This window comes from Ambystoma mexicanum, chromosome 5p (assembly GCF_040938575.1).
Source record: "Ambystoma mexicanum isolate Mex_15411 chromosome 5p, UKY_AmexF1_1, whole genome shotgun sequence".
Taxonomy (NCBI): Eukaryota; Metazoa; Chordata; class Amphibia; order Caudata; family Ambystomatidae; genus Ambystoma; species Ambystoma mexicanum.
This window is the reverse complement of record NC_090930.1, coordinates 390779415-391067772: the sequence shown is the minus strand read 5'-3', so window position 1 is coordinate 391067772 and position 288358 is coordinate 390779415.

The window sequence follows — 288358 nt, the reverse complement described above, 5'->3', positions numbered from 1 at the left end:
CAGCCTGGCTACTTCACCACGACCATCAACTGGAAGTTCAGGTACTCAGCGCCCACGAGACGCTTTCCTTAACAGATTGAGACGCCTGCCTTCTGATTTTGGGATGGATGAATCCCAGGAACTCAGGGAAGAGATGCGGGCCCTTCGAGCCGAGATGACTGCACTCCATCAAGAGAACATTGGTCTGAGACAGTTGGTGGCACAAGGTACCGGGACTACACCTCAGGGTGAAGGTGCAATGGCTCATACTGCACCAATCAAATTCGATGGTGATTCAAGACGTGTGGTCGAGTTTTGTAATCATTGTAGGATACACTTCCTCTTCAGGTCCACTTACTTCAACTCTGACAAGGCCAAGATCGGGTATATTCTGGGTAATTTGACTGGGAACGCACTTGCTTGGGCAACGCCTTTGGTGGCTGCCAATAGTCCCATTCTCAACGATTTTGCAGCGTTTGAAAAAGCATTTCTAGAGGTTTTTCAATCACCCAATCTGGCCTCCGCGGCTCAGAATCAATTGATGGACCTCAAGCAGGGAGCCATGGACATAATAGCTTATATTGGCCGCTTTCGGCAATTGGCCACCGATTCCCAGTGGCCTGAAGTAACCCAAAAGACTCTGTTTCGTCAGGGATTGAGAGAAGAATATAAAGACGAATTATTACACATTCCTGAGCCCGACACCCTTCAACAACTTGTGGAACAAGTTTTGCGGATCGATCACAGACTAGCAGAACGAAGAGGAGAGAGACGTCGAACCGAGAGGTTGTTTTCCAGACCCACAAACACGTCTACTGGGATTCCTGGGTCTTCGGAATCCGGTCCAGAACCCATGCAGTTGGGGGCTGTTAGGGGTCCGTTATCCGAAGCAGAACGGAAACGCCGAAGGTCTCTAAGACTATGTTTGTACTGTGGAGCCGCTGGGCATTACTTGGGTACCTGCCCTTCACGCCCTCAAAGGAAGTCGGAAAACTAAAAGACATGTCGTCTATTGGAAAGGCAACGACAGGTCTCTCTTCGCCTCCAGTCCTTTCCGGCCTCTGCTCCTTGCTTCAGCCCATGCAACCTGCTGTTTTATTAGTTCTGGAGATCAAATTGACATGGTTAAGCAAAGAGGTGAAAGTTCTCGGCTTATTGGACTGTGGAGCTTCTGGTAATTACATCGATGAGAACTTCGCAGCAAGGCATGGTATACCTTTGTTTTCCCGGAAGAATGTTCTGCCAGTGGAGGTGATTGATGGGACTCCTTTATCTTCAGGGCCTATACGTCAACATACTATGGGTCTATTTGTCCAGATTAAGGAACATGGTGAGAGAATCGCCCTGGACGTCATCAAATCACCATCATATTCAGTAGTTTTGGGTTTACCGTGGCTGCTATGCCACAATCCCACCATCGATTGGGAAACGCGCACTTTGGTTTTTGCTTCCGCTCATTGCCTTCAGAATTGTTGTTCGCCTGGCAGGTCTCAGAACATCGTCATCTCCACACCTCTTGCTAGAAGCAATAGTCCACCTGGTCTTTGCTCATTGCTGCCCATTCCTCAAGAGTACGATGACTTTAGGATGGTCTTTTCCGAGCCTGGGGATATACCTCTACCTCCTCACAGAACATTCGATTGTTCTATTGATTTGATACCAGGTTCGGTAATACCTCATGGGAAGATTTACGCCTTGTCCCTAAACGAGAAACAAGTCTTTCAGGAATATCATCAAAAAAGGATACATAGCACCTTCGAAATCTCCTGCTGGTTTTCCTTTATTCTTTGTGAAGAAGAAAGAAGGTACTTTACGTCCTTGTATTGACTACCGCCAATTGAATGATATTACACGAAAAGACAGATACCCACTGCCATTGATCCGGAATATCATGGAATCACTTCGAACAGCTAAAGTCTTCACCAAGTTAGATCTCCGTGGAGCTTATCATCTGATCCGGATAAAGGAAGGCGATGAATGGAAGACGGCCTTTAAAACACCATCCGGGCATTACGAATACCGGGTAATGCCATTCGGTTTATGTAATGCCCCGGCGGTCTTCCAGCGCTTTATGGACCACGTATTTAGTGACCTGATTGGCATCTCAGTTTGGGTATACCTGGATGATATCCTCGTTTTCTCTGTTTCCCAAGAACAACACGTGGAACACGTACGAGAGGTCCTTCGACGGTTGTCCCAGAATCAACTGTACGCAAAAGCAGAGAAGTGCTCTTTTCACAAGGGAAGCATGGAGTTCTTGGGCTATGTAATCAGTGGATCAGGCATCTTCATGGATCCCGCTAAGATACGATCCATTCAGGAATGGAACCAACCTCTCGATCTGAAATCTCTGCAACGATTTTTAGGGTTCGCCAACTTTTATCGACAGTTCATACCCCATTTCTCACAGCTTACGACTCCTTTAACTCGATTAACCAGCAGCAAAGTACCTTTTCTTTGGGATTTGCAGGCTACCATGGCCTTTGACACCTTGAAAAAATCCTTCAGCACAGCACCCATTCTGTGTCATCCCAATGACGAGACACCATACATCGTAGAAGCAGACGCTTCCGATTTCGCTATTGGTGCTGTTCTCCTGCAGAAGCAATCCGAATCTGGCATGGAACATCCTGTGGCATATTTCTCCCGTAAACTCACTCCCAGTGAACGGAACTATGCCGTGATAGAGAAGGAGCTGTTAGCCATAAAAGCAGCATTTGAAGAATGGAGGCATCATCTCCTCGGAGGACGACATACGGTGGAAGTTCGTACCGACCATCGCAATTTACAGTATTTACGTTCTCTTCAGTGCCGTACCTCTCGCCAAGCCCGATGGGCCTTCTTTTTCTCTCACTATGACTTCCACATAACCTACATTCCTTGTGCTCAGAACTTGAAGGCAGATGCCTTATCCCGTTCCATGGAAGGAGACGTTAAGAGCGACTGTAATAACAAGCCATTGATCTCTCCGAAGCATTTTCTACTTACGCTCACCCCTCATCTCCAGACAATAGTACAAGACACCCGAATAGATCCAGCTCGGTCGAGTCTCTTGAAACGACCACAGATCACCGAACGCAATGGGTTGCTTTTTTATCGGAACAGATTATACATACCCACTGTCTCTCTTCGGACTCTTGTACTTCACGGGTTCCATGGTTCCCGAGTGGGTGGACATCGTGGCATAAAAGCCACTCAAGAACTAATTTCCAGGCAATTCTGGTGGCCAGGCTGGGCCGAAGAAATCGAGCGGTATGTCAAGAGTTGTCCTATGTGTGCCCAGACCAAGGTTCCAAGAAAAAAGCCATTGGGGTTACTTCATCCCACAGAGATACCTCCATACCCATGGCATACCATTGCCGCAGATTTCATCGTGGACCTTCCTCCGTCTGATGGATATACCTGCATTATGGTGGTAGTAGACTGCTTTACCAAGACTGCCCATTTTGTCCCATTCCCCAGGATACCCACGGCGTCCCAGATGGCTTTAGCGTTCTTCCAAGAAATGTATAGGTTACATGGACTACCAGAGAAAATCATATCCGACCGTGGATCCCAGTTTCTGTCCTCTTTCTGGAGTCAGTTGTGCAATCATCTAGGCATTCACAGAGCCTTGAGTTCGGGTTATCATCCACACACCAACGGCCAGACTGAGAGAACTAATCAAACATTGGAACACTACCTTCGGTGCTTTGCTAATGCCACTCAGACCAATTGGAAAACACATCTGGTTCTTGCCGAAGCCTCTTATAACAATACAAAACATTCCGCTACCGGATTTAGTCCGTTTTTCTGTTCTTTTGGTCAGCATCCTAAATTGGTGCCTTTTCATCCTGTACCACCCAGTGCAGTTCCATCTGCTGATCATCTGGTTGTTACTCTCCAGAAGCAACATTCGTTGGCACGCAGAACTCTTGCAGAGGCACAGGAACGCATGAAACAACAAGCTGATAGGCGGCGCACTCCTGAACCCATACTCCATGTGGGTGATTTAGTATGGTTGTCCTCCAAAAATCTACCAGTGCGTAATCTTCCTACCAAATTGGCTCCCCGTTATTTTGGCCCATTCAAGGTTACCAAGCGTTTGTCCTCTGTAGCATATCGCCTACAATTGCCCCAGGCCTGGCGGGTTCATCCTGTCTTTCATGTCTCCCTTTTGAAGCCTTACGTGGTTGACACTTTCCAGCGATCCTTTTCCCGTCCTGCCTCTGTTGATGTCAGCGGAGTACCTGAATTTGAAGTACAAGAGATCTGTGATTCGCGCATACGACGGGGTGTACTTCAGTACTTGGTAGACTGGAAGGGTTACCCTGCCTGTGATCGCACCTGGGAACCTTTCAGTCATGTGCATGCACCCCGTCTAGTGCGCGAGTTCCACCTCCGATTCCCTTGGAAACCTGGGTCCCCTGGCCTTTCTGGGAGGGGACATAGTGTCATGCCACTCACCTGGGGTATGGGGCGCGGTGCGGGACGCATCTGCAGGTCCCGGCGCTTCCCATCCTGGCGCATCTACCCCCGATATAGGTTGGGGGGCCCTCGGTCATTTGCGGCTCATGCCGCTTCTGGGTTTTCCCATTTGCATGGTTCGCGCAGGCGCGGAAGGCCGTCTTTCCCCCTCCGCGCATGCGCAGTCCACAGAGCGCTTGGGAAGTTGCAGGCTTGCTTCCCAAGCCTCGTTCTGGGCGCGTCAGCACCCGGGGACGGCGCAGATTGCGTTCCAAGCCTCCCGGGTGCTGCCTGCCCTATATTAAGGGCCAGTTTGTTGGAACAAACCGCGTCTCAACGCGGTTTGTTTACGGATCGCGTCCTCGCCCGTGTTACTCTTTAGTAACACCTTGTCCAGCCTTCTAGTCCTTGCTCCTCGTCCTTCCCTGTTAGTTTCCTTCCTGTTGGTCCCCCGGTTCCTTGTCCTGCCTCAGGGGTCCAAACCCTTCCAGCCCCCTTTTGCCTGTCTGCTCCTCTCCTTGTTCAGCTTCTGGAGCCTGATCCTTCCTTTTCCCTTGCTTGTTAGTTCGGTTTCTTGCCTCCTGCCTTCCTGTGTTCTCCGCCTCTTCCACCTGCTTCCTCCCCTGCCATTTTCATCCATCGGACTACTGCTACTACTGGAGCATTCCTTTTGCTACTATCCGTGGATCCATCCAGTCAAGACCCGCCTTCCCTGTCAGTGCTTGCACTGTCCCGACGCCACGCAAATCAGGGAAGTGCGCATCCGTGGCGTTGGGAGCCGGCACACCGCTAACCTTGTTTGATTCAGGGTTGGTGTTGCGCTGGTTCCTCGCGTCACACATTCAGCAACCATCAGTCGGACAGCCTGGCTACTTCACCACGACCATCAACTGGAAGTTCAGGTACTCAGCGCCCACGAGACGCTTTCCTTAACAAAAAGGAAGTTACATATTGCTTACAGGCCAGCTTCTTCTGGAGCAGTAGAGAGATACAACCGAACAATTGTGAGCATATTAAAAAGGTTTGTGGCAGATTCTGGGCCAAGTTGGGATATCCGAATACCTCTGGTCCTAATGGCCATCAGATCTACCCCTTCATCTGCAACCAAAATGTCACTATTTGAGTTGATGACGGGGCGCAAGATGGTGCTTCCTCAGCATTTGCTCTACAGAACCCAAGAGCAAACGTTGATAAATGCCTCAACAACTCATGAGTATGTGGAGAATTTAAGGAAACACCTCCAACATGCTTTTGCCTATGCTCAGCGAAATCTAGAAAGATCAGCTGATAGCATGAAAACCCACTACGACCTGAAGACCACCGGGAAGGAATATACTGTGGGGGACCGGGTCTATCTATACAATTTCCAAAGGAACCAGGCCAAACAGCGAACATTTTTGCCTACATGGAAGGGACCCTTTGTATTTGTATTTGTATTTGTTTATTTATAACGCGCAAACCCACAGGCCCAGGGGCATCAGGGCGCAATTTGAAATTATAGACAAAATCTCCCCTGTTGCATGCAAGATCTGCATCCCCAAAGGCAGTTTGGCAGAAGGGGAAGACAAGTGGGTACATATAAATAAGCTAAAGTGTTGCCATCCCAGGCACACGCTGCAGCAACTGGAGGAGTCCTCTGCAATACCAGAGGGGGTCGCTCCAGAGTAAGTCAGTTCAAACTATAAAATATTCCACATATCAAAAATATAGTAACGTAATGCAAATGTTCCCTGTTATTTATTGTTTTTAAAATCAGACTGCAAAATGCATTCGGATGTATAAAATGTACATGTTCGCCACACCATTAATAGTGGTGGAAAAATGTCTAGGAATGTGTATTGCCGCTTTTGCTTTATCATCCTAGGAGAGAGGAAACCATGGAGACTGACCAAGGAGGACGACCGGGGACTGGGAACAGAGACCCGAGGGGCCCGGGGTACCGCCCAATATTCCCATCAGGACCGGCGAGGAGAACCAATCGATCCAACTGGGTGGAGGAAAAGATGCTGAACCTTGCCATCTACAGAATTGGAAGAAGATAATGGGGACATACCAGCGCAAGGGCTCAAAACCTCCTTTGCACCCGACTTCCCCTCGACTTGAATCAAAGCGTAGTCGGGCGGGGGGGTTTTGTCAAGGGTTTTGACCCATGTTGAATCAATAGATTGGGTAGATGTGGGGATGAGCTGTCGCCGCCCATTATTCTATCCCAGAACACACTAAATCAATAGACTGGGTGGATGTGGGGATGAGCTATCGCCGCCCACATTCACGCCAGAATAGGAGAACTGCGCAGCTGGCACGAGACCACTCCAAAGATACAACCTTCTTGTTGGGGGTTCCACATCACCACTCTACTGTAAGGATGCCATCAAAACAATGTTAAGCAAGGGTCCTATACTATCAAGCAAAAGACCACTCTATTGAAATGCAGTAATTCAAGACAACTCAAAAATGGATGCAGTACCGACAAATATCCCAAGCCGGCGCTAGTGGTCTAAACTCTGACAGGGAAACTGTATTTAGGAGTTGCAAGAGGGGCAGGGACTTCAAAGCTTGTTGGTTAATTGAAAATCTTAGCCACCTGCTGTTCCCAGAGGCCAAGAGGCTGAGAACTCTTAACACCCCAGAGACTCACCACAGGAGGCAGGACATCACATGGCCCTTCTGAGTGAGAGGGAGGGGGTTTCCCCTTCAGCCTGGAGGAGAGAGACAATAGCCCCTTTCTGTTGAATGGGGTATGTTAATTTTGAGTGTTTCCTGTCAACAGCCCTCTGCCAGCAAGGAGAGACATGTGATCACTGACCCACCCAGACTTCTGGAGGCGGACCCAAACACTTGGGGGAGTTGAATTGCAACAAATATATATTTTATAGAAACAGTGATAACTTATTGTAACCAAATGACAGGAATGTACAACTTTGAGAGTCTTAGTTTGAACAATGCCCTCACGATTTGAGTCCAAACTCCAATTTGTACCATGTTCTGGGGCAAAACCCCGCTAATTATGAATATTGTAGACAATGTATTTCAGCTAGAGACATGGAAAGTTACTGGGATATATGTGGAAGGGAAATGTACCTTTGTATAATTTTTGATAAAAAACCAATGTTGCAAAACCCACTAAAATCGAAAATAAGTTGCCATTTTTGAATGCAAGCTCCTAGAAACGCCAGAGACGGGACAGGGACTATCTTTAGTAATATATGATGTGTGTAGGTGATGTCAAACAACTGTGTACCTGGGAAATATGTATTTGGATCAGGAATAGATTTGTGTGCACATTGACCAGGGGAGTGTCATTTCTGCAGGTCATAAAAATGACATCACTCTGACACACTATCCCTTCCCAAATCAGGGACCAAAGAATCTATTGACCTATCAAATCAAGAGAGGGGCAGGCTTAGTGATGCTAGCCTCTCCGCCCACTTTTTAAAACACATAAAAAGAGACTGCTGGGAGAGGTGGAGACATTCAATTCCATATTCTGCGGGACGCTCTGCCGGGAGACTCCAGACTTCACATCCATCAATCTTCAGAGACCAGAAATTTACTTCAGAACTTAAAGCAAGGGCCTAAACCCACAAACTGAGAACTCTTCTCAGCAAGCCTCAGCATCCTTAAAATCATTTGCAAACTATTCAACAGCCGGGCGAGCTGTTTGAATTCCCTGCCAAGAACTTTTGCCGGAACCGCAGACCAGACCCAGACCGCTGTGAGCAGAACCAGAGATCCGGATCGCTGTGAGCAGAACCGGTGCCCGATTGACCCGCCGAGCAGAGAGAACCGCCGCCGGACGTGTTGACCAGATCCGTGACGAGGCCTATTTCACTTGACTTCCTACTCCTTATACTTCTACCGTGATCGCAATTCACGCACTCGCAAAATTTACCGCATTTGCGATTTGGCTCAATTTCTCCACTTGTCAAAATAGCAGCTCCATTCTTTCCTTTGTTAAAATCTGTTTGCAACCTGGTAGTTACGCATAGAGCATTGCTAAACTGAGCCTGAACTAATATAAAGTATCTCTCCCTCACCCTGAACCTCCTGCAGGGAATTAAAATCAATTTTAGCATTTTCACTTCATTGCCACCACATTTCAAAGTAATTCGCCTGTGTTCAAAACTCATACCTGTTTTCTCTAAGCTTGCTGGGGGAACTGGAACTGTGTATTGCATTATAAAGTGTGATTTGTTGGGATTCTTGAAGACTGTGTGCTCTCCTTCCATTTCTTACATTGCATAGGGGGGGAGTGAATTGTCAAGGAAAAGTGATTACATTGTCTTTTGTTGAAGCCATATCAAGTTATCTTCTATACTGCATTTCATTCATCAAATCGTTTCCTTGAACCATATAAAGCATTCTTTCCCACCTTATTCTTCTGTTCCTATTCATAAGTTACCTCTTGCTGATTACTGCTCATATTCACAAGTGTAATATCCATTATCAATTTATTTACAGAAGTGTGATATATATATATATATATATATTGTTTAAATTTTCAAATAAACCTTTTAATTTGCAAAACAAACCTCCTTCTTGGCTCAGTGGGGTCAGGGGGATTCTAAGAGGGGGGTGTTATATGAGGGTTGTCATCTAGAGTACTGAACTGGACATAAAAATACATCAATAAGGGTTTTCCTCAGCATCCCAGACTAGGCATTGACTTAGCTGTAGTGTTGATTGAATATCGCTTACAAGATCCACTTGAAACCTGTCTCTGAGCATAACACCAGATACAACACCAAATTGGCGGCCCTGAAACGTAAGTGCAGGACAGCAGAACAAAAGTGGCAAACCACAGGCTCATCCTCTGACAAATTGGCCTGCCACCTGATACAAAATCAATACAGAAACTCCATCTGTCCCAAGAAAAGAGACTACATTCAGGCACAGGTTTATGGTGCATCCAACAACATGGTTGAACTTATCAAGATCTGTAGGGACCTAACCAACCCCTCCTCAGTCTCTTCCTCCCTTTTTCCCTCCCAGGCTCTCACACTTTGCCTCCAAAACCCAATACATCCTTACCATCCTTACCACCCTTGCTACTCTCCCTCACAACCTGTCCCACTCCCCCTCCATCCTCCTTCTCCTCCTTCACCCCTGTCACACCTGAAGAAGTTATCAGAGTTGTACGCTCTTCTATGCAGCTTTCTCCATGATCACCCAGGACCATCAAGGATAACATTGGCTCTCTTGCCCCTGCCCTCATTGATTTTTGCAATCACTCATTCCTCACTGGACTTTTCCCCTCCTCCTTTAAGCACTCCCTTCATCAGACCCCACCTGCCCTGCCAACTACCGCCCTATTTCCATCACCCCCTTCCTGGGGAAACTGCTGGAGAAGTTGGTTTTGCCCCAGCTCAATTTACACACTGAACTTTTTGGTGGTCTCCACAACCATCTATCTGGATTTTTAGCATCCAGATGCACGGAAACTGCTTTTCTGAACACCTCTGAAGAACTGCTCACATCTCTGGACTCCACAGTTGTCCTTATCCTCCTTGATCTCTGGTCTGCCTTTGACACAGTCAACCATTCCATCCTCATACAAAGGACCCACCACACCCTTGGTATCTTGGAACTGGCACTTGACTGACTGACATCCTTCCTTACTGAACGCTCTTCCCAAGTCATCCTGGGCAGCTTCTCCTCTCCTACTTCCATCTCTGCCTGTGGTGTCCCCCAGGGATCTATTCTCACCCCCTGGCTCTTTAACATCTACCTTGATATGCTTGCACACCTCATCTCTTCCTTCTCTTCCAACTTCCAGAGTTACGCAGATGACACTCAGCTCTTTTTCAAACTCCCTGCCGTCCCTCTCACGCCATCCATTATCCTTGACTGCCTTTCTGCCATACAGACCTGGTGCAGCGCCAATGATCTCTGCTTTAATGCCTGTAAAACTGAGATCCTTCCCATCGGTACCCCTGCTCCCTTCTTCTTCCCTTCACTATGGCCTTCTTCTTTGGTCTCTCCCCCTGTGCCCTCTTCTGAAGCCAGAAACCTTGGCGTAATCTTTGACTCCTCCCTCTCCTCCTCCCTCATACTCAACACATTGCCAAGAAGTCCCAATTTCGGCTCTTCCTTCACAAAGGAATTCTCCCTTTTCTCACTTTACCCCAGAGACGCAATGTGACCTAAGCACTGGTTCTCTATAGGCTTTACTATTGCAACAGCCTCCTCCTGAATCTAGCGTCTTCAACTCTGCAACCCCTCCAGCTAATCCAGAATAGGGCGGCAAGACTTATCCTTGGCCTTACGCCCAGGGACCACATCTCTCTTGCACTAAAAGGTCTTCACTGGCTCCCAGTTGCTGCACAAAATAAATTGAAGTCCGTCTGCATCATCCACAAGGCTGTCCGGGCTCAGTGACCACACTATCTTCAACTTTATCTTACTAAATTTTCCCTCTCTAGATGACTACGCTCCTCTGGCTCTAACTCTCTATGTGTAGAGAATTTTGCTAACACACAGATGGCTCCCTCCTATGGAACAGTCTCCCCCTACCCCTGCGCCTTGAGCAGGATGTTCTTAAATTCTGGAAGCTCCTTAAGACTCTCCTCTTTACCTCCTCCTTCCCTTCTTCTCTCGTCTGCCTTCCCTTCTTCTCTCGTCTGCCTTTGACACAGTCAACCATTCCATCCTCATACAAAGGACCCACCAAAACCTTGGTATCTTGGAACTGGCACTGGACTGACTGACATCCTTCCTTACTGAACGCTCCTCCCAAGTCATCCTGGGCAGCTTCTCCTCTCCTACTTCCTCTTTGGTCTCTTCCCCTGTGCCCTCTTCTGAATCCAGAAACCTTGGAGTAATCTTTGACTCCTCCCTCTCCTCTTCCCTCATACTCAGCACATTGCCAAGAAGTCCCAATTTCGGCTCTTCCTTCACAAAGGAATTCTCCCTTTTATCACTTTACCCCAGAGACACAATGTGACGTAAGCACTGGTTCTCTCTAGGCTTGACTATTGCAACAGCCTCCTCCTGAATCTAGCGTCTTCAACTCTGCAACCCCTCCAGCTAATGCAGAATAGGGCGGCAAGACTTATCCTTGGCCTTACACCCAGGGACCACATCTCTCTTGCACTAAAAGGTCTTCACTGGCTCCCAGTTGCTGCACACAATAAATTGAAGTCCGTCTGCATCATCCACAAGGCTGTCCGGGCCCAGGGACCACACTATCTTCAACTTTATCTTACTAAATATTCCCTCTCTAGATGACTACGCTCCTCTGGCTCTAACTCTCTGTGTGTAAAGAATTTTGCTAACACACAGATGGCTCCCTCCTATGGAATAGTCTCCCCCTACCCCTGCGCCTTGAGCAGGATGTTCTTAAATTCTGGAAGCTCCTTAAGACTCTCCTCTTTACCTCCTCCTTCCCTTCTTCTCTCGTCTGCCTTCCCTTCTTCTCTCGTCTGCCTTTCACACAGTCAACCATTCCATCCTCATACAAAGGACCCACCACCCTCTTGGTATCTTGGAACTGGCACTGGACTGACTGACATCCTTCCTTACTGAACGCTCTTCCCAAGTCATCCTGGGCAGCTTCTCCTCTCCTACTTCCTCTTTGGTCTCTCCCCCTGTGCCCTCTTCTGAAGCCAGAAACCTTGGAGTAATCTTTAACTCCTCCCTCTCCTCCTCCCTCATACTCGGCACATTGCAAAGAAGTCCCAATTTCGGCTCTTTCTTCACAAAGGAATTCTCCCTTTTCTCACTTTACCCCAGAGACGCAATGTGACCTAAGCACTGGTTCTCTGTAGGCTTGACTATTGCAACAGCCTCCTCCTGAATCTAGCGTCTTCAACTCTGCAACCCCTCCAGCTAATCCAGAATAGGGCGGCAAGACTTATCCTTGGCCTTACGCCCAGGGACCACATCTCTCTTGCACTAAAAGGTCTTCACTGGCTCCCAGTTGCTGCACAAAATAAATTGAAGTCTGTCTGCATCATCCACAAGGCTGTCCGGGCTCAGGGACCACACTATCTTCAACTTTATCTTACTAAATATTCCCTCTCTAGATGACTGCGCTCCTCTGGCTCTAACTCTCTGTGTGTAAAGAATTTTGCTAACACACAGATGGCTCCCTCCTATGGAATAGTCTCGCCCTACGCCTGCGCCTTGAGCAGGATGTTCTTAAATTCTGGAAGCTCCTTAAGACTCTCCTCTTTACCTCCTCCTTCCTTCTTCTTTCCCCTGCTAATCCATCAGTTGCTGAGATTGGTGTCCTGGGCCCTTATGCGTCCTTGGGGCCCTGACCTCCCTCATCCAATCGGCCCAGCTCCTATCTTCTGAACTTGCAATTACACCCTCCACCCTGGTGGCTCACACAACTGTCATGGCTCCGGTCCGTGCAGCACTCAACATTGCCAGCACTTCATCTGTGGCTCACCCTTGAGCTCAGACACCACAGCACTGACTCCCCACCTTCTCCCTTGCTGAACTTGCATGTTCCTAATACTCACAAGGCATAGTAAGTTGTCCTGTTTTCCCCTTCCCGCCAATCTGTGTTTTTATTGTATTTTATTTTATTGTATTTCCCACTCATGCTCCCTCCTTTGCCCCGTGGGTGCTTTGAAACAGTATTTTCTTATTGTATAAGCACCTAAAAAGCAAACAATAAATAAATAAATAAATAAATACTGACGCAACATTCAGAGTGGTACATTTCATTGTGATCAATATACTGAAAGATTCTAATTCCCCCAATCCCTTGTTTTTCTATCCTTATAACGCCACCCCAACTCCATCCTAACCCATTTAAACCCCTTGCCTCACTACCCTTCATATCTTTATTTAATATATTCCGTCATTTTCGGTATTATGATTTTCGGTGAAATGTACCACTTTGAATTATTTTCGGTAAATTGACTGGGTACCATCAAAAAATGTGTTGTCTGACCACTTAAATCACTGCCCAGTTAAATCATGCAAATAAAATGCATGTGCATGCAACCAATTACAAACAAGATCGTGAAAAAATATTTCTTAAGCACAAGGTATCCAGGCCCAACTACGTTCAAATCCAAACACAAGGTGTGACCTTGCTGCAAATAAAACTATACAAATTCACCAGAAATATTCCAGTGCTGCGCATAGTTGAGTCAAAGGCTAGTGCCCAAGTGTCTCTACTTACAAGTATTGAAATGGTCTAATGGGAGCATCTTGTGGATTCCTCTTGGCATAGTTTCATCCGGGAACACAGGCTAATCTGTATTCAGGAAAGATGGGCCATGGAGTATGTAGATCTGCAAGGTTATCAGGTTTTTTGTGTCCCTGCTTGGAAGGGCACAAGACGGAGACCCAGTGGGGGACTCTTAACATTGGCATTGGCTGACCTGAATTGGGATATTGAGGTTTGCAATACTGGATCCCCGATTTGCAGCACCTTACTACTTACATGGCTCAAGGCTATGACATCATCTTGTTTAATGTGAACAACAGACACAATAGTAAAATTCAACCCAAAATGCTGGAGCTCATACTGGGACTTATTGGACAATTGATGCTGTACGACCCTAAGAAAGTACATGTACTGGTGGTAGTGGTTTCAATCTACGGTTTGAACCAGTTAGGGAACTGGACGGGTTATGGGAGAGCAGGACATTATTTTGGATATTCCTGACCTCATGGCTAAATATCCGGTCAGACTGCACAGTCATGCAATATATATTGCATATACATTGTCTGAACTTGAATTGAGGGCATGCAATGAGAACTTTAGCCCAGACCAACCCACGAAAAAATGCTTCATGGTAATAACAGGTTGAACAGAATAGATGATATCTTAATCTCAGTTCGTGACTGAGTCTTAGTGGAATCTTGGAGGTAGTTCATCGGCGTGCAAGTGATCACAAGCCATCAGTGTCCTATTGGCAAGGACAGAACAACTGATATTTCTCTAACTGGGCCCACCTGTCACTCAATAAAGTGTGCTCGCCCAGAGGCAAATGATACTGCCCCAGATATTTACCAAGCAGTTATTGGGTTGGATAGAAAGAATTTGTGTGGAAAACTGCTTGGACCATCGGGTGATCCAAGAATTTGAATCACTCACTAATTTCATTAAGCCTCTAGTTACTAGTTCAAATGGAGCAGTGAAAAAGCATCTATTAAAGACTGCTGAGTGGTATGATTTAGAGTGCAGGGAGACCAAGAAGGAACTAACAGTGTGCTCAAAAAGTAACCCCTTGGCAGATAAATGTTCCCTAAGCTAACTATAGAAACTTCCTCAATTGCAAGAAGAAACTAGTTGTAAGTGAAAAGTGGGATGCAATGCTTAATGCAGTAAAATCAGGTGAATCCATACCCTTTTGCAAATTGGTCTCTGACACTGAAAACACAGTGACACTGTCATTCAAGGTTGTATTGGGCCGAATGCCTGGTATAATCACTATGGAAATCTCTACGAAGACACAGCAGATAAATCACTGGCTGTTTTGAGCTTGGCACCAATCCTAGGAGTAGCCCTGAGGGAAGGAGAGCTGCACTTAAGTCTTTCAGTCTTTCCTTGAGTGAAGTCTAGGATGGAGAAAAATGAAAGAAGGGAGGAAAAGCACATGGCCCAGATAAGATTCCAATCGATGTATTTAAGAATGAACCAGTAGTGTTGTTCCCTGTATTGTGTCGTGTTTGAAATGTAATAATAAATTCCAACACAGTCCTAGAGTTTTGGAGGAGGGCTGAAATGTGTCCTTTCTATAAAGAAGGGGGCGATATCCAGTAAGATAGCTCCGCGGGTTGAGTGCTTGGTGCTGAGATCTATGTGTGATCTGGGGGTCACAGGTTCTTATCCCGGCATGTCCAACTCAGCCTTTCATCCTTCTGAGGTAGATAAATGAGTACCAACTTTGGTTGGGCTGACAAATGTATGTAAATATGTTGTACATACAGCGCTTAGGTCTAAGCAGTATAAAAATAACAAATCATTGTCAATGCAAAATAATCAAGCGGCTGTCTGTTGAGGTTTGGCGGGGGAATTGACCAGACTCTCGGGCATTGTCAAGGGAGCCAGGCATGTGTACTAGCCCCACTGCTTTGCTGTGTATATATTAACAAGGTCATTTGTGAACTCATGGAAAACAGCCTGAATCCACCTAGACTGGGTTATGACAGGATCCCTGTTCTTGTTTTTTGCAAATGAGATAGTCCTATTGGCAACGACCCCAATGGGGCTAAGAAAATTGTGGACAGCTTCAGTGGTAAATGTAACATGTCGGGCCTAAAGATCAATGGAATTAAAACCCAGGCAATGATCGTTCAACCCAAACATACCAAGAGTGGTGCAATGAATATAAGTGTGGATGGGAGTAGATTAGATCAAGTGAACCCTATGATTACATGGGCATTAGGTTTGCTGAAAATTGTCTCTGGTCTTCCCCACTTGATAAGGCAAGCATTACCCAAGTAAGGAACAGCAGGTGTGTGAGGAAATGTGCACACAGACATGGTGGTGGGGCCGTTTTGACAGCCACTGAGATATATAATATACAGGCTAAATCCTCTGCATTATATGGGGCAGACATTTGGGGGTATTCTAAAGGCCTACAATCGAAGACATCTTCCTAAAGAAATTGCTTGTGTTCCTACTAAGTTTACCAAATGCATTGGAGCATGTGGAGACTGATATTAGTCTTAGCAATGAAGAAATAGGGCTAAGACCTGTGATGTATTGGATTCAGCTATTGGGTTCTCCCAATTTAGCTCGGTATAAGGAATCCTTATTACATGTCATGCCCCTGGATGGAGGTGCTCACTCCTATGCCTACTGCCTATTAAGATTTGGTTAGCGGCGTTAGGTCTTAGTTCATATTGGGATAATCACCACTAAATTAATATTGACTCAAAGTATGTTGTCAAATACGCGGCTGTCAACCTGTCACGCGTTAGGATGGAGGCTTTTTGTTTACCTCTATATCTTTATTGCATTGTGGTTAATATATAACCTTTTTTCAAACAAACATACAAAATATCATGAATACAATTCAATTCACTTAGGCTACCCCACCTGATACACACTGGCCGGCTAGAGGTCAAGCACACATTTCACAGATCTCTTACAGTTAGTCTGTACATATGAGACCACCCAAACTCCTTGAGTTTAAAACAAATTATATCACACTGCTAATAACAAACAGCCCTTGTTGCTTAGCCTGAGTCAATGTGAAAAGGTTACAGCATTTTTGATATTCCAAACATCCTCATACATTGGTTCATTTATTGTCACTGTTTCATAGTAAGAGTTAGTAGTGATTGTGACTTCAGATGTGATCTAGTTGACTACACATCTATCTGCTCGACACATAAATGGTGTTTCTGGCATTCAGTAATTGATGTTGAATCTGGTCCCGTCTTCAGGACAACTTCAGTGGACTGGGGTTGTCACATAATTTAGGACATATGTGCCGTTTAATTTCGGTGTGACAGGTAAGTGTTGAATCCGTTGGGAGTTCTTCACTTGCAGCGCCTTCTGTGCGCTGGGTTTGTTGAGTCCTGTATTACTAGGATGTGCTAGTCAGCTACATGGCTCTGTGTCGCGTCGCTATGGCTCGTTGTGTGTTGGGCGGCATCTGTAGATGCGCACCTGCGTAGGAGCTGCTTTTTCTGTTCTCAATTGTGCTTGCGCGCCTCAAGTATTGCTGCGCATGCTCCAGTGTGTGGTGTATCTGCTGACTGACAGTCATATGTCATATGTACAGACTAACTGTAAGAGATCTGTCAAATGTGTGCTTGACCTATAACCGGCCAGTGTGTATCAGGTGGGGTAGCGTAAGTTATTTCTTTATTTAACTACAATACCCCTCATAACCCAGGCCCCCCTTACACAAAAAAGACGGACACATTACCCACTTATTTTCAAAATACAATTCAATTCATCAATACTAATACAATTCATAAAAAACCTTTACACCATTTTTAAAACAGACGTAACTAATTTAAAAACGGTAAAACTAAGAGAAATGTCATTGGAGCTTAAAACCCGAAACCTTTTTGTTTACAGCTATCATCAGGCCCGCTGTATCTAGCATATAGCATTTAGCATATAAACCAGAATTTGGGTGAAGGCTATTTGGACAATGTTCCCCTCCCTGTGCACATGCACTTTATCTAAAGTTTAGAATGAACACCTTGAGTGTGGCTTAGTTTACATGCACCTGGAAAGTTTTGGGTAGTAGTATTTGTCCTATTTTTGGGAAGGGGGAAGAGACGGTAGCTCTTTTTTAGGTTTTATGGGATGGGTCAGGGATCTGAGGATTAGATATCTAAAGCCATTCCTCAACCTCTTTAATATCCGTAGGCTTGATCATGCTCTGAGTGTGTGCAAGTTAACCCAGAATCTTAATGGAGTCCATTTTGTTGCAAAGTATCTCCATCGTACATGGCTTTGAAGAAATGACCTGTTAAAGTAGACAGTATAGACGTGGAGGCTACTGTTCTATTTATATGCATGTAAATGTATTATGTGTTTTATTGAGGAAGTGCTGTGATTTGAATTATGTTGTACAATGTGGTGCATTTGTAATGTTATTATCATAGTATCCAGTAGTCATTTACTACAAGGCTAAAGTAGTGCCTGCCTTACCTTACGGGGCAGAGGCCATGCCAGAAATTCCATGCAACCTATGGTCAATGCTCGAAGGGTTATTCTGGAGGAAAACACTTAACCTCCCCAAATCTACAGCAATATCAATCATACGTAGAGAATGAAGCCTTTCATCACTGTACGTCACAGTGGAATGGAACATTCTGGTATTATTCCGTAAAATCACCTTACTGACAAGTCCAACAATTTTTCAGATCATAAACAAAGAACTATCGAGTGGATTGAGCAAATTACTAACCCAGTGGTCGACTAAAATCAGAAAGAATTTGGAAGACATTGGCTGCTCAGAATCTGATTTGAAGTCAAACCCAACCAGAGTAAAGAAGCCACTCATGGACAGCGATTGGATGTGTAGCCTGGACAAGGCAGCCTCATGTAAACTCACCAGTGACCTACCCCCGAATACCAAAAAGCTAAACGAACTCCGGGGTTACCTGCTAAAATTTCCGAATAGAATATACAGAGAGACTTTTCTAAGAATGCAACTAAACTTGTTCCCCACCAACGAGAATTATGCAATACGTGGCAAAACAGAGGGAAACACTTGCAGATTCTGTTAACATTGGACCAGGTTGAAACCATCCAGCATTTATTAGTCTTTTATCCTGTGCTGATCAAGGAATGGAAGAAATTCCTGGTCCCAGTGGTGTGTAACACAAGTTCCAAACACAAAATGAGGATGAATAGCGAATGCACAAGAAGTACAACACATTGAGAAAGTCAATCTAAATCCTTATCTCTTGTCCAGCTTACTATTAGACGTTGAGGCCTTGATCTTGAACTTGAATGGAACTTTGATGGCTGGGATGGGAAGGTACAGAACGTTTTAACAGGATTGTGAATGGAAGGGAGTATTTTGTGTTGTAAATTTGTAAAAATGTTAATCAATTAAATCAAATAAAAAAACATATTTTACTCATGCTGTATGAACTGTATTTTTGAGAGTATTGTGACTAACATCAAGTAAAGGTAATTCAAGCTAAATTCTTATTATTATTATACACTGGCATGTTTATATGGGATTACTAAAGCACACATCTAGCTTGGAAGCAACAGAAGACTGCAAATAATAAACACATCTAGCGGTTTAAACGTAAGGTCCAAGGGTAAGAAAAGCTGCTGGGCTGGGCAGGGGCACAAGGTAAGGGGAGAGCCTAGGAGAAGGTAAGTAAGGTTGAGTGCTATCATGGAAATATGTTTTTTATTGTTATTTTCATTATCCTTGAAATGTGATGCACAATTTAATTATGTTTTATATGAGTGTTTAAGCCACATATCTTTTCCCAAACATTTTCAAGACTATTCTTTGCACATTTTCATGCACAGGCTGTATCAGCTTCATTTTAGGCGCTTGAATTTTAGAGATCAGTGGCCTGATGCAGAGCGGGTGCCTGTCCCCAAGATGCTGGTGTCCATAGTGGGCAGCATGGTCAAGCCTGAAATACTGCCTGTGGGCCCCGGAATGGGTTAACTGTATGGCAGATCCCATTCCTGCTAGTTCATCCTGGCCTGGATCCCCCTGCTGAGGTGAACGGGGTGGGGGGTGCATTGCCGATCACAGACCCTGGAGCATGCCGTGGGCTGCAGAGTGAGCTCTGAAGGCATATGCACAGAGTGAGCTCTGAAGGCAGGTGCAGCACAGACGAAGCCCAGAGAATTGGGGATGAGCGATGAGCCTGGGCGTTGCAGAGCGCAGGTCTCAGCTGCAATGATTGTTGTTGCTCTTTGCATGTTGGGGCCCATCCTGGCATGGAGTGCTGATAGATGGTTTGGAGTTCTTGTTTCCTGCGACGCAAAGGGGTCAGCGTAAACTGGAGGAAGTACGATTCTCATTTGCGGGCTGAGGTGCAGCGATATGTGAAGAACCCTGCCTTGTGTGCTTCTCTTTGGCTACTCCCTTGGCACTATTAATTCATCTCACTTGCCAGCTACTGCTGAGTGGTGCCACTCTTGTCTCTCCATGGTCCATTTTTGGATGGGTAAAAATGGGCTCTGCCTTAATGGAGAAAATACAGAGGTGCTTATAGTTGGCTCTACGCCTGAATCATCTGGACAGTCCTCAGCCTTCTGGCCTTTAGAACAAGGCCCTTTGCCCTCACCTTCCCCAGTTGTTAAGAATCTGGCCGTGACGTTTTCTGCCTCACTGTCCATGCAGGAATAGGTCAGTGTAGTCTGCCAGTCAGTTCATTATAAATGATGTACTCTTCGTAATGTGTTACCATATCCCCCCTCTCCCCTTGCCCTTTGGTCGTATCCTCCCTAACATCGGTTTCATTGAACTATTGCAATGCTTTTTCTCTTGCGCAGCCTGCTTTTCCCCTCAAGCAGTTCCAAGTCCTCCAAATCTCGGCTGCTAGGTTGGCCGTTGGCGATGCACGCTTCTCCGGAGCCTCTCCAATCCGGATACTCTGCACTGCCTGATGGTAACTAAGCGAGTCAAATTTAAGGCCCTGTGCATGGTCCATTGGACCGGGGCATGAATATCTGCAGGCCAAATGTAGTCATTATGTCCCTTCTTGTCCTCTACACTCCCCTGCCTCCTAACCAGATCGGTGTGCCCTGCTTTAAATATTCCTGTGTGGGTGGTTGCGCGTTTTCTTTCGCGACAGCCCTTCTATGGAACTCCACCTAACTGTCTCTTCGTGAGATAGTCGACCATCTTTCCTTTAGGCAGGCTCTGAAGACCTTCTTGTTTTCAATCTGAGCTTTTAAGTGCACCTTTCCATGGCCATGTGTTCAGTTCTTACCTACTTAGTGCCATGACGCCCGTGATGGAGAAGGTGCACTGTACAAATGCAATTAACATAACATGCACCTATTTGCGGGCCTGCAGGTTCTGAAGTATTGCTCTCTAAAGTATTCCTCTCAATGACTGCAGCGCACCTGTCAAAGTACTGGGAGCTAATCCGGCAATTTTGAAGATCGGGCCGGGGAGCCCTGCATAGTAGACTCTCTAAAAGAGCAGCAGTATTAACCTGAGTGCAAGGTGGCCTTTAGGTGACAGATCTCACCAGCAGTAAAGTAGGCTCTGTGGTGGTGTAGCCCTCTTGTGGCTTTGAAAGTCTCACAGCCCCTGTGCCACCTCTTCACTGACATGGCAAAAACTCCTAAAGAGTGTAAGCAGGGAGACACTTCTACAATGTTGCAGTCAGCTAACCAACCCAAATGCACTGAGATGGTGACTGCTCAGATCCACGGAGCTGACCCCTCTTTACCCCTGCCTTCCGAAGTTACTACCAAAATGGATTTGCAAGTGTTGCTTGCCGAAATTAGAAAGGAAATTCACAAAAGCACGGAGGAACTATCACATAAAATCGTGCGCTCGCCAAGCACGTGTCTGAAACGGAACATAGGGTATGGAGGTGGAGCAAATGCTATTTGAGCAGTTGTATGAAGTTGGGGAACGTCCAATAAAATAGAAGCCTTGGAAGCTCGATAAGAGGATTTGGAGGACAAGCAGGAGGATGTGGAAAATAGCTCTTGCAGGAACAACATCCACAGCTGGGGTATCCCGTTGTCAGTACAGTACGCTGAGCTGTCTTCCTTTGACGCCAGCCTATTCTGCTCTATTCTGGGCCTACCAGCAGAGTCAACTATCGAATTGGACATGATGCACCGAGTAAGCCAATGACACGCAATGCCACAGGAAAAATCTCTGGATATTTTAGCACAGGTGCACTTCCTCAAAGAAAAACATGTATGAAGGAAGCTGACAGGGAACCTATGGTGGTCTCCTTCCATAACCTGTGTCTCACCTTATATCAGGACTTTGCATCTTCCACCCTAGCAAAATGGAGAGTTCTTAACCATTGACTATCTGGCTGAAGGAGACAGACATAATCTACAGATGGGGGTTTCCCACAGCACTTAATTTCTCTTATCAAAGAAGACGATGGTCTATTAAAACCTTAAAAGAAGTGGACCGCTTGCTGTGGGGGGAGAGTGAAAGGAGGGGTGTTCTTTGTACCAAGCATGACCTGGTGAACTCTAAAAAATGGTTGAAGGCAGAAAGGGGCAGGAAGATGAAGGGCCAGGTTCAGAAACCATCAGGGGAAAGGGTGATGGTTACTTTGTTGGCATTCCCTGTTGGGGTGGTCTGGCTGTGGGCTATGTGTGGCCAGGGGCCCATTGAGTTCTGATGTTTAGTGCTAATTTGTGATCAAATTGTTAAGTGCTTAGGTGTGGGGGAGGTTTGTTAAAGGATGATTTTATGTTTCTTTCATGTCGGATCTCCCATTGTTTGAGCTCCTGATTAGAATGATGTGCTTCCTATTATGTAGTTTATTGTTGATTTTGGAATGAGGAAGGGGGAGGATTTCGGTTTCAATAACTTTCAAAATGTTACTGTAGAATGGGCTGAGCGCACATTCAACAAGTACTTTATAGGTGTGCATAGAGGCTCTCTGGCTCTCTGAGTTATGCTCTTCTTAGGTTCTGACTCTGGGTGATTTGAGCAAATGATTTGGAGGACCGCATTCAATTGGAGACAAGGAATGGCCAGGACTTGAATTTCCCAGTGAAAAGAAAGTTGGTCCTCAGGAAATTGGTGGAAATGTCTCTTTCCATAGTCTTTCTGCAGGAGACCCATTTGCTACAGCAAGATGAAAAGAGGCTCTGTACCCGGGCTTACCCAAGAAAGTTTATCGCGTTGGACTGGGCAGAAAACAAGAGGTAGCCATATTGGTGGGGGAGAATGTGCCAATAACCAAGTTTATGGTTTAGAGGGACCTGGAAGGAAGGTACATTTCTGTCAAAGGTCTACTGTGAGACCAGTGCTTTACTCTAATCTCAGTATATGCTCCTAATGAGGGACAGGATGGTTTTCTTGACAATTTTGTATCCCAAGTCGCAGAGTTTGCTGAGGGCCCCATACTGATTAGAGGAGATTTCAACCTAGTGCCTAATCCATTGCTTGATGAAACACTACCTGCCACCATGCTGGATTACATGCATGAAATTGCCTTTGCTGAACTGCTTAGAGAACTGGGGTTGGTGGAGGCTCGGGGGTTGTGTAATGGGGAAGACAGTGACTTTTCTTTCTACTCACATGCTCATAAAGAATTCTCTTGTCTCAATTGATACTACTTCCTAGCCCACCGTACCTTGTGTCCTGGGATGGAAGTAGGAATGCTTACACGTTTTGACCATGCACCCTGTCCCTTACCCTTGCTGAGGGAGCAGGGGTTGTGTAGTGAAATGGGTGAGGTCGTCACTATTTTCAGGATAATGGCAATAGTGGACTTTCAAGGGGCACAGTGTGGAATGCTATGAAAGCTGTGGATCGAGGCAAACGGATCAACAGAACTGCAACTTACACTAGGGATCACAAATTCGTTTGGTTGCAGGGCTTTGCTTAGAACACTGAACATAGTGTGGAAAAAACCAGAGGAGCATCTGGCGGACAAGTTGGCACAGGTGCTTTTGAAAACCAAGCAATATTATTATACTAACAGCAATAAGGTCAATCACATGCTAGTACCCAAATAACAAAAGCTTAAGACTCGTAAGAACATAGTAGCTTTGCACGATGAACAGGGGATGCTATGTCGATCTGAACCTGACAATATGAGAATACATCCAAACCACATTAACAAAGTGTTTTCAGGGGGAAACACTTCGGAACTCGCACACATTGAACACTTAAGGAAAGCTGTGTTGCTGCAGCTACTGCAACAAATGAGTGATTCGATAGAGAATCCCATGGAACCTGATGCGGGTGAGTGAGCAATTAAGACACTTAAAAACAAAGCCCTAGGCCCTGATGGATTCACTGCTTCCTTTCATAAGGAATTCTGATTTCTTTTGGTCCCACACTTGACAGCTTTGTTTAATTTTTTCCTGGTGTCTGTGAGCATTATGGCCACAATGGGGACCTCCACTACTGTCTTGAAAACCAAGCCAGGGAAGGACCCAGACTATTGCGACTCCTTCTGCCCTATTACTCTTACTAACCATAGCTTGAATTTGCTCACTAAGATCTTTGTTACCCGTATGATGGGGGGTGTAATACCTGATATCATCGATAGGGACCAGAAAGGATTTGTAACAAGGCGCAGCACCCATGATAATGTATAAAGGGTCTTGAATCTTATTGAGATTGGGCAAACACCGGAGAGTAATCTGGGAGTGGTGTCACTCGACGCTCAGAAGGCATTTCACAGAGTGGACTGGTATTATGTTTGTCTTGGAGCTTTTGGTTTCGGTCCCAATTTCACCAACTTTGTTATGTCCAATTATCAAGAGCAATCAACCTCCCTTAGGATTAATGACCGGTTCTCACCTTCCTTAGCCATCACTAGAGGTACCCGCCAGGGATGGCCCCTGTTCCGTTTAGTGTTTGCGCTAACCATGGAGTCATTCGCTTGTGATGGTAGGCAGAATTCTGCAATAGTAGGGATAAAGGTGAGCATCAGAGAGTATATGCTGTCCTTATATATAGATGATGTCTTCATAACCCTGCGGGATACTTGCGCTTACTTGAACGCCTTGTTGGGTGAGCTGGACCAAGTTGTGCAAGTCTCAAGCTTTAAAATTAATTACAGCAAATTGTATGGATGAGACATCTCAGTGTGGTCTGCGGACAAAGACCAATTGGAAGCAGTCTCCCCAATTTGGAAGGAATTGTGTTGCCATACTCAACCTTGGAGTGCAGATTCCTCATAAAGTATATGGTGTCTATCACGCTTATTTCACATCCTTATTTAGGAAATTGACAGAGGATTTAACTCGATGGTGGGCAGAACATCTCTTGATTTGGGAGCATCTCAGCGGTTAAAATGATTTTGGTTCCCAGACTACTTTACCACTGCTTTAGTGCTGCCATTTAGGATCCCAGATGGGGAACTACAGGAACTACTGGAACAGGTCTTGAAATTCATGTGTGGTAATAAACGAGCAAGGATCTCCAAGAGGGTAGTGTTGATGCCAATGAGGATGGGAGGTTTGAGGTCGCCGACTTGTTCCATAACAACCGATCCGTGCAGGTCATTCAGGCTCATACTTGGGGCAGTGAGGAGTCCATGCCTAGATGGAAAGGGATAGAACAGGCCCGTTCAGTGATGCCGTTAGCTCAGCTTCCCCATGTGGCTTCACATGATGCTGTGATGAACGGGGGCCAAGAATCCTAACCTCAACTAGAACTACCTTCCAGTACTTGAAAAAGCACTTCACAGGTGAGGCACAAAGATGGGGATAGGCCCTCTTACCCGCGTGTAGCCCAATCCAGTTTTTCATCTGGGTTGCATGGGGGGGTGTTTAGGGCGTGGATCAATGGGGGGCTTGAAATGTTGCAGCAGCTATAGAAATATGGGAATCCACTGTCCTTTATTGAATGCAAGGAGGCATTGTGCCTCACTTAGGCTGAAAGATTCCTTTATGCTCAGCTGTGGCATTGGGCAATGCACCCCCTTAATAGGAAAGGGACCACTTATCCCCCGGAATTTGCTAACACTGTCCATACAGCGAGGGATACATACTGCAAACATTTCGAAATTGTATATATTACTGGATATGGGGGAACCGCTGACGTGTTTGCCACACATGCAGAAATCGGAAGTAGACATGAGTACTAAAATAGATGATACTGCCTGGTTGCGTATCTGGGCCACAATTCATAAATCCTCTAAACATGTATATGACAAGGAACACGCTTACAAGATGAGTTATAGATGGTACCTCACACCACAGAGGATGCATCACAAGAACTGTACTTATTCGGCAATTTGCTAGCATCGATGTGCAGATGTGGATTCCCTCTTCCATATGTTCTGGAATTGCGACAAAGCCAACTTCTTTTGGAAGGAAGTGATGGGTGGCATAAACAACCTTACTGGGCTTCACCATCTTGTAGTGTTGTTGGGGTATACAGGTGATTGGGTGTTCCCAGCCTCAGGCTGTATGGCTTCCCTAATAGGGCATCTCTTACTAGCTGCTAATCTGATTTTGGCTCATGCCTGGAGGAGTCCTGAAGGCCCAGGTATCCAAAGGCGATGGGTTAAAGTGTGGGACACCTTAATAGAAGATAACATTTCTGCCATATGTTAGGGGAGACATTCCAAATAGAAAAGTACCCTGCCATGGTGGGAAAAGCCTCAGATTCGAAGATAGGTCTAGCTCCTGTGAGCTCAAGTACAGTGTGGTGGGGATGATCTGGGGATGCACTCTTTCTGGGATGGTTTAAGGCTGTGTTCAAGTGAAAGAGACCGGACAAAATGTATGAAAAGTATCCTTGGAATCTATATGTCTGGGAGAGTCACTAGCTACGCCACACTGTACGTGCATTGCAATATTTGTGTATTTAAGCCTTCTCTGCAATCTGTTAAATAAAAGAGTTTTGAAAAACAAATATACACCAAGACAGGGGGGATTGCAGATGGGGGGGGGTGCGTGTTAATCTTTGGTCCTCGCTTACCATCTGGGAAATCAGCAGCCAAATCATGGATGGGATAGAGTCCATATATGTTAAAATAGGACTCAACACTGAATCAACCAATAATGTTCCACTGATTTACAGGCCCCCTTCCGCGACAGTGAATTTTGTCACTGCCTTGTCTAATTACCTTCTCTCGTTCCTGAAACCTAATACTAGCTTCCTATTATTGGGAGATTTAAACTTTTGTTTGGGTCACAAGGAGGACAATTTAGCCTCTGATTTGGAGATGGCCCTGTTTAATCTAGGTTTTGAGCAAAAGATCCATGTACCCACCCATTGTTTGGTGCATACTTGGGATTGGGTATCCAATTTCATAGAAAGGTTAAGGGTGGTAAGACGCAAGGGGTTCTAGAGAGAAACCTTGAGAATCTTACTTTGGAGAGGATTGAACCCCTTTTTAGCCCAATGGCCAATTTCCCCAATCAAAAATCCTCTGACGAGATGTCAAAAACTCTTTTATCTAATATTGATAACATCTCAAATTCGTTGGCGCCACTAAAACAGAGAATGTGCAAGGAAGGGGGAAAAAAATTCCTGGTTCTCCCCGGAATTTAACTAACCTAAAATCTTCCACACTCAAACGTTTTTATATGTGGAAACTTAACCCCACCCCTTAAGCATTGTCAGCCTACAAAGGAGCAGCCACAACATATAGGCTAGCGATAGTAGACGCTAACAAACATTCCTTTAATACTAGAGTACAGAATGCACAGTCTGATGTAAAAGAGCTTTTTAAGATTCTGAAGGAGCAAGAAACTATGCATACTCCTGACTCTGGTCTGTTAGTGAAGGATGCGGCGTGGTGCTCAGCGATTCAGGAAGCCATGCAGGGCAAGCTGAATGGTATCATGGTAGATATTGCTTGGAAAAAGAAAACCATACTATAGTTTTAGGCAAAGGGTTTGAATGGGGGACCTGTTAGGTTTCCTTCCATCCTTCAATTTAGCTGTTCTGCCATAACGGATGCTGAATTGTCTATTATAGTGGAACAGTTAAAGCCACTAAGTGTAAGTGTAATCCTTGCTCGGAAATTTTTATCAAAACTTGATCACCGATTCTGCTAGAAGCCATTTGTAAATTTGTGAATACATCCCTCATGGAGGGCTCTGTGCCCCAGGAACTAAAGTAGGCATGGGTAACCCCCATCTTGAAAAAACCTGGGTTACCCATGGATGTGCTGCTAAACTATAGACCGATCACCAACACCCCTCTCCTGCTAAGAGTTTTGGATCAGGTGGCATATGTCCAAATTGTAGATCATCTTAACAAATTTCCCATTATTAACAACTGTTATTCTGGGTTTAGGCAGGGGTTTGGGACAGAGACCGCGCTGCTCGAACTCAAGGCTGGGGTCTTGGAAAGTATGGACAAAAAAAAGCATCCATGCTGATGCTGCTAAATTTGTCGGCGGCCTTCAACCTGGTGGACCACTCCACCATTGTCATCAGGTTGAGGGATATTGCAAAATTTTCGTTGGCAGCAGCTTAGTGAATATCATCGTTCCTAAGTAATTGGGAGAGCAGAGTTTATTTTTAGGAGGCAGTAGCTCCGCCTATAACCCTGAAATATGGTGTTTCGAAGGGATCTTGCATCTCGCCGTGCCTTTATAATATCTTTATCGCACCCTTCTTTGCCCTTTTAGAACAAGTGGGGGTGGTGTTTACAAACTATGCTAATGACATGCAGTGTGTCATCCCTATTTCTGGGACACATGTAACCGATGAAGCACAGCTGAATAGGATTTACACCCTCGTAGAGAGCTGGATGGTTAAATATAATCTGCCACTGAATGGAGATAAGACTGAGCTTCTGATTGATGGATCCCCTACTATGATACAGAAACTTGGCCCGGCCTACGAGAGCTTTCATATTCGAGACTCAAAGATAGTTGCTCAAAAGAAGGTCAACACATTAGGTGTCATATTTGACCAACACCTTAATATTAAGGCACATGTTGGGAGCCTAGTGTCAGCCTCAGTTTATTATATTAAGCTTCTGGCCCACCTTCGACCTTTTATCGCCCAATTCAATGCGGAGACCATTGCAAGAGCAATTGCAGGGGCCAAGATAGACTATTGCTGTAGCCTGCTTGCGGGTATTAGCAAAACAGATTGCAATAGAATGCATGCAGGTGGTTCAGAATGGGGCAGTGTGTCTGGTTATGGGACTCAACTGGCGAGACCATGTCTCAGTGGATAGACGGGTGCTGCACTGGCTACCAGTTGAGGCAAGGCTCCTGTTCCGTCTATTGGTTAGCAGACATAAATGTAGATAGGGCAAACTGCCTGTCTACCTCCAGAATCTTCTAATAGAAACAACTCACAGGAGAACTCTTAGATCTAGCAACCAGGAGCAGCTGATGCTTCCTAGGTGCAGGACTGTGAGGGCCTAAAAGGGGGCCTTTCATAATGCAGCCCCTAAGGCTTGGAATGACTTGCCTTTGGAACTTAGGTGCCAAAAGTCGACAGATCTTTCTGAGAAGAAATTAAAAACGCTTCTGTTTGCTTGAATCTGCAAGTATGAATTCCTAACATCAGTGTGTTACTGAATAGCTTGTGTTGATGTTCTGTCTCTTAGTGTGTTGCGCCCTGATGCCCACGGGTCCAAGGTCTGCGCAATATAAATATTGAAAGTAAAGTAAATATATATGTGTTAAGGTGTGGAAGGAATGATGTTAATGGGTGTCCTGGTGTTAAACCAACATATATGCACCTATGTGCAGTCCCGATGAATTACCAAAATGGATGCACCCATCTCCAGTCCTGATGCTAGATGGTACACCAAATTATATGCACCTATCTGTTTAATTGTCTGCTTATTCTTGCATATTTATCAACCTAATGAATTCTCGGTATTTCAAATATTGCTTTGCATTGTATCAAATAACTTTTCAAAATCTTGAATAAAGAAATAAAACATTATGTCTTAATGTATTCATATAACACACAATGGATTTTGCAACCATGTGTGTCATATTCGTTAAGATGTATGTTTAAAATAACTATTTAGAATTCGTTGATCTGTGTTATTACATGTTTTTAATTTTGTCGATATCCACTTTTTAGTCTCTGCCAACATGTTTTATTGCTTTTGCTGGGCTAGTCCTATACTATGTTGAAAAATCTGTTTTTTAAGATAACGTGTTCCCCAATAGATACATTTATTAGTCGTGCCTTCCTTATATGTTATTTATATGGGGGAGAGAAAGTCCCAAAAATAGAAAGGAAGAGTTTATTAACACTGGAATATGGGGCTTCTGAGAGGAGAAATGGTGCCTGGGTTAGAATGACATCTCGCCTCACCTCCCCAAGGCCCTAAGAGACATGCTATGATACTCTGCTGGCTCATGTCAGCAATATCTAGGTTTCAAAGTCCGCACCCTGACCGTAGAATTCCCTGGGTGGCTACACCAGAGAGACTTCATTAGCCTGAGGGCTGTGCTTAAAGATGGCTGTCATTGTTGTTGAGGCATGGCAGGAAGGCTGAAAAGGCTGCAGAATTGTCAGTTTTACTCAAGGATCTGTATCTGGCTATGCAAGAGAAGATGGAATGACAGACAGCAAAGAAATACTGGGGTGGTATGCTCGAGGTGGCGGGCCGACCCTGTCGGTAAAGTCTTGGCGCCCATGTTAAGGGCCTGAGCGAAGCAAGGGTCCCTTAACGAGGGCAGCAGTTCCGTTACTGACAGGGTCGTCCCACTGCCAACCTTGTCTCTGAAGTCTGTTTTCAATGTTGATGACTGTGATGTCATCAACAATAAAAAAACGTTGTGGGCAACACTGTGCAGTGCCGTAATGCGCAGCAAAGGTGAGTTTCTTAGAAAAAAGACACCATTAGTAGGACACTACACGGGTGCTACTGGCGATATGCTGCACGGCAGCAAAAAAATCACACTTTCAGAATCTATGTAGGAAACTGCATGGGTGCTTAGAGGTGTGAGGGAAGAGGAATCGAAGAAGGGAAGGGGTTGCAGGCTGCCCGGCTGCTCAGAAAACAGGCTTGTACCATATAATATAGCCCGCTTTTTTAGCATCCTGATTGGCCAGCTTCCAGGAAGCAAATGCAAAAGATAGCTTTTGAACAACAATAAGGAATGAATTGCATTCCGGTTAAGTGAAACTTTGGATTGAAGCAATTTCCTTATTTCTTTGGACGAGAAATAAAACAATAAGTAGGGCCTTTTTAGGATGGTGCGACACAAAGCTTGTAGGTACTCTTCAGTTATTTGCCCACCCATTGACTGCCCATGGCCATGCTAATCACTATGTTCCTTCCCTCTCACTTCCTTCCTCTTCCCACCCAAAACAAAACACTGCCTCATGGGAAGGTGTTGTGCTTGTTTTAATCAAGCCTTACAGTCAAACTGTTCACTCAAAGAGCCTATCAGTATTTTTTCAAAGTGGTCTTCAGAAAGTTAATTACTTAATTATAGATGTAAACCTGATACAGGTGTAACACAACTGTCTTAAACAGGTCTCCCTTCAGCCACTTGATTTATAAGCCCTGCATCTTTCCTTCACTGTAGTCATGTTAAAAACAAGCATTGACAAAGCCAACAGTTTTGGCTTGTTTATAAGTATTAGGCATCAGCCAGGTACTTCTATTAGATATCCAAGTACTGGGACAATTTTGCACCTGCTTTCATCAGTGGCCAGTTAATACCAACTATGGCTGTGCCTGGCAAGTGCCTTTCCGATTCCTACACAGAAGGACAAACGGTTGGCATTGCCAATTCTTGTGTCTACCTACTACGTCTGTGGAACAGTACCCTCCTTCTCAACCACCACGCCAACACACAGTGGTATTTAACTGTTTATGTTACAATATTAAAATGTAAGCATTTAATGGTCTTGGGCAATATGCCATTGCCAAGATATCGCTCTCCTATCCATGCGTTGTGTTGTCTTTGATTCTATTATTGTTTGCAAGGCACATTCAGACAGCTGAGTACAGTTAACAAGCCTGCGTGGCCAATCCATGAATGACAACACATGTGCCCATGGTAGGTAATTCAGACACAGAGTTAATCTCCTGAAAAGGTCCTGAGCAAGCACTTGAAATTACATGTTACTGAACGATCTTGGCCATCAATGGGACACTTTCATTCTTTGTTCCTGAGAAGCACTTTGATGAACAGCGACTCTGGGCGATAACAAAGACTGGGAGGCGTGAGGAAATAATCACCTCGAAGCCAATTGAGAACAAAACACAGAAGCAATCACTTAGACGCATTGAGAATCCAAAGGGAATGTTATCGTATACGCTGTGCAAGTGTCTTAAAAACAGAAAGGCATGCAATTATTCTTAAAAAATGAAAGTACAAATACCCAGAATTAATTTATTTCAAGGGACGTATATGTTCCGATTACTTATCGTTGCAGTGGTCTTATTTCACGGTACTGTGCGTGCATTGAATGCTCCAAGGATGAAACCACTTTGTACAAATCAATCATTGGTATTAATACGTCCCCTATTCACATGCATTTCATGTGCCTGGCCATAGTTTAGCAAATATATTCAGATGCAATCAAATGAAAGCATTATATGTTGGTACATTTCAGTACAGGTTTTTTTAAACTATATATAAAGAGGTCAGTCTGCTGGAACACTCAGTTTGTAATTAGATATGCGGAGAGGAGTAATGGTAAACGAAAGGAAACATCGTCTAAGCATCGAACACTATAATTCTAAGTCATATTTGTATTCATTCATCCGCAAAAAGGAAGGCACTGTCAGCTCCAACCCTCCCATCGACAAATGTACAGAACTGAAGATTAGAAAATGCATTTTCTAAATATGTAGCATCTAAGACATCAGGACTAGAGATCTATCAGAACAAAAAATTAATATTATTCATGTAATGCTGTGAAAATGTAGAATAAATAGAAAAAATTATGCCACCCCCAACCTTTTTTAAAAGTAGCGGAAGAGGGATACAACATCCACAATAAAAATCAAGATATATAGTAAAAGAAAAAACAACATTTCAGACTCTTTTTGCATTCTTTTGATGGGGCTGGAGGCAGTAAATGGGCAGTGACAAACTAGTTGTGTGTTTCTGGTCCAGTAAGCAATGTTGATGGTGCTTCCCTGAACAGAGTGGGTACACAGCTGCAAATGTGCTTTGTGCATTGCCCCGCTCCATGCAGTGAAACCAAAATAATCTCCACCTGCATCATATTTTGGTAAGTTTCAGAGGCTTGTATTTCTATGGCTTCGGCCTGACTTTATGAGTGTAAGTGAATGAGTGAGTGAGTGAGTGAGATAATGCTTTATCCAGTGAGTGATTCAAGTGATGAGTGAGGGGTGAGTGATTAGGACAGTCGGTAAGAGGTTCTGTTATTTGGGCAGTCAATCAGACAGGCAGGCAGCTAGCGATTTAGACAGCCAGTCAGTCAGTGAGTCAGTCACTGAGAGACTAGTGATTGTGATCATTTCTATAGCCCTCACAGCGCAGCAGACAGCTTCTTGACACTGGTCATCACTACACGTTTCAACAAGAAAAACACAATCTAATGAAGGCAGAGAGACCAGAAGCAGAGATGATTGGCTGAGTGGAGAGACAGTTTTTTTTCTCCATTTTTGGGGGCTCAAGACACTCCCCAGCTGGAAGAGAGAGGGGCAAGAAGGCTGTTTGTGGTTGATCACTGTCATGTTGATGTTGCCCTGGGAGCGGGAGGCGGGCGTTGCGGAAAGGGGAACTGACGTATGGAGTGGAGGTGACGGGGAGGGGGCGGGGGAAAGGCAGAACGAAGTTGGGTGGCAATGAATAAAGACGTGTTTAGCAGCATCCCGTGTCCGTCTCTTTGTGCTGCGGCACCTGCGCTCCAGGGCCTACCCATGCTCCAACAATCACCAAGACTGTTAGGGATGAAATGCATGCATTTCATTGCGTAAATAAAGCACTTTAAATTCTCTCTAACACGGTAAGGCAAGGATGGCAATCCCAGAGACTGTCCCATGGGTCCTTCTAGAGAGCTGTGGAGAATTCCATAAACTGGCGCTCTGGATTAGCTGTAGTCTGTTGATACTCATGAGCAGAACTATTTTGATAGAAACTTGCACCCCACAGATTTCAGTAAGTTCGAGCCGGTCAAGCTTTTTCTGAATTTCAAGCTAGGTGGTTCACCTGGACTTGGGGCAGTCAACGTTTCGCCTTTCAGGATGCAGGAGCAAATCCACTGATTTCTAGTTAGCAAGGCAATTTGCCTAGTTAAGGGGCATTTCAGGATTGTAGCGCGAGTCAGGTTAGAATAGTTTGAAATTGATAAAATGCCATAGCTATAGTTGGGGAAATTGGGTAGGATTTTGTTTGGGCTGGAATGAGGATTAGAACACCTTTGTGTGGTTTGAGACAGCACACTAAACAGTTTTATACAAATGTTCAATTTGTAGGTAGGACGCAAGTATTACAAAGCATTTTAGGCACCCTTTCTTTTTGTAGTTGGGAAGAAAACATGCCACATTATTTTTAGTCACACATTCATTTTATACCTGGATGGAAAGCATGCCAAAACACCTTTAGGCAGATGTCATTTTATATATGTGAAGAAAGCAAACCAAAACATTATTATTCACACAACAAGTTTATAGGTGAAGGCGAGCCAGTGGCTGAGGCAGCTTTTGGTGCCGGTGGGGGAGTGGGGGCGGGTAATAGGGCACCAGTGAGAGACAGGGGGGCAGCCACTGGCAAGAGCATGCCAGAACATTCTTAGGAACACATGTCGTCAGTAGGTGGTAAAAGAGCACAATAAAGCATTGTGAGTCAAGCATCATTGTATAGTCTGGAGGAAATTGGACCAAAACATTCTTATGTGCATATCATTTTTGTAGGTTGGAAGAGGTCTGTAGGATATTTTGTATAAATTTGGGGTTTGGCGGTATTTTCTTACCGCCAAAAGATGAGCGGTAGTTTGGTAATAACGTATCCTTGCATTTCGATTGGGTTTGGCCTCATATCATTTTAGTGACCATACCATGGTATATTATATTGGAGAACCTAGTAATATGTATTACCTACAGTATTTTGTGTTAGTATATGGTTTGCAGTATTTAGCGGTGAGCATAGTTTCCTTTCTTACATCATAACCCCATCATAAATAAAAACTTCTTTTTTAATAGAATACCTCCTAATGATCTATAGACGGCGTTTGACCTACACACAAGAAAACCCAACACTTTTATATAGAGTGCCACCTACAGCCTGTGGCCGGTATCTATCACTGGCTTATTTACAACAGTGATCTATGCTCGTAATCATTACTGGCATATAGACCTCCAGTAATCAATATGTTATTTTAGATTCCCTCCAAACAACATGCAAGGCGGACACACACACACACCTATTTTAGCACTGCTTATTCTGTTTGTTATTCTATCTGCATGGGCAAATTGACAAATGTATTACCAAAGAAAATGAATCTCCCCTGTGTCCACATATAAAATCCCAAATGCAATAAACAACTGTAAACAATTTGTTTTTATATACTGGTTATATTGCAGACAAATACAATTCACAATTCACATCTTACCATGTATATTTCACAATTATCTGTAACAAAAGAAGAAGAGAAAAAAAAACAGAAACAGAGCAAAGAAGCCTTTTTAAAAATGCGACTCACTTTTTAACATTATAAACATGACAAATTAAAATGCAGGGGATTTTCTTTGCTAATCTGCCTCATGACATTTTTTAGTTTGGTCATTCATCCAACAGCACATCGTGACCTCACTTAAACTGTGTCTGCTTACCAGAGGTATTTGTTTGAATCTCTCCCACACAACCTTGCCCTTGCTCCCCTCAGAAAAGCAGTCCCAGCCAATGAACTTGCTCCTGTAATCTTGGATGCTTGGAATGCGCAGCGAGAACGAGGGGTTTACAGGCCAGCGCTGAGTGACCAGGCACTTCTTTTTTCAAAGCCCAGTCTGCCCTAACTAACTTCCCTCTGTCATTTTTCCATTACAAAAACTCAGAGCCACCCCACATGTGACGTGACATATCTGCAGACACTTTCCTCCAATAATATTAGCAGAAAATGTATTCTGTCCCAAACAATGAGAGCTTCAGATTATAATAACTGTATCTTTTTCTGTTTCCTGCTATGCATACTTTCAGCAAACTGAACACAGAAGAGAGAGAAAGAAAATACCAGTGCATGTTTAAAAAACAAATTTCAAAATATGTATTGTCACCTCATTTTGTACATGGGACTACATTATAATGTTAAAGAGTTAGCACTAGTGATTAGTAATTGTTAATTAAGTCAGTCAGTTATATAAATAATGTAGTCTTCTATGCATGAGGTACTCAAAAGAAAAAATAAATGGTGCACTTTTACTCTCTGCAGTTTCACATTAAGCTTTTGCTGCATTATGAATCCTGTACCTTGCATGCAACCAGCCACATATTCACATGTTATACTGGCAACATAGAAATGACTATATGTGTGTGCTACATTATTGCTGGCAACAAAATACCATCACATTTAGTGAAGCGCTATATTCTAAAGCGCCATAAATATTATAAAGTGCCATATATATTACTACGTACCCCTCCTTTTCCGACAATTTGGCAGTATTCAAATCCACAATTGGAGGAAACCCAAGTTGTGCTCCTCTTTTTCTTTCCATCATAGCAACTCCATAAAATAAACATTTACATTTGTCATTATAAATCACTGCTCAGTCGCCAAAAAAGCAAAATCCATCTCAAATGGGTTGATGAGTGCTTATAAAATATTGTACATGTTTCTTTCCAACTGAAAAGTCCATATGTTCAATTGTCTTTGTTCAATTGTGAAATCAATATTTGAAGTAATAATAAAATAATAAAATAATAAAATAAATAAATAAATAAAACAAAGAACTTTAAAATAATTAAAATCATTAATTAAAATAATCAAAGTTGTGGGACTCCATTGCCCATGCTTTCAGTCACATACGGGATGACCTTCTCCACTCAGAACACCGCAGAGTTAAGATGTCCTGATCATTGGCTTTTATCATCTGATTAATTCAGTGCAATTCTTTCATTCTGACACTCTTGGATGGTTTTCAGAGAAGTCATCTCTTGTGGCGCCCCAGTTACTTTTGTCTTCACCTCCATATTTCGGTCCGGAGGCATTACTTGATCTTCATCCCGTTGACTGCATGACTGCATCATCTCTCGTGTTCTCCGGTCCTGTGACCTCCAACCTCAAAACACAGGTTAATCGTCTAAATCAAAATAGAAAAGAGACAGATTAAGTACATAGCACAATACCAATTTCACACTTTTACCAAAAATAAAATATATAGTCCAATCCATTTCGCCCTTTTTCTTCTAGTTTCTGAAATCAAGCACATGTTAGATAGAAAACAAACATATAAACAAAGCATCATTATACATTAAATATATTTCAACATTGTATTAAAATATTACCATCTGCTTCAGCCCCCTTTTGTTAATGTTTACCACATATGGTATTTTCATCTATTTTTATTTCTAATAATACTATAACTATGTATATTTTTTTTTAATGATGTGGGGTACTATGAACACATTCCCCACCGTGTCTTCCCTTCCATGTCTCCAGGACGCTTAAGCTGTTTATACTTGCTCATGTCTCCTGACTTCATGTTTGGGATGACAGGGCTTAATTTGATTAACATGAACAAACTGTTCTATTACCGTTTCACCCTCTGTCTTCACTATTTTATACACCACTGAAGACACCGTATCTATAATTTGAAACAGCCCTTGCCAGGCTGCCAAAAATTTAGAATGTTTCTGTTTACCTTTTCCAAAATGAAATGTATATACCTGATCCCTTACATACTCTTACACAGATGTCTTTTTATCATAATATGACTTTGCACTGTCAGCAGCCCTTTCAAAATTCTGCTGCACAAAAGCAAATGCATGTTGTAAATGCTTCCTCAGTTCTTCCATATATTCGTGAACTGTGCTTACAAGTTCAACTGCGCTTACAAGTGTCTGTTCATGTGTCTTATAAACAAATGTTGTGGTAATACCATTTTCCTACCTGTCAATACCTCATGAGGGCTGATACCTGTTGCTTTGGCAGGAGTTGATCTGATTGCCATCAAAACCAGAGGCAAATGTAAATCCCAGCTGGAACCTGCCTCTGTTACAAACTTTTTTAATATATCCACAACAGACCTGTTGCAACGTTGAACACCCCCAGAAGAGGCGGGTCTGTATGCAATATGCAGTTTTCTTTTCACCCCCAGTATCTGCCACCCTTTACTCATTAAAGTGCTTGTAAAAATTACTTCGTCTATCTGATTCTATTCTTTGTGGTAATCCAAATCTTGAAAATATATGATTTACCAGTAATGTAGCTGCTGTTTGCGCAACACAGTCTGGTGCAGGAATACACTCTATCCATTTTGACATCAAACAAACCACACTCAAAATATAACGGTTCCCCCTGCTCAACCTTTTTTCATGCCCTACATAGTCTATTTGCAAATAAGACTATGGAAGGGTTATCCCTCTTTTCATCAGTGGAGCCCTGTGCATTGGTGAAGCGGGTTAAAATTGGGCACATACTAGACACCCCCTAGTATATAATTCTACATATTGGGACATATGTGGCCGTGAAGCATAATCCTTCAGTATTTCTAATGTATTTTGTGAACCTTTGTGTCCTGCAGTTATTGCATCATGTGCATGGTGTAGCATTAACCCTCTGAATGAAAGGAGTACCACCCTCTGTATTTGTCCTGTTATGGATTCTCTAACCATGAGTCCATCCTGTAGTCTGATTCGTTTTTTATTCTTTAATAGCACCCTCAACTATTCTTTTCCCGCACAATCATTTTCAGTTAAAGAATTTTGTTCAGGGTCTATCAAATGATTATAATAGATTCCCAAAATTGGATCATCCTTTTGTGCCTTAATCAGATCTTCTTCTGGTGTATCATAACTCCATTGCACTACTGGTTTTTCTACCTCTTTTGGAGCCTTAGAGCGTATAAATGCATCAATCTGTATTTCACCAAGTAAGTGTTCAATAAGTAGCAACTCTCCCATCACAGCCCCAATTTTGGCTAAATGATCTGCTTTATCATTTCCCTCCTTATCTTCTCCTGGAGTTTTTAAATGTCCAGGAATTTTCCTCCAGTGTATTGTTAAATCATTCTCTGACACTAATTTGTCTATGGCCTGTATCATGTTTGAGGGGCATATATTGTAGGTAATCATGCCTCTTGCTTTCCAGCCAGGCACATATTCCACAAAGGTATTTTGTGCATAATCAGAATCAGTCACCAGAGCAATTTCACTAAATTTATTATCAACTGCAGTAGTAATTGATTTATAAATGGCTGCCAATTGCGCTACCTGACTACTCCTAGCCCCAATTCTCATCCCTATACCAGGAATGTCTTCACATTTCAACCAGACATTTCCTATTCCTGATACCAATTGTTTATTACTGTCATTTTCAATGTGAAAAGCACAACCGTCAACATATACAGTTGGCAAATCCTTGCATGTCTTTTCATCAAAAGCTGTGTGTGGTGATTGTTCAAACTCCTGTAAACTAGATTCCACCTCTACTTCGTTTGATACATGTCAGCTGCACAGTCATGTAAATCTGCCAATCCTTGAGCAACTGTGCTCTTTTTATTTTGGCCATACCTCCCTTCTACAGCAAAGCCTTGCAATGCCAATGTCCACAAAGTAATTTTGGACTGTGCTAGGTTGCCTGACCTAATGCTTTTACTCTCTTAAAACTGCAATGGTTCATGATTCGTTTCAATGATCACCTTTTCTCCCTGAACAATGGGGAGGAAATGCTGTAACGCCCACACAGTGGTCAAAAGGGCCTTTTTACATTCAATGAATTTAATTTCAACTTAAGAAAATGTCTTACTTGCATAAGCAATGGTTTTGTGATTCAAATCATGTTTTTGAGATAACACTGCTGAAATACAATATTCAGAGAAACCTATTTCTATAAAGAAATCCCTGTTCTTTATGGGGTATACTAAACATGGTGCCTTTACAAGACATTCTTTTAATTTAGCCACTGCCTCGGACTGCTCTTTTTCCCATTTCCAGGGTGTATTCAGCTTCAGTAGTTTAGTCAATCGTTGAGTAATTTCAGCATCATTTTCAATACATTTCCTGTTATAACCTGTCATTCCTAATAAACATTTTAAACCTTTCACATTTCTAGTGTCTTTTAATTTCTGTATGGCCTCCACCTTTTTCTTTTGTGGGTTTAGTCCATGTTAAGTCACTTCATGCCCTAGAAGATTCACCTGTTTCTTGCACCATTGTGCCTTCTGTAAAGATACTTTGGCACCCACCTTTTGCAATTGGCCAAGAACATGTCTAATTTCATCAAAATCGCTTTTTAAGCTTTCATTTTTTATCAGGATATCATCCACATAAATTATAATTCCTCTTTCCGCTGCATCAGGCATAGCCTTTCTCAAAAATATGCCAAATTCCCTCCCACTATTGACATACCCGAATGGTGTTCTAACCCATGCGTATTGCGTCTTATCAAATGAAAACGAAAACAAATTCTGAATATACTCTGCCAATGGCACACACCAATATCCAGATGTGAGATCTAATGTGGTAAATACTTTTGAGCCATGCACCTGAGCCAAGCCTTGATCAATGAATGGCAGTGGCTATCTGGACACTGGCATACTTTTATTTAATTCTCTCAAATCTGCACACAGACACCATTGACCATTTGGCTTTAACACACCCAAAATAGGAGTGTTGGATGTGCTATGAATGGGCCTGATAATTCCCTGAGACTCCAAGTTTTTAATTATTTCTGCCAGTGACTCTAAACATGCCAGTGGTTATCTATATTGGCGCACACACACTGGATTTCTACCACACACCTCCGGTAATATGGCAACATGTAAATTAGTTAGGCCGCAATCATATGCATCTTTAGCAAAGACATGTTTAAATTCCATAAATATTTTTCTCAATTTTTATCTGCATCGCTATCACATACATCTGCCAATAAAATCTGCTCCTCTACCATTTTTGACAATTCTGGAAAATCCTCCAGTGGGGGAATCTCTGTGCTTCCCTCCAATTGTGTGGCTGTGTCTCTCTGTAAAGCTGCCACTCTTAAATATGTTGGCATATCAGCCTCCATTTGAATGTGCTGATTTTCAATTTCATTTAAGTCAAATACTATATAATCCTCTTGGTGACAGCACACTGTCTCATTTGAATTATAAGGGTATATAGATTGAATTTTAAAGATCCCTTTGGTCTGAGAATCCAGATATTCTGGCAACACACCCTGTGCATCTACATATCTCTCAGGAATATTTCCAATTACCATGTTATTGAACTCTGCAGTTTAATGGGATTTTTGTATTGCCATTCCTCTGAATGAATATCCTGATGTTCTTTATTATTCACCATAATTTTGACAGACCCTTCTCTAACATTGTTAGGTAAGATTTCCACAGAGCTGGTAAATCTTCCTTTCCTGGTTCAACTCCAGAACGTTTTGCTTTTCTAGTGGAATATTTTTCATTAATACCTCAGTGAGTGGGAACCTTTTTCCACACTCACCTAATCTTTAACTCTTTTTATGGGTGTCATTTTTAAGACTCTCCATAGAGTCTTTTTAAAGCTAACAACTTATTGGCAATACGTGCCTGTTGTTGCTGCATTACCCTAGGGGCTCCCCATTTAACTTTCTTGTGCTAACCTTGAGTGAACTACAGTGCCCAAGGGTAGAAAGGATCTTTGGATCCCTTTCACATTTTATTCTGTGAAACCAGCACACCCCACCTTATGTGGAGTGCTGGGGAGATACAATGTATCCCCTTTCACATTAAAACAGTAACAATTCTGTTACAGTGACAAGCTTACCTTTAATGGCTGGTGGCAGTGATAACTTTTACTAATTCGGTGCGCCTTTGCCACGGGCTGTAATCACAGCTGCATTAAAGGCACCTATGGGTGAGCATTTTACCAAAATCTGCCATTTTAGTGTTTCTTGTCATTTCTTGTTCCTTCCTCTAACATCCAGGGTGGGGAATTCCTTTGTTTGAGTTTTGTCTTTGGCGGGAGTCCCCTGGACAACCCGCCGAGGCTCCAGTCAGTCTGTAAGCACAGGAAGTGGGGGAGGAGTCCAAAACTCCCTCATCCTTTGTCTTACGCCTTCCTTCAACTGTGACAAACCCCAGTGGGGGGGCTGCCTGTCCTGATTGGACAACCAGATGCCCCTTTCTTGTAAAATGCAGGGAGAGAATGCAGAGGTTGTGCTGTAGTTCCTGTTAATACTGGAAACCTGGAAGCTGAAGGCATGTCGACCACTGGAACAGAAAACCAAAGAGGATAATGAAGGAAAACTGGCAGGAATGATGTCCAGCGACCAGAGAGCCTGCTGTGTAACCAGAGCCTGCTGCAGCCCTTCCTTCCAATTGATCTGGGGTCTCCTTAAATGATGGCCTGAACCCAGAGCCTGATGAGACCCACTAGACTCAAGAAGACCTGCATTAAAAAAATAAAAAAAAATAAAAAAATAAATAAAATAAAATAAAAAAAAATTTCAAGCCATCCCACAGGTTGCTGCAACCTTGCGTTCTTGCAACACCCCAATACCCTGGGACCTCCAGCCACTGTGCGGTGCACGGTCTTCTGAATTCCAAATCTCGCTGAAACTTTGTGGACATCCTGGTATATCTCGAGAGACACAAATCGAGTCCAAAAAGTCCCCTCACAAGAGTGCTGGACCTTTTAAATGATGAGAATTCAACCGCGATTTTCTGTCTTCTTCTGTGCTGCTTGAAAAGGTGCCAAACCCGCAGAACCACATTCAGCCATGAGAGAAATCTTGCCTAGAGCCTTCTTCATTGATCCCTGCTGCAAAGTCCCTTCTGAGGTCTTGTGTTCAGTCTCCAGGACAAGGAATCCACTGACCGGGCATTTTGCTGCAGTCCCTGAAGTTCTCCTGCTGTAATCTCTTCTTCATTGCTGAGGTACTGTGTTGGCTTCGATATATACTTACCTCAAGCCTTTTGGGATTTCTGTGTAGTCCTGGGGTGTTTTCTGTGATTGGGAGGTCCCTCATCCAGTGCACCCAGTCCCACTGCTAGAATCCTGCTGGGGTGTCGTCTGTGAAGCCACTGGACCCTCTTCTAACCCTAGAAGTAAAGTACTCACCTGTTTGCCAGTTTTCCTACGGAAACTCTGACTTTTGCTACTAAAGAACTTATTCTAACACTGCCTGTTGGTTACTAGTCCTAGTGACCCCCCTTCTGCCACTGAGAACACTCATGCTCTAAGAGTAAGGTAAATACTTTAAAGGGATTGGGACTTTTGCCTAGAAAAGAAATCAAGTGTTTTACTTACTTGTAAAGAGTTGGTGGGTAACTGTAATTCTAAGAGTGAACAGTTACAAAAGTTTATACTGATCTTGAATGTGTGATGCACTATTCTTAAAAGTATGGTTAACATCTTTTCTTCTTTAGCCACTGTTTTGCCAGTCTAAAAGAAAGTAGATGTAAAGGTATTTTACTCTCCTGTGATTAGGTTGTGCCTCTTTACAAAAGTAATGTGTTGGTTTCACCAGATTATTCCTGTAGGGTAACTGTATGAGTGTCCTTCAACTGTTGGTATCACCAGGTTAGTCCTGTTAGGATAACTGTATGAGTGTCCCCCACTGGGTCTTGCTTCCCCTGACTTGCTGCTAACCTGTCCTTTATAAGTCTACATTAGGTTGTTGCATACCTAGAATAACTATTCAGTAAAGAGTGACATTGGGTTTTACTTTCCCCTTCATTGTGAAGTTAAGGTATGTGGGTTTTACTTACCTTGTGTTAGCTGTGTGCCATCCAAAACAAGTTACCATAGTTATTGCGTACCTCAATCTGGGGTTCCCTGATTTCCAAAGCATCTGTAAGGGTATTTTACTTCATTAGATTTCTACTGTACCTAGAATAAGTGTTTCATTATTCATCAAAAAGTATATTGTCCAGTTGACTGTTTATGTGATTTGTTCTAAGAGTCACTGTACAACTGAAAGGGCCTACTGCCCTTGTATTACCAAAAGTAATCTGAAAGTAACCATTGGTCTTTTACTCCCAAAGAATGGGCTTGGCCTATACTAAATGTGTATAACAAGGTTTTGACTTCCCTAGAACTACTGTTACGTGTTCCAAATAAGGTTTATACTTGGGTCAGTGTACTTTCAAGTATAGTGTTGTGTTTTATATTGTCATTTTATATAATGTGTTAGTACTTACTTAACCCCTAGATTTATCTGGGCTTACCTGTATTTAAATAAATCCTTCATTTTTACAATACATAGGGGCCGATTCATGGAACAAACGTGTGCCGAAAATCCATGCGCAAGCAGGCGCAAGGTAGCGCAAGCACGAGAAACGCAGCGCACGCGCACATGTGCGATTCAAGGAAGACGCTGCGCGTGTTTCCCGCTGTCCGTGCACCCAATCCAGCCATGGCGCACGCAGGCATACACGGCGTGCGCTACGCGCACAGCAAAAGCGCACATAGCGCGGCACACACAACCAAAGTGGGCGTAACAGTGGGCGTAACACGCGGAATGGGGAATAACGCATGAAAAAGAAGGCATAACTGGGGAAGTACTGCAGGGAACTACACGGAACGCCCACACGCACGCGAACAACCCGTATTCCTAGATCTGAATACGGGAATCCCGCACACGGCAAAAGACGCACACAGGCGTCAACGCGTCCACCACACGAAGGCAGGCGGAAGCGTCCCCGCGCACAGTATAAAAGTGTGCGCAAACAACAAACACGTATATACAGCTACGATGAATGCCCCATTTGTCACAGCACTGATCGTGGGACGCCGCAGGAGGAGGAGAATAGCCAGGGCACGCATTTTCACACCACGAACAAGCCTTTTTGGGATGCCTGACGACCAGGTCTATGGCAGGTATAGGTTTCCACCCCACATCATCCTAGACCTGGTCAGGGAGTGGGAAGATGACCTTACATCCCCCACCCTTTGCTCCCAAGCATTGAGCCCCTTGGAGAAGCTGCTCAATGTCTTGCATTTTTTGGCCACTGGGTCATTTCAGCGGACTACTGCCATAGTGGGGGGGGTCTCACAGGCCACGCAGTCACGCTGCCTACACCAGGTACTGGCAATCATGACAGCGCGCCCCTCAGTCGGCAGGCACATATACATGCCCAGAACACCCGCAGAAAGGCAGGCCGTTGTCCTGGATTTTTTCAGGGTGGCACACTTCCCCAAAGTGCTCAGTGCCATAGATTGCACCCATGTCCTACGTCCACCTAGGGCCACTGAGCACATCTACCGAAACCGCAAGCACTGGCATTCCATCAATGTACAGGTGGTATGCGATGTAAAGGGAATCATCACCTCTGTCTATGCAAACTACCCTGGCTCCACCCATGACAGTTTCATATACAAAATGTCCGCCCTGAGCCGGGCCCTGGAAGCTGGGCAGCATGGCGACACATGGCTCCTAGGTGAGTACAAATGCCCTTGCACATGCATGCATGTCACACACACACACACACAAATAAACAAACCCCAATACTCACAACCATTTACACCTCCCCAGGGGACAGTGCCTACCCTCTGAGCAACCACATGATGATGCCAATCCGGAACCCCACCACACCACCCCAGGTAAGATACAACGCCGCCCATATTGCAACCAGGGCCATAGTGGAGCGCACATTCGGAGTGCTCAAGTCACGTGTCCGCTCCCTTGACCGCTCTGGCAGGCAGCTACTCTATGCACCACCAGTAGTGTGCAGGATCATTGTGGCAGCATGTGTCCTGCACAATGTTGCAACATGGAACGGCGTCCCGGTGGACATGGTGGTTCCCCCACATCCCCAACCACAGGCACAGGCGCTGCCCATGGGAGGGGACAGGGCACGTGGCAAGGAAGCCTGGACCCAGCTTGTGGCCACATTTTTCACCTAAACTCCCACCCCTGCGGAGTGCACACAGGCCAGGCACATACCAGGTGACAATCGATGATGACAAAGAGACAGTCAACTGTCACAACCCTACCACCCTGAGATAGTTGCCATGGAAGTGCCACATTGTCTGCATCCCTAGCTACTTAAACACAAGCTATCCTGTGTGATCAAAAGGCACACATATGACATGACATGATATGGCCTATACACAAGTATTTCAAGGTGCGATGAGGCAGGGAGGGGGGAACAAGGGAAGACAGACAACGGTACTACTAGGCCAGGTGTCATTTAGATTGTGCAAGTGCAGGGGTAGGGGGAAGGGAAAAGTGTAAGGGGAAAGGGAGGGAGGGGAGTGCAGTACAGGGTAAGTAGACCCAAAAACAAATACATAGGCCAGCTGATGGCAACTGCAAAGGTAAGTGCAGACAAGTGCTGGGAAGGGGGTGCTGTAGGGATAGAGAGACAGTACCGCAGTGCAGGGGTTGCCAGGGAGGCAGTGCAAGTGGAGAGTGGCTGGGCCAGGGACCGAGGTCGGTGAGAGTGGCCCAGTTGCAGATCCAGTGCAGTTCCAGTGAAGAATTTTGCAAGGGAGAGGCAGAGAGAAAGCAGAAGCAAAGAGGAAGGTCTTGAGGTGCTTCCCGAACCGGAGATGGTTCTCCTCAAGTTCCAGTGAGGCAGGAAGGCTGTTCCAGAGGGAGGGCCCTGCCGGGGAGAGAGATCTTCCCCCAGCTAGTTGCTTTGAGAAGCAGATGACCCTGACATGCAAGGTGTGAATCACACACACCTGCAAAACAGGCCATGGCCATCACTGTTATGTCACTCAAACCCTCCCAAACCACAACATGACATGGCAAGCAATACCCATACACCAACACAGTAACAATAAGGTACACATTGCCATGTCCAAAATGTACAGTGGCATCAGACAATGATGCCTGACCTGGAATCAGATGAAATGACTGACCAACAACCTCCCAGCCAAAATAAGTCATTTCCACATGCATTACAAGAGTTGTAGACGTAACATAACAATGAATGCCTGTCTACATGCACATTGTGCATTGCAAAATCAACACTGCAGCTTCTGTGTGTTGTGTCCTACTCCTGCAACACACTGCTCAGCGCACAGCACAGTCAACAGCCATTGTGTGTGATGCACACCCTGAGCATCACATCTAAGCGACAGACCACATCAAAAAGCAAATTAGGCATGTACAGGATCCATAATTGGTCACAGAACATGTGCTGCAGGGACACAGTGGGCACCAGAAGGCAAACAGTGTACACGTGGATATGCAAGGGTGGTAGTACATGTAGTGCATCAGAGTGCAAGTGTGTGGGTCAGCAAGGACATGCACTCAACATATGCATGTGCAATCAAGTGACCATCAGTGTTCTCTACACATCACATGTGAACATTCACCATGTATACACCCCAGCATGTCAAACCACAACTATCCCCTCGCACCTGAAAGGTAAACACAACACATGAACAGGCATTGATCAGCAGAACACAACATGTATATAGGATACCACCATTACAATGTCAGGGTTCCCATCACACTGCAGGGCAAGGCAACTATCAACAACAACCCCCCTCCCTCACAAATGACCATGACCCACTGAACAACTGCACCTGGGTCATGGAGCCTTCAACCCTCAATTCCACCTGGCCACAGGATCACCTTTACCCTTCGTCACCATCTCCCACCTTGTGTGTAAAAAGGTGCCTGCACCCTCAGAATCCACACTCATTTCCAAAATCACCCAATCCAAGGCATAAAAACGAACCAGAACACCCTCCAGTAGATGACTTGACGTAGCAGGGCCAAGTACTACCACAATGATGCAACAACCAAGGTAGCACAGTAAAACAATGTCACAACAGGAAGTGAACCATGTGTGGTACATAACATAGAATGATGCACCATGAACGGATGTGTACCGTCACAGGTCCCGTGTACAGGCGCGGGAGTGTCACGAAACAACCACCCCCACTGTGTCCCGGGTGCCTGCAAGGTCAAACTCACATAGGCCCCTCAGACCCTGGTGGGAAAGGAGGTTCAGGGATATGCAGTCGGGACAGGTGTTGGCACACTGGATAACTGGAATGAGTGGCAGGAGAGGGGAGGAGGAATGACACATGAAAGTAGGGAATGCACGAAAATGTACTACCTGCATGAACACATACACAATCCAAACAAACTTGGACATCATTGTCATGGCCTTCTGTAGTCCAGGCTTAGGAGTGGCACGAACCAACCACCCCCTCTAGGGTTTTGGCGCCTGCAAGTTTGGGGCTTACACAGGCATCCGCAACCCCAGCGGGGAAAGAGGGTTAGGAAACGTTGCTTGGATAGGTACGGGAAGCAGGAACACCGGGTAGAGGGTACAGGGTTCAAAATTGCATAGGATACCGGTTGATTAGGGGGAAGAAAACATACAAAATTGAATTACACATACATCCATGCATTAGTGCACCCCCCAGCAAACCTATGCAGAGCAGTTTGAAAGAAAAACAACAAGACACTTAGCTCTGGTTTTGAGTGCTGGCCTCCTGCCTGCGCACTCTCAGGTCCGGTTACAGGAGCACTGCAATGCTGCAAAGAGAGCCACAGTCAACAACCTGTACGTGCCAATCACACAAAAACACACCACCAAACATGCCCCATAGCAACAAACTACTCTACAAACAGACAATCTGGTGTAGATGCTACGTACCCATATATAACATTACTCCTGTGATGGGTCATACACAGTCAATGCAGTAAGTCAGCCACTGGTGGGTGCGTGGCAAATGGAACACCAATGTGTCACAATTCACACAACATGCAATGTTCCCTGGGTAAGCAGACATACCCATATAGCAAGCCATGACTTCAGAGCAAGTTGTGTACCACCATGACCGAAACAAAGTTGGCAGTGCATTTATCATAATGTACATGGAAATGAAATGCACTGCACCCGAGTATGTCCCTTGCTGTATGTCCCTGTGAGCTGCCCCTTTCCATGTCTCGGAAGGCTACATAGTTGATACAAGTGTCTCGATGGACCTTGGTGTACCGGAGGGTATGTGCCACTGCCCCTGCAGGTGTCCCAGACAACCTTACAATCAACATCCATCAGTCCACCAACACATCTGAGCTGCACTGTGTGCTTCAACACCAATATTCGTCCAAGCTCACCCTCAGTGCTGTGACTAAGCCTGCATGTGCAACTCGCCTGGTGCAAGCTTTGCTGTGTTGTGGCCCCCCTGTGCTGCTCACCTTGCCTGGAGTTCCTTGGAACACGTCAGCAGTTCTAGGATGTAGGTCTGCAATCCCTGTGCCTCTGCTTGTGCACCCATGTGCATGTGGGTACCAACAAACGTGTCCAGAATTCAGTCGTCCAATGGGCCATGTCTGCTGGCAAAGGTGCTCTGGAGGCTCATCCCCCTGCAGAAAGGGCATGAAACACATGATTAATGCTTCAAAGTCATCTGTGTGTGTCTCTTCAGGCATTTCATTACTTGACCATGTCAGAGAGTCACATCATAAATCACACCATCAGTCCGTCTTTCACATCCAAAGTGTGGAACACTATCTACAGCATGAATTCCAACAAGCACGTGTACAGTAAAGATAAGAAACATACTACACAATGCATAGCAATGAATGTACACATTAATCATGAAACACCCCATCTAGCAAAAGCTGAACAGTGGACAATAACACCAAAATCATCCCCACTAGGGATGTAAACACAAGTCACACAGCACCAGACATGCCACAGATATGACAGTCCAAAGCCCTTGTGTAAAAGGTTGTGACACCGAACCATCCTTGCGAGCCCATGGATAAGGGAGGCAGGAGTGGCATATGTGAGTCAAGGACCCCAAGCAGCAAACACATACACAAGACAAGCCTGAAGGGCCCAGCTGGAACAGACAGTGGATGCCTTCAAAAGCCACAAAGCACCGCACCGTCACATGAAAGCACAATAGACAAGCAATTTTAAACTATATTAACTAATTACACTAACTATGGAAAACCTACATTACCCAATTAAACTAACTATCAAACAGAAACTTAACTAACTAAACTAAAACAAAAATCAAAAATGGCCACATACGACCCGGGGGGGAGGGGAGGCACCCAGGAGGGGGGAGGTACAGGGTGCTGCTCAACATCCACATGCGATGATGCTGAGCCAAAAAAAAACCTCCATGGGCTCAACGACTGCACAGCCCGACCTATGTGGGAGATAGATGGTCGTCCGAGTCTGGCTCATCCTGTAAAGGAGGACGTGGCACAGTAGCCTGGCCACGCCTAGCCGCAGCTTGCCCCTCGTCGGCAGCAAGTCTGCCGGACGGGTGAGCCTGGTTCTGTGTGGCGATGTGACGTAGGTCTGCATGCAGAACCTCACGTGATACACGTGCTTCCTCTTGCAAGGTAGCACGTGTAACACGGAGTTCCTCCTGCAAGACCTGGCTGGACAACCGCTGCACCTCCCGGCAAGCCTGTAGCTCAGCCGAGATGGTACGCTCAAGCTCTGCAAACCTCTCCTCTGCATGCTGCCTCTGGGACATCATAAGGACACCCAGAGTGGATCTGAGGGAAGCATACTCCTCCCTCAGGGCATCCATGTGCGCCTCTGCGTGAGCAGCAATTGCTTGACACAGAGACGACATTTCAGCCTGGCGTGCCCTGTCTGAGGCCGCCATGCCCAGCCTGAGCGAGCGGGCCGTGGACCGTGCCGCCTGCTGCTGGAGAAGCACCTGCCTAGCAGGGGGGAGCACAGATCGGGCCACACGCTCCATGCTCTCAGCGATGTTCTCCATTGCTGCCCCCTGCCGTTCTGAATTGGCAGTCATGTCTTGCTCCCACTCAGTATACTGCGGTTGCGCGCCGCGACCGCGTTGCCGGGCTTCACCCCTGCGGGACCCAAGGACCGGGGGTCCTCGCTGTGTTGGCACCGCCCGCGGCTGCACGACTACATGTCCCAGGCATATCAGTGACTGGTGTGGAGGGTAACCCTGCGTCCCGATCCACCACGGACGGAGGAACCAAGGCTGTCTGATCCCTCAGTGCAGGTGTCGCAGACAGAGGAGTGTCCACATCAGAATCACCCACCCCTGACACATGGACTTGATGCTCATCCAACTCAACATGGACGTCAGAGTCATCATCAAGGCTGGACTCATAGGCAGCCAGAGACAAGATGGACGGTAGCACTTGGGGGTTTTCTTGGCCTACCACCCCACGACCCCCACTAGTGCCGGGTTGATGTAGTGGTAACAACCCTGTGTCTGGCATGACAACACCATCCTCCGCCTCCATTGCGTCATCACCTGAAAAATAGAGAGAAAAAAGGTCACTACACATGTCAGAAGCACACAACACACACACACCGACAGCAAACGCATCAGGCAGACATGTGACACACAACATATAACCTGGCATGCATGCAGGGTCAACTTTGAATTGCTTCTGTGATCAGACCTGTTGAAAGGTGGCAGTTTCCATGGAAGTGGGTCTATGCAGTGCAGAAAATGTGTACGCCACTCACTACCTATATGTACAAGGACTCCATGGTGTGTGCCAGGAAATGTGAAGGCAATGCAATGTCAAATTCAGACATCACGTGCATTGTGCATTCAATGTGTACCATATCTATAAGCCAAGCACCCCTACACCCCAGTGCCAAAGCAGGGATGACTAGCATGGTATCAAAAGGCTGACCATACACCTGTGTATTGACAGGCAGTGTTGACTGGCATCAACAGCTTAATGTGATTCAAGTGACAACACTGCAAATGATGCTGGGACAGTAAGCAGGACACATGATGAAAACTCTGGATTCCGCCCATGTGTGAAGAAGACACAACAACAGTTGGACAGAGTCATTGGCCATTGAACAGGCTGAGGCCTGTGAGCCACACAGATTGTCAGACCCTAAACATGTGTGCAACGCAGGACTGAGCCACAGTTGACATGGGAAGGCTGATGAGATGGCAGGCAATGTATGTAACCAAGGACTTGTATTACAGTGATCATCCAGTCAAGGACACATAGGGGCATGCGTGCAATGCACATGGAGCATGAATGGGCACTCATGTCCCTGTGGGACATCTGACCTATGCACAGTACAAGTGAGATACCCTGCATCAAGTACTAAGGCTGTACCACACGGCATATGTTTGGCAGATTCCACGCTGGAAGTTAGCATCTACACAGGACGCATGAACAAGAAAGTACACATTGGCAAGATTGAAAAACACCAGTGCAAAGGTGGAACTGGGGTGCAGAGTGGCGGAGGAGGGACAAGGGAGCATGCCTACATGGAGTCCGCGCATGCAGGCAGAGGAGACATGCATGACGGAAGCATTGCATTACTTACACATCAGAACCATGTACACGTCACATGTAGTGGCAATCATGCACAACACATCCCACAAGTGAAACACACACGTCCTCAACAAACACGCATCAACACTCACTGGACTGGGCATCAAAGTCCAGCATCTCTCCCACTCCTTCGACCAATTCAGGTGGTATGAACTCCGCAACGAGTGCCTCATGCGGAGTGAGCTCTTCCTCCTCTGGTGCAGGCCCACCGCCAGTCACCAGAGTCAAGTTGTAATTAGAGGCACGCTTAGCCTTAGTGCTGCGTTTGATGTCATTCCAACGCTTTTTGCACACTTGCGCCGTGCGCACCTCATGGCCGAATGAACTGACATGTTCTGCAACATGCTTCCAGTGGGTGTCACGTTGGGCAGCCGTAGTCTGACTATTGGCACCCACTAGCATGTCACGGCTGTGACCCCGCACGTAGTCCATGAGGAAGTCCAGTTCCTGCTTGCAGAAAGGCTTCTTCCTCGACGTGCAGGAGGTCGTGGCTGTGTGTGGGGTCCCAGCCTGTGCTGCAGGTGCAACCTTCCTCCTCTTGGACTGTGGCGCAGACCCTGGCTGGCTAATGCCGCCCTGACCAGTATGGCCAGTGGGTTCGGTGGATTGAGCCAAGGGAGTGGCAGGTGGAGGGATGACCAAAGGCCTGACTTGTGTCAGTGGCAGCTGGGTGCCCACTAATGGACCCTGTGCAGCAACATCAGCTGTGGCAGGGTCATTGATCGCAATGGTCCTGGTTGGCAGACTCACAACCGGGGCGCTGTTGTGTGCATCTGCCCCTGCACTTGCCAACACCCGGCCGTTCGGGGCAGCAGATGACATGACTGCCCCAGGGACACGTGTCTTGGTCTGAGCAGCCCGGCCTGCCCCTATGGTTTCCCTCCTGGCCTGTTGGAGATCTACCAAGGGCTCCTCAAGTGCCAACGCAGCCTGCGCTGGCAGACCCTGAGCCTGGGTGGCGGTGTCCACAGCTGCACCTGCAGCTACCACTACCCTTGGGCCCGTGGCAGTCGATGGAACGGACTGCCGGGTCACACGGGCGCCAGTGCCAGATGCAGAAGCTGCATCCCCCGGAACCACAGTGGGTGGTGGCATGACTGCACCGACACATGGCACAACATTGTGCTCAAGTGGCGCACCCCTGCCTCTTCCCCCTCTGTGGCCACCCTGGACACCCTGGAGTCCCCCTACTCCCTGGTCACCACGGCCACGTCCCCGACCACGCCCGCCACGAGGAGGACGCCAAGCTGAGGCGCCCCTCAACTTTGGTGGCCTCCCAACTATGCCACAGATGTAGTAGTGCCGGCACAGATGGAGTGGTGCCAATGGAAGGTGTACACCACAATTGACCTGGGCAATTGGGGAGAAGGGGGTGGGAAGCAAGATGTTAACAGCCCCCCTGCACCTGCCAGGCTATATGTGACCCCGGTGATGTAGTGACGGGTCACGCAATGCTCAGGCACCCCAAAACTGCAGTAAAACCATGCACGCAACCCTGCAGCCTACGTGCGAGGATTCAACCTCCCGCAGTACGCGGTGGCACCCAGTAACACGAATAACGCGTACGCGTGGGACACGCAGGCTACTATGACATCGAAAATGGGTGCGATACACAGGGGCACCCGCAGTGGGAAAAAGAGCGTGTGCGACTCATCGTCTGACTAGCGCGATGCAGAAAAACACGCGTAGCCAATACCCCCGCCAAAAGAAGAGATACGTCCTTGATAGCTGTGAAGTTGTGATGGCGCGCGAAACAACAGGAAGCAGCAACACACGTCGGTCTCCACGAAAGGCACGTACAGCGAACTGCTGGGCCCGCTCACCTTTAACCCATGCTGAGGGAAACGCCCGCGCGCATCACGTCACTCACGCGCATGGGCCCTGTCCTCGGATTACACGCGGACGTGCAGTTTTTCACGCTCGCTGATATGCCCATGCACGCCTGTGCGCGTCACGTCACAGGGGCGCCTGCGCTTGAGGGGCCTTCTGTCCAATGAAATTGCGTATGCGTGCAGATGCGATTACGCGCTAAGGGCCTTTCCTCGAATTACACGCTGACGTGCAGAATTTTCACGTGCCAAATCACTCCGTATCAAGCTGGCCACGCGTAAGCACACGGAAGACCACGCTCCTGCCCAGAAGGCCGAATTACTGCCCCCCAGAGCCCCGAGCACGCTCCCACCTGCCATCTGCTGCTGCCTGACTGCCTGCTGCCCACGTGCCCTGCCATTTGCTGTCTGCACATCAGCCAGGGGTGCTGTTGCTGTGACCACCCCTGCTGGAACCGAAGACTCCCGACTGGGATTCCATCGCTCCACAGCCCAGCCCCAGGACCCAGTTGCCCACCCACTCCTGCCTCTGGGGTTGTCATGTCGGGCACTGCAACATCTGGCACCACTGACAACCCCCAGTCAGAGAGGCTGAGGGGCACCAGCTTCAGTGCCATGGAAGTTGGTGTCCTGGTGGAGCAAGTCCTGGGGCAGTATGATGCCCTCTTCGGAAGTTCCCGCGCCGACAAGGAAGGACGGACTCGGATCTGGACTGACATCGTGACTGCCATCAACACGGAGGGGGTGGCAGTCCACGACTTGCAACATGTCAAGAAGCGCTGGGAGGACTTCAGGTCCAGGACCCTGAACAAGGCCCGGCGCCTCTTGAAGGCAGCGGATGCTAAGGGGCACCGGGGCCACTTGTCGGAAGATCAGATGAGGGTCCTGGAACGCATATCCCCAGCACTCCACGTCCAGGTCCTTGAGAGGCAGACCCGTCTGGAGTCGAGCAGTAAGTGTACATGCATCATGATTGTGAGCTGTGCGTGTGGTGATGTTTCAGTAGTGTGCAGGTTGCACATCTGTTTGTATGGGATCGAGTATGGGTGGGGGTATACAGGGCCGTGAGGCTAACACATGCGAGGGCTGTAATGTGTGAGACATGGATGGTGCTTGTGTGTGTAGGCTTGCATGCCAAATGCAGTTGTGTGGGCACACATGTTTGGATGAATGTGTATGTAAGTAGACATGTTCGTGATGTCACACATGTATGTTGTTTTCAGCTGCATGTATCAGCACTGTGTACATGTGCATTTGTGTGTATTTGACAAGGGTGCAACAATGATGCAACATGGATGCATGTGACAGCGGGATTTGGAAGCCTGATTGGCAGATGTGACATGGATGCCCATCTGAACACTGCGACACTTGGCAGAGGTGTACACATGCATGCAAGTGTGGTGGTGTGTGTACATGTGTAGTGCACTTCCTGTGCTGCATGTGATGTCTGGCTCAGCTTTGCCTGCTCATGCTGTTGTATGTGTATGGATGGTGCTGGCAGTTGCGATATGGCTGTGGTATGGCTCATGTGTGCAAGTTGAAATGACATGTGTGTTGGGGATTGTGATGGCATGTCTGAGGTTTGCCAATGCCACTCATGTACAACTGTCATGTGTGTATGTGTCCATTGTACAGTGCCCTGATGCCTGTGTTTTATTTCTCCCTGTCTGCAGCGTCAACTGATGAAGAGGGCGGAGAAGGTGTTGTGGAGCACAGCGGCGGGGATCCCACCGCCAGCCGGAGACGCAAGGCCCGGCTCCCCTCCCATGTTGTGATCTCGTCGGGGAGTGAGGAGTCCAGTGCGCATCCCAGGCCACAGCCGGGGGAGGTCCAAGAGGTGGAGGTTGGAGTTGGACTCCTCGGCAGCAGAAGGGGCAGCTGGGACCCCACAGGGCCCAACGGGGGAAGATGGCACGGAGTCATCCAGGTTGGTGGGGGGTTTGGTGGAGGAGGAGGCCGTGCAAGCAACAGAGACGGGGTCTGGAGGTGGGGATCCCACTGGTGCTAGTGGTGCAGTGCAGGACCAGGGACAGGAGGCAGCACAGGCCGCCGCGGAGGTGTCTGTGTGCAATCCTGTCCCTGATCCTGTCCCTGCATCATCTTGCACCAGCAGGGATGCCTATGTCCAGACCCGTTTTCAGGCAGGGGATGAGCTCACGACAACTGGCCTTCCTCTGCCTGCGGGCGTGGCTATCCGGGTCCGAGTTGAGCCTGTCCTGACTGGTGTGGCGTTGCGTCAACGGGCCATACGAGGTGACCTGCAGTCTTTTCATGGGGAGACTGCACGTCATCTCGAATCGCTCGTTGACCGCGTCGGCCTACTGGGACAGGTCACCCATGCCGGATTCCTCCGTTTGATGGGGCTTGCTGCGACCCCCTCCTCAACTGAATCCCCTATGCGCCAGTCGTCCTCCGTGCCATCTTCCCACCCATCAGTCACCTGGGTGCCCTGTGGAGCTGCCTCTGACGGTGCGGCCAGGCTGGTGGAGGAGGCATCCCTGCCACAGTCGGGAGTCGGACGTCCAGCAGGGGTGGCCACATCAACGACTGCACCCCAGCCAGCGGAGGATGTGCAGGCAGCAGGAGGCAGTGCACGGGCAGAGGCACAGCAGCAGCAGCAACGTGGTGGGAGCCATGAAGGCTCGGGGCCTTCAACATCGGAGGGGCAGGCATCGGCCGGAGGGCAGGAGGACCCAGGACAGAAAGTGTCTTCTGTGTGGCAGCGGTTGGGCCACGCCATAGATGCGGAGCGGCAGCGGGCGGAAGAGGCACAGCTCACGATGGTCAGGGTGGAGAACTCCATGCGGAGGGCCCTGAGGCGGGCCGAGTGCCTCGAGGCAATTCGCAGGGGGTTGGAGGTGGACACGTCGACGGCCCTGCGGACCCTCGGGGCCATGGAGGAGGACCGCCTCCGGGACATTGAGCAGGAGTTTGATGATGCCCTGGCCCGGGATATCCAAAAGTGAGCCGTCAGACTAGCCTGCCACCCTTGTACATAGTTATGTAATTAGTGTTAGGTTTCCTTTGTTTTTGAATTTTTTTTGGACCTTTTGGACAATGGGCCACATTTTTGTATATATTTCTTTTTTATTAGTTAGTGTTGTTAGATAGGTTTCATTTCTTTTGTTGGGATAATGGACCCTGGCTTGTTCATCTGTACATAGTTCACTGTTGGATTTTCTTTTTCTTTTACAATTTACCCATGGAGCAATGCCTTTCAATTATAATTTTCCATTGGATTTTCTTTTGTGGACTGTGACTTTGGACACCATTCCTTCGGATTATGATTTTTGGTTTTGCTTTTTTTCACGGACATGCTTCTTTTCATTTTTTTACATTCCCATTTCTGTTTGTTTATTTTTGATTCAATTTATGTTTCCTTTAATACATATTTTTTGATCAAACTTCAATGTGTAGTATCATCTCATTGGTTTCATGCATATCATGATATGGGTTTTGAGATTCACTGACACCCATTGGGTGTATGTGAGGGACATGTGTTTGTTTCCAAACTTGCAATTGGTGTTCTATCATGTTATTGCCATTTCTAAGTGGGTGGATGCAATACTCGGGTGGGTGTTTTGCATTTGGAGGCTGACCATAGGGACCAGGGATCTAGATTGTAATGACATGTTGGCTGGGGAACATGAGTTGGGGCCTGCTGGCAGGTGCCCCACAGTGCTGGGGGTGGGGGTGCAGGGGAACATGAGTTGGACATGAGTGGAGGCTGCCCCTGCACTGCTGGGGGGTGGGGGTGGTGGGAGACATGGGTGGGGGCCTGGTGGAGGCTGCCCCTGGTGGCTGGGGGGTGGGGGTGATAGGGGACATGAGTGGGGGACTGGTGGAGGCTGCCCCTGCACTGCTGGGGGGTGGGGTGGTGGGAGACATGGGTGGGTGCCTGGTGGAGGCTGCCCCTGCAATGCTGGGGGTGGGGGTGGTGGTAGACATGGGTGGGGGCCTGGTGGAGGCTGCCCCTGGTGGCTGGGGGGTGGGGGTGGTGGGAGACATGGGTGGGGGCCTGCTGGAGGGTGCCCCTGGTGGCTGGGGGGTGGGGGTGATGGGAGACATGAGTGGGGGCCTGGTGGAGGCTGCCCCTGCACTGCTGGGGGGTGGGGGTGATAGGGGACATGAGTGGGGGCCTGGTGGAGGCTGCCCCTGGTGGCTGGGGGGTGGGGGTGGTGGGAGACATGGGTGGGGGCCTGGTGGAGGCTGCCCCTGCACTGCTGGGGGGTGGGGTTGGAGGGAGACATGGGTGGGGGCCTGGTGGAGGCTGCCCCTGCACTGCTGGGGGGTGGGGGTGGTGGGAGACATGGGTGGGGGCCTGGTGGAGGCTTCCCCTGGTGGCTGGGGGGTGGGGGTGATAGGGGACATGAGTGTGGGCCTGGTGGAGGCTGCCCCTGCACTGCTGGGGGGTGGGAGTGGTGGGAGACATGGGTGGGGGCCTGGTGGAGGCTGCCCCTGGTGGCTGGGGGATGGGGGTGATAGGGGACATAAGTGGGGGCCTGGTGGAGGCTGCCCCTGCACTGCTGGGGGGTGGGGGTGATAGGAGACCTGAGTGGGGGCCTGGTGGAGGCTGCTCCTGGTGGCTGCGGGTGGGGGTGATAGGGGACATGAGTGGGGGCCTGGTGGAGGCTTCCCCTGCACTGCTGGGGGGTGGGGGTGGTGGGAGACATGGGTGGGGGCCTGGTGGAGGCTGCCCCAGCACTGCTGGGGGGTGGGGGTGGTGGCAGACATGGGTGGTGGCCTGGTGGAGGCTGCCCCTGGTGGCTGGGGGGTGGGGGTGATAGGGGACATGAGTGGGGGCCTGGTGGAGGCTGCCCCTGCACTGCTGGGGGGTGTGGGTGGTGGAAGACATGGGTGGGTGCCTGGTGGAGGCTGCCCCTGGTGGCTGGGGGGTGGGGGTGATAGGGGACATGAGTGGGGGCCTGGTGGAGGCTGCCCCTGCACTGCTGGGGGGTGGGGGTGGTAGGAGACATGGGTGGGGGCCTGGTGGAGGCTGCCCCTGGTGGCTGGGGGGTGGGGGTGATAGGGGACATGAGTGGGGGCCTGGTGGAGGCTGCCCCTGCACTGGTGGGGGGTGGGGTTGGTGGGAGACATGGGTGGGGGCCTGGTGGAGGCTGCTCCTGGTGGCTGGGGTTGGGGGTGATAGGGGACATGAGTGGGGGCCTGGTGGAGGCTTCCCCTGCACTGCTGGGAGGTGGGGGTGGTGGGAGACATGGGTGGGGGCCTGGTGGAGGCTGCCCCAGCACTGCTGGGGGGTGGGGGTGGTGGGAGACATGGGTGGGGGCCTGGTGGAGGCTGCCCCTGGTGGCTGGGGGGTGGGGGTGATAGGGGACATGAGTGGGGGCCTGGTGGAGGCTGCCCCTGCACTGCTGGGGGGTGGGGGTGGTGGGAGACATGGGTGGGTGCCTGGTGGAGGCTGCCCCTGGTGGCTGGGTGGTGGGGGTGATAGGGGACATGAGTGGGGGCCTGGTGGAGGCTGCCCCTGGTGGCTGGGGGATGGGGGTGATAGGGGACATAAGTGGGGGCCTGGTGGAGGCTGCCCCTGCACTGCTGGGGGATGGGGGTGATAGGAGACCTGAGTGGGGGCCTGGTGGAGGCTGCTCCTGGTGGCTGCGGGTGGGGGTGATAGGGGACATGAGTGGGGGCCTGGTGGAGGCTTCCCCTGCACTGCTGGGGGGTGGGGGTGGTGGGAGACATGGGTGGGGGCCTGGTGGAGGCTGCCCCAGCACTGCTGGGGGGTGGGGGTGGTGGCAGACTTGGGTGGTGGCCTGGTGGAGACTGCCCCTGGTGGCTGGGGGGTGGGGGTGATAGGGGACATGAGTGGGGGCCTGGTGGAGGCTGCCCCTGCACTGCTGGGGGGTGTGGGTGGTGGAAGACATGGGTGGGTGCCTGGTGGAGGCTGCCCCTGGTGGCTGGGGGGTGGGGGTGATAGGGGACATGAGTGGGGGCCTGGTGGAGGCTGCCCCTGCACTGCTGGGGGGTGGGGGTGGTGGGAGACATGGGTGGGGGCCTGGTGGAGGCTGCCCCTGGTGGCTGGGGGGTGGGGGTGATAGGGGACATGAGTGGGGGCCTGGTGGAGGCTGCCCCTGCACTGGTGGGGGGTGGGGTTGGTGGGAGACATGGGTGGGGGCCTGGTGGAGGCTGCTCCTGGTGGCTGGGGTTGGGGGTGATAGGGGACATGAGTGGGGGCCTGGTGGAGGCTTCCCCTGCACTGCTGGGGGGTGGGGGTGGTGGGAGACATGGGCGGGGGCCTGGTGGAGGCTGCCCCAGCACTGCTGGGGGGTGGGGGTGGTGGGAGACATGGGTGGGGGCCTGGTGGAGGCTGCCCCTGGTGGCTGGGGGGTGGGGGTGATAGGGGACATGAGTGGGGGCCTGGTGGAGGCTGCCCCTGCACTGCTGGGGGGTGGGGGTGGTGGGAGACATGGGTGGGTGCCTGGTGGAGGCTGCCCCTGGTGGCTGGGTGGTGGGGGTGATAGGGGACATGAGTGGGGGCCTGGTGGAGGCTGCCCCTGCACTGCTGGGGGGTGGGGGTGGTGGGAGACATGGGTGGGGGCCTGGTGGAGGCTGCCCCTGTTGGCTGGGGGGTGGGGGTGATAGGGGACATGAGTGGGGGCCTGGTGGAGGCTGCCCCTGCACTGGTGGGGGGTGGGGGTGATGGGAGACATGGGTGGGGGCCTGGTGGAGGCTGCCCCTGCACTGCTGGGGGGTGGGGGTGGTGGTAGACATGGGTGGTGGCCTGGTGGAGGCTGCCCCTGGTGGCTGGGGGGTGGGGGTGGTGGGAGACATGGGTGGGGGCCTGGTGGGGGTTGCCCCTGCACTGCTGGGGGGTGGGGGTGGTGGGAGACATGGGTGGGGGCCTGGTGGAGGCTGCCCCTGGTGGCTGGGGGTGCAGGGGGACATGCGTTGGTGGGCAGTAGTGCAAGGTGACATGTGGGTTGGCTGGGGGGCATGGCCATGGTGGATGGGGTGCCTGCAGGACATGTGCAGGGTAGGCCCCTGTGGTTTGGGCCACCTGCAGGGGCCGTGGAGGGGGTAGAGTGAACACCTGGGAGGACCCACACGTGCAATTCACGTGTGGTGCTCCCCGCGCACCCCTGTAATACACATACCCTGATGGAATCGCGTGTGATACTTTCCGCGCACCCCTGAAATGCACGTACCCTGCTGATTTTGCATGTGATACTTCCCGTGCACCCCTGGAATACACGTACCCTGCTGTTTTTGCATGTGACACTTCCCGCGCACCCCTGGAATACACGTACCCTGATGGAATCGCGTGTGATACTTCCCACGAACCCCTGGAATACACGTACCCTGCTGATGTCGCGTGTGAAACTTCCCGCGCACCCCGAAATACACGTAGCCAGGACATTCGCGTGTGGAACTTTCCGCGCACCCCTGATATACACGTACCCTGCTGATATCGCGTGTGAAACTTCGCGCGCACCCCAAGATACACGTAGCCAGGACATTCGCGTGTGGAACTTCCAGCGCACCCCTGGAATACACGTACCCTGCTGATATCGCGTGTGAAACTTCCCGCGCACCCCGAAATACACGTAGCCAGGACATTCGCGTGTGGAACTTCCCGCACACCCCTGATATACACGTACCCTGCTGATATCGCGTGTGAAACTTCCCGCGCACCCGAAGATACACGTAGCCAGGACATTCGCGTGTGGAACTTCCAGCGCACCCCTGGAATACACGTACCCTGCTGATATCGCGTGTGAAACTTCCCGCACACCCCAAAATACATGTAGCCAGGACATTCACGTGTGGAACTTCCCGCGCACCCTTGATATACACGTACCCTGCTGAATTCACGTGTGAAACTTCCCGCGCACCCCTGATGTACACGTACCCTGATGGAATCATGTGTGGAACTTCCAGTGCACCCCTGAAATACACGTACCCAGCTGAAATTACGTGAGGTACTTCCCGCGCACCCCAGTGATACACGTAGCCCGCTTGCCGTGCTGGTACAGGGTTAGCGCAGCCCTTTGCACTGGATTGGGGATTTTGATGGCTTTTCCCTGCGCGAGAGGCGTTCTTGGGGGCATAACTGGCGCTGCTGCAGGGTCGCTGCACCACTTTGCGCCACGGCTGGTTTTGGTAGCTGGAATCCATGAATACGCTGTGCGCGGAAATGGATTTTAGCGCACGCGGCTGGCGCAGGGATTCGCACGCGCACACTGTGCGCCAGCCGCGTGCGCCACTTGTGCGCTAAATTCTATGAATTACCCCCATAGTGTTTCAGTGTTTCTTTGGATCATTTGTATTACAATTTCACTTGTACTTTATCTACTGCCCTTTCTCCCTCCTAAAATAAGCCTGGCCGCTCTGTCTATGCTACCTCGAACTCAGGTGGTACAGCCTTATACTAAGAGTGGAGTCTTGTATTGCCTCAGTAGAATGGTTTTACTAAGCCCTTAGTTGGACTTCAGAAAAACTGTCCTAACAAACACCTTTCAATGGGGTATATTCATAATCCAGGCCTTGTTACTTCATGGACTCATTTAAACACACAAATGCATCAGCATCTTTCATTTGCTGTCCATTCTTGCACTTTACCATTATTGCAACCTGCCTGGTGAACGCAGGAATAGTAGTATCCTTCCTCACCTGTAATCCAATGGCATATGGGACCAGTTGTGTGCAATGATAACCCTTTCTTTTGTCTTAAAATTCAGGTGCAGGCCGACCTAGCCGTGACCATATTTTTTGATTAAGGAAATCTAACACCATATACATTCTGTGCATGACATCATTGCCCATGTAAAAATCATTTTGTGTTCCACTCACTATCCACACATTTTGGTAAATTGTTTTCTGCCCAATATTAATCCTCAACATGCATCTGCCTGCAATTCGGTTTTCAAAGTCTGGATTGCCCAAACCAGAGACATATTGGTTTTAATTCTAAATTTTGGGATCTCCTCCCTGTCCATTATTTTCTGCAGTAATTTCTCATTAATAAAGCTCCTTTCCTGTTCAAGCGCGAAGGTGGATTTTATCACTTTAGGATAGTCATTTATACCAATGTGAACCCATGGTTGCTCATCTTCCATGTGTATTTCAGCAAGAGTGGAAATGTGTTTTTCTGTGTCAGTTTTAGAGTAGTATTCTGTGTGCATTTCTTCTCTTTTAAATAGAAGTGCAATGTGTGCTCATCTATTTCAGTGTGCCATTTTTCCCTAGGATCTAAATAAATCTGCACAGATTCTTTTTTACGTTGCATTTTATCTTGACACATCAAAATGACAGTAACACTAGGCACACAGCTATTCTGGAGGTATACCTCCACTGCATCATTCGTTTTGGCAACGGTGTGGCATTCATTTATACTGCTGTTTTGTGATTTTGTTTTCTTAGGTCTAAATGGTTTTTTGCTTAAGGACCACAGTACTCCATTCACCCCATCTATGAGAGGAGACAATCTTTTCAGGCAATCTGTCCCCATTAAAAATGGAATTTCGCAAATAGATGTGATCAATACTTCCTGTTTCATTCTGTGTTTTCCTATCTTTATGTCAACTTCGGTAACACCTATAATAGGCACCTCCTCACCATTAAAATTATGCACTGGACCTTCACTTTGCCTCACTGTGATCTGATTCTGTGGGGATCTCCCTTCATTGCTACTTTTGACCAATTCTTTGAGAATAATTGTGGCCTGTGCGCCGGTGTCAATCATCGCAAATGTATTGCATTTCTCTTCAACAGTGGTGGGAGCATAATACCTGTCTTCAATTTCCTCTAATACACATAAAAAGTGTGAATTCTTACTGATTTCAGGACTCACCTTTCTCAGATCTTTTTCTCCTTTGGCTAAGCACATTGGTAAATATAAAGACATTTTTCCCTCCTTCCTGTCCATTTCTGTGTGAGAGACTATATTAATTTCCCTATATTCAGAGGTCTTTTGGAGTGTGGTCACCGTTCGGCTAACCATCCGGGGATCATCAGAGGTCACACTACAATCCTCCAACTGAACATGTGTAAAAACATCACTTTGTAATTTGCCATTTTCTAATTCTGTGCATTTGTGGCTATTTGGTATGGTACCAGTCTTTTTAACTTCTTCAAAAATCTGTGGCTCAAAGAACTCTTCCGGTGATTGATCTGTACCCTCCTTTGGAGTATTTATTCTTTCTGCCTGTGTATGGTTAGTGTTTTGATTGTCCAGGGAAGGGGTTCTAGCATCCTCACTTACTCCCTGCTCACTTGCATTCCCCATGCATGAGTTCTCTTTCCTAAATCTGTCCCTTTGTTCTTTTGGAATCTCATGTTTTCCTTTTTTTATTTGTGCAAATCTCCAATGTTTGATTTAACTGTAGATTAAACCAAACTTCTTTTTTAGGTGTATTTGCAATTTCTGTCACATGTTCATTTGCCGGTATTTTCATTTTTAAATCATTAAGCATCTTAGAGTCATTATGCAAAATCAAATCCAGGCAATCTGTTTTCTTAGCATTGCAGGTATCATTAACATTTAGTCACTTATCAGAAACCATCCTGTCATTGCCTTGGCTTCTGCCCCATCCTTTGATGACTGTTTTTTTGCTGTACAGAGCTTTCCTATTTGCTCAGCCAACATTTTCACTTGGGCCTCGAGACACTGGAATCTTTCCATCTCCCTAGAATCCTCTCTCTGTGGCCTAGATCGATATTGGTTGTTTTCCCCTAGATTGAATCTATTCTGATATCTTTCAGGAGAATGATTTCTATTGGGATTGCTTCTGAACTCTTGATTCATTGTGGAGGGGAGCGGGTGCACCCATCCTTTGGTTGTAGTCCGCTGGTGGTGGTGATTCATTGTATTGACGTGGAACATAATTCATATTCTGCTTCATGTCCTGTCTCTCATTTTGTGAGTATTGTCCCCTATGCTGATTCCCATTCCCAGTAAATCGATCCACATATCAGGGTCTTTCCTGATTACCATACATCATGGTATTAGGATCAAATCTGCTTTGTGTCCCCAATTTCTGGTAGGGATAATTTTTTCTTTGATCCTGACTTTGTCTCTGATTATTACTCATACCTGACATATCAGGCTGATATCCTGCTCGGGGCCTGAGTACCTAGGGCTGATGTAGCTCTCCCTATTACTGGGATCATGCGATTGAAACATCGGTGCAGGGAGTGACAATCTCTGTTGATTACCCCTTTGTTCAGGTGTCAAATTATTTTTACCTGGACTTTGTCTAGACTCAAGGGGCATTTTGGCTGACCTGATCTACATCACTGTTGCTGAGGGTTCTTTAGATTTTGGTCTAGTGTCTTTCATTTTATCACTCTCTCTACCCTGACAATAGAGTACTTCATATAGTTTTGTACTTTGGTGTACAATCCATAGAAGTAGGCAGTTTTAATCTCATTAGAATTGGGGTCAAAAGATACATCAAAGCGAGAAAAAGCTCTTTTTAATTCTTGCAAAAAACTGGCAAGGTGACGTGTTAGGCCCAGCCGTAATTCTGCATGTAACCTTTTTTGCCTCTTGCAATGATTGGAAAGGAGAAAAATTACATCTAATCTCTTTTTCAAACTCTGCCCATGTCACGTTCTGCTGTTCATTTAACCCTCTAATGATACTGGCTGTGGGAGCATCTACAGTTAAGTGAAAGTATTGTCTGCATTGTTCCTTAGGTATCTGGAGGGCTTTAAATATATCATGCACCGCTTGTAAGTGGTCCTCTATACAGCACTCCCCTCCTTTTTTAAATGGTTTGATCAGAGCTTTGATTGATTTCATTATTTTTATGGGGCTACTTGTTGCTATGCATGGAATTGCACTACTTTGTGATTCAACCCTAGTTTCAGGTGTATGGGATTGGTGGCAGCCCCCAATGGGTGTAACAAATCCCCCAAGGGTGCTGCAACCAAGTTCAGTCACTGGCCCAGTTACTGGAGCACTAGTTCTCTGTGTAGAAATAGAATTCACCTCAACTCCATTGAATGTGGTGCCCTGCCGTTTATCCTGGGACCTGGAAATGCATATTTGCTGTACTAAATCCTTGCACTTTTTAAGGAGCCTATCTGCCTCCTTACGCAAATAATTGTTCTCCTCACCATCTTATTAATTGCCTCTTGCATTTCGCCCATTTGCATTTGGCATTCATTGAGTTCTTTGTTTCTCTTGTTTCTTTCTTGAAACATTTTAACCATATCCTGTTCAACATTTTGGAGATCACTTTCTTTCTCAAAATGTTCTTTTTGCAAAACCTGCATTTCCAACACAACTTCACCTTTATCTTGTCTAATATGGTCTACTAACGCTTTCAAGTATTTCAATTCTTGTTCACTATCCTCAAATTGTTTCTTGCTTTGAGACAATTGAGTGTCGAGATCTCTAAAATTGATTGCACGTCCTTTTGAAATACCTCCAATTCTGCTCTTAACATTTCCTATTGTTCACTTGCTCCATCCAGACCAGCTTTTAATCTGCTAATCAGCTTGGTATCATGTTCTTGCATTTGCAGGGATCCATTTAGGATAAACCATGTCTTGGCACATAGCCGTATCAGACAATTGTTCTCTGAATGTTTATCAGCTGCATTTAGTAGTCTCAAAAGGCAGAACTGAATTATGCTGCCTTCTGCAAAAATGCTGTCTAATGGTTCTTTCTGTACTTCACCATAGATGCGGTCATGCCATTCTGTGGCATTATTTGATGACCATGTCCCATGTGCATATAGCTTTGCCTCCAGATATTGCACTAGCTCTGAGAATGTGGCCTCCATTTGAGACATTCTAAAATTAACTTTTGGTGTCACACTGCTATCATGAAATGGGTTCCCTCTAATGCACGTATGGTAGTGTGAGACACACTTGCCACGCCCAGTAGGAGCTCTATAGCCACTTTCCCGGCCAACACACCATGTATGTAGGATATTTTGTGTAAATTTGGGATTTGCTGTATTTTCTTACCGCCAAAAGATGAACAGTAGTTTGGTAATAACTTATCCTTGTATTTAGATTGGGTTTGGCCTCATATCATTTTAGTTACCATACCTTGTTATATTATATTGGAGAACCTAGTAATATGTATTACCTACAGTATTGTGTGGTAGAATATGGTTTGTGGTATTTAGTGGTGAGCATAGTTTCCTTTCTTACATCATAACCCCATCATAAACAAAACTTTCTTTTCTAATAGAATACCTCATAGTGATTTATAGATGGCCTTTGACCTATGCACGCAAGAAAATCCAACACTTTTATATAGAGTGCCACCTACAGCCTGTGGCCGGTATCCATCCCTGGCTTATCTACACCAGTGATCTATGCCCGTAAGCATTACTGGCTCATAGACCCCCAGTAATCAATATGTTATATTTGATTCCCTCCAAACAACATGCAAGGAGGACACACACACACACACACCTATTTTAGCACTGCTTATTCTGTTTGTTGTTCATCTGCATGGGCAAATTGACAAATGTATTACCGAAGAGAATGAATCTCCCCTGTGTCCACATATAAAATCCCAAATGCAATAAAAGACTGTAAACAATTTGTTTTTATATACTGGTTATATTGCAGACAAATACAATTCACAATTCACATTTTACCATGTATATTTCACCATTAGCGGTAACAAAGGAAGAAGAGAAAAAAAAAACAGAAGCCTTTTTAAAAATACGACTCACTTTTTAACATTATAAACATGACAAATTAAAATGCAGGGGATTTTCTTTGCTAATCTGCCTACATGACATTTTTTAGAGCGGTCATTCATCCAACAGCACACCGTGACCTCACTTAAAATGTGTCTGCTTATCAGAGGTATTTGTTTGAATCCCTCCCACACAATCTTGTCCTTGCTCCCCTCAGAAAAGCAGTCCCAGCCAATGAACTTGCTCCTGTAATCTTGGATGGTTGGAATGCGCGGCGAGATCAAGGGGTTCTACAGACCAGCGTTGAGTGACCAGGCACTTCTTTCTTCAAAGCCCAGTCTGCCCGAACTAACTTCCCTCTGTCATTTTTCCATTACAAAAACTCAGAGCCACCCCACATGTGACGTGACATATCTGCAGACACTTTCTTCCAATCATCCAATCATATTATGAGAACATGTATTCTGTCACCACACTCATTTCCCAAACAATGAGAGCTTTAGGTTATAACTGTATCGTTTTCTGTTTCCTGCTATGCATAGTTTCTGCTTTCTGCAAACTGAACACAGAAGAGAGAGAGAAAAAATTCCAGTGCACGTTTAAAAAACGAATTCTCAAAATATGTATTTTCACCTCATTTTGTACATGGGACTACATTATAATGTTAAAGAGTTAGCATTAGTGATTAGTAATTGTTAATTATGTCAGTCAGTTATATATATAATGTAGTCTTCTATGCATGAGGTACTCAAAAGAAAAAATAAATGGTGCACTTTTACTCTCTGCAGTTTCACATTAAGCTTTTGCTGCATTATGAATCCTGTACCTTGCATGCCACCAGCCACATATTCACATGTTATACTGGCAACATAAAAATGACTATATATGTGTGCCACATTATTGCTGGCAACAAAATGCCATCACATTTAGTGAAGCGCTATATTCTAAAGCACTATAAATATTATAATGCGCTATATATATTACTATAAGTCACACCCAAGCATTCTAAGACACAGGTTTGATTTATAGTCGGATAAGAGAGCACACCAATGCAGTCTTAGTCACACATCATTTTATAGGTGGATCAAGAGGACACCAAAACATTCTTAGGTTCAGATTGTTTTTGAAGGCAAGAAGAGTGCATGCTGAAGCATTCTTAGTCACATGTTTATTTTATAGATGGAGGAGCGAGCATACAAAAATATTCTCAGGTAGACATCATCTTTGTAGGTGTGAAGATAGCAAAGCAAAGCATTCTTAGTCACACAATCATTAAATAGGTTGAAGAGAGCGCATGCATGGACATTCTTAGACACACATCATTGCATAGACTGGAGGAAAATATTCCAAAACATTCTTTGTTGCATGTCATCTTTGGTGGATTGAAGAGACCACAATCAAGCATTCTAAGTCACACATCCTTTCATAGGTGGATCGAGAACACACCAAAACATTCTTAGGTGCACACCATTTGTGTAGGTGGGAAGCAAGCATGGCAAAACATTGTCACATATTCATTTTATAGGTGGAGAGAGCATGTCAATGCACTCATAGACTCACATTTATTTTGTAGGCATAGGAGACCTTGTGCCAAATAATTCTTAGGGTCACATTATTTTTGTAGGTTAGAAGAGAGAACACCAACACTTTCTTAGTTGCATATAATTTTAAAGATTGAAGACAGCATATAGTGTATTTCATTTATTACCGTCAAGTTACATATATAGTGTGCTTTAATTTCCTGCAGTACCCAAATGTATTATGACATGGAACAAGGGAGGGGGCAGGATGTATTTGTTGGCCATTTTTACTTGTTACTTGGTGACAGTATGAATTGGAAAAGCCCAGATTGTACATTAATCAGTACTCTGGCCACACTGTTCCATCCGTGACTGTGGCACTCTTCCTCTGCCAAGAACTTTGACATCTGTCACAAGCAAGGAGAAAACACAATCATGTACTCACCACTATCACACTTATAATCAGTGACCTCAGAGGAAGTTTTGGATGATGAACATATATCCGCACCACCTGTGGTACAGGACAGAGAATAAATTACAATACCCAGGAAAAGAAAGAAAAAATAAACACAGATAATGAACAAGAGTGGATCCCTAAAGAGTCTGCAGCTCTGCTTTCCTTGGAATCAGACAACAATGTGGATTTTGACAAAGATCATCCACCATCCATTGATTATAAATTGAGACTCAGATACATCTTCTTTGATGATACCACCAATAGTGAGAGAAACAACTAGCCAGAGCAAGTGGGTTCATGCATTGAGAAGGCATAGAATTGTCAAGTTCAAGCAATGTGCACAGGAAGCAAATGTCAGATCCCTGGCTTTCAGTTTACAGGGTTTTCCCAAGAGATTAAAAAACACACGTGATAGTGGTTGTTCAACTTTGCAGACAATCACATCCACCCCACTGCCACCTCTATCAAGGGAACCCACACAACATACACAGCAAATGTCCCTGAGCAGACCACAAGAAGGAGGAAAACTAGGTTAACAGCTGTCAAAAAACTGTGTCTGGTGTGCGGAGTTGCTTCACAGCTAAAAAGCAACTACCACATATTGCCAACTGCCATATGTACAAAAGAAAACATTGCGAGAGGCAAGCCAACAACCAATATGGAAACCTCTTTCCCGTGGGTCCATGAGATTGGCATTATCCACATGTTCAGCAAATGGGAAGAGCGACCCTTCAGCCTCACACAACTCGACTAACACTAGACACTTTAGCACCCCTTTGCAACCGTACACCATAGATCTTGCAAATATGAAGGTTTTTACAAGCCTTCTTGGAACAACATCTTTGCCAGCTGGTCCTTCGGCACCCCGCTAAGCACAAACATATGAATTGCAATATACAAGATATATATTTTCTCGATGTAAGAGTTCAGTAACAGGGTGCTTACTTAGTTACCTCAATTTTACAAAGCAAATGTAGTCCCGCATGAGGATTTAGGAAGAGGTGAAAGTCATTTTCAATGCAGAAGATCGAAATCTACTGTTGTATTTTTTAACAGACAACAGGAAGGAAGCTCATAAAAGACTAACAAGAATGAAGTGGGCTAAACCTAACACCTTTACTCAAAAGAAACTGTATCTGTTAGTTTTTATTAAGCAGCTTGACAACCCCGAAATATGAACTGAAAAAAAAGACTTAATCATACTAGTCTTTTGACACAATGTAAATGAGTATACATATATTATGCCTTCGAGCTAGCACAAGGCATAGTTAAGATTACGATGAAGTCTCTATGGTGTTTCAGGAAATTAAATAACTTTTCTCAATAACCTTTGAACGGTTGCAGGAAAAAGTTTGAAAATAATCCTCTCTAATAATAATACGACTAATATGTCACCTCTTCATATTTGAACAGCTTTTTACATGGTGCTTCCCCATAGGAAAAACATGTATATTTTTGGCCCAAATATTTCAAACAAAATTGGCTGATTTTATTTTAAACATTTTTGAAAATAGATTCACCCACTTTTGAGATATTACCGTTTGAAATGTATTATAGGGCGCTGATAGCCGCTCTATAGTTAAGGTGTGTTGGAGACGCATAGAAACACCTAAGCATGCAATTTTGAATAACCTTTGATTCAAGTAATGGATTTGGATGACATTTTGTAAGTGATGAAAAGTCTGCGGGCCACCCAGACTGCAAAGTTTAGTAAAGATGTGTTATAAAATGAAAAAGTTATTAAGTGTCAAAGATTTTTTTTTGTTCAAAAGTGAGGCCTACTTCCCATTCATTTTCCGATGGATAAAAAAGGTCTATTTATGCCAAAGCGCACAGCCTAAACTGCTGGATGGATTTGGACCAGGTCTGAAATACCTTGGCCATAAAGCGTTGACTCGTGATCATTTTGTGGTTTGGGGTTATTCCCTGCAGTGGTTATTTTAAAATTGACGGAGAATGGGGTGCCCCCTTCCCCACAAAAAAATACAGTTATATATCCCACGGTGCATTGTAGGATCATGGTTTTCAGAAATGAAACATCCACCATCTTGTTTTTCTCTCGATGCAAGATATTCAAGGCTATAGCTGAGGTTATGGGAAAATGAAACACAGTAAATAGCTATTTTCAGGTCATAAAACATACAAATGTCATCAGGGTAGAGATGGGGGAAGGCGAGAGGGTACTGAGTGAATTTTGTGAGTTAGAGGGGGCGTAGGGACTGAGTTTGCAGCACAAAGCTTTCCGTAGCCTCGGATATGTAATGTAATGTGATGGGATTTATAGAGCGCAGCAAAGACCTGGAGGCATCAAAGCGCTAGGGAGATCAAACGTCACCAGAGAGGAGAGGAGGGCAACACATGTTAAAACCAAAACATTTTTAGCTGCATGTGTAAAACCGAGCGTGAATGCTCTTAATGTAAAAAGGGAGATCATTCCATAGAGACGGGGCCAGTATAGAAAAAGATCTACCACCCTGTTAGGCAGAATCATATGCAATACCCTTTGGGAACACTACACGCAATTAAGACTACAAGTACAATTTCTCCTTTGGTACAAGCCTGTACTACACAGTAAAGTGGTAGTGGTGGCTGAGCAGCCAGACTTATCTCAAGAGTAAAGTGAGCAGTACAAGAGTTTACACAAAGGACAATAATTACTATGATTCAAACAAACACTGATTCAAGGTTTCTGAGTAAAAGAATATACATTTATTTACACCATCAGTTAGAAAATAGTTCACTATCATAAAGCAGAAGACAATTACAGTCTTAATATACTACAACAACCCCCAATCAGTTCTGGACAAGTTAGGCTCAAAATGAACTGTGAGCAAAATGGCCCTCCAGTAATGTAAAAGGGAGAAAAGACAAGGGTAGTCAAAATCAACAGCAACAACAAGTTATAGGCAGGGTCATGTAAAAAAGGATACTACAACTAGGATTCAAGTCAATAAGTCTGGGCCAGTGTTAATGGTTCAGAGTCTTTGCAGAGGATCACACAGTTCAAAGTAGTTCGCAGTAAAGTGTTTGCCAAGAGTTCAAAACAATGTTGGTCAGAGGAAAAGTTATTCAAAGCAGAAGAGAAGGACACGCCTTCAGAGAGCAGAAGTATTTCACGCACTTTCACTGCGGTCTGGCGAAACAGACAACAGAATTTGCACAGTATCTTTAAAGAAGAAGAATGCTGTAACTGAGGCAGTTGGTCCTGGCAGTACCTGCAGGCTCATGGTTCCTGAAGCTTACATTGTAGTAACTATAAGGAGGACGGCTGGTGGGTCCTGCACTGCCCAGCGAAGAAGCCAGCAGCAGAGCAAAACGATGAATAAAAGTTGCGCTCGTTAAAACGCAAACTGGTTCTCTTCTCAGTGGCTATCCGATCTACTGCAGCGATGCACAGTAAATTCGACCAGGATGAGGACCGGTGTCTGGTGTTCCCACCAAGCTCAAGTGGAGAAGATTCCTTGCAGATCTACTATGTCATCCGAGTTTCAGGCGATTCGGACCTGCAGCAGGGCTTCACGGGGTGTCCAGTAGTTGCAGCAGTCGTCTTCCTTCAGCTTCTCATTGGTTCTCTCGTTCCAGTGTCGACTCTGCCTTCCAGTCCCACAGACTGGCTTTTTATGCCCCATATCCCCCATTCACACAGCCTGGCTGTCAATCACATAGCAGGGTGGCTGTCCTGGCAGGGCAGCCACCTAGCCTATCAAACAAGAGTGTGATTTGGGTCTCCAAGGAGACCCTTTGCAGGGGGCCTCAAACCCCTCCCTCACATCCTGCCCACCCAGACAATCAGGTGCCTAAAGAGGGCTTCTGTGCAGAAGCCCACCAAAGGACGGCAAACAAAGGAACCAAACCTGGTTTGGCGCGCAGAGTAAAACACTAGAAAGACCTTCACAAAAAGATATGGTGAAAGAACTCGACCGGAACCAAGTAAAATTAAATGTGGATTACTGGGTTTGAGTTTAAGGCTACCACCATAGACTCAAATGGTACCAAAGGCTATTTTCATAGTCTGCAGTAGAATAAAAATGGTAGATACCACTGACACCAGCCAAATCTTAGAGAAAGGGGAACATACTAATGTTCCATGAGAATCAGACAAAAGGGGATAACTATTAACCCCTCCAGTACTCTATTGGAAGGTCTAGGGCGAATTTACTGTAAAATATATGGTTGCAAGGACCAAAGATTCTAAGAATGCTACCACCAAAGGTTTGAACACCAAAAGTTCGATCATGTGGTGGTAGCATTGTAAAAAAAAAGAACGGGGGCTGCTGGGGTGTCCCCCGCATCGCCCCGCTCATTATACTTTATGGTATAGTGAGCAGGAGTTGCGGGGGACACACCCGCAGCCTTCCAGTTAAAAAGAAAAAGAAACAGGGGCTGTGTGGTGTCATCCGCATCACCCCGCTCACTATACTTTATTGTATAGTGAGCGTGGGTTGCGGGGGGACACCCCCGCAGCCTTCCATTGAAAAAAAAACAGGGGCTGTGTGGTATCCCCAACATCGCCCCGCTCATTATACTTTATGGTTTAGTGAGCGGGGCTTGGGGGGGACACCCCTGCAGCCTTCCTTTAAAAAAAAAAAAGAAACGGGGGCTGCGGGTGTTGTCCCCCACTTCGCCACTCTCACTATACTTTATGGTATAGTGAGCAGGGGCTGTGGGGGACAACCCTGCAGCCTTCCGTTAAAAAAAAAAAAAGAAAAGAAAAGGACTCTGCAGCGCCTGTTCCCGATCACGGAAGTGAAAGTGAACTGGCGCTGCAGGAACCCAGCGTGAAGATGAAGGTAAGTGGGGTTTGTTTATGTTGGGGGTGTGGGTGGGGGTGTGCTGAGGGTGTAGGTGGGGGGTGTTATGGGTGTGTTGTGTGTGTGGGTGTGAGAATGTATATGTGTTCACATGAGAAAGGTGCAAACTTTTGGTAGTTCGCACCTTTCTCATGCGAACGATTTGTCCACGGTAGTTTCGGCCACAGGAAAATCACTTAGATTCTATTGGAAGATAGGGTGTACTGGGTCTGTAAATTTAAGAAGACTAGTAAAGTCAATGGTAACTTTACATGTTCTGGGAGACAGTAGTCAGTCCCAGAAAATGGAGTTTAAAGTGGGAAGTCAGAAAGACAACCTTGTGTCACTCCACTAAAGGTGCTTGGTGACACACAGTAAAAAGATGATGCCTATGGGGTGGGTGAGACTCGATAGCCCATGAGCAAAATAAACGTACAACACACAGCAAAACACATGTAAGAGTGGGAAAAAAAGGCTCACACTCTTACCAGGTGAAAAAATTAAACCCTAGAAATCCAGCAAAGCTGCTGAGGGACTCAAAAGGTAAGGGAAATTAGCCATTCTGGAGAATTCTCCCTAACACACCGCCCTAGAGCATCAAAAGCGATAGCTGCAAATCAGCCGACATCTCGAAGCAAACTGCATCACAGAAGCAGCATGTTTTGTTGGAGTGAAAGGGAGAGGGCATGGAAGGTGAAGTGTCCATCTGGGGAGAGTGGGGCAGCTGGCACAGATGAGTGGGGCAATTGGTGAGCGCCTGGGGGGCAAGGAAGGATTTTTTTCTGCTGTTTTGATGATATTCATGCCTATATTCGAGCCTACAAATGAATACAGATAGCCACAGGTATGGGTAGTTCTGTATCCGCGGCTATATAGTTTGGGGTGTGTGGGTGTCATTGTTTCATATTTTTTTTAAGTACTTTGTTTAGGTATAATCTCGTCAGAGATTTGGTAGGTATTAGAGAGTCTTTTATTTTGGATTTGTGTTTTGAGCATGTGAGACTTTGGAGACAAATAGGAGAAAATAGTTTAACTAAATTAATATGAAAATGAGGAATTGGGGTGTGTATTTTGAATTATGGTTTTATATTGTGTGGCTGTGGAATGTTAGCCTCCCTAGTTTTTTGTTACATATTTTTTATTATTTTTCAGTTATTTCATATAAGTACATGAGCATTGTTGTTCTGTACTGATTATTTAAGTTGTATAGTAGTATAAAAGTTAAAGTTAGTCCCCCGCTCAACTAACTTTTTGTAACTGTGGTTATAATTATATAAATAAAATGTTGTTATAATATTTTTTGTATTTGGGTATTTATATATGATAAGTAGTCCTTAAAAGGTCTGTTCGGGGGGCCACTGAATGTAGAACTTTAGCACATCAGGAGTACTGTTTCAATGTTATCAAGGAACACTGCATTTCCTTCATCGGTTAGGTGTACTCCATCATGTCTATAGAAATTGGCCATGTAGAACTGTATGCTGTTTATAGAAATCCATAATTTTGGAGGTGTGTTTTCAGACATTTGAGCTTGTGAGACTTTGGAGAGAAATAGAAGAAAATAGTGTAACAAAATTATTATGAAAAGGAGCAATTGTATAGTAGTTTTAAATGTACAACAGAATGTATTTTAGGGTGTGTATTTTCATTTATGGTTTTATGTTGTGTGGCTATGGAATGTTAGCCTACCTAATTTATTGTTACATATTTTTTATTATTTTTCATTTATTTCAAATAAGTACATGAACATTGTTGTTTTGTACTGATTATTTAATTATTCAAGTTTTATAGTAGTATAAATGTTAAAGTAAATCCCCCTCTCAACTAACTTTTTGTAACCGTGGCTATGATAAAAGTCAATGAACTGTAGCCACGGGTATAATAAAAAAGTTTGTTGTTATTGTTTTTTGTATTTGTGTATTAATATATGATAAGTAGTCCTTAAAAGGTCTGTTTGGGGGAACACTGATGTGTAGAACTTTAGCACATCAGGAGTACTGTTTTGATGTTATCAAGGAACACTGCATTGCCTTCATCGGTAAGGTGTATACCGGTGTGTCTATAGAAATTGGCCATGTAGAACTGTATGTTGTTGTTCGAAATCCATAATTGGTTGTGGTCTGTCATGAATGCTGAAACTGCTTTTGTAACATTTCTCCGGGATTTCTCAATGTTACCATTAAATCTGGTGGTCCATCTCCATTTTTGCCTATGGGTTAAATTGGAAAAGATAAAGATGGTTTGAGGAAATAATTACATTTGTTTTTGCATGTCTTGTTTGATCATTAAAGTAAGGGACACTCCTCTTATATTTCCCAAATCATTAACTTCACAATGAATGAGTATGACGACATGGAGCTCTGTACTTCTCAGATTTAACAATTTTGGAAGAATTTGAAACCACTGCATTCCTCACATTCCAAATCATTTCATTGCGAAATTTGTCAAACCTAGGTCCATGGTAATATTTAGTTTCTCACAAAAAGCCAGCAGCCATAACAGCCAAATGTCTCCAATCAGCCACACAGTTTTCATTCCAGCCATGATGAGATCTGCAGTCTTTCTCTGTTTCCAGGAAAATTATTCCTACTTTGAATTTCAAGTAGTGTGTATGATCGGGGTATGTATGATGTTTGTGTGTGTGTGTGTGTGTTGTAGTTTCTAATTGGTTTATGGTGCTGTTGTTATTATTCGCTGCATTGCTATTCACTAGTAGACATCCACAGCACCCCTCTGAAGCTGCGGCTATATTAGGACAAATGACACGTTTTGTTTTTGTGGACATGTAGTAACCATGGTTCAGGTAGGCTTGCACACAACCCCTTTGTAGTCGTGCCTATATTAGGATAAATTACACATTGTGTGTTTGTGGACGTGTAGTAGCCGCAGCTATATTTTTGGCCACTGTCAGGGTGGTTATCCCGGGGTCGGCTGGGCCGTCCGCAGACCTCCGGGCTGGGAGGCCCCAACTCCTCCCGTGTTCCGCAAAAAATGAATTTGAGACACACGCAAGAAGCAAGGTGGTTCTGCTGTTTATTGAACAAAGGCAGGGATGGCTCTAGGATCATACGCGTCTGTCCAGACTCTCAAAGTTCGTGGGGCTCGCAGGCCCTTTTTACCTCAGTATGACACGCTACTTGCGTCACCTGGGAAAGTTAGCGAAAAAACCTATCGCCACTCTGGATTGGTTCCTCGAGTGGTAGGGTTAGTATAGCATACATATAGAGAACATTATTAGTGGTTGAGGGTCAGTCAGGTGGTATACTTGGGTTGTCCCTTCTATTAGATACTTGAAAATTGTTACACGAAGACCCCTAACGATTGGCTAATGTTAGTGGCGTCAGTGATGAGTGCCCCCATGTTCTGATTGGTCCACTCGCGAGCCCCCCAGCCTGGGGCCATCGTTGTTCCCAGCTCGCGGTGTACCTGTCACTAGCAACAATATGTAACTATGTGTTTGTGCAGACAATGCGCGGATTTGCTCATAGGCCTGAGAGCAGACCATTCCCATCGCTGTAGGTGTCCATTGGGTCATTTCATTGTTGCAGCTTGTGTCCCAGGCGTGGGACCCAGGCGACTTCTCCCTTGTGGGTCTGGCACCTTGTCAGTTTGGCTTGGTCACGTGAGGAGAGACCGTGGCTGAGGCAGAATTCTGCACATTTAAAGTCGTATTTGTTTCTGCGTGCTTCACTTTGCCTACAGGTGTGACCTTGGCATCGGCTGGTAGCATACGAGCTGCAACATCGCTCCCTTGGCTGTCGGCTCTCGCTGGGCTCGTTCTGCATGGTCAGCACTTGTACTCTTGCTCGTTCAGTGTTCAAGGCGGCTCTTGCTTGCGGCCTACTTGGGCCTGGTTCATAGGTGGGATGTGTAATGCACGGCACCTGTATTGCGGTGCGACATGGCTTCATAGGCAGTATCATGTCTTCGTTATATTTTCATCACGATGCAAGGGTCGGGAGAAGCGTCAGCAAGCATGTAAGCGAGTGCTTTGTGCGTCTTGCGTTTCTGCATTTCGGAAAATCTATGTGAAAAATAATAAAGATGCGCGTCAGTGGGTGTATCCGTCACCTACGTCATAGCACTGATTATATTCTTCGTGTGGGTTGGTGTGTGAGTGTCCAGTGTGCATGGTGGCACGTGTGTTCTTGGCAGTTGGCTAGGTCGTCATGGTATCTCTAATGATGTGGGTGCTTGTTGTTGAGGTCTTAGTCGAGTTCCTGCATGCCGCAGGTGTCGGCTTGAGTAGGGCAGGCTGGTGGGCAGGCTGGTGGGCAAATCCGTATGTTCTTAAACCAGGGTATTTGGTCGTCTGGTAGATAGACGAATTCATCTCGTGGCGGGTGTCTGGGCCGCGATCCTCTGGGCCATGGTCGCGAGGATATTGGGGGGAGCCTTTTCTCCCATTCTCCCACTTCAGTCCCCCCTCTGGTCGACTTTTCGACCACAAACATATCTTTTTCTTTATCTCCTCCTACTCTCCATATTTTAGTCACTCCTCCCAGGTGTCCATAGTGGTTGACATGGTCCTCAAATGACCAGTACATGTATACACAGCTCCATCCCAGTTTGCAGTATACCCATCTTCCGATATAGCTCCTTGGGTTTCTTGGGTTCTCAAGCTTTACGGATGGTGGGTCTAAGTGATTGGCGATGATCTGTTTGCGCGGTTTCTCCCTTTCCTTTATTATCACGTCTGTGTGCTGGTCATCGTCAGTTGGCATCAAGGAGTGCATGCCGACCATTTCGATCATTTCGTCTGTAATGCGTGCCTTCCTGGCCTTCCAAAACCTTATTACAATCTATACAGCTGTAGCCAGTATTATGCATCCAACTATTATCTTCAGCCCGTCCGACAGCCATGATGGCATCCATGACCATAACAATGAAAACCAGCTATCATCCTTCTTTACTCCTTTACTTTCTTCCATCATCTTGGAGTGCATCTGGGCCAGTTGTGATACTGCTTCGGTAAGTGTACCATTATCTGCATCGTTAGCAGGAACAAATGTGCAGCATGACTGTCCCCTTTTTTTGCGCAAACTCCTCCTTCCATCGCTGTGAGAAGATCCAGTACATATCTGTTCTGTAGCGCTGCCATTCTTACCGCTCGCAGTTCCTCTTTTATGGCATTGAATCCGTTTACTGTTGAATTAATCATCATCATTAGATCCCATCGGGTGATCTGGAGCCATTTAGCGTTTGCATAAGCCTGCAGTCCAGGGTGTATTATTGACGAGAAGAACATTGCAGCCCTGCTGAATAATCTATGTTCTGGTGGAATAGAAGTGAGTGCTGTTTCCGACCTTCCCCACAGGTAGTTTCCTGTCAGGGGTTCTCCTTGTCTCTTTATCCTTGTTAGGACATTATTGTTGTTGTTGTTCTCTCCCTCCTGTGATTGTACAAATCTCTTCTTCTTCTTGTTCCCTTCATCCATTTTGGGGAAGTTGGCCATGTTGACATGTTTTTGGGGCACCACTAGTGATGGTACGTTGATGTGTACCATTGTGCATATACCATTCCACAACGGGGGCAGGGTGTGATATGCCTTATCTCCGCAGGCCCAATAGTGATCCATTATCACTGCCGTTCCAGCACCCCCTGTGGTAATTCTAACACACTTCCACAATTGGTGTTGTATCCCACCTCCTCATCTCCTCTGTGTTGGTAGCATAACTTGGGCGCGGTCAGCGGTAGTATGCTTATTGGGTCTTCATCCTTCTCCATCCATGTCAGCATGGGTACGTATTTGCCCCATGTCGTCCAACATCTGTCGTTGTGTACCTGTATGGTGGTAATATTCTCTCTTGTTATCATGTTGCTACCGACCACTCCTATTTCCCATTCATTGTTCATGTATACCTTCCCTGCTATTGTTATCAGTGGCCTTTCCCAACATCCTTGTAAACCAGGAACTTCAGTTGCGTACCAATCACATGGTAGGTATTGTAGTGTTATTTTCTTCGTTTCTCCCTTTTCAGGGCCCCTCGTCATGTATCTGAACGCTTCAGCGTGTAAACTGCTCTTATGGTAACTCAAATATGACTTGAGGAAATTGTTTTCGTATGGGTATGTGTCTCTTGTTTCCCACTGCATTCTCACCACGGTTCCTTGAAATCGTCCTCTCATTTGAAATAGTGCCAGATATACTATACATCGCGACGTCTTTTCCTGTATTTCTGTGGCGACGAATGTTCGCGAAGTGCTCATGGCGTATGGGATCAATGAGCACACATAACAGCTATCCTCTGTTGTCTGCTTACCAATTTGGGTCATGTGCTGGTACCACATGTTGTTTGAGACGTGTGCTGAATCTGTTATGTAATTATCAATATCCTTGTTATCTGTATATGCGCTGCGTTTAACTCTACTTCCCTTATGCGTAGGGTTGCTAGTACCACCTGACGTCATACCTGTTGCAGCCGTGGGAGGGGGCATGTTAGTTTTGGGTGCAGCCATTATATTGATAGCATAACTTTTCTGCCATACAGAGGCAGCCAACAGACCAGTGATGACCAATACACCTATCATTTTTATTACAAGAGCTAGTCTCACCGGCATTTTGCTCTTACCTTGCTGCAGTCCGGCAGCTTATTTTTGCGACGTTAAAGGTGCCCGCCTGAAAATCCTCAATACGCTTGTTATTATTGTTAGTCGTTGTTATTAAGCTCTCCCTATCAAGTAATCGTTCAGTGCCCAGGCAAAGAGCTGTTCCCACGCTAATCTTAGTGATCTATCTCTTAGAGCCGGTAAGTGCTCGTGAAGATGGGGAAATGATTGTTCTATGGCCAAAATAAATGCGGTGTAATATACACGTACCCTCCTTCTTTTCAGGTACTTTGGTCTTTTTATGTGATATACAAATTGGTGTGATAGCGCTTCAGGGTTGCTATCATCCCTGGGCAGCATCTCCTCCTCGGCACATTACACTGTTAGTTATCTATTTTGTTAACAAAACAAGTATACACGGTACCTGCATGTGCGAGAGAAGAAAAAGAGAAAACATAGTGTTTTACATGTGTGTGTGTGTGCAAAACAATGTCCTTCAATTGGGGGTGACCTTAGAGGAGAGGGGGTTTGGGGCTCAATTGGCGGAAGTTTGTTTACTTTTCGATCTCGTGACCATGGGATGGGCTGTGGGCAAGTGTCCAGTGTCTATTTCAGTAGTTGCCTCTGGGGAATCTGGGGTGTGATCACGTGTGGTGACACCACTGTCATCAGCTGTAGCCGACGTTTCCTTCTCCGTAGCCAATTTCGTTGCTGTTGTTGCTCTTCCAATGGCCCTGTCGTTAACGCTAGGGCGGGTCTGGCGTTTGTAGATCTTCACGTCGTGTAGGTGATTCCAGGCACGCTTATCCTGCAATTTCACCGCTCTTGTAGCCACCTCCTCTACCAAATGAGGACCAGTAAAGCGTGGGCCGTTCCACTTTCTATTGAAGTTGCGGAGTAGCACATGGTCACCTTTAGCAATTTTGCTTAGTCCTTCCTTTTCCAGTTCTTTGTCGGTGTCTTCTTGTTGAGAACTCTTCGACCCGCCCCGCGTGCGCTCAAGCTGTTGAGATACAAACGCTACACTAGTAATCAAAGAAGACACATATTGATACATTTCGTCACCAAGAACAGTTGCAGTGTTTTTATGGTCTGTGAATGCTCTTGATGTAGGCGTTAGAGGAAGGCGCATTTGACGTCCTGTCACCACCTCGTGAGGAGTGAGGTGGTGATCAGACCCTGGCCTATTCCTTAGCTCAAATAGAGATAGCGGCAGACAGTACAACCAGCTCTTCTTGGTTGCTTGCTGTATCTTTGCTATTTCTTCTTTCAATAAGCCATTCAGGCGTTCACATATACCGTTGGCCTGCGGGTGATATGCACACGCAAATTTATGCTTAATACCCAGCAAGGACGTGATGTGCTGAAACATTTCATTAGCAAAGTGTGGGCCGTTATCTGACCGCAACACTTCACACACACCCCACCTGGGGAAAACCTCTCTCACTAGAAATTTAGCTGCTCTGAACGCAACTGCATGTGAGCAGGGTCCGGCCTCGATCCACCTGGAGAACGGGCATATCACTACAATCATATACCTATTTCCTTGACATACATTGATCATATTAACGTAGTCAATATGAATGTGCAGGAAGGGTCCCTCTGGCCGGGGTATTGTACCTTTTATTACTTGCAGCGTGTGACCGGCCGTAAACTGTTGGCATGTGAGGCAATTGCTGATAAAATTTGAGTTAAACATGTAACAAAATAAGATTTGTTACATGTTTAACTCGGGGCAGAACCAGTCTTCCCTAATTCGTGCTGCAATTACTTCCTTTCCTGTATGAGCTGGGTGATGGAGCTGGGCCAGGGCGGTGTTCAACAGTGCCAACGGCATGACTACCTTTCCAGTGTTATTTTGACGCCACAGAGCGTCAGTTGGGGACATCGTACATCCTCTTTTTACCCATAGTTCCTTTTCTGCCATTGGTGCGGCTGCCTGTAATTCCATTATCTGTGTGGCGGGGAGATGGGTGTACCCTTCTTTCATCAACATCTGTTTGGCCATCCCCATCCCTCTCCCTCTCTCTGACTCTGGGGGGTTCCATATTTCACCAAAGTACGCTGCATGTTTGGCATGTGCGTCTGCTGTTTCATTCCCTTTTGAGATATGATCGTCTCCATTAGTGTGTGCCGGACATTTAACCAAAGCTATCTCTTGGGGATCATTAATTACTTCAATTAATTCTGCTAACAAGAGAGCATGTTGCACTGGTGTGCCATCAGCTCTCCTAAACCCCCTTCTCTGCCATTTTATCAACCCCGAGTGGACAGTTGACGTGACATATGCGCTATCAGAATATATAGTAACTCTTTTGTCAACGCTTTCCTTCAACGCCAAGATCAGTGCAACCAATTCTGCTGCTTGAGCTGAAAAATGCTGTGGTAACTGCACACAGTTCACCGGGACATACATCAAATCTTCTGTCATTTTTACAACTGCTGCCCCAGTTCTCCTTATCCCATCACTTTGGTCTATTGTTGATGACCCATCAATAAACAAAAGGTCTCCACCCTTTAGTGCATCCTCTTCAACTTTTCTAGTGCATGAATACATTTCGATAGTCTGTGTACAATCGTGAGCATAATCACCTTCCTCAATAACTTCCGCTATAAATCTGGCTGGGTTAACTGTACTGCATCTGACAATTGACAGTTCTGGTCTAGACAAGATGATCTCATAACCTGATGCCCTCTGTGTGGTGAATGTGGACTTAGGCTTATTCAATATTGCAAATAGCGCATGCTCCACAAATAGTGTGGTTGGGCACCCCATAATAATCGATGATGATTTCTCTACCGCAAATGCAGCTGCGGCGAGACTCTGTTTGCAAGGGAAATGACCTAACATAACAGGGTCCAAGTGACCCCTGTAGAACGATATTGGCTTGTGTCCCATGCTGGTTTTCTGAGTCAATACTGCTTTCATTACTGCTGAGTCGCAATGTGAAAAGATAAAGAACTGCCGTTCATAATCTGGGGTGGCTAGTACCGGAGCAGTGGATATGGCGTGCTTCAATTCGTCAAATGCCTCCCTCATTTCCCTTGTCCACCCCAATATTTTGTCCCCTTTGTGTGCTTCTCTCAATGCCTCAAGTAGGGGTCCTATGTATGAGCTGTAGTCAAAAACCCATGCTCTACAGTAGTTGCACAATCCCAGGAACTGTTGCAGCTCCCTCACCGTTTGTGGTAGTGGCGTGTTTGATATAGCTTGTGCTCTTTGTGGTGCAATCTTTCTTCCGTGTTTGGATATTAGTTGACCAATGTATAATACCTGTTCCTGACAGTACTGTAACTTTTCTTTGTCTACCTTGTTACCTTTTTCAGCCAATACTGTCAGCATTTTCAACGAGTCCTCCCTGCACTTTTTCTCGCTTGTGCTTCAAATTATTATATCGTCAACATTTTGCAGCACCGTACTTTCCAATTCAACATTTCCCAAGTCCATCTGTATTAATTACTCTGTTGAAAATTGAGGGTGACTCGCAGTACCCTTGTGGTAACCTGGTGTGTTTCCATTTTGTGTTTCTGTATGTGAAGCTTGTCAAGTCTTGTGAATCTGGGTGCAGGGGTATTGAGAAAAAGACATTTTTGAGGTCAATCACTGTGAACCGTGAGGCCTCTGCCGGAATCCCACATAATATTGTGGCCGGGTTTGCTGCTATGGGGTATTCTGCTTCTGCAATGTTGTTCAAGGGTCTGAGGTCCTGGATGAAACGCCAAGACCCTCCTTTAGCTTTGCACACTGGGTACACGGCCGTGTTGCATGGTGATTTTGATGGTACCAATTTGCCATTATTTATTAGGGCCGTTATGGTTTCGTATATGCCCTCATCTGCCTCTTTTGATAGTGGGTATTGTTTCACTCTAGGTAGTATTGCACCCTTTTTCAGCTTTATTCTTACTCCCCCGATACTCTTTATGCAGCCCACATCATATGGACTGGTGGTCCACAGTGATGTTAGAACTTTTGCCATATCTTCCTCGTAAAAGGGAACTGGGGTAGATGCGGGTGCTTCAAGTGCCATGGCCATTTTCTGTGCCACTTGCTTATATGTCACTCTTAGCCATATATCTACACACATCATAAATACCATTTCACCTTCTTCCTTGTCTTCTGAAAAGAGCTCCTCATCGGACACCTGGGTGAGCCTGCATCCCTCAGCCAGGGCTATCACTGCCCTCCATGCTCTCCCTTCCCGGTCTTGGGCATGTACTGCGATATAATCAGAAGTTGCTATAATACTCTCGATGCTCACTGAAATCACCTTCCCTTCTGGTTCATTGGCTGGTGTCTCGTGCCTGAACAAATATGCTGCTGGCCTCCTCCAGATCTTTCCTTCTATTCCTGGCATCCATGCGAATGCCATGTCCGTTCCGTACTGGAACAGTTCGCCATCCACTGGCTCAGCCCGAGCTACTGTCTGTCCACAGTATGCTTGTAGTATTTGTCGTGCAGTAAGCATGTTTATTCCTGGAGTGGAACAAATTATGCCATCCTCCGTGAAGGAGATTGTCATATTTAGCCTGCTCATTATGTCCCTCCCAAGTATGTTTACTGATGACTCCCTTGAATACAGGAGCGGGACAGACATGTCATAATCTCCAATAGATAAGGAGAAGTTATCAGTAAAGGGAACCAACCCCTTAGCCCCAGAGAATCCTTGAGTGTTCATGGCCTCACCTGACATCTTAAATCTACCCTCCCTTATGCAAGACCGGGTTGCCCCAGTGTCAACAAGGAATGATAATTTTTTGTCACCTATCGTTACCTCAATGCGTGGTTCCTCCGCATATTAGGTGTTATCGACAGGATGGGACACACCAAGGACGTCTGTGGGCTGTCCTATTGTGGGTATAATGACTGGCCACTTCCTGTGTAAGGGTTGTGTCCCAGTACAGTCACCCTTCCCAATTGTGTTTGTTGTAGCTGTGTGTCGGTGGAGGTTACCTTATGGTCCTGTATTTGAGTGGGCTGCTGCACTGGCTGGAATTGGTGTTGTTGCGATATTGCTACCTGTTGTTGCGGTAGTGAATATGTCTGTGGCTGTTGTTGTGTTGCTAACTGTTGCTGTATGCCGCTCTGTGACAGCCCCTGCAGCTGTTGGTAACCCTGCTGCTCCCTCATAGGCCCTTGTTGTCCTTGTTCCCCCCATGCTGGTGTGGAGGGTCTCATTCTACATGTACGTGACATGTGTCCTAACATTCCACCAACCCAACATACAGGTGGTTCCCTGGTCTGCCATGGGAAACTTCCTGCATTATCCTGGTACACTGGTTGCCCAGTGGGGTAGAAGCTTCGGAATCCTCCCCCTTGCTGTTGTGCAGGATAGCCATATCCCCTCCCCCTCATCATTCCTCCCCTTCCCCTTATGTTATTATAATATCCAGTTCCTGATGCCACGTACCCTCCTCCCATGTTAGCCGTGTATGGTGGAGGTGGTGGCAGCTGTTGTGTTATAATTCGTGGTGATTGTGGTAGTGTTGGTGTTTGTAGTTGTGAGGGATCCTGCGCGGCCACTATTTGCGTTGGGTTCGGTGTCATTGTTGTTGGCGTGGTTATTAGTGCACCTTCCATGGTGTACTTAGTCAGTTTTTCTGCACTAATTTAGCCTCTTCCGCTTTTCTATCTTCTTCCTTTTGTTTCATCTTTTCTTGCCATGTCCTACAATGGTGTACTATTGTCAATTGTATTTCCGGCCAAGCCTTTGCTTCCATCCCCACCACTTTCTTCAATTGTTTTTGTACTGCCTCCGGGAGCCCTTGTATTAGTATGTGGTAAAATATTGCCGGTGTCTTGTCCCATTGCTCTCTAGTTTCCATACGCCACTTCTCCAGAATCTCCTGGATATAATCAACAGGATCTTCGTTCTCAGGCATCTTGCGTGACGTAATTGCTCCTATGTCTGAGGTGTCTGGGTATTGTACCCTCAGTGCTTGCCATAATGCATGCCTGCAATTCGCAAATGGCGCCCCGTCATGTGATGTGTTCGTTATTGTAACCCTGGGGAAACCCGCTATCTTCCAGATGTCATCTGTCGCATCCCCTAATATTGATATTAGTAGGCCTTTCACGTCTCCTACTGCTAGTTTCTGTCCTGCATTGTGTTTTTCCATCTCATATATCCATTTTCCCGCTCCTCCACTCAGTGATGGGAGCCTACACTTTATATTTTCCTTATCTGCATGCTTCCAAGGGACGTATTGTGGTCTAACCCCCCCTCTCTCCAATAGTGGCATTAGATTGTGTCCCATCTGTCCCCCCAGTTGTCGCGGTGTAGAGTCTGTATATCCCTCCTCTTCTTCAGTGTCGTCGACGTCATCTATTATGTCCATATTTCCCCCGCTCATTGCAGTTTCCCCTTCATCTCTTCCTCTTCTCTTATTATTTCCTTTATTTGATGTGGGTGTGTGTGTCCGTTCTTCCTGCCCGCGTCCAGGGAGATCTCTAAGCCTGCCAGCGAAGGGGGTGTGTTCAGGAGCGGGTGTGGGCAGACATGTTGGACGGGATGATGGGGGTGTAGCTGCACGTGTTTGCCTTCCCGCCATTCCTTGTTCCTTCTCCTCACTCCCCCCAGCTCTTCCTTCCTTCTGCTTGCCCATGGGGATTCCCTGTTGGTGCGGGTGATGTACAATTTGTCTAAGCTTTCCCTATCACCACTTCTTCCTTCTCCCCCATTCCTTCTTCTTCTTCGCTACAAAAATCATCCAGGAGCGACAACCCCCAATCTGTCTTTTTCCCCCTAATCGTCACTGTTTTTAAATCTATTAAATCCGTTCCTCCCACTTCTTCTTTACCAATTCCTCCCCTTTGTGCTGATGTTGTTGCTACTTCTGCGTCCCTGCGTACATATTTTCTCTCCTTTCCTATCTCCTCTTTCCCGTTCCCTTTTTTCTACTATTTCACCACCTATTTCCTCTCTTTTATTTTTTAATTCTTCCATCACCTCACTGCTCATCTTCTCTAATATCCTTTCTTACTCTCTCCTTCTTTCCCATCTCTCTCTCTCCCTTTCTAATATGCTTTCTATCACTTTGCCTTCCTCGTACTTCTTGGTGGTTTCCGATAGTATTTTCCTCTTCCATATTTATTTCCATTTCCTTTTCTTTCTCTTCTTCCTCCCTTTTCCTGTCATGCTGTGCTGCTCGAGATACCCTTTCTGCTATTGCCTTCATCCTTTCAGCTTCCCTCTTCCGTTCTTCAGTTCGTTCCCTCATCTTTTCTAACTCATCCTTACTTTCCTTCCTTTCCCTCCTTCTCTCTCGTTCCTCCCTCTCAAGCTGTTTGATCAGGGCATTTTGCTCATTCCTTAATTCCGCCAATCGTTCCTCCAACATCTCCTCCTCTGCTCGTAACAGCTCCCCTTCTTTCTTTTTACCTCCTTCCCCTTTTATTTCACTGCTACTCTCATCGTCCTCGTTCATTTTCCTTACTACCTCCTTCTCTTCTCCCGTTAATGTCCTTCGCAGTTTTAGCAGCACCTGCACAGCTACCCACTCGTCGTGTCCTATGGTTGGGATGGGTTCTTCACTAGTCTTCCCTTCCCGTGCATTCATCTTCGTATAAGTTGGGCCTACCGCACTTGTCACCTCCCGCTCTGTGTAGCCACCTGTAGCTGTATATAGTGGTGGGCTGCACGCTGGGTTCGAATACCCCTCAGCCGCCGTTAGTTGTTGCCTTACCGCTTCTCGTGGTTCCGTTACAGGATATAATCCCCCTTCCCCTTCCTCTTTTTTCACTACTTTCGCTAAAGGCATGTCGTCGGTCTGTTCCTTTTTTATTTCTGTTTCATTAATGATGCTAAGCTTTTCCTCCCCCTCTCGGCCCTTTCCCGTACGCTGTGCACTTTCAACCTCCTTTTCCCCATTTCCCTCTTCCTCCTTAATCTTCTTCTCCTCCTTTGTTTCTTCCACAGTGAACATTCCGGTTGGTCCTGGTTGGGACCCCTGGAACATCCTCCATAAGTTAAACACCTCCACGTGGTGCGTCAACTTCTTCCCCTTGTATGTGTTGTGTAGATGTATCAGTAGCGAGTGTTGGACGTATGGGTCGAAACTGCCGTTAGGCGGCCAGGGTGTCGTCATTTTGTTGTCCGTCCCTTGTGTCCATTCTATGCTGTATTTAATCAGTTTTTCCCTATGGGGTGATAGTGTTTTACATATATGGTGTAGTGGGGTAGTGAGGGTATTACCCCACCCTTCCGATCCTAACCCGTATGACATGGTTACACAGTGTTCTTAGCTCCCTTCAGTATAGTTGTCGTTACCTGGCCCCGTAGCTTTGGGGACTTGCGACCGTCCGCTGAAATGAGAAACAATGAAATATAACACTTGCAAATATGCTGTCTTTTCCCTGTATTTGTTTTCCTTCCTCAATACCGTTACGGCCCCCTGCGGCCTCGGCGCACGAAGCCCCCTGCGGCTGCGTGCCCTGTGTGACGTGTTTATACAGCCGTCCCACTTTTCTCCTCCTCTCCTCCTCCTTCCTCACTCGACGTGGCCGGCGTTCTCCGTGCACGGTCACTTCCCCCTCTCCACCTGTCCCGTATTTAACGTCTCCGACAACCTCCGTGCCCACCCCCTCTCCACAATTCACTTCCCCACCACCCTTCAACAATGCTGTGTGGTCGATGTATCCTATGAAAGCCCTACGGGTGACGTCACCGACCTCTTCCAAAACTATTGGTAAGATCTTTTACACTTCAGAAAGATTGAAATAAATGTAGCTATTTGTCCCCGTTAACCCAACAGCTGTCCTCTTGTCATGCCTGGAACAAGGTAACCAATAATATAATCAGACTGCACACGCTGCGTCGCCTCGCGTGTGATACGCCCCTCAACAGGAGGGCTTAACCAGCCAATTATCTTCCGTATTAGGCAACCAGTTAGTTTCCGCCTACAGGAAAACGTCATCTATCTATCGAGTTTCGCTGCTCGATCAATAGGGATCCTCATCTACTCATTGATCAATAACCACCAATTCGTAGGAAGCCACACACACACACACACACACCCTTACAGGTGGTCACGACCTAGGCCAATCAGTGTCTACGAGCAGCTGCACGTGATTTTTTCTTGCTCCGCCCACCCTTCTCCATGACGTAGCGGACGGCTCTCGCGCCTGTCCTGCTACCATTCACTTCACCGTCAACACTAATTGTTCAAATCTTTGCCGCACACCTTAGTAACACTTCCCGCTGCCCTTATTTCACTCCTCCCCCCTCCCTCACAATCTCACATTGCTTGTTGGGTGTGACATACTCACCAAGTTCTCTCGATGTGGGGCAGCTCGACTGCGTGCACCCCTCCAAGCGGCTCGCCACCTCCCCTCGTGTGGACCACATCTGGACACTCGCCAACCGCGGGCGGGATACTTCTCAACCGGCTCCCGAGGGCCAATATCCGTATTGCGCTGTCCAGTCTTCTCGCAGTTCCGCGATGGTCCTGTAGTCCTCAAAAAAGGGGACAGCGGCAGAGGGGGCCGCGCCTCCAGGCCTCCTCGCAACGAGAGGACTTTGAAAAATAAAAAGGTAGATCGTAACCAGATCTCAGCAGTGCCTCCAACTTGTCGGGGTGGTTATCCCGGGGTCAGCTGGGCGGTCCGCGGACCTCCGGGCTGGGAGGCCCCAACTCCTCCCGTGTTCCCCAAAAAATGAGTATGAGACACACGCAAGAAGCAAGGTGGTTCTGCTGTTTATTGAACAACGGCAGGGATGGGTCTAGGATCGTACGCGTCCATCCAGACGCTCAAAGTTCGTGGGGCTCGCAGGCCCTTTTTACCTCAGTATGACGAGCTACTTGCGTCACCTTGGAAAGTTAGCGAAAAAACCTATCGCCACTCTGGATTGGTTCCTCGAGTGGTAGGGTTAGTATAGCATACATATAGAGAACATTATTAGTGGTTGAGGGTCAGTCAGGTGTTATACTTGGGTTGTCCCTTCTATTAGATACTTGAAAATTGTTACACGAAGACCCCTAACAATTGGCTAATGTTAGTGGCGTCAGTGATGAGTGTCTCCATGTTCTGATTGGTCCACTCGCGAGCCCCCCAGCCTGGGACCATCGTTGTTCCCAGCTCGCGGTGTACCTGTCACTAGCAACAATATGTAACTATGCGTTCGTGCAGACAATGCGCGGATTTGCCCATCGGCCTGAGAGCAGACCATTCCCATCGCTGTAGGTGTCCATTGGGTCATTTCATTGTTGCAGCTTGTGTCCCAGGCGTGGGACCCAGGCGACTTCTCCCTCGTGGGTCTGGCACCTTGTCAGGTTGGCTTGGTCACGTGAGGAGAGACCGTGGCTGAGGCAGAATTCTGCACATTTAAAGTCGTATTTGTTTCTGCGTGCTTGGCTTTGCTTACAGATGTGACCTTGGCGTCGGCTGGTAGCATACGAGTTGCAACATCGCTCCCTTGGCTATCGGCTCTCGCTGGGCTCGTTCTGCATGGTCAGCACTTGTACTCTTGCTCGTTCAGTGTTCAAGGCGGCTCTTGCTTGCTGCCTACTTGGGCCTGGTTCATAGGTGGGGATGTGTAATGCACGGCACCTGTATTGCGGTGCGACATGGCTTCATAGGCAGTATCATGTCTTTGTTATATTTTCATCACAATGCAAAGGTCGGGAGAAGCGTCAGCAAGCGTGTAAGCGAGTGCTTTGTGCGTCTTGCGTTTCTGCATTTCGGAAAACCTATGTGAAAAATAATAAAGATGCGCGTCAGTGGGTGTATCCGTCACCTACGTCATAGCACTGAATATATTCTTCGTTTGGGTTGGTGTGTGAGTGTCCAGTGTGCATGGTGGCACGTGTGTTCTTGGCAGTTGGCTAGGTCGTCATGGTACCTCTAACGATGTGGGTGCTTGTTGTTGAGGTCTTAGTCGAGTTCATCCATGCCGCAGGTGTCGGCTTGAGTAGGGCAGGCTGGTAGGCAGGCTGGTGGGCAAATCCGTATGTTCTTAAACCAGGGTATTTGGTCGTCTGGTAGATAGACAAATTAATCTCGTGGCGGGTGTCTGGGCCGCGATCCTCTGGGCCATGGTCGCGAGGATATTGGGGGGAGCCTTTTCTCCCATTCTCCCACTTCACCACGTCTATAAACATACAGTTTGTGTGCAATAATCATATGTTCCTGTGGATGATATATCACAGATTTTTCTTGTCTAGGTTATTTTATGTACTTAGTTGTTCACTTATTTCTTTTGAAGGTTTGAAGGCCAATATATTTTGGTTTTGGGTTTGCAGAAAATCTTTTTGTGTAGCCGCGGGTACACACCAAGATCTTTAGTCGCATCAAATATCCACAGCTATGAAAGAGGGTAGGTGGGGAGAAAATAGATTTCTGTCAGTTCATTGTTTGCTATTGGTTGGTGTTACTTTTGCATTTGTTTAGGTCTTAGTGATAGGTTGTGCTGAAAATGTGTCAGCCATGTTAGTAGTTTTACTGGTATATAGTCCTCATTTTTGGTATTCATTTTGAAAAGTATAAAAGCCACCATTTTCTGCAGTTTTGTCCTTTTGATTTTTGAACTCTCACTGTGCACATGACAGGAGTGTGGTTGATTTGAAAGTAAGTGTTAATCATCATTTACATATTTGAACGTGGATTTGCAGTGTTGTGTGTGTTAGTTGTAGAGTGCACAGCTATCACATTGGGCCTCATTACGACCCAGGCGGTAAGTTACCGCCTGGGCCGTGACTTTACCACCATGGCGTAAACTACGTTTACGCCATGGTGGTTGGCGGACTTACCGCCCCATTCCGACCTTGGAGGGGCGGTAAGTCCCCAATCCCCATTTACCCTTCCCCATTCCCATTTTTTCCCCATAGGGCATAATGGGATTGGGAAGGCGTTAATTACGCCACCGTAAATTACGGTGGCGTAATTAACTCCATGGTCCCTTAGCGCCATGGATTTTAACACCTGCTAAAAGCAGGTGTTAAGTCCGCCATGGCGCTAAGGGACCTCGTACTCAGGCGGTAAGGGTCGGCGCTGTTTACGCCGCCGTAAAACCCTTACCGCCTGGGTCGTAATGAGGCCCATTGTGTTCTTTATTATTTTTCATTTGGCGTGTTTGAGTGGCAAGTATGTTTTAATGTGGAATTGTAGCTTTTGCATTGGTTATTAAGGTTGAAGGTGGTTTGATTTTGCTTCTTGTACTATTACTGTATTTTGAGGAATGCAGTACTTGTGGTTGTTTGGAGTGTTTTTTGAGGTAGTTCAATTGATGGTGTTGTTCAAGTTTATTTTTGTATTGTGCTTATTTTTGTATTTTCTTGTAGCTGCATTGTTATGATCATCCCAGTGGAGTTGCAGTAGATGTGCACTCCTGTGAAAGGAGAACCTATATTCAAAAGACAGTGGTACTGCTGCAACTGGAAGTAGGAGATGGATGGAAAGCTTTCTTAGTGACTTACAATGATTTTTCACATAGAGTGGAATATCACCCATTCCTTAATTGTGGCATACCCCTTAACTACCCATTTGCAGCATCTTTTACACATGACTTTCATCATGTTTAGATTGGGTGTCAGTAAAATATGTGTCATTGTAGTGGATACCACTGCCGATGTAGAGTTTGCATTTCCAGTTGGCATTGGTGATGTACTGGTGGATGGCGGTGCTGCTGGTGGTGCTGATCTTCTTCTATGGAATTATTGGGACCCATGCATTTTTTCTTTTATGATGTTCATGTGCTTTATGATACTCATCATCAAAATCATCCTAGTGGATTCGCATTAGATGGTTAATCATTATTGATGTCCCTAGACTTTGAGACAGCATATCGGAAGGTCCATGGCATAGGGTTGTGTTGCAGAAGGTGCACAGTACCTCCTCTGCCTCTATTCTCGAGCAGTGTTCCTTTACTTTAAAGAAGCACCAACTGTCTGCATTTTTTTTCATACCAGTTAGCTTCTTCCTACGTGGTTGTGGATTGTTGACCCAAATGATTATTTTGTCACTACTTGAGACTTGAAAGGCTTCTTCTTCTGTTTGAAAATATTTGAATAAACAATTGAAGATATAATACACTTTAACAATATTTGTGTTGATTGCATAGACATTTAAAATAGTTAGATACACTATACCTGTTTGGTGACTTGTTCTCCAAATTTGCTTGCCCTACCATATTTTCTCTTGTTCTACAAGTTTACTTATCCTAGCCTATTTTCTCTTGGTCTACAAATTTACTTAACCTTTCCACCCCTTTTGTTCTTAGTTTAGTTTTACCTAGATTATATTTAACAGTTTGTTTTTTGAAGTGGTATTTTCTTATAGTTGTTTATATTGTTGTAATGTTTTTTTAAATTTTTTTTTAATCAAAGTTGAATTTGTTTTCCAAATGACCCAATGATTAGTATGTTGAAAGAGAACAACAGTGTCCTATAGCTGTATCTTTCATATAGTGCATTTGATACAGTGCACATAAAATATGAGGGTCATAAAAATGTGTGTATAAAATTGTGTTTATAATAGTATGTGTGTCATTGAACTTATTGTTTTCTTTTTTTCAGATAGGAGCATACATTCCTTTTTTAAACATAGATGTGTAGCCATGGCTATGGTTTAGCCAAATGGGCCATAGAATTTGGGGATGCGGGTAACTGCAGCAGCGACTTGGGGGTACTAGGCACGAATTCTATGACATATGCGCATGCATGTAATGTGTGGAAAGTGCATTCTTTTAGTACCTATTTTTTGCAGTGTCTTTTGTTATTAATATCTTGCAATAAACTAATGAGAAGAAACACAGGCAATAGTATAGTCACAGCTATAAGAATTGGGGCGTAATTGAATTTTTCGATTGCCACGGCTCTACTTCATTTAAAAAAATATATTATAATTGGAATTTATTTTTACATGTATTCAGTGTAATTTTCCTAAACACTTTTTGTAAGAGTTAAAATACTGTTTAATCATTAATAATGCATATAAATGTGTATACTTCAAAAGGGTAAATACATATTGAAACATACTTTGTTGAAAAGAAAACACGTTTATTACATAAAACAGGTTTATTGGGGGGATGTGTTTGTGAGTTTTATTTTTCTTTGAGTTGGAACACAGGATACACCTTCTTCTTTAGCCCAGTTATCAGTTACTAAAAACAAACATATGGCTTTTAAACAAGTACAGATCTGGTTCTCTTTTGAACAATCTAATGATGTACCTTACTGGTTATGTCTGGAGAGAGCCATGGTCCATCCCTTAGATATTGCTGACTGATTTATTAAATGTACCACTACTATCCTATCTGCTCATTACCTTAGAACATTATGTTTTCAAACATCCTCAAGTCCTCCCAGTATATCTCGCCAAACATATGGTTCAACCTGTTAATTACATTTTAAAAAAGGTACATTTTTTGGAAGCCGTGGCTCTCTATTGGCATTGAATATATAGATCAATTATTTGCACAAGGCATTCCCATTTCTTTTAGTCAATGTGCAAATCAGTTTCATGCTCTGATATCCTTTTGCACCAATTTGTATCCATCATTGAAACAATTATGGAAAATGGTAGGTCCTTGATCAGTACAGACACTGCCCCTAATACTGATAAGTTACAATCATTGCGAAATTCCAATATCTCCACTTCATTGTTTTATATATTTGTGTTGAAGACACTTCTATGGAATATCTGTCACCATTTATAATGCTTTGTTTGGCTTGTAGTGCAGGTGCGTTGGTTGCTGGACAGTTTTAAATTACACATGGACCATATTTTTCCCAAAATAAATAATCAAAATCAAAATGTAAAAATAAATAAATTCATACAATCATGGCAGCATACATGCAAACATCTTTTTAAACAAAACCTAATTTCCTGCACTAAAAACCCCACCAGGGGAAGTTGCAGAAGGACCCATACTTGTTCTCAAGGGTGCTCATTCTCATCAATGGATCTGGGTATCACACAGTACTATACTTGATGCATAAAACAAGAATGGGATATTTGTGAGTCAGACTACAATCAGCCAATCTTTAATCCTCAGTGCTGCGGGAGACAAAACTCAAACAAACGGATAGACCCTGTGACAGGAAGAGAGCACCCCACACCCTCAAAATCCAACTATTTTGTATAGAGGTGCTGATCACATACTGTTCAATACAAAGTGTGTGGACATTTCTATGACCAATCCACATTAAAAGGAAAACATTCACTTACTGTGTTCTCTTCCATCTTAACCTAGTATCGTGAATGTTGTATGCATCCTAACTGGGTAGATATAAGGTGTTGCTTGGTATGGTATGTAACATAATTGGCTTTGAAGCCTGTACCTAAAAATTGGCAAATGTGTTAACACATCATAAGTATATCCTCCTTAAAGTATTTCATAGCAATAAAGCAGCCCACACTTGTAATTGTGCTAACAAGGCACAAAATGAAAGGTGAAGTGAATATGTGTGTTTCTCTTCTTTCTCTCATCTTATCGTGCATCAATAAAAATAAGGTTTCCAATTTAAGCGGTGCTTGTGGTTTTATGAAAGTTCGATTTATGTCTACATTGTGTAATAATGTAAATTCTTTTTTTCACCTTGTAATTGGCATCAAGCATCATGGGTCCTCAGTCCCAACCAGCCTAAAAGAAGCTTGGGTGCGCCCCCTTCTCAAGAAACCCACTCTAGATCCAGAAAACGCCAACAACTATAGACCCATTACAACAGTTCCCTTCCTGCTCAAGATCCTCAACAAAGTCGCCTACTCACAAATACAGCACTACCTCGAAGAAAATCGCATCTTAGGCAAAAGGCAATCGGGCTTCCGCCCGGGGCATGGGACTGAATCGGCCCTTCTAGACCTTAAAATTCAACTTAATGACATCATGGACAAAGGCAAACCGGCTCTCCTCCTACTATTAGACCTATCTGCTGCCTTCGACCTGGTCAATCATGACATTCTAGGCACACAACTTAAAAATCAAGCTCACTTCTCGCCGGAAGCCGTCTCCTGGGTCAAATCCTTCCTCGAGGGTCGACTTATGAAAGTCTTTTCTGAATCTGCAAACGCTACCCCAACCACTATCCACTGTGGCGTCCCACAAGGATACTGCACTACACCCACCCTATACAACATTTTCACCCTCCCTCTGTTCAATGACCTCGACCATCACCACATAGCTTACACCAACTATGCTGACGACACACAAGTCCTGCTCCCCCTTATTGGCTTATATGAACAAGACGCCGCAGCCCTAACTAAAATATACACAGCCATTCAAACCTAGATGGCAGCCAACGGACTCTGCCTTAACGGGGACAAAACAGAGATCCTACTAGTTGGCACCAAAGAAACACTAAATAAACTCCCGCCTCCTTTAACGTCGATAACTGCACCATCACAGTCTCCACTGCGGTAAAAACGCTAGGAGTATACCTCGACTCCACTCTCTCCATGACATGGCAAGTCAATGCCAAAGCCTCCTCTGCTGCACTAACCACTAAGATAATCAACGCCGTTAAACCCTTCCTATTCCCTAAAAACTGCCTGAATGTAGCCAGAGCCACAGTAGGTACCAAATTGGACTACTGCAACGCCCTCTTCCTGGGCACATCTGCACAAAACATTAAAAAAATGCAAGTCACACAAAACAATGCTCTAAGATCAGCCCTAAGCATTCCAAAAAGGGAGGACATCTCCCAAGTCAAAAAAGAAGCACACTGGCTACCTATAAAAGAACGCATACTATTTAAATCCATGGCCATCACTCACAGATGCCTCTCTGCCAATGCCCCACCCTATCTTTCTGAAAGGATCACCCTTCATACCTCCACTAGACCTACCAGGTTACACCTGACCAACCAGACCTATGTACCCACTTTCAAAAGAAGCAAAGCCGGAGGGTCCAGCTTCCAACACCTAGCACCCAAAAATTGGAACGCACTCCCCACAGCCCTAAGAAGCGAAAAATCATACCATGCCTTCCTAGACTACTCAAAACCACGCTGTTCCACTAACCCCGCCTCACCTGTATTCTCACCACTGTAATTATGGAAATAACAGCAAATGTATGAAAAAACGCGTCTATGCTAATCTGTATATCTGTATATCCACCATGTATGCCTGTAACAAGTAAGACTTCTTAGCGCCATGATGCCCCCGGGCAGATGTGCGCTCTACAAACCCAAATAAATAAATAAAAGGGGGGTTAATTTTCTAATGGGCTGGAGCATGATTCGAATGCTTAAAATACTACACTTTCCTTTTTGCTCCAGCTCATTTTACAGCCGTCCTGATGTGTAAGAGGGCATCATGGCTTTGATTTCCTCCTCGTTGCAGGAAAGCATTTGCCTTAACACCTTCATGAGATGTTCATGCAGGCGTAGAACCAGATATTCCAATGGAATAAGCCTTGCTTTCCTATACTATATTGGAATCCATAAAAACATGCTGCCTGCAAAGCGTATTTGCATGTGGTATTTTATTTCTATCAAAAAGGAGTGTAATACTAAAGAGAAAGTCATGGTGGAATTGCTTTTACTCTGTACTAAATTTCCGCTCTTTGATAGAAATAAAATACCACATGCAAATACGCTTAGTAGGCAGCGTTTTATAATGGCTTCCAGTGGAATCTGCTATGTGAGTGTTGAAAATTGCATGCAGGGGACCAGCAATGCCTACATGACAGTGCTGGTGGTCCCCTGCATGCAATTACCATTTTGTTTTTTTAAATGACCAACTGGTTCTCTGTCTGTGTTCAAAGTGCCCATATCACCGAGGAGGGTGTGCCATAAATTCCCCTAACCATAGTAGGGTGACCCTGCACTGGTCTAATACCTTCTAAAAGGTGTCTGTGATGTACTTCCCATTGATTCTGCCATCATTCATAAGCTTGACAGGCCGGGTTCACTTGGAAAAATTTGAATTGGTTGGTGTTTTTGGTCTTGGCTGCGTAATTTCGCCCATTGATGTTGTAGGTACTACAGTGAAGGATATTGTCACTATTTGCACCATTGTACAGTTTACATCCATGTTGGTGCTTGTTGTGAAAAGTGGCCAATTTCGCTTTGAAATGTGGGTCCACAAAGGAAGCCAGCACATATCCGTGGATCACCATGCAAGGTTAAAAGCAGGTCCTTAACCAGCAGCACCGATTCAGCCTTACCTGGCTAGGCATGTGCCATTATTATGTTGGCCATGTTGAGCTCAAGCAGGTACAAGCAGGTACACCAGTGACAGAACCTCACTAAGGAATGCGTTGTGCCAGATAACTCACTTTGTGTCATCCTCTAAAGGTTGTAGCACAGAGCAGGAACTAGACAGTTGTTGTCACTAACAGTGTTAAAAATGTCCCAAAATGTCCCATCTACAGATCTGACATGAGTGTTCCAGTAATCGGTAATAACGTTATACTACTCAAGTAGCTTTTCTAACATGGGAAAAATAAAATTAAAATAGTAGGCACCGGAGGTCTTCAGGCTGTACAGTTTCAACTTGTGTTGCACTTGAAGTAGATGTAGTTGATGTTTGCATGGTAAGAACGGCTGCATTGAGAGCTGATCTTTTGAGCCATTGAGGCTATTTCTTTGACAGGCTAACAAGTGTGGCTAAGGCATGTAACCACAAGGTGAAGGACATGCACCAAACAGAAGATGTGTATTTTCTTGGCAATTCATAATGTAGCAAGGATATTTGAACCATTGGCTACTGCATTCAATGTCAAACACCCACTGTGAATGATTTACAACTGTGCTTCCACCTTCTTCAACTTCTCTGAAAAATATCAGCTACCCAGTGGCTTCCTCCATGAAAGCCTCCAAAGCACAAGGTTGTCTCGTTCTGAATGGCTCACCTTCTGCCCTCTTAAATGACTCTTGTATCCCTAGTGGATGTTGAAGGAAGTAACAGCAGTCAACTGTGATTCGATGGTCAAGTAGTCAATTCTCTGACTACTAATCCATAAATCCATAGTAAATTGAACATTTTGCCCCATGGATTACTTTAGTGTCCACCCCACTGTATCCATAACCATGACCATGTTGTAAATAATGCGTTGCAAGAGAAAAAGCCAGGAACATCACAGTGGTGATCAACCTTTCGGATAAGGTGCCTACATCCAATTGCTTCATTTTTTTGAAACTCATAGCAGGGCAAGAGATCAATTGGCAACATTATCGCCAGGTTATCATTGATGTGGCACTGGCTGTCCTGGCCATGCTCAAACACATCAATAACATTGCCACGATTCAGTGGAAGATCACTGCTATGCACTCCTATGTTGCAGGGGTAGAGGTTGGCATGATACTTTCAGTGCCAGACACAGATTAAGTGGAAGTAGTTAGAACAGTATTATTGCAGACTGGTTCAGGTATGCTACTTCTTTGATGCTATTTGGAGGTAGGTATCTTCGATATTTTCCTTTCTTACCATGTCTGCGTACGGTGCGGCTGAATATGGGACTACATGTATGTGTTACCCAAGCTGGTTCCTACCTTTCCTTGGTAAACTGTTTTTCAGCAGAGTGTGACAGTGGCCAGATTGTGTTACTTTTATTTTCTGTGGAGCACTACCACACTTTTGACTTTCATAGCTGACTACCAGCACAAAGGCTGAATTTATGTGGGCATGATGGTGCTGGAGGTGGGGTGCTTGTTTAGTTCTGGATGAAACTTAATAAGGTGATATGCTTTCTGATCTGAAAATGAGAAGTCTGTTTCTCAAAGAGAATTTATACAGGGGGGTGAGATACTACTGACTCTACATCTCTGGTAGTGTTATTCTCCTCTTAAACACCAGTATCATTGCTTTCTACCCAGACTCGTTGTCTATACCATCATCTTTCACCTCATCATCATTACTGTCTGACCACTGGAAAGAGGAGGCTGAGATATATACCTGGGATATTAATTTGCCTCCCACTATTGAAGTACTAGTCTGCTGTTCTTTCCTGATCTATATTAGGTAACATCTATATGCCTCCCCCTACTGTCCCTGAGATGCATGAACGAAACTGAAAGTGTACTCTCCTCTGTCTGCCTTGGTGGACATATCTTGTCATGATGCAATAATTGTGAATTTTCTTGTCCTGGCTCATGCATCCCTGAATAACTTGGGATGGGGGAATCAAATGTGATTTAGATGATTCCCTAAATGCACCACATGCACATCTGGCCTATCCAGTGCACAAAGCAAGTGCAGTTTCAGGACTGGAAACAACACATGCAGGGTGCTTTCTTCCCTTTCCTCTCGCATGTTTGGGTGCAGGCATCAAGTTCTAAATGAGTTCAACTATGTGTCTACTGCCTCTGCGAATCGTTGCTGATCCTTTCAGCACAAAGAGGTGGATTTGACTCTCCCACAAGCTGGCCCCAGTGATATGTGGCTTCTCCCACTCTCCTACCTATGTGTCACCCATGGGCACATGTCTGACCTTCACAAGTCATACAAAAACTGAATGGTGTGTCGCCACCTCCCTGGAATCAACAGGGCTAGGGTTTATTCCTTGGCAGATAATGCAGTATGGAGCACAGCTGGTGAAGAACCTACTTTCAACCTTGTATGGCGATCCATGTATAGTTGGGGATGGGGAGCAAGTGCAAGTGGGTCTAGGTCACTTGGCCTAAGCCCGCCCACCCGGTGCCTTCTTGGTTGCCTCTTTTTTCACCACTTAGCAAGCCCCGCCCACCTGGTGCCTTCCTGGTTACTGCTCTTTTCCCCCACTTAAAGAGCCCTCTAGCCTCTCATCCTTTGCAGATGGGGAGCAGGTGCAATTGGGTCTAGGTCAACTGGCCTAAGCACCAACCACCTTCCTAGCCTGCTTCTTCCTTCCTTCTCTTAACTCTTAAATCAAGGGCGTCGCTTGCCCAGGCGTCTGAAGCGAAGGGCAGATGAAGAAAAGGGAAATTCCTGTTTGGACCTGTTCGAACCAGGAGGACCCAGGACCCAGGCCCTGAACCCCTGCTCAGACAGCAGGTAAGCATGCTGTGATGTTGTGTGGTGTTCCCATGGTCCCCCTTCTTGTTTGCTTGTGCTTCCTGCCTTGGCTTAGTGCTGTCTATCCTGCCTTCCCATCCCTCTTAGCCCTCTTCCTCTGCCCCCCCTATAGCCATACCATTGCAGGAGTTTTGTTGTGATACACTATTTCTCTCCCATCTGCGTGTTGTTGCAAATGCTTGGTTTTGACTTTGTGGACTCTTTTGACTCTTGTATTATGCTGTGCCATTTCCATCCTGAATCCTGTCTTGCATTTACTGTTCCCTGCATCTTCATGTGTTATCGACTCTGAAACTGAATTAGTCTCTCCCCACTTGCCTCTCCACTCTTTCTAACTACTCATTCTATTCTCTCCTCTTCTCCCCTTCTGCCTTTTCCCTCTTTCCTATCCCCCTTTCACTTCTTTACTCTATGCTCTTACTCTATCAGAATTGTCCTTGGACATAGTATGATAGCTACTTTGTTTGTCTCCCACTCTCCTCTTGTAATCCTCCGGCTCTATCAGAAATGTCGTCAGGCCTAGTACGTTAGACGCTTGTCTGTTTCCTTTCTCTTCCCACCCACCTCTGCCCTCCCTTATCTGTATTTTAGCTCTTGCACTATCTGAAATGTCGCCAGGCTGAGTACGATAGTACATTTCACATTCTTATTGTTCAAAGCCGTGTAAGAATGCTCACTGTTTGTATTTTTCTCGCGTTCCCTCCCTTGCCATGAAGTGCTTTGAAACACATTGTATATAGGCGCTATACAAATAAACGATCATATTGTGTCATAGTTGATTCATAAAGGTAAAATTGAGTACTTTCTACCTTTCTTTGTGGACACAGTTTTTGAAATAAAAATTGGTGATTTTGATTTGCATTTCTCGGGGTAGTGCAAGGAGATACTGTGCTATTATGCAGGATGCTTCACTCCAGCTCTTGCAACATCAATTGGAGAAAAAGCACGGGCAGCAGAAAGAAAACCAACCAGCCCAAAATTTGCAGTTCATCAGTGACCCATGTTTAAAGCCTTCTGGGAAGGGGAGGTACACTCTTTAAAGCAGAGAAACCTGGGAACATCCTCTTGTATGACCCAGACCCATTAAACAGACACATCATCAACAGGAACAGACAACAGAGGGTCATTGGCATAATGCTTGATGCCTATATACTGTTCAGTAAACATGTGCAAAAAGACTAAGGGTCATTACGGTAATGGTACAGCAAGAAGTATTTCTGGCCTGCAGAACTTGTGCAAGTTTATGTAGAATGGCTGAGATGCTCCCCACAAGTGTGCAGTCCAAGAGAATGTTAATTTGGAAGATCACATTTGGAGGAGATGGAAGAGCAGTGACACGCTCTGTTGGAAAGAACCCATGTCCTAAGTCAGGAAACTGTCTACAGATGAACATTTGTCAATTTGTGGTCAATTTAACAAACCATATTTGTGGCACTGTGACTATTCACATGTGGGCTGTTCACCAAAGTTATGTCTGTCGATGGCTTGCCCCATGATCGTAGCTAAAAAGTGAGTTTCACCAAGGAAACAAAGTGGCGCTCAACACATTCCCCACCCCCTTGTGTCACAGAACATAAACCACTAGAAGATCATGCAGATTCCAGAGCTGATAATATATGAGACCACATTATGTTACATTGCATAACAGAAAAGGCTCATCTCTTTGATTCCTAATAATAAGGGATGCCCTTCACACTCTTGAAACCAAGCACAACAGCTCAACATTCTGCAAAAATGACTGTGTGTTGAGAAAACCTCCTCACTGACCAAAGAAACACAAAGTAAACTATTATGTAATTTCTCACCACATATGTGTGTTGAGGACAGAGTTGATAGAGTTCACATTGACATGCAAGTGAAGAATGTTTCAGTAGTGAGTATCATCCATGCCACAGGGGCTCATTACAAGTTTGCTGGTATCCTGTTAAAGTGCTGGTAACACTGTGTACAAAGTACACCCAGTAAAGAAAACTAGTACCCACTATAGGCCATGGATATAATTAGGTGAAATACCTGTCATGTAGAAAATTCTATTTTTGGGATAAATCCTGTGTACGATCTTGTGGTGCCACATGGCCACATGGGATGGGTGCTAGTTTTCTTTACGCATTGGGCAGATGAAAATAGAAGATTGTGAATACACAACCCAAAAAATAGAACAGAGATTTTAAGACTATATAGGAAGAATGGTTATCAGCTTGAAATTTCTGAACAAGCTAAAAATCGCAATTGGAATCATACCAAGGACAAAGTGATCAATTAAATATCTGAAGGAGATGTAATTTAGGAATCTATAGCCCTGAGGACGACCAGCGGTCGAAACACGTTTTGGCTGAAGATTTGTTGGTTTCACCAATAAATTCTCTGTGTTCATTGATATTAGAAATTGGACTATTGGGACACTTATTTAAATATGAATGTATTACAGCATTTGAAATTCTAGGGTCATTGCGAAGATTCACAATATAACTTTGAATGATTTAAATTTGTTGTGGGTTTGGAGAAACCGCACAATATTGTGACTGCTGCTATAGAACACGACTTGGAATCTAGGAAACTTGCACACTCTTTATAGTTACTCTCCAAAAAAGTAATCCATTATTATTTTTAGTGTTCTTTATTAGGTAATTCTGAGAAATATCCCTAATAAATCTTTATCTAAATATTGATCAACTTTTTTTATATTATTTAGTTTGGAAAGATAATTTTCTGCACTTTACCATTGCATATATTGTTACTCCTCTATTCAAGTCTATCAATTGGCCATTGTCTTCAATAGACCTTTATCCTAAAAATGTAATTTAATTGGCTAACATCATAATAGGAGACATTTCTAGTCATTAAAGTTTCCCTTAAAAGTGATCCCAATGTATTGGTTTTAGCTTAAGATATTATTCTTTATCTATTTTTATTTCCAATGTTTTCTAGTTCTCTTAGTGCCTGTGTCAGAGAACTTGAACATCTCTCCACAGAAACGACAGGATCTCTCCCTTAGTCATCAGTGACATAGGGTCTGTAAGAACTTCCTCTTCACAGCCCCCCTCTTCTTATACCCTATTATTTTTGGCAAGCTAAGAACCATGAAACTGTATGTGGGTTGTTTCACTTACTGTTTATAGTTTTCTGGCCTGTTTTCTGCACCCACTACCCTTTCTATTTGATGTGAAGGCCGTTTGGCATATGAATACAAAAAGCCAGATCCTCAAATATTAGTGCAAATGAAAAAAGCACAGAAGATGCTCTTTTTTCATATGCGCTCATTGCTGAAATTCAGAGATCATCTCATTCTCAAAGGTGAACTGTGAATTTCCGGATCGGCAAAACAGTGCCGCAAAAAATGCACTTTCCAGCCCCCTTGCATAAATTAGCGAATTTCATAGAGACAGGCCCTTAAAGTGCTTCTCTCTGGGAAATGACTGGAAACAAAGAATTTCCATCCCCATTTGGGGGATGGAATTTCTTTTGTGACAGCCTTGGTTTAAACTGTGGCCATCACACATAAAAATAAAAAGAGGTGACAGGGTCAGAAATGACCCCAAGATGATTTGCACCTCTCTCGGCATCTGTTTCCAACAGGCGCAGGTGGATGACCCTCATTTCTGCACATTTAAAAACTGCATCCTCTTTGTGAATTCGGGATGCACTTTTAAAAATATCCCCTAACGGGGGGTTGGCATCTGAATGAGCACATCTAAGATGGCCGAAGAGTTTAATTAGACTAGAAATGAGTTTGGAAATCATAGCAAATGGTACATGCTGCTGCCAGAGAGTAGTGGTCTTTTTACTTACTGTTAATCGTCATTACCTCAGGTTCAGGTCTTCATTGTCACAGTCCTAACTGTTTGAGATGAGTCCTCATCGGCGAAACATTGGCTTCAGAAGCCACCTACAAATAATACATGATCTTCCCCTTTTTTGTCAACTCCTCCCCTAGGTTGGGTATAAAAGTACCTCTGACTCACTGAGACTTCCTGTTTGATTACCAAGAGGTGCAAAACCACAATGAATCTTGGGAGGAATGGATGTCAAGGGCTGTGATGAGGAAGAAATTGACTTGTAGTAATGTATTTTACTGCTAGGTAATCAAGCTACTACTTCCTCATCAATCTTCCCTGTCACAGTTATTACTCTATGAGGATGCATGAAGCCATAATGCTTCCAGAAATAACCAAGACAAGCACATGCAGTCCTTGTTTTTAATCATGATGTGATAGCTGCATAACGTATCATAAGATAAAACAGTATCCCTGTGACACTAAGTTAATATCTCTGAATATGTGAATTGTGTCTTGGGAGTGTAGGAAACAACCAAGATCCCTTCCTGGGTCTCCAGGGAAGCCACCAGCCTCTGGCAGTTTCTGTCGTGACTAAAATGCATCTAAGAGAAAGAGTGCCAGCCCTCTCCAAAAGCCCAACTGAGACAGTCCTAGAGTGTACACCTATGTACGTCAGTGTGCAGACAATAATAAATGGTTATTTATAACGCGCTTAATTCCCAGAGGTTTCTAAGCACGAATCTGGGAATCAACCATGTTTTTCACTGCATCGTCTTGTTTCTAAGGCAAGTGTGTTGCCCCCGGAGCTATCCTCCCGAGACAATAGAGTGCATCTAATACATCTTTGAATTTTCCTTGCTACTCCTTTGTACAACCAGCACACCTCAAAGAAAACACCCTATGGAACGTGTCTGTTAAACAATAAATGTCCTAGAAAATGTGGAGATTGGTCTTTTGGATGATAGGCTATATACCCAAAAATCTCAAACTGATTTCCTAGACATCTGAGTTTTGAGAAGATCTCCTAAATTGAACAAGTAAGCTGGGGTATTTGGTTTGCTAACCCTGGCACTGAAAATGGCAACTGGTTACCATTCTCCACTTCCTTTTCACCCCACAGACCATGTTTATTTTCTCCACCCTGGGCATGGTCACAATTCACTTCTACTCAGAGAAGGTTCAGTGCTTTAAGACCACTACAGTGATTTTGGTGTATGCATCACAAAAGACACACAACATAACATTGTAACTCAAAGGATGCCCGAGCAACCCCTCGATGAGCAGGGATGGTAATATCAAGGTTCTTCTCCACTCTTTTTGACCGCTTACTCTCTGTTGTCTCCTCCTCTCCCCTTCTCCCTTCTCCTATCGCCTCCCCTCACTTTCCTCTGTGCACTTACTCTATCAGAATTGTCCCTGGACCTAGTGTGATAGCAACCTTGTCTGTCTCCTCCCACCTCCCCTTACTGTCCCCCCTCCCCTCCCACCCAGCACTATCTGAAATGTTGTCAGGCCTAGTACGATAGTTGCTTGTTCTATTCCTACCCTCCCTTTCTGCACCCCTCTCCCTCACCTTTTGTTTTTCTCCAACTCTACCAGAAATGTCGTCAGGCCTAGTACGGTAGTCGCTTGTCTGTTTCCTTTTCCTTCCCACTCTCCCACTCCTTTCCTTATTGGTGTCTTAGTTCTTGCACTATCTGAAATGTCATCAGACCGAGAACGATAATTTCACATCCTTACTGTTCATGGCCTGTAAGAATGTCATTGTATTTTCCCTTGTTCCCTCCATTGCCTTGAAGCGCTTTGAAACACATTATGTATAGGCGCTATATGAATAAACAATCACATCATATCATATCAAGGACCTGTTCCATGGGAAAAATTCAAACAACAACTGTTAGATAGCAGTAGAATGAGACCACATATAATGCCAGAACACACCGCAACCTGCTTAGCACTAAAATGCTCTGACATTGCTAGTAGGGGCATCACATCAGGAGAATCCTCAAAGATTCATCTGTTATGGGATGTATTATAAAACGGAATGAGTGAACCGTGCAAGCTGAACCTGTCTTAAAGTAAGAAATACTGTAAAACTCTGCAGTAAACCCCATAGCCATCCAGGGATGGAGACTTTGGAGAACTGACTGACATCAACAAGAGAAGTGCCTTTGAAGAAATTGGACAAAGCAAACTTCAGACAATGACGATCCTAGTGGTTAGTTACTCATGATAACATCCCCAGCAAGATAGGTCAACTTTAATTTAGAATATAGTGGACCTGCCAGTTGCGAAAGCCTAACAACAGGATCAATGATAATTCCTGGAAATGAACCTCAATAGAGAACGCAGGTGGTGACTGAGTGATACCTCTACACCATGGGTTGAAAAGGGTAGCCTTATATAAAGCAAATAAAGGTACAAGGACTGGGGCCCATTCAAAATGTCTGAATCCTAAAACCAACCTGGAACTAATCACTCTAGAACCATCCAAAACAACAAGGACACTAAAAAGACAAAAGTCATCAGAACAGATCATCCTTGAAGATAACGGACAAAGCCTTGACCACAAGCCATATCAAATAAAACAAGAGTTACATGACAAAAAAAACAACCGTTACAGTGTCCATGCTCCTGATTGGTCCCATTATAATGTAGTCATTATTCCTTCAATGCAAACGTCTTCAGCAATGATTATGTAAAGTGAGTCATAAGCAAACGTAAGCCCAATAGAGGGAACAATTAGCAAATGTCTCATTTTGAGAAGCAGTACAATGGAAAGATGTGTGCAAAACTTTATGCATGACAAACCATTTTGCATTTTTGTAAAAAGAAACAAAACATAGTTGGCAAATGCAAAATGATCTCCACCCCCTGTGAACTATAATCAGTGACAGCAAAATATGCAAACTGTGATAGCACAAAAAATTCATTTTATGAACACGATAAACCAGACTACAATTTACATTGTGCATTGTAGTGCTGAAATAATTGGGTTGACTAATCTCTGTGAAGGAAACCACATTTTTCGACATAACATTCAAGAAAAGTAGTAGTTAACACATACCATTGAAAACTATCTTCACTTAACCAAAATGTTCAATCACAGATTGGTTAACTTTCCCTCTTCATGCACATTACATTTGGAATGGAAGATTGAAGGTTGTCTTTATACGGGTGTTCAAGCACTCAGAAAAGCAATGACATGTTTTGTATTTCATTGTCAATGGGCATGATACTGCTGCCCAGATTTTTGTTCAGGCGCTTGCAGTATTTAGTAGCCAATAAAACCAAGGCAGAGGCCGATACATATTGTTCCCTTAACACAAAACAGATTTGTGAATAGTTTAAAACAATGCCTGCTTAACTGTCATGAGTTTACACCATGCAACACTGATGTGACTTGTGTGGTGCCCTCCTTGGTTTCCGCACATCTAGTTGATCGGTAGGTAGGTCTGAAACAGAACTCTTAAAGGAAGGTAAAAAGACAGGATCAGAACTGCCAGGATTCAAACATACAACCTGCAGATTGGAGAGGAATGGTTTGCTTTGGTTGGCTGGGGCTGACTAGGACTGCATGTATGACACACGACCATTAGAAGACCTTGTGAGTACTATGTTTCTACTGTCTTTACTTTGAATGCACAATTGCATACAAATATGAAGCCAACCCTGCGCAGCTCTGTTGCTGGGAACGCGCACGTAGCCCCTTGACGAAAACAACTTCTTTGAACGATGCTTCATGTGCAATGAAATCAACTCCTAACGCCATTCTGTTGAACAAAATTATGGATTACTATGGGACGCCGGCTACCATTGTATCTGAATAAGCCAGCCTGCCTGCGTTAGCTAAGTTAATGACAAGCGAAACGGCCATGTGCCCCCTGCTTATGGACGAAGACAAGGTGTTATCACCAAGCATTGATAACAATCATTCCCTCCTAAAATTATGTTTAGATTTTAGAAGAAACTCATTGAGACATTCAAAGGGGACTCTGCACCCAAGACTGAAGTTATAAGCACTGAAGTTATAAGTCAGCATGGGTGTGATGGTGTGCGGTGGTTGTGTGCACGACCTAGAGTCTTAGGTGCATGGCCACAGGCCATGCACCTGGAGACCAGATTTATAAGCAGTGAAGTTATAAGCCACCATGGTTTTGATATGCTGCGTTGGTTGTGGGTAAGACCTACAGTCTTGGTTGCATGGCTGCAGGGTGTAGGGCGTAGGTTATACATCCAAGACTCTAGGCCCTGCCTACAGCCATTGCACCCTATCAGACATATAGATTCAATAATGTATGAAATGTGTGAAATTATACTTACTATTTAGTTCATTGAGATTCAATATATTTCTTACATGACTTTAGTACTTGGAGGAAAAATTAATTTTCAATTTCTGGGATAAAAGAAAAGAGCATGTTAGTGTTTGTATTTTATAAAGACTTATTACATTGTATAATAGACATTTTAGCTTTATACCTTCATATTTAGTTTACAAACCAGTGTACTGTGCATTTTGCTCAGTTTCTGTGTTTGTTTTTCAAATCATTGTGTCTGGGGGAAAAAAAAATCCTTGTCGGATTAAAAAAAACCTTTCTTTGATATGCTACAAACTATTTCTTTGTTTCCTTTGAGGGTTCACTTGTTGGTTCTGATTAATATTCTGTATGTTGGCTTGTTGCAGATTTTTGAAACAGTTAGATACCTGTTGCCATATTCTAACTGTTTATAGTCTTTTAATAGATTTTTTTTTAATGTTGAAGTACACATTAGTTATACAATTTTGGCTTTAGGAAGATTAAATATGCGTTTGTAAGATTTGCTGGTAATCTCTGTTTTAGAGTAATGCTACTATCATTACATTCAAACCATCCACATTTCTTTTTAATATATGCAGTGTAGTGACCTGCATTGGCTGTGGCTGTTTTTTAAGGTTTTCTTACCAAGTGACACTTGACCGTGTGTGAATCCAGTCAGCTTGCAGTTGTTTTTGGTACCATCTGCATTGTAATGTAGAAGCATTAGTATTATGTAGTTACAATGCGTTTGTATCAGTAAAGTGGAGCGATAATCTGAATTGCAGATAGTACATAATCTGCCATGGTTCGCATTTTGTAGAAGTTGCTGAAATGGAATGGATTCACAATTAGGTATGGATACATACACAAATCGCTCATTAGGGATTTGTTCTTGTGTCACATTTTTACAGAGAGTGCATGTATGTTTCCACATGTATGAAATCTGGAAGATTGCATTTATGGTATGTTTTTGTTTCCGAGTACTTGCAGTAAGTACATTAGAAATTATTGTGGACCTTCTAGTGAGTTTATAGTGAATCTCACCATTCCAGCACAGTAGTCCAATTCTTGTCTTATTCCGTGAACACTATACGTGTTGTCAGGATTGTTTGTTGCGTTTCTATGAAGGACTAACATTTGCAAACACAATTGGTCTGTAATGTGTAAGTAAATGTTGTTAACAATTGGTGGCAATTGAAGTAGAATATTCATTGCTACATTTGCGTTGCAACTTACACCAGTTTCATTTGAAAATTTGAATGGACCAGACAGTTCTGTGTACAATTGATTTTTTCAGAGTTTCTGTTCCTTTATTGAAGAAGTACTTGATTTACTTTCCCCAATAGGTTCTTCTTTGCTTGTGGTAATTGATGAAGTATTAGATTCTCTTGTTTTCTTTGAAGGATTTGCAGTCAGATCCTGTTGCATTTCTGTTTGAATTAGTTTTCTTTTACAACGTTTTCCTTTTTCTGGATCAGGATATGATTTCCGATGGAGGGTGTACAGTGAACACAGTCTATTGTATTCTAAAATGATTAGAAATAGACTGTCAAGTGTACGTAAGCGTGGTAGTCCTACGCAGCTCATGCCTTCTTTAAAGACTGTGTTTCCAATATCTATCAATGCTTTGTCTAGGGTAAAACCTTGGGATTTATGAATGGTGACTGCAAATGCAAGAGTTAGAGAAAATTGTTCTCTACGTACATACATGTCTTTGAAGAGAAGGAATCGAGCTGTTGAGCGCCCTATCCTTTTTACTTCCGAAAGTTTGTCAAAGAGAATATTGACAAACTGAATGTTGTTGTCACGTGGGTATGTTTGAAAGCCAACAACTATACCCAGTGCCACATTAACTAGTCCTTGCTCCATGTCAAGGTTACGTTTAAGCATTACTCTACAATTTAAGGATAATTTTAATATTTTTTCCAACCCAGCTGAGTTAGAGATTGAATTTTCTAAGGTATTTAGTCTTGTTGTGGCTTGCTGACACATGGGTAGTGTCATACCATGTACGTCCAGTTTGTCTGTGGAGCAAATTTCAATTATTGGTTGCATTTCGTTTTTTAACATTGTTTCATTGAATTTGAAACAGCTTGCAAGAGTTGGCACTAAGGCCATACAATTGACATTTTTGTGCGCTAATTGTTCCATAACATCAGTAGCACATCCGTTATCGCCATAAAGTGCATGGATGTGCCGGTTTTTCAATATTGCTTGTGCTTCTTGAGATAGTACACCAATTCTAATACTTTTTAAAATGATGGCGTAAGTGAGGTCTGCAGATTGACACATGTTTTCTGTTAATTCTCTGCATTGGAAATGTTGCCAAAGGTTGACATTTCCTATGCTGCCAACAGTTTTACGGCAGAGTTTGTGTCCTAAGGTTTTAAAAATAGGTTCACCTTTCACTGGTGTCAATTGTAGAAGATCTCCGAAAATGATAATATGTTTTCCTGCAATGAGTTCTTCATAGTTTGGTTTAAGTACTTCTTGCCATCTGCGGTGAATCAAAGCCAACATTAGGTTGGATACCATGCTCACTTCATCTATTAGTAGCATTTTCATTTGTTTTAATACACTGCGTAGTTCCATTGCAGCTTCTGCAGAAAGTTTGTAATAGTCTAATTTGTTTTGGTGTTCTACTGGAAGGAGTAGTAATCAGTGTAAAGTGACACCGCCTATGTTGTAGGTAGCTAAATCTGTGGGGACAGTTACAACAGCACATAGATTGTTGTTTGTCAATTGTTGAAGGAACTTGCTGATGATTTTGATTAAGAATGTTTTTCCTGAACCAGATTCACCACTGACGTCCAGCAGTATATGTTTGCAATTTTGACAGGTACATTCTTTATTTTCATGTGGTACGCCATATGCAATTCCTTTTGTTACTTCTTCAAAAATTGTGCGCTGATATTTGTTAAGTTTTGATTGTAGTACAGTTAAGTCTTCTATATCTTCTTCATACTGACAGATGGTGTTTTCCACTTCTGTCATAGCTAATTCTGCCTCATTTGCTATTAGTGGCTGTCCTAGTGGTTCTTGACTTCCTGTTACAGAAGGTTGACTACTGTCGGAAGTGTCCTTATCTAGTTGGGCCTGGAGTTCCTCTTCGTGTTGCTCTTCATTGTGCAACATTGTTTTGTACTGCGTAAAGTTCACATCGGTGATAGCAGTTTCATTTGCTTTGAAAGCATCTTCATAGCAGTCATAGTTATCTAGTATATATTCTTCTTTTCTCCATGGTTTATAAAGTTGTAGCAGGGACATGTAATATAGTTCTTTCTGTTGAGGAGTTTTTAATGACAATTTGACATGATTAATTAAGCTTCATTTGCTAAGTTTCACTAAGATGCCTTCACAATCTGTCACCTTTGCTTTCATTGGGTTTTATATTATTTTTGTATGCAAAGTTTTGGGCTATGTAGTATAGACACATGGTTTCCAAAGTGGTACTCCTGTTCGGGTAGTATGTGTCTAGTAAATTGTTTTTTTAAAATGACTTGGCTGTTGGGATCATTTTTGGCAATTGTTTCTATGTCCTCATATGATCTGAGAACTCTTTTTCTATATTTAGCAGGACCAAGACTTAGCCATACTATATTTTCAGATTTTCCATACAAAGCAGTACCAGCTAAACGATCTGCAGCTTCATAGGCACCACATTCTCTATGAGAGAACATTTTTATGCCTAAGCTGTACAATTTCTGAGATAGTGTTTTGTCTGATGATAGGTCATTCCAGAGGTCTTGAGGCTCTGTTTTTTCTGCTTTTGTTAAGTAGGCTGTAAAATATCGTGCAACTGCAGTGGAATTGTCTGCAATGTACTGCACATCTATGTTTGCATTCCATAAGAGGGCAATGATTGCATTGTCATCATTGATATATTTTGATTCTTCTGTTCTTTTAATGTAATACGTGTTCTTAGGTGATTTACCTTTAACACTATGTCGAACTGAAGACATGAAGTTGTTCACTTCACCTGTTTAATTAACTGGTCTAGGGAAACCAAAGCAGCATTTGGAGTAGTATTTCCCTTTGCTTTTGTAATTGCGATGACAATATTTGTCACATTTGTGTCTTTGAAATTGTACAAAATGTTCATGAAGGTCACTATGTGTCCTTTGTGAAGGGATTTCACAAGTGATATATTTTTGGATGTACTGCAAAACAGTGGCATCACTGTCCTGACCACATTTAGGTGCATCTTTAATCCATAAAAGCAGGTGGATATGTGGTGCTCATCTGGCTTGGTATTCTTTTCTCCAAAAGAAGTGTTGCACTTCTCCGAGGGGAGGAACAGTTTTATTACAAATAAAGTGTAGCATAGCAATGAAACGATGGTGGAAATATCTTGAAACATTAACAGGATCTAGAGAGCAAAGTTCTCCAGGTGTTAGTATATCTATGTTGCTTTTTTTGTTGTTTGATATGCGTAGGAAATCATGTAAATCTCCCCATACATATTCTGCACAACTTAATGAAACAAACCAAGTGGGTGGTCCAAGGTTTCTGATCATACAACGTACATCTCCGTGCCATCGGAACCAGTATTCTTTCTTACCACGCATGTTTGCAAACAGATTTCTTATGCTCGATTGTAAAACCTCATCTTTTACTTGCACTTTTTGTATTAATTGCGTAGCTGACATATTTTGAAAGTGGGTTACAGATTTCAATATGTGTGCAACTCTGTAACATAGGGTTGTTAGTTCACTTTCAAAGAGTAGGTGGAATATGTATTCCACATTTTGTCTAAATCTGGGATCTTCAGAATACATGCGTAATGAGCGGTATACTGATGCTGTTATCTGAGTGGGTCTATCATCGTATCTTCCTCCTTTGCCAGTAGGAAATAGCAGTGGAAAAGCACGTGCTTCGATACTTTTTTCCCATATGCTCATTGGTGACCCTTTGGTTTGTTGCATTTGGTAAGTTTCTATTGCATCATCTATGCTCTCATTAGAGTGCAATGGATGAATTGTATAATGGTCCAAAAGAGTGGATACTGCAGCAGGATGCAGAAGTTCAAATTTACCAGTTTCTGATGACTCATGAATTATTTCAGTTGTTTCCCTTAAGCTTTCTTGAATATTTATTTCTTTGTAGTATTCATTATTGTCTTTCAGATATTGCAAGGCTTGTCTAACTTTATGTAAGTCCACGAGTTGTTGCCAAATTTCTTTGTCTTTTGTTGGTACACCATTTACTAAGACAATTAAAGTATGCTCTATTGGACGTTACACTCCTAGAGTGTGCACATTTTCTGTCAGATCTAATGGCAAATAAACTACTTTGCCATGAATGCCTATAACCAATTCAGAGGGAGGAAATTTTGCTGTTTTTGGTTGAAGGCATATTATTGCTTGAAATGTACTGTTTGAATTATGATGCTCTCATACAAATTGAGTTGTTGCAGTGGTTTTGGTAGTGGGAATGATTCCAAATTATTTGTGATAGCACGTGAAGGAGTTTGGTTGTTGTCAAATTTTGTAGTGCAGTAACTGCAACATATTAGGGGTTCACTTATTTAGTATTTGTTTTCTGCTGAAAGGTAGAGAGCTAATTCAAACCATTTGGAATCTTCAATGTCTTCTATTTTGTATTTTACGTCTATATTTTTTGTGTTACTTTTGTAAAAAGTTCTGCAGCAACACACACACACACACACATGGTTTAGTACTTCAGTGGATGTACTTTTAAATTTTAGTATTTCTTTTTTGTATGTGTGTAATAGAAGGTTGCCATGTGCAAAATTGTTGCTAGTCTGTTTTAAAACTATTGCATTTTGTAATATTTTCCCTGGATACGGTCGATTTCTTCTTGTAGGTATTTGGGTGTACCATGCAGAAGAGTGTTATTTAAATTGGCTAATTCTAAAGCTGGACTTTTAGCATAGTACAGTTTATGCACTAGATTTCTTACATTTGAATGATGTGTTGATATCATTTTGATATCATGGAAGGTGCCTTTGCAAATAGGTCCTGAAATGCAGGCTAATGAATGTCCTTGTAGTCCTGTGTATTTGTGGACTGGAGAGGTATCCATATTTTGCAGCAATTTCATTTTCATTTTGTCTTTACCTTTCAAATACTGATTAAGGAACTGGCGTAAAGATTTGAAAGATTTGTTAGGAATGTCACAAATTCACGTGCACAGCCATTTGTATACTGGACGGTCTGGTTCAGTCGAATGGAGAGGTAACTCTGAGTTTTCTGCGGATACTTTTGTAAGCAGTGTTTCTTGTTCCATGATGGTATTATTGATTTTTTCATATCCTTATCTACTGCTATGGATGGCAATTGTGGTTGTTTGATTTTGCTTGTATGCTTCTTCATCAAAATATGGTTCTATGGTCGTTGTGTGACTCCATTCACCTCCACAAATATTTAAGAAGTTATTTTTGTTGACATTCTGTTTATTGAGAAGTTTCTTTTGTAGTTTAGTACTTAGTTTTGTTAGTGGTTTCATCCTATTTAACACTAAAATAAATAACTTCCTTTTAAGAATGATTACACTGTCTATGAGAGCTTGTAGAATTCATTTTCTACGGTAGATTTTAAGGGTTGAGGATGATTTTGCTCCTCTTCTTATTAGATTCTGAAGGACTCTGTGGCGGAACATTTTTGTTAAAATACTTTTTCTTTCTATGGTTTCTTGCTAGTATATCAGGATTTATAGGAGCATTGTTAGCAGTAGTGGCAACCAAATTCTTGTAAAGCTTTTTCTGTTTCGTGCCTCATTGTGATAGAGGAGGCAAAGTTTCTGTAGTTGAAGCTTCCTTTGTTTCGCTAAATGTTGTATTAGCTGTTTTGTTTCAATGTTTTGTACAAACTCTGGCAGAGATGGATGCTTACTTTGGACACTTTTATTTTCATTTGCTCTATTTCTGCATTCCTTTCTATGGACTTGCTTTTTGGTAGGCATTCTTTGGGGTCTGTTGAAAAAAAAGAAGGTATGGGTTGGTCTGTTTTACAATGTATGTGTGCTGTGTGCATGCGTGTATGAGTTTGCTGGGGAACATGTTTATGGTGGTGTGTGAATGTGCATTGGGCAGTTACAATGAGTTGGGAAGGCTATTTTTCTGTTTGTATATTACTACACTGTGCTTCAGATAGAAGTAGAAAGTGAGCTAGTGAGCTAGTGGTGAGGAGAAGCATTAATAGTAAACGTAATGGTATAAAATTAAAACAGCTATTTGTTTTGTAGTACTAACATTCTAAGGCCTGTGTATGTTATTTGTGTTCTAAAAACACAGGGATTTGTGTGCCATTCTTCCTGTTAATCTTTGTTTAATAAATGGGGATTTGTGGGCAGAATGGTTCAGAAATCGATTTTTTTTTTTGGTGCGCAAATTACATAAATAACCCACACAGTCTCTTTGAGGAACAGTAAGAATATAAAGGTAGTACTGGACTTACTTTTTTTTGTAGAATGACCAGGTTTCTTTGGATATATTGTTTTCAGTGTAGATGCTGTTGATTTTCAGGAGAGTGGTCTTCACTGCAATTGTAAAAGGAAGATGTTAGTAATTGTGTGTGTTTAAAGCAGTGATGTTAATGTACAAGTTCATTTTTCAGCTTTCGTGGGAGTATTCTCATTTGATATCTCAACACAGTGTATGCGTGCCTTTCATTTCACTATGTACAGCCTTTATTTGCAGTATGTTAGTTGAACCTGCTTTGCAAATGAGTACAATTTTCAGTTCATGAAATGCCCTTGTTTTTTTTCAGCTGTGTTGTACAGGTTTGGAAGTGATAGATCATTATAGTAGATGGGAAAAATGTGAATACTTTCATATTATAAGTAGGAATGTGAAAAATCGGGAGCACCCAAGATGGAGATGTCACCACAGTAATCAGGAATGTTTATTTTTTTCATACGATCGCTTTGGAAGTAGCATAAATTTAGGCGGAAGACAGTAAAAAATTGTGACATTTTTTAATGGAAAATCGAGTTTCGCGCGTAATTCGGGAGGGTTGGTACGTATGTATAGGTTATGCGGGACATAGTAAGAAGTAGTGCGATTTTTCAATGAAAAATCGGAAGTCTCGCGCTTAAAGCGGGAGCATTGGTATGTATGTATTGGCTATGCAGATTTAGTGGCATTAATTTGTTTAAATGGAATCATAAGAGTTGCACATGTACTCTGAATAAAATATGCATACCTGCACTTTGGAATCATGCATGTGCGTATGCATGGAGCTGTAAGTAGAAATCTGCAACACTTGCACAGTAGTTTTTGTAGTAGGTGCTTTTCAATGATATGAGACTTGTATTCAGAGTGATCAACAGTACATTTGAAGTTCGGAACTCTGATGACGGAGTTAGATGTAGAGGTCTTGGATGTGATTGGTGGATGGTTGTGTGACTGCTTAGCTGTTTCCAATGAGGGAATGGATTTGCAAGTGCGGTGGAAAGGGTAGAAGGGCTCGCTAAGAGTTATGTGCCGCATGGACACTGCATTTGTCTGCGGGTAGGGCGTGCCACATACGGGTTATACAGCAAATCCAGCATGCCTAGGGGACTGTAGGCATCAGCCAATCTGATGTTGACATTTTGATTTGTGTAGAAGGAGAGTGGGTGTAGTGAAGATGACAGAGGTGGAGACTGTCAGGGTGTTGGTGCTAGGAGATATTTTTGTCCATGGTTTACAGCACTATTTAGAATGTAGGCATGTGGCAAACAATTTCGATGTCAGATGAGTGGAGGTGGTATGGAGGGCTGCGACTGATTGCAATGTAGCTGCAATTCTCCAAGTTTGAAGAGATATGCGTAGGATGACCAGTCCCCATGTGATAGTTTTGCACTATGGTGCTTGCCATTTTGGCTATGTGAGTTCACCTACTTTGTAGGGAGATTTGGAACAGTTGGTTCAAGCAGTCATTAACATCTTTCCAACTCCGAAAGTATTTTTTTCTGGTTTACTCCCTAGAGCAAAATGGGACAACAGTTCTGTTTTTTGTCCTGATCAAAGTATTGGTAGGTGTGCCATCAATTGCGGCATGCGTGCTTTCATGTTAAGAGCTGGTATGTTTTTCTGCAGCCACAAGAAAATTGTTTCTAGTAATGCTTTTGAAGCAGATGGTGTTTCTTTATCTTTTTTGGGAAATGCCATGTACTTTTGGAATGTAAGGCTTGCTTTAGAGAAGATTATGTGATGATTGTAGGAGTAAACTAAGAAGAAAAAAACCCCCAAAAAATACAAAATACAAAAATACAAAATGTCTGTCAGGCATCTGCAAAAAAAACAGCTCTTTTCAGAGCCCACCTTAAAGGGGAAAAGGGGAATACTATTTAAATGTACAGTCGTCACTACATGTCTGCGGACATGGCAGTAGTCTGCAGGCAGTGCGTATTACAGACTGGGATTCTGGGATGGAGAGGCATGCAATGACATTTCTGATGTCATCTTTGATGTCCTGGGTGTTAGTGTTAGCAGTGCACAGTGGTGGCGCAAGTTATGGTTGCTTATTTTACCATAACTGGCGAATTTCAAGGGTTTTTTGTTTTTACTTCGAACCATAACGTCCCGTTAACAACGTGTTTTTTAGTGAATTTCATAGGATTTAATTGTGCAACTTAACCATAACGTCCCTTTAACAATGTTTTGTTTACTGAATATATATATATATATATATATATAAATATAATATAATGTAATATATATAATAATAATACAAGTGCCACAATGCCTTTGGGCTGCTGAGCGCTATACAAAAACGAATAAATTATGTATCTTTTTGTGAATTTGAAGAAATGAATATGCCCTGATTTGATAAAGGCAAATGCCGAAACACGTGTCATCGAAAGGGCACTTAGTTAACCACTAATAAACCTTGGTGACTATAATTAAACTTTGGTGATGAAAAGTGCTTGGCACAGTCTACAGGAATATTTTTCAATTCATGTTTGGTCAAGCGGTATTGGCTTTTCACTGCTATATTCCTTTGGGACGAGACGAGAAAGAGACCAGTGAATGACTTGGAGTTATAGACAAAAACAAACCGACAATGCAATCGAACAATTATACAGGAGTCGCCAAGCAAACCACTACTAAAGATAAAAGCACTTCACTTTGATGTACTTTAACATAACTGGTAGCACGGCAGACCCAACAGGAATTAAAGTATTCATAAGTAGATAGAAAAGAAAAAGAAAAAATACAAGATAGCTGAATATTTAGAAAACAAAGAAGAAGAAACCACCAATCTCTTCTCTGCAAAGTATAGCATGACTCATGTGTTTACTAATATGAGCAACAGAAAGGAAGATCTACGTTCAAGTTTCTGAAATTAGAGAGAATCTCAAATAAAGAGATATATAACTACTGGGAAAAAGTTTCATTGGAAAATTATGTTAAAAATGAACTGATACCCGGTTTAAGAATTCTCATCTTTCCGAATTTCAACAAAAAGAGCTTTTGATAGAACATGCTTTGAGTAAACACAAAAGAGCTGTTGAGATGATTGAGACCGTTAAGAAGGTGAAAACTGAAATGAAGTCCTTGGAAGACTCAAAGGAGAAGAATTATGAGAAGATGTATGAAATATTAAAAAACTATCAAGACAAAGTCAAACTAAGGAAACTAAGCAAATTATATCGAGATGAGAGAGACTATCATGAAGAAAGAGTATACATGTTCCAAGAAAAATATAACCAATACCAAGAACCGACCTCCAGAAACCGTACACCGGACACCTCTTCAGGCAGTTCAGATGCAGAATCAAAGGGGGACAGAATGACATTAGAAGGTTCTAATAATGACATGCCTAAGTGTTATGCTCACCTGATCTCTACGGTCGTGTGGAGCACAGTTGCAGCCCTCCCCGGGGTGAGGTCGCTCCGGTCCGACTTTGCCCTCTGCGCTTATGTGGTGACTGGTGGTAATAGGTGGTGCTGCTCGGAACTGCTCTTGCATGGAGAATAGGGGGCTTGAGTATGCCAGAGTGTGCGCCTGATCCAGTTCCAGAAGCCTTCTCCCAAATTGTGGTACCTATGGGATGCACTGTCCCTGGAAATCTCACCTGTTGATTAGTTTGGCGAGCACTCCATCCTGCTGCTTCTGGCAGGGGCGCTTGTATGATCTGGACCGAGTTCCTTCACTGGTCCCTCGCATGTGGTAGTCCAGTCCTGGTGTGACTAAGCCACTATACTTCAGGTAAGTGTTTCTGTTTGCCTTTGTCTTTCCTTGTCTGTTTTTGTTGTATTGTAAAGTTTGTTGTCTTGTATTGCTTTCCGTTCCGCTTTTGATGTTTGCTCTTTTGCGTTCTTCCCTTGCAGGTGATGTTGCTGGCCCGGCAGAAGCTGTGGAGCCCGAGGACGCAGCCGGAGGGAACGAGGAACGAAGCTGCAGCGATACAGTAGCTGGCAAGTTGTTAACTCAGGGGCGCGCAGGGTTTAAATGCGGCGCAGCCCTAGGACGGATGTTCTAATCTTGTCTTTCTTCTTCTTCACAGGGTTCGAATTTGTGGGTGCGGAGTGTGGTGATACGGGGACAGGATCAAGATCTCTGGATGTCAGGAGATGAGTCTGCAGATGAAGCGATGAAGCACCAGTTTCCTGGAAGCATGTGTGTATGCAGGAGAATGCCTGGTTTCACAGGTAAGTAAAATGGCCCAAGCAGTGGTGAGTGTCACGTTGCACGCGATCGCACAGTAACGCGAAGCACTGGCCTTGAGGATGGAGCAGCTTATATAGCTGAGCTACTGAAGCCACGCTCACCAGGTTCAGCCTGCCTGCCACACACTGCCACACCTGATGAGTCAGCAAAAGAAGACCAGGCCTAGGGAGCCACACCCGATGAGTCAGCACATGAGGATGTTCTCTGGAATAAAGGCGTTCAGCTCCTGGAAAGGTCTTATAAAATAAAAGCACACCTGCACTGAAATAAAGTAAATGCTCTTCTGCACTGAAATAATGAAACAAAGTGTTCCTGCTCACATCTCTATATGAGTCTGTTGCCAAATACACCAGGACTTAGTCCAGCCAGGGCCCCTGTGTTTATGGGTCTCAAAGGAACATAAGTGAGTCAAGTGACCCATTGCCTCCATTACTAGATGGTGTGTTTTTTGTTTCTGGGGCCTGTGGCCATGACACTAAGGAGATTGAAAGAAGTATCCAGGGTTATATGAATCAAATAAGAATATAAAAAGGGAAATAGGAATCTCCCAAAGAAACAGGTCCTTTTTCAGCTACCAACGACCTCAGGATTAACCCAATTAACACCAGGAGGAGATGGAGGAGGAGGGGGGGTAGAGGACAAAGGAAACCCAGGAGTGTTAGAAAGATTCAACAAAAGATTCACCAGGGCTAGTGCGAAAGAGGTGAACAGGAACAAGAAATAACAGATTTGGTACTAAATTTAACAAATAGAGTCATTACAGAAGCGAAAAGAACAGTCCTAAACAAGGGATTTTCAGTTGCCCCAACAACGAGATTTAATGATGTGGAAGTGCATATTGATCTCTTCAAGTTAATTCGCAAACTGAAATTAAAGAAATACTTTGCCACTAAAGCACCAAATACTACTGTAACACAAGCTCGAATAGTGAGAAGTGACCTATCTATTCAAGAAGTTGAAGATACTTACCTCTTGAGATCATTAGGAGAATTTGAGAGTTTTGAAATCAGGAACTTACTATAGAAGTTAAGCATTAAACCAGACACTATGAAAATGAAGAAACTTAAGCCTAAATCAACATTTGTTCTGTAACTACCACCAGGCAATGTGATTGACACGTTTTACTAGGCTGTTATAGAAGACCTGTACACCATGTCCAGAAAAGAATCAAACAGAAGATATAGGGATAAAAAGAATAACCTACCATATGGGGAATCACAGGCACTAAAATATTTAGCCCCTGATACATCAGTGGTAATAAAAGAAGCTGATAAAGGCGGAAATATTGTTATAATGGAGAAGAAGGATTATTTGAAAATGGCTGAGAATCACACAAAAAAAACAAGCTGCTATAAAACCCTAGCAAGTAACCCCCAGAAGTAAATCATAGAGAAATTGTAGGAATACATACTAGGATGGTACAGAAGAGGCTTAATGTAAGATGAGGAAAAAAGTTACATGACGATTAAAGAACCAATAATGCCAACAATGTACTTCCTCCCGAAGATTCATTAATCTTTTGAGGAAGTTCCTGAAGGACGTCCCATCCTCAGTGGAACTGGATGTGCCACAGAGAAACTCTCAGAATATTTGGTTATCTTGTTAAGGCCAAAAGGCAGTAAATTACAATTGTACCTAAAAGCCAACACCAGTGTGATCAAGAAACTGAAGACAATTGAATGGAAAAATGAATATCTAGATGTAAAAAGCTTTTACATCTAAGGTGGCCAGGACCATCTAAGGTGGTGCTGGCTACCTTAGATGTAAAAGCCCTTTATAGGTCTATTCAACACAAATTAGTATCGCTACCATCGAATACTCCTTCACAGAAGATTCGGCATCACTTTGCCAACAAATGGAGATGATTTAAGAGATGCTACAAATGACATTGGACTATAATGTATTTACATTTGACAACACGTACTATCAGCAGGTGAAAGGTGTGGCCATTGGCACTAAATATGCCCCGGCCCTAGGCAAGATGAAGTTGTATATAAAGACAAAGAATTTGCAAGTAGGATAATACTGTGGACAAGATACATTGACGATGTGTTCTTGATTTGGAAAGGTACAACAATACAATTTGAGGAATTTAAAATAGGATCCATGATAACGACTTCGGAATACAGTTCACAGGAGCCTGCAACATAAATACAATCAACTTCTTGGTTCTAACGATTCAAGTAGATGTTAGCCAACTAGAGAAATGGACCTATAGAAAGGAGACCGAGATGAATTTCACCTTACATGCAAATAGTTGTCACCATGCACCTACTATTAACAATATACCCATAGGTGAATATATTAGAACACAGCTCAACTGCCAGAAACAAGTTCAATTTGAACAAGAGTGCAACCTATTGCGAACAAGTTTCAAACAGAGAGGATACACAGACAAATGTTTGAGGGAAGCATATAGAAAAACTTGCGTACTAACACAAGAACAGACATTACAAGATAGGCAGAAGCAAACTAATCATGAACATATAAATGTGGGTTTCATAATGAAATACAGCAGTAATCACTTTACAATAAAAAAAGTAAAAAGACATTGGTATCATTTAAGATTGGATGAAAATATCAAAGAATATGTGGATGATGTACCACACATTATCTTTAAGAAAGCAAAAATAATACGGAATAAAGTAAGCCCATCAGTTACTTCCAATCAAAGTAAACACAACAAATACAACATGGCTACAACAAGACGTCATTGGATTTAGGAAATGTGTGACATGCACCATGTGCAGATTTTCACATGAGAAGACTCGTACGTTTTATGATATAAATGGAAAGGAAGTCAAGATCAAAGAGGCAATTAATTGTAAGGCAATATATGTAGTGTACAGCATTATATTCAAATGTCAGAAGCTTTAAATCGGGAGTACTAAATGTGAACTAAGAACATAAATAAGAGAACATTTGTCAAAAATAGGGAGCTAAGATCACAAGTTCCTGATAGCACACCACTGGCAAACAGTACATCAAATGGACAACAAGACAGATATCAGGTACATCGGTCTCTATAAAATTCTTCTTGGAGAAGAGAAGGAGACAGAGAAAAAGCTCTTAGACAAGCAGAAGCAAGATTAATATGCAGATTGAATAGTACTGTTACCGGGCTGAACCCGGACAACGAGGTGGCATCTTTTTTGTAAATAACACCTATGAAGTATGTTGCGATAGGTTTTCAAATTGGGAGGGGTGTTTGAAACATGATACCCTCACTCATGAAGACAAAAATGTGAACATTAAAACTGATACTGGACAATATCTCACTGGTACCCAATAAAGGTTAGGGGCGCAGTAAATATCCATAGCATACATCATTATGTTAAGTAAGAAAAGAATGGAACTTTTTAACATGTATATAGAACTGTTGCTACAGCTGTTATGACACTACAAATTGATTACAAACCTTTATGGTTTAGAATTGAATATAATTGTGTGTCTACAGTACAGTATTATAAATAGTAAATCTCAGGAGTCTGAACATGTGAAGCTAAAATATGTTTTTTACGCCTTTATTCTGTGTCAATGATTGTAACGTTTCACACATATACACAAAATCTTAAAAACAGGTAACTCCCAAGGTGGATACTAGATGGACAGTTGCAAGGTAAAACATAATAGAGAAGCACTTGACATTTAGGCTATGGAACATAAAAAATTTAGTACATTGGTAGCTTATTTATAGCGTTTGTGACAATGGACAGGAATATTCAAATTACATATTGCGGACGGCAGCTAACAACAACATAAAATATAGTAATGTGCACATAATTAGGTACTTGCACTGTAAATACAAATCATATCACGAGATTGGGCACTGGGACATTACATGCAAGCAATTTTTCGCAGCTTGTTCCCAAAACCTGGCGGCTTAGAACACAATGTGGAAAGAGAAGATGGGTATGCTTCCCCATGGTTGCCATGACACCGAGATACAACATTAGACGAATGCCGGTGGCATCTCGTGTTCTATGACAAGTCAACGCGAAGGACTTTGACTGTCGAGACAACGGTAAGAGACCAACATTACACACTTTATGACTCCAGTATGAGCATAAGCTTAATTGAAAATATAAAGTAACTAAACGGTGGTATCTTGATACACCGTAACTGATCCAGAATATATAGTGCCACGTGCAACATAACAGTCGAGCACTTTATCAGCACAAAGAGACCCGTATTACTGACATTTGAAGGAGGATAAACAAAGATTCTCCAATTAACTGTTAGATGGCGACACCCAGACGCGCCCTAACTGTTCTCGAATATGGAGATCTTTGCACAGTGTAATGGGCGAGCACTGCACAGTAAAATAGGATACGTCAGAGCAATACCTTATGTGTAGTCAGTTAATGACTAGAATATGAAGTAATGCACAGTGATAAATATGTACAAAAATAAAGATCATAGTTAGTTAATGATTGGGAAAACAAAGTATGCATAGTGACTAAAACGAAGTGATGGCGCACAAACACGTCATGTCTTAAGCTCTATTCAGCCGCACGGCGGGTACAAAAATAAGTGAGTAAGTTCAACAGAGAAAATACATGCTGTATTGTGTACTTATTCTGCAGGGATCTAACCCATTAAATCCACATTCAGAAATACGGGACAGCAAAAAAAGCAAAAAAATGAAAATTGTAAGACTATCCTCGTTTTAAATGAAAATAACATTAGCAGAATTTATATGAAGAGTTTAAAAAGGAATTCACAATGTAGATTATCGACTATGAGTAACAATAACTGGAATTTGAATGCTTAATTAACATGTAAATATGAGTCCATTATTTATTTACAAATATTATAATTGTCAAATAGTTACAACAAATGTGACTTGACACAAATATGGACTAACACACCGATTCTTGTATTTTTTATTTCTTCCTATCGCCTACTTCCCTACAATCATCCCTTATATCAACCCCGAATTTCTGTTTTATGACTATTTCTATGTATTTTTTAATGTTGCACATTTGGACATCTGTCAATGATTTGAATCTGTTATGTCTAATGATTGATTGATATTTTATTTCTATTGCGCTCATACACAAGTGTTTCAGAGTGCGAAAATAACAATATTATATGTGTACCCACTATTAATGTTTGGTAACATATATCTATACAAAGTTCTTTTTGTGAATTTGAACAAATGAAAATTCCCTGATTTGATAAAGGCAAATGCCGAAACACGTGTCATTGAAAGGGCACTTTCTTAACCACTAATAAACCTTGGTGACTATCATTAAAGTTTGGTGATGAAAAGTAGTTGGCGCAGTCTACTGGAATATTTTCCATATCAATGTATACGTGCTTTGGGTATGCATGGATGGCTAACTTGTTGTCTTATTACAACTGGGATATGAGTAGAGTCATGGCATTGCTCTTGGCCTCATGAAAACAATGTAACTACAAAAATGGAGTCGACAGGTATTTGCCTCCCATCTATACCTCAGTATTTAAACACATTAATGACAGAAGGCTGGTTTATTAACAGAGTTATTCCTAACACTGAGTCCCTGATACAAAATAATTAGCCCTATATGTGAACAATCTCGTATCCAAGCTATATCGGCCCTAGTTGGTGCTGGTGTGCCGACTTCAAGGGGATGTCAAGATCCTGACCATATCCTCTCTAAACCACGTTCCTCCTGTTTAAAAGTAAGTGCACACAAGTTGGGGGTCGGTATCTATATTTAATGTTTCTGCCTCCAAGGCGTGTGTCTTATCAAAAAATAAAAGAATTAAAATTCTATGACGCTAGGTCAATAGAACTATGTAAAAAGCTCATTCTCTCTACACTGTACAAAAACTGCAGAGAAAACAAGTAGTGATAACTTAATGCATTTCTTTATACAAGCCCTGTTCTCAATATGTGAGGGTGTCGGGGTCTGGGTTATCAACCAGTACTACTTTAGAAACAGTCAACCGGTTTCAGCTGGATTCATAAGTGGCCGCTTTCTTCAGGATGAATATTTGTGGATCTAATATTCTTTTAGTAATCTTCAATTCTATGAAGGTTTTTTGAGGATGTCTTCAGGTGTCCAAAAGGGTTGGTTGGATCAATCCCTAAATCCTCTTTATACCAAATCTCTTGGTCGTGCCTGCTCTGTGCTGAGTGTATCTTAAACTCAACTGCATGTGTTCTTGGCAGGAATCTGTCTTCACTAATTCTTCCTGTGGGAGAGGGAAGGCGCTCAATTCCTTCTTTTCTCCTCAAGGTTTTCTTCCTTGATTACTTGTCTCGCTGCCGCCCTCCTCTCATTCCGCGATCGAGATATGAAAACAATGACATTCAACCAACTAGAGGAAGCACAAAGCACAGGGTCCTTTTGATGTGGCCATCCATGATAAGAAAAAACAATATTGCAGAGATTGGGAGGCTATTAAAAGAACTACTGATTAGACCGATACAGAGCAGAAAGGTGTGACAACTCTGCTCGCCACTAAATATAAATATTGGCTATGTCACCACAAGAACTCCCTGCTGAGTGCCAACTGGAGGGTTATGTTCAAACTTTTACACACCAATGATAATGGAATTTTTGGTCACATTACAGAAGATGCATGGCTGGACATACAGCCAAAGAACTAAACCCAATTGCTGAGTCGGTATGGCTGACTTATATTTCATCCCTTTATTCCAAAGTGCTGAGTGAGGAGATGGTCAAGCCTGCTGATGGAAAGTAGTGTTTTGATTCACTAGATATTAGGGGAATGATCATGAAAATGCACCCTTCTAGAGCACCAAGCCCTGACGCAGTGCCTAACATTGTATACAAATCAAACCAAGATTTTTGGTCACTGGTCTTGGAGTGTTGGTTTAAAAACATTATACTCACTACCAGCTCACTACCAAGCAGTTGGACTGAATCTATATTGATTCCTGTCCTTAAGAAGAGTGACCCTCAAGACCCTACCACCTATAAGCTGTTGGCCTTGCTGGATTCTTGCTCTAAGATCTTTGCTTCTCTGCTTTTGAGGAAACTAAACACCGGGGCTGAAGTCAGTGGCCAACTTAAAAATTACAAACTGGCTTCAGAAAGTCCCTTAGCACAGTACCTAGTACCTGCTTACTGCAATACTTCATAGCGGAAATGTTTACCAGCAAACGGAAATTGTATTTGTGCTATGTGGACTTCCCTAAGGCATTTGACTCCATCTCCCAGCCTTTACTTTAGTAAAGTCTGCATTCCTGTCTGGACCCTTCACTCTTGTGGTTTGATATGGCTTCATATGAGGACACCAGGGTGGCCATTTGGCTCAATGAAGAGGGAGACATTTCATCTGAGCTTGAAGTAAATGTCGGGCTTAAGCAGGGCTGCACATTGGCGCCCCTGCTATGCAACATAAATGTCTCTGATTTATCCGAACCTCTGAGAGAGAACCGCAACTTTCCACCACGGATTGGAGCAGTGCCCTCCCCATGGCTGATGTATGCTGACGATACAGCCTTATGGACTGTACCCAGATTGGACTTCACTGTTTAATCAATGCCGTCTAGAGTTACGCGATCGCTAATAGATTTGTCATTAATGCAACTAAAACCAAGGTAATGATTTTTGGGCACAGAAGTTGCAGAAAAAGTCCTTTTGTCTGGAAGCTTGGAAACTCCAAACTAGAAATAGTTGAGAAATACATATGTTTGGGTTTCCCTATATATGCAGTACCAACACAATCGGCCTATGAGGAATACATTAAGACAATCATTATGAAGAAGTGGTTAGATGGTATGTCGCCATATATGGCAGGATTAACATTGAGGGACTGTTGGCTGTGTACACCTCCAGCATAATCCCCGGGCTGATTTATGGACTGGAATTGCTTCGGGAACACTACGTGGGATGGCTGGATGAATGGGAGAGGACGATCCTTAGAACAATTTTGGAGGTCCCTAGCTCAGTCCCGGTGGAGGCCCTCTGCCTGGAATTGGGATTGCAATCATTAAGAGCTAGCTGGTGTGTTAAACATTGCATATTATATATTGTCCTGATCACTGCCCTTAATAACACTTGCAGGATTAATCTCTAAAAGGTTCCTAGCCTCCAGTTCCAACACATTTCTTCTAGCACTAATAACAAAGGCACACAAGCAATTTAGCAATACTGTCTTAGATGTGGATATTAGTTTGGCATTGATTATCAGCGCGGTGTGCAGCAGTGTGTTTGGTGTTTGCTTGTGTGAAGGACCTCCTTACCGGTAACTCCTGGAGCTGCTCACTAACATTGGAGCTACGAATATATTTTGCTACAGTCCTCTCTTTATTTCAACTGAATCTGCTCATCGACCTATAAACACACCGCGCATTTGCAGAGCGCTGCACAGTGTGCCAGCAGTGAGTTTGGTGTTTGCTGGTTTACGGCTTTGCGGGCTTGCTGGTCAGAAAAACTGTAGCAAGTTGCCTACCCGGTAAGATCTTTGCTTCACATATTCCTCGGAGCCTTGGTGCATCTCTCCTCTGCTTTGGCCCTTTGTTGAAGTTTTGTGGCATCCTACTGTATCTCCTTTGGCGTATATGCGTGGTGACTTTGACACCATCTGAGAGAGTTTCCCCCTTTAGAGTAGGCAGTGTGGTTCTCGTTGGTACGTGTGTGAGTCGCGCGGTGACTGCAGGCCGCTGAGCCTCTGAGCCACGTGGCTGGTTGTGAATAGATGCGGATCAGCACACGAACGTCGCGTATAAAGTAAATTGGATCGTCGGGAGCGCACATTCCCAGAAGTACTGTTGGAGCACTCTGAGAAGGGCCTGTAGTAAGAGCTCTACATTCTAAAGAAAACTTGTCTGTTTTGCATCTATTGAGTGCCGGGTGTCTGTAGGCATTTGCACCTTACAGCCCATTTACCAACCTCTGTCTGGAATCATCTGATTTGCGTTTGCTTTGAAGGGTGACTGTGAGCTGTGGAACCCTTGAAGTTTACTGGGGGCTTGCTTTCCCAGCCCAGCTGTCCATTCGACTGTGGCATATTGTTGTCAGGGGGTGTCTGTGGGCCTTTGTGCCTTTGAGCCTCTTCAGCATTACCTAACAACCACATTAAGCAGTCTGGTGATTTCACATCATTAATCCTGGTGGATGCCTGCGCTAAAGTTGAATTGGAGTTGCCGGAAATCTGTAAAGGAAGCAATAGTGGCTTTTTGCTGAACTCTAATCTGGTACAACTGTGATTGTGTCTTGTTGTTTATTGAGGGCTGAATTTTTTTTGGGGATAAAACATTTTATTGTATTTTGTGACAAAAACAAAGCGGCCACCAAATCAGGGGCCAAGAACAACAAAACAATGAAAAAAGAGGGGACAACAAATTAAAAGCACTCCAGTATGGCATCTTCAGTCACGTGTATACATAGTATTATAGTATCTCTCATCGCCATGGGTCACGGGCTACCCGTCCCACCCACCTTCTGTTCATGTGGAGGCCACCACTGCATCAAGGCCCAGTTTCTTCCCAATTCCCCCATATCTTGGATGCTTTATTCGGGCATCCTCTTGCGCCATATACTTGGTTCTCCGTCATGGCACATGAGTCCATGTCGAGTATCCATTGTTCCAGTGTCAGAGGGTCAGGCGCACCCCATTTTTGCGCAATGTTGCATTTCACTAGGGCCATCGCAGTGTTCAATAGCAGGTTTTCCCATTTATTAGATTCAGACATGTCCGGTACACCCAATATTAAGACCTTCGGATCTAGTTCAATAGGACAAGTAAGGGCTCTGGACAGTTCCATACAGCATGCAGTCCAATAGTCACTCACGGATCCGAGGGCATGTCCAGAGGATTTGATAGAAGGTGCCTTCCTCTGCTCCACAACAGAGACAGTTCGGATTCACTGCCCTCTTCCAGCCATATAAGGGAGTTTGAGGGTAGTACACCCTATGCAGGATTTTAAGTTGCACCAGTCTAAGTCTGGAGGAGATGGCTGCGTCCCGTGGGTGCATTAGGATCTGGATCCAGTCCTCAGGGTTTATTTGCCCCACCTCCCTTTCCCATTTGGCCTTTAATCCCAATAGCCTGGGGGTATATGGGTTTGGCGGGCATGGATCAATTGCGTGAAGTGATATCGCTCAGTGTTGGGCAGTTGGAATCTACCCTGCATGTATTCAAATGAGGTTAGTTTCCCATATTTTAGGATATCTTTAATTCTAAGGATTCCCGCTCTTACCCAGCGCGGCCATGGTTCAAGTTTCTCGATTTCCTTCAGATTGTTTTTGTGCCATAGGGGTTGTGCTGCTGTTATTTTATCCTCCCACCCAACAAACATGCGTGCCTGTCTCCAAATCGTAGTAGTGTGGGCCTTAATTGTGAGCAGGGGGGCCTACCCGGAGATTGGTACAGTTCCTGCAGCAGGTCCGCACCCTGCATGGGTTCCACTTCTGCCCTAATATGAGGTAGCGCCCGGTCCCCGTGGAGCAGGTCATTGACCACCGAGAGTTGTGAAGCCATATAGTAAGTCTGGAGATGGGGTACGCCTATCCCACCCTCCCAGACTGACCACTGCAAGGTACTTAGTGCAATGCGTGAGCGGCATCCCCCCCAGATGAGTTCCCTAAGGAGGGTTTCTATACGATTGAATTCAGGGGCAGGAATCGCAAGCGGGGCATTCTGCAAAACATGGAGGAATCTTGGTAGTGACAGCATTTTAAAGAGTGCAGCTCTCCCCATGAGGGTCAGAGGGAGGAGTTTCCACTGGTGGACGTCGTTGACCAACCTATCCATGATCGGCTGGAGGTTGTGTCTTGCATATCTAGTGAGGTCAGGTGTTACCCATATCCCCAAATATTTAAAGCCCTGCCATTCAAGCCGGTATGGACAATTCGGTAACTCGGCCTGCTCCACCCCCTTCACCGGAAACATTACGGATTTCTTCCAATTAATTTTCTACCCACTGAATTCCCCATAAGTGACGAGTATTTGAGTTACTATGGGGCATCTTCGAACTGGATCAACCAGGTATAATAGAAGATCATCTGCATAAAGAGATATGCGGTCTTCATGCCCTTCGGGCCACTTAAATCCCTTCCATGCCCCGCTTTGACGAAGCCACAGTGCCAGTGGTTCAATGGTGAGGGCGAAGAGGAGAGGGGAAAGGGGACAGCCCTGCCGCATGCCTCTACCTAAGGGAAAGGCTCTGGAGGTCCATCCGTTCACTTTAACTTCTGCCCAGATGTTTGTATAAAACAATTTTACCCAACCTAGGAAGCTTTCTCCAAATCCCATACCGGCCATGATTTCCCAAAGGCAATCCCAACGGACAGAATCAAATGCCTTCTCAAAATCTATCGCCAGCCGTGCTAATGGGGTATCGAGGATTGGGGCCCGTTCTAGCGCCAGTTGGAGTCGGAGTAGATTAATCTTGGTTGATTTATGAGGCATAAAGCCACACTGGTCTGGATGTATAAGTTTATCCGCTATCCGTTGCAATCGGTTAGCCAGAGCTTGGCCAGGACCTTGGCTTCGCCATTGATTAGAGAGATCGGCCTATAAGACGCACATTGCTCTTGGGGTTTATCCAGCTTGGGGATGACCACTATGGTGGCTTTACATAGGTCGTCCGGGAGGGAGCCCCGCTCTAGCGCGGCCAGCAGCATCTGATGCAGGGGAGGTGCTATGTTATTACCTCCCAGTTTCTGCCATATTTCTATGGGGAATCCATTTGGACCCGGGGTCTTCCCCGGCTGCAGCTGTCCCAGGGCTTCTACCAGCTCGGCCTCAGAAAGATCAGAGTCCAGCATCTCGCATTGCTGTGCCGATAGAGTGGGGAGCACCTCTCCATCAAGGAGTGTCCGGTCCAGCGGTAGCTCCGGGGCATGGTATAGTTCAGCATAAAATTGGAAGGCTTCTGCTATTTCGGCGTCTGACCGACAGATCTCGCCCTGTGGGGTGATGACCTCACGCACCGAGTGCCGACCCTCATCCCTCCTCTCAAGCCAAGACAGCAGCTTACCGGCTTTATCCCCAAGCTCGTATATCCAGGCTCTGGATTCCCAGTGGGCCCCTTTGGCATTGTCTAACGTAAGGTTTCGGATGCATTCACTGGCGCGTTGAAGGGACACGTGGGTCTGTGGGGTAGGGTCTAGGGTATGCCCATTCTCCCTGTGGGTTACCTCCTCCTCTGCCTCAGCTATCTTCCGGAGCCTCTCCTTTCTTTTGTTCGCTGTCCAAGAGATTATCTCTCCCCGCAGCACAGACTTGTAGTACTCCCACAGCACCATCGGGTCGGTTTCATCAGAACCGTTAATCTCGAAGTACTCAGTTGAGACCTCCGTAAGGCGGTCCACCAAATCTGAGCTGCCAAAATAGTAAGTGTTCAATCACCACGTTCTAAGGGGGGCCGTTCCCTGCAGTCGCTTTTCCACCAGGAGAGGCGAGTGGTCCGAAACCCCCCGGGGGAGCAAGTCTGCCGAGAGCATATTAGACAGGTCTGCGTGTGGAACAAATAGGTAATCGAGCCTGGAAAGGGAGCCATGGGCCCCGGAGTGGAACAAATAGCCTCTGGTTCCCGGGTGCAGTTCCCGCCACACATCACCAAGACCCAGGGCAGACACAAAGTTAAACAGCTTTGTGGGGAGGTTCGGGTTGCGTTGTCTAAGGTGCGAGCGATCTAGGGTGTTACACATGACGTCATTGAAATCGCCCCCCAGGAACCACTTGTCCGATTGGTGCCTGCCCATCAAGGAGGTCAGATCATCAAGGAGTTCCTGCCCCAGCTCAGGTGGGGAATAAATGGAAACAAGTCCCAGTGTTTCATTCCCGGAGTGTCCCAAGCACCATCACGTAGCGTCCACGAGGGTCCTGCTCTAGTGCATGTAAGACAAACAGGACCCGTTTATGTATAAGAATGAGGGCGCCCCTGGATCCCATGGTATATCCTGCATGGAAAGCGGTCTTATAATTGGTGCGTAGAAAAAATGTACATTGTGCCCCCGCAAGGTGTATTCCAGCAAGCAAGGCCACGTCGGGGGAATATCTGGAAAGTAGCTGCTTGACCAGACGTCTTTTGATCGTGGAGCCCATCCCATTCAGGTTCCAGGTGAGAACACTGAGAGATCTGGGGCGCGTGGACATGGATGGGTGAGATTGGTCAAGTGGCATCTAGTAGAGTTGTAAGAGGGATAAGCAGGCTGCCCCCGAGGGTGCAGCCCTGGTATGTGAACATGCGGTGCAAGAGAGATAAAGATTGAGGTCTGAAGTGCTGTCCCTGTGTGGTGTGGTCCCAACTGGCCAGGAGCTTCACCATCCCTGGAGAACTATCAGGGAGGGTCGGTCCTGAAATAACAAAAAACGTTCCCCAACTAACTCCTCCTTCCCCCTCCCTATACTCCACCCCAACTTGAAGTACCTGTCGACCCAACATTGCTGACAATCAGAGAGAGTAGATTGTCAGCTTTAAGTGCCTTATTAAAGTTCAACTAGAAAGTCAGGGGGGGCTGTGATGGGGTTGTACCCCCTCTTAAACACCCAAGTGGGAGGGCAGCGATCCCCCGCTTACCACATTACAAGAGTGTGAAATCGCCTTTGGTAGTCCCATGGCTTTGTTTTGTCAGTGACCACGCAGTGGGTACCCCGTGGGCGAGGCCTTTGGCGGGTTCTGGGCGGTGGCCCATCACCCCTATCTTCTAGTGGGTCCAGTACTGGTGGCCGGTCCGGCCTGGGATGTTGCTCCGGTGATGGTCTGGGGTTCCTGTTTCTGTTGTTGTTACCTCGGGGTGCGGACCAGTCTCCTTCAATGTGCTGCTCCGCCAAATGCCATGCCTCTTGTGCGGGAAATAGAAGGCCGTACTTGACTCCCAATGTCTGTAGTTGCTTCTTAAGCTTCCCAAAGGACTGTCTCGCTTTCTGTGCTTCCCTGGTATAGTCGGGGAAGAAGGCCAGTCTAGATCCATTGAATGTAATTGTGCCCTTGGTTCTTGCAAGTTGTAAGAGCGCATCCCGGTCTCGATAGTTTAAGAACCTCGCGATCACGGTGCGTGGGGGAGCGCCGGGCAGTGGTCTACCTGTGGGCATTCGGTGCGCTCTCTCAATGGAAAAGAACTTTGAAAAGGATTGCAAGTCAAACAGGTCTGTTAACAATTGTTCCAAAAAAAGTTCCATGCGTGGCCCTTCCTCTTTCTCAGGGATACCAAAGATGCGAACGTTATTGCGTTTGGACCTTCACTCGCTCTCCTCCACCCTGGCCCCCAGCATCTGGAGTGTGGCCTAGATTCCATGGATCTGTTGTTGCACATTGTGTAGGCTGTCTTCTGTCGTCGCAATCCGTCGTTCTGCCTCTCCAGTGCGCGCGGACAGCTTTTGGAGGTCGTGTCTTAGGAGGGAGACGTCAAGGCTTATGCGGTCTATCTTCTGCTCCATAGATGAGTGGGAGTCTGCAATGGCCGCCATGACGTCTTTAAGCAAGAGTGCGTGTTCAGTTTCCATCTCGTCAGGATGTAGCGATTGGGAATCCGTCTGTTGTGAGGAGGGCACAGTATATTGTTCAATTCTGTTCTGCATGTTGGGTTTCCTCGTCTTTTCTTTGCCCATGTTCGCACCCCGATCCTGGGGCAGTGGCTCGATATCAGTGTTCTTAACAAGGGCCTTCGGTGGTGTCAGCTGGGTCGATCCCATCTCAGTTTGGCCGTGGCAAATCCGAGAAGCGATCTTGTTAGAATTGTGGTGCCAGGTCTATCTCCCGTCTTTGCGGCCTCCTGCAGGGAGAAAGGTGATGTGGTTGGGCACAGAGCCCACCTCCTGCAAAGGTGATGTCACCCTCAGTGGGAAACAGCAGCTTCGTGGCCCTTCAATGTGTCAGGATGTGTACCGTGACTTGGGCCTCCGGGTGTACTCCTGCCGGGATTCGGGATTTAAAACGTTCTTGCTCTCTAACCACGGCGCCGCTGGGTTCTTCCCGACGGTGTAAGACCCCAACTCTGTGTGTTCCGTGTCCCGGGGCTGTGCCGGGCCGGTCCTCTGGATCGCCCTGCGGTCTCAGTGCAGGGGGCGTCTGTCGTCTAGGCCGGTCCCGGGGGTGTTGCCGGTTCTTCCCATTCTCGGGGGGCCCCTCTGCGAGTGTTGGTTCTGCAATGCAAGGCATGACATGCCGGGTGTTCCGGGCCAAGTAGTATGAGTTGGTGCCTCGTTACAGCGAGTTCTTTCAGGATCTGTCCTTCTGCATGGGATGGAGCAGTGCGGTGCTCCGGACCTTCCCGCTCGTCGAGGCCACCCCGTTCCTCCAATGGCCTATTCGCCGGGTCCACTGCGCACTGGAGCGGATTAATGGGGAAGACCCGGGAGCCGCTCTTGACGAGGCCCGGCTCTTCTTCACAGATATGGCGGTTGGGGAAACCACTTGCGTGAGCCAGTTCGTGTCCCGGGGAAGGGGAGGAGGGGCGCAGAGGCACTCGTTTGCAGGGTCCTACCTCGGCCGCCTTGCACAGGGCAAGGGCGAGTCATCTGCCTCCCCAGATGTTCCGCTCAGCTCAGGGTCCGGTTCGCTGTGAGGCCGCCTCTTAAGGTTCGCATAGGAGTGCCCAGCTCCTTCCACGGTCTTCTCCTTTGCAGAGACCGTCGCAGCACCTTGTCACCAAGTGCGTGCCGTTCGTTAAGTCTCTTCACTCAGGTGGCCTTCTTAGGAGGGTGCCCAGCGGTTCTTCTTCCACCTTCGCCTCGACGTATCTTCGTGCCCTGCTTTCAAATACTTTCACCGCCTGGACCGAGTGAGCACCACGGTTCCCGCTTAACATAGAGGTAATTTTTACGTTTCATAATTAGCGATATCAGGCGATTTATCAGGATTCATGCGGCGATCACGGGAGCGACGGAGAGCTACGTCCTCCTCATTGCGCTGCTAGCCACGCCATCTATTGAGGGCTGAATTGATTGGTGTGGGGCGACTGTTGGCCAAGCGCCTTTGAGCCTCCTCGCCATTATATTTCTGCAAAAAGCAGGTCTGTGTTCCATAACATTACTACCTTTGCATGCTCAGGCAACACTGGAGTGAGAGGTTTTGAAAAGTTGGCTACTTGAGCCCTGAATTTGAAGTGGTGTGGGGGTGACTGCGGGCCTAGTGCCTTTGAGACCCTACCCCATGATCAGCGCGGACCAATGATCAACATATTCTTTTTGGATGTTTGTGCTAAAATTGAATTGGAGTTGCCAGAAACTTGTAAAGGAACCGATAATGATTTTTTGCCTCTGGGTGCCAAACTCTAATTGAGAAGCAATTGTTGTAGTTTCTTGCTGTTTATTGATTCTTGAATTTGATCGGTGTGGGGGCGACTGTTGGCTGAGCGCTTTTGAACCTCCCTGCCACTATTTTTCCACAAGAAGCGGCTACACGTTCACACAACACTACTACGCTTGTATACTCCTGCAAAAGTGAAGTGAGAGGTTTTGAAAAGTTGACTACTTGAGTACTGAATCTGAGTGGTGTGGGGGTGACTGCGGGCCTAGTGCCTTTGAGCCCCCATTCCATTTCATCACAAGGTGACTCATGATTACCTTACACCAGCCCTCTAGAAACGCTCCTCCCAAAGTGGAGTAGTAGTCTTTGTAAATTTACAGAGGAATCAACTGTGTTTTGGGATTCTGTATGATTCTTGTGTGAATTCATTTTTGGGGGAGGGTGTTTCACTGGTAGAGTGTTGTGTAACCCCTATTTGTGACCTGAAAAGATGGTTAATGGACTTCGAAGTGGTCGCCAACTGTGTGAGTCCCTAGCAGGGCTAAGTTTGGGTTTGCAGTTGGGGGTTATGGAAGTGCCAACTTCAGTGTGCCTAAATGGGCTTGAGGAAAGCAGTGAAGTGGGCACCACTGTATGTGAGGAATTACAGCCTACGTTTTGCTCCCATCAATCCAACATATCAGGGGGCACTGAAATGTTTAGTAACCCGGAAATACCGGTGAGTGCGATGGTTGAAGGGGCTTATGACTCATTACCTGTGTTAAAAACATTTTTTTTTAAAAGAGTTGAGGCGCGCTCTCCAGTTCCTGGCCAATATATTACCTGAAAAAAAGGTTACTGGGTTCAATCCCAAAGTGTCCAGTACATTCACAGGGTTAAATCCCAATTGATGCCAAAATGTTCACAGGCTTGATTCCCTTCTTGCACTGCTGTCCTCCTCCTATTGCTTTCGTATCGCCAACACTCATCAGGGAGGCTAAGTTGCCTTTCTGTTCAGGTGAATACAATATAATTGCTGTTGCAGTCTCTAGGAATTGTGGTAGTTGTAGTGAAACCATTTAAACAATTCAGGTGACCAGGAAAAGACTCCCCTCCAAAAACACACATCTTACCCTTAACAGGAGGAGGGGGGAAAATCATAATTATGGCTCTCTAATGTAGGACATATTGACCCCGGTGCTGCAGCCTCTGGAGTCTGGATCTCCAAAAAGTACATGAAAAAAAGAGGCGAGGGACCTAGATTGCGCGCCTCACTCACCCTCTGTTGTTCTACATATTAAAAACATTTAAATTGAAAGAAATTAATGTATCTGATCAAATGGAAGGTAATGTGCAATCAAACCCTGTAGTAATATCTGGTGAAGAAATGAATTAACATGCAGATATATTAAAGAAAATGGGTATAGAGATATTTGAGAATAAACTTAAGGATGTCTCTATGATTGCTCCCGCTATAGAGGCTGAGTTGGGGAAATGCATGCGGTTTTCCCTTGACACCTCTACCACGGTAAATCAAAGTGGCCATGGTATTGAAAATGTACAGCTTTATAGTAAGCCCCAGGAGGCCCCGGTTAGACCGGGTAAAGGTAATGCTCCTATGAGGGAGCATAAGGTTGACTATTCTACTGGGGACGTTTGTAATTGGAAATCTAGTTCCCCGACTGATGTACAGGGTAATTTAAAAGCTATGGCAGCTTTAATGCTTTCGAATCAAGATATTGTTATATCAATCCATCATTCTGAGGTGAGTGCCCCTGAAGCTCATGCTATGGATCGAGAGTATCCTCTACCCTCCCCTGAAATGAGTACCGAGCTCCCGGTAGCTTTAATGCTCTCGGGACCCGATATAGGTACCCTAAACCATCACTATGCTGGGAGTGCCCCCGAAGTTCGTGCTATGGGTGGTCAGTATCCCTTAGACTTTCGGCAATGGGCACTGACTTCCTGGTGCTGACACGAATATTACATTTTCTGGACAGAGGGCATGAACAAACACACTCTGAAATTGATGCCATGAAAGGTGCCCTTGTTGAAATTCTATGTAAAATAAATAGGATGGAAGGGCTCTTATTTGCCTGTGACACAGTGGCTGCCTTAACAGCTGGCAAAAACAATTCTAAGGTGTGCACAGTTGATAGTGCAGTCCAAACACCTGCCGACTATAGGATGGTGTGTAATCCAATTAAGTCCTTTGCTGAATTAGCAGCTGTAAATGTGAGCCAAGGTGAATCTAACTCGGCAACAGCAGTGAGGAAACTCACACAGATTGTTACTTCTAATTCATTGGCAATCCAAAAATGTTTATAGGATATTATTGTGACTCCGCAAGACAATCAGACTAACCACAATAGTCTAGGTGGCGAGGTGCCGGGGAACTTTAATGAGGTTCCCTATAGTGAACCGATCGATAGTCGTTCCGCATTAACCCTATAGACTTGGAAGATGACCTCCATGCTAAGTATGATCAAATTCCTGGATACTCCAGTTGTTGTGTTGTCTCGAAAACAAACAAAAAATGGCTGCAAGAGCATTAAAACCAGTAGCCCGACAAAATAAGTCTTTGAGTGTAAAACCAAAAAAATCCAAGAATGAATTCCTGAAGAAAAATGATAATCATGGCTCCCATATTAAGGATATCTGTAACCTATCCAATGAGAATGGGGTCATCGATCTGCAACAGCTTAATACTTAGTCTAATGTCTTATTGAATATTGAGCAAGTAAATGGTGTGCCAACACTAAAATTATTCAAGGGGATAAAGCAAACTAAAAAAATCCCGGATCAACATGGCAGATTGGAATCTAGTCCTCATAAGAATGATAGGATGCTCAGTGAGGGGTCTTGTATATATAACCAACAAAAACAATTTGACTTATTAAAATGTATCCCTGCACTCGAGATGAAAAAAGCATCAAATAGAATTAAAGGTATAGGTGGAATTACGTCCTTAAATTCACAAAGCAGGGCACAAAATACCCAGTGCCGAAAACTGGCTCTATGGCGATGTCTATTCCCAAAGTGAAAAGAGTTGAGTTAAAATACAAGACAAATGAATCTAATGTTCCGAGTACACATCTTGAGAATTCAAGTAATGTACCGGTAAAACCAGCTATGGTTTTTGGAGCACAAGCGATGGCCAGTACTACCATGATGACATTTCAAAAGCACCCCTACTGCAAATACCTTTGAAATTAATTTAGAAGAGGACAAAGTGAGTTTGAGAGGGTCCTTGCCCCAGAAATGCCATATTTTATGGGGTGGAAATCTAAGGTTGTACCTAATGGGAAATCCAGTCTAAATTGATCTGCCATTTTGAGAGCATTGCAAGCCATTCCCTCCCTAAGAACAATCAGATCGAATGATATAGACCGGGTCCGGCTATCGTCCCAAAATCAGCATCGGATGATTTGCGGATACCACTCAAATATCATCATTAAATTGATCTGGGAACAAAAGGAGGACTTTGAGCTGATTGGTCTTATTCCGTATATATTTCCATCTGAAGCTGAAGCAACAGCCTTTGTGGAAACACCTCCTATTAAGATCGAGGTGTCAGGTGTTCCACTTAGGGGGCAGGTGCTTCCACAATTCAGTGAAGATTTGCTTACAGTGATCGCGGGATTGATTCCATCTACACCCACTTAATCAAACATCCAGAATCAGAATCACTAGAATGACCATGTGGGGGTGACCTTTATGTCATGGAACTCGTGTGGCCTTAGATATTTTTTGTCATGGGCCGCCCACCTTGATGCTGTATCATGACCCAGAGTTATTCTCATTCAGGAAACCATGCATATTACATGGTTTGTTGTGGAGGGATATGACATTTATTATCAGGTGGCCAAACAGGGTCTACTGGGGTGCCCTTCGGGGGGCCTTACAATATTGATTGACAAAACTTGTAGAATTGTGTCCAACTTAGTATTAGCTCATGAGTCACTCCTTATTGTAGAACTCCTTTTTCCAGGGTCTATGAAGGAGGGCATTTTGGTTGTATGTTTATACTGGCATAGATTGGCATGCTATGTCTCTGATATGTGTGATTTGTTGAACCCGATCTTTGAAGAAGCAGTTTCTAGAAATCCGGGCTTAAGGGTCATTGTTGGTGGGGACTTTAATTCCACCTTTTTAAATTTACGGCAACCAGGAGGTGCCTCTTTTCGAGGCCCTGCAAGCCTTTCTGTATTTAATGGGAAAAAATGGGTTGAGTATTTTAAGTCCTGGGATTTACAACTTATCAGGCCTATACGGGACACTCATGGTTACACTTGGAGTGGAGGGTCTGTTGCTCAATGATCGACTATTTGTATCAACCAGTTTGCTCTACCAAGTGGAGGAAACATCTATTGGTGAGTGTGGATCAAGTGATCATTTGGCCCTGAAAATGAATTTGAACATCTCAAAACTTACATATAAATCTGTGACTGCCTTGGCCCTTTTGGAAACAGATTGGCCGTGTATATCTGTTAGATGGGACTTTCAAACATGCGTGACTCTAACCCAACAAATTAGAAAGGATCCCAAGCTCTGTTATGCGCTGACCGATTCAGGCACTGCGTCTATAATAGTGGAATACCGGAATGGAGGGCGCATTCAGGAATATTTTAAATGGATGGTACAGTGCCAACGTGGGGCGGTGTCCAAGCACCGACATTGCTATAATGAGCACATTACCTCCCTCAGGAGAGAAAAAAGAAAGCAGTTGAGGCAATTACGCCTAGCCAACCACAACTGGTCCAAATGTATGTGGCTTAAATGCAATATCTCTTGGTTGTATCATAACAAGGTGAAGGCGCTGAGGTACGAACTTGATCGAAAAGATAATTAAAAGATGATATATCATCTCCTTATACAAGACAGGTATGGGCTACGGTTAGAGCAATTACTGTTGCTGCAACATCCCTTCAGGAAGCTGCTTTATCTGCCTCCACATGGATGACTTATATAAAAAAATAAATATGCCTTGCCAACCGCCTTTGAATCCATTGAACATAGAAAATTTGAATTACTGATTTTGAAATGCTCCCCGTGGTCTCGTGAAGACATTGTTGGTGCAATTGCTAAAATTAAAGGCTCTAGGGCACCAGGGCCCGATGGCATTCCGCCTTGCCTGATCAAAGCAGATCCAGAGTTCTGGGCCGATATTTTAAAAATTCAATTTGATTCAATATATTTGTCCAGAAAAAATCCCATCTACAAGAAAGGAAAGGTCGATGATCCCAACAATTTTAGACCCATCGCTTTGATGGATGCTGCGGCCCAAATTTTTACTCTTTTGATTCTAGAGGTAATTCAGTTACATATGTCCCACTTAAAGTTGTTGCCACGCTTCCAAGTGGGATTTAGTAAATATGGGATTCCCTTTAAACGCGTCTATTACGCCCCATTTATACGAACTTACAAAACATTCGAGAACAGGCCCTATTTACATGGCAGCTCTTGATCTTATGGCTGCCTTTGATATGGTGATCAGAGATGTGCTAATGGAGAATATGATTAATTTGGGCTTTCCTTTAGATCTGGTGGCTATTATTGCACTTTTACATCAAAACACCTTCTATGAAATAATGCTGTCAAAGAATGGAGCTGTAACTGACCCCATCACTACTGAGATTGGACTCAAACAGGGCTGCAATCTTGATGCAGTCCTGTTTAACCTCTTCTTAGTAGGCTTGGACGCTGACTGGAGTGAGAATGTCATATTCCTTGATAAAAAAGGGTCAGCTGGCGTTAAATTGGATTGGATTTGCTGATGACGTGATGTTTTTGGACCCTACTCCATTTGGTCTTCAGACAAAATGTAATTTATTTTTCAGTTTTGCCCTAAAACATAATCTTCAAATTATATTGATAAGCAAGGAATAACTTATTGTTGGGTTTCCTGCTGTAAGAGCAGATTTAAAAGCTATTATTGGTGTTTGATGTTAGATCAAATTGGCAAGAGTAAGGCATATTATGAATATGCAAAATTTCGCAGAAAATGGGGGGAGATGGCTAGTTGTTTCCCTGTAAGCAGTCACACAAAATGCATATGCGCTATAAGTTGAACCAACTGCTGACAAATGAAAGGATTCAACATTGGAATGAAGATGTGGGGAATATAAGACATGGGGGATGTCACTTTTGTGCACAAACTTCTGTACTTGAATCCCTAAAGCAGTTGACCATATATTGTGAGTTCTTTGAAGCCTTTAGATCCAGGATATTTGGATCCTATTTATCTTTGTCATCTTGGTTGAGTAGAGAAAGCTAATTGGAAAGTTGCATGAGGGGCTATAACCAGAAGTTATTGCTTAAATTGATTACACTATTGAATGTTATTCAAGAGAATTTGGACCAAAAGAAAATCTCAATGGTTGCCAGAGGGAGCTGACATTTTATGGACTGAGAAAAAGGTTTACTCTATGGAACGATACATTGCTTTGTTATTACAAGGTTTTATGTTGATATATGATGAAACATGATGTTGATAATGACTTTGGGCATTGTGCACTTACTATTTTATGATGAAATGTTAAATTGATGATTCTTATCATATTTGGTGTTAGTTTAGCTATGGTGTGTTATATGGGAGTATATAATTGGAAGTGAACATTTTTCTTTCCTTTTTATTTATTTTTATTGTCAAATGATTACATTTTTGTAAAGGTTCTTTTTACCAAATACAATAAAAAAAATAAAAATAAAAAAAAATGATTATTAATACGATTGGTCCTGATGTGCCAAACAAATTGAAATCAAAGAAACAAGTCTGGGACCTAGCACTTACCATTGCTTATCTTAGTGAGAAAAAAATAAATGATATGCACAATTCAGCAGGCAGGGATTCTTGCCTAACAAGCCCTGTGCCTATGTAACCAAAATATGTAGTAGACACCTGAGGAGATTTGTTAGCTATTTGCCCTTCAATATATTGCTACTTATGAATATACATGGGCATGGATTAAGTTCCCCTATGACAAGAGGCAATGTAGATTATGCAGGGTAGAGGTCGAGATAGTCCGACACATACTAACACAGTGCCCTAAATTAAATGAACAATACCAAAAGGGCTATCATACTGTTGTATTGCAAATAGAGACTGTATAGGGAGTGCAATTTTGGAGTACATCGACAGGGACTGCAAATTATGCATGGAAGGAGGCATTGGAAATGATGGCAGTGGTTTTGTCTGTCCCTTCGGATTAATCACCCATGGAAACAAGGAAAAGGATAGTAGTTTCTCCTATTTAATTTCTACTATTTTTATTTTTTAAGATGTACTATATATTAAGTGCTTTGCTTTTAGAATTGTTTATTGTATTATCATGTATTATGTGATATTATTATTTGCTAACTCATTTCTTTCAATGTATCTTCTTTTATATTTACTGTACGTGGGCTTAAGGTTGTAATCTTTTTTGACCAAATGCACAATAAAAGAAAATATATATCAAATACAGGCTTAACATCAATTGTTCAGTCCCCTGAGTTACAGTCACTGTCCTGTACCTTTGTGACCTTTACCGTGAATAGATCACATTCCAATTTGCTATGCAGTGAGGTAAACTGAACATTTAAAGATATTCTAGTGCTGAGACTTATCTTTGATTCAGTTTTACTTATTTTTCCAGAGTAGTAAACTACACAATTTTAAGCATCAGTCTCATGTGGGGTTTGGATATCACAACCATGCGGCTCAACATTAACTTCTTTAATCACTGGACAGAATATGTTTCCCTGAATAACATATTAACAACGGAAAACTATGCACATTCATGTCTAAGCACCACAATACTACGTACCTAAGGTATTCGGGAGAGGGAGCACTCCTGATATGATGCTTCCTCCAGCAGAGACAGACAAAACAGAAAATCCTGGTGAGGCAGAAGTGGTTTTATACCCAGTTTAGGGGAAGAGTTGAAAAAATGGGAAGACATAAAACATTGTTAGGGGCCTTGTGAAGTACCTGTCTCCCAGGTGCAGGCTCAGGTCATAGAGCAGGAGTCTGCAAACTTTGGCTCTCCAGATGAGTTACACTAAAACTCACATCAGACCTAACCAGCATAGTTAATGGTGAGGGATAATGGAAGTCATAGTTTAAAACATCTGGAGAGCCATAGGTTGAAGACCCCTGTCATAGGTGTAAGGACATTGATGAGGAAGTAGATGCTAAGGTAAAGGCGACTTCTTTCAAATCATGTGCTCTGACAATCTTATCAGAGTCCAGTGATTTCTTGTTTCTGGAGCTGTGGTTCAAAACTGAGTGACAACGTGAATTCAACAAAGACATGTCATATATGTTGTGCTGTAGGTAGTGTGTAGTTCATACAGTGGGCACTATTGCTAGTTATTTGGTTGGTGTTTCCATTCAAAGGGGCTGATGTGTACATTGAAAAGGTGCGTGCAAGGCTGTACTCTGAAGTTGAAGACATGTTTATGCTTGATGGGAATACATGTTCTGCATTCTGATGGAAGCTATTTATGATGCTGTACTGTTTGCGTTCCAGGTCAGTTGCCATTCGAGCTGCTGCTGGAAGGAGGGACACAGTTGTAAGCAACTCACTCAAGAATTAAGAGAACCAGAAAAAACCCATTGGTCTGTTCACTCTTCCATGGGACTTACTAACAATTCTGGAGATGAGCTGGAGTGGTGTCTTAGTTTTCTGTGTCCCTCCGGTCCAGGTTCTTTTGGTCCCATGTATATTTCCTGTAATCTGTCGTCCACTTATTGTTGGATCGCTTCCTGTGGAATTGACATCATCCTGTGCTGCTGGAGTCACGCTTGGTGGTCCCCTGTCCTTTTGCCGCTTCTTTGGCTCTCTCACTTTAGTTGCACTTAGCTGCTTTTGGCAAGGGATTTGGATCTGCCCTTCACCTCACACAGGATACTTGAATGAGCAGAGGGATTTTAGATCTCTTTCCAGCTGCCGAAGAGATCCTTTGACAGTTTTGGTGTAGCGCTGAGAAAGAAAGGAAAGCACCAAGTAATGTGGAACAACGTTACTCCACATTCGGGCAACGCTTCCTAGCACTGTGGTACCTCTGTGATGCATTTTGTCCTTTTAATATGAGGCACATTGTTTTTCTCAGTGTATGAACACTTGAGGAAGAGTTGTTCCTACACTCTGCTTGAGTATTTTCTTTTCACATTGTATGGTTCAAATGAATAACTGTAATTGACTCAAAGAGACTCTCAAGTGAAATCTACATAGTGCATTGGGATCTCTGGATGAACCAAATTCGGGTGGTGCCTCTTTGCACAGTATGTTGAGAGATGTAGATCAAAATTATACTGGGCACATGTATTGCTGAACATGAGGCTAACAAGTTTTATACCATGAAAAATGCCTGGTGAAGATTCTGGGGACAGCTGCCTAAAGTTAATTTAACCTGAGTATTGGATTTAGCTACCTCCCTTTCTGTGACTTTGGGGATTGTATTGTTGCTGACCTGACATGGTGGCTCTTCCAGCCCAGTTTCTCCCAACCCCTGGTGAACCTCTTGTGAAATGGGAGACATGGAAGGAGGATTTTCAAGAAAACGTCTTAGCCATAGATCGTCCCTCCTCAGCTCGGACCATCTCAGGGTGTTCCTCATGCATAGCTCGGGGTTTGAAAGCAGGAGGATTTTAAAGAATCTGCCAGAGCTAACACCAGAAATTGGTGCCTCCGGTGATGAAAGTGACAAACCCAGTCTCCATGAGGTAATATTGAAAAAACTGGACAAGCACTTCAAAAAGAAGACAAGTATAATTTTGCAAAGGTATCATTCCAGGATGTGTGACAAGGGTAGAGATTGAGGTGTTCATTACAGCGCTCAGGGATCTAGAGAACAGGTGTAACTTTGGCACCTCTTACAATGATAGGTTGAGAGATCAACTGATGTTGAAAGTATGTGAGAACAAAACCAGAGAGGAGATTTGGACCAAAGGGGATCCGTCATTGGAAGAAGTCATTGACATGTCGAGAGGGTGGAGCAAATGCAAGCATGCATTAAGGAGTTGGAGAACAAGGAGAGCAAGGAAGAAAACACCAATTCATTGAATTACATTTCCAATTATCTCAAGAAAGGTTTTGTTTCTGGGTAGAAGGGTTCTGCACATATAAAACGCTCCTCTAAGAAGAAGGAACATACAAAGGGTTTGAAAAATAAGCCCTCTGACATCAAGATAGACACTAACCAACAGGGGAAGAAAAGCTTCCGGTGTGGGGGGTTTTCTTATTGTGCTAATGTTCCCTCCTGTCCTGGTAATAATGATACATACTTCAGGTGTAGCAGCAAAGGGCACTTTTCTCTGTGCTGCCACAACCTTTTCACAAGAGTGTGAAGGAGATTGAGCAGGAGGTTTAAAGTTCTGAAGAGGTCTGTGAGGATGAATGCAAAGGAGTGTGTTTTGGGGGTCAGTGAGGATGGAGCTCAAACCTTGAGGTGTGATAAGCCTCATGCCAAGGTGTAGGTTGAGGGTGTTTATGTAAATTGATTCTGAGTTGGACTACACATTTATTGGCAAGGAAATCTCCCTTTCGTGATTTTGTGATGTGCAACTACTCAAACCCAAAATTAGGGCCAATGCTTATGATGGTGTTAGGATTGACATCTTGCGGTACTCTAATGCCATTTTAGAGTCATGAGCAGAAGCACCAAAGCGAGATGTGTGTATTTGATAGGGGAGGCTGTCTTCCTGGATTGTATCAGAAGAGTGATTTGGACATTTTAATTGACCCTAAGGTTCTGGGTCTAATTGCTACGATTAATCAGGTGGTCTCTGTTCCTGAGGACAGACATGAGGTTGTTTTCAGGGACAGATTAGGATGTCTCAAAGGATATTGCCACAAAATTAAGCTGAAGGAGGGAGCGGTGCCAGTAGTGAGCAAGGCTTGCGTTGTTCCTTTAGCACTTAGGGAGGAAGTGACAGAGGATATAAGGAGACAAGAGAGAGCGAGAGAGAGAGGTGATTCTTGAGCTGGAGGAGACGTCAGAGTGGACTCTCCAGTTGTGGCTGTGTCTTAAGAGCAATGGCAATATCAGAATGTGTGCTGACTTGCAAGGGTTAAACAAGTATGTGGTGGTGGATAGGTTCCCACTGCCTAACATTGGTGAGATTGCCAGCTTGTCTGGCCGTGCAAAGGTTTTTAGCAATCTTTTATTTAATGTAATTTTATTGGGTATTTACAATGCGCCTGAAAGCAAAGGGTGTTTCAAGGAGCAACAAGCAAAAAGAGGAGGGGGAAACAGGGATGAAGAATAATAAATATGGTCCTACTAGGCATTGTGTCCTTTTGATCATGCAAGTGTTGTAATAAGAAGTGCTTGAGAATGGGGATGTGGGGGGAAGTGCTGGTCAGAGCAAAATGGAGGGAAAGGATGTTCAGGTTGGAGTGGAGAGCTCTGGGGGGAGTAGAACGGGGAAAAAAGGGCTCCTGGTCTTAGACGAGCGCTAAGGGGGGGTGAGCTGGACAAACGCCAGGGGAATGCAGAGGGTGCAGGCAAATGAGGGTTCACATGTTAAGTGTTAGAATGGGGCTGGATTAGCTCAATAGGGGTGCAGGGCCAGCCAGGCTGGTACCGGGGGAGGGAGCCCAGTAGGGCAAGTGAACTTGGGAAGGTCGGTCAGAGAGCAAGGAGTTCAACCACTCCAGAGCCAGGTCTGTGATGCCAAGGGACAGAGCCTATTTATAAATATATGATTGACCATATCAAAGGCAGAGGAAAGGTCAAGAAGGATGAGAATGGAAGGAGAGTTGGAATCGAGAGCAAGTCTTCACAGGTGTTGAGGAGTGCAGTTTCCATGCCTCTGGCTGCTCTTGCGCTAGACTGGAGGTCATGAAGACAACCAACAGATTCAGTGTTGTGGATCAGCTGGGAGTTGACCAGCCTCTCCAAGGGATTTCCCAGGAAGGGGGTAATAGGGTGATAGTTAGCTCTACATGAGGAGTCAGCAGAAGGCTTTTTGTGGAGTTGATACACAAATTAGTGCATAAGGAGTAGGGGGAAGGAACCAATGGCAAAAGAGTGAATGCAGAATCAGGCCAAGGCTGGAGCAAGGTTGGCAATGTTGTCCTTGATAGTTCTGGAGGTGCAGGGGGCAAGTGTTTGGAGGAGGCTTTATAGAGAGGACTTGTCTAGAGGCCTCATCAGGTGATATGGGCGAGATACCCAAGAGTAGGAGGGAAGGGCAGAGGGGGGCCAAGGGAGGCCTGAGTAAGGGTGAGGGAGAAGGGAGAGGCTAGTGCAGTGCAGAGGAAGAGGGATGGAGAGGGGAAGTGGAGACTGCAGTAGGATTGACAAGTTCCTTGTATATTTTGAACAGTTTAGCCATGTTAGATGCCCTGGAGATGTGGCCTTGGATATAGGACTTCTTCTTCATGTAGATGGATAGGCTATATTGGCTTTGGAGCAGGCGGCAGGCCAGTCTGTCAGAGGATGTGCTCGAAGCCTGCAACTTCTGCTCAGCAGCTCTGCAATAGGTTTTCAGAGAGACTTGGTCGGAATCATACCAGGTGTTGCCCTTGGAGGCAGGCTTCATGCAGATCCTCATCACAGGGGCAAGGATGTCCAGAGTATTGGAGACGGAGAGGTGCAGTTTAGTAAGGGTTGTGTCACAGTGATAGTCAGTGGCCGGAGTGGGAGTGAAATGAAAGTGTTGGCAAAAGCAGCAACTGACATTTGCTTCATCGGTCGAATGACAGAGAAAGAGACTGGCAGTGCAGGCAGAGGCTTAGCTGGGGGACCCAAGAGATCCAGGTGAGAGGACAGGAGAGCATGATCATACCAGGAGAAAAGTATATTGAGAGGGTTGCAGATGGGGATGTCTGCTGAGATAAGAGAATCCAAGGTGTGTCTTGCTGAGTGCATCGGACCGGAAGGAAGAATGGTGAGGGAAAGAGAGTCAGAGATGCTGTGGAAGAGACTAGCGACCACATCAGCGGAGTCAAGGTGAATATTGAAGTCTCTGAAGAGGAGAAGTTTAGAGTTGGAAGCCAGGAGAGAAGGGGTGAGGTGAGACCACTCTGAGAGGTAGAGGGAGACCTGACAAGGGGTCCAGTAGGTGGTGGCAAGAGTCAGTGAGAGGATTAGAGAGACTCCAATCCTGCATAAAAGGTATTCAAAGGAAGAGTAGGACTGAGTGGGGTGATTGTAGCAGGGACCCAATCTGGGAAATCAGGGCCACTCTACCCCTGAGATGTTAGGCGTGAGTTTAGAGATGATCTTGTAGCCCTCCGGGAGAGGTGTGTCAAAAATAGTGACAGAGCTGGTCATGAACTACGTACTGGTGAGCGCAAGAACATCAAGGTCTACATTTTCAAAGAGGTGGCAGATGCCATAGGAGTGTTTAACAGCAGAGCAAGAATTGAGGGTAGCTAAGTGGAACTGGTAGACACCTTTGAAGGTCTTACGAGGAGGGGTATAGGAATGTGGAACACCCTTTTGTGGTAACAGTGTGTCCAGATAGGTGGCACAAGGAGGAGTGGAAGGAGAAGGAAGGAAGCTGATGAGAGATGGAAGACGCCTATCAAGAAGTAAGAGGTTGGATTGAGAGCCCTGGACTATGACAGTGTCATTCTGATAGACATGCCCCTAGATGATGAGAAATATGCCAAAAGTACTTCCCATTGGGTCCCACCATTAAGGAGCGAAGAAGAGAAAGGGGAGAGCACTGATACCATATGGGGAATCCAAAGGTCCGGAGATGGAGGATGTCAGTGACAGTCTGCCTGGAAGAAACGTTGACATAGGTGTCAGCAACGGGCAGGCATTGATTGGCGAACAGGAGATCTTCTTTAACCTTTTCCTTAAAGTCTTCGAAAAAGAGATAGGATAGGTGATAAATAATCCATTAAAGTAGATAGGGGTGATGGAATGCACCATGGAGAGAGAGGGCAGAGAGATGGAAGAGAGAGAAATAGAGGGAGGGCGAAACTGCCCAATGCATGACGAACTCACCAGGTGGCATAGCAGCATGCCAGGCACAGACGAATCAGGTACATGAGAAAGGAAGTTTAGGCCAGTGGAGAGGATCCTGCGGCATGCAGAGGGTGAGCTCGGTGAAGAGGCTGTGAGACTTGAGACTTTGCCATCTCTCCGCAGGAGACTTATTATGTAGATACTTAGTTCTGCAATTGTTAAACTCGCAGCAGAGCTGTAACTCTAGAGTGCAGCTAGAGCTGGGCCCAGTAGGCATGGTGGAACACATAGAGCTGGCAACACAGTGCTGAATGGAGGGTAGGATGTATAGATTTCCTGGAAAGAGGGAGTAAAAGCAAAAATTCAACACAACAGCAATGCACAGCACCTAGATTTGAGGACAAAGGCTTACATTTCAAAACAGAGCAGCAAATGCAAAACCCAGTGATTGGAGTTTCCTGGATAGTGGGAAAAAAGCCTACATTTCAAAACACAGCAGCAAATTAGCAGGATGGCATGGTTGACCGTATCAAAGGCAGAAGAGAGATCAATTAGGATGAGGACAGATGGGTGGTTTGCATCCAAGTTAGAGAGCAAGTCTTCACGGATGTTCAGGAGAGCAGTTTATGTGCTTCTGGCTGCTCTGAAGCCAGACTGATGATCATGGAGACAACCAACAGATTCAGTGTGAAGATCAAGATGGGAGATGGCCAGCTTTTCTGAAGTGTTTGCCCAGGAAAAGAGTAATGGAGATTGGATGGCAGTTAGCCGGACAAGAGGGGTCAGCAGAGGGTTTCTTGAGAAGAGGGTGCACAAGAAAGTGCTTCAGGGGGAAGGGAAGGCTCCAGTGGTGAAAGACTGGTTGCAGAAGTCTGACCAAGGCTGGAGCAAGGGTGTCAATGTGGTCCTTGATGGTTTTGTATGAACAAGGAAGAACCTGTTTTGATGAGACCTTCATAAATTGGACTTGTCTAGAAACCTTGTTCGGGTGAACAAAGGAAAGGAAGATAAGGGCGGTGGAGAGGTGGCCACAGGAAGGCCAGAAGTAGAGGAGAAAGTAGAGGTGGAAGGAAGAAAGGGTGGACAGGATGGTTTTTAGATGAAATGTGAAGCTAAGGCCATGCAGAGGGCCTGGTAGGGGACAGGAGAGGTAGAGACTGCAGCAGGATTGGCCAGCTCCTTCCAGATTTTAAAGAGTTTGGCTGCGTTGTTAGATGCCACTGAGATGCAGGCTTGGTTGTGAGTTCTCGTCTTAGTGTGGACAGAGAGTTCGAGTGCAGGAGGGGAAGAGAAATTGGCAGAAAAAGCCTCAACTGACACACGGGTTGGATGACCAAGAAGGTGGGTGGCAGTGTGGGGGTTGGCTCGCCCTGAGGTGTAGAAAGAGAGAGATGAGAGGAGAAGAAAAGTGGATAGAGAGTATTAAAAAGGGGGAGGTCTGAGGAGATCAGAACATCCAGAGTGTGCCCTGCAGAGTGAGTCAGGTCAGAGGGAAGATAGGAGAGAGACAGAGAGACACATGTTGTAAAAGAGTCCACAGGAGGGAGAGGAAACCTCCTGGTGGATGTTTAGGTCTCTGAGGAGGAGGAGTTGAGTGGACGGGCCGGAAGGGAGGAGACGAGGGCCGCCCACCCCAAGGGGAAGGAGGTTACCTGACCAGGCGGCCGGTAGATAGTAGCCACTGTAAGAGGGTGGCGGTGAGAGAGAGAACCTACAGACCAGGCATTCAAAGGAGGAGTAGGCCTGCATAGGAATGATGGAAGCATGATGGAGGCAGGACTCCACTCCACGAAATCAAGGCAACACCTCCACTGGGATGGTTGGATTTTGCCCCGGAGAGGATCTTGTAGCCATCAGGGAGGAGAGTGTCAAAACTTGTGACAGATCTGGCTGCGATTCATGTCTCGGTAAGGCCAAGGACATCAAGGTTGAGTTCTTCCAGGAGATGGCAGATGCCATAGGAGTGTTTGAGAGCTGATTGAGAGTTTAGAGTGGCAATGTGGAGAAGGTCTCCACCCTGGAACAGGTCAGAGGTACTCTCTGCAGAAGTGTAGAAGGAGCCCGAGGGTGGGCAGAGGAGGGAGGAGGAGTGGGTAAAGTAGCCAAGGAGGAGGAGGAAAGTGCCCGAGATGTGGCAGTGGAAGGAGGCAAGGATGCCGGAAAATGGAAAGAAGGGACAGCTGGAGAGGAAAGGAAGTTGATGAGGCACGGCAAGCATCTATCAAAGAGGAGGAGGTTGGCCTGAGTAACTTGGAGCAAGACAGTGTGATTTAGGTAAACATTAATGATGATCTTAGAGGAGGGGAATGGGGCCAGGAGGTCCTCCCACTGGGTGCCACCATCAATGGGAGAGGAGGAAAAAGGAGAGCACACAGAGACCATATGTGGAGTCCATAGGTCTGGCGAAGGAACAACAAAGAGGATGTCAGTGAGGGTTTGTCTGGAAGAAGTGTTGGTATAGGTCTCAGCGATAGAGAGGTCTGGGTTGGAGAACAGGATGTCCTTTTTGAACATCCTCCTGCCAGACTTATTGAGAAGGATAGGATTGTCCATTGAGAAACAGTTAGAGAAGATAGGAGAGACAGAGAGCACCATAGAAGATGCAGAGCGAAAAGGGGAAAGAGGCGGAGGGGGAGATGAGGGGTGGTGGAGCATGGTACGGGGGAGGAGACACTAGGGGGAGGCACAAGAGGAGGGGTGCAAGCAGACGAGACATGAACAAGACAGGAACAATTAAGTAAAAAATACAATGGGTTTGAAGAGGCAAATAAGAAGAGCAGTCAGATAGATGTGAAAAAACAAAAAACAAAACCAATTAACAGAGTAGAACGAGGGAACCTGAAAGAAAAAGGACACAGCAGGAACCTAAGGAGAATAGTGAGGAACATACAGAAGTAGACAGTTACAAGTATACGGCAAGAATGAGGGAACCTGATAGAAAGAAAAAGGACACAACAGGGAACAACCAGGCATAAGAAGGGCTAAGTAAATGAAGAATGACCAAAGGGAACCTACAGAGAGAGTGAAACAAACAATGGAGGTAGGCGGTACAATAACAGCAGTCAAACATAGCGGATACAGGAATAGTGTAGCAGCCAAAGATAGCAGGTACAGGAACAAAGGCGTAGACTAGACCCAATCAAGGAATGCAAGGGACCATGCTGGATGAGGGCGAGGAGGCGCTAGCAGTGCCAAGGATGGAATGGGCACAAGGCGGACGCGATCAAGGATTGCAAGGGACCACGTGGGCTGAGGACACGTTAGTGCTAGTGTAACCGAGGATGGATTGGGCACGGGGGCACACTCAATCAAGGATTGCGAGGGACCACACAGGCAGAGGGCACGCATAGACCAAGGACGGAAGCATGTGCAGGGCACACATGGTCAGGGATTGCGAGGGACCACACGGACATAGGGCGCGCAGGCGCACACAGGCCAAGGATGGAAGCTGTGTGGGGCACATATGATCAGGGAATTGAGAAGGCCGTGCATGTGTGAGGGAGGCAGAGAATGATGGGGTGAGGAACCATGCGGGCAGAGGACATGCAGGCTCGAGCAGAGCCAAGTATGGTATGGACGCGGATTGTGCGAGATCAGGGATTGCGAGGGAACCACGCGGGGCAGAGGAAGCAGAGGGGAAGACAGGAAGGAAGAGGCAACGATGGAGAGCTCACTGGGGGTGCAAAGGAATCACGCAGGTAGGAATCAGCAGGGAAGGGGGCGCACCCAGCCAAGAGGCAAGAGAAGCGGGGCAGGCCACAAGGGGAGGGGGGACGCAGTCAGGGGAAGGCCAGAAGGTGGGGCTAAGATGCGCAGAGCAAGATAATTCCCCACAACTTCTTACCTGGCAGCCGCAGACAGGCAGGTGAGTCGTCCAGATTCACTGTCTGTGCCGCAGACCCCTTCGCTGACAAACACCTGCATCACTCAACACTGCAGTCTTGTCCTGCAAGGGCTTCCCCTTTTCATAAGGGCAATAATACCTTAAAAGCATGACTTAGGGAAGGATGCAAATCACAGATTTATGGTAAAGAAATAAGATGATTATGAATCTTATAAACAATGATTGCATCTGTATTAAATCATAGCAACAAAACATAACATAAATAGGGCACAAACATCTATGATATTAATTAGTGACATTCCAAATGTATTCCCTCACTATCAGGAAACATTGCTTATGAAGAAAGAAAGTTTGATACAGGGGTGCTCACATTTTTTTGAATATTAATAGAACCCATTTCCTTTGCTTGTATATCAGAAAGTAAGATGAAGGATAGGGATCCATGCCAACTCTATGCTTGCATTGGTACATGCTCCTCTTCCTTACAGCTGCACAAAATGCAGTGAAGTGCCTCCCCTCTCTCATATTAGACAACACATAGTGCAGAACAAATGCTGTTGGAATAGACAACCACTGTCTTCACCTCCCCCCCACTAGAACAAAAAGAAGGCTGACTATACTAACATTCCTCGCTTAGACTTCCCCCGCAGCCCATCCGTTTGCATCTCACTTTCGAATTCACCCATCTGTGAGAGGTGCCACTATTATCTTACAAATGTCTCCATAGCCCTGAGAAAGGCCATGGTGTGTTGAAAGGCCCAGGCAATACTCCAACGTATCACTGTTCTCTGGTCTTGGACTACAGTACTTCATGCCCATGGAAGCAAAGAACTTCTGTAAGGTCCTGACACGCAAACCATACTTAGACCAGCCAGAGCTCAGAGGTCCACGTATTCTCCCAAAGCGTAAACAGGCCCCGATACAACTATGTGCACAGTTCAAATTATGGTCCACTGATAGCCAGGAGAATTACATACTGCATTATTGATTCGATAAAAATTGTTAGTGCAACGGCATACTGCCTGCATATATACAGTGCATGGTAACTATCTGAATGCTATAGCCCCCATAAGGTGGGATTTCTTTGATGTTCCGGTGCAGGTGAAAAGTGAAGAAGTGCATGTTGTTCTTGTTGATTCACTTACAAACACATTTTTTTATGTGGATCCTCACTTGCATATCAACCACTGTCATGGACATTGTTGTGCTGTTCTGTACTGTCCCATTGCTTTTGAATCCAGGTATTTATTGGGTTACTCAGGGGAATGCTGATTTGTAAGTTATCCACCCTCATCCTGCTGTACTCAGGAGAATGCTGATTTGGAAGTGATCCACCCTCACCCTGCTGTACTCAGGAGAATGCTGATTTAGAAGTGATCCACCCTCACCCTGCTGTACTCAGGATAATGCTGATTTGGAAGTGATCCACCCTCAACCTGCTTTATGCTGGACACTGCTAAAGAAATTCACACTGTACAATTGGGCACCACAGTATCTTGCCATTCCGCAGTTGTTCACTGATCTTGCAGCGGTTGGAAACGTCATGCCTCTACAGCAATGACACCATTGAACATATTTATTGTGTGTGTGAGTGCTCTCATTCTTCTCCCATTTGAAAATACAGAACATTTATTGTCGCACAAGCTGTAATCAGTATACGAGACACTCTTAATATTTCACTGTAAACCGACAGTCATTACTGTAGACACAGCAGAAGACAAAGCCTTTAAGTTATAGCTGTATTTGGGGTGAAAAGTTGGTGGGACACTTAGGGGGACCTCAGAGCAGGGTCAGGCTGGAAACAGAGGATGAACCTGGTGATCTTACTTAAAGAGAAACAGAGAATGTAAAGAACATTTTACTGATTTTCTTTAAGACGTATTTAATTATATTAACAAATGAATATGTATTAAATAATTAATTAGATGCTAGGTCCAGATTATGCACCTGGGCTTCTAAAATAACAAAATAATATTTCACTGAGTTCCTGGTTTGATTTGAGTTAAAGTTTTATTGGTGTCTCGTTTTCAGTTTATACATGGTGCCAACATTTCTCCTTTTAAGAGGCACGTGCTATTGTTTCACCCTTGCGTGGGCTTTCTCAAGGCACATAAACAGTTTTACTAAAACTGTATACAAGACAGTTCCACAATTTTTGGGTTTTGAATCACAACAAAATAGTTGAGTTTGTATTCAGGCCAGTCTATTACTTTTACTTTGAAAAATGCCAATTTTAAGGTAAGTGTCCTGTACATTTGGTTCTTTCCACACGTATAAAGTAATATCTGCTTTTAAAATACATTTTATCTCCATTAAATTGTTACAGTTCCATACAGATGGTTGTTAGCACATATTTATACACAGTCAGCGATTTGTTAGTAAATCATTCCTAGTGGGCTGCCTCACACGTTGTGATTTCTTCCTAAGTTCTAAGTCACAGCTTTTCCCTGTCAAGAGTTATGCTTGGGTCTAATCCTGTTCAGTAAAATGTTTGCATTGTCATCCTAAAAGATTACAAGAAGGAACCACGAACAGCCTGCTAATATTGTTTGGACCACTAGAGGGCTGTGGCAACGCACCAATTTTACTGAACAGGTTTAGACCCAAGCATAACTCTTGACAGGGAACACCTATGATTTAGGTCATCATTCCATATTAAACCGTTATTTTATCGTATACTTATATATCACTGGGTCTGATAACTTATGAATGTTGAAAGTGAAAAAGACAGGACTGTAATCCTCTAATTAAGAGTCAGGGATGGCGTGTTGTCCCAGCTATCAAAACTAACTTTTTTAAACCATTGCTGATACAGTTTGGAGCTCATCACATGACTGAAGAGAACAGAATGCAGACCATTCTAGCTGTACAGTGTTTGAGGATGCAATCAATTACCTGTCCATCCTCCGTAATAATAGCTCTCAGCAGAAAGCCTGTAAAGGGGGCACTTCTTCCTTCAAAGTATGGAATGGGTGGGGGACTTATGCTACCAAGGGAAGTAACTAGGACAAGCGGTGCAAGCTAGATTTGGTGTTAGTGGTATAGCCATGCCCAAGAGGAGTGCTGCTGTGGGAAAAGCTGTCATAGGTGAGGTACTCAAGAGGAGTGGTCTTAAGTAGGATTCAAGAGTCATGTTGGGTTGGCAGGATGTTGAGGAGAGGAGGTGGACAATGTACAGATGATAACCAAAGGTGTGGAGGAGACCGTTTGTGGAGGCTTTGCAAACATCTTTTGGTTCTATGTGATAATTTCAATTTTTAATAGATTGCCTAACTAAAAGAATGATTTTTTCAGCCGATATTAAGAGAATTATACAAAAGCGAAAAACCACATTTCCATGCCCCCATCAATCCCAACACCCCCCCTTGCGAGATTAACCCGAAAACAGGAGGTGTCCAAACTCCCCCTTAGCCCCTGTCCCCTTCCCCACCCAAGACCCCCCTATCCCAAATCCAACACAAACACCTAACAGACACGCACACATGCATACGCAAACATACCTCCTCTCCCAGGTCCCAGAGTGCCTGTCAGCCCCTGCACACACTCGTGTGCGGCAGGGGCGTGAAAGTTCATTTTAGGAAGACCAATCTGTGCGGTCACAGAGTGGTCTTTCTAAATCAATCTCTTTTGTAGTCTTTTTTTTTAAAACAAATACTTCACTTAGCACTGTACTTTTACGGTGTTCTGACACTAAGGCAGTAGGTATCAAAATCTGGGGCAGTAGGTCTGAGTTGTTACTCCCATATTTCTTTCTTGTTGTTAGAGGGAAAATCAAAATAGGGGGTACCTGCCAGTCCCCACTGTTTTTTTAATTTCTATTGTGTTGGATCAAGACAGCCATCTGGAGTCTCTTTTAACTGATGCCCAATGTTCTTTAAAACGGAATGTTGGAGGATGGGCAGAACCGCGGGTGCCAGGCTCTTTTGTGGGCCACTTCCACATTCAAAGAACTCTCTCACCCATTTTCCACATTCCCCTGCATTTTCTGCAATCCTTGAACATCTGGCAGGTTGTTCTGGATAATGTTCTTTCACCCACTTAGTATGCTAGGTCTCATGAAGGGTGTTTTCTGTTATGATTTCATCCTCTGCTAAGGGCAGCTGAGGTGTTCTTGATGACAAAAGCAAAGAAGATGTTATTACATGGGCACGGTGCTACTCTTGCTGGAATACCCTGAGTGTACAGTTTTAAGAGTAGAGGTTGAAGTCAGATGGTTTTTGGTGGTGATTACTTAAATACAATACATTTCAATGGAATTGAACACTTCTACGGCAGTTGTTGGAGGTTTGCAATCAGGCTGATTCACCTAAAAGGGATGGGGCTTGTTGGGAGAGTTGCAATAGCAACCAATATATGAGGGTGACTTGCAGAGTATTGTTATTCATCAATAAAAACAATGTGGGTTCATTGTGAGTGAAAATGGCATAGATTGTGTAATATCAGTAACTTCCTGTAGTAAGCTTAAACATGTTTAGCCAGTGGTCGAAGTGAGTGGGAGCGGTCGGGAGCGGTGCTCCTCTACTTTTTTTAATGATCTTTTACAGCTCCTATACTTTTATTTTAAAAAGGAACCGTTCCGGAATGGTTTGGTTTTAAAATAAAAGTGTAGGAAGATGTTGAAACTTGCACTTTCAGTGTGCTGCACATAACGTTCCCTTAAACAGCAGGTGCATGTGTTTGGGGGTTTGTATTGTGCATGGGAGGGGACGTGGTGATGGGGCTTGTGGGGAGTGGGTGCAGGCCAGCAGGGAACATAGTTCCACTACTTCTTTTTGTACACTTCGACCACTGTGTTTAGCTGAGTAAGAGACAGAAGAGGCATGCTGACAGCAAAGTATCTTATCATTGGGGATTAAGAACGCATTGTTTTCCATCAAGGGCACTGAAAATTCCTTGGCCATTAGGGGTGTTATTTCCTTTTCTTTTTTAAGGTCTTTTCTTTTCCAATGTAGGGACTTCACATCCCAACACCAGTATATCAATTGACATTAATTGGCCGATTCATGGAATAATTAGCGCGGTGCAAGTGGGCAAAAACGTGCGAATCGCAGTGGAATAGCGAAAATCGCAGTGAACGTGCGAAAATCGCACGAAAAGCAGCGCACGTCGATTCATGGAAGTCCGTGCGCGAGAAAACCAGCGGATGTGCGATAAAAAGTGCGCGGCGCACGTTAGCGCACAGGCCATCTAACAGCGTGCGCCAGGTCACAGCGAAAATCGCACAGGCCACAGCGAAAATCGCACATAGCGCGGCGCACGCAATAAAAGTAGGCGGAACACGGGCGTAACACTCGGAATGGGGAACAACTTGCCAAAACGTGGGCGTCACGGGGGAAGTACAGGGCACAAGTGCGCGGAACGCCCACACGCTCGCCTACAACACGTATTCATGGAATAGAATAGGGGAAAAAAGCGCACGCTCAAACCAGCGCACAGGCACAAACACGACCGCCACAAGAAAGGAGGCGGTAGCGTCTCTGCGGCTGTAAGAAATGTGCGCCAAAAGGTGCGCCAACAAATAGCACCTATATACTGCCATGATGAATGTCCCATACTGTGGCCCTCCAGGAAAAATGACGTGCAAAGGGGTACCCACAAACACGGACACCCGCTGACAAAAAATACGTGTGCATGTATACCGGGGTGCGCGGGAAGTGTCACACGCGATTTGCAGGGTACGTGCATCACAGGGGTTCGCGTGAAGTTATTCACGCGATCGGGCCTGGGGGAGCGGGCTACGTGTATTACAGGGGTTCGCGTGAAGTTCCTCACGCGATCGGGCCTGGGGGAGCGGGCTTCGTCTATTACAGGGGTTCGCGTGAAGTTCCACACGCGATCGGGCCTGGGGGAGCGTGCTACGTATATTTCAGGGGTTCGCGTGAAGTTTCACACGCGAATAGCCTGGGCGCGTGAATTTGAGGGGTGCGCGGGAAGTTCCTCACGCGATCGGGCCTGGGGGAGCGGGCTACGTGTATTACAGGGGTTCGCGGGAAGTTCCTCACGCGATCGGGCCTGGGGGAGCGGGCTACGTGTATTACAGGGGTTCGCGTGAAGTTCCTCACGCGATCGGGCCTGGGGGAGCGGGCTTCGTGTATTACAGGGGTTCGCGTGAAGTTCCACACGCGATCGGGCCTGGGGGAGCGTGCTACGTATATTTCAGGGGTTCGCGTGAAGTTTCACACGCGAATAGCCTGGGCGCGTGAATTTGAGGGGTGCGCGGGAAGTTCCTCACACGATCGGGCCTGGGGGAGCGGGCTACGTGTATTACAGGGGTTCGCGGGAAGTTCCACACGCGAATAGGCTGGGCGCGTGTATTTCAGGGGTGCGCGGGAAGTTCCTCACGCGATCGGGCCTGGGGGAGCGGGCTACGTGTATAACAGGGGTTCGCGTGAAGTTCCTCACGCGATCGGGCCTGGGGGAGCGGGCTTCGTGTATTACAGGGGTTCGCGTGAAGTTCCACACGCGATCGGGCCTGGGGGAGCGTGCTACGTATATTTCAGGGGTTCGCGGGAAGTTCCACACGCGAATAGGCTGGGCGCGTGTATTTCAGGGGTTCGCGGGAAGTTCAACACGCGAATAGCCTGGGCGCGTGTATTTCAGGGGTTCGCGGGAAGTTCCACACGCGAATAGGCTGGGCGCGTGTATTTCAGGGGTGCGCGGGAAGTACCTCACGCGATCGGGCCTGGGGGAGCGGGCTACGTGTATAACAGGGGTTCGCGTGAAGTTCCTCACGCGATCGGGCCTGGGGGAGCGGGCTTCGTGTATTACAGGGGTTCGCGTGAAGTTCCACACGCGATCGGGCCTGGGGGAGCGTGCTACGTATATTTCAGGGGTTCGCGGGAAGTTCCACACGCGAATAGGCTGGGCGCGTGTATTTCAGGGGTGCGCGGGAAGTTCCACACGCGAATAGCCTGGGCGCGTGTATTTCAGGGGTTCGCGGGAAGTTCCACACGCGAATAGCCTGGGCGCGTGTATTTCAGGGGTTCGCGGGAAGTTCCACACGCGAATAGCCTGGCCGCGTGTATTTCAGGGGTGCGCGGGAAGTTCCACACGCGAATAGCCTAGGCGCGTGTATTTCAGGGGTGCGCGGGAAGTTCCACACGCGAATAGCCTGGCCGCGTGTATTTCAGGGGTTCGCGGGAAGTTCCACACGCGAATAGGCTGGGCGCGTGTATTTCAGGGGTGCGCGGGAAGTTCCACACGCGAATAGCCTGGGCGCGTGTATTTCAGGGGTTCGCGGGAAGTTCCACACGCGAATAGCCTGGGCGCGTGTATTTCAGGGGTGCGCGGGAAGTTCCACACGCGAATAGCCTGGCCGCGTGTATTTCAGGGGTTCGCGGGAAGTTCCACACGCGAATAGGCTGGGCGCGTGTATTTCAGGGGTTCGCGGGAAGTTCCACACGCGAATAGCCTGGGCGCGTGTATTTCAGGGGTGCGCGGGAAGTTCCACACGCGAATAGCCTGGCCGCGTGTATTTCAGGGGTGCGCGGGAAGTTCCACACGCGAATAGCCTGGCCGCGTGTATTTCAGGGGTTCGCGGGAAGTTCCACACGCGAATAGGCTGGGCGCGTGTATTTCAGGGGTGCGCGGGAAGTTCCACACGCGAATAGCCTGGGCGCGTGTATTTCAGGGGTTCGCGGGAAGTTCCACACGCGAATAGCCTGGGCGCGTGTATTTCAGGGGTGCGCGGGAAGTTCCACACGCGAATAGCCTGGCCGCGTGTATTTCAGGGGTGCGCGGGAAGTTCCACACGCGAATAGCCTGGGCGCGTGTATTTCAGGGGTGCGCGGGAAGTTCCACACGCGAATAGCCTGGCCGCGTGTATTTCAGGGGTGCGCGGGAATTTCCACACGCGACTAGCCTGGGCGCGTGAATTTCAGGGGTGCGCGGGAAGTCCCACACGCGAATAGCCTGGGCGCGTGAATTTCAGGGGTGCGCGGGAAGTTCCACACGCGAATAGCCTGGGCGCGTGTATTTCAGGGGTGCGCGGGAAGTTCCACATGTGATTTGACAGTGTGGCTCCTCCCAGGTGTACCCTGTACACCCTCCACGGCCCCTGCAGGCAGCCCACACCACAGGGGACTACCCTGCATCCCTGGTCATGTCCCGCAGGCAGCCCACCCAACATGGGCATGCCCCCCAGCAAAGGCACATGTCTCCTTGAACTAATGAAAACCAACACATGTCCCCTTGCACCCCCACCCCCCAGCACTGTGGGGCACCTGCCAGCAGGCCCCCACCCATGTCCAACTCATGTCTCCCACCACCCCCAAACCCCAGCCACCAGGGTCACCCTCCACCAGGGCCCCACTCATGTCTCCCACCACCCCCACCCCCCACCACTGTGGGTCACCTGCCAGCAGGCCCCCACCCATGTCCAACTCATGTCACCCACCACCCCCAAACCCCAGCCACCAGGGTCACCCTCCACCAGGGCCCCACTCATGTCTCCCACCACCCCCACCCCCCAGCACTGTGGGGCACCTGCCAGCAGGCCCCCACCCATGTCCAACTCATGTCTCCCACCACCCCCAAACCCCAGCCACCAGGGTCACCCTCCACCAGGGCCCCACTCATGTCTCCCACCACCCCCACCCCCCAGCACTGTGGGGCACCTGCCAGCAGGCCCCCACCCATGTCCAACTCATGTCACCCACCACCCCCAAACCCCAGCCACCAGGGTCACCCTCCACCAGGGCCCCACTCATGTCTCCCACCACCCCCACCCCCCAGCACTGTGGGGCACCTGCCAGCAGGCCCCCACCCATGTCCAACTCATGTCTCCCACCACCCCCAAACCCCAGCCACCAGGGTCACCCTCCACCAGGGCCCCACTCATGTCTCCCACCACCCCCACCCCCCAGCACTGTGGGGCACCTGCCAGCAGGCCCCCACCCATGTCCAACTCATGTCACCCACCACCCCCAAACCCCAGCCACCAGGGTCACCCTCCACCAGGGCCCCACTCATGTCTCCCACCACCCCCACCCCCCAGCACTGTGGGGCACCTGCCAGCAGGCCCCCACCCATGTCCAACTCATGTCTCCCACCACCCCCAAACCCCAGCCACCAGGGTCACCCTCCACCAGGGCCCCACTCATGTCTCCCACCACCCCCACCCCCCAGCACTGTGGGGCACCTGCCAGCAGGCCCCCACCCATGTCCAATCCATGCCCCCCTGCACCTGGGTCCCAACATTCCCCAATCATGTCTGTAATGCCCATCCTCCCCTGCCAAAAGGCCCAACCAACTATCACACCCACCCACATATCAAAGGCAATTACATGTTACACCCCCAATGTAAATAATGCAATTTAACACATGTCTGTCACACACAATGGCTGCAAGTGAATGACAAAACACCCAACATGACATGCCTGAAAGCAATGAGATGATACGACACATTGAAGATTAAAAAAATAATATGTATTGAACAGCAAATAAGAAAAAACACAAAGCAAATCAAACAAAACAAGATGAATGTCCATGAAAAAATTATGAAAAAATAAAATAAGCCAATCAAGAAGATAATCCTGGGTCCATGAGCCCTACCAAATTAAACCTAACTGACTACTAACTAAAAAGGGAACTATATACAAAAAAGTGGTGCATTGTCCAATCGCAACCCAAAAAAAATTCAAAAAAACAAAGGAAACCTAACCCTAACTATACAACTATATACAAAGGCAGCGGGCTATTCGGACGGCTCACTGGTTGTTGTCATGGGCCAGGGCATCCTCGAACTCCTGCTCAATGGCTTGGAGGCGGGCATGTTCCCTGGCCCCGAGGTCCCGCAGGGATAACGCAGTGTCAAGCTCAAACTCCCTGCGAAGACCCTCGAGGCACTCAGCCCGCCTCAGCGCCCTCCGCATGGAGTCCTCCGCCCTGACCATCGTGAGCCGTTCCTCCTCTGCCCGCTGCCGCTCCGCACCTATCCGCTGGCACAACCTCTCCCACACGGAAGCCACTCCCATTCCAGGGTTCTCCTGCCCTCCGGCCGATGCCTGCACCCCTGATGTTGATGGCCCCGAGCCATGATGCCTCCCACGTTGAGCCTGCTGCTGCCTCCGACGCAACTGCCTGTGCCAGCACGACGGCATCCAGGCTGATGGAAACCACCGACGCCGTCGTGCACGTGCCCTGCCCGATGATGCCTTCACATCCTCCATCTGCTGGGGTCCAGTTGCTCTGGTGTCCACCCCTGCTGGATCTCTGACTCCCGACTGTGGCAGGGATGGGATCCCCACCGAGCTGGCTGCATTGGTCGGGGCAGGTCCACAGGGGGCCCTGGTGGCATCTGGGCTGGAAGACGGCAAGGAGAACGACTGGTGGATAGCCTGCACAGAGGAGGAGAGGGCCGCCACATTGGCCAACACATGCAGGAAACCCCCGAACATGGCCGATCCCAATTGGGCCACGTCGGCACGGTGCACTTCGTGATGACGTGCATGCTCCTCCCGGGAAGCACGCACGGCATCACGAATCGCAGCCGTGCGCAACGCGACCCAAATCAGGACCTTCTCCGCACGGCCAGGGGTTCCCACGTCCGCAGGTGGAGGGGAGTCAGGTGACATGGACATCCCCTCTACCTGCGGACAGGCCTGGGACGGGGCATCCCTGCTGGTGCATGGTGGTGCACTCACAGGGTCAGGGACAGCGACATGCACAGGCCCCTCCACGGTGACCTGTGCTGCCTCCTGCCCCTGGCCCTGGACTGCACCACTTGCACCAGCAGGGATGCCCCCACCAGGTCCCATGTGTGCCCCAGTGGCGGCCTCCTCCTCCTCTGTGCAAACCACCAACCTGGATGGCTCCTCACCGTCTCCCACCGTAGCAGGCCCCTGTGGGGGCTCACCCACCCCTTCCGCTGCAGCCGTGGGGGCATCCCCGCCGCCTTGCTCCACAGCGCCGTCTCCGCCCTCTTCTTCACTAGCCGCTGCGTAGAGGGAGACAAAGAACACAAGCATCAGGGCACTGTACAATGGTCCCCTAGAAAGGAAGCAATAGCAGATGAGCACCACTGTCAAAGTACACTTCCATCATGTCCCTCCACAACACATGGGCCAGTCCAGGCAAAACACACACAGTAACAGGCATGGTGCATGCCATGGACATTTCCATGCATGTCCAATGGACTCTTGAAACATTCAATGATATGTAACTCACATGCATCATGGCTCATGCCCATCACATGCACACACATCACCTCAGTCACATCCATCTGGCCCCAAACACACCAAACACAGCGGATACAAGGGTCATTTTGCTGCTTTACTGAATCTCTGCATTGTCACACACATGTGTCATGCATCCATGGCATGCACAAGTCACAGACACGCAGGTCAGGCACACAGACATGGCTACCATATATGTACCTGGCATCAGCACCCATCCCTCACCCCCACCCATGTTCAGGTACAGAGACTGGCATGCTCTCATGTTCATAATCTGATTAGGGCTCCCCATGCGGCATTTCAACACATGCAACAACCATGTGCATCACACATCACTGGTCGCACATGCATTACCATGATGTCCCTGCACACATACATGCATACATGGGCTATGGCACACATACAGGCAAGTATCATAGAACCAGCACACCGCAACATGCCCTGTCTCACACAGTAATGCATGGACACTTACCGCTCAACTCCAGACGGGCCTCCCTCTCAAGGATCTGGGCGTGGAGCGCTGGGCGTACGCGTTCCAGGACCCTCATCTGGATGGTACTCATGCGGCCCCGGCCCCCCTCCACGAGGCGCCGGGCCTTCACAAGGGTCCTGGACCTCAAGTCCTCCCAGCGCTTCTTGATCTTCAGGACGTCGCGGGTTGCCACCCCCTCCGCGTTGATGGCAACCACACAGTCGGCCCAGATCCTCTGCCGTCCTTCCTTGCTGGCGCGGGACGATCCAAAGAGGGCATCATACTGCCCCAGGACATGCTCCACCAGGACACCAACTTCGGTGACAGTGAAGCTGGTGCCCCTCTGCCCCTCTGGCCTGGGGTTGCCACTGGTGCCAGATGTGGAAGTGCCCGACATGGCAACCCCAGAGGCAGGTGTGGGTGGGCAACTGGGACCTGGGGCTGGGCTGTGGAGCGATGTAATACCAGTCGGGAGTCTTCAGTTCCAGCAGGGGTGGACACAGCAACTGGACCCCTGCAGATGGCTGATGTGCAGGCACCAAATGGCAGGGCACGGTGGCAGCAGGCAGGCAGGCAGGCAGGCAGCAGCAGATGGCACGTGGGAGGCTGCTCGGGGCACTGGGGGGCAGTAACTCGGCCTTCTGGGCAGGAGCGTGGGCTTCCGTGTGTTTTCGCGTGGCCAGCTTGATACGGAGTGATTTGGCACGTGAAAATCCTGCACGTCAGCGTGAAATCCGAGGAAAGGCCCTTAGCGCGTAAGCGCGTCAGCACGCATACGCGATTCTATTGGACCAGAGTCCCTCAGCGCGTAAGCGCGTCTGTGACGTGACCCGCACGGGTGTTCCCCACTCAGGACGTGATGACGGGGCACACGTGGAGATACTGCACGTCAGAGTGTCATCGCGTGTAATTGGACAAAAGTGCGCGTACACGCGATTGGCCTATGTACGTGTATTTAATGGGTGCGCGGCCACTTACACACGCAAGTACGTCAGCGAACCTGTATCCCGTGGTGCGTGTGAATTTCCACACGCTATTGGACTGGCAACAGGATTCCAGGGCTGCGCGGGTCACACGCTGTATCCCGTGGTGCGTGTGAATTTCCACACGCTATTGGACTGGCAACAGGATTCCAGGGCTGCGCGGGTCACACGCTGTATCCCGTGGTGCGTGTGAATTTCCACACGCTATTGGACTGGCAACAGGATTCCAGGGCTGCGCGGGTCACACGCTCGCCTAGAACACGCGCTAAGCATAAATTGCGGACTTTAACAATAACAAGCTCAGACGCCAGGATGAACTTACCGTTCCTAGCAGCAGTGGCAGTGGGCTACCAAAGGAGGAGGAGGAGGATAGTCAGGGCCAGAATATTCACACCCAGAACCAGCCTTTTCGGGATGCCTGATGACCAGGTGTATGGGAGGTACAGGTTTCCACCACACATCATACTGGACCTGGTGACTGAGTGGGAGGATGACCTCACATCACCCACCCTGTGCTCCCAAGCACTCAGCCCCCTGGAGAAGGTCCTCAATGTACTGCACTTCTTAGCCACTGGATCATTTCAGCGGACAAGTGCCATAGTGGGTGGGGTGTCACAGGCCACCCAGTCACGCTGCCTACACCAGGTCTTGAACATCATGACTGCACGCCCATCAGTCCGCAGGCACATATACCTGCCCAGAACACCTGCAGAAAGGCATGCTGCCGCCCTGGATTTTTACGCAGTGGCACGATTCCCCAAAGTGCTAGGTGCCATCGACTGCACCCATGTGGCTCTACGTCCCCCCAGGGCATCTGAGCACATCTATAGGAACCGCAAGCACTGGCATTCCATCAACGTGCAGGTAGCATGTAATGCCAAGGGAATCATCACCTCAGTATATGCCAACTATCCCGGCTCCACCCACGACAGCTTCATTTACCGAATGTCCACCCTAAGCCGGGACCTAGAAGCTGGGCGGCATGGCGATACATGGCTGCTTGGTGAGTATGTATGCCACTGCACATGCATGCATGTTGGATACTGAGCAAGGTCACAACCTCACCAATGATACCAATCCCCACCTCCACAGGGGACAGTGCCTACCCTCTCAGCCCCCACATGATGACGCCAATTCGGAACCCCACCACGCCACCCCAGGTAAGATTTAACACAGCCCACATTACAACCAGGGGCATAGTGGAGCGCACATTCGGAGTGCTGAAGTCACGCTTTCGCTCCCTTGACCGTTCTGGCGGGCAGCTGTTATACGCTCCCCCAGTAGTGTGCAGGATCATAGTGGCAGCATGTGTCCTGCACAACGTTGCAACACGCCGGGGCCTGGCCGTGGACATGGTGGTGGCCCCACATCCCCAACCACATGCACAGCCGCTGCGCATGGGAGGGGAAAGGGCACGGGGGGAGGCAGCCCGTACACAGCTAGTGGCTAATTACTTCACATAGAAATCACACCCCTGTGGAGTGCACACTGCCCTGGCACATTCCATCTGACAATCAATGATGACTCAACCTGACACTGATCCTGAATGTGTGGAGAATGAACGGGGAATTCCATGTCAGCCTGAGATTGTTCACCTGGAAGTGTCACAATGTGTGCATCCCTACCCACACAGACACCACCAATGCAGTTTTGTGAAGTTACACATTGAAGCAGCTAAAATGAATACCCACTTGCAAAATGCAACAAGAGGACAGTGGCATGTCAGCCAACCCAACCCCAGCACTGCCACACGACACACCGTGCCATGTCATGCTAATTGCAGGTAAACAAAGTAATCCCCACAACATGACATCACTCTCACTATGTACAGTGGCACTATTAGAAACCTGCAACACCTGAAATGCTCACAGCAATGCCGGACCAACAACATACTTGAGCACGTAGTACCATTAACATGACATCAAAAATGTAACATATTAGTAGTCTCACCACCTGGAAATGCCTGCACTCCCACCACTACCAACTGTGCAGTGTTGGCGCCATGTAGAGTTGTAGGTGCACTGCTGCCAACATGGTCCCCATCGCCAGACTAGAGGTCCTTGTGTGGACTTGAGGAAGGGACCTGCAAATTGGGAGGTAGACACAGAAGAAGAGTTACACATCAATGCAACATGCAGTGTACAACACAACAGCAATATGCACTAGGAATGTATACACAGTATTGACTACAGACTGGCCACACAGGTCATGGGAGTCCAACGTCACTGTGTAATTCACTGTCACTTGGGCACACCCTTTGCAAGCCCATGGAAACGGGAAGCAGGAGGGGTGTGTGTGACTCAAACCCAAGCATCTGAACCAAATACATTACAAGCCTGCATGTGCCCAGCCACAATGCAGCGTATGCCCACAGGAACCACGGAAGCCAACAGATCGGAGCCAACAGATCGGAGCCAACAGATCGGAGCCAACAGATCGGAGCCAACAGATCGGAGCCAACAGATCGGAGCCAACAGATCGGAGCCAACAGATCGGAGCCAACAGATCGGAGCCAACAGATCCTCCCAAAAAAATTGGGAATAAAAGAAATCAAAATAAAAATAAAAATAAGAAAAAATCAAAAATGGCCATTGATGGGCCCGGGGGGGTTGGGGAGGCCACCCAGGAGGTCCGAGGACAGGATGCACACCAGAACCCACCTGCGTGGATCCTGGGAAAATAAAACACCTCCATGGGCTCATGGCCCACACGGCTACCCTATTGTGGGAGTGTCACTGCTGTCGCTATTATCACCCTGTGCAGCTGCATCCGGAGATGGTTGCACTATGGGAGGCAGCCCACGCAAGGCCCTAGTCTGCTCCTCCATGGCTGCAAGCATGCGGGTGTGGTAGGTCTGGTTCTGGAGGATGAGTGTGCGGAGGTCCCCATGCAACAACTCACGGGATGCCCGGACCTCCGCCCTCGTTGCCTGCATCTCAGCTGAGAGCGTACGGGTGAGACGCTCCAGCTGCTGTTCTGTCCTTTGGTGTGTTGAAGCCTCAAGCTCAACAAGAGTCGTCCTGAGGTGTAGGAGCTCCTGCCTCAGGGCTTCCCTGTGGCCCTGGGACTCAATGGAGATGGCCTCCTGCAGAGTCGCCAGTGCCGCCCGCCTGTCCCTGTTGGACCCCAACATGTCCTCCCTGTGTGACTGGCAGATGGAGTCAGTTGCCTGCTCTAGTCGCTCCATCAGCCTTTCTGGGGGGACAATGGAAGTGGCCACCCTATCCATGGCCTGAGCCATCATCTCGGATGATGCAGCCTGTTGGGTAGCCATACCGTAAATGGATTGCTCCCATGCGGTATTGCCAGGTGGCGTACGGCCACCACGTCGGCGGGCACCACACCTGTCTGGGGCAAGGCGAACTGCGCCTTGCTGTGCCGGCACTGCCTGAGGCTGCAGGACTGCATTCCCCCTCTGATCTGCTGGCCCAGGAACAGGATCAGATGTCGCGGAGTGTGACCCTGCATCCGTAACCACCGAAGGCGTAGCTGCCAACACTGACATCCCCATGGAGGGTACTGACCCTGGTGCAGGTGGGTGAGACAGAACAGAATCCCTCCCTGGAACACTCACCTGCGACGGCACGTAGGTCTCATCCGAATCAACACCTGAGTACAGCTCGGGGGAGGTGCAGCCAGAGACACCCCTTGAGAGCACGACCTGCAGCACTTGTGGGTTCTCCCCCACCACCACACCACGTCCCTCACTGGTGGTTGGTCGGCCCTGGGACACCTCCTGGGTCTGCACCATCTCCACAACCCCAGCAGTATCAGGTGCGTCTTCCCCTGCAAAGACATGAAAACAAAGTAATGGAAACAGGCATTAGCACCATGGCACACATTGAGGGCTGAGAAGCAAGAGAACCAGTACTTGATTGACATGTCCCACATGACTAAAACCCTCCCATGCATGCACCCACACTGCGTATGAAGTGCAGGCAAACGGCACACACTGATGACACCAAGATGGAAGATGAACAAATTTTCTGCATGCTGCCTGGCAGTGGCATCACACATTGGCCTGTGATTGGCAGGTGAAACACACATGCCATCACACAGATGGCATGTACCATTGCTATTGAGTGAAGATGGAGAGGAGGGCAGCACCTATTCATTCAGTCCAGTTCCCGCATGTAATAGCTTTTCTGATTCTAACAGGTCAGATTTTTCACCTGGAGCTGCCAGTCTGTAATGGTCAAATTGCACAGGGACATGTGTGTACAAATGATATCCAGGTAACAAAGTCACTCCCCTTTACCATACCCATGTCAGACATGTGACTAGTGGACAGCGACATGCCTAGTGAAAGTGGTGGAATGCAAACAAACTGACTGAATGAACAGTGAAAAATAAGCAAATCTGTTGTGTCAAGGTGACACTTCAAGGGCAACTGGCGTGCAGTTGTGCTAGATGTCTACTGTTGGCAGAAGGGATACTGCTATGGCCAAATGCAGCTGCGCAGGAAGTATTGCATGAAGCACATGGCTGACCCATACGACTGAGGCGCACACACTTTCTCCTGCCACCCAAACAGAAGCCCTCACACACACACCATGCACATGTATGACACACACATGCATGTGCACTCACCGGACAATGCCTCGTAATCAGCCAGATCTCCCACGCCTTGGATCTGTTCCTCCGTGACGTAGGTCCCAGCGACTGACTCATGTGGAGTGAGTTCCATGTCTACTACTGGAGACCCACCTCCAGTCACTAGAGTTGCGGCATGACTTGAGGCCAGCTTACTCTTTGCCCTGCGCTTTAGGTCATTCCAGCGCTTATAGCAATCATTGGCTGTGCGCCTCACGATTCCAAGGGCACTTACGATGTCCGCAACGGTCTGCCAGTGTGCCTGGCGTTGTGCAGGTGTGGTCTTGGATCCTGCAACAATGACCATCTCGTTGTCATGTCCGGACACATACTCGACAAGTGCATTCAGTTCGTCATCCGTGAAGCTGGGCTTCCTGGACGGGCCGGACTGTGTAGCCGTGTCTGGGGCATCAGCCTGTGCCGGACGAGCACTCTTCCTCTTCCGCTTGGAAGGTGGTGGTGATCCTGAGTGTCCTGCGCCGCTCTGGACACTAGGGGCAGGAGCCCTGGTGGACTCTGTATCAGGAGTGTGGGATTGCACACTCAGCATGGGAGTTGGTGCAGGCATTGGCTCGAGTGTGATGGTGTCAGGGGGAATCTCAGCAGCATGGACTAGGACCGACACTGTCCTGGCTGGGTGTGTGAGGGCTGGGGTGGATGGAGCCGCAGCTGCCCCTGCAGCCACTCCGCCCTGCCTCCTTGGTGCAGTAGATGACCTTGCTGCCCCAGATCCACGTGGCATGATGGCATCAACGTGCACCAGCGCACGTGTCGTAGCCCTGCTGACCTGGAAGTCAGCCATGGAGTCAGCCAGGTCTGGTGCCACAATGGGCTGGTCCAACAAGGGCTGAGCATGGATGGTGTCAGCCACTTCAGCCTCAACGGGAAGGGGGGAGGGGGGGGGGGGGGGGGTGATGGGTGCCCTTGACTGGTCCTCCACACATGGGGGGACAGGCTCACCCTGCAAGTTACGACCACGTCCCCTACCGGATCCACCACGGCCACCACTTGTGGCTCTTCCACCTTTGCCACCCTTACGGAATCCTCGCCTCCCAGCCATGGCACTGATATTAATGTGCGTATGGGAGTGGCTGTAGACAATTGTCCTGGGCAATTGGGGGTCAAAGGGGTTGGGTACCAGATGGTAATTGTACCCTAGTGCTCTAGCACGGCTGATTGTAACCCCTGGGGAAAGATGACGGGTCACGCAACGCACAGGAGGCCCAAAAAAGGGAGATGACGTGCACGCAACCCCTCCTAGACCACGTGTGCAGAAAGAAAAACCTGCACTACGCTGTGGCACCCAGTAACACAAGAATGAACGTATGCGTGTCACACGCAGCCTAGAATGACCTCTGAAGGGGTAGGCAACACACGGGGCAAGCACAGAAGTTGGATACGTGCGTGACTCACCGTCTGCCAGGTAAAAGAGCGTGAAGAATGAGCGCGTTTGGCTGGCTAAACCCCCGCCAAAAGAAGATGTGTACGCTGTCTGAGAAGACAGGACAACAGTAGAAGGGGACACTGTTTGAGGGAACAGGCCCAGGTAAACCAGTAAAAGAGAAAAAAGAGAAAAAGCTGTCAGAGGTAACAGGGAATACGAACTGGAAACGCCGTGAAGTAAATTGCGTGTGAAACGACAAGAAGTACAGATTTCACCCACTCGCTCTCCACGAAAAGCACGTACAAGGAAATGGTGTTCTACATGTACCTTATATACAGGCCCACACGTACAGCGTCACTTACGCGGCCGGCGTGTACGTTCACCAATCACACGCTTTGTCACTCCTGCGTGTAGATCCATTTTCACCAATCACACGCTTTGTCACTTCTACGTGTACATCAATTTTCACCAATCACACGCTTTGACACTGGGACGTGTCACGTAACAATTTCCTGCACGTGCAGGTGACTATAGGCGCGCATATGCTGTTGACGGGTTTACGCGCTAAGGGCCTTTGCTGACGTGTGGGATTTCACTACCTATCAGGCTGTCCACGCGTTCACACACGAGAGACCACGCTCCTGGCCAGGAGGCGAAATTACTGCCTCCCCAGAGCCCTGAGCACGCTCCCACCTGCCATCTGCTGCTGCTTGACTGCCTGCTGGCCACGTGCCCCACAGTGCTGGTGGGTGGGGGTGTTGGGAGACATGGGTGGGGGCCTGGTGGAGGGTGCCCCTGCACTGGTGGGGGTGGTGGGAGACATGGGTGGGGGCTTGGTGGAGAGTGCCCCTGGTGGCGGGGGGTGGTGGGAGACATGGGTGGGGGCCTGGTGGAGGCTGCCCCTGGTGGCGGGAGGGTGGGGGTGGTGGGAGACATGAGTGGGGGCCTGGTGGAGGCTGCCCCTGCACTGCTGGGGGGGTGGGGGTGCAGGGGGACATGAGCAGGTGTGCAGGGTAGTCCCCTGTTTTGTAGACTGCCTGCAGGGGCCGTGGAGGGTGTACAGGGAACACCTGTGAGGACCCACCCAGCCTAATCGCGTGTGATGATTCCCACGCACCCCTGTAATACACGTACCCTGGCTAATCGCGTGTATAACTTCCCGCGTACCCCTGTAATACACGTACCCTGGCTAATCGCGTGTTAAACTTCCCGCGTACCCCTGTAATACACGTACCCTGGCTAATTGCGTGTTGAACTTCCCGCGTACCCCTGTAATACACTTACCCTGGTTAATCGCGTGTTAAAGTTCCCGCGTACCCCTGTAATACACGTACCCTGGCTAATCGCGTGTTAAACTTCCCGCGTACCCCTGTAATACACGTACCCTGGCCAATCGCGTGTTGAACTTCCCGCGTACCCCTGTAATACACGTACCCTGGCCAATCGCGTTTTAAACTTCCCGCGTACCCCTGTAATACACGTACCCTGGCTAATCGCCTGTTAAACTTCCCGCATACCCATGTAATACACGTACCCTGGCTAATCGCGTGTTGAACTTCCCGCGTACCCCTGTAATACACGTACCCTGGCCAATCGCGTTTTAAACTTCCCGCGTACCCCTGTAATACACGTACCCTGGCCAATCGCGTGTTGAACTTCCCGCGTACCCATGTAATACACGTACCCTGGCTAATCGCGTGTATGACTTCACGCGTACCCCTGTAATACACGTACCCTGGCTAATTGCGTGTTGAACTTCCCGCGTACCCCTGTAATACACTTACCCTGGCTAATCGCGTGTTAAAGTTCCCGCGTACCCCTGTAATACACGTACCCTGGCTAATCGCGTGTTAAACTTCCCGCGTACCCCTGTAATACACGTACCCTGGCCAATCGCGTGTTGAACTTCCCGCGTACCCCTGTAATACACGTACCCTGGCCAATCGCGTTTTAAACTTCCCGCGTACCCCTGTAATACACGTACCCTGGCTAATCGCCTGTTAAACTTCCCGCGTACCCCTGTAATACACGTACCCTGGCCAATCGCGTGTTAAACTTCCCGCGTACCCATGTAATACACGTACCCTGGCTAATCGCGTGTATGACTTCACGCGTACCCCTGTAATACACGTACCCTGGCTAATTGCGTGTTGAACTTCCCGCGTACCCCTGTAATACACTTACCCTGGCTAATCGCGTGTTAAAGTTCCCGCGTACCCCTGTAATACACGTACCCTGGCTAATCGCGTGTTAAACTTCCCGCGTACCCCTGTAATACACGTACCCTGGCCAATCGCGTGTTGAACTTCCCGCGTACCCCTGTAATACACGTACCCTGGCCAATCGCGTTTTAAGCTTCCCGCGTACCCCTGTAATACACGTACCCTGGCTAATCGCCTGTTAAACTTCCCGCGTACCCCTGTAATACACGTACCCTGGCCAATCGCGTGTTGAACTTCCCGCGTACCCATGTAATACACGTACCCTGGCTAATCGCGTGTATGACTTCACGCGTACCCCTGTAATACACGTACCCTGGCTAATTGCGTGTTGAACTTCCCGCGTACCCCTGTAATACACTTACCCTGGCTAATCGTGTGTTAAAGTTCCCGCGTACCCCTGTAATACACGTACCCTGGCTAATCGCGTGTTAAACTTCCCGCGTACCCCTGTAATACACGTACCCTGGCCAATCGCGTGTTGAACTTCCCGCGTACCCCTGTAATACACGTACCCTGGCCAATCGCGTTTTAAACTTCCCGCGTACCCCTGTAATACACGTACCCTGGCTAATCGCCTGTTAAACTTCCCGCGTACCCCTGTAATACACGTACCCTGGCCAATCGCATGTTGAACTTCCCGCGTACCCATGTAATACACGTACCCTGGCTAATCGCGTGTATGACTTCACGCGTACCCCTGTAATACACTTACCCTGGCTAATCGCGTGTTGAACTTCCCGCGTACCCCTGTAATACACGTACCGTACCCTGGCCAATCGCGTGTTAAACTTCCCGCGTACCCCTGTAATACACGTACCCTGGCTAATCGCGTGTATGACTTCACGTGTACCCCTGATATGCACGTTACCCGCTTTGCGTTCCTTGTTTGGCTGCCCTGTAAACTGGTCCAGAGTTAGCGCAGCCCTTTGCGATGATTTAGCGATTTTGCTGGCTTTTCCTTGCGAGAGGGCGTTCTTGGGGGCGTTACTGGCGCTGCTGCAGGGTCGCTGCGATACTCTGCGCCACGGCTGGTTTGGGAGCATGTAATCCATGAATACGCTGTGCGCGGAAATCGGTTTTATCGCACGTGCCTGGCGCAGTCAATCGCACGCGGACACTCTGCGCCAGCCGATTGCGACACTTTTCTGCGAAATTCTATGAATTACCCTGTAAGTGTTTGCGTGGCATGGACCAAGAAGTGAATAACCCGTTGGCCTCTATCAGCATTTAGTGCCCTCAACAGATTGGATGTTGTAAAATACTGTGCTCAGACGGTTCTATGTTCTTTCTTTAAAAAAAAGTTTTTTTCTAAAAAAAAATTGTTTTGTAAAATATTTTTGGGGGGAATGGGTTCCCACCCCAAACTCCCTGCCCTATTGTTTTCTTATGTATTCCCGGCCACCCCTACCTCTTATATGCACTTCCTGAACACCCCAATATTTTTCAAATCGTTTAAAAAAATGCCTTTCGTTAAAAAACCATCGAAAAAAGGTCACTCGATGAAAGAACAGTATTACGCTCAGACGTGTACATGCAGCACTGTAGGCACTTGGAATGTATCTCTTATTATTATTATTATTATTAGGCACTAAATGGAAATCTGACACATCAGTAGGCCTTCTCTCATCAAAATGCCTTCTTTTTGCAGCAAAAGTGTGCTACTTGAGACTCAGCTTGAGTGAGTGCGTTTTCACCCAGTAGGCAAATCACTCCTTATCACTTGGCATTTAACACAAAGTAACCTTGATGGACACAATGCTGTAACTGTATGCCAAGCTCTTGTGGTAGTGTGAAGTCCCCAGGATACACTAATAAATAAATAATACAGTAGTGAACAGCGGAGCAGCATAGGAATATTTCCTCTGGAATATTCTGCTCTCTTTACCTAATGATATTAGTACCTGTCCAGTCCCTATCATGTTATTTTTCTACTTTTTCAAGTTACTTTGAGGGGATAAAGGCCTTTCCCCTCTTTCCGGTGGACATGTAATGTTCTTTATGAGCTGGACAGTGCATGTGAGCCAGAACTGCTGACTTACTGGGACAAGAGAGCTGAACTAAGACCAGTGGATCGCACCAGCAGAAGATGCTTTGGATATTGAGCCATTTAGCAAGACTGGACGCTTTAATGGGGGTCGATGCCCTATGCACCTCTCCGCATGGAGTGAAAATCAATTGAGAATCTGATTATTTGAACAGGTGATGCTGCAACTCAGAACTGTAGTGCAAAGCAGGTGCATCACCATACCTGTGGGTAACCTCCTTTCGAGCGCCCCCATGTGCAGGACGGAAAGAGGCAAGGAGTCCTAGTTAAAGGGATGATCAGGAAGGAGGATGTCTGCAGATGGTGAGCCTGCACCAGCATTCAAGAGAACCAAGGGTTTTTGCTGATATGGTTAAGCAACAGGAAGATTTGTTTCAGGAATATGCAAACAATGAGTGTTGGTTCTGGGTTGGGTATTGCTTTGTGATACTCCATTTTGCCTGTTTTACTTTCATAGTATTGACAGTTATGTTGTTCTACTCTAAAATAGGGTTGTCACCCTATAGTCAAGGTGAGTCGGACTCCCATAGGAACTCGGAAAGAATGAATTGCTAATAACCTTTGATTCGTGCAACAGGTTTGGACAAAATTTGGAAGTCAATTGGGGGCATGTACCCCCCCCCCCACCCTGCACCTAGACTGCAAAGTTTGGTAAAGATTTGTTAAAAAATGATAAAAGTTATTTAGAAAACAAAAAAGAAACAAAGTTGTGCCCTACTTCCCATTCATTTTTCCATAGGTAAAAAGGTTCCTTTTTTTCTGGACGGCACCGTCCAAACCTCTGGATGGAATTGGACCAGGTCCAAAACAACTTGGGCATGAACCGTTGACTTGTTGCCTTTTTGTGGTTTGCGGTTATTCTGACTAGTAGTTTTTTGAATATTTGATGGAAAAGGGGGTGCCCCTTCTCCATAACAGATAGCTATATCTTGGGTAAATGTATGGGTGTTGATAAATGAAACAGTCAATATCTTTTTTTTTTAGATGCAGCCATAGCCAAGGTTATCAGAAAATGGAATGCAGGAAAAAGTCAATTTGTGGTATGAAACATGCAAATGCCATCTGTCTAGAGGTTGGAGGGAGGTAAGAGGACCCCATGTGAAATTTGACAGTTGGAGGCGGTCTAGGTATTGATTTTGCAACACAAAGCTTTTATGTAACCTCGGCTATAGCCACAAATAGCTGACATTTTATAGCAAACTGTGTCGCAGAAACAGCATGTGTTGTGGGGAGAATGGGAGAGGATGGTGGAGGGGTGCAGACTATCATGTGTGTGTGGGGAGCAGGCACAGAGGAGGGAGACACTTGGTGAGGCCCTAGGGGGCAAGAAAGTATTTTTTTCCAGCCATTTTCCAATATTCACGCCTATAATATGACTACAGATAGCCAAGGGTATCTGCTTTTCTGTACCCGTGGCAAAAGATTAAAAAAAATTGTTTTACTGCAACAGTGACGTTGGGGTAAAAAATCCCTGGCCATGGCAGAAGGCACCAGTGACAATATCGACATCAGAAACTCCCATCCATGCAGTAACCAGGACTGACCATGCAGTAACTAGGACTGACCCTGCTTGGAGTCAAACCAAGGAAGCAGCCAGCAACCTCAGGCCAAGTTGCTCTAAGTGGTCTTTAGGGGTTTTGTTGCAGTAGGTTCTCACCTTAATGTCCCTGCAACTAAAGTTGTTTCCTAGAAAATATATATTTATTTAGATGTTATGTACCTAAAAACAAGTTAACCTTAAACACAATTAAGCAAAGTAACTTCCAATACTGCAATCACAAGTAAAAACATATGCATTGAACCATAAATACAATTAATATCATAGCATACAAAATACTATTTCATTTTCTAACAGTATCAAAAGTAACAAAGGGGTTAATTGCAATGAATAGTAATCAATGCTGTCTCACAAATATTATCCCAAAGGCTGCTTAGTTAAAATCAACTTCCAAAATCCATTTAACAAATAAAAAAATAGATCTATCAGAAATAATATGCAACCAAAATTCATTAGAGTCAACGATAGCCATTTCAAGTGATTGTTTACTGTAGCATTCGTAATAATATTTAGTTAGCATCAGCCATTGGATCAATAAGTGGCGAGTATATTCTTAATTGTTTTTATACAGTCAACATATTCTCGCAATTGTTGGAATTGTACTCCATGCGCCTATAATCATCAAAGATGGCAACATGTTTGATCTGAAGTGAAGAATACATCTATGTAATTTTCCATTGATAGTGACTATAAGATAATTGGTCGGGACAAGGTAAGGGAACCAATGTTGAGAGTATTCTGTCAGAGTACTCAGTTTGGAGTTGTAGTTGATGTTTTCAATGCAATCCCATTTATTTTCATTTTTGGTAACCTCTTTTTTGGCACTCCAATAATTCATAACTAGCCCTCTGTTCCAGGTTTTCTCCTAATGGAAGGTAAGACATGGGTTAATGAATTCCTTCATAAGCCTAACATTTTGAATTTGTCCACTTCAATACAGTTTTCAAATAATGTTAATAGGGTATGTTCACGATCAGCCAACATTTTGAGTACAAATAAACTTTGTTTGATCTTGTGTATAGGTAATAATGAGGCGAGTCCTAATTTGATTTGAGTTAATTTGTCCATTTGTAATGTGCTGGACCCTGCAGACATCAGGGCGCAGAGAAGTAAAGGATGAAAGAAGGAAGAAGACAGGGGACATTGGGATCAGACAGAGAGGGTGGTTTACTCAAAAACATTCGTTTTCACCCCTTTCCTGAATTTCAGTAGGTTTTTTTTGGCATGCAAGATTTTTGGAAGTTTGTTCCATAGGGTGGCAGATTGGATGGCAAAAGATCTTCCCTTGCCTCTGGCACACTTACTCCTGGGGAGAGATAAACAGACCCCATCACTCGATCTGGTGAATCTAGCTGAGCGATGGACCTTGACACAGTCTTTAAGGTAAACAGGGGCTTGACCACATAGCCATATAGGCATTTATGTACAACTGTCAAGGACTTAAAATGGATCCAGCTTCTACAGGAAGCAAAAGGAGGCTTCTTCTATGGGAGGAAATAGGTTTAAGTGTAGGTATGTTTTTGACGATGCAAACTGCATCGTTTTGTAAGACTTGGAGCCACCTAAAGCTATTTTTGCTGGCCCACTACATCAGGGAGTTCCAGTAGTCTTTCATTGGCATTATTAAAGAACAAACAAGAGCGGCACAATTAGCCTCCAAAACATAGGGTTTCACCAGCCTCAGAAGCCTAAGTACACATTGTGCCTTATTAACAACACTTTCAATGTAAGCATCTGAGCTCGAGGAAGATTCAAAGATGATTCCCAGTGTCCTGACCTTGGCCAATTTGGATCTCCCCTGTGGTGAACCAAACAGCATGATCTCAGTCTTAGTAGCATTCAGGCACGTCCCATTGGCCATCCTCTGTTGAATTGTGGCATACACTTTAATAATGAGCTCCACATCCTCCGTGTACTTATTGTTCAAGTTGAAGACAAGCTGGGTGTCATCTGCACAGATGGTAAAATGCTGAACAGCATGGGAACAATTCTGCCTCCAAAATATGATTAAAGCTGACATTGATACAATCTTGGTCAACACAAATCCTAACACAAAGCAAAACAAAAATGCTGGTTGGCCGACTGGAATGCAAACCATAGAGAATGTACTAAATATAAGACCTTCTCAAATGGGAATTTCATTTTTTAAAAAGCCAGTCAAATACCCACATACTTGAGGAAATTCCCAGACCAAGAATATTGCACACATATTATGTGATTATGCTTTAACTTGTGGCCTACGAATGCAGTGATAGCATCAAGATCCAAAGACAAAACAAGAAGCATATGCTGATTTTGTAAACTGACAAATCAACCAGAAACCTTAGAACATTTACGTGTAGAATGCAAAAAGATATCTCTACTAAAACAAGAATACTTTTCTAAGTTTTTCTCGGATTATCGTCTTTTAACTTCACAGCAACTTTGGATCATGATCTTTAATGCTGAAAACATATCATTAATCCTAACAACAATCAGATTCTTGGTTAGATTAAAGATAGTACAAAAAGACACAACCTGATCAAAACCTCCGATGAAGTTACAAAAATTAAGCGTCAAGAGCTATAAAGGGATCCATGCTACCTCAAATCTAAATATGGCTTTCGTCCTTAATCCAACCTCAACTAACAAATATAATGTTCTGCAATGACTTGTATCAAGCAAATACCTAATGATGCATCCTTTTCTCTGGAAAGAAAGTCCATAGCTTGTATTGACCCACACCGAAAGATGAATACCCTTTGTAGAAAGATAGTCCAATTGTAGCATTATGGTTGATCATCGAATATAACTGCTTTTCGTTATTTACTAACATTCTTTCTCTCTTTTCAAAAAGATTTTTAAGTTACGAAAAATCAGTTTTTAAATTTAAGTTGTACTTGAATTTGTAAAGTTGTATGTCAACTAAATAAAATAAAAAATAAAAAAAAATGTGAAATAAATGCACACCCAGCCATTCCAAGAGATGGCAGAATGGGCGGCAATATACATTGAAGAGGGAGGGGGACAAAGAGGCACCCTGTGGGACACCCCATTTTAAAGGTTTGTCAAGCGAGCATGGAGTGGCATATAATATTCTGGACAAGTGCCCTGTCAAAAATGACTTGATCCAGGACAAGGCCTTGGCAGAGTAGCTGCCTGCTTTCAATAATCTGCATAGCAATTTATCATGGTCGACAAGGTCGAAAGCTGCTGGCAGATCTAACAGCATCAGCAGCCCCACCTTGCCATTGTCCATGATTTGAAGCATTTCAGATTTCAGATTTAATAAAGCACTTCCGTGCCACAACATGTTCTAAAACCTGATTGTCTTGAATGTAATGCGTCAGATGTTCCATTATGTATTGTGGGTGGTATGTAATGTGTCAGTAATTCCAGTCAAATTGCCTCTATAGAAGTACCCCTACATAGGCCAAGTGTAGAGTACCATAGATTACCTTCAAGAGCCTTGAGCCAACCAATATGTTTTGTCATATGTACCTCAATTGCATACAACACACTGTTTTATGTAGCTTTGCAATCCTCAATATTGACAGGCCACCTGTTTTTTGCATGACATTTTTAATATTAAAGAATTTAGTTATACATTTTGTATTTATATTTGGTAATATACTGCTGTTATCATAGGCAATTAGCACCCCAAGGTATATAATGCATTCAATGTCATCTAGTATCATTCCCTTGATCACACAGGGGTTTCTGTCAGTACCTCTTCACTTTTTATAGCACATCACTTTTGTTTTCAATTGGTTGATCTTAAATTGATTAGATACTGAGTAGTCTGTAAGTGCACTTAATGATCTTTTTTGTAGGTCTATGGCAGTCCTATCAAGAATGACAATATCATCTGCGTAGCCCAACCATAGGATATGCATGTTTTGAATTTTTGGAGGGAAACTCTGAGCGTGTGTTAAGAACTCAAATCAGCAATATAAAGGTTAAAATGCAGGAGTGCAAAAACACACCCTTGTTTTAAACTGCTATTAGTGCCAATGGGGTCGGTGAGATCCCCCTTGTCATTCAAACTGATGCAGACAACAGTGTTGCGATATAATTGTCTGATTAGATCTAGCCAGACATCTGGAATGCCCCATCTCATGAGTTTCTGCCACAGTAGCTCTCTATTGATAGTATTTAAAGAAGCTGTAAAGTATATAAAGCCCATATATAATTGCCCCACCTACTATCCCTACTCCGATACTGCCTGTCAAAAAGCCAGGGAAAGATACTTATTGTTTTGTCCAAGATCTGAGCTGTGAATGCAGTAGTGATCCTTCATGTCCCAGTTGTTCCAAACCCTGCTATCATATTTTCTTCCCAATGAAATACACTTTACTGTAGTGTACTTATGACCAGCATTCTTCTTTCTGTTTACATACTGTGGGATGTTTTAACCCACTAGGCTCTGCCGTGCGGCATCACTGTGTGCTGGTTGCACCAGAATCAGCAAAATGGCCGTGAAAAACGCCATGCGCGCCAAAACCCATGGAAATTGCGCTTTGAAACTGGAAAGATGGCTGCCAAATCTACTTTGCCTGTTGTCAGTAGTGGAAAGGAGTGGAACATGTTACTGGCCTGCCCACCAAGGAAAAATGGACACTGCAGGATGCACTTCAAATCCGGGCCTTATTGAATGTAATGCGAATCTCCCTTTCCTTATTTCCGGGAATTAGTTTTTAGTTGAAGTGTATCACGGTAGTTCCAGGGTTAAATCCCACCTACAAAATTCTCTTGCTCATGCCTCGGAAATAAGGAAAGGGAGATTCGCATTACATTCAATAAGGCCCGGATTTGAAAAAGGCGCCAATGAAACGCCGAAACACGTGTCATCCATATGGGCAGAACATATATCAAATGAATTAAAAAAATATACTTGAAGAAACTTGACTACGTACTTTTATTCATTTACATCAGAAATTTGGCGCAAAGAGGTGTAGGCACAAACAAACTACTGCTTACTTTACAAACGGAGCTGAGGGACTCTATGTCTCCGTGTTGACCTACATCCTTGCGACACAAGAATAAAATAATAAAATAAGAAAACCATTGCCAACCTTAATAGCACTAACATACGGGTCGCGAGAGTACACCTTATGAGATCCCCACTCAAGAAGTTCCTCACTCAGTAGACTTTTAAAGTAAGCCTGATGCAAGCCAAACTACAAAGCAACTCCCCCACTGGGCAAGGCACCTCCCTTCTGCTCTCTGGACCAGGAACTCACATTCAGGTGTTGATTAAGAGGGGAGGGGCACTGGGGCTGCTCCTGGGAGAGACAATGAACCTTCCTTGGCTGAAAGGATATGCGGATTGTAAAGTGTCAACAGTGGCCTTTGCCAGAATAAGAGGGCAAGAGATTGCTCTTGAGCTACAAGATGGAGATGGAGGCAGAGGCAGACATTTTTGTTGATTCCCAAAGCACAGAAAGCATATTTTTGAAAAAGACTGATAAAGGACTGTGCAAATGTGTAAAAATTATAGAATTAGTAGCAGTGTTAATGTGATTTTTTTTTGCACATTTTAAAAGGACCCAGAACTCTGTGTGGTGTTCTGAGAAGGCAAAGTGAAATTTCTGATTTTGTAGCAATTGTATTTATGTCAGAAGCATGAAACATCATACGATTATGCTCAGATATCATGTGCACATATGTACAAAATTCTGGACAAATCAGATATTGTGTCACAGACAAAAAGTGTGAAATTATGCCAAATCCAGACCCAAGATCTCACAGCAATGAGACTTGGAAGAGGGTTTGCTCCACACAATATGTGATCTATGTATGTTATTTGTATAAAGATTGTACACATGTAAAGATGTATTATTTCAAAAATAGATTTTATGTGCAAAAGGCAAAGGCGAGGATGTTTTGCCTGATAAACCATATCATCATGGTGACGCACTGTTTTCTCCTCCAATCAAGGGAGAGAGCAGATTTTAGCCAATAGACTACCTAGGGGGTGCACCTAGGATAATTCAGCATACCCATCCCTTTATCAAACACATAAATAGAGACCTGAGGACCTAGAAAAACACACTGATCCACCCACCATCCCGAATTTGGTGAAGCTCTCTGAAGGAGATCCATCTATACTCCTTGTTCCAGACTACAGAAACTTTGCAAGCAGAAAGGCTCAGAGCATAGCTAAACCACTTTCAGCTGAGCCTAACTTCCAGAACCCATCCCTCAACTTAAAGGGGAAACCTAAGAAGCAGCCAGGCTGTGCTGTAACTGCTTGCCTGCCAAAGAATTATCTTCATAACCAGAAGGGCAGATTAAAACCCACTCTGGTGCCGTGACGTGCTGTGCTGTGCAGACCATAGTGCCATTGCAGATCCAGTCCATTCATGCTGTGTAGTATAGATCAGAGCGCCTTGCTGTACAGTCCTGCCGTGCGGTGTCCACAGCGCGTTGCTGATCGCTGAACCAGACCAGTCCGGTGTGCCCAGCAGACTGTCCCAGAAATCCCTGACCAGAACCAGAATTCCTGACGGTTCCATTCAAAACCTTGGTAGTGAGTATCCATTGTATAGGATATGTACTGTCCATAGTCATCCCTATCCAAATCAAATCTTATATCCAGAACTGTGTTGTTAGAAATCTTTTTGTCCTGCCTGAACTCTCTTTCTTATCCTATAGTCCTTCTGTAATAATATTGATAAAATCATCTTTGCGCTGATATATTTTATCTGAAGAAGGCAAGTGTCTCGGCAGGCAAAATCCATTCAGAGACATCCTGGTATGGTGGTTGTGCTGTCGTGTAGTTAGTTTCTTCATAGTCCATCCCGAGTGTAAAGAAACCTTATTTGTATTTTAAAGCGCATCCTTGTTTTACATTATCTGAAAAAAATAACCCCCACGAAAACGTCCATAACTTCTTCATATTTCATGCTAGAAACTAATCATTGCTAGTGTTTGTCTGAAACCATACAAAGTGGCTCCCATTAGTATTTCAACAATTTCAGTGAATTAAAACCATTTTCAGTGTTTTACCCATTCATTCAAAGCCAGCTTTAAAACCATTTTTGACAAGTTTTCCAATCAATTCTCATTTCTCTGGTGATTGCTGGGGGGAAATTGGGATTGATATATTTTCTTGAATTCTGCATTCCGGAAACCTGTTCTCTCTCCTTCTATCTCTTCATATTGCATATTGGGGGGATTGAGGGGTGTGCAGGGGAAATAGTAATCACATTGCTTTGATTTGAACAAACCCACAAAAATATTATTCTGTGCTGCATTATATTTGCTCATCATTACTCCTTGTGATTAAAGAAATGGTGTAATGTGACATCACCGCCTTGGTGATCATTGTATGCCCATTAAAACAGTGTGATATATATATTGTGAAATTCATGAATAAATATTTTAACTTTGCAAACCAGCCTGCTTCCTGGTTCAGTGTGACCAGTGTGACCTGGTTCAGTGTGACCGGGGGGTTAAAAGAGAGGGGCGTGATATAAGTGGTACATCGTTCAGAATAAAAGAATTTATAGACACACATAAATAATTAAGGGTTTCAGTTGTGCATCCCACGCTAGGCATTGACTTAGATGAAGTGCCGGATCGAAATCCCTTACAATACATGAATAAAGTCAGTATTGTAAAGACTGGAGGGGGATATATGTACTTCTGCCCAATATATGGCAGGGTAAAGACACACAACACCCTTGCAAGGTTCTCAAGTTGGTAAAACGTGGCAAGCAGCCAGGCTTAGGTTTTCAGGAAGTGATGCAGGTGGGTTTTTAAGTACATTGTTCCCCAAAACCCCCACAAAGGAATGTCCACACACTATGTTAGGTGATAGCACAGGTTCTTCATATAAAATAAGGTTACTACCTCTACCAAATATACAAATAAATAATAACGCTTTGTACTTGGAAAACTTATTCAAGCAATGGCAAGCATATACATTCTATGTGATACCATGCATTACTTGAAATCCAGTAATAGACACACTAACTGCAGACTGTTTAAAATGGGCAGGCAGATTCTTAAGTAAGGGTAACAGCATCGAATAGGAAAGAAAGGCAGGTTAGGTATGAACAGTGGCAGAATGCGTTCTTTAGACTATACAAATAATTCTGAGTGAGGATCCGCCCACCTGGGTATCCTGTAAGGGAAAGGTTAGGGAGTAATGTTCAATAACCTTGTGCTTTCTTTAAAAGGTTATACCACAGCAAAGTACCTGAAAGTCCACAGGATCAAAGATGAAGCTGCGACCCCTCGACGACTCCTGAGGCCGGAAGATGCTCTTCCTCATCACAGTACCTGCGGTGCCTTGGCAGGCGAAGTGGCAGAGTTTCTTGGCTTTACTCGACAATTCCCTCTGACCATGGACCCCCTTTGGAAGAAGGAGCCAATGGAATGCTGAGCTCAACAATAAAAAGTAATCAAAGTCTTTCTGAAATGCAGCAGTTTTACTCTTCGCCATGCTCTCCTTTGGTCTAAGATTGCTATGACTGTAGAAGTCCTGTGAAAATGAAACTTGCTGTGGGCTCCTTAAAGGCTTTGCAGATGAAAGTAAGACCCCTGGGACCATTCGATGACTTCTGCTGGGGACAGGGGCATAGTTTATGTTTTTGGTGCTACAGTCACAGCACTGACATCTGCATAGCTTCTGGTGACCTGGACACGACCACTGGAGTATACCTTGGAATCTTACCAAGTCTGGATCCTCAGGACATCTTTGTTAGCTTCCGGTGGTGGACACACACCGTCAGACCTTCCACTGCACCCAACGACTCTGGGCTCTCTCTGGCAGGACAATGTTGTCAGTGGTGACAGCAAGGATATAGTTTCAAATGTTCTTAGGCAGTTTGGAACTTTCTGGGTGTCCAGCAGCACTATGCCAGGGTAACCCCTCATCTGGGTGGTATACTGCAGCGCCTTTGAGCAGTCACAAAACACACCTCTGGACCCTGCGCGACACCAATGGGCATCTCTGGCTCAAGATGTCTGGCACTCCCCTTCTAGACTTCTAAGACCCCTTCTCCAGATGGCAGGCCCTCAGAACTGGCCTCCAGGATACTTTGATGAAGAGCAGCAGCTTTGCATGATAGTCCCTCATAGCCCGGGGAGAGGGCTCCTTTGCAGGTCATCAATAGATCAGTACTTGGGTAACACAACAGCTTTTGGATTACATTGAAGAAATGAGGCAGCATATTTTTCTTCCAGCTGGGCTTCAAGGAACAGCTTCTTCTTGCTTCAGCTTCGACTTTAGCTTCTGAAGAAATTGGTAAGTGAAAGATCCCCAGATAAACACATCTGTCCCTCATTCACTCTAGCTGAGCCAGGTTCAGTCAGCCAATAATGCAGAAGGGCATTCATGCAGGCAGAGAGCCAATCAGGCTCACAGGCATTCCGGCCATTCACTCCACCGAGACACCCATAACAAAGAATGTGGATTGGGGCAAGTACCCAGACTTTCAGCACACTGCACTGCATTCATGTCAGTTTCAGTCAGGGCTGTCTCATTCATTGATCACACACACAGAAACCAGACACACACAACAGAGAATGTGAATGGACTCCCGACTCCATTCACACAGGTCCCACCCCCCACAACACCTGGGAAGGCTCCAGTCAGTCTGACAGGAGGCAACCCCAGAGCCATATATAGTATTTCCACCCAACAGCCAGTCAGAGGGAAAGGGAACAACAGTGATATATATGGTGTTTCCACCCACCAGCGATTCACGAGGAAGGGACAGGGTCAGGGCTTCCCAGGACTTTGGGAAACAAGGTCAAAAGCAATAGAAACTAAGAGGCCACAGTGGCCATCTTGCCTTTGTATAGGAATACATTGATTGATATGGCAGTGCCTGGATATCCCAAAATGAAGGACACTCAGAGCCACTGCTAATTCAGCATGTAGCTGTCACCAGCACATACCCTGCTCCGTGGGCAACACACAGGTGCCCAATAACACACATAAAGGGTACAAGGTTGTAGCCCCCCATGGGTTCCATACGGGTATACCATGGGTGTTGTTCGCTAAAAGATAAAATGAAGATCAGCACTGCCAGAGGTCCAGGCTGGACTTCAGTGGCAGAGAACATAAGGCAAAATCACACAGAGAATTGATAAGACAAGGACTAGGCGGCCCGGTCCCTCCATAAGGCATTTCCAGCATCACAAGGATCTATTCACATTTTCACACAGAGGAATTCAATACATCTGGATAAGTCTACCCCAATGGTATGCTGAGTCATCTAACTTTTTCCCAGCAGTTGAAGAAAGACTTGGATGAAGTCTAGTTTCCAGACCAGTCACTGTTATTTCAATACATCAATGATTTATTAATTGCCTCCCCTTCCTATGAAGCATGTAAACAGGATACTCAGGTACCATTAAAAGCACTAGCTAACAAAGATCACAAGGTATCTAAGTGGAACTTACAATTGTGTAGGAAAAGAGTACTTTACTTCAGGTCCAACACAACATTGAAACATCAAATGATAGCACCCTCTCATAATGAAGCAGCCTACTAGATCCCGAGTCCTCAGGCTGTTACCCAGATAAGACTGTTTTAGGAATGGAAGGGTATTGCCAGCAGTGTATTGCGGTTGTTGCTTATATTGTTAAACCTTTTTCATCACTACACCAAAGCCAACACAGTACAGCCATTGTAATGTTATCCAAAGCTGTGGAAGCATTCACAAATATGAAGAAGAGCTTGATAGAAGCACACGCCTTGGGTTTGTCTGATTGTCAAAGAGGGTTAATTCTGTGCTGGCATGTGAAAAATGGATTTGCCCTGTCGGTCCTAACTCAGAAGCATGGGTTTCACCTTCAGCCTGTAGCCTATTGTAGTAAAGAACTGGAGTTGCTTGCTGCAGGGATGCCATCTTGTTTGCGATCATTTGCTGCAGTCATGCTTGCGGTACAGCAGTGTGAGATCATAATTCTGGATTCCCTTTGGAGATTACCGCTCTGCACTTGGTAGTGTCCTTATTGACTCAACATATGTCTGTGTCATTTGCCAGTAAATACAGTACACTGTTGCTGAATTCTTCCGGCATCATTTTAACATGAATCTGGCATATCTGCTATCCACTCCACAGAATGATGAACCGCATGATATGGAACCCCATGGTTGTATTGTTATTATTTATTTCCTAGTGACACCTCAAAAGGATTTGTCTGACACTCGTTTTCCTGGTGCTGACTTGATTTATATAATGGAAGGGTCATGTCACCAGGATCAAAATAGCACATTGGTTTTGGGGTATATGTTGTGTACAGCTGGGGAGGTGTTGAAGAGGGGGAGCCTACCTCATGTTATGGCCTCACAAGTTGCAGAGTTAAGGGCACTCACTCTGCCCTGTGAGTTTGCTGTTTAACAATCTGTCAATATGTATATTGATTCTAGGTACACTTTTGGGTATCCCACTGACTATGGTCAAATGTGTAAACATAGGGGATTTTCTTTTATCCATGGGTTCCCCTATTGAGAACAGCCAGTATGTGAGTGTATTTTTAAATTCTATAATGCTCCCAGAAAAGATCGCCATGATTAAATCTGCTACTCACCAGCCCATAGATAATGAGACCAACTGTCACAATGATTTTGCAGACTCAATGGCAAACCTAGCGGCAGTGACAGAATTTCGGGAGGAGTATATCCTTCCCTTAAAGATTACACCTTAACAATTCCCCTATAGAATATTAGAGGAACTGACCCAGATGCAGGAAAAAACACCCACAAGTAAGAAGGATGGTTGGTTAAGAAGGGGATTTCAGTTGCATGAGAACTCCCTGTGGAGAGATTACCAGTGTCGGTTGGCTGCCCAAATATATTACTTTCACACCTTATAAGAATATATCATGGACAAGTACATGTGGTAAAAAGTAGACTGATTATGACAGTCACAGCCACCCAGGGGGTGGGGCTGTCATCCAGCACGTTATGGTACATTTTCTTAACTTCCAGATTAATTTTCTGTAGCTTCCTTATTGCAATAATTGGCAATATCATATGGTGGTATTGGATGTGTTCCCTGGCTGGGTGAAGTTTACCCTTGCAGAATAGCTGATGCTATTACTATTGTCAAATGTCTGGTATGGGATTTTGTGCCAAGGTTGGAATTCCTGTCATTATTAATAGCGATCATGGCTCATATTTGAATAACAATGTGGTCAAATAATTTGTGGCTACCTTGAATGCACTTCACAACCTGCACTGTCCTCACCACCCACAATCAGCAGGGGGTGTGGTGAGGAAGAATGGGGAGGTAAAAAAACTAATTGGCAAAGCTATGCCAAGTGATGGGGCTGAAGAAGCCTGATGCTCTTCCCCTTGTATTCCTTAGTATTCGAAGCACCCCACACATGAAGGCAGCGCTTAATCTGCACATAATCTTGTATGGGACACCCTATGAAGCTCCATTGATGCGCACCTGTTTGGTCAGTTAACACTAACATGCATCTCAATGATGAAACACTTCTTGCTTATGTGAGGCCTTTAATTCTTTAAATCAGTTTTATCTATAACCAGGTAAGGATGCCTTGCCAGAACAGCAGACAGTACCCTGCCACACCATACCGTCAAGGGATTTTGTTATGTTGAAGACCCATCAGCAAAAGTCAGTGTTAGCCTCACAGTGTTGTGGACACTTCCAGGTCGTCTTGAAAACACAACAAGCAATTACAGTGAAGGAGTGGACTACCTGGGTGCATTCCTCCTAATGTAAGAAGACTAACTCCTGTATAAATTGAAAACAATGTCTGCACTGAGTTGGGGTTTGTAAGTGATTTCAATCCGGCATACACCCAAATCAACACCTAGCATGTAGTGCACAACTGAAATCCTTATTTATTTTTGTCTAAAAGTTCTTTATTCTGAACGATATACCACTCATATCACGCCCTTCTCCTGGAACCCCCCCCCCGGTCACACTGAACCAGGAATCAGGCTGGTTTGCAAAGGTAAAGATTTATTTATGTATTTAAAATGTATCACCAATATGTTTAATAGATAGGTACACAACAATCACCAATGGGCTGATGTAACACTGAATGATCTCTTTAATACACAAGGAGTAAGTTGTGAGCGAACTAATTCAGCACATAAAATAATACTTGTGTGTGGTTTCAGATCGGATAACACTGTGGTTAAAGGTTCCCCCTGCACACCTCTCAACCCCCCAATAGGTAATGTAAGCAGATAAGAGGAGAGAACAGGTATTCAGGAAAGTCAGAATTCAACAGAATATCAATCCCACTTTCCCCCTTTCAAACACAAGAAAAAACAGAATTGACTGTCAAGCTGTCAGAATGGCTTTTGAAGTTAACCTTAGAATGGACTGGGCAAAAACACCAAATATGGTCAAAATTGCGGAAATTAATGTAAATTCTTATGGGAGCCACTTTGGATAGTTGCACATAAACACAAGCAATGATTTAATACCAAGAAACAATTTGAAATCTTAATATTCAAGTCGGAAGCAATGAAAAGCTGTTTTACATGTGTAAGAATTTCCCCAAAACGAAAATTTGCGGCAAACTTTATAATGATAACGGGAGAACCGTATGGATTTGGAATGCAGTTCTAGGTGCAGTTTATACCTATGGATGTTAGCTACAAGCACATGTTTCTGGCACAAAAACTAAGGGAGTTATAGGCATTTTGGTCGCTGCCGTTTTTTTCAAGATAGGCGCAAGAATGGAAATCAGGAATGCACTTTTAAAATGACAAAAGAGTTTCTTACACTAGAGGATGACTATGAACAAAATTAATATCACACAGGAACACAGTCACTATATCAGAATGACTGCCTGTGAAGGAAACTCGCCTTCTTGAGATGAGAAAAGATCAGCACAAAGATAGTTTAAGCAATACTAGTACAGGAGGAAGATAGGATGGTTTGGATAAGGAGTTCAGACAATTCAAAAATACTCCTAACAATACAGGTTCTGAATACAAGATAGGATGGGTTTAAGACATTTGAAGGTGAGTGATGCCGTTTTAAGTGAGATTCTGTTGCAGATTTTGAGCCATTTGTATTCTCTTCTTTTATTGTAAATGTGTTCCTTGGCAGGTAAGTTTAGGGCAGTTCTAAAGGCGTTCTTTTGCAGTGTTTGAAGTTTGTCAGTGATGTATTTATTGGCTCACAAATACAAGGCATTGCAATAGTCAAGTTTGGAGAGTATTAGGGCGTTGGCGATAATGATGCAGCTGGTTTGGGTGAGGAAAGATCTACTTGCCCTGATAAGCTTGCATGTGTAGGCGGTAGAGGATGCTAATGAGTTCACTTGTTTCTTTAGTGTCAAGGCTGAGTCAAGGTGAAAGCCTAATGTTTTCACTTTTTTGGCTACTGTAATAATATTGCCATCAATATTAAATGCCGAGTAGTTGGAGTTACATTTTTTTAGGTTGGCGTCGGAAATGAGGAGCAGGATTTCAGTTTTATCATCATTCAGGCATAGGCCATGCATGGCCGTCCATGCCTGAATGATGAGGTATATTTTGTTTACCAAGGCCATAGTAGAGTCGAAATTGCCCGAAAGGGGTATGAGGATCTGAGCATCATCAGCGTAATTAGTGTATGTGACAACCAGTCTGTCTAATTTGTCAAATAGGGAATGTTGTACAGAGTTGTCGAGACGCAAGAACCTTGGGGTACAACGGAAGTTATTTTAATGGGGTCTGCTGATGCCAATGTGGAGAATACTCTCCTTGTGCGGTTGTCCAGGAATGATTGGATCCAGGCTATGGCCTTGTTTGAAAAGTGGGCAGCCGAGGCCAGGTTTTCACACAGGACCATGTGATCCACCAGGTCAAAGGCTGCCAACAGATCAAGGAGGAATAGCATAGCAGTGTTTCCCTTGTCATTGAGCTCGTCAATCTGTGCTTTGAGATCAATTAAGGCTGTCTCTGTACCATGCTGTGATCTGAATCCTGATTGGCGGGCACCTAGGAGTTGGTTGGTTCCAAGATATTGCTGAATTTGTAGGTATGCTACTCTGACTATTATCTTTAGTAGGAACAATTACGTGGTGATAGGCCTGTAGTTGGTGGGAATAGTGGGGTCTAGGGTTTGCTTCTTGAGGAGAGGCAGAACCCAAGATTTCTTAGATTGCTTGGGATGGTGTTGGAGGAGAAGGATGCATTAATCAATTTGGTTACGAAGGGGGCTAAGTCCCTGGTAGCATCCTTGATTAGCTGGGCTGGGCAGCTATCGCCTTTACAGTTGGATGGTTTGAGGAATTGTGACAAAGTGGGTAATTGTACTTGCACAGTGACATGTACAGGAAACCTTGCTTAATAGAAAGAGTAGTCCTTTTATAGTGTTTACTACTGGTCTTGGCGTTGCTAGGGGACAGCAGATGGAGCAGGCGAAGCAGAGGAAAACCGTTACAGCTGGGCGTATTAGATGTGAAATACCAAGGTGTTTGACAGATCTCAGCTGTCAAGATATTTATGCTGATGAGCTGCGGAGAAGGGGTTTCACAGCAGAATCCTGGCGAAAGTTATCATGAATGAAGATCCGTGTTTGAGGGCGCCGTTGCGCTCATAGAAGAAGAGGGGCTTAAGGACGATGAAACCGTTGTCGCACTACGAAGGCTGTAAATAAATGCGACCAAGCCAAGAAGAGAGATGAGGTGTCGTATAAGTAATGAGGCGATCCTTGTTGTCAGCGCTTGAACAAAAAAAAACACTGAAGAGTGAAGGCGAGCTGAGACTTTTAATTAAGGCGAACGTGTCACCACTTGTTCTGAAGAAAAAAATATAACAGCGCTGTTGCGCTTGGAGGAGCGGATTTGTTATGTGAAGCAGCCGATCGTTGTCGCCTTATAGAATTTGTGAAACTGGCGCCGTTGCGCTTTCAGATAGGGAAGTTAACTTGGGAAAAGATGATTGTTATCGCCGTGTGAAGTTTAAATGCATGCGCCGTTGCGCTATGGACTACTTTGCAAGCCTTTATGTTATAGAGTGGAGTGTTGCCGGATAAAGGGGACAACCTACATGAGGGGAACAGGAAGAGTCATTAAAGAAAGTTTTTGTTTGTCCCCAAAAAGGAAACGAGTAGTGTTGTAAAGAATATACATATGGGGAATCTAAAAGAAGGTTGTTAGGAAAGAATCAACTTGGCTAAGCACACAACAACCACCCAGATTCGTTTAAGAACAGGAGGAACAGAAGAAATGGGAGAACAGAGTGAAAGACCAAGTTGAGACTTAAAGAAAGGAATCGAGAGAAAAGATCAGGGGAAAAGTGAAGCGCCTTTAGAGACTGTTAAAAGTAAAGGAAGAGAAAAGAAGAAGAAGAACCAGGGGAGAAAGAGAAAAGACATTCAAGAACTAAATTAATCCTTACCTGGAAGTATTTCGGTTGGCAACCTTTTACAGGAATCTGGAGAGACAGAGAGAAGACGTATCCTTTACCAGTAAACCGAGAAAAGAAGAAAGCATATGTTAATAAAAGAATTGGGTTCTCTTGATAATCCATACAAACTACTCATTGGCTCAGAGTCTTATTTACTCAATATCAAACTGTACTGTTACAGGGATGCGATAATCCTTTCTGTTTCCAGAGTGGGGATTTTGGCGAATTTGAATGCATCTGGGCCTGGTGGATTAGTTGTCCTAGTGTGGGTGTTGAGAGGTGACTCGTTGTGAGTTAGGGAGTCTTTTTTTAAGGAGATTTTGGTTTGGAGAGTTTTCATTTTATTTGTTAGAGCGTTTTGGATGCTGGTGCACCATAGTTTATCTTTGGCTATGTTGTGGGGATTCCAGCTCCCTTAGGAGAGCAAATAATTCCCTGGTGTTAGATCTGGAATTGCAGATTCTTTCATTAAAAAGATATTTTTTTGTGAGTAAAATTTCTTTTTTGTAGTTATTAGCAAAGAGTTTAAGTTTCAGTTTGTTCTCTTCAGATGGGGTGTGGTACCATTTAGTTTCTAGTTTCCTTTTTTGCATTCTTAATTCTTTTAAGTGGGGGTGAACCAGGCATTTAGGTGTGCTTGTTGTTTACTTTTTTGGAGTTTTAGAGGGGCAATAATGTCTAGTGCTTACTTCATAGCGTTATTGCAGCTTTCTACCATGTGCTCGGGATGCAAGATATCAGAAAGAGCATTAATGGTTGGCATCAGTAGTGGCAAGAGATTGTCAGGAGTTATATATTATTTTGCTCCAGTGGGCAGGGGTGGAGCCATAATTTTCTCTTTGCTAATGTGTTTATTAAGAGATAATTTAAAGTCGATAAGGTAATGGTCTGCCCAGTGTTGAGAAGTGGTTTTGGTGATGGTGGTGTCACAGTTCAAGGTGGCGACCCAGTCCAAAGTCCTTCCTTTGTTATGGGTCGGGGTGAGAACTTTTTGGGTTAGGCTGTGTTCAGCAAGTGTGGTGACTATAGCTTGGGCTGATTTGTCATCAGGGTCATTAAATCCTAGATTCAAGTCACAGAGTAGTAGGATTTGAGAGGTTTCTTTTATGTTACTGGCTAAGAGGCTAGATAGATCTTCCTTGAAGGTTCCAATGGGGCCAGATTGCCTATATATTAGGTAGATGGTTAAGGTGTGGCAATTGGAGATAGGCAATTTGGCTGTGAGAAGTTTGCATGGTTTGAGGGGTGGTTGAGCTAGTAGTCTTAGAGCGAGATTGGTTTTTGGTATAATGGCCAGACCACCTCCTCTACTATTAGGTGTGTCCATTCTGATTATTTGATAGTTTTTAGGAAATGCTAGAGAGAGTGCTGGACCTGCTGCTTCGTGCAGCCATGATTCGGTGACTACCAGGAGGTCAAGGGTATCAGCTATTTCAGTGGCGTGGGCCACTAGGGACCTGGCATTGATCAAGGCTCCAGATAGTATAGTTGTGTTAGATATGTTCTGGATTGTTATTGGGATGAGTTTAGGTTTAGTAGTATTGTTGCAAGATATAGTTAATTTGGGGCATAGCTTAGGGTACCGTGATGTAGGTTTGTGTTGAGGGTCAGGGGCCTTGTTGTTGTAGCATATAGGCTCGTAAAGGCGGGGTAATCTAGCTCAAAGCTTTCTGTTTCTGTCGATGGTGGAACAGGGTGCGTTTTTAGTGGAGGACATGATTATGGCAATAACAGGTATGGTAAGGCACAATAAAGGTATGGTAAGTCGCAGTAAAGTGGCCACCTGAGTCTTGTTAAGGCACATTGTAAAGAGTGGGTGGGAGAGGTGGGAGATGTAGTCTAGCTCAGCACGGGCAGGGGCGTATAGGGTAGGCTGGTCCCATGTCGGCTTTGGTATAAAAGCAACTAAATGGCTGGCGGTGTTCTGCTTCAAGGGGTGTACAATATTTGGCAGTAGGCTGTTACAATGGGTTGTTTCAAGTAGGCAGACAGTATCCGGCAATATGCAATTTTAAGGGGTGTACAGTGGCTGACAATTGGCTAGTTCAGCAGGTCACACAAAGGTTTGGCAGGCAGGCTATTTCGGCGGGCCCACAGTGGCTGGCAGTGGGCAATGGGTAGTTTCACAATAGTTAGCAATTAGCTGTGACAGTGGAACACACAATATCTGCAATCGGCAGGCAATTTCAAATGGGGCGCACCGTGGCTAACAGTACGTTTTTACATGCTGTGTCTGGTAGTGACAATAAGCAATTTCAAGTACACAGAAAGGTCAAACAGTGATTAGATAGCTGTGGCTGGCATTCAGCGCAGTGAGCATGTATTAAAGCACTTAGGTATTGCTGTTAGAGTACAATAGTAATAGCCATTGGAACATAGAATGGCCTCACTAGGAGCAAGTTATGCAGGGTTTTGCGCGAGTGGGTCGCAATTGTATCATGGGTGGGCAAGTAGGCATCGATTGGTGTAAATCAGAGCAGAGTTATCTGCAGGTGTTATTCAGGCGAAATGCATGCACAGCTGTGCGTAATTGTAGTGTGCAATTGACTGGCTGTGCTAGGGCAATATATACGGCTAACAGGTGGTGTGGACATTTGCAGAGCATGGCGCGGCAATATGGTAGGCCGAAATGCCTAACTTGAGTCAGAGTGCAGTTGATGATGGTTACGTGTACAGTGGGTCGGCAATCTCCGACAATGAGCGTATACAAAGCGCTATTTTAGAAGAACTGGCACAAGGCTGACTGCATATAGGTACTTACAGTAGATGCATTGTCCACAAGGCTTTCTGGGGCCTGGGTCCAAAATACCTTCAGCTATCCCTCCGCAAATACCTCCCCTCTTGAGCTCTTTGTTCCTCTACCTTCAACTCTCTCAGGGTCAGTCGTTTTTCAAAGAAACGAGCTGGGGGTAGATCTTTGTCTTCGGCTGGGGCCTCCCTCTAGAACAGCCTCCCTACCACTCTAAAACCTGAGGAGAACCATCTCCGGTTCCGGAAGCACCTCAAGACCTTCCTCTTTTCTATTCCCCCTCTCCCCTGCTGATCTGTTCTCTCTTGGCACCGTGCACCTGGCCACCCTCTGTCCTTCAGGCCCAGGTACCTACTCACCCTTCCACCCTCCCGCACTGCCTCCGGATCACCCCTTGCACTGGGGTCTGTATCTGTACCCATGCAGCCCCCCTTTTTCTTCCTGCACTTATCAGACCTACCCTATATGCTGCCTTAAACCTAGCACTTGCAAATTGCTGCTTGCATTACCACTGTGTGTTGCCTTTATTATTTATTTATTGTCATTTATCTGTTTCTCCTCTCCTTCGCACTTTCCACTTCTCCACCCTGCCAAGCACTTTTCCCCTCCCCCCTCTCCCATGCACTTGCGCGTTCTCAATGTCACTGGGCCTAGTAAGATCGCTGTTTTGTTCTCCCCTGTTCCCCTCCCTTGCCTTGTCCCTCTCTGAAACACTTGTGTACGAGCGCGATAGAAATAAAATATCAATCAATCGATATGGCAAAATCCAGTGGTGGTAAGGTCACCATGTGCCGCCCAGCAGCGAACAGGGGCAAACAGGGCCTTAGATGGCCTTTGATGAGGCCGGCGGACACCTGGCAATTTCAAAACACTGGTTGCTTAGCAACCACGAGGATGCTTGGCCTCGTTGTGGCGCTGCATCGTGACCGACATTTTATTTTCCAAAATCAATGTTGCCGCTGATGCAGGCATGCAACCCGGGCTACCCAAGGTGAAATGGGGTGCTGGATGGGGTATACTGTTGCAGGACATGATGGTCAGTGTATCAGATGAAGGCTCCGCATTGAGGGGGTGAGGCTCCTGGACTGGAGTTGCGGCACGGTACGACACGGCTGAGAAGCGGATCTGCTTCGGTGCTGTAGATGGGTGAGGGCTCCCACCCTCGCCACCAGATGGGGAAGTATAGTTACAGGTAGCTATGTTAAGGACATGGCCATGCTATTATCTAGGAACTTTGGCAATCTATTAGACTTCATTCCAGAAGTAAGGAAGATAACAGAACTTTGATTAGTCAAAAACGTGTTCCCTGTTTGCAGTGGAAGAAGTCCTGTTCTATATGAAATGGGATGTGCTTGTGCACCAGAACTATTGACATTGAGCCTTTCTGACCATCGCGGGTAACTAGGACAAGGTCACTGGACTAAGACCAGTGGATCACAAGGACACAACCTGGTTTGGACAAAGAATCGTCAGTTTGACCGGAAGGGGTAATGGGGGTGTATGACCTAAATACCCCACCTGAAGGGACCGAGTCCAGAACTCCTTCAGCGCTGCCCAGTTGAACAGAGGTATTAACATCAATTCCGCCACTCGTAATGTATTAGGACTAATACCTCCCATAAATGGTCCCTTTGTGTAAGGTGGGAGGCGGGAATAGCATGCCAAAATCCCGCCTCCCACCTTACACAAAGGGACCATTTATGGGAGGTATTAGTCCTAATACATTACGAGTGGCGGAATTGATGTTAATACCTCTGTTCAACTGGGCAGCGCTGAAGGAGTTCTGGAATTCCAGAGCATTCTGGACTTCCAGAGCATTCTATGATCAGATGGCTGGTGCCCTATAAAAACGACAGGTCTCGAGGGCAAGTAGGGTTAGTCTAGAGGGAACGGGTTAACAAGTGGGAGGCTGACTGTTTATCTTGCAGAACAACAAATACATCTCCTTTGTTTTTCCATCGCCAAATTCACATGCTAGTTGGATTATTCTAACAATCTGGTCAATGCCTCAGATGTCAAGGAGGAGGGAGGAAAGTGAGTTGTGTTGTTTTTTTTTTTTTATTGAAGATGCTGTTAAGAAGTAAGATTGCAAAACACACATCCAACAATCTCATGCTATGGGACATTTAAATTGAAAACATGGATTAGTACATTAAAAGCAGTCACACCCATCAGTCTGGCTTTCAATGCAAGTGGAAAAAAGCCTTTATGGTTGCCATGGTTGACGGCCAGCAGTGCAGCATCTGGTGGTGAGACTGCAAGGCAATAAAAAGCTTTGCACACTTAATATATGGTAGCCAGTAAAAACACGTGTAAATCACCTTACAGCTTATACATAATTGTAACACATATACATAGAAGTATTATAATTGATAATCAGAGGAGAGCCACAGTTGTACACATTTAAAGAAATGATCATTAGTTGTCTAGTGGGGGCCGGAATTTAACAAGTGGTGTGATTTTAACTTATTGAGGGACTGTAAATATAGGAATTTATGACTAGGCCAATTCCCTTGGATTACTGCTGCCTTGCACAAATCTGTGCTTCAGAATAGACACTATCTTCTGCTGAGAACTCGTATATCATGTTCTCCGCAATAAGTTCACAGTGACATGAAAATTCTTACCACTTAAGGATTAACTACACTTCTACTGCACAATTAGACAATCTGACATTTGAGTGACTATGTGCACACTGCATTGTATTTACAGTAGGAAAAATACCTTTAGCCCATAGAATTGTACTATCTTAGTATCTTTTGAAATGCCTCAACTATAGAGACATATCTTGAACATGTTCTTTTTAAGTGGTGATGGCCTACTACCCACTAGGTGCTTTTGTCATTACTAATAATAAGGGGTGTTCATAATAGGAGATCTATAGTGAAGGATCAAACCAACAGCTCCTGTAGCCGCTTGCTTCCCAAATTACTGATCTCAACTCTGGTCTGACAACACAATGGTGCATCCCTCAATGTGTGTGAACCTTATTTCTGCACAAAATGTCCACCCACATTTGGGATAGTGTATGCACATGCAGACCGTGCTGAATTACCTTGGTCTTGCGGGTCATGGTACTAATAGCAATAATCCCTGAGTGGCGGGGGCATTACCGAGTCAAGTAATGCCCCCGCGGCTCAGGGATTATTGCTTAATTAGCATCTCAAAATGTACTTAGTAGTGGATGTTACTGCTACTATCAATTAGATAATAACCAACACTTGCTGATAGGAATTTTGAATGAACAAACATATTTTTCAGCCAAACTGTGTGCAAAATCGTAAGAAATATGTGTCCATCTAATCACTAAAACCTGTCAGGACACAAGGCACATGACCACATTCATGATGACATTGACGAACTGATGAGGAGTTATTATGGCCAATAAATGCAGATGAAACATTCAAGGAGCCCAAAGTTTCTCGAATGGAATGAACGACTCGGGGATTTGATGTTACTATTCTACTCTACCAGTTGCAACTGCATTACGACAAATCCTTCACGTTGAGATAAATGAAGGGCCTATATAATTGAGCCAGGCACTCTATTCCTAAACACTTGACGTCCTCTTTGTTAAAGGCGCTCACCCTCGGAGTATTTTCCGTGCAAGGGCACCCATCTGCAAATAAAATGTTCATGTTGAATAACTGACGGCTGACTAAGTAACAAGTAAACATGCTTAGTAACTTATTCCCACCTTGCTCCACAGTCGAAACAATCGGGTTTTGCCTATACATTTTTTGTAGATGCCATTAAAAGCAGTAATGCAGCTAATGTTATATCAGACCCAATTACTAGAGTGCGCTGCTTCTCCTTTTTTCCCTTTCATGCTGTGGCATTTCCTCTCTCCTGAAAACACTCTTTCACTCAGTCTAGCAATTAACTGCCTGAACAGTATAATAAGGAAGCAATTAAGAGGTGACAGAGAAAAATTAACACTCCATTTCACATTAAAGGTCAAGTGAGTATCCTTGCTATTGTGAGTTAAATGTGTCTTTGAAAACCTGTAGTTTGGATGCATTTTGCTTTGAATAAGAATCCAGCTCCATGTTTCTTTTTTGTCTGGCATCCCAATCTGAAAATGGATGATAACTAATTGGGTGCTGTCTGCTTAAACAGGCTGCATTAATTGCAGTTTGTTCTGCGGTAAGTGTCAAGGAAAACAAAATCTGTGTAATGTGTAGGCACAATGTAAGCAGGCTTCATTTGAATATGCAGGCCATGTACTGGAGCAAATACAAGCAAACTACTGGATACAATGTTGCCATGGCGCGTAGTATTTGCATAATAAATAACAGCTATCATGAGGCTTTCTTTATGGAGTTCTCCGCTGTGTTGTCAGCTGTAAGGGCCTCCACCGTAGCAGCCAATATTGAGGGAATAAGAGTGCGTTTTGCTTACAAATGCAACACCCAACCAGAGTCACATTGATGAATACTTAATGTTAGTGCTAGCGAGTTAATTTAGGCAGCGTTACTCATGAGAAGACAATTCCCTCTACTTGCAAAAGAGAGATCTAAGAGTTTTTTGTGGGATAGAGAAACGTGATCTTAAAAAAATAAATACTCTAAATGTTTTGTATTTTGTGGCTCACCCACATAAACTTTCACCCACTACTTCTGCTGCAAAGAAAAGGATGCAGTGTTTAAAACTAAAAAAACACTCTCTCAATTTGCAAAAGATTTTAGGGTGACTTCAGTGAATTCTTTATTAAGGAGATTAAAGGGAGGGCTATTGATATGATATTTGTTTTTATTTGTATCGCGCTCAACACATGTGTTTCATGTGTATGTGTTTCATGTGTATGTGATTAAAATGCTATTGTAGTATGTGAGGGTACATTGGAGATTAGAATGATCCCCAAAAAATGAAGTGCGAAATTAATTTCAATCGTGAATACATTTTAATATGCATGATATGTTCACATTTTAGAACTAACATGCCAAATAGACATTTGCAATCATTGTGTGCTTGTGTGGGAGATTTTTGAAAACATATGTCCCAAACATCCTTTCAGATGTATCTTTGTCTGGCTTGAAATAGCAAAAAACATTGTCCCCACCCGAGGAAACCCGTTTATTCTACATGAAGGTATGCACGCGGAAAATACCCCCAAAAAATCTCTTTACTCCCTGTTTCTCGGATAGGTTTGTGTGAGCCTCTGACATTGGATGAGGATTTTCATCTTCATATAGCTTTCTAGTAGTAATAATCCAAGTTTTGTTTTTATTTAGGTGAAGTGAGAGGATTCCGGAATGCTGGTCTAACCGGTTCAGAAGGGAGGAAGTGATAATAAGTTACAATATTGTCAAACAGGTTAGGAAGATCAGTATAAGCAAAGGATAGCGGGGAAGGTGTTCTGGTTTGTTAGGTGCGGGGTAAGAGGTACATTAGGAGGCGTTTGAGAAGGGCGATGATGGAAGGTGTGGCACAGATGTGGGGCGGGAGGGCACTCTAGGCTCTGGATGTTCACTGGGAGAAGGCTTCTTTCTGTGTTCAGCTTTGCTTGCAGAGTGGAATGTGTGGGCAATGTTGGTTGTCTTATTTGGTGTTTGTGTGAGTTGTGTCTTTCAATGTGTTGTGAATGTTTAGATGTGGCTTTCAGGTAGATGGACTTGTATATAATGGAGGGAACTTTGAAAGTGATTCTCTGGGGCATTAGTAGCCAGTGGAACTGTGAGAGAGCTGGGGTGATGAGTGGGTAGGTCTCAAATGAGTCATGCTGCTGTATTCTGCATGGCTTGCAGAGCTGTAACCATATTGTTGGGGAGTCCAGTGAGGATAGCGATTCCGTAGTCCAGCTGGACGATTAGTGTCTGGATTGCATAATGGAAGACATACTGGGAAGCATATGTCTTATCTTGTATAGCAGGTGTAGCTGTAGTCTGCATGTTTTGTATTATAGCAGCTATGTGTTGTGTGAAGGAAATGTGGGGGTCGATGGTGAAGCCTAGGCACTTGACTGGTGGGAGAGGGAAATGTCTGGCTTTGTCTGAGGTAAACTTTTTGATCCAGAGGGCGAGGTCTAATTTGTGCACGTGGGTGGCAGAAGATGAAGTATTTTGTTTTGGATGGGTTCAGTTTGCAGAAGTGGGTGGCCATCCATGTGGTCATTGTGGAAAGGCAATTTCTGAGGGTGTGGAGTTGTGAGTCGGAGGACATTCAGAAGTGCTGTCTGCATATTGCTGAAAGTGGATGTTGTGATTTCTAAGGGACTGTTTGAGGGATTACACATATATGTTGAAGAGCAGAGGAGATAGGGAGGATCCTTTTAGTATTTGCCTGTTGTGGAATAAATAGGAAGGGATGTTAGTGAGGAAGGCTGTAAACCAGTGAAGAAATGTGCCTATGATTTTCACCCCATGGCATTGGATATATTTTTGTAGATGGTGTGATCAATAGTGTTAAAAAAAGCAAAGAGGTCTAGAAGGGCTGTGTTTTCTTTGTCCTCCCTTCTTTACTTTGCTATTAATCACTCCTCTCTCACCCCCTTAAGTCTCACCACTTTCATCTCTCCTCTAGATGTCATCTGCTCCTTTACTTGTTGCCACCTCTCCAACTATCCTGTTAGTACTTTCCTGTCTTCAATGTTCTCCAAGGTCTCCCCAGCATCTCTCCTCTCCAACAGTCTTCAACTGCCAGCCTTCCCCAAAAAGCCTTGTGCTACTGTCACCCAAAACTGGGCTGGGCTTCCTGGCTTATATAGTAGCATTCCCCTTCCCCTGTGGGGAACTAGGGCTGAGGGCCTGCTGCTGTGTTTCTAAGGAGTGTGAGGGTTCTGATTGGCTAGGCTCACTCAGTTTATGTTGGTCCGAAAGCAGCTGAGAGGGCTGTCCTAAATCTATAAGAGCCCTGATTGCCATTCTGAAACTCTTCAGTGTGCATTGAGAGGATCAGCAAGCTGCATGTGCAGAGGATATCCAGCTGTGCTGCTTCTTTCCGCCAGGTAAGGGTATTAGGGAGCCTCTTAGGGTTCACCCATGATTTTCCTGTCCTTGAATGGATAATTTAATTTCAGTGGCCATTTTGGGGTTTCTGGTTAGTAGAGAAGTGTATTGTGGGTATATAGTCCATTTGAGGTTGGTTTGCCCACATGATTCGCATGGCCTGGCCCTGGTACATATTGTATAGTGTCCTCCTGGCTTAGGTGACGGTATTTTGCAAGTTTATCCTCCCTCAAATCCCTAATTCCACTTCCTGGATTAACTGATTTTACTTAAAGAGACTTGTGGTCTGGAGCATAACAGGGATTTCTGGGGTACCTGGTTTGAAATGTGGGTGTAGTGCATTTTCTAAATCGAGCCAATTTCAGGTAAGGTTCAGGGGGGCCTTGAACAGTGTGACAGAACCCTGCCAATGGAGGGAGACAACGGGAGGGTGACCAGATGATCCTCCCTATACTGCCCCCAGGTATATTGGCTAGGTATCTGGCTCACTGATATAGCTGGGACATGGTCAAGAGAGCCAGGCAGGGAACCTTGTTACATAACTCCCATTAAATTAAGGCGATGTAAGAAGAGAGAGTATTTGCCTGGCACTACTTGCCCACCACATCGCCGCTCTCTGCCCCAATCCCAGGTCCAACTTGGGTCCTTCCTCTCAGATATCTTTTTATCTACCTGTGGTGTCCCCCAGGGATCTAACCTCTCTCCTTGGCTGTTCAACCAATACCTGGCACTCCTTGCACACCGCATCGCCGCTCTCTGCCCCAATTTTCAGTGCTATTCGGACAATACCCAGCTCATTTTCAGGCAACCCTCGGCCTCCTCCTCTCCTTCCCTCATCTCTGACTGTCTGTCTGCTATTCAGGAGTAGTGTGCCGCCAATGACCTCTGCCTTAATGCCAGTAAGACTGAGATTATACTCATTGGCACACCCACTCCCTCCTTCCCTGCAGCTCTCTGGCCGGCCTCTCTTGGACCTCTTCCTGCTCCCATCTGCAAGGCTAAAAACCTTGGGGTCATCTTTGACTCCACACTCTCCTTCTCTCCTCACATCTCTGATGTCTCTAAGAAGTAACACTTCCAGCTGCACCTCCTCAGAGGTATTCTTCCTTTCCTCTCCTTGCCCCAGAAGCTCACCGTCTCCAGAGCCCTGGTTCTCTCTAGGCTGGACTATTGCAACAGTCTCTATCTAAAGCTGCCTGCCTCTACTCTCCGCCCTCTGCAACTTATCCAAAACAGGACTGCCAGACTTGTCCTTGGCCTCAAGCCCAGGGATCGTATCTCTCCAGGACTGAAATCTCTGTACTGGCTCCCAGTGGCTGCAAGGATTAAGTTCAAAACCCTCTGTATTGTTTACAAGGCCTTCTGGGGCCTGGGCCACATCACCTTCAACTCCCTCTTCCCAAGTACCTACCTTCTTGGCCTCTTCGCTCATCTACCTCCAACTCCTTCAGGGTTAGTCGCTTCTCCAAGCAACACGTTGGTGGGCAATCTCTCTCTTCGACAGGGGCATCCCTCTGGAACAGCCTTCCTGCTTCCCTGAAACTTGAGGAGAACCATCTCCGGTTCGGAAACACCTCAAAACCTTGCTCGTTGCTTCTGCTTTCTCTGCCTTGCTGAAATTCCTGGCTGAAAACTGCACTGGTTACCTGGCCACCCTTTCTGATCTTGGGGCCAGCCCCCGCCTTTTGCATGCCTGCCCTGCCTCCCTGGCAACCCCCGCTCCTAGGGACTGTTTTCTGTATCCCTACAGTCCCCCTACCAGCACTTAGGTTCTGCTCTTACCTTGCACTTGCCACCATTTAGCTGCTTTTATTTATCTTATTTATTTGTCTATCCCATGTACTGCACTTTCCCCTCTCCCTTCCCCTAGGCAATTTTCCCTTTCTCCCTACCCTTGCACTTGCACGATCTGAATGACACCTGGCCTAATAGGATTGTTGTCTGTCTTCCAACTGTTTTCCCCTCCCTTGCCTCGTCGCGCCTTGAAACACTTGTGTATAGGCGTGTTATAAATGCCATATCATATCATATCATATCATATCATATAATATAGTCATAGCAAAGGACAGTGGAAGTAAAACCAAGGGTTTTGGCATGCCTAGCCTATGTGTACAGGCTTATTAGATGGAGAACTAGAACCCCCTACTGCTAGGGCAACCTCAAACCCTTCCCCATTATCTTGTGAACCCCATACCTCTGGACTAGGACATTCTCCTGCAGGGGATAGTCTCTACCAGTGGCTTGGTGGTGTGGTATTTCTGAGTCTGATTAATCTTCAAAGGACTTTATTAAATCACCCCCAAGGCCATCATCCATAATGCCCTCAGGACTGGCCTTTTTGGTGGATTTTTTTGTAGGAAGTACTCCTTTGCAACTTGTTCCCTTTTAAAGATTCTGGTGAGGTAGGGTTGATTGCCAGGACCAGAATTGCTTCCAGGTCTTCTAATCCTCTTTCTATTCAACACTTTACCTGGCCTCCTGTAACCTTTCATCCACCTGTCCTTGGAACAGCAAGGGAAGGTCTACTTTGGTCCTCTGTACTTGGATGAGGGGCTTTGTGGCTGTTCCTGAACCTCCCTGACTTGACTACTTATCCTTCTCCTGGCAGTGTCCTGCAAAGTTCCTTCAGATGTTCCTGGTCAGCTCAGCATGATCTTTGATCTTCACAGGTCTTATTTAGTATCAATTACCTGTCCCTGGATGTTCATGGCTTTAGGAGGCCAAGAGGTAACAACTTCACCCATTGCTTGGCTCCTTAGGAAGCCCCTTCAGGGCTTCAGGTGTGTTCCAGTGGGAATTCCAGCCTCCATTCACATGTTGCTGAATTGGAAATCCACATTGGGTGGTATTGAGACTAAATATCGATGTATGTGATGTTCAAGGTAGGTTAGGCCTTTGTTACCCCCTTGCTGTACTGAGTTGTGATATTCTAAGCAGTCCTTGAGGTCATCTTTTGTAGATTCTCCTTCTAGCTGCTTATTCGCTGCAGGGAATCCTTCGCTCTTAGGCACTTCTTTTATTGGATTAAGGGCCCAGCTCCTTTGGATGATTGTAGCAATTTTCTTTGTTGGTCACAGATGGTGGTGTGATTGCCAAAGTGTTGTGAGATGATGCTCCCAACATGTCCAAACGACATCTGTCTCTTTCTCCAGGTCATACGGGAACTGAAGCTCGAAGTAGGCCAATAATTGACCTGGCTTGATGTGGATGTTTGTAGGGGATAAATTAACAATGTGGAGGTTGTGTTCATCCTGATGGTCTCTTGGACTCAAGATGCTAGTGACCAACATCATCCCGGTTGGCATGGCGGGAGAAGAAGCCTTCCCCACCCCGAAGCAGCCATAAGAGATCTTAGCCTTCACAACTGTCCCTACCAAAAAAGTTTCAACTACTGCCAGCTCTACTTTTTTCAGGTAAAATATCTGAAAATGTGGTGCCTAGAGGTACAGTATGGCAGTGATCAGGGTAATGACCCACAACCGTGGCACCTCACTCAGTTTCCTAGGTGCCATCATACCTTCGGGTAATGTTTTTACAGAAGTGGAAGTCCAGTTCACACACTTAACAAAAAAGGGTTAGGGCCTGGATGCAGAGTGTACTATGGGGGTAAATAATTGTCCTTTGTACCTGGATGGTGGTTTTCCTCAGTGTGGGGCTCCTGCCTGGTTTCCACCCCTTTGTGATCTTACAAGATGGGTGGAAGGGAAAGTATCATCAAATGCAATACCAAAGCCACTTTTTGGTTTTCCACTTTTGGGTCCTGCCTTGACGGACTTGTCGGAAACAGAATTTTGGGATGAACTACAAATCCAGGTCTTCTTAATCCTACTTCTAACCACCATATATGATGCCAGGACAGGTGCTCAAAATTCAAGTTATTTATTAGGGACCTTATACTGCCCTGTGCCAAGTTAAATGTAAACTGGACCTTCTCAAGAAATCACCAAAACATAGATTGGCCTTCTTAAATCTTTGTCACTTACTCATTCTTTCCCATTCTCAGGGTGAACCTTTAGGCTTTCAAGTTTCTGTCATCACATTTTCAAAATTCCAGACCAGATATCTGCGTCCTCTCTGATGATGCAGCCCCAAGGATGATCTGAGCCCTTCCGCTGCTCATTTGAGTCTAATTGCAGCCTTTCCAGGATCCTGTACTGCAAAATTAAACCAGCCATTGATATTCTGTATTACCTTTGGGGTTCTCTTCCATATGACATGAGCGTCAACCAAGAGCTAGGCAGAAGGATGTGCCTATTCTAACCTTCCTTTCTGAGTCTGTTCTTCCCATCGCATCTTTAAACTACAGCCAGGCTCTCTGACCACCACTGAATCCTCCTGTCACTTGTCAGATAGGCCAAGAACCTCCTACCTCTAGCTAACGTTTTTGCTCTCTAGTTAATTCCCTAATAAAATTACAATCTCTTTGCTCTTTTGTTTTCTTTTTTCTCCCCCATATCTTGTCAACACCTAGCCCTTCCTCCTCACATGCCTCATCTGAAAATGTGTCATCTGTGATCTCCACTCCTGTGCTTACCTCTTTCTCCTCCTCCTCTTGTTCGTTCACTTTCTCCTTACTACCACCATGACCTGTTCCTGCCACCTCTTTCAACTCGCTTCATATTACAAATGCCACCAGTTCTCCAGTTACTGTCTCCACCCTTCACTCCACTCTGGATTTTCTGAGGTTACTCCTTCCTTGAATTCACTTACATGTTTTACTTACTCCCTCCTTCACTATGCTCTTGTCTTCTTCTTCCACTCCTCTCTTGGTTTTTCTTTCTCATTCCTATCCTCTGATCATATTATCTACTTCAATGTACTTATGGTTTTACTTCCTCCATCCTTTCATCTCTTCTTATTTCTTTCTGCCTCTCTACTCATTGTTCTACTTCCTCCTTTGCTATGATATTACTTCCTCTTCCATCACCCCTTAACTTTCCCAATTTTCTTTTCGCCTCTAGGAGCCACCTCCTCCACTCTCCTACTTCCACCTCTCCAGCTCTCCTCTTCAGAACTCTCCAGTATCCAGCCTTTGTTAAAGACTCTGCAGCATCTTTCCTCTACCATCTTCAGCATCAAGCCTTCTTCAACAAAGCCTCCAGCTCCTGTCACCCAAAACATTGGGTTTAGCTGCAATGGTTATAGAGTAGCATTTCCACACCTCCTTTGTGGGACTATGACTGAGCGCCTACAGCTGTGTGCTTAAGGTATGTGAAGTTTATGATCAGTGAGGATCTCTCACTTTCTGATGGTCAGAATGCAGCAAAGTGGGCTGGCCTAAGTTTATAAGAGCCCTGTGGGCCATTTTGAAACTCTTCTATATGCATGGAGAGGCTGGGCCATCTGCATGTGCAGTGCATAGCCTGCTGTGGTGCGGTTGGCCAGGTGAGGATAATAGAGAGGCTCTAGAATCGTTTAGTTAACCCCAATGGATTTCCTGGCTTTGAAGGGTTTTTCCATCTGCTAATTTAATTTCCCTGATTCATTCTGGGTGTTCTGGTTGGGAGAGAAGGACATTGTCAGGGATTGGTTTGCCTGTATGATTTCCGTTTCCTGGTTTTGGTACACGTTTTACAGTGACCTCTCTGGCATAAGTGACTAAGTGACCTTGCTTTGCATTTTGCAAGGTTTACCCTCCCCAGATCCCTAATTGGCTACCTGGGTCCAATCCGAGTCTGAGTCGGAAATTGAGGGAAATTCCACTTTGCTCACCTTATCTTTTCTTTTTATTGTGTTATGGTTGGCAAAAGTAAAAATATATGTTCTTTATATGTAAATAGAAAATGTAATCCTATGCAAAGTTTATGTACAGGAATTCATCATATATTATACATTCATTCATTCTATACCATCATTAATCTTAAACTTTATTTCAGCATAAATTGCCAAAACAGTTACAAACAAATACAGAAATATAATATCCAATGCAAGAAATTGCAGTAAAAGCTATATACAAATGCTGAAATACATTTCGCAGTTGAGTACACAACAAATCAATTCAAGCTTAGTTAAAACGATCCCCCGTACCTTAGCACGCTTCAAAAGACACATCTATATACAACATATTGCATTATTCATATAAAATACCTTCTCCATGCACTCCCTAAAAAAGGTGAGACAGCAAAAATGACATCCATGTATTTATCACTTATACATAGATGTTCGACTAGATGCAGCTTTCATATGCCTCTATTCCTCAAACAGGCCTTTACATTCCTTTTCTTTTTTCATCATACATAGGGCAGGTGAAAAGGAAATGTTGCAATGTTCCCCTAGAAGATGTACAAATGGCACACATAGGAGAGTTCTAATTATCCCACTTAACCTTTTACCATGGCAAGTGACAAATGTCCTAACCACATCTTCTCAAACAGAGATTGCTGCAAAGGATCTTCAATAAAAGACAGATAGGCTTCCATTGCAAAATCATTTTTACAAAAAAATAATCATATCCCATGGATAACTCTACGCATTTTGAGAAACACTTGTGTATAGCGCTTTATAAATGCCATATCATATCATATCAAATGCCATATCATAGGGTTTATGGCAATTTTGGTGGTATGCCACCGGTAAATCCAGTGGGATACCACCAAAATGGTAATACCGTTACCTGCACTTGAAATGCCAGAATGACCGGCATAGGGTTTCATGGGGGGAATAGCTGGTATTACCAGCACTGCTAATACTGATGTCAGTAATACCAATATTCTGTGGTGGTGGGGTGCCAGAATCACTGGCAGCTCGGAGCTGCAGGTAAATCCAGTCAACCCACCACCAAACTTGGAGTTTGGCCGTGCGGGTAAAGTGGCAGTAACCAAATAACTGCCACTTTTTTCCTGCACCGCCAAACTTGTGATGAATCCCTATTAATCTCCCAAAATGTAGTCAGTATAGGCATCCAAAGCTATTTGCCCTCTGGCGACATTAATAGTTTCAGACCAATCCCACAATTCTTCCAACTTCAACTTGGAGAGAGTTCTCCTAATAAGTGCGAACCACAGGAGGGTGCTCACATTTTCATATAACAAGACGTCTTGCAGCGCTACCCGATATTTCATGTGAAACTGCATAGACCGAATACAAATCCAATATAAATTTGCCTTTACAACTATTTGATCCGAAATATATAAATGGCCTGGTTCTATAGAAAGTGGAATATTCAGTGTGCTAGCAGGATCTGTTATACACTTTTCAGGAAATTATTTTCCGTCACCTGAAGGGCTTTTACTTCTGCACCATACAGGGCGCCGGCCAGATCATGCACCCGCTAGATTTCTATTCCAGGTGCTAAATAATTAAACCTGACACTACAACAAGGACTAAGATACCATTACATTTTCTTCCCAAATTCACATTTGCTTTTGACACATGATTAAGCCATGTGCCATTGGTAGACATTCTTTCACACAAATATTGGAAGTGATAAACTTCTTCAATCACTGCCACTTCAATGACAATAACGAAACACACTCTGTGCCCCTGATTTCTGCCACACGTCATAACTTTTGTTTTATCAGTGTTTGCTTCCAGGGCTTTAGATCTACAAAATGTAACAAAATGGGTTGCCCGCTCCTATAGGAGTGTGTGTCAAAAGGACCACATCATCCACAAATAAAAAGAATCACAATGCTTTCTTGCATTAACGAGGGAGTGTCTGATGTATCCATCGGGAACTCTTCCAGTACACCATTGAAAAAGAGATTAAGGGGGTGGGGTGTACTTCCCTTAAACCCTTTTCAGCCCCAAAGATGTTACTGGTTCCCCTTCTAGTCCCCATCACACCATTGCCAATTAATTTGTGTAGAGAACCATAATTGCTTTCACAATGCATACAAATTATGAATCAATAGTTACATGTTTCCACTAATAAAGCACAGGCTACAACACAAGTCTAATGAGTGACCACAAAGTGCTGCATGGAGAACATATTTACCTACACTTATCACTGAACCGAAGTGAGCACTGATTTATTGACCTTGGAAGGATGGATGAAAGGCTGAGTTGGTCTTACCAGGATTAGAACCTGCGATCTGCAGATCAAACACAGATCACAGCTGTGAGAGCTCACCCTTCTGAGCTATGTTACCGGCTATAATGCTATGATTAGCGTTGCCATAATTAGGCGGCCTGGTTCCTATTAATTAATCAAGTCTAAAAAAAAAACATATTTCGAATCATAAACACATTTTTAAAAATGAGAAAACCTCATATTTTTGTCTGTTCACATTCCAAGATTAGATGTTTCATTGTCACATAGTTTTGCCTTCATTTCCAAAACACACAATAATATATAAAGCTCCTATACATTTCTTTTCTAGGACCCATCACTTCCAATGAGTATATTAAATTCAACCTAAACACCTATGAGCATAACTATAACTATTATTAGGGCATTTCCTCAAATATTTGGTAAACATACCATTTTAAATTTCACTTTTGCATATGGTTGGTTTATATGTTTTGTAGGTTTCAATACTTTCGTTTAGTTAAACAGCAATACAAATCATAGTTTCCTGTTTACTAAAGTGTTTTAATTCAATGGTTTATCTTCTCTACATCCAATCTCAACTAATACATTTCTACATTCATCTACAAATTCTACCAGAACTTTAGATTATTTCTTCTTTATCATTGTATTTTAATCCACATACAAAGAATGTTTAATTGTCTGCAAAATGTTGACATATATTATTTCATTTCAAATGTCATGATTTCCCTAGAGAGTAATTCACAATTAGTTAATATAACTTGAATTACTGTATTGGTGTATAACACCATTATCATTTTCAACAAACTATTAAGAATACCCCACATTTTTTGTTTACTCTAAAGGTGGTTCCTATCAACGCAATAAAAAGCCACTGACAAGCGTATACATGCAGACTATAGTGGGAGACTATCCAATCCCCAAGTTATTTTTTCAGTAGATTACAAATAAAACTATTTAACATTTAGCATTTAACAGTTTAACATGGTCCCCAATTTTCCTGAACCCAACTTGAAATGGTGCCAGTTTTTCTTCCTCCTCTCCCCAACATACGTATATGTTAATAGAAATCCTATAGCATGAGTCTAACAGGGCTGTTGGCCTACAAGTGTCAGTCTTCAAAAAATCCTCCTTTTTAAATATTGGTACAATGTTGCACATGTTCCATAACTCTGGTATTAAGGAGGTTATTTTGTAAAATTAAATAGCTGATATAATAAGCCAGCCCAGAGCTTGGGGTTCAACTTTAGGGTTATGTTTGGCAAACAGTCTGGCTCAGCATTTCTAGAGTTCTTTTATTTAATTTATTTTTTTCCTCAAAAGCTCCAATTTCAAAATATCTATCCCATGATGGTAAATCTGTAATTGTTAGGTCTGTATTTGTCTCATTCTCCAGTCGATAAAAGTGTTGAAAATGAGCAGTGCATGCAGATTCCGATATAGGGTTAGTTAGAGCCCAGCATTGACTACTATTAATATTGTTTATATATTTTACAAAATCCCCTGATCAATGAAATCGTAATATTTTCATCATAGCCTCATTAAGACTTATTGCAATTGTGTTTTATTTGGCCTTTTAGCCTATTTCTGTAATCGGATTTCAATTTAGTTTACAGACCACAAAAATCCCCCTTCCTGGTGTTTTTATCATTCTTCAAACTTCTAATGTCTCTTTGCAACTCTTGTTTCTTTATCTTAATTTTATGATCAAAAACATTTAAATGAGACTTGCCATTGTTTTCAGTTTCTGATTAGGTGATACAAACATATAAAGCATCTTAGTGGCCATAAGATTAAAGTTTCAGTAGTGGAAAATAAGGGAGCATCTTGACTTATTAAATTCCAAGTAAATACTGCTAGAATGAGAATGCGTTGATCATCTAAAATGTGAATAGATTTAATAATACTTTACTTGGTTTCCATATATATAAGTTAAGAGGCAATCTGTAGCATTGGTAGGGGTAATGCCAAAGCTATTAATGTTAATGTTAAAGTTAATGTTAATGTTAAAAGCCATTTATACAGCGCACTATCACCACCGGAGTGGTCCCCTGGTGCTCTGATGGATCTGAAAGGAAAGAGGGTAGAAAGGGTTTGTGGGGCTTAGTGAGGAAAAGGCAGAGAGAGAGTTGTGATGTGCTGTTGACAGCTTCAGTTCGGTTGACACCGTTCACTGATCATAGGTGTGATTTCTCAGTTTCGGCAGTCTGCCATGTGCTGTTGTGTAGGATTATGTGTGATTAGTTTTGTTGTTGCAGTGTAGTGAAGTGCATGGGGATTGCTGTGCAATAGGTTATGCTTGTGTTTGTTTAGCGTTTGAGAGGTGAATGCGCAGCATTAGGTTTTAGCGGTCGGGTTAGTGGGTCATTCCATCTTACCTACTTGCTTCGGACATCTGTGTTAGGTGCCTCTGCCTCTGTTGTGTTTTGAGGCATTCTGTCATGCGTTATTTTCTGAATTTTCTGATTGGTAGTGGCTTGTCTACATAACTGACTAGTGGACTGTAGTGCAAGTTGGTGGTGATGCCTCGCCCACCCCCCGGTGAAGGTTAGGGTTGTTAAGGGTCTGCCTTTAGGCTATCATGGGATGCGCCTTCCAACACCTCCTTGGGCTCCAAGGGTGGGGGTTTCCTCCATCTGAATTCTAGGGGGCTCCCTGAGCTCCGGTAGTTGCCTGTTTTTTGGTTTTGCACCTTCTTCTTCAGGTGAGGTACCCATCTGTAACAGATGCCTCAGGTAGGAGGAGATGTATCTTGGGGTCCCGCCCTCCCCGGCTTTCTCCTCCAATGTGTGCTTGTTAATGCGCATTCTGTTTTGAGTGGTGCCAGTGTTTTCATTTTTTTCCATCTGGTTCTGAATTAAAAAAGTCAGGTTTTAAGTATGTTTCCGAATTTTAGGTGATCCTTTCGTATTGTGTATTTCTTTTGGGAGGGAGGTCCAGGTTTTTGCTGCCAGTTGGAAGGAGTTATTTTCTCGTGTATGGTTTTGGTTCCAAGCGGATACCGTTGCTTGATCTGAGCATTCTTGTCAGTTGGTAAATCCTAAATGATGATTTTCTTTTGTAGGAACTCTGCTCCTTGGCCATGGATTGCTCTGTGCATTATGCACATACTTTGAACGTGATTTGTTGTTTGATTGGCGGCCAGTTTAGCATCATTAGCACTGGAGTGAAGTGGTCTGTTCGTGATAATTTGAGGAGAGGTCTGGCTGCTGTGTTTTGGATGCATTGCAGTTTCTTCAGCAGGTATTCCGAATGCTGTTGACATTGATATTGATATTTTATTCCTATCACATTCGTACAAAAGTGTTTCAGAGAGTCAAAAAGCAAGGGAGGGGAACAGGGGAGAACAAAACAACTATCTTACTAGGCCCAGTGACATTGATAACGTGCAATTGCATGGGAGAGGAGGAGGGGAAAAGTGCATGGAAGGGGGAAAAGTGGTAAGTGCGGATCAAAGGAGATACAGATAAATAATAATAAATAAATAATAAAGGCAACAAACAGTGGTAGTGCGCCAGCAATTGGCAAGTGTGGGTTTAAGGCAGCAGACAGGGTAGGTCTGATAAGTGCAGGAAGAAAAAGGGGAGGCTGTATGAGTACAGATACAGACCCCAGTGCAAGGGGTGGCCCGGAGTTAGTGCGGGAGGGTGGCAAGGTGAGCAGGTACCTGGGCCCGGAAGACAGATGGTGGCCATATGCACAGTGCCAAGGGAGAACAGATCAGCAGGGGAGAGGGGGAGCAAAGGCAGAAGCAAAGAGGAAGGTCTTGAGGTGCTTCCGGAACCGGAGATGGTTCTCTTCAAGTTTTAGATTGGCAGGGAGGCTGTTCCAGAGGGAGGCCCCAGCTGAAGACAGAGATCAACCCCGAGCTCATTTCTTTGAAATACGACTGACCCTGAGGGAGTTAGAGGTAGAGGAGCAAAGAGCTTGAGAGGGGAGGTATTGCAGAGGGATAGCTGAAGGTATTTTGGACCTGGGCCCCAGAAAGCTTTGTAGACAATGCAGATGGTTAGACATGATGATACCTGTTAGGCAAGATTCTATACAGTACCCTGTGGGAGACTGCACCAGCCTTGTCCTCTTGGCAATAGTTAACCCAACTTTTGGTAGAAGCATGTACTACACAAGTTGGTAGAGTGACTGAGCAGCTAGGTTTATCTCAAGAGGGGTAAATGGGAGCTGTGTGGTTGCAACATAGAGTTTCACAGACACAGGTATTCAAATATACAGTTACACTCAAGGTTTCTTCATTAAACAATTATTAATTTATTTAACAGTCAGTTGAATAAGCCTTCTTTAGAAGGGAGCAAAACATGTAACACTTAAATATACTTCAGAATACACACTCTCAGTTTCAATAAATTGGTAGATACCCTTTTGGGGTGGCACACAGACACTTCCTACACCCTCAGTTGACTTCAGTAACTAGGACACTGTGGACATTGATATATCACTGGTACATTTAGAGCAATACTGAGGTTGGTGTCAAAAGGAAAATGTTAGAGGGAGAAAACAATGATGAACACATTTATGAAACTGTTAAGTACTTTTGAACCGCCCAATGCAATGTAGATTAACCCTTTCCCAGCTATACAAGTAAGGAATGTATGACTTTTTGGAGGGACAGATCAAAACACAAAATCAGAGGTTAGAAGAGTCTATCAGGGAGCCTGGGCAGCCAATGTCACTTGTGCAAAGTCTAGGGGAGCTGAAGTTCTTCTTAAGGTAAGTAAAAAGTATTGCACAATGTTATAGAGAGTTTTTGTTGCAAAATAAATCACTGTTGGGCCACAAGCTGGGAGGTTTGTGAAAGGCAGAGCTGCAAGCAACTGCACAAAAGGCAGTACACACAAGTCTCAACTGAGAACAATCAAACTCAACAGCAAGAGGTAAATACCCCTTAGTTCACAGTACTTTAGGTCTGAAGAAATTGGTTCCAGCTGGTTTCTGTTTCTGTTGCAGTATGGTAGATCCTGATGTTCCTGGGCCTCAGTCATGGGGACAAGAGGGAAGATGTCTGGGGACTCCTGCACTATGGTTTGAAGGTCGGTGGCAGAAATGGACAAAGTTCAGATCAGCTGCACTTTTCGGTTTCAGCTTCTTGTGAATAGCACTACTGTCGTTTTTGGACACTGTTTGGGCTTTCCTTGCCTCTGGGGTCCAGCACTCTGTTGAGGTGGCTCAGGCTTGGCGAGCCCTACTTCTAGGGAGTCCGGAGGATCTTCCCAGAGCTCGGGTCTGGCTTAAAAATGATGCACTCGATTCTGGTGTTCCTCTCTCTGGCAATCGGTTTCTGCAGCAGCAATGGAAGTACAGCCAGCTCTGAGAAGATGACCAGATGAGTTTGTCGTGGGGTTGATTGGTCCCACCAACCCAAGGAGAGAAATCGTCCTTTACAGGGCTTTTCCAGGGAAGCCAACAGTCCAGGAGTTGCAGCAGGCGTATCTTCCAAGTTCTTCTTTGGTTTCCTTCGTCCAGTGGTAGATTCTGCCTGCCAAGCAAAAAATCTTGCCTTTTATACAAGTTTTTTCCATTCATTCACAGCCTTGCTGTCAATCACACCACATGGTGGCTGTCCTCCAAGGATAGCCAGCCAGCCAATCACCTTTGGGTGCATTCCTGTAACCAAGGAGCCTAAGCACAGGGCGTTTCGGGAACCTCTCTCCCTTCGTGCCCTCCCAGACACGTTGGAGCCAGAGGCGGGCTTCAGCAGTGAACACTGCCAAAGACCAAATGAACAAAGGGACCAAACCTGGTTTGGCGTGCAGAGTAAATCTCAAGAAGGACCTTTACAACAAGAAATGGTGAAAAAAGAAGACCGGGCCATTTTGACAAAATGAGCACCCATCAGTGCTTTACTGTAGCTGCAATTGCAGCCCGCAGTAAATACACACAATGGTAGGAAAAAGTAAACCATGGCCACCAACCATTAATTGTAGAAAACGTAACATATACATGCTAAATGAGAAACTAGACAAAGGGGATACTAAACAACCCCTGCAGCACCCTATTGTGAGATAGTGTGTGCTGGGTCTTGACCGTTACAAATGTAAGTAAAGTCAATTTCAATTTACTGCTCTTGGAAACAGTAGTTTATCCAAGAGCATGTATTTAAACCTTTGGGAAATCTGAAAGACTTCCCTGTGCCACTGCACTGAAGGTGCTGTGTGTCAGGATGTAAAAAAGATGATGCCTATGGAGATTGTCAGACTCCAAAACCAAAAGAAACACAGAGTTCAAATCAAGGAAAAATACATGAGAGAGTGGGAAAAGGTCTCACTCTCTCCAGGATAAAAATTATAAAAATGAAGAGTCTTAAAGTCCAGCAAAAGAGCTGGGGGTCTCTAAGGTGGAAGGGAATTAACACATTTATGAGACTACTCCCTAACACTGCCACCCCGCCCCTCCCTGCAACTAAGGGACAGGAGTATTTAATCCACTCCTGGATGAATCTCCTTACTCCAGTCGGTCATACTTTCTGGAGAGACCATCAGCATGTTGGTCATTAAACCCTGACAAGTGTTCTATGGTGAAATCAAACCCCCGAGGCTGATTAACCATCTTAATAATTTAGGATTCTACCCCTTCATCTGGTTGGTGGTCTGTTTGAATTACAAAAATAGATCCATACATGTATGGTCTAAACTTCTTCATAGACCACACAATGGCAAAACATTCACGTTCATTAGTTGCCCACCTTGTCTCACAGTCCTTTAGTTTCCTACTGATGAAGCAGATGTGGTGTTCCCTGCCTTTCTCATCCAGTTGACTCAAAACTGCACCTATTCCTGTATTTGAAGCATCAGTTTGTACAATAAAGAAATGGTTGTAGTCAGGAACTCTCAAGGCTGGAGCTTGACAAAGGGCTTTCTTAAATGCCTTGGTACACTCCTCATTCTACCCGACCTTCTGGGGGAATTTGGGTGAGATCACATTCAAGGAAGAAGCTATGCTCCCATAGTTCTCAATGAAGTTCCTATAGTAACCTGTGAGACCTAAAAAGGCTCTCACTTGGGATTGAGTCGTAGGGGTGTCGCAGTCTTGTACAGCTTGTACTTTGCTAGGCAATGGCCTCATTTCACCTCCTCCTACCTCATGTCCGAAGTAGACCACATTACTCTGACCAATTTGACATTTACTAGCCTTTATGGTCAGATGGGCCTGTTCAAGAGCCTGCAAAACATATGCAAGGTGGTCAAGACGTCTTCCCAAGTTGGGCTGAACACTGCAATGTCATCCAAGCATGCCATGCAGACGTCCTCCATCCCATTTACCAACCTTTGAAATGTAGCAGGTGCAAATTTGAGTCCAAAAGGCATAACCTTAAACTCGTAGAGTCCTCCTGGGGTACAAAATTGAGTTTTCTCCTTGGCATGGTCTGTCAGAGCTATGTGCCAATATCTGGATGTTAGATCAAATGTACTTAGGAACTTAGCTGTTCCAAGTTCATCCATCAGCTCAGCTGACATGGGTAAAGGATGGACATCAATCGTAGTGACTGCATTAAGAGCTCTATAATCGAAACAAAATCTCAACCCCTTGGATCCTGCCTTTGGCACTAGTACAACTGGACTAGTCCGTGGACTTGTAGATGGCTCTATTACCCCAGGATCAAGCACTGCTTACTGTGCTTGTATCAGTGCCTTGCTTCACACCAATTCATCTTCCCATCCATCGTTTGTGTACACTCATCCATACACTAATATCCGTGGCCTTTCCCAGAATCCAGGCTCTCCTCCTATCTCCTTCACTCTTGTCCAAGGACATGGCAATTCCCTCAGGGTGATAGTCTTTGTCTCTCCCTTGTCTGGCCCATCAGCTATGCACTGTAATCATTCATCTAGCTGCCAATAATTGTTCAACATGTCTAATGTCTTTATGTAACTATCTTCATATGGGATGGTCCCTTTGGACATCCATCTCAATATTGCTGTTCTCCTTTAAAATGTCCCTCGCATTTGCACCTTTGCGAGGTACATCAGGCACTGTCCTATTGCTGCTGGTATTTCAGTTGCTATGAACGTTCTAGAAGTACTCATTGCATAGGGGATTAAAGAGCAGACATAAGAGCTCTCCCTGGTGGTTTCCTTACCTACTTTGGTCACCTGTTTGTACCACATGTTGTCAGATACTCGTGCTGTGTCAGTGAGATACATGTCAACTCCCTTCATTTCTGCGAGAACATTGCGCTTACCTCTACTTACCTTATCGGCAGTGTCTTCTCTTCCACCTGACATGGTTAGGCCTCCTGCTTGGGTCGGGGCAATGTTAGTAAAGGCACAGCGGTAGTGCTACCAGCCACATACAGTTGCCAGAATAGTATAGCCCATTAAGCCACTGGGTAGGAATAAACACACCATGATAAAAATGTTCTTTGTTGTTTCCTTCATATTTAAACAAATAGCATTACTTTGTTAGTATTTGTCAGTCAAGCTCTGTGAACTAAATAATCACTAACAGCAAAAGCAAACACCTCCTCTCAGACCTTTCTTACTGAGGGGTCTCTTAATGTAGGAAGAACAGGGATGCACTGTGTTCAAGTTGAGGATATGTTTGGGCCAAATATTTTATGAAGACAAGGTAATATATATATTTGTGTCAACCTGCATGTGCAAACGAAAAAAAGAAATAACAAACAGACAGTGTTTTGTTCATGAATGTGTGCAAGTGTTTCAGGGGTTGCCTCTGCTGCTTGGGATCGTCAGACAATGGGGTGGCCTAATCTCCTTAACTCAGTGAGTTCTGCACGCACTTGTAGTTAATCGAGTCCTGAACTTTGGCCCTTTCGGTCACTGAAACTTTGTTGCCAGGTGAGGCTACTGTTTTGTAGGGCTTGACGTCCTGAAGATGATTCCAAGCGGTTTTCAAAGATAGTCTTACTGCCTGGTCTGCTACGACCTCAACCACCTGAGGGCCTGTAAACTTAGGCGCATGTGTCATTGCAGTCAATCTCTTCGTTGTCTTCAGGCCCTCCCTGGATCTGCTGTTTCTGGCAAGAGATAAAAGAAGCACTAGAAACCAGAGAAGTAACATACTCAAACAATTCCTGTCCTAACACATCTGCACTGTTCTAACAATTCTCCAGTGCCCTTGTGGGAGGAGCCCGGGGATGATGCATGCGCCATCCTGTCACCACTCAATGGGGCGTTAAATGGTGGTCGGAGCCTGGCTTATTGCACAATTCAAACAATACCAATGGCAAACAGTGAAGCCAGTTTTTCTTGGTGCTCTGCTGAGTTTTGGCTATGCACTCCTTTGTACACATAGGGACATGTGTGCTTGATGCCCAGCAAGGCTGCGATGTGCTGAAGCAGTTCATTGGCGACGTGAGGGCTGTTGTCAGATCGCAGGACTTCAAACACGCCGCATCTTGGGAAAACATCCCTGACCAGAAATGAAGCTGCTCTTAGAGCGTCAGCATATGAACAGGGCCCAGCCTCGATCCATCTGGCAAATGGGCAGACAACCAATATCATTTAGCAGTATACTTGACAAACCTGGATCAGATCCACGTAATCCCTGTGGAGTTGCAAAAATGGGCATACAGGTCTTGGTATGGCTCCTCTCACAACTCTCAAAGTATGTCCTGTTGTAAACTGTTGACAGGTCAAGTAATTGCTAATAAAATCAGCTCCATGTTCATTCAAATTCAGGCAGAACCACATTTCTCCAATGCGTGTAGCAACGACCTCCATCCCTGTGTGTGTTGGATAATACATGTGTGTCAATGCTGTTTTCAGCAATGCAAGTAAAATGACTACTTTCCCTGTGTTGTTCTGTCACCATAAGTCATCTGTTGGAGACATGTAGCATTCTCTGCATAGCTCCTTCTCCTGAGATGCAGCTCCCTGCCTTTCCATAATCTGTGTCTCTGCTATTGTATTGTAACCTTCCCTCATCACATTTTGACTCATATTCTGCTGCTTTGTTTCCTCTTGAAATAGGGTCTTCCCCTTTTGTGTGTGCCTGGCACTTCACTAGTGCCACCTGTTTTGTGTATGCAATCACCTCAATCAATTTGCCTAACAATATCGCATGCTGCAATGGGGTCCCATCTGCTCTTCTGAACTCTCTCCTGAGCCATCATGCCAGTCCTGAGTGTACTGTTGATGTCATGTATGTTGAATAAATTGTCACATACTTCTCTATGCTGGATTGTAGTGCCAATATAAGAGCCACTAGTTCTGCTGCTTGTGCTGAATAATGGGATGGTAGTCATGTACTCACAACCACCTCTCTTGTCCCATCCTCCTTCAGTCTTACCACTGCAGTCCCAGTACGTCTGACCCCATCAGTTTGGTCAATTGTCAATGAAATGTCAATGTACAGCACGTCTCCCCATTCAAGTGGGTCTTCCTCCACCTTGCGTGCCTCGCTGAACATCTCTTTGAACATTCATGTTCATAGTCCCGTGCCTGGAGTACATCTGCCAAGAATAGTGCTGGGTTTACAGTCTTGCATCTTACAATCTTCACTCCTACATTTGATAGTATCACTTCATACTGTGAGGCTCTTTGTGTAGTCAGTGTGCTCTTTGGCTTATGCAGTATCGCAAAAAGGTGTTCTCCACATAAAGCATGGTGGTGCACCCCATTGTCACTGCTGATGACCTTTCCACTGCAAATGCTGCAGCTGCCAATGATTGTTCGCACAGATAATGTCCTCTCATGACTGGATCAAGCTGTCCACTGTAGTAAGCAATTGGTTTATGGCCCATACGTGTCTTCTGTGTAAGTGCCACCTTCATCACTATACCGTCAGTGTGTGAGAACAAGAAAAACTCTTTTTTGTAGATGGGGACCCTAACACTGGAACTGTACTTATGGCTTCCTTCAATTCTTCAAAGGCCTCAGTCATGTCTGAGGTCCATGTCAGTGTCTTTGTTCCCTTTTTTGCCTCTTCCAGTCCACTCAGTAGTGGCCTGGTGTATGTGCTGTAGTCTAAGACCCATGCTCTGCAGTAATTGCACAGCCCCAATAACTGTGGCATTTCCCTCGCTGATGTGGGCTGTAGTGTGTTGCGTATTGGCTCTGCTCTCTTAGGGGCAATGTGTCTGCTGTCCTTAAATATCATCTGTCCAATGTAGACCACCTCCCTCTGACAGTACTATAGTTTAGCCTTATCCATCTTGTACCCTTTGTCAGCTAACACTGTCAACATGTGCACTGAGTCATTTCTGCACTTATCTTCTGTCTCACTGCAAATCAAAATGTTATCTACATATTGCCAAACTGTCCTTTCTGTCTCTCTGTTGCTTAGATCCATTTGGATCACTCCGTTAGAGATACAGGGTGACTTGAAGTACCCCTGTGGCAACCGAGTATGTTTCCACTTCTGCTTTCAGTACATAAAGCTGGTTAGGTCTTGTGAGCTCAGGCATAGTGGCATTGAAAATAATGCATTCTTTAAATCAATGACCGTGAAACAGGTGTCTTCCGCTGGTATGCCACACAGAAACAATGCCGGGTTTGCTGCTTCTAGATATTTTGCTTCTACAATATGCTTAAGAGGTCTTAAACCTGAATAAAACACCATGACGCCCCGTTGGCCTTGTGCACAGGGTACACTGCCGTGTTGCATGGAGATTCTGATGGTACCAGAATACCTCTCTCAATGAGGGTGTTGATTGTCTCATAATGCTCCCATCTGCCTCCATGGTAGGGGATACTGTTTTAGTCTTGGCAAAATTGTTATTTGTTTCAGTTTAATCTTCACTCCTCATATGTTTTTTATGCACCCCAGATCATAAGGACTTGTGGTCCACAAACTGTCCGGTACCCTGGCCATGTCCTCCTCCCAAAATGAAGGTGCACCTCCAGCACCATCACCATTTTCTGTGGCACCTCTCTGTAATGAATCTGTAACCACAATGTTACACTCATTTTGAACAACATCTCCACTTCCAGTCTCTCTTCTCCAAATAATTCATCATCCATCACTGTTGTTAGCCTGCACCCTTCTGCTACTGCAATTATTGCTCGCCATGCCCTCCCAGTATCATCCATTGAATGTCCTGCAATTCAATCCTCTCTTGCCAACACTGCCTCTTTCTCTAGGGACACTATTGTTCCCTCTGGCTCACCCAATGGTGTCTCTGGCCTGAACAAATACTTGTTTGGTACTCGCCACACCTTCCCTGCAATTCTTGGCATCCATACAATGGCGATTTCTGTCCCATACTGAAACATCTCTGGGACCTCCCGAAGCCCCCTCGAAATCCCCCTGAGTTGCAATGCGCCTGTGGCCTGAAGACACACCCCGTTTTGAATCTTCCCCTTCCTCGTAATCCCTGATGTGGGCCACAACAAACTGTTGTGGTTGTTGATATGGCTGCTGTAGTATTGGTGCTTGTGGGATGGGGCTGGTTATAACCGCCCCTTCCATTGCATACTTAGCTTCCACTGCACTAGTTTGGCTTCATCTGCCTTTCTCTCTTCTGTCTTTTGTTTAACCTTCTCCTGCCGCAAACTACAATGGTGCACTATTGTGAGCTGTATTTCTTGCCATCCCTTCGCTTCCATCCCCACCGATTCCTTTGTACTCTTTGGCTCTGGTAGCCCCTGAACTAAAATATGATAGAATATAGCTATCGTTTTGTCCCAAGGCTCTAGAGTTTCAAGGTGTCAAAGCTCTTGAACTTCCTGAATGTACTGATCCGAATCTTCGTCTTCGTGTTCCCTCATTTTGCATGATGTAATCGCCCCAATGTCTGTGAATAGCAGCACTTTGCTGCTAACATCGGGAAGCTCGGCAGTGTAGATAAGGCGATATACAGGCTAATAAGGCAGGGCGATAAGGCACATTTCTTCCCCCTGTAAGCACCCTGTATGTGTGTCAATAGCGATTGCTGCACTTCTTTGGAGAAACATCCACAAGGTAGCCATAGTTTGGTTAATTTACATTCTGTACTTTTGGACCATTATACGCTATATTTACAAATCTTCTCCTTGTAGGGTGGAAGTGTCTTACATAAATTTTGAAGAAGAGTAACCCCCCCACCGTTACCCTGATACATTTCAATACCTCTTACTTGACCTCAAATCGAGGTTTTCGATAATCCGCTGTTCAGGGATAAAAGGCACAATGCAATGAAAATACGTTCCAATTTTTACAAGCATCTGCACCTTACCAGGTGTGCTTCACGCACCACCCCTCCTTCACAATCACTGCCTCCTCTGACACACAACCACAATCCTGCGCATGTGTCTTCCACGCTCCACTACTAGTTCACCTCGTCTGCCAATCCCTAGTTCTCAATACTAGCTCCTCACCGTCTGAAAACTCTCTGTGCCCTGTGCGCAACCCGAAGGGTGACCTCACCAACCTTTCAAAATGACAAAGGTAAATCAAATACAGCGCGTACACTGTAATAGCCCGTTACTCCCAAACCCACACAAAACTCCCCACAGTTGTCTTCCTGCTCTCCATGCAGAGTATAGCAATATTCTCTTGTGATAGAACTGCACCGTTTGCGTTGCCAAAGGTGTGAAACGCCTCTCTCCAGGAGACTTAACCAGTCATTTCACCTTCCGCAATCTAGGCTTGCTCCCTTGCTAACCCTCACGGGAATACCATCATCTATGACCCAAGCTAAAACGCCCAACCGACAGGAATACCTTTTTTAATTAACTTCTGTCATCCAAGCCTTTCAAGTCAATAGTCTAGGTAATTCACCAGAACCTTTTACCTTGAAGACCCAAAGTGCCCTAAACATATAAGAAGGATGTCTACCTCAGCTCCTGTCCCTACCCACTACAACAGTGCTAAATGATGCTATGACACTACTAAACAATACTTCAACAATATTGAACAGTATCAAACAATACTCCACAATACTGTTTCAATATCAATTGTCTAAAACAGGAAGTTACAACGTACATCAACGGACGTCACACGATCTCTCAACGCATTTCATAAAAAGCATAGGGCCTCATTCCGAGTTTGGAGGTATGCATGGCGTTATTTGCACCATGGCTGCCTCCAAAACCGGGTCCGGCACCGGTCTGGTTGAATGGGGACTTACCAGGATATTCCAACCTGTGCGGACCCGGTAAATCCCCATTCAACCAACCATTCCCCATTCCCATTTGAGCCCCCATAGGGCTCAATGGGAATAGGGAAGGTGCTAATTACGGGCCCACGAATAGCAGGCCCGTAATTAGCGCCTTTAGAAGGACCCATAAAGGAAGTGTGGTCAGACCACATGTTCTTTGCGGTTCCCGCTAAGGAACCTCTGAATTGGGCGGTAAGGGTTTACAGGCACCGGTAACCCTTACCGCCCAACTCAGAATGACGCCCATAGACTTTATACTTGAAATTCATCATAAGTCACTTCATACTATGTGGCGAATAAGAGAAACCTATGGGGGGGGGGTTGTGATAGGATCATGGGGAACATCTAAGTATACTTTCTATAAGGGGTTGGGTTGTGATTGGATCTCTACTGTCAGGTGGACAACTCATGCCCACCCCTAGTGCAAGTCATCTTCAACATTTATTAAGTACATGGTATATCATTGGCTATAAAGCCCTTCATTATATGTCCATCTATAATTTGGTTAAAAAGCTCATGCCCTTCTGGAACATTCGGCTCACTAGCAGCACATAAGCTCAACCCCAGGTGCCAGGAGGTGGACATTATCTTACGTCCCCACCCAATTAGCACATCATCTCTTATCACCCAAACTCTATTTCCATCCTTGGTTCACGTGACAGGAGACCAAGAATTGGCCCATTATGCAGCATTTAATTGTCTTAAATCAATAAAACTTGCCATGCATGGTGTTCCTTCTTTACACCTTAACAAGGGATGATTCAGCATCTCATGGTTACTGCATTCAAGAATAGATAACCAGTCTTGGCTGCTTTAGCCTTGTCAGCAGGCCGGACAGCCCTTCCAGATTCAAACACAGTCTTGGCTAATTCTTTGCTGTGACACAGCTCTCGGCTCTTCTCCATGGGTTTAAGCTTACTAAATATGTGACACCGATGTCCAGCTTCTATACAATGGTGGCTTTGCCTGCAGGCTATTCACTACTAAAGCCAGCTTCTAAGAATAATGAATCTACTTGCATTGCAGCATCGGTAAATTCATTGAACGGCTTGCATTTTCTGCAGTGCTCTTCACATGTGCAATCTTCTCTTCGCTTATGAAAGTTTACTCGATTCTCACTTTGGTCATCAGTTTCTATAAGGTCCATACGTTTTCTTCAGCCAGTCTTCTCAGGGCATCACGTTCGTCTTTCGTGACGTCACCAGCTTCTCTTTTCTCATTTTCATATTCCTTCAGGAAGCTCCTCCCTCAGGTGGTCATCTCTTCGGGAATACATTAGATAGGATTTTCTTAGTAGGTACCTTCTTTCCAGTATACGCTTCGGAATTGGCAGAACTGTTGGTTTTAAGCATGACATAACTTTAAGCTTGCAACATGAGTCGTGACTGAAGTTTGACACAAGCATTCAAATACTCCATTCCGCATCGAAACAGAGAGTGGAAAGTGAAGAGAAAGTGATTTCAGGTGACAGCAGGGGGAGAGGTGGTCAGACTGGTGAACAGAGGCGGCAACTGCGCAATGTGATTCCTTTGAGCTGCCTTTGTTTAGACCGACCCCTGAGAGGTATGGAGGAATACCATGGTCATTTTTAATCAACGTGTGAGCGGTAGAGGAGAGAAGAAGTATAGAGGAAGGGTCTCCGCAGCTCACAGCCCCGGCCCCCCGCCTTGGAGTCAAAACACAAGGTGAATCCAAATAAAATCAGAGAACTCTTGAACCTCAACAAAAGGTCGGCTAGCACTGTGAATGTAGGAAATCACGAATAATGAATCATAGTGAGAATGGAAGCGACAAGCAATCTGAAATATCAAATGAATTATTGCTTGAAACTTCTCTGACAATGGAATCTGATAGGGTTAAACAGCAAGAAGAAATGTCTGAAGGCCCGAAAAAAAGCAATCATAAACTCCCGGAATCAAGAGTAAAATGGAACTGGATACTTCCCCAATGTCAGAAGAAGTGTCAGAATCCATACAATCTGGCCTAAATTGAGAACAGAGTGGAGTTCCAAGAAAACAAAGGAAAAAAAGGAAAACACTACCTATGTCTTTGATAGATCTAACTGAAGCCTTTGATACAAAAGGGCGACCAAAACTGTGGAGCAAGCTAACAAAATGGAGATGTCCACAACCAATCTTAGAGGCAATACAAGAGATGTACTCGGAAACATCAGTTCAGATAGGAATAGACCGGGGCAGGTATGCTAACAAAAAACATCAAAATGAATAAGGGGCTAAAACAAGGATGCCCACTAGTGGCAGGCCTATTTAATGTGTTTATCTCATACATAGAAGAAGCTTTCAACAATATCATGTGTTTCCCCCCAAACATAGGGGGAAACACAAATAAGTTAATTATTATATGCTGATGATATAGTCATACTGGACCAAACGCCCGTTGGACTACAAAGGCAATTAGAGGCACTGAAGAAGTACACTTAAGTGAACGGTTTGAAGATCAACCCACAGATATCTAGGGTAATGGTACTCAGAGAGAGTAACAATAACATTTAAAAAAATAGTTATACCTGGCAACTCGAAGGAAAAAAGATCCCACAGGTAGCCAGCCGCATTTACGTACTTGGGAGTACTATTAAACTCCTCAAAAATGGACAAACATTGACAAATAACACTGAAAATGAAACCGAAGAACTTGGCAAACCAGGGGAAAATATTAATGAAAAGATACTGTGGGTTCACAATAAAACGTCTGATTGAATTCTATAGATTCAAAGTTGTTCCCATGTTAACACATTAAGCTGACACATTGTTTATATTTAAACACGAAAACTGCACGGTGATTGAAGGAGTATTTTGGAAGAGTGTTATGAGAGTGCCTCGAAGTACACCAATGCTGGCATTAAGGATGAACTGGGGTTGACACCATTAAAAACCATTGTAACATGGAAAACAATAGCATTATATCAAAAATGCATAGAACCCCCAGGAAAAGGAGGTTTTTATGTAGTCCATGAAGCAATGATAAAGGAAAATGAAACAACATTGGTGGAATGGAAGACGATATGCTGAGCCATAATTAGTGACCTGGGAGAAACCAAACAAACTTTAATTGAAAATCCAGACAAAAGCTGATTTGATAACAACACAAGATGCGAGACAAGACCTCAAATATTATCAAACACTGTTTGAAGAAAGTTGAAAACTAAACACCTTACCACATTATTTGGAACATTTTCCGAATTCAATATCTACGGTTTAGACTAAACCTATTCCCCACAGGCGAAATCATAAACATAAGGGCAACTCAAAAAATGAAAGTCATATGTAGATGGTGCAATAATATAAATGTGGAAGAAAGTCTAAAACATCTGGTAATGTTCTGCCAGGAACTAGTAAACATATGAACAAGACTCATGAAAGATATCACAGAAAAATACACAGGAAAATCGTATGAAGAATGGTGGCTGGAGCTGCTTAGAAGTCAACGAATCAGTCTCATCTTAACATTGGTGAAACTACTAAGAGAAATATTGAAGAAAACAGATTAAAAACACGTTAATCAACACAAAAGTGATGAAAAGCAAAGCTTTGCACACAACTGGAATAAATCTGGTATTCATATAAGTCCTTGATAGAAAATCTAAATGTCATAAGTGTGACACTCGGGAACCTTCAACTCTATTCTACATTGACAGAGACACTGAAAAAAATGTTTAATCAGATATGATGACGCAAATAGCAATATGCATTTCTTCGTTTTGGTGCAGATTTGCCCTTTAAATATTTTTTATTGTAAAACTTTTAAAAATGAATTGTGGAAACTAAAGCTGTATTTCATGTATTCAAAGGTTGATTTATTTAATCAAAACAATAAAAAAAGAAAAAAAAGAAAACATTCCAACATGTATCCGGGTGGGGGGCTGGACTTCCTGTAGAGGTAATTAGCTCCTACTCTACACTCCCCCTTCTGGTCGAGTCATTGACCAGACCTTCATTGGATTCCACATTCTGATACCTTCTCTTGAAGAAGTCCAGATCTTCATCACCCCCTTCAGGGTGCCGGCTGATTTAACATGATCTTCCACACCCCAGGTCATGTAGCTGTACTGTCCAATTGGATTACAATAGACCCACTGACCTGCGTACCTCTTATGATTTCTTGGATACAGGAACTTTGTCCCCTCAGGTGCTTAGATGCTGCCTTCTCTATATTTTGTAACATCGCCCTCTGTCAACTGCTTGGGTCCAAACCCTGATTCGACATCGATCATGATCTTCATCCCTATTGTATTGTATTGGTTATTTATTTAAGCCGGTCAAGTGGCACAGCGAGTAGAGCGTTCGCTTTGACATCCGTGCAGAGCCTTCTAATGCAGGTTAGAATCCCGGCAGGGCCAAACTCAGCCTTTCATCCTTCCGAGGTCGATAAATGAGCAAAACACACCGTGGGTAATAATAAGCAGCGCTCAGATACCTGAGGGTTCGTAGCGCTATATAAGTGCCAAATTATTATTATTTATTATTATTATTATCATTTACAAAGTGCCTAGCCACAGGGAAGTGTTTCAAAGTGCTCAAGGAGGGTGGAAACATGGGAAGAAAAAACAACAGTCACTCAGAGCCCTTGAAATTCTGAGGCGACAATAGTCTGCACAGGCAGAGTACGTGCGTAGAGTACAGATAACAGTATGAGATAATGCAAATAGGCCTGACAGCGATTCTGCAGATTATACCAGTGCAATTAAGGGGTGGAGACAAGGGAGGACAGACAGACAATCTTTGGCACGGAGCATACAGATTATGCAAGTGCACAGACGATAACAGGGAGGGGGGTTCAAATGCACCGGTCGGCGGAGCCTCGGGTAAGTGCATAGAGAGCCACTCTCTGGGGTTATTTCTCAATAAAGTGGGTATGGGTGGGGTGAAGGGCCCTGAGGCAAGTGCAAAAGAGGACTGGCGGGGTGCCAGGGACCTGTGAGACTCTGAGCTAACCAGGTGGTCAGTCAGCAAACTGCGAAAGATGAGGAGGGAAGGAAAAGAGAGCTGGGTTTGCAGGGTCGAGGGAGAGAGAAGGAAAAGGAGAAGAGGAAGGTATTGAGGAGATTCTGGAACTTAAGAAGATCAGGCTCAAGGTGGAGGGTTGCACAGAGGCTATTCCAGAGGGAGGCACCGGCTGAGGATAAGGATCCCCCTGCAAATTTTAGCTTTGACAACCTACACACTTGCAGAAGGTTGGAGGTAGATGAGCGGAGGGCTCTGGAGGGACAGTATTTAGGTAGACAGTGTTGTAGGTAGGTAGGTCCCAGGCCCCATAAAGCCTTGGGACTAATGCATAGGGTCTTGAACTTCATCCTTGCAGCCACAGGGAGCCAGTGAAGGGATTTCAGCACCAGAGAGATACGGTCCATGGGCTTGAGGCCAACGATAAGTTTCACGGTTCTGTTCTGGATGAGTTGCAGAGGGAGCAAGGCCGAAGAAGAGAGGTTGAGGAAGAGGCTTTTGCAATAGTACAGCCTACAGAGAACCAGGGCTCTGGAGACAGTGAGCCACTAGGGAAAGGTGAGAAAGGTGGAGTACATCTGAAGAGGTGTAGCTGATGGTTAGACTTTTTAGAGATTTCTGAAATGTGAGAGGAGAGGAGAAGAAGAGAGTGTAGTCAAAGATGATCCCAAGATTTCTTGCCTCACAGGTGGGTGCGGGTGCAGGGCCAAAGGGGGCTGGACAGAGTGAAAGTTGGAAAGCGGGAGCGCGGGTCCCAATGCAAACGATCTCAGCCTTACTGAAGTTGAGGCAGAGGTCATTTGCAGCACAAAATGACTGAATAGCGGAAATCAGATATGAGCAAGGAGGAGGCGGCTGAGGGTAGTCTGAAAGATATTTGTCATCCGCGTAACACTGGAAATTAGAGGTGAAAGTGGCAATCACACATGCCTTGGCAGCCATGTAGATGTTGAAGAACTAGGGGGATAGGTTAGATCCCTGGGGAACTCCACAGGTAGAGAGAGCTATAGTTGAGAGAAAGGATCTGAGTTCCACCTGGGATGGGCGTTCGGAGAGAAAGGAGGTTAACCACGCCAGAGCCTTACCAACTGCCTTTTTTGCTGTCTTATTACAGTGAGTAATTACTATCCTGATCACGCAGAATCCAAACATCACCATCACCAATACTACTCCAAGAAACTTGAAGATGTTCGCTATCCACTGTGGACCCCATGAGAATATGGATCCAAACCAACTATCATCTGTGATGTCTTCTGTCGCATCTTCCATCTTGTTATGCAGGTTCATCAGCAGAGTTATGAACTCTATCAAGGTCCCATTCATGTAATCGTGAGAAGGTATGAACGTGCAAGATGATGGCCCAATTTTGGCGCAAACTCCTCCTTCCATTGCAGTGATCATGTCAAGGACATATCTGTTCTGCATGGTCATCAATCGTATGGCCCTCAACTCTTCTTTGATAGCATTGAATCCCTTTATGGTGGTGTTGATTGTCTGCAAAAGCTCCCAACTTGTAATCTGCAACCATTTAGCATTGGCCATTGTCTGGATCCCAGCCATGAAGATAGTCGTGAAGATTGACACAGTCTTGCTGAACAACCTGTGCTCATATGGAATAGACTCATATGCTTCTATTGATTTTGCTGAAAAATAATTCTCTTTTCTGGTTGGATTGAGAAATGTAAGCGATCTTCTCCTTCTCAAATGAGCATATACCTTTGGAAATTCTCCAATGTTTAGGTCATTCTGAGGGATCACTAATACTGGTACATGAAAAAGCACCAAGGAACACATTCCTTCCCCAATCGTTGAGCAACTTCATATAGCCCTGGGGCCAAAAGCCCAATATCGATCCATCAGGACGGCTGTCTCTGCTCCCATTCTGGAAATGTCAACTGCAGTTCTGCAGCCTATGTTGTCTCCCAGACGTTTTCTTCCTTCTCTTCGAAAGAACAATGTCACATTCGCTAATGGAACCACCATCATCAGACCTGATTCATCTTCTAACCATGTCTGTAGTTAGGCATTCTTGGGCCACAACTTCAAACATCCATTGTTCACTCTCTGCACCTCTTAAACATATTCTGACTTCAGTAGATGAGCTACACAGGACATCACTCCATCTTCCATCCCTTCTTGGACTTCACTCGTCCATAGACTAAAACTTGAGTTTGTTCCTAACACCCAGGTGATCCAGTTATTTCTGTTATATCAGCGCATTCCAATCTTTTCATGTCCCTCATTACTACCTCTTCCTACCCATCTGCAGGATACACAAGCATATTGCCTTCCCATCCGGGTTTCTTCACCATTTGTGAACTCTTGATATAATCATCCTGAAATGTAAAAGACCATTTAGACCTCCATCGCAGAGTGGCCCAACTTCCTCGAATTTGTCCTGTGGTCATGCATGATGCAAGATGAACGAGGCATCTGGCATTGTGTTCGGGGACCTCTCTTGAAATAAAAGTGCACCCTGTATTCATTGCATAGGGTATGAGAGCACAGACATAGCAACTCTCCTTAGATGTTCTCTCTCCCACCTTTCTCATGTGCTGATACCACATGTTATTACCCAAATGTGCTGTGTTATCTAGATATGTGTTTATCCCCTCACTATCCTCCTCTGCATTTCTCCTATATCTCCCATACGCAAAGTTTGTATACTGCCCACGGAGTGCATCAAAAGCAGTTTTCATAGTGGGAAGAGCCAAAGGGACATCTGCCTTATCGGGAGGATAGCTCAGCGGCAACATGCTCACCTTGGAGGCAAGATGACATGGAGCAACACAGGTTCGATCCCCGGGTCCACGCTTAGAAACTTTTGGGTATTGAGCACCTTATAAATAACCCATCATATCATATTGTATCATTACATACTAGCAGCATATCGAAATAGTCAATATGTGAATGCTGAAACAGACCATTCGCTCAAAGTATTACTCCTCTGAATGTTCTCAGTGTATTCCCAGCAGTAAACTTTTGACACACGATGCAGTTCACTATGAATAGTGCAATGTCTTCCAACAAATTTGGAATGAACCAGTCTTCTGCAATAGTTGCAGCAAGACTTTTCCCAGTTACATGTGTGGGGTAATTGCAGATGCTCAAACGTGATGTTCATTAATGCTACTGGCATCACCGGCTATCCAGTGCTTTCCTGTCTCCATAATGCTTCTGTTGGGGATAAAGAACACCCCCTTCACTTCTATAATTCCTGCGTATCCTGCAGGGCACTTCCTTGAATCTCCACTAGCTGAGTTATCGATAATTTATTAAACCCTTCTTGCATCTGCACAGATATAGCTACCTTCTCATTTACATTTGGAGTATCGAAACTTGAAATATCTGGAGAATATGCAAACCTTTTGGCTTCTACATCTGTGGCTTTGTTCCCACAAGAGATAAAATCTGTTCGCTTAATATTTATTCATTTATTTATTGCATTTGTTATACACCTAAACCCTTAGATATCACGGCATAGGTTACAATAGGCTATACATTTCTGGTTACAGTGGGGGAAGGTTGTACAGAAACAACAAACAGTTAGAACAACTATAAAAAACAAGACATACTATAAAAAACAAGTAATTTATTTTTTTTAACGACCGCTATGGCCACTGGGTGTTGCAGTGCCTTAATAAGCCTGGCCTGTCCAATAAGGATACGTGCTGCACTGGAGTGCCATCCGCTCAGAGCTAGCTCCTCCTTTTCCAACGCACTAGCCCTCTGTGTATGGTTGGCGTCACATAGGCGGAGTCACTGTACACCATAACTTCCTTCCCTTTGTGTTTCTCGAGCCCGACAATAAGTGCCACTAATTCTGCTGATTGTGCTGAGAAATGAGACGGTAGCCTTGCATTTGCTACAACTTCAAATTCTCCATTTAATCTGTGCCCTATTTCTGCAGTGCCAGAATGCCTTTCCCCACTAGCCTGGTCAATTTTCAAAGAACCATCAATAAAGTGAATTTCTCCCCCTTACAAAGCATTTTCTTTCACACAGTGTATATCATCATAAAACGTAACATAATTGGCACAGTCGTGCATATGATCGCCTTCTGTTACCAGCTCAGCTACAAACGTGGCAAGATTCACTAGTTTACATCTGACAATTTTAATCGCTGGATTTGAAATCATTACTTCATTAACAGAACCTCTCTGGGATGTCAATGTACCTTTGGGTTTCTCAAAAATGGCAAAAAAAGCATGCCATACATTTAGGTTCAGGAACCCTAAATGTATGGCAGTACCGACCGCCGACTCACATGAACAGGCGACTAAGTTCAATGATTTTTTTGAACAAAAAATTATGGACATCTAGAAAAGCATCAATGAAGTGTTGATTGCGGAGAATGGGGAGATTCTGGAGAAGAGGGAGAAGGGGTAGAAAGCCAGGAAATTGAGAATCATTTCTGCTTCCAACCTATTGAGAAGGAAGCAATACAAGCACTAATGCTCCAACTAAAACCCACAAAGGACCTGGCTTTTCCTATGCCAGCTTGTACCGCCATTTGTCTAGCAGCTAATCTCACCCCTTTTTTAACAACCTTTGTGAATAAATCCCTAACAGAGGGCCATGTCCCATGCTCACTTAAGGGCGCGTTAGTAAAAACTCTATTAAAAAAGCCCAATTTGGACACTATGGTACTCAAATATTACCGCTCTGTGGCTAACCTATGCTGGCCCACTAAAATCCTGGGAAAAATGTCTGCAATCAATTCCAGCAGTTTGTCGACAGCAGAGACATCTTATACGAACATCACTTGGGGTTTCACCCTAACCACGGGACAGAGACTGCCTTATTGGCAGTCCAGGATGATTTACTGGAAGCCGCAGACAGAGGAAGCAATACGATACTGTTGATGCTCGACCTGTCGGGGGCGTTCGACACAATCAACCATAAAATCATACTTCAACGGATCGGAAGCATAGGCAGAGCAGCTAAAGTAGTGCTGGACTGGTTTGATTCCTTCCTACAGGACAGAACTCAGCAGGTGACATTGGGAGCATTCCTCTCAGAGTTATTACAAATGAGATGTGGAGTCCCCCAAGGTTCAGCGCTCTCACCTCTGATATTCAATCTATATATTTGACCGCTGTTTGATATCTTGAGGAAACACGGCCTACGTTTCCATTCGTACACTGACGATACGCAGATCTGTGTGGAGACATATAGTCTGCCTGATGCATTTGAAAGGATAGACCGGTATATGCAAGATATCAAAAAATGGATGGCTTGCAACCAGTTACAGTTTAATGCAGCCAAAACATAAGTAATATTATTCAGATCAGAGAATAAAAACAGAGAGGAAGGAACTAACATAATTCCACTGATTTTAGGTGTAAACATCCTGTTTTCAAGGAGAGTGAAAAGTCTTGGGCGTATCTGACAAGAAAATCTGGCCAGTGAAGCTCAGGTAGGGGCAAAAGTAAAAACAGTGTACTACTCCCTGCGTTTGCTTAGGAACGTACTCCCTTTTTTAAACTCCTCAAGATCATGCAGTGGTAGTAGGAGCTTTGGTAAACTCCAATCTCGACTACTGTAATAGTCTTATGACCGGGATTCCTGTGAAACAAATGTCGAGACTACAAAAGGCCCAGAATGCGGCAGTTAGGCTAACTCCCCATCTGGACAAAAGAGACAATATTTCCACATCTCGAAAAGCATTCCACTGGCTGATGGTGGAAGACTGCATCAAATTCAAGGTGGCATGTCTTGTGTACAAGTGTTATCACAAGCTCGCACCTAGCTACCTGAATACGAGAATCCACCAGTATTACCCAACCAGAGACCTCCGATCAGGAGACAAACTCTTGGTATATGTCCGCCGTACAAAACGCACTTCTAAAGGAGACAGGAGGTTCTCTGTGTTTGGTCCTAAGTTGTGGAACTAGCTGCCCATTGGTATACGTTCATGTACCACACTGTGCAAGATTCAGAAAAGAACTAAAAACCTTCCTATTTAAATAAATCCAAGTACTCAGGGCGATTATAGGCCATCACAGCTAAAGATCCTACACCTAGTGAACACCTGCGCACGAATGCAGTTATCTGCCTGGTGCGCGTACAAAATTACTCAAATCAAATCAAAATGACAATACTAGTAGACTTCTCAATTGCAAACGTAGCAGCTGCCAATGACTCTTCGCATGGAAATTGTCCTCTCAAACTTCTCAGCATAATTGTGAATACCCAAATGAAACTGTCCTCTATGTACTGTATCACCGCACTCTTCAAATCAATATTGCCAAAGTCCATCTGTAAGACTCTATTAAAGATTGATGGGTATTCGCAGTACCTTGGGACAAACAAGTAAGTTTCAGTCAAGTTTTGCGAAACGTTAAGGAAGTCAAGTCTTGTGAATCCTTGTGCAACGGAATAGAGAAAAATGCATTTTTCAAATCGATCACCGTGAAATATCGAGCTTCCACTCGGATACTACATATTATTGTTGCCGGATTAGGAACGAAAGGAAACTCTCCTCTACAATATGGTTAATTGGTCTCATATCTTGTATAAATCTCCATGCCCCTCCTTTCGATTTTTTGGTAGGATACACTGCAGTATTACACAATGATTCTGATGGCACCAGAATCCCTTGTTTCATCAGTGCTGAAATGATCTGAAATGTACCCTCATCAGCCTCTCGAGACATAGGGTACTGTCTTGCTTGAGGTAAAATTGACCCCTAGCTTCAGCTTTATTTTGACTTCCTCTATCCCCTTCAATAAACCCACATCATAAGGGCCTGTAGTCCAAAGGACACTGGGCACCTTCTCCAAGTCTTCCTGAAAAAATGCAGGATGCTGCCACATTATCGCCATTCTCTGTGGGATTTCCCTCTTCTCTATTCTAATCCAGTATGTGATGCTCATAAAGGACACCACTTCATCGTCTTCTCAATCTTCCCTAAACATATCATCATCAGCTATATCAGTCAATCTGTACCCTTCCTCGAGAGTTACCACTGTTCTCCATGGTCGACCCTCATCATCTGTTGCTTCAAGCATTGCCATTTCCCTTCGTACCATGGCTGCTCCCAATTCTATAGGGATAGTCTGTCCCACCTTCTTCTTCTATAGGTATCTGTGGTCTAAACAAAAAATCATCAGGTATTCTCACAATTCTTTCCCGATAGGCAAGGTAGCCATGTCAACAGAATGCTCATCCCATATAGAAAACTTCCGGATCTAGTGGAACGTCTTGTAGAGCCACTTGACCTGTGAATGCTAATATACATTCTCCCACGTTTAAATAATGTATCCCTGAAGTGGAACACACTATCCCTTGATCAGTGAATTAAATCATCATGTTAAGTTTTGTCATCAAATCTCTTCCCAAAATGTTATCTGGTGTCTGCCTTGAATACAGCAAAGGGACAGACATGTCACAATCTCCTATAGAGACTGGTAATTCATCAGTAAAAGGAACTCAACTCGTAGCTCCAGAGAACCCTTGAGCATTCATGGCAATCCCCAACATTGGACATTTTCCCTCTCGTATACATGAACGAGGAGCCCTAGCATCTACAAAAAAAAATAAGATTTGCCTCCTATTGTCCCATTGACCCTTGGTTCCTCTTGGGGTTCTGGTGTCACAGATAGTACTGAACACATCAAGTCACCCTGTGAGCTGTCGTATTGTGGGTACATACTCATCCCTGCCCCGCTGAAAGGATTCCCTTCCAGCACAGTGCCACCGCCTATTTTGGGTGTCAATGCTTGTCCTGTGGTTGTGTACTGTTGTATATGCATTAGGGCTTGTTACGACTGACCCTTCAGCGGATTAATGTGCACTCGCTCTTGCTGCTGTACCAGCTGTAGTTGCAGCGCTTGTGTCTGATACAATGTCTGATCTTGGGTGAACCCTTCTCTATTCTCAGTGCTATACGGTGGAGGATAAGCTGTCCCCACTCTTGAAAATTGGTCATTTTGTACATTCCCTTGGCTCCCACATACGCGTGCAATATGCCCTGTCATCCCAAAAGTCAAGGACAGCCCGCCTGACTAGTCCCCCTTGGTTAAATCCTCCCTGTGTGCTCTGATTCTCATTCTGTTTATTCTGAAACCCAGCTTGATTGTTTTGGAATACACCTCTTCCTCCTCTAAAGCCCTGTCACAACTCGCCCCTGGAAGGTGTGGCAAAGATGGAGGTTCCATTGAGCCTACACCGGAACTATAGCAGCGCTCTAGCCTTCCAGACCAAGGTTTATAGGGGAGCCACACCCCCCTCCTGTCGCGTTCCAACTGCTCGCTTCAGTTTTCGCTTACTGCTCCGTGTGTTTGCATTGGTCTGTGACCCTTCCGTGCTTCTTGATTTTTCCTCTCTGAAGCGGGTACGCCGTACGCTGCTCTGTCTTTGGCCTTTTCTCTTTCTGTTTGGTCTGATTCTTTCTCTCCCGTCGGCGGTATTCTTTCGTTCTGCCTTCAGAATCCTCTTTTGGGTCCGTTCGATCGGTACCCCTATCTCTCTCTCCCTCTCAGCTCCTCCTCCTTCCTATCTTCTAGTGTTTGTATCTTATCTGTCCCTTTCCTTCGCTCGGTCCATTCTTCTGTGCTTTCCTATCAGCTAACTCTCTTCCTTCATCCAGAGCAGTTTACGCGGCTGGCTTCTATAGCCCTGAAACCCGTTTCTTTCTCTTTCGCACCGTTCCGCGTCTCCCACCTGGCACTCTGCGAGACGTATCATTACGTGGTCTGCCTTCCTTACTTCGTCCATGGGATCAGCACTCTACAGAGTCTCCTCCTTTCCTCTCCGGTCGGGTCATTCTTAGGGGTCTTCTGGGGGCCAGTCCTCCTGACTACCTACATATTCTGTTACTTCTTGATTCAGTCCTTCACAGCCCTATTTCCACTTTGACCGGGCTCCTCTCTTTTCTGACCAGTCAGTCCTGCATATTCTACTATGACATCTCGCCAAGCCTTCTGTATACCTTCCAGCAGCCTCAATTCGATCTTGCACCTTTGGTCGACCCAATTGGCTACCTTCAGTCCGGCATTTCATATCATCAGTCGGCTGGATTGGACTCAGCAACTACAATCAACCCAGCATACTACATCACTGGGTTTTTTATGCCTTAACCAGCTTTTTCCCTGTATTGGGGCTGGCTCCCTTGAGTCCGCCTGACTGTAGTCACATCCACGGTCAAGGTGGCCTCGGGTGGAGCTCATCCCTATCTCTTTGAACGGAAAAAGGGCAAGAAGACTGTACAGACTGGTAGAGATCAAAAGACTTCTAAGAAGGAGAGAAGAAAGGAAGAGAAGATCCTTCAAGAACAGTCCTTTAAGGATCCAGGTGAAGAGAATAAGGGGGTGGTGAGTGCAGAACCTGACAAGCCCATATCCCTGCCTCGTGGCACAGACCCATAACCACCTTGATTCCCAGTCCTTCTCCACTTGTCAATACCGCCCCTTCCATGGCAAGTTTTGACAATTTTTTCTGAACTAACTTGGCTTCCTCAATTTTCCTATTGTCATCTTTCTTCTTATTTTTTCTCTTGCAACAACCAACAGTGATGCACTATCGTCAGCTGTATCTCAACCCACGGTTTTGCTACCATTCCCACTTGTTTCTTCATCTGTCTCTGCACTGGCTCGGGTAACTCCTGACATTAAATGTGGTAAAATAATGGCAACGTCTTTTCCCAAAGCTCGCACATTTCAAGTTGCCATCTTTCTTGAATATCCTGAATCTAAGCAATAGGGTCTTCATCTTCCTTCATTTTATGTGTCATAATTGACCCCATATCTGATGTGTCAGGATACTGCACCCTCAGTGCCCTCCAAACATCTGCTCTGCAATTATACACATACCCTGCTGTTCTCCATATGTCATCAGCCCTTTTGACAAGAATAGCTGCCATAGACACTCTATGTTCCGTGTGGCCAATGTGTTTCCTCCTATCATTTTATCTAACTCATAAATCCATTTCCAAGCACCCAAAGTCAAACTCAGGAGCTTACACCTTAAATTATCCTTGTCCATCTGCGGGGATGGAACATACTGTGGTCTTGCTCCCCCTTTTTCTAATAAGGGAAACTGTGTAAACCCTAACGCACAATTGGCTCCCATCATTAGCCTATTCATGGCAGGGACAATCGTCCCTGTCGGTCTCCTTTCCGGTAGTAACCTTAACCTGCTCACATATGGCGTTGATTCTCCCTTCTCACTATACAATCGCCCTTGAGGATGCTCTGCATATGCAATGGGATCTAGCTTCCTATCCTTAGGTTGCTCTAGATCGGACCATCTTACTTCTTTGTCTATCTGTAGGCTTCCTTCGGGGGTGCGCACGGTCCCTCCCTCTTCCCAAAGGAAGGATTGTCTTTCCTCGTCTAACATATCTAGTCCCCAACTACTGTGATTCTCATCCCTTTCACCCTTGTCTAGGTTCAGTCAGCTTAAGGACATTCTTCTATGCTGAAGACTGAAGAGACTTTCTTCTTTGTTTCATGAGTGTAATGCTAGGGATGGATCCCCCTTCCCTCAACTTCCATATTTGCTCCGTTCCTTCAATTCTGTCTCCGATGCTTCCCGCATCAAAGTTTTGTTCTCCCAATACTATTCTAGAAGTCCCTGATGTTGCTTCCATTATCGGAAGGAACTCCTCTATTCTGTCCCATCGTATTGCTGGACTTGGCCCTACTGGTTCCTTGCAAATTAACGCTAATATCAAGATCCAGCTGTCTTCATTTAGTTCTCTTCACTTTACTCGCCTCCCTTCTAATTCCCTCTTCCTCTTGTCTTCGTTCTTCTCTCCTCATTCCTTCCTTTCTTTTCTCTTCGTCCCTTTGTCTATGTATCCTTTTGTCCCTTATTTATGTGCTTCCTCCTCCTCTCGCTCTTCCTTACTTGTTTATCCCTATCTTCTATCGCTCTCTGCTAATGTCATACTTTCTTTGCACTTCTGCCCACTCCTCTTTTTTCTCTTACTCCTCCTGATACATTTGCTCTCGTCGCTCCCTGCTCTTTCTTTTACGTTTGTCTTCCTTTAACCTCTTCTCCAATTCCCCATCTTTTCTATCCTGCTCATCCTGATCTTCTCCTGGCCTAACCTCCTTGATACTTTTCCCATCTAGCTTGAGGAAAATGTGTCCTCCCATCCATTCGTTCTGTACAAGCGTTACCTCCTCAGCTTTATCCTTCTCTGCTTTCCATCTCTTAATTTCCCTGTCTATGTCTGCTGATTAGTTTGACCCCTCACTCTTCTCTTCCTTGTCTTGTATGACTTTATAGATCTCTTTTTTTCTCTTATTTTCCTCTGGGTTATCATCACTGCTATAAGCTTGTGGTTCGTTTACCGGATTACTATACCCCATCGCTGAGGGCTCAACACCTCCTTACGCTGGCTTAGTATCCACACCTTAGGTGGCAGATCTTCCATCTCTTCCTGATACATTTTCCATAGCTCTAGGATAGATAGCCTTTTCTCTAATTGCTTTCCTGTGTATGCAGCGTGCAAGCATGTGGTCATGTGTTGCAATACCACTTTTGACAGCGATCCCCCTTGTGGCTACGACATGAAAATGTTATCTGCTGTTCCTTTTACCCATTCTGCACTATATTGTTTGAGCTTGGGCATGCGTTTTGCCAGTGTCTTACATAAATGCATCAAAGGAGTATCTCCCATTATGACAAGTCTCCATTGACTGTCAATACTTCCCAGATTTTATAAAGTACTCTCACCACTTTTTCAACACTTTTAAAACAACAAACATGAGCACACACCAACAATCGCCGCTCAAGCCTTTACTTTTCTCAATTAACTATGTCTACCTTTGGATTAGTACCAATCACTTCACTAGATAGTCATTATAGCTCCTTGGCTTCGTCTCAACTACTTGACAATCTTTTATCACTCTTCAACACCTTTACTTAATACACAATATACAGACAGGCTAGTCTACTTTGCACATTTAATAAAAACACCCCGGGATCACCTTTTTTCTTCTCGCCCATATTTTTAAATACACTTTGACATGGTTTATAACATCTCCTTATGCAAACCTGTTCGCACGTTACCTATTTTACTCCCGTTGGAGTGTGAGCCAATTTCTTCTCAACTTCCTTGAGTTAGGATTCTAGGCGCTATCTCTCTCTTCACACAATATTTCCCATTACTTAAAATGACCACAACCCCTCCTCCGACTGATGACTTTGCCTTCCGTCCGCAGAGCACCTATGGAAACCAAGCAGGGATTTTGTCAAAGGGGGACCAGCAAACCCTCTTGGTTCTTCTTGCAAGATTTCTATTTGGCCGCTCTTCACAAGAAACACTGTGATCTTCCGGCTTAATGGCAGAGGATGCCCGATCGTCCGATACTCTGGAGCTTACTGAAGATGGCAAAGGTTCCTGTTTTAATATCGATTGTCTAAATAGGGAGTTACAACGGACATCAATGGACATCACACAAGGTCTCTATTCATTTCATAAAAAACATAGCCTTTATACTCCAAATTCATCATAAGTGACGTCATACTACGTGGCAAATATGAGAAACCTATGGGGGGTTGTGATAGGATCATGGGGAACATCTAAGTATACTTTCTATAAGGGGTTGGGTTGTGAATGGATCCCTAATGTCAGGTGGACAACTCATGCCCACCCCTAGTGCAAGTCATCTTCAACATTTATTAAGTACACAGTATATCATTGACTTTCAAACTAGAAGGCCCTTTGTGATATGGCCTCCTATAATTGGTTGGCACTCTCGTGCCCTTCTGGAATATTCGGCTAGAAGGCAGCATGCAAGCTCAACCCCAGGTGCCAGGAGGTGGACATGACGTTACCTTCCTACCCAATCAGCACATCATCTCTCATCACCCATGCCTTCTGCCATGAAGATTGTCTTTGAACTTGGCCTTGCAAAGTATCCTTGTCTCTGGGAATATAACGGAGTGTAAGCACGCTTCTGCAAACTCTATTTCGATCATTGGCTCATGTGACAGGAGACCACAATTTGGTCCATTTTGCAGCATTTAATTGTCTTAAATGAATAAAACTTGGCATGCACGGTGTTCCTTCTTTGCACCTTAACAGGGGATGATTCAGCATCTCATGGTTACTGCATTCAAGAATAGATAACCAGTCTTGGCTGCTTTAGCCTTGAAACCAGGCCAGACAGCCCTTCCAGAATTATCCACGGTCTCAGCAAATTCTTTGCTGCAACACAGCTCTTGGCTCTTCTCTATGGGTTTAAGCTTACTAAATATGTGACACTAATGTCCAGTTTCTATACAATGGTGGCTTCTCCTGCAGTCTATTCAATATTATAGCCAGCTTCTAAGATTACTTGATCTACTTGCGTTGCAGCATCTGTACATTCATTGAATGGCTTGTATTTTCTGCAGTGCTCTTCACATGTGCATTCTTCTCTTTGCTTGTGAATGTTTACTCGATTTCCAATTTCGTCATCAATTTCTATAATGTCGATATGTTTTCTTCAGCCAGTCTTCTCAGGGCGTCATGTTCGTCTATTGTGACGTCACAAGCTCCTCTTTCTCTCATTTTCATATTCCTTCAGGAAGCTCCTCCCTCAGATGGTCCTCTCTTCGGGAATACATAAGATAGGGTTTTCTTAGTGGGTACCTTCTTTCAAATTTGTGCTTCGGAATTGGCAAAACTGTTGGTTTCAAACATGACACAACTTTAGGCTTGTAACATATAACCGGAAGGGGGCAGGACTTCCTGTAGAGGTAATTAGCTCCTCCTCTACAGATTAGTACAAGGATCGAGGAAATTCTCAAACATTTCAACGTTTCCTGGGCTAGTTTTGTATCCTGATGCCATCATAGTGATGTCATAATCTGGGTCCTACTCCAGAAAACGTATTGCCATCAGGGATTGGCCATCAGGAGCCTAATAACCTATATTTTCCCCTATATGAATTATTCTATGGACTCTCGCATGTCAGGTGGCTGACCTGGTCCTTCCGCAAATTACTATCTCTAAACAATGTTTCAGTGTGAGGGTCTTACCATTGATTCTTGCCCGTTGCTACCCACCCCTAGGATACTGAACTGTGGTTGGCTAGAGCACAGGTCCCTAGGCCTGGGACCCAAAATTATTCTCAGCTCTTAGTGTACCATCTCAAGGTAATAAGAACAACTATGTGTCTGCATTGTAACTTGTGTGTACCATCATAGTCTATGAGAGTGCCTGTTCACATTGTGCAACACTTGTCTCATGCTGTAACATCTTTGTTACAAGCTTCTGTCTGCCGGCGTGAGATAGACTCTCGTTCCTAGCTGTGGGTCACGTGTTCGGAGATGGTAATTTGGAGCTCTGTAGCTCTGAATTACGAGGAATTATTTGTAGTTACTGCTGCTGGTGTTACTGTCATTCAGGGAATGGAATGTCACCAGTATCTGGTGGCCTTGACTGCGGGCTCTGTCTCACATGTTTGCTCTCTTGATCAACCTGAATTCAGCTACGCTCAGTTTTTACTGTGAGGTTTGTGACCTGTTGTGATTTTCCTAAGCCATTCCATGACTTCTTCATACTTGTGCTATTCTATATTTTCCATATGTTAGTCACATGTGGTGCTGTCAGGTTCCATAGGTGCTCCTGCAGTTCCATAAGTTTAATGGCATAAATAAGCATCTGCAAACTTGTTTAGGATCTCTTGCTCCTGGCGGTTTTGAGTTGCTACATTAGGCTGATGGCAAAATTAATAAAGCAAGGACAGCATATATGTGTATCTGTCCCCTAACTTATAGAACTGTACGCTTGTGTTATTCATGTATTAGGGTGTGTGTGTGTCCCCATGTGCGGATTGCATGTGTGCTTCCTTTCTAATGCTATGACGTGGTTTCTCTAACGAAGTCAGTAACGTAGCTTCTTGGCACTTTAATCTATACCATCAAAAGTCTCATTAGTTGTAGCCTGAGGCTCTTCATCCACTCTGTGTAAGGTTTGTACCGCTCCTGGTCTGTAGGGCTGGCTGAGTGGGTACCTCTCCACATATTGATTGATCATTGGAGCACTGGGAATCAGTCTGAAATAGTATGGGTGATCACAGTATCTCCTGGTCTTCTTCCGCGTCATGTACCTTATAGGAGGGGGGGTGAATTTGCCCATCCATTTTCACCTTAATACACCTATCACTCCCCTTTTTGTATTGCTGTGGCTATAATATATATATGTATAGGTATAAGTATGGAATATGAATGACGAAAGAGACATTAGTAATACAATCGAAGGTGACAGATCAATAAAGTGAAAGACTACTCATGTAGTTATGTAAGGTAGAAGAAGATAATCAAAGCAGAGTATGCATGACAGTTAACTAGGTGGAGATACATTTAATAAGTACAATTACACAACATATAAAAGCATGGTTGAGAATACACAGGCTAAAATACAGTGGACGGGGTATCTAAAACTAGAGTAGGGTGGCTCCTTTTTGGATTGATTCTTTTGTGAACATTGTAAGTTCTCAAAGCCTGCAATCTTTTATACATACTAATACCATTGTCAAAACTGTACAAAATCAGTTTGTGATTGATGATCATCTTTCAGCGATGAGTTGCAAGTGTTTTAAAATATAGAGTGGTCTTGCCCACCGAAATTCAGCTAAAGCCATCTTAACTTCTCACCCCCTATTGCACAGCCTATGACCACAATGATTACATCACAGATGTTGTGATGCAAATGTGGTTAAGCAAGAAAAAGATCATTGCTAGATCGTATAATACGCCTTTGATGGGCATTCTTGATACGATTAGAAAGATATGAAGGAGCATCTCCGGAACAACATTTATACACAATAGACAGCGAATTGTGCTGTATTCTCTGCTGGACGGTTAACCAATGAAGTTTGTAACAGGCTTCAGTGACATGGTCCTATTTTCTTAGGCTGCATACTGCTTGGACTACCCCATTCTGGGTAGCCTGAAGTTTCTTAATAATAGCTTGTCAGTTACCAATTAGAATGCTATCACAATAGTCCAATTTTGCATTGATTGTTGCTGATGCTGTAAGTGCCCTATCTTTCTATGACAAGCATGGATTCATTTGCCAGAGGAGTTCAGTCGTGTAACAACACAATGAATGAAGATTGGATACAGATTTGCTATCCGAGAGCTGAGAGTCCAGATAGACTCCAAGAGTCTTCACATGCTAAGCAACCTTAACTGAGCATCCTTCAATAGACAAGTGACAATAAGAAAAGTTCAACTTCTTGAGTCTATGTGCTGAGCATAAAATAAGTAACTCAGTTTTCCTGTCATTCAGGGCAAGAGAATGTTGGGCCATCCAGAGCTGAATGGCTGAATAGATCCTGTTGATTTCATCAGAGTCTTGAGTATAGGTACCAGATAGTTGAAATAAGTGTAAGTGCTATTTTTCATCAGCATAATTTGTATAAGTATAAAACACACCTAGAGTGACTTCATGTATATGTTAAATAGGAGGGGAAATAGGCAAGAGCCATGGGGAACCCCACTTGTAGGAGTGATCGGAGTAGAACTAAATTTATCTTTTGATACCTCTAGCATCGTGGACCTAGGAAAGATTGAAACCAAGGCAGAGTCAAGCAGAGTCTCATGAGTCTGCTGTTTGCTGTGGAGCTGCAGTCTGCTGTTCATTTCCATTGGCAATTGGAATGAGTTTTGCATTAAAAACTCTGGTAGCCCGCAGAGCAGCGCGGAGACAAGCAGAGTCTTGTGAGTCTGCTGTTTGCTGTGGAGCTGCAGTCTGCTGTTCATTTCCATTGGCAATTGGGAGGAGTTTTGCATTAAAAACTCTGGTAGCCCGTGGAGCGGCGCGGAGTCAAGCAGAGTCTTGTGAGTCTCTGGAGGCTCTCAGTGCTCTCGAGGCTCGTCCCGCTCTGGAAGCACTGAAGACAAGTGAGCACATGGATTGCGAGAAGGTTTCTGTATGAAAGTCTCGCCACCCGCTCACCTGCCTTCAATTGCGATGCGGCTGCGAAGGTGGCCTGGGGAACTCTGTCTCCCTCATGAGTCGGGCGGAAGTGTCCAGCTCTAAGGTGAAAGCACAAGTAAGACCCCCCATTGTTGCCAATACTTCTAAAACTGTTAACACTGGGCACATACATCCTGTAATCAATATTGAGAACACTGAGAACATTGAGAACGATATTGAGAATGACTTGTGCGAGAGTATGTTAACGTGCCCCACTTTCATAAACAGCCGCATGTTTTTTGGCCAAAATGTAGATGAAAGTAACGCATGTGCAGTGATTGACACTATACCGCTTATAGTAAAGCACTGCCTGCCAACACCCCTTTAGTGGTGTGCAAGACATGCAGGCTTTGTATCGTAACATGCCAAAAGACTGTATCATGCAAAACATTATTCTTCCATCGGCTGATGAAATGAAACAATTAAGGGCCTATGATTGTGTACCATCATTGGTGGCTTTAGCATGGGGTGAAATAATAAAGACACAAAAGGAATTAAAGTTGTTAGAGAATAAGCGACCTGGCAGGATGCAGCGGTTGACCTCGGAATGCACAGGTGTATGGCTTGAGAGCAATAGCTATTCAACAAACGCTGATTCTGTAGCGCGGCTGGGTGGACTGCAAACCAGATCAAAGGAAACATGGGGAGAGAAGCAAACTCCCCCGTCGCTGCATAGCACTACTGCAGCGGCTTCTCGCCTCTTACTATGTGAAAAATCTATGGAAGAAGGGCAATACCAGATTGAGACTGACGATCCTGATGATCCTGAATCTAATAACTGCGAAGCTGCATTTCAGGTCGACCATGACACCGTACTTCATTTGGAAATAAATGACCTAGCAAATATTTACAGCTCAAAGACCCCAAGTCCGAGGAAACGCCACGATTCGTTGGCTGTAGTGAATAAATTACTACTGGACTTGACCAAAAGGAATGGTGATTTAAAAATAAAAGCAGCGACAATGGACGGAGCATGTGATATGCATGATAAGGACAATGAACTGGCGGAGACCCCTTCTGCCTGTAATCCTAACAACACAACGTAGACTCCAAGCACCATATGGCCAGCAGGAACAAGGAAAAGAAGACGCATTGGATCAAGTCCCTTACCAGCGATCCTTTGCTCACAAAACAGACAGTCTGGCTAAAAAAAAACATCATGCTCAAGTGACCACGTAAATTACGTGAGCCCGAACGGACAGATTGCCTCTCATGATCACGCACAAGAGTGTGCGCTCGGTGACGTGAGCTCCTCTTCTTCATTGGATGACACCTCGCAAGAGTCTTCCATTATGGAACGCCAGTATCCCAAAATAAGGCGACTTCAACAGAACGTAAAGCAAAAGCAAACTAATATTGAGGACAAGATCCAATCAATTGTAAAAGACTCATTAAACGATCTCAGGCCATATATAATGTTCTCACTGACTATAACAAATGCTCCTATTATGAAACTGTACGAACAAATCAACGAAAGCATTAAAGATTTCTCAACCCTTTCAGCTCTGTTCAATTCTAAAGTATCAACCAGTGAAATGGAGAACAGTCTTGCTAAATCCAAAATATGGGACAAGAAAGGGTGAGAAAGATAAAACCTATGCGATATTCCAAAGAAACCAAGGCAAATCAAGGAATCACAATGCAGGAAATAAAATTTGAAAAATCAAAACTGCAAAAGAAAACAGAATAACTTGGGCTCCAGGAAATTTCTCCGAAACCTGAAATTGGTAAATGTATTTGTCTATTCGGAGTACTAAGGCTAAAAAAGGTGACCGAATTGAAAAGCAACTACTCGCTGGTCAAGTGGGTCAGGCAACAGAAGCAGACTCAATGTCTGAAATTTCCCGAACGATCTAATGAATATGTCCACGTATGATGATGAAGAGTGCTCAGTTCAAAGCCAAAAATCCTGTGGAGTGAAGATATCAAACTCTCAACAAAAATTATATGTATGGAGCCCGTAATCCTCCCTAGCGGAGATGAATCCATCCCGCAAGTGTTCAGTAGAACCTGTCATCTGGTGCTGCCACCTGTATGTCCAACGATAGCTAAACACGCAGAAAGATATTTAAACTTTGAAACCATGGATTCCAAATGGAAGCGCATGGCCGAAATATGCAAGCTAAAGCCTGTCCAACAGAGCTCAAGTGAAATGAGACAAGCCTGTAATGGATAGGTGCAGCCTGTGACATGCAAGGACGGGGCAATACACATGCAAGACTTGGTATATGGCAAACAACAAAACCAGTTGACAACCGTCATTAAAAAGAAGGAGACAGTTAATTTACAAAACAAATTGATCACGGTGCCTCTAATAAACAAAACCCTCAAAAACCAACATAAAAAGGCAAAATACCATCTATCTCTGGAACTAATTTTTACTTCAAAAGACGGCTTGACTTTGAACCGAAACAATGTTTTACGTTTGCTGCATCATGTCCTGGGCCTTAGAGAAGGCCTCCTCCCACTCCCACCTGCAAGGCTAAATAAAAACCTTGGGGTCATCTTCGACTCTGCACTCTCCTTCTCCCCTCACATCTCCGACGTCTCCAAGAATTCATACTACCAGCTGCACCTCCTTAGAGGTATTCTTCCTTTCCTCTCCTTCCCCCAGAAGCTCACTTTCTCCAGAGCCCTGGTCCTCTCCAAGCTGGACTACTGTAACAGCCTCTATCTAAATCTGCCTGCCTCTACTCTCCGCCCTCTGCAATTTATCCAGAACAGGACAGCGAGACTTGTCCTTGGCCTCAAGCCCAGGGACCATATGTCTCCAGGATTGAAATCTCTGCACTGGCTCCCAGTGGCTGCGAGGATTAAGTTCAAAACCCTCTGCATTGTACACAAGGCCTTCTGGGGTCTGGGACCGAAATACCTTCAACTCTCTCTACCTAAATATCTCCCTTCTCGAGCTCTTCGCTCATCTGCCTCCAACTCCCTTAGGGTCAGTCGCATCTCCAAGCAATGAGTTGGTGGCAGATTACTCTCTTCAGCAGGGGCCTCTCTCTGGAACAGCCTTCCTGCATCCCTGAAACTTGAGGAGAACCATGTCTGGTTCCGGAAACACCTCAAAACCTCCCTCTTTGCTTCTGCTTTCTCTCCTCCTCTCCCTTGCTGAATTCCTGACCGAAATTGCACTGGCTACCTGGCCACCCTTTTGATATCTGGCCCAGGCCCCGTCAATTACCCACCTGCACTGCCTCCCTGGCAACCTCTGCACTTGGGGACCTTTTTCTGTATCCCTTCAGTCCCCCCCTTCTAGCACTTACATCTGCACTTCCTTGCACTTGCCACTAGCTGGCTATTTATGTGTCATATTTATTCCACTTCCCATGTACTGCACTTCCCATCTCCCTTCCCCTTTGCACTTTTCCTTTTTCCCCCCTTCCCTTGCACTTTCGCGATCTTAATGTCACCTGGCCTAGTAGGATCGTTGTTTGTCCTCCCATTGTTCCCCCCCCTGCCTCGTCGCGCCTTGAAACACTTGTGTATAGGCGCGTTATAAATGCCATATCATATCATATCATATTAAATCGATTGAGTCGAGTGACATACAAACCGTCGAATTAATGGACGAATTTCACAACAACCTCCTACTAAATGCCGTACCTTTTCTTTTTACTGTCACTTGGCTTTGACATCCGTGAATAATTCCTTGGGCCCAAAGAAAATGGACAGCAGAAGAGCGAAAACCTGATAAACCAAAGCACAAGAGACACTATAAGCAAAAATATTACTGAAAATCAACAACTAGAACAGCAAAATCCCAATGAGGCATTTGACAATGCTGTCGGTCGAACATGCCACAGGGTGATCGAAAACAAAGATTGTTTAACAGAAGCAATCTCTGGAGAGAACATTAAAATCACATTTGCCTGTAAGCAAAATCAAAAGAGTGAAAGCTACAATGCTAGTCCCTCTACGAATGACACACCTCAGCTAACGAATTGGAACTGGTTAGCGGGAGTACTAGGTGGACAATCAAGCTAATGCCAGCCCGGGCAAGAAGGCCCAATCCTCAATATTGTATCGTGGAACGGTCAATTGTTTAACGAATCTTTGAATTTGACTGAAGGTATCACTATAATATGCTTACAGGAAACGTGGATGGCGAGTTGCCCCATCTCAGAGGACTTCGAGTTGGTGATAAATCCAGCCATAACAAGAGAGGCCATCCGCAGGACTCTTAACATGAATCAGAAAAAAATATGGTTTAAAAATCCTGAGTTCAGCGAACCATACCTCGTTTCTACAGCACACAATCCTGGAATCAAAATGTCCGACAACAGACCGCAAAAATCGATCGGACATAATCAATGTCTATTGGCATCATAAGCTGGCAGGAACAACCTAATTTATAAATATGGTATGTGACTTAATTGATGATCAACATGGCCCAAGAAGCACCCAACATAATACTCTGTGGTGACTTTAACCTGGAGTGCATAAATAAATCAAAATCTGCGGGTGGATAGGAAAAAAATCGCTGTCAAATGGTGCTTGGCACTGGAAGAAAGAAACCTAACTATGATAAATGGAAACATCAAAGGAGATATCCCTGCTCAAACAACTTGGAGCTATAAGGAGATGTCTTCGACCATTAACTATTTCTATGTATCTGAAAATCTGAATCACTCTGTAATGTCTCTGCAAATAACTAAGTCCCACCGAAGCGACCATAGCCAACTCAAACTGTCCATCCGTTATATAGAGAGAAGCACAAACGGGAAGTGGGAGCAGAGTGTGGAAGTAGAACCAAACCAAATAAAACCACACAAAGTAAAACAAATTACAGAAGCTTATTCTAATGGTGTGTGCAGATTCACAGAAAATAATGTTGACTATATTCACCTCTTCCAGCATTCACGTATCATGAACAGGGCTTGAAAAGAGGTGCCTTCAAACCTAACCACCAATATGATGAAGAAATAGCAAAACAAAAAGAAAGCAACAAATTTGATTGGAAATCAGACAACAAAACAAATTAAATCTTATGAGCAACAAACAGCAAAAAAGGCAAGCAAACAAAAGTATAAGAATTGGCTAATTTCGTACAGGGCTATCATCCAGCAATGAGACGCAGAATCGATGTGTCGAGCTTGACTAATAAAAACTTACAAGATTTCTGGAAACTAATAAACTACAATAGCTGTAAACAACAAGCCATACTAATAAAAATGGTAACTTCAACACAATAGATTTAACATTTTGAAAAACTATGAAAGGAAAGTAGCAACACAAGAAACTAACTTGCCAGAGTTATCCAAATGGACCTTCAGTTTGATATCACAGACATCTTACAAACCATTCAATGCTGTTGTTCGTCACGAGTGCCGGGACAGGATGGACTAACAAATCGCACTCTAAAACAAAATCCAGGTGAGTGAGCAACCTTTTGCGCAAGCTTCTTCACAAATATAGCCATTAAACGCGCAACTCCAGTAACATGGAAAAGTGTGATAGTGGTCCCGATATTCAAAAAATGCAATCGAGCGGACCCAAATAATTATAGACCTATCGTACTGCTAGACCTCCTGGGTAAGCTGTGTTCCTCCCAGCTTCAAAAACACCTAACGAGGTGGATAACAACAAGCGGCCACTTAGATCATAGGCAGTCTGGTTTCGTGAAGGGCGTTGGATGTGGTTTAAATCTGATGATCCTCAACTTTCTAAAAATGGAGGCAATCAGAACTGATAAGCAGGTCTATCTGGCGTTCATTGACCTATCACAGGCCTTCGACAGTATCGATAGAGATAGATAAAGACTTGCACACTGACACCGAAAACAGAATAAGACTGGACCAACAGGGCACCCTATTGGCTCTGATAAAAACAAGCCATGGTGTAAAACAAGGATGCCCATTGGTGTCCACTATGCAACAGCTAACGGTTTTCCACCAAAGATTAATGCTAATGACCTAAACCGGATACTGTACGCAGACGATCTGGTGTTATTGGATCTGACACCCATAGGCCTGCAGCGTAAACTAAATATACTACAACAATACATAATCCAAAATGGGTTGTGTGTGAACACAAAAAAATCTGAAATTCTACAAAATTTGCAAAAGAACAGAGACATGAGCAAGAAAGAAATTTTTACCTGGAAGTTTGGAAAATAACCGATTGAACTTGTGACCCAAGCCATATACTTAGGCATGTGTCTGAGCGCCAGCATTAATGACGCTCCATGGATCAAAAGAACGAATGCCAAATACAAGCAATTGATTGCCCAAGCTTGTATTCTGAATAAAAAATTCACAAAATTCTCAATAACTCCTGTATTGAACTATAAGCAAAAAGCCATTCCTGCATTGATACATTGAGCCGAAAGTGCTTTTGGTTGTAGCACAGACTTTCAGTCCTCTCTTGAACATTCCTTCTGGTCAAAAGTACTGTGGCTACCAAAGGGTGTACCAACCGCATGTTTAAGATTTGATTTGGGACTATTATCCATCAACGCAAGAATAATGTGGAACACCCTTAACGAATTCTGGAAAATTACTTCAACTACATAACACCACAATATGAAATCCAACGTGGATCAACGTGCTGTAAAAATATTATCGGATATAGGCTCCGACAAACAGACTTTGCAAAACAATCCAGACAAAGTTTGGACTCAAGATTGGATCGACACTGGAGATATTCGGAGCAAACATAGAGCAATGAGTTTGGTTCCAAGTGAATCTAAGAAGTTTAACACGACTCAATCATATCTTAAGAAGTTTCCCGGAAGATCTCGTAGACTGTTATTCATGAAGTTTCGCCTAAACAAAATACCAACAAGGGAAGCTACTGGAACACGGATGATCCAGCAGCATTAACATGCTGATTATGTGAAGGGTCACTTGAAGTCATTAAAACACTTAACACTGAGATGTCCAGCCTTGACACACGAACGACTCCAGCACTTAGGAGTTTTTTTTCTAGCTAGACCATCCCTGGATGTTGAAGAGTGGTGGTGCGAACTCTTCAAAGATTCAAATCAGAAGTTGACAATTGAATTGACATTTGTTTTAGAAAAAGTACTAAAAAAGTTGATAAAAGATGTATTAATAGTCAAAACATAAGAACTAGAGGTGAATGACTATTAGTCCAGTGTAGTAAAAAAAAAATTATGTAAAAATCTCCTAAGTAGTTGGGGTGATTGATTGTTAATTTTTAAATTTGTTATGCAGTAGATTCTTGTCTTTAAAGGTTTGTAATAAACCAATAAAAATAACAAGAAACAAACAAAATCTTCGGCAAAGCATCTATCTAGATTTTTCACTCTTTCTGCCAACAAGCCATAATCAACATGATCAAAGGTGATGGATAGATCCAGGAGCATTAACAAGGCAACATGACCTTTATCAATGATATTGCCAATGTTGGATATTAAGTCCAATAATGTAGATTCTGTACTGTGTTTCCTTCGAAAACCTGACTGTCTGCAAGCCAGTAAGTTATGGTCTTCAATTAATTTATGTAGTTCAGAGTAGGCTACCCATTCCAATATAAGGGCACACTTGTTTTGGGCCTAAAGTTAGCTGGTATAGCAGTATCCACATTTTCTTTTTTAAGTAGAGGCAAAATCCATTATTTTTTTAGAAGATCAGGAACTTTAGATTCCAGAAAGGAGGTATTTATGATTTTAGTTATCCATGGTAGTAGCTGATTTATAGAACTTTTTAGAAGTTTAGCTGGACAAGCATCACCCTGGCAGAAAGCAGGTTTTATGTTTTTTATTATATCAGCTACTTCTGTCAGGGTCACTTGCCCAAATGAAAAGGGCAGAGATCTTAGGTGCGGCTCATCTTGGGCAAGTTTGGGCACATTGATTGCTACCGGGAGCTTTTCCAGCAGTAACCACTGTGCTTTAATTGCATATTGATTACATCATTTTTTCTGGGCGGACTTGTCCTGTACAGAAAAGATTGACACCAATCTTGATTTATTTCAACACTATATTTAAAGGGAGATTTGCCCTCCAGTTTATGGAGGATGGCAAATATTTCCATGGAGTTGGACCGAGGAGCCTGAAATTGGTAAGAGTAGTTTGTTTGCTAGACTTCTAGAATAACTTTTTCAAAGTCCTTAATTGCATCTCTATAGGTGGTAGCAGCACAGGGATTTTTTCTCCATAAGCGCTCACAAGTGTGTTTCTGCTTTCTGGACAAAATAATATCTTTATTAAACAAAGTAGTGGTTTTAGTAGTATTTTTAGGTGTTATGCTGCTTAACAGTGCCAGGTGCTCAAAGTCATTTTTAGAAATTAATTTAAATTGTTCAGTAAAATCATTACAATCCATGTCTGAAAAACGTTTTTCTAGCTGAGGCAAAGCAAGGGCGACAAAAGCTTCTGGAATAGGCTTCCTGGCATTCCTCCTCCATACAGATTTTCAAGCAGATGTATTGAAGCACTGAGTGAAAGGCAGCTGGCCTCCATGGGCTGGGGATGCACACAGCTGTCACTGCCACATTCTGTGCTGGGTCTGGACGGACCCTTGTAATCCTGGGGTTGGGCCGAGAAGAGAATGTCTGACAGTAGGGGATGCCTGTGCGGCAACAGTACGACCTGTGGTGAGCTAAACTGGGAGCCGTAACGTAAACGCCCAGGGCAGAGAGATGAATGGGCAGCAGTAACAGCCCTTCACTGAAACAACCTGAGCATGGCACATGGATGCATACGTAGCGTATACACCTAAGTCCCTGCAGGATACAGCCCTGTTAAATTCTCAAGGGGAGCGGGACCTGAACTGACAGCCTTAGCAGTGGTCGAAGTCTCCGAAAAGAAGTAGTGGAACTATGTTCCCTGCTGGCCTGCCCCTGCTCCCCATAAACCCCATTGCCACAACCCCTCCCACACACAATACACCCCGCCAAACACTGGCACCTGCTGTTTAAGGGAACGTTCAGTGCAGTGCACTGAAAGTGAAGGTTTCAACTTCTTCCTACACTTTTATTTTAAAACAAAACCATTCCGGATCCGTTTCTTTTAAAAATAAAATTATAGGAGCTGTACAAGGTAATTTAAAAAAGTATAGGAGCACCGCTGCCGACCGCTCCCGCTCACTTCGACCACTGAGCCTTAGCAGCTTGGTGTGGCTGTCGAGCAGTGGAGGAGGGACGGCTCCATTGTTGATCAGTACTGCGAGGTAATGTGTGCAGGGGGTTGAAGATCACATCCCCCTGAGGCACCCTTCTCTACGGACAAACTATACATTCTGTACAGGTCACAGGGATGGTGGCTGGAGGGGTACCCACAATAGTAAAGACAGACAAGAACCAGAAAGTGTTTGAGCAAGGAATGTTCGCCAAGAAAGCTAAAACTTTGCTCAGGCAAATGGAGGTGGGGGATGGTGATGAGATACCTTCAGGGACAATGAGTGACCAAGACGCTAGTGTTAAAGAACTCCTCCTTCAGTTGAAGGTAGGCATTGGTGAGCTGAATGTTAATTTAGATGTCCTTTCCAGCAAAGTCGATATGCTGAAACTGTGACTGGACAAGCACTGTGAAAGGTTAGAATAGAATTTCAGAGTTGGCGGACACCTCAAACACAATGACATCCAAGATAAGAGCATTATAGATCACGATTAAGGCTGTGTCAGCTAAGAATGAGAAGGTCAGCAGCAAAGGAACAACATTCGTTTTGTGGCTATCCATGAATGGCAAGAGGTGGGGTGTGTGGAAGAATTTGTGGAGAACATGTGCACAATGGTTACCTGCCCCCCCCTCCATTCCATCATCGCTCACATCCTAAACTACCATGAAAGAGATGATAAAATGTGGTTGGCCCAGCTTAATGATTAACTGTCCTTCGATGGTGACCGCTTCTAGGTCTTTCCTGATTTCTCTGCTGGAGTCCTGGCATCCAGAAGGACCTTTGCAGGTGTGTAGCGCAGGCTGCAAGATCACAATATTAAGCATTCAATGCTCTTTCCAGCAAAATTATGCTTCCAGTATGAAGGGAAAGTGCAGTTCTTCATGTCCCTGAGGCAGTAAGTACATTTATTGACATAATGGTGAAAATTGGTTCAGGGGGAAACCAAGGATACATGATGAAAAGGGGAAAAAGGGCAAAGTGGATTCCTAATTAAAGGCAAACAGGGTCTGCTGTCACCAGGATGCACAAACTGTTTGTGGGTCACCATGGCCTAATTAAGGCTTTGGCCTGGTCACCTATTGTTGACTCTGCGGTCTGACACTGGTCAGAGAGATGGTTTCGCAGGGCTGGGTTCATCTAGGATACTGGCACCTGCACACAGCCAAGAGTTTTGGGGATTTGGGAGAGGGGCTTGAGGGCCAATTGGATTTGCCATTACGGGGTTAAGGGGGGGTTCTGCTGGGTCAGGGTTTAATTGTTATTTAATGTACATGGTCACGTTGTTTTACAAGGGTTCATCAGGTAGGTGGTGGATCGCTTGTCAGTAGTGTGCTCCCAAAGGTTGACAATACGATAAGGATTAGCAAGCGTTGTCAAAGTAGTCTCTTGGAATATTAGGGGTATCATCCTGGAAAGACAGGGAAACTCCTACTGTTTATGCAACGACACAAAGCAAATGTCACATTTATACAGGAAACACACCTTACTTCGGTTACTGAGAGTAGATGGGTCTAGCAATGGGGCTGCCACAGGTATTATGCATTCTTCTTAGAGTACTCCAGGGGGCCACTATTCTGATTCACACCTCTCTAAGATTTCAGCTTCTCCGGGTTTTAAGAAATCAGGATGGAAGGGCCCTGATGGTGATGTTTGTCCTAGATGGTGTAAAGGTGCTGCTGGTAAATACATACACTCCCAATAGTGAGGATCTACATTTTTTTGACTGGGTTTTGATTAATCTCATTGACAGTGAGGATGCTATGGTGATATGGGGTGGGTGTGGTTTTTCGCAAGCTGTGAGTCTTCATGTAACCTCTGCGCCCTGATACCTTCGGGTCCGGCGTGCAATTCAAATAAATAAAAAAACAAACAAACAAACTCAGTCTTAGACCCCACTGTTAAGATGGATTTCTGAACTCTGTCCTGGAGGGGCAGAGGTTCAGAAGGCCAGCCTGGTTTCTTGGAACAGGGTAACCTCTGGACAAGCCAGACCAATCAGGGTAGCAATCAGGGTAGCGATGGCGGCGGTCAAGACTATGTCTCAAGAGGGGTGAGGGTGACTGAAAGCCCGCAATGAGCACACAAAGCAAGGACGCTTACAAATTACTCCAGACAGGTGTTATATTAAAAATATAGACATATTTATTAAAAGGCCTTTGTAACATCGACCATAGTAAAGAATCACGGCAAAACTCCAATAAACCAACACATCACAAGCAATACAATATATATACAAGACCGAGGGTTCTAAAGAGTTAGAAGCACGAAATATGCAGACCACCAAGATGAGGAGGAAAACAGGCAGTGCAAGTAATTGTTAGACCCAGTTCGACATCAGAGGCCACCTAACTAGAAGGAAGTCCGAGCCCTACGAAGAGTGGAGCCTTGTGCTCAAAAGTACCTGCACACACGGGTGCCAACGGGCCAAGGAGAGGCTCTTTAGGGAAATCAGGCAGTTCAGAGAAGTGAACAAAACGATGATGAACAGATCCCCGCTACTCAAGCGCGGCCTCCACTTGTGGGCATAAGCAGGGCGTGAGTGCGGAAAAGGGTTGCTGTTTACAACAGCGATGGAAAACCACAGGCTCCTGTGGGAGGGCGACCAGTTAGGGTATTGACTACTCACCGGTCCCCGATGCAGACAGACCCAGGCTTCTCCGGTTCAGTTTCGGTACTGGCAGGTTCAGATACGATCAGCAGGATGTTTCGACACCGTGTAGATTCCGCGACAGCAGGAGTCAGGGTCGAGGGTGTCTCAAATGCAGCGAACACGCACAGATTGTTACCACGGCAGGGCAACTCGGCAACTGCGTGTATTCCGGTCCCAAAGCACACGTCTCACTTCAGACTGGGGAACGCCAAGTGTACGAATCGTGTGAGAGTGCCGAGGACTCGGAATTTAGAAGTAAGCCAGACGATGGTGACAGAGCAAGATTCCTGTGTAGGCTAGTCAGTCCACTGGATGGCCCAGGGACGCTACCAAAATCTTACGTACAGGATTTGGTGAAATTGCCGGGAATAGTTGTTCCCACTATTCTAAAGGGTCGAAGCGCCTTTGCAGACCTTCTCGTTAGATCAGCGGCCGAGTGGTCTCGCAGGACGACAGCAGTGCAGGGTGCCAAACCTTCAGCGGGTCACCAGCGATTCCTCGACCCAGCTTTTTAGTTGCAGGATACTTGGCTCCTTATCCTTCGCTCGTGAGAACTCAGGAGATCGACATGGTAGTGGTGTTTACAGCCTCCTCTTATCCAAAACAGAGAGGGCCCAATGGGAGATCCGCTCACAAAAACTGACACCATACGTGGACCTATGATGGACCACGGCGGTCCCAGGCATTCAGGACACTCTAGACTCTCTGGCACCCAGGATGTGTATTGGGAACAGACATCCCAGCCCACATCCTGGAGGCACACACAAGGCATGCAGAAGCCCGCAAAAGCGTTGTGTTTCGTGGGAAAGTGCATGACCAAATAAGGATTGCCCCAGGTCGGCTTGACCTGAGTGAAGGTGAAGGGGCAAGACGGTCAGTGGACAGGACAAAGAACCTCGTGGCATGGCCATTTTGGAGGCCAGGCCATCCATTTGGGCCAAACGCGGGAAGCGCGGTTAACATGGCAAAAAGGGGTTCAAAACACAAAGAAACGATAGCTGCCACCAGTCCCGTCCGTGACACACTTGCCCATTTCATAATGAGTCCAGCGAGAATTTCTAGGGCCTTTGGAATGACTAGAGACCCAAGAGCGCGGTAATGTAAGTTACGGTGCACTCGTGTTTCATGTTGCTCCAAAGCTGAAACATGAGGAAAGGACTAAGGGAAACAAAGTCTCCCAGTACTGACTGTCTTAAGGGCATGTCAGTTTCCCCGTAAGAATGGAGCAAAAGCCCATAGGAGTGCGGCGGAAGCCTGCGCTTCGCTGGCAAAGTCTAGATCAGGGTGTAAAACAACAGCAAAAAGTTTTGGGGTTGCCACAAGGAAGGAAAATTACCTACAATTATGAAATCTTTCCTAACAACCACCAAGGACAGATCTACTGGGTTGGAGCAGCCCCCTTCCAGGGCAGCTCGGAAAGTGATTGACATTTGCACCATGTAAGGGCTGAGAGATATTGGACATATACAACACCTACTGCAGCGTGACTTCACATTTCACTCTTGGTTTCATGGATCAGCCTCCGGTTTATATTATATTCCTACCTCTAGAGTGGGGAATTTTAAGGTGGGGAAATGTGAAATTCTATCCAGGACCCTGTCTGCTCACTAACGTGTTACTTTCGAATGTTTAGTTACAGGGAGACCGGGAAGTACAAGAACATGACGGTTCAAACCTGAGGCCCTGAGAGACCTGGTATTTTTTATGGAGGTGGGGGAGGTAATAACTGGCTTCCTTGAGAGCAATGTGGGGTTGGGCTATTCACACAGCACTTTTTGGGATAGTCTCAAGTGTTATATGAGGGGGATGTGTCTGGCTAAAGAGACAGGGATTCTAAAACTGATCAGAGGCGACTTAGATGCCAGAGAAAACGAACTGAAAACACTGAAGCAAACCTATCGATCGTCTGGGGAGACCTCGGTCTTTGGCCAGATTCCTCAGGAGCTTGATCACTTCAGGGAACATGTGTTGCGAGAGGTCAAATATCTAGGCTGGGACTGTGCGGTTAACTGTTATTAATGCATCTTTTTCATCAGTAAAACCAAAATACTCAATAACCAATACCTATCAGTTAGTTCTTACTAGAACTCTTTTTGACTTGACACAGATCTGTATCATATACTATTCCATGAGCTGCAGACGTGTGATTAAAGAGTATAATAACAAATCTCTGAATAAATAACAATCAGATACTCTGTGATGCAATGAGTGCCTAACATTGATCCATTTCATCTTTACTAAAGCAATATTATCACGAGTGATAGTACAAACCTGATGATGTTATTGTTTGTGTGTGTTTGTGTTAGCTCAGTGACAATGGGCCTCATTCCGAGTTTGGAGGCAGCCATGGTGCTGTTAGCACCATGGCTGCCTCCAAACCCGGGTCCAGTCTGGCTGAATGGGGAGTTACGGGTCATTCCGACCTTGGAGGACCCGGTAAGTCCCCATTCAGTAAACCATTCCCCATTCCCATTTTAGCCCCCATAGGGCTCGATGGGAATGGGGAAGGCGCTAATTACGGGCCCGTTATTAGCACCCTGGTCCCTTAGCGGGACCCGCAAAGGACGTGTGGTCAGACCACACGTCCTTTGCGGTTCCCGCTAAGGGACCTCGGAATAGGGCGGTAAGGGTCTACCGGCACCGGCATCCTTACCGGTGCCGGTAACCCCCTACCGCCCAACTCAGAATGAGGCCCAATGTTTCTATTTAGTTTTCATTTTCCTTGTGTGTGACTGCTTTGAGCTGCAGCATATAACGGTACAAGCAATGCATTTTACTGATAGAATAACTGCTTTATGTTATCAGGAACGTGTTTGTTGAGTATGTTTTAGCTGTGTGTGACAACTATTAGCTGCAACATTCATTGATACACTGAATACCTGCATCATATTATCAGAGTTCATTTGGAGATGTGATATTTAACAACACAGCTGCTTGGTTTTCACTCTTGTGTTGCAACTTTGAGAGGCACTATGCAATGTAACATCTCACATTTAAGTGCTGATTTATGACATGAGGCCAGTCAGTCTGTACATCACAAGTTAGAATCACATCTGTGCAGTATCTGGTCATCCTCTTTTGAAGGTTGATAAACTGTATTCTGTTAAAGTGGATAATACTAATACCAAATAATACAGCGCTTAAAAGTGCGCAGAATCAGCATACATATCCATATGCATTGTTTACTATTAATAATATTATAGTGCCATGGTCTGAAAAATGTAGCTCTATGAATGTTTTGGACTACAACTTCCATCAGCCCTAGTCAACTTTCATAATGGAAAGGATTCATGGGAGTTGTAGTCCAATATATCTGGAGAATTGCAGTTTGCAAATCCCCGTTACATTGCATGAATCCTTGCATTATTGTTTTTTTATTACTTTTTTAATTTTGTATTTGTGATTTGGTTTACAGAAAAACCTTAAACAAAGTACAAAAATCACAAAGAAAGCTTCATAACTAAAATCATTCAATCAATACATTACATTCAAATCTTTCATTTGATGAATACATTATATTACACAAATATATTACATTAATTACATACATAACATTAATATATTATATTACACGAGAACATGTTCATTACAGATTGGTATGTTTTGCAAGATAGCATAAGTGTACATTTGTTAAGGAAACTTGGCATGTTTCTTTGCATTGTGATGTACTGAAGAAGCCCTTCTAAATAAGAACAAAATTGTTGTCTAAACTACAATTTCTCACATTATTCAGAGCTAAAATGCCTGTGTTTATTTTTACACCACTCGTCATCCACTTAACATAGGCCATTATCTTCAATGATAAATGTACAATAACAAGCATCAACAGAGCCAATATGTCTGGCTTTGTAAATATAATGCCGCAGATGTATTTTCCTGTTGAACCTACACAACCAAATCTTACTGTTGCATTTACAAAGCCAGAAGGGGGGCCCCGGTTGGAACGCAGTTTTTGGCGCTGCACACGGCCAGCGAGTGGCCGTGGGGGGTGCAGAGCGCCTCCCTGGGGGGTATTTAAGGGCTCAGGGAAGGTTCGGGAGGCAGGCGACGGTTAGGACTTGGCGATTGTCCCGCCCTCCCACCCCTTCATTTTGGTTTTAGGGTAATGTCAGTTATGGAATAGGGGGGGTCCATTGTTCATGGGGATTAGGTGGGGTTTTTTTTAGATGTCATGGGGAGGTTTTTTATGAGTTTTTGGGGTCTGTTACAAGGGTAGGGTTTGGTAGTTTGTGTGACAGGTCAGGGCATTGTGAAAGTTTGTGTGTAATATATGTTGCTGATGTGGCAGGTCAGGCTGGCTGCAGGTCATAGGAAAGGGGGAGTTTGGTGTAAAGGGGAGTTAAAAGGGGGTTGAAGTGGGTCGGGGCGCCGGGGGCATGGCCCCTTTTGATGTGGGGGGAGGGAAGCACAATGGGGGAATGACACGGGAAAGGAGGGGGTGGCGCTGTTTGCACAAGCAGGTCACCCCGGGGGAACAGGTATTGAGCCTGGAGGGGCATGGCCCCTGGGAGAAAGCGGAACGCCTGGAAAAGGGGCAAGGAGACGGTAGGATCCAAGGGATCATTAGGGAGGAAATTGGTTATTTAATTATTTAATTGTTGGGAGAAAATGAAAATGATAATGTTTAAGTTATTTAATTGATTGTTCAAGGCCATGGAGCCAGTTAAGCGTTTTGATTGTAAGCTTTGGCCTGTCACATTAAAGCGACATTTTCCACTTTTAAATGAGTCTGGGTTTTTGTGCAGTAAGCCAAAACTATTCGCTTTGTCAATGCCTATTTTATATGATAGCTATTAAAAATGTTAATGAAATAACGGCCAATACAGAAAGACTGTTGCACTCTTTTGAGAATCATGATAGATCTGTTTGAAGTCTCTTAGGGCCTGATTTATAAAAAAAATTTAACATGGGAATGTCCCATTGAAATTATGTTTGTAAATCAGGCCCTTAATGTCTTGCCAAAAGAGTTTATAGTTCTAGTAGTTAAATCTGCAATTTCAGGAATATGCCCAGGTACTCAATGTTTACAGCTCCTATATAGATCTACTGTAGCAGTTATGGCCGGATGCTCGTCCCATAAACTTGGTTGAAATTTAGGAAATTGCTCGATTTATGTTTGTTTGCTGAGTCTTGTCATGCTGGGAGAAAAGTCCTAACACATGCGAGTGTCTTGACTTTCAAGTAAAAAATGGGTTGGGCTGGAGACACCCTCACCATCATGTGGTGTGTCGGAATCAGTCTCTTAACTCCGAATGTCATTGATCGTTAGTAAGCTTATTGCATTGGCATGGCTCCAAAATCATACCAGGGATTAAAACTACTTAACTGAAATGCTTATCGTGTTTCCGTGCTGTACTATTAGCAATACAACGCAAAGTGTACAGCTGAAACCAGTAGTGGATGAAAAGAGAGAAAGCAGTCGGCAAAAACTAAAAGAAACAAAAAGGGCAAGGGGGACCTTCTTGGGGGAAGAAAACAGTAGCAATAATGAGGGCGTCGGTTCCACGGACGGGAAGTAGGCTCAGTAAGTAGGCTCCGTCAAAGAACTCAAAGAATGGTACATTTACAAGGTTTCTTGAAAGAGTGCGACATCCGAGTACATTATGAAGTTATTTCTACTGTTTGGGGCCGTCGCCATTACAGAGAATCGGAATGCCGTGAAATTTGAGCTGCTCTCATGACTTAAAACATGCGCTTTAAAACATGCGCTGTCTTTGATTTAAAAATTGCTTCCCTGCTTCGAAACAGTTCTTTTGAAAGGCGAGTGCATGTGTGAGAGAGAGAACGTGTGAAGGCGAGAGAGTAAGCGAGAAGTCCCAGCTACTACATCGTGGAGCCATTGAAAACACATCATGAGGCTAATTTGAATGGTAATAAAGACGGGACTACAGTGATCAAGATTACAAATGCCCATCACGACCGCGGCACAACCTGGCAATGCGTTCTTTTCATGGACCGTCGTATTTCAATGCGCCCCGAGAGGCAGCCCATTAAAGAGAGTTAAGTACTACACAGACCAGAGGATGGCAACACCACATGAAATCTTCCAAAGGCATAAATCAGGACAGTTTTTATAAAATAAAGAGGCTGCAAGGACCTTGAAACGGGAAAACTGATTAAAGAACATTTGCTAAATACTGATGACCGACAATAAAGAGAAGTACCAGGTTCCAAAAGTGACTTCAGCGAAAACGAGTAGTCCTTGGTCCCGCATGGGGTTACACTTGGAGAAGCAAAAACCAAACATTATTAACATATTTTAGAACATATTTCAGACATGGAAGTTTTCCATTCTCTATTTTGTTTCATGATTTTGAATGCACCTTTCTGCCATAGTCCGCATTTTAACAGTTGTTAAACGTTGTTTCATTTAGCTCTGGTACCGACCCAATGTTTTGGGATAATGAGAGTTGACATCATTTAAAAAAAAAAAAAAACGCTCATTTTGTTCCCAAGTGGTTGTAAAGGTTAACCTGCAGTGCGCAGGACGCAGCCAGCGACGTCACTCTTGAGGTCCTTATATGGGCTAGCCAGAGCAGAAAGCAAATCGGGATTCCACTTGTATCAGTTTCACAGTGACCCGTATGTGAAGGAAAAATCGATACTTTGAAAAAAAACACGTTGGGAATTGTCGCTGCTAGAAGATGAACTGCAATTGCAGTTATTCTGCACTAAATGTAGAATGTCTGCTCCTGAATAAAGGCCGGATCTATGTCTATGTTTACGTATTGCCAAATGTAACCCCTGAGCTGCAGCTCATTCCTCCACACCATTGTAACCATGGCAATCTATAGCAGAAATGTCACTCAAGCTCGTGCAAGCATGTTTAGCATCTGCTGTCAAGTTCTTTCAGTGACAGCTGCAGGTAGTACTATATATATTTTATTATCCTTGTCACCTTTATTGTATTGGTTATACCGCAAGAAAGATGTTGACAATACACCTAGGTGAACACAGATCAATAATCAGATATGGCACAGTGTTCACACAGATTGTACAACTTGTTTAGCACCACAAACATACAGAACTAGAATTGAAGTGAACAAGTGAACTATGATAGGGACAGTGCATCAGTCCAGGTGAAAAGGTGTTGTGATGAAATGAGTACTGCTTTGCAGTAGTACTGGGATTTGAAGAGGCTAAAAGTTGATCTGTTCATCGGACTAGACATAGGGCCTCATTATAACAGTGGCGGCCACGGTATGAACGGTGCTGGTAAGGCAGCGGCGCCGGTCATACCGGGCCGCCACATTACAAGTTCTGCTTGCGGGTTCCTGAAGATGTGTGGCACCCGCAAGCAGAACTTGTGATTGCACTGGCACCGTTACGAATGGTGTCGGTGCACCCATGCTCACCACCCCCATTTTGCCCTATGTAATGATGCCCATAGTGTCTCTATACGCTAACATACCCCAACAAGCTACATTAGAAACTGCAGAATAAATACTCCACAACAGAACTGACCAACATCCAGTCCCTAATTCATTTATTATGTGGTGTGTCAAAATGACCCTAACTAAAAACTATTTTGAATTCCTGGGAGTGTTTTATCAACACATAGAACATACTGCTTTGGAAGCCGCTATGGCCCCCAGCCTAGCCAATCTTTACGTAGAAATGTTTGAAAAAATGATTATATGTGCCCCTACCAATCCATTCAAGAACCATATAAAAGACTGGACTCGGTACCTAGACAACATTCTTATCATTTGGGAAGGATCCAGTGATGCAGAGGATCAATCAGTGGTTAAATATACAAAATCAACATCTAAAATTCACTATGAGTAAGAGTAATACATCCACTCATTTCTTAGACATTACCATTGTTCATGATAATGGTAAACTTTTAGTTAAACCATTTCATAAATCTACAGACTGCAACTCACTCCTTGACTGCAATAGTCATCATGTTAAGCACCTAAGAGACAAGCTTCCATTTGTCCAATTTCTCTGATTAAAGAGAAATAGTAGCCAAAAAGAATCATTTGAAGAGGAAGCTCATTTACTGACAAAACAATTGGTAAATAGAGGCTATCCAAAAAAGCTAGTTATAAGAGCTGCCAAAAGGGAGTTTAATAACAACAGAGAAGCCTTACTAGTGGAACAAACTCCTAAATAAAAAGAAGTCTGGCTATTCAGAACATCTTTAATAAACACTGAAGAGTGTTTGCCCCCACTGAAAACAATGCAAGACAATCTATATTTGCTTATAAAGAAAAGCACATTGATAGGAAATTGTGTGAGCAAAAGCAAACTACAAATCAAGACCCCGACTACCGGAAACTTGACCTCAGCTATTAGCGCCTTGGTTGACGCCGTTATTTTTCCGACTCCGCCATGGTGAATGGCGGAATTACTGCCCCATTCCAAGGTTGGCGGGGTCGGTAATTCCCCATTCACCAAGGGCCCTTCCCCATTCCCATTTTTGCCCCATAGGGCTCAATGGGAATGGGGAAGTACTGAGGTGTTCATTGGCCATAGTAATGTAATCTACGGTATTCAGAATCACAATATTGCCACCTTTATCGGCCTCTTTAATAACAATGCTCGCATCCTGGACAAGATTTCTAAGAGCAGTTTTTTTCAGAAACGTAAGATTAGATTTGGTAGACAAGGCCTGTGAATGATCTATTTGTTTGTGAATGTCTTGTATGACTGCCTGATAGAAAGTGTCTATAACACTTGCATCTCAGCTTACTGGTACAAATTTAGATCTGGGTTTATGTTCTGGCATTTGCAGATTGTGTTGATGGATACCTAATTCCTGTTGTATGGTATTTGAAGTAGATGGAATATCCTCATTAAGTGACATGAGAAGTTGTGTGTCTTCTATATCGGATATGGTTAGACTGCTGATTGATGGTGAGGCGACATGTGGCATATAAATTGCCACTTGTTGATGAAAATACCTTTTGAGTCTGAGCTTGCGAGTAAATCTAAATAAGTCAATTTGAAAATCAATAAGATCAAAGTGACAACTTGGTACAAATGAGAGACCTTTATTCAGGAGGGACAGTTCAGCAGAGGACAAAACCTTACTCGATAGATTGCTAACTAAGTTCGAAGAATCGATTTGGTTGTCAAATTCTTGAAACTGGAGCAGGCTTGCCGCTTGTTTGCGTTTCTCCCTTTGTCTGGCCCTTGTTCCTCTTCCTCTTCCTCCTCAGAAGATGTGGTAGGAGTTGTGGTAGGTCGCCCTAAAGGGACATTAAAGCGTACTGATTTGTTTGTTTGGACAGTTTGATTTGGGATGTTACACATTTTGTAATGTTTGATTTCCGCTAGAAAACCTCTCCTTTGATGAGTAAGTGCAGGAGTAAAGCTACTCTCACCTTTCTCGGTAGTACTGGGTTGATCTTCCTCAAATTCTATTTCTGATGACATTGGAGTAGTAGTAGCAGTAGAAATTGAAGGTTTGATGTTATCCTGATCAAATTTGGCCTGAAAAGTGTAAACCCGATCATTATTGTAATCCCTTTCATCATGGTAAAATTTGCGAAATTTACGGATTTTAACTTCGCCCTGATAATCCTTAAGTAGGGCATGCATTTTATCATAGTTCTTGTCCTTAACGATGCTAGGATTAGCCATTCCGTCTATTTCCTTTTATAATGCATCAATTTGTATGGTAACACATGCATGTTCACGTTCAGCATGTGTTACCAGAAGTTTAAGCATTTTCTCAGAGCTAATGGTAAGATTCTCTTCCCATTCTTGGGCAAGATCCTGATCATAATAATGTGTAAAATCCGGAAAAAAGAGAATGCGCAGACCCCTAGGGATCATATTATGTTCAATATAATTAACAAGTGATACCTTTTCCCAATGTTTGTTGATCTCACGTTTAGAAAGTCATTCTAATTGTACAAAGTTATTGGAGAGTGTTTCTGTGGCTCTTCCACAATTGGAAAAGGCATTGCTCATACTGCCTTTGGGGGAGAATAGTGCTACTCTATCCCTTTCACGATTGGCAATATATTCGGCCATTGAAACCCCTTGAGTTGGGTGGAGAACAAAAAAGGAAATACTGGTGTAATTACTGAGGGGGCCCTGCAAGCCTCAATAGGCACAACAAACTGGAAAACACGGTTGAGGTATGCCATAATTGTGAGGCGCTGGGTTTAACAAACATTAAAAAAAGGAGACAGAATCAATTAAGTAATACCTTAAAGAACAATTGAAGTTTATTGGGCTAATACAAGCACATTCTCATCTGAGTGGCGGAGATCGCCAACTGCTTCTACGACAGCTTGAGGCACGGACCATTGCTAAACTTCGTTGCACTAGTCTTGGACGTAACACAGATACAGAACTCAATGTATTTCTTTAATGTACTCTGTTAATGTTGGTCCATATTCCCCAAAGTTGCAGCACCATTTTTTATACATGTTTTATTCTTGTATTTTCACATTGTGTGATCAGTAATGGTTTAATCGCCTCTCATTTTTGTTTTCTTGTGCATTCTTACACTCAGAGAAGTGTTAAACATACAATTATTGTGAAGGGCTTTTGCCAGTTTCAAACTGCTCATCCAGTTTTAGTGCAATACAGGTATTATAGTTTTAAGGTGTCCTTTTAACTCAGGGACACCCCAGGTACCAACATTGGACATCCAATGTGTTCCTTTATTATTCACTTGCACCTTTACTTTCATGGCAACATATATAACATTTGACTAATATCAACTATTTTCATCATATCATTGTTATTAAAACTTGGCATAAGTTGATAATCCTTTCATACAGCCGCAAACGTTGTAAAAATAAGAATTGAGTGAAAGCCTTAACTATACGTAAGGTCATCGATTATCACAATGCAATGGACCAAGCGCGCGCACGTGACTGCGTCACGTGATGTGCTTTTAGGTCCTTTTCTCTCATACGCAGAAGTAACGATCCGCACATTCAAGACTTTCCGCATCACCGGCAACACGTCTTAAGTGGGGATCCATCCCCAGTATTTACAGGTATGGATATACACATCTTTCTCACATAACCATTCCATCACACACTTTATAATTAATGTGGCATTTGAATCAGCCCGTTTGTCGGGGTTTTGACATATTGCTTTTACTCTTTACTCGCAGCATTCGGCTGATGACTTTCGGTCTGGAAATGTTCCAAACTATTTTGCATAAGTATTAATGATGGCCAAGGTAAAATTTACATCTTAGACAACATACTTGCTTTTGATATTTCCTGAGGTGTTTAAGGGATGAACAGTTTGAATCCTTGCACAACACTCTTCTTCTTTTTACCTAAGAGACAATAATTTTAGCATGCACCATGCAACAATATTTGGTAGAGCAAGTGCTATAATGTATTACGTGCTTGCCAATAAGGTTCCTAGCTCATTGTACATTTTATATTTTCTGTCTCCAATGCATGGCTATAATCATTTGGATATTTCATCTGGGACTCTGGTTCCACTACTCATGGTAACAAATTACATTTTTACATTTCACTTTTTTGCATTTGGATCGATTTGGACTGATTTGGACTTCGCCTAGTCAGTGTTTCACCACGCGCTCAAGCGGACCGCATTACTGGTTACACCAGCCACGGTGATTGACATCTCCTGCTAGCCCTGCCCAGGAAAAGGCGTGTTTTCAACTCCCCATTTCCTACTAAAGGAGTTCCCACGCGCACAGCGCGCGCGCACGAGCAAGTTCACGGCTAAGTTCCGCTTTACCGCTCGTGTGGACTTTGTGCTTCTGCATTTGGATCGATTTGGACTGATTTGGACTTCGCCTAGTCAGGTGATTTGCTCTTGGGTGTTTGCACTTGGACTTCAACCCTAGACGGAGTTCTCCATCTTCAGCAACTACCTGATACATGTTTGTTTACTTTAGTCTTTTAGCAGCTTCTTGATACATGTTTGTTTCTTTGTTTGCTTTGGTCACAGTGTTTCACCAGCGCTCAAGCGGACCGCATTACTGGTTACACCAGCCACGGTGATTGACATCTCCTGCTAGCCCTGCCCAGGAAAAGGCGTGTTTTCAACTCCCCATTTCCTACTAAAGGAGTTCCCACGCGCACAGCGCGCGCGCACGAGCAAGTTCACGGCTAAGTTCCGCTTTACCGCTTCACCGCGTCTCCGTGACTGTGACCTGGTGTCTTAGCGGTGGTTCCCCTTCATTTGGCCCCATATCTACGCTTTCAGGCTAGTGCGTGAGTTGCTTCACAGCTAATGTCTTTTGTGCCCTATTCACTTAAATCAAGTATGCCTGACTCTGCCTTACATCTTAAGCCCGGCTGCCCACCCCCCGGGATGTTTCAGACAAAAATCCCGGCGTTCATTCTATCTCCCAGAACTGTAGTCGTGCCCATCTCCGCTTCTCCTAATTCCAACACGGGCGCGGCGGCAGCTCCTGTCTTTCCTCCCTCCCAGGCTATCCCTTCTTTATCACAAGGGCCTGAGGTCCAACCGGTCTCTTGTAGGGTGCCCTCATGTCTGTCGGTTGATCCAACGAGTCCACCTCGTACCCGCTGCATCTCCGACAAAACGATCCTTGCCTCACTGGAAGCACGAAATGTGAGGAGAAAATTCAGTACTCACTCCAATCAAACCTTTTCACCCATCTCACCAGCATCCCCCATTATTTTAGATAGTACTAGCAGTTCATTATATGCTAGCCAGCGCGAATCTTTGCATACTACGAAAACTCACTGTGATGTGATATCACCTAACCATTCCTCTCATTGCTCCTATTCTACTCCAATAGAGTCAGCAATTGCCTCATTTGCTTTCCCCACGCCTCGCGCAGTTGTGCCTGCTTGCAAAATGTCAGCAGCAGGCGCGAACATTGGTGTTGAATTGGCCCTTCAGGCTATCAATACCTCTATTTTGGGAATGCATAAAATGTTTGACATTTGGAATACCAAAATTGAAACTCAAGGCACACAACTGGAGGAACTCTTACACTGGAGTCGCCGTCACGAACATTTAAGTACTCCTCCTTCTGTACCTTTAGAAGAGCCTTTGGCGAGTTGTGAGGCTTCTATCATTACTTGCGGTAGCTTCACCGACATTGACAGGTACACAAGCTTAGGAGCTCCGCCTGCGATCACTGCTCTGCAAGTGAAAAGTGTGACCGCTCCGCCTCCCCTACCTCACATTCAAAATATAATTTGTGCCGTTGACCCCCCACTTAGTTCTATGACTCCCACTATTCTGCCCTCGACTCAGCCTGCTTTACAGAATATGACCCTAATACCTGCCTCTGAAGTGCTACCTCGACCTGCTGTCGCTGTTCCTTCCGTCCATTTGCCCTTCTCTGAGGGTCCTTCTTTGGAAATGACGACTGCTGCAGCAGCCCCTGCAGTCGTTTGTGACAGACCCGGGACCCCACAAATCCCAAAAAACCTGCATGCCCGGGTTAAAAAAACCAAGAAACAGATGCCCCGTAGAGGCAACAAAAACACCCTGAATGCCTTTTTCAAAGCTATTGGTGGGTCTTTGGCAACAGGGACAAAACAAACCCACTTACCTCCTTCCCCCACAAAACCCTCAGCAGTCTCATCCCCCACACGACTGCACTCTGGCGTTTCCTCATCCGTCCAAATAAAGGAGACTTCAGCTGCCGTGTCTGTTAACACCCCGGCTTCGATACCCTCTCATCTCCCTTTGGACGAACTGGTTGAGTCACTTGAGACGGTTGAGCAGGGTACAGATCGAGTTACAATAGATTTACCATCTAAAAAAAGCGTTTCTTTTGCCCCAACGGCTGGACGGCTTTCGACCTTACCATCAGCACCAATTCAGAGTTCAATGATGGAGCTGAAACAAGCTGTTGACAAATATCTTGAGGATAGGTTTTCTGCTTTACCCAAACCACAACTCACTCCTGTCACTATAGTACCTTCTCAGTTAACTTGCACACCCTCTGATATGTGCAACTACTCCAACCTTGAGCAGTATAACCTTGAGTCTCAAGCGCCTGGGTTTAAAGACTTACATTCTCAGCAAACGCATCAACCTAGATTGCCCCAATCCAATCACTTCGAAGCAAGCAGATCCCGCTCTCCTCTTCCCCAGGTGTCCTCCACTCTCTCGCCATGTACTTTTATTTTAAAATGTCGAGAGGGATCTTATCCTGTCTATAACTTGAATAGAAGGAGTGTTTTGAACATCTTTAGTGACACTGAGGAATTAAGGGATGTGACGACCTTGGATATAGCACAAATTGAATTCATCTCTGCTACTTCCAACTCAGTCATCAGATTATGGATCCCGTCGACCATTGTGGCTAACACTATCTGGCGAGCTAGAATGACTTTATTTGACATGGGCTTTTTATTGGCACATGATCCGCATGTCAACATGCTCCAAACCAGGGTCCCTAACCCTGAACCATGCATCTACAAAAAACAACAACCTGCCAGATGTGACACTAATTCAGCGCAAGAATCTCGACCCTTCATTCAGAATTAACCATCATTGTGCCAGTATGGCAATCGTCTGAATCTTGCGTGTTGGAACACCAGGGGGCATAATCACTTACATGACTCTATTAAAGCCATGCCAGTTGTCTATCATATTCTCACTTTTCAGGAGACCTGGTTCTTAGTCCCCCCGGTGTGGGATGGATATGAAATTACACTCCTCCCTGCTACCCGAACCAAAGGCCGACCCACCTCAGGCTTGCTGGTTGCTGTTCTCCAAAAGGTTGGACTCCATGTAACTGCATGGGCCTCCTTTAGGGTTCACTTACAACTAGTCAAAATTGAGCTGGACTCCGTTTCGTTTGCTTTGCTAAATGTGTACAGAAATCCTGCTGCATGTTCTGATGATGATTTTTATCGTGGTCTCATTTCTCTGTTGGACATCATAAACATGGCGAACATCACTAATTTCACTATTATACTGGGAGATCTCAACATGAATTGCATTGCTGACAATCCGCATTCAAAAGATAGCTTACGCTGGCTTCAGCTGATGAATGAACGCAATTTTGTTATGACTAATGGGGCTTTTAAAGGTGACTTGCCTCCTCAATCGACCTGGTTTCGCAATAACAGCGCAAGCACAATTGATTATATTTTTGTGGACTTTCCATTGTTTAAACTCTGTCAAGACCTATCGATCACTGCATATCCTGGCAGCGATCACAAGGTATTATCCCTGACCTTTTCATTGCAAATTCTCAATTCAAAATTGTCTTCTAACAGTTGTGGACTTGGCATTAATACAGCCAGATCTAGACTGAAATGGACAGATCAGCGACTCTGCACATTTGAAAAACTAATTCAAAAGAATTTGTCTAGTACAGGGGTTCAATATACTAAGATACTTGCGCCGTTTATGCATACCATGTCCATTCCTAGGCAACACCAGATTAAACACCCCCATACTTTTGATCAGTTAATTAAAGAGCGAAAGACTGAGTTTAGGCGTCTAAAGCGCGAAATACAAAACTATCCTTCTCCCACTCGCTGGAAAGCGCTTACAAATTTAAAAACACAATACAAAAATTGGCTAAAGGGCCATAAAGCGCTGATGTTCCAACATGATAGTGAAACAATGTTACAGTCACTTGCCAACAAAAACTCGGCCCAAATGTGGCATTTGTTACAAAATCATGCATGCAATAGAGATGCTGATGCACAATTAAATGCAGTAAATGAATCACAATGGATTCAATATTTCACAGATCTGTATGCTGATGCCAATTTTGATCCTGCCACCTTTGGCTCTGCTAGACCGGTCGCCTGGAATCTGGCATTCACAATTAATGACATTGTTTCAATCATTAAAAATGCTAGTTCTTCTCGAGCCGCTGGGCCAGATGGCATCTCCAATGCCATCGTAAAATCAAACCCTGACACTTGGGCTCGCATACTGTATCGCATTTTTCAAGAAATACTGTACTCAGGCACTATACCACTCTCCTGGAAATCTTCTATTATTATTCCAATTTTTAAAAAAGGCGATAGGTGTCTACCCCAGAACTATCGCCCAATTGCACTTTTAGACTCGCCGAGTAAAATTTTTACTAAACTTGTATTAATTGAATTTAACAAGTGGACACTCCAGAACTCCCTTAGAGATCCGTTTCAGACTGGTTTCATTGCAGGGGTGGGTACTCAGATCAATCTTCTCACACTAAATTCTATTAAGGCATGTTGTCAAGAGTCGAAACAGTCACTATTCCTGGCTTTCATCGATCTCCACTCAGCATTTGATTCCATTTCTCGTACTCTTCTTTTCACCAAATTAAAACGTGACTGCTGTCCGCACACATTGTTTGAAATCATCTTAGCTCTCCATTCCAACACATGCATCAGTGTGCGACTCACCCTTGATGGCACCTTTTCCTCTTCCATCCCCACGGCTCGTGGGTTGAAACAAGGCTGTCTGCTTGCGTCATCTATTTTCAACTATTTCATTCATGACTTAGCCTTTGCATTTCAAAACCTTAACTCCGACTCTCCGAAGATTAACAATCACCTAGTCCAAAGTTTAATGTACGCTGATGACATGGTTCTACTATCGAAAACCCAAATTGGTTTACAAAAATTGCTGACAGCTTTCAATGCCTACATCACCCAGAATGACTTAAGGATTAATACCAACAAGACCCAGATAATGTTGTATCACCCAGCCAAAAAGAACAAATCGTTTGTGTGGAATATTAGCCAGACAAACCTACTGATTGTCCCCAAATATACCTACTTGGGTATGATATTTGAGCTGCGTGGCACCTTCGTTGCACATTTAGATGGGGTTCAAAAAAAGGTGACAACGGCCACATCTCAAGCTAGGCTGATCATGTCCAGATATGGCAAATTCTCCATTGTTCCAGCTCTCGTCTACTGGAATCAAAAAGCAGTTCCATCAATATTATATGGTCTTGAAAACCTCACCTGTCAGTCTAAAATTGCCTTTTACAAATGGGAAAGCCAGTATTGGAAAAAGATTCTCAATTTACCAGCTTGCGTCCCAATTTCATGGATTAGATATGAGTTGGGTTTAATCTCATTAGAGGCTTTATACATTTGGCGCCTGTGTGCGCTTTTCAGAAAATGCATCATAGCTTCTAAAAATCATACTTTACTATCCAAACTGTCACAACACATGTTTAACACAAAACAAACATTTTTTGACTCATGGTCCACTACTGCATATTTTGCTTTAAGCAATGCAAATGTTTCCTTGGACACTTTAATTAATAACCCTGATAAGGCAAAAACACAGCTATATGAGTTTGATTGGATCAAGACAGGTGAAACCTGCCGAACCTACTGTGATGGCAATGTTTTCCGGTTTCCTCCAAAAAAGATGCGCACACTCCCTCTATATCTAGTTAAATCACCAGCGGCCAACATTCGAGGTGCAATTATGCGCTTACGTTTTAACATCTGGCCCACCAAAGCCATACTTTATAGACGCAAAATAATATCGGAGAATGAAAATGTCTGCCGCTTTTGTAAGAACGGCCTGCAACCAGAGACATTGGAGCATCTCATTATTGAGTGCCCTGCACTAATCTCTTGTAGATCCAGGCTTTTGGGACGCCATTGTCGGTATTTAGGGTTTCTTGAATACGAGGAATGTTGGCAAACCATTCTGAATTCTGTGTATTTGCCAATCCAAATTGCTGTTATCAAATTCTTGGAAAGTCTTTTGTTGGTAAACCCAGATTTAAGTTCACAAAATTCGGATGAAGCAGCTCTTGTCCAGTTCCATTGAGGCCTAGCTGCTGGCCGTTGAGTTTGAGTTTGAATATGCCCTATCAACCATACTATGATTTAAAGTAACAACTGGATTGTTAGAGGCAGCCAGACATCATGTTTCAGTATTGTTCTGTGTGCGTAACCCATTTGAAAGTTCTGTTTTAATGTTGAATAGATATTTTGTCCTGTTTTACATTATTTGATTGTGGGGGAAAAAAAAAGAAAAAAAAAAAAATGCTTGTAATCATATTGTGTTATGATGCTCTTATCTTTTATTTTCTGTATCTTTCTTATCTTCTTTTTTTGAAAGGTTGATTTCTTTCAACCAAACAATAAAAAAAAAAAAAAAAAAAAATATTTTATTGTCTGGCATGGTTTTCTGTTTTTTGACATGACGCAATGTTTATTTGTTTTCCGTTTTGCTTTTCTCCAATGGTTACTGGCCCCCATCCCTTCCGTTCTTGATTAATTTTGTCTCACATAAAACCATTCTCTCTCCTATCTTTGCAATATGACTTTCTGATATTATGTAATATTAATATATACATATTTGTGTTTACCAATATAACAGTTTTGCCTTGAAAAAGAGCCGTTGTCCAGGGTCGAAACACGTATCGGCAGTTCTGTTTTTGCACTAATTCATAAAATCTGTTCTAATCGCATTTTGGCTGATGAATTTATTGTACTGTACTACTTGTTACACTGTGCTTGTTTATCTGTTATAAACACAGTTTTAATGTGCATTGTTTACTTGCACTAGGGTTGTGCAACGACTCAGAGGTGACATTTTTGGGTCTGCATTTATACTTAACCAGCAGTTTTGAGGTACCTGCTAGTCCCTTGTACGTGCTGCAACCCCTTTTTTCAATTGTTCTTTAAGGTATCACTTAATGGATTTTGTCTCATTTTTTGAATTTTCGTTAAACCCAGTGCCTCACAATTCCGGCATACCTCAACCTTGTTTTCCACCATACAACCTACTAAGATTGACCTAAGCCTATAATGCTGAATGACCCACTGGCTACTAACTACTGCAAGATGTTTCTCTACCTAAACCAGGTGAATATATGCATATATATTTACATTGAATAGAGTTAATAGATGTATGAGCAAGTATGTATTTTAGGTAGAGCTCTAATAACAAAATGTGTGTGTTTACAGAGCATATCCTGAGCAAGGTCTATGTACAAGACTGTATATGTCTATACACCAATCGCCACACACCAATTAAGGTAAATATTCTTACCATAATTTGGCATCAATATACTTTGGATCTCAGACTTTAGAACAATCACTAATGGCCCTTTTTGTCTTTTGTTTTTATTATCAGCCTGGAATGTGATAACAGTGACTACACATGATTAAGGATGTATTGCACACTGAACTACAGAGTCATGGTTTTTTACTAGAGACCACTAAATTCTCTGTCTCCAGATAAATGTTCATCAATTAGAGATAGGAACTGAAACATGTTGAGAAAGTGCTTAAGCCTTAGAGCTTAAGCTATTTATATGAGTGTTCAACAACAAATCACATGGAGTCTATAATACTCCATGAAAGCACATAAACTATGTATGTCTATATATCCACCTCCACTACTATTCATTAGAGTGGTAGATACTCGCTATGTCTAGAATCATTATTTTACCAATTGCAAAATTTGTGTTTTGAATTATCTATGAATTGTCCCTTTAGTTTATTGATATTTTACATTTAATAATAACTTTTATTTATTTATTTATTTAATATACTAATAGCACTAAGCTTTGTATATACAACGATAAAACGCAACACGGAAGGAAAAAGAGGAGAATACATAAGACATATCAATACAAAATCACAACAACAATTCCATAAGTTACAGATAAAATCAGTCTTAAATCCAACATTTCAAAATATATGTAAAATCTCTTTACACTTCCAATAAAACTTTTAAAATAAAAGGTATAATATTAAGGTCATTTCCATCCATACATTTAGGCCACATCAAGCATAGGTCAATGCAGTCTACTTGATTATTGTACAATTTCATGTAATTTGCTGTCAACGGGGCGAGACACACACACTTAGTGATGATGTGTTCTAGTGATTCTGTTATGTTATCACTGCACAGTCTACACTTACATTCTGCACGTGGGATTCCAATTTTCCCACCCTTTATTTCTAAAGACACTTGTGTATAGGTGCGTTATAAATGCCATATCGTATCATATCATATCATATCATGTTATATCATATCATATCATAAAACATCACAGGCGTTACATTTTAAGGCAATATACTGTCTGATAATACTACTGCTGGGAAATACAGCTATGTATGATGGTCTACTTTTACAGTCACTTCTATCTCTAATAAATGAACCACTGTTGGAATTTGTGGATAACTGTACAGTCTCAGTGTCAAAACTGTAGCTAATTAACTCCTCTTTCAACCAGCGTTTTATCGCCTGGATAGAATGAAGAGCAGAAACAAGGTCCAGCCCAACCTGCCATTTGTTGCAGAGAGGTACTATCTTACACCTAATGTCCTCAACGTATTACGTTTCTCAAGGTATACAAAGGCCTGAAAATATTGCACAGTCATCATTCCATTGTTAAGTGCACGTAGACTTACCAAACACATACTTGTTCTTGAGATAAATTACCTCATTACAAGTCTAGCGGTAGCCGTGCCGGAAAAACCAGCAGGCTGCCGCCGGACCCGGAAGGAATTACCGTCTCCATGATTGCCGGAATCACCGGGGCATTACAACCCTGGTGACCCGGTAATTCTGGAGGTGTAATTCCATTAATACCCATTCCCATGTGAATGTGGACAACGGAAACACTGGCACCATAAGTAACGGTGATGGTGTTTCCATTTTGGTCTGCAGGCGGGTTGCATTACTCCCACCAAGTCAGACCTGGCGGGAGTGACACCACCCACCTGCAGAACTCGTAGTCTGCCGGACCAAAGACACCGGTGGCGGCAGGTTTACCGCCACCGTTGTTTCCAGACCGGCAGGCTTGTAATGAGGCCCAGTATCCCTATTAAATCAAATTCTAGAAATAAGAATTCCATAGACGCTCCTTGCGGCATTCTGAACAACTTGCATAGTATTTTCACCTCAAATCTAGTTAGTTCAGCTCCATAAGTGTGACCCAGATTTCAATGCCATATGCAGCACAGGCAGAACTCTCAAGGTGTACAGCAGCAAGATGATGTGGACCGAGTAGCTGCCATTCATGCCGATAAATGCACTTATTGGGGGTCATTACAAGTTTGGAGATAGCCATGCCACTATTAGCGGCATGGCTACCCCGTAACCGGCTACCGGGTCCGGGTTCCTCGAATGAGGAATTACCGTGCCATTCCAACCTTGGAGGATCCGGTAATTCCTCATTCAAGGAACACGGACCCGGAACATCCCCATTCCCATTCGAGCCCCCATAAGGCTCAATGGGAATGGGGAGGGTGCTAACAACGGGCCTGTTAATAACGGGCCTGTTGTTAGCACCCTGGTCTGCTTGTGGGACCCGCTAAGGGTGCCTGGTGGAACCAGGCGCCCTTAGCGTGTTCCAGTGAGCAGATTCGTAATGAGGCGTTAAGGGGTTGACGGCACTGGCACCTTTACCGGCGCCGTTCACCCCTTAACGCCTAACTCGTAATGACCCCCATTGTGTTTGTCATTAAGATACATTTAGCTTTAGTTTCATGGCAGTGTGTATTACACTTTAAGGAATCATCAATAAATAGCCAGAGATATTTGTAAGTATTTACACGTTCAAATTTGGTACCATCCAAAACCCATACGGAACTAGATTTCAAGCTCTTTTTGACTGAGAATGTCATGATCTTACTTTTTGCTGTATTTATTTTTAGCCCATTTTTAGATGCATACCAGCCGAGAGCCCCAATCAGAGATTTTAATCCTTTAGGGGTGTGGTCAAACAGTACAAGATCATCGGCATAGGCAAGCCAGTTTATGGATTGTGTACCTACTTTAACTGGGCAGTGGTTTAGGTTGTTTATTGTTACATTCAAGTCAGCTAAATATAAATTAAAATGCGTGGCAGCAACAATACAACCCTGCTTCACGCCTCTATTAGTAGGTATAGCTGTCGACAATTTTCCAACCCCATCGAGACGCACTCTAACATTTGTGTCATTATGAAGCAACATAATCATTTTGAATAACCCAGGTGCAATGTCCCAGGCCACCAATTTCCACCATTATCTGTTCCTCATAACAGTGTCAAAAGCAGCACTAAAGTCTATGGATGGACAGTATACAACCGTTTCTCTTCTCAGTCTCGCATATTCAACAGCAGACACCAAGGTGAGAATATTGTGAGATGTTGAAGATGTGGAGCGAAAGCCAGTCTGATTGGAACTCAGAATAGCTTTGTCATTTATCCATTAATTTAATTCAATCAGAATTACCCATGTGGAAATATTTGCTGGAATATCTAGCATTGCCAGCATACGATAATTAGAAGGACAATTACAAGAACCTTTCTTACAGATTGGGAGAATGTGACTCTTATGCCACAAGGATGGGATTGTGCCTGTTCTACCAATATCAATAAGAAGCCTTTGCATATGCCATCAGTGCCTGCAGCGCGAGATTGGTTTAAATGCTCTGTGATAAGAATAATATCAAGAGTCAATGCTTTGCAGTTCCATATTGCATGAGGAATGTCCATCTCCTTATGCTCAAGCACAATAGCTCCCAAAGTGGATTTGATGTGGGCCACCCATACTGACTCAGGCACACATTTTATAGGTAGTTCTCTTTTTGAACTTGCTCTCATTATTTTCCAAATTTCAGTATTATCTCTGGACATTGCCAGGATGGCTATACGTAACCGACTCTCTTTTTCACATTTGGCTCTATGTTCTTTCAACCATCAACCATAGTTTTTTTTGGCTATTTTGATTTGGTGGTTAATTTCATCATCACAATAAATACCAAGTTAAGGATAAATACAAGCCTGGATATCAGCCTGCAGTTGTATTTTGGTGACTGAGATCACAGGGTCATAATTTTCTCACTTAATGAACACTTTGTTACAGTGCTCGTACATGCTTTTATACTGTCTTTGTTTCTTTAGTAACTCTTTTACACAGATAATCAATGAAGAGATGGATGTTGTATTGGTTAATGGAGGAATAATAGTAGGCCCAGAAAATTGCTCAATGAAGATTGGTAAGAAACAATGAGATGCCTCCATTCCATTGTCCAAATTATGGGTGTTCCATTGGATGTGATTTTCGCTTTTATTGACAAATATATCACCATTTAGATCATTTTGACTAGAGGAATCAATCATCTGAAGGGGCTGAAAGAGGACACTCAGCGAAAGATGATCGCTTTCTTCACATGCTAAAATTGTGTGATCCACGAGTGACAAACCATCATGCTTTACAAAAACATAGTCAATGGTGGAGGCACTCCTCGCACTAACTCGCTTATATGCTCGCTCGGCATCACCAACACAAAAACCATTAAGGCACACAAACCCATAGGTTTTCAAAAGAGAAGCCCATACTCGACAATGACGCTTAAGAGCAGTCTGTCTCACAGGTGAGGATTCAGGCCTCACATTGAAATAAATATCACTAACGTCAATGTCTGCATTAAAATCTTCCATTATCCATACAGGGAAATTTTGCAAATTTGCTTCCAGGATAAATTTCACTGATAGTGTGTTGCTATTTGTGGCACTACATTTGGGTGGATCATAGATGTTAATCATAATAAAGGTCATCTGGGCATAAGAGATTTTTGCAACTTGGACCGAGCCAGGCATCTCAAATTTGTGCCATGGGAGTCTATGCAAAATCAACAGGGCACCCTATTGACGGCCAAGAAGCATTTTGTGGCTAATTTCTGCAAGGTGATACAGCCATCCAAATGAGTGCTATCAGTAAGCCACGTTTCGTGCAAGACAATAACTGAGAACAGGTCCGGAGCGGACCATATGCCATCTACTCCAAATAGGTGAGAAAAGCCTTCTGTGTTCCAAGAACATAGAATAGAATATTACTGTCATCGTAACGCCGATGCAAAATGGGATTTAAACGCGGTGGGCAGCCATTGCCAATAGCCTTCACTCAGGTCCAATTTACCGCTATTTGAAATACCATCAGAGGTTTTGAGGCAGGTTCCCAGAGTAGTCAAACGTTCACTAATATCTACACTGACAGAAGTGGAGGTAGAATTACTACCAGATGAAGGCACCACCAAGATCCCCACACCCATTGCGGATGTTACAAAAGTGTTAGAGCATGGTGTACCTTTCTTACTATTCAGAGATAGAGAATCAGATTTACGTGGCTTAAGTTTGGCAGGTGGAATATACACTATGTTGCAGATATATCCAAGTATCGAGCTCGGCCTCATACTTCAGAATATAATCCAACATAGCGTCAAATTTGAACCATACATTAGAAATGCTAGTAGCAGTGTGTTCAATATGGTCAACTATTTTGATGTCATCCGACTGAATCACTCATAGTGCAGCCACAGCATGAACAATACTAAGAACAGCTGATCTGTTGAGCGGGGAAGATATTCCTGTGTGGACACATGCTGAAGTTGTACATCTTTCATATGTGTGTCCAATGTAGAATTGGGAGTCGTTATGGCGGTAGGGAGCAACTGGGATGGAATTGCCCAGAGGTCAGTTAGTTTAGAGTGTCCAAGTTGCCCTGAGGAAGGGGTACAGTTTTGAGCCTGTAGAGCATGGGGCATAGTAGGGTTATCGCTTGTACAGGTTCCAAAAGAAACATGTGGACAAGTATTGTCAATGGTGGATGATGGAAGGACTGCACCCACAGCAGTGGTAGCAACTCGGGCGTTGTCGTTTGACACAGGTACAACTAGGATAACTTCTTGAGAGGGATTGATGTTATTACTTCTCATGGAGTCAACAGAGAGGGAAGTAATTCCAGGCATACTATTTGCAAGTGCGATACATGCGCTCTTACATGTTTTTGTTCTTTTTGCATACATGAAAGCCTGTCATACAGTCTTGGCTTTCCATTTGGCTGTTTCCCGTTCAGAAGGTATAGCAGCCCCAAGACAAATAGCAGTAGAGCTAGTGCTATTATAACTGTTCTGATTGTTAGCTTGTGGAATTGCACGAGGAGTTCATATTTTGATTAATTACTAGTTGTTTGACAATACCTGCTCCACTTTACAGGCTGCATGTTCTCTATCTCTATATTCAGTGAAAAAAACTTTTTGCGCCACTACCGTGCACTGCTAAGACTAACACCCAGGACATCAAAGATGACATCACAAATGTCATTGATGACATCACTGATGACATCACATGTGCATTTACCTTTCATGAAAAGTCTGTACAAGGGTTTCTTATTGCAATGTTAATAAAAAAAAGCGTGAAGGATCATTGGAATAAATATCAAGGGCTAATTGGTCCATCCAGTATACTAACGTGCTCATGTAGAAACGTAGGTATTGTGTGCAGCTAACATGATGGAGATGCAATATTCATAAGCTTGCCATGTTAAATAGTGAAATGATAACTGTTTTCTTATTAGACTTTTGAATACTATGAAACATGTGATAAGTAGATAATAAAACCCACTTACTACATAATTGCATTATTACAGACAAAACACAAAGAGACACCACCACATACAAATATGAGTATATACAAAGAAATTGAAGAGAAAAACAGCAGTAGTAGCAAAAAGTGTTCATAAAATAACTGATTACCTTTATGCAGATAAATGATTGTTCTGTTTCAAAGCTGCTTCTTACCCTATGTATGTATATCACATGATGTGCCTGGACTCTAATGAAAGTAGTGTGAATACAAGATAGTACAGTAATAAAAAAACCACAGAACTATCAGAAAGTGCTGACAACTCTACTGATTATTTTAATGCACAGAAAGGATTGCTATCTTTCAAGTTTGTGTCTTCCCCTATGTATATGTTTCATATGATATGACTGGACCCTAAGGGAATTATTGTAAGAACATACTTGAAGGATAAGTCTACAAATATACTACCTTTTCCACTTGTAATTCCTGACTGTTACTGAAGAAAACCATGTGGCCTAGATATGTCAGTAAAGGAAAAAAGGGGGAGCCACACATGTAATGTCACCAGTGATGTCATCAATGACATTTGTGATGTCATCAGTGATGTCCTGGGTGTTAGTCTTAGCAGTGCACGGTAGTGACATGAGTTATGGTTGCTAAGCTTACCATAACTGGTGAATTTCAAGGGTTTTTCGGTTTTACTTGGAACCATAAAGTCCCTTTAACAAAGTTTTTTCACTGAATTTCATAGGTTTTTAGTAGCGCAACTTAACCATAACGGCCCTTTAACAAAGTTTTTTTCACTGAATTTCATAGGTTTTTAGTAGCACAATTGAACCATAACGTCCCTATAACAAAGTTTTTTCACAGAATTTCATAGATTTTTAGTAGCAAAGGTTAACAATAGTAATTTTGACTTTATGTACATGTAATATGGAACATACTGAACCACTTCTACTGAATGTGATGTCCGCAAACTTTTTTGATGTCCGCGGACATGTTCGGACAACAGTACCACTACCTAAAAAGTCTGGGGGGGGGGGTATGTTTAATTGTTATATTACAACATGATAACATTTAAAAAATTCACAAAGTAGTACACATACATATCATATGTAGTAATACATAAAAAATGTAACCCATATATGTACCACACTAACCATTAATTTAAATACAATATGTTCTAAAATGGAATATACAAAGAGAAGATAAATTGGCTTCCAACATAATTACCTCACAGACACTCCACAACTAAGACCAGACCTACAGAGTACTCAGAACATATCTTACCTGAAATAGTAAGTGTACATCATTTTACTCATATCTTTATAAACTTTCGGTATTAGATTAAAAAAAATTATTATATATATATTTTTTTTCTCACAGAAATTTCTAGTACTCTGGAATGGCTAGAGGAGCACTTCCCACATGACGAAATGTCAGAAAATAGTGAAGCTAATGGTACGCACTTTACAATATAAACCATTTCATTGTTATTATTTTATATATATTTAACATATATATTTTTTTTTGTACAGAGCATACCAAAATAGAAAATATCCCTGAAGAAACTGTTATGGAAAACACGCTTGACAGCTTAAAAGAAAAAATGGATTTATTATTGAGCAATTTTAATAATTTGAAAACTTTTGTTGAGGATCATTTTAAAACAAAAACCTCATACTATTGTCCCACATGTACTTGTCCCCCCTCACCATATCCCAGTCAATTATCCCCAAACCCTCAACATAATCCAAAACGTTTTGATGAGACTACCATCCCTTCTTCACCTGATACCAATCATGTTGAAACCCCTAATTCTCCTGTTTTTGTTTCTGTTTCTGCCTCACCTTCTCTGTCATAAATTATTAATATATGTGAAATAAAGTTACATTTTTATATTGTGTTGTAAT